The sequence below is a fragment of the Pogona vitticeps genome, chromosome 1 (genome assembly GCF_051106095.1).
Source record: "Pogona vitticeps strain Pit_001003342236 chromosome 1, PviZW2.1, whole genome shotgun sequence".
In the NCBI taxonomy this organism is placed as follows: Eukaryota; Metazoa; Chordata; class Lepidosauria; order Squamata; family Agamidae; genus Pogona; species Pogona vitticeps.
The window spans coordinates 325,981,975-326,226,821 of NC_135783.1; the positions used below are offsets into that span (position 1 = coordinate 325,981,975).

General features: G+C 41.3%; 2 long non-coding RNA genes across 2 annotated transcripts; one reads left to right on the forward strand and one right to left on the reverse strand.

Moving 5' to 3' along the window:
• Positions 1-55,508: 55,508 nt before the first annotated feature.
• Positions 55,509-230,959, reverse strand: LOC144586060 (uncharacterized). Its single transcript, XR_013540774.1, has 2 exons — positions 230,061-230,959; positions 55,509-57,429 (listed from the first exon to the last, which is right to left on the reverse strand). It is a non-coding gene; the product is annotated as an uncharacterized LOC144586060 (long non-coding RNA).
• On the forward strand, positions 172,146-200,688 carry LOC144586061 (uncharacterized). The gene is made up of 3 exons (XR_013540775.1): positions 172,146-180,417; positions 193,854-193,940; positions 200,554-200,688. It is a non-coding gene; the product is annotated as an uncharacterized LOC144586061 (long non-coding RNA).
• Positions 230,960-244,847: the final 13,888 nt, after the last annotated feature.

Here is a 244,847-nt window from a genome sequence, read left to right on the forward strand (position 1 = left end):
ACCTATCCTCTAATATCATTTTGGTTACATTGTCTCATTTATGGCACAAGGACATATCATGTCAAGATTTACATCCTTAGGTGTGTGAGAAGAAAGGTAGCAAATATGGAGTGATGCAGGCTGTCAATTCAGGTCTGTGTTCCTCAATCATCTACCTGTTTTTAGTTTCATACTCTTCTATGTTTAAATGAATCGACAACTCATTTGCACAAAAGAAAGCTTTTCCTCTAATAACTCCTCTCCTAATTCATCAGGAAAATACCAAATTATTATAACTTTTGACAAGTGGTTTTTTTGGTAAGTTAATTTTGCCTGATTAAGCTATCATTAAACTCCTTTCTTATCTCATCTGTCACAAATTCTTTCATTCTGAAGTTTTAAGGGAAGAACTTTGAAAAAACTTGAATGTTAATAAATTTGGAGAATCATACTCAATAATTGGAAAGAAGATTTTAACAGCCTGTTTTGATGGAAGGACCATTATTAACTCAGCACTGAATGATTTATTAATTTGTAAAATAGGATTAATGAGGAATAAGGGCTCTTTGGAGTCAGAGGAACCCAATTGCAAAAGCAAATTCTTTGAGATAAAGCAAAGAGGCATAAAAGAACTACAAAGGCAGCTAAAACATGATCATTTAGCTTTGACATTTTCTTATCACTGTCCAGCATTTACTGCCTGGGGGGACTGTGTCACTCTAACTAATGGTAGAGCCTATCCTGCCTTGCTCATCCCCAACATGAAGCTCTTTCCAGATGTACCAAGGACATATCTGTGATGATGTCTGAAATAAGAAAGGTATTATGTACAGGCTTCTATGCACAGAAGTATTCTTAGATCTTGGAACATCCATTAGGCAGAATTTCAGAATCGACAGATGACTCTACACAGAACAATATAAGTTGCTTTGAGTCCCTTGGGAGAAATGTGCCATATAAATAAAATGAGGAAGAAGAAGAAGAAGAAGAAGAAGAAGAAGAAGAAGAAGAAGAAGAAGAAGAAGAAGAAGAAGAAGAAGAAGAAAAGGAGGAGGAGGAGTCAGGTTTGATCAAACCAAATACCGGCCTTGTCCAACATTCTGTTCACAACCAATTGTTTATAAGACGCCCACCAAGAGGATATGCATTTGTGGTTTCATGCTGTGTAACAAGTGACATAGACTAAACCCCTGTTGGGTAGATATACCAGGGAAAATGAAATAGCATACCACACAGAGGCAAACGGCAGCTAATTAACAAGTTCCTTCTTCCCAAGGTGCTGAGGGCTACATGTGGTTTCTGGTCTGAATTATACTTATTATTGTTATATACAAACAATTGATGAAGTCCAGTAGTAAGTCACAACAAGAGTAGGCCAATTGAACCAGTAGAGATTTGGTGGGTCGACACCTACAAAATCCCATTGATCCCAAAGATTCTAGTGGCAATTTACTGCTGGGATCCAGCTAATGACAGTTAAACTTACTAACTGAAGTGTTATAAAGGTAAGGGTTCCCCTTAACAATTTTTGTCCAGTCGTGTCTGATTCAAGGGGCGGTGCTCATCCCCGTTTCCAAGCCATAGAGCCAGTGTTTATCCGAAGACAATCTTCTGTGGTCACATGGTCAGTGCGACTTAGGCATGGAACGCTGTTACCTTCCCACTGAGGTGGTCCCTATTTATCTACTCGCATTTGTATGCTTTCAAACCGCTAGGTTGGCGGGAGCTGGGACCAGCAACGGGCGCTCACTCCATCACATGGATTCAATCTTACGACTGCAGATCTACAGACCTTACAGCACAGAGGCTTCTGCGGTTTAACCCACAGTGCCACCATGTCCCTTGAAGTGGTATAGAAATACACAAAATAAATATAATTTTGGTATTTTAAAGCCTGCACATCTAGATCAAATCCAATAAATTTATTGTTATTGTAAGTATATACATAGTATACCCCGACAATGAAATTCACACAGACACCCAGAGACCAGACCCACATGCACAGATTTCTATAAAAATCCCCAAACAGAAGATTGCACAGATTCATTTCAGCAGTTAATGGTCACCAATAGTTCAGTCTGTCCTGACTGGGAGTATAGTGCCAAGGTGTTACAATGGGTTAGTGAGTCACACAAGGACTTGAAAGGTCCAGGGGCTGGGCCCTACTGAGTCATGAGACTCCCTTAGCTTGACCTGCACCACAAGGTTATTGTTAGGATAAAGTATGGGTGAAAAGAGCTGCATACAATGCTTTAGGGAAGGATGCGACATAAATATACAAAAGACATAAATAAACATCCCGCAACATTTTTTAAAGAAAGTAACAAATGTGCATTTTCACATTCAAAATTCTAGATTTAATTTGGAACTTAATCTGTGAATTCTGAAAAGAATTAGATCATGGGTGACCTTCATTTCTATAAGACTTTCACTTTAGTAATGCAACAAATATAAACAACATTTAAAAGACACTCTGTTTAAAATGCTCCCTTTCAATGTCAACGCAATCAAATCAGAATATTTAGCTTATTAACGATTTACTTTATTAACCCTTTCCCATTAACTGTCTTATCTCTGCTCCACTTTGGAACTATTTACCATAACAAGACAGCTTATACATTTCAAGAACCAGATTCAATACAGTTCAATAAACCACTTAGCAGGCAGTAAGTACACCATGGAACCTGAAGAGCCTCATGGCGCAGTGGTTAAAATGCTGTACTGCAGCTAAAACTGTGCTCACGACCTGGGGTTCAAATCCCAGGTAGCCGGCTCAAGGTTGACTCAGACTTCTATCCTTCTGAGGTCAGTAAAGCGAGTACCCAGCTTGCGGGGGGGGGGCAATGTGTGGCCTGCATAATTAACTTGTAAACCACCCAGAGAGTGCTTGAAGCACTATGGGGCAGTATATAAGCAGCACGCTTTGCTTTGCTTTTCAGACAAATGCTGGCTTGGAAATGGGGATGAGCACTGCGCCCTAGAATCAGACACAACTGGACTAAATGTCAAGGGGAACCATTACCTTTACCTTACAGATGGTTTATTTGTGATGGATGTTATCACCCTATTAATTTTGCAGCATGAGCAACAATAACAACAACAAAAGGAGACAAATCTAAGAACACAAATCGAATTCAGCCTGTGTCTTAATGTCACACATAGGTACTACAAAGAGGGGAGAAAATTAGAGATTCACTGAGATATAATGAGTTAATTTCCTCATGGCACAGTGGTTAAACTGCAGTACTGGACTTAGCTCAAGATCTGAGTTGGAACCCAATTCAGATCGTCAGCTTGAAGTTGACTAACTTTCCCTCCTTCTGAGGCTGGTAAAATGAGTACCCAGTGAAATTGTAAACCACCCAGAGAGTGCATTAATTGCTCTGGGGCGATATATAAGCTGCACGCTTTATTCTGGCTGGGCAACTCTAGCAGCTGCCCAAAACATAACTTTTCCAGAGAATGCACCCGGGATGGCAACCAGAAGCTCAGTTTTCACTTCAGAAGAATAATTCTGTGCTGAAATTGTAACCTTGATTAAAACCTTTGAATAAAGTGGCCTCCTGGAAACGTTTGCATCAGGGTGCGTATGAGAATGAGTGCATTTGTTTATAAATACTAACCCTGCCCTCAGCACTATATCCAAAGGGTCCCCACCATTGCCTTTTTTATTATTTAAACTAGGAGCCAATGCACACATTAGAACACTGATTATACATTCAGTTCTATGAGCAGCATTGTGCCTATTTTATTTTTGTCACTGGTTTTATTATAGAGGCACCTAAAATATCCAGCCATGATTCAGGGCCCAGCTGTGTGAGATACAGGCAGCCCTGCAAGTAAGCTACTGGTGTTCAATACAAGTGGAAAATGAGCTGAACCCCCTTTGTGTTACTACAAAGAGAGCTTATTTTACAGCAGTGGGTGTGAGAAAAACCTCTTATTTTAAGTACTGAGATAAAGTGTGGAATATTTTTTTCTAACTCAAGGCATTTTGTTTTGTAAGATTTGGAAGTGGCTGAGAAATTCATGGGGAGTTTCAGTACAGTATTTTTGATTTTATTTAGTTTCTTCATTGTACATACGCAAGGCAGTAAAGGAATATTTGTTGTACAGCCCCCCCCCAAGTCCTCCTTTGTAAAGGGGACATCAAAGGACATAGGTCCAGATGTAAGGGACAAAATCAAAACTTCTTTTTGCATTTCCTCTTGAGTAAGCAAACCAATAGGACAACAATTGTCAAGGTTCAAAATCCTCTCTTAATCCGCCCCCAGCCAGCCTATTCTTCTGCAGAAGTCAAATCCGGAGATGGGGAGCAGGTGCCTTCCCTTCCCCATGCCAATCTGTGGAGGCTGAAAATTGTCTCGACTTCTGTCTTCTGTTATGAAAAGAGGCCACGTGCTGGATGGCTCACATCTTAGCTTGCAACCACTTTAAGATGATTGAACTGTCTCTGCCTCCTCTAGTCTCATAGATGGGTAAGAGTTGTCAGGAGAGTTTCTGAGAATGGCTGCTAATGCCTCTTCTTGTGGCCAACTGACGCTGGAGGTTTGCAGTCCTTTCTTGAGTAGCTCTGGTTGGGGACATTCTGATGCTTCAGCTCAGATTTTCCCTTCACCCCTCATCCTCATCTTGTTCTATCTCTCTCCCCTCCTCCAAGACCTGCTGCCACCAGTCCTCCTCCTTACTGCCTTGCCCCACCCCTTTTATATCCTCTGGATCTCCTTTCTAGACTCTTTGGACCCTGATTATTTTCTTGAACCTCCTGAAGGTTCTCCATTCTCTGGACCTTTGGGCAAGCCCCTCCTGCCATCTTTTCCTCCTCCAGCTCCATCGTCAACTCAGGTGAGGCTGATGATTTCACAAGGAACATGATAGCCACTTTCCAGTGATAGGACGGGCTGGGTGAAATCATCTGGGAGATGACTGGGATGAATCAAAGCCTACTATACAACAGCAACACATTCTTCAGCATGAGCAAAAGAGAAGACAAATCTAATTCATCCTGTGCCTTACAGTTACATAGCTAACAAGAAAACAACAGAAGATTCTTGAAGTGGTCTCAAAGTTGGGCTGTTTCTTGGGACATGGCCCAATTCTGGGACTCTCAGGGACCTCCCCTCTTATATATTTCAGGAGCTTTTGTTGTTGTTGTTACAAGAAATATTATGGTGTTCAGATCAGAAAGGAGAGAGGGAAGGCAAAGGGAGGAGAGGGTGGTCAGCAGCAATGTGAGCAATGGAAGCTAGTTAGAGGTGGAGAGAGTCACAGCAATGTCCATGCCGTTCCTTTCTTTGGGGGTGGGAAGAGAATGGGTACTTTGCTACTTTAACACCCTCACCCTTCCTAGTGGAAGGACCAGCCCTGAAGTTGTTATGACTATGTCAGAAGTAAGTCTTGCTGAGTTTGATGGAACTTATTCTCAACTGGGTGTGGTTATAGCCTTAATCTACTCAGTTCACAGTTAATCATCCATTCTTTTAATTTGCTTTATTGAATCTATTTGGTTGCCAACCTCCTACAACATGCCCATTCCTTATTGACACAACATATGCAGTTTTAGGTCATTCCAATCAGCGAAATTTAGCAGATATAGCCTTCTCTGTGAATGTTTGCAGAGTTCAGTTTAAGTTCACAAATACCAGCGTTAGGCCAAGGCCAAAGTTTTGTTTGGATCAAGCCATGAAGTTTGGGGGTGAGTGTCTTTGTTTTATTAACAGGTAAAGTCAAAAGTCTGGCCAAAATATTTAGCCAGGGATATGAATTACTTTAATGGTTAGAGGCTTTTGGATCTGAAGAGTTGCTTTAGCTCATTAGGAACATTAGCCAACTACAACATTTGGATAAGTTTCTATCCTCCCTGTGTTCTCTAAGAGTTTGCTTGGTGCTTTCCTTTAATTTATTGTAGGGTCCTTAGTACATTTCTTTAATTTATTGTAAGGTTTGGTGTATCATTTTCAGCTCCCCTTCTTATAAAAGATACATGTGCTCCCAGCAGGCAAAAAAACAACTTAAACTATGCTAATTTCATGGAAACAAAATAATTGGATTTATATCTGAAGGATATTGTCCCTCTCAAAAGCATTTCAGTGAATGCTGTGAAATCCTAATTTTTCAGCAAACCTGAGAAGCCTTTTAAGAAGAAGAAAAAAGCAACACAATGATTCAAAAGGCATTTTGGCAATTGCTTCAGCACAACTATGTCTTTTAAATCCTAAATTGTAGGGTAATAGCTTCCCTTCTGGAAGTAGAAGTAATACATGGCAAAATGAGAAATGACTCGTAATAGCAAAGTCCCGAAAACCTTTTTTTTTAAAAAAGAAATTTTATTTCTGTGTCAATTTCCTCAGAAAAATAATGGCACAGCACACATCTATTAAAACTAATGGCATGCTTACCAAAAACAGTTCATCATGAATTGGGATGTGGCCACAGATGGCATCAGTCTGGTCAGGATCTTGACCCAGTCACTCAGTTTAGGATTTTTGTTCCTAGTTTTATTTTGAAGTATAGGTGAAATTCACATTTTACCTAAGGCATAGATTCCCTCCATTCCTGACCAACTATATGATACCATTAGAGGACTATTGTTCTCCTTTGTGAGGTATCAAATATTTTCTCTAAATTTCCAAGTCTTTTCCTCAAAGAAAAAAGCTTTTACTTTATAGCGTTTAGGATTATTTCTGTCCTTATTTTCAAAGCACTTAAAATTTCTATATAATTTCTTTGATAGAGTGTTTTTTAAAGGATTTTCATGCAATTGGTGAGGGTGAATGTTATAGTGCATCCCCACTTCCTTTCTTGGCAGTACTCTTATGCAACCACCATATCTGCCCACACTTGCTAACATTGAAGAATTTGCCTCATAAAGTCACCTTACAGTACCTCCAGAATTTTCAAGAAAGTCACCAGATGAAGTTCTAGAGTTCTGGAGAAGTGCAGGCACCAGGGAAGACTGCAGGTGTACAGTGAGATAATTGTTCAGTGAAAGATAAGAGATTCATTTAGGTCAGTGGTTCTTAACCTTGGGTTACTCAGGTGTTTTTGAACTGCAACTCCCAGAAACCCCAGCCAGCACAGTTGGTGGTGAAGGCTTCTGGGAGTTGCAGTCCAAAAACACCTGAGTAACCTAAGGTTAAGAATCACTGATTTAGGTCATTCAGCTCCTTTAAAATGTAAATAATATCAAGAATCGTCATAGTCCTACCACGAGAATTTCACCTACAAGTATTTGTCTTTCAACCTTTTTTCCAAAAAGTAATTCATTTTCTATCAAAATTGGTTTAGAATGGCTTGGGGAGGGGGAAATATTTCTGGCATAGTATGGAAGGAATATGTTTCTTTTCTGGGATGGACACTATACTGGCCATTATTTCTAGAACTTAATGAAACTCAGGAGTGGCTATAAGATAGAGGCAAAGGATTTTCAGAAAAAAAAATAAATTTTACGCCCAAAATGTTTGTCCTGGTTCGTGGTCTGTCAAAGTTGATGAACTACGAACCATGAATTTCCTCCCAGTGAATCGATGAACCACAAATTGGGCCTGCCTTAAGAGAATCCAGGCTGCCCTTTGCAAAGACAGCAGCTGCCGTTTCCCTACCCTAACAGAAGCCACAGCTGCCATCTTTGCAAAGGGCAGCCAGTGTCCCTTGTGGCAGGCCAAGGCTGCGGAGGCCACTGCAGCGGGCAGAGATGGATAATGGTGATGCTGCGGGGTGGTGCATGGCGGCGGCAGCTAAGGCTGGGAGAGGAAGGGGCAGGGAACAGACTGTGGGAGTGGGTGGCTGTGAGACTGGCTGGCTGACTATGGATCTGGTGATCAGCTGATCGATGGGCCCAGAGGCAGAGTGAGTAGGCCATAGGCCTATGGGTGATGAATAAAAATGGATAAATATTTGTCCCTTCATATTCATTCTGGTCTCTGGAAGTGATGAATACGAAGGGACGAATATTTAATGAATCAGAGAATTTTAATGAATATTGCAATTTGTTTTTTAATTCATTCCCATGTCTAGTTACAACTCAAGCTTCCTTTCACTGGGACTCTTATCATATCTCTTTCTCCTTGGCTCCCCAACACAGCATCCTTGTGTTGCTTGCCAGCAAGTTTGTGAGAAACTCTTGAGGTGCTTATCTTGTAAGAAAGAAGTCTTTCAGGAAGAATTTCTAGGGAATGGGCTTCTTTATATTAGCCCATATGCCGTGAAAATAATACAAAATTTTGGATTCATAAGGAAAGTAAAAAGGTGAAAAATAATTCGAAATCACTGTCTCTTCTCTCCTTCCTTCACTACAAAAAAGAGTAATTTAACATATTCTATAGAAGCTACAAGAGTTGCTTGGGGGTGTGGAATTACACACATGTGCATGTGCGTGTGCACACACAAACTCCAAAACAAAGTAAAATAAAGAAATAATGTTCTAGACAAGGATGTGTGGGGCTGCTACTGAAGAGAGATAAAAGTTCTAATAGAACAATCTTGTCTCATCCCAGCTATACTTCCTTGTACGGGAGAATATGTCCTAAATCAGTGGATTTACATTTTGATTATAGTATGTAGGATCCAGTAGCAAATGAATAAGAAAGAATGGCAGGAAAATAGAGAGGACAAAATGAAGAGCTACTTGGGAATGTAGCCAAAAGATTGTCAGCTTCAGCATTTTGCATCTCGTTTCTTCATCGCTCATCACTTCCTTTCTCTGTAATCAGGCACAGCAGTATATGCACATTTATTTTCAAGATACAAGAATGTACTGCAAGCGTCTCGCTGTCCTACCCAGTTTTGTGTGGCGGTGCTCTAAAACAAATAGAACAAGAGCTAAACCCAGAGAGATCTGCTGATACTAGCAGCAGAAAGCTGCCTGTACAATGCTTCACTCTTTTGCTGTACTTCATGCTTGTATTAACTAATCAACTTGGAAAGTTCAAGGGCCTCTGGAGGTTGACCATTAGCATTCCACTGTTAATTTAGTGCCGGCATCTGGAAGATGATGGTGCCTGTGGTCACTTGTTCTCCCTGTCTTGCAGTTCTGATAATTTGTGTTCCCAAAAAAACTGTTCCCTCTGGCTAATGAAGGCAAGCGACCCAACTGGAATGATTTCATTTACTCTGTGAAAGGTTCCACACTCCACATAGGCGGGCTCTTTTTGCTATGCAAACTAGCAGCAAGGGAAAGTATAGAATATTCCCAGGTTAATTCACCACGGCCCAGGAAGGAACAGCTGGGATAGGGGGCATAATTCTATCCCCTGTAAGATGAGAACACATTACTGGCAGAAAACAGCAAGGACATGAAATGCGTACTGAGGAAGGTTAAAAAAAAGAAAGAGCAGAAGCAGAATTATAGTTGAACATTAAAAAGATGGAAATAATAATTGAAATTGTTAAAGAATTCTAATACTTTCCAACTTTGTGTTTGTGTGTTTTAAAATTCCCATCAATCATTGCTCTGTCACCCTGGGAAAGATTCCTTCTGACAGTCACTGGGCATCCCTGTGATTTCCTGGTGCAACTACAATAGTGAGATATTGGGCAGCTTTAAAAAAATTCATCTGATCATTTTCTGTTGCGTAGAAACAACGTAGAAACAACAATGCTGGCCTGCATAGAAACAACAATGCTGTGGAAATGAATGCTGGTAACATGAATGGTTACCTCCCTAGAAACCCTGCACCCCAATATCCTTAAGAAGTGGTGGAGACAAATTTGTTGAACTTCTTAAGGAGATGAGTTCCCATGAATGAAAATTTCTAGTAGGAAGCTGGAGGTACAGAGGGTGGAGAGAAAAGGGATGGGGGGGGGGAGAGAAGGGCTGTCTTGTGCCACTTTTTTTCCTTCCTGGAGTTGCATAATAGGGAAGCTTTCTAGGGGTCACCTTAGCAACTGGGCCATTGAACTTCTTAGATATGAGCCCCCAATCCTCCATAAATCTGTTGCATTGCCATTGCTGTAGCTGCCCTCAGCTGCCCTGCATTCTCTGCTGTGTGGAATAGGAAGGTAACATTATATGTACACCTACACTACTGATATGATGCTTCAAAGCAGTGGTCTCCAACCTTGGGCCTCCAGATATTCTTGGACTTCAACTCCCAGAAATCCTGGCCAGCCAAAGTGGTGGTGAAGGCTTCTGGGATTGGTAGTCCAAGAATATCTGGAGGCCCAAGGTTGAGGACCACTGCTTCAGAGGATGCTTCACTGCTGGCTGCTACCACACCAGGTGAATGAAGCCCAGTCCTGCTGTGGCCAAAGATTATGATAACCATATGGTTGAAATGGTATAGCATGGGTTGTCAGGACCTGGGGTAAGCAGCATGCCTCGCACCCCCTAGCCCATGGGCCATTAGCTCAGAATTTCATGATTGAGATAATCAACTGATGTCTTCAAAGAACCCATGTATAAGACCAAAGGGGTGTTATACATAGCCACTCTGAAGCTTTTGGACAGAGGGGAGAAGGTGGCGAGGGCAGCCCAGACTGGGGGCAAGAGGGTAGCTCACCTGGCTTGATGGGAGGAAGAGGCAAGTGCAATTCCTGGCTTATGGGCAGCTGGCAGCACTGGCGGGAGGTGAGGAGTGCAGTGCCAGGGATTGGACATGTTGCCAGCAGTGGCTTCCCCTTGGCTGGGCACTTGGGCACCCCCTCCGCTTTATGTTGTCCCAGCAGTGGCAGGACTGTGTATGGCAGGAGCTGGCCAGCTGGCAGAGTCTGCATACCAGGGAGACTAAGGGGATTCCAGTGAGGCGAGGCCAGCATCAGTCTCCAAGGGGATCTCTTCTCCCTGCAAGATGCAGCACTACACTCCAGCTGGGTGATGGAAAGGGGCCCGGATGGCCAGGCCATGCGGCCCCCTCCCCCAACCCTTTGCAGCCAGGTGGGGAGGAGGGATACGAGGAGGAGGCTGGGAGGGAGGCAGGAAGGGAAGGAAAGGCTGGGCCCAGTGGCCACAACCGGCACAGCTCCTCCCACCCTAAGCATCTGGGGAGGCATCTGAAGTAAGTACACAAACTGGCCTAGCGGCCAGCCTACTGCGTAGGATCCAGAACCCTGTTTGGGGGCTGGGAAAGGGTGGGTGTTTTTTTTTTCTTTTGAAATTTTGTGCCTCTAAGAAGTTTGCATCCAGGACCACTGTCCCTGTGCCCCTGCCTCCTACTATGCCACTGCATGGTTACAGCTCCAGGTAGCCATAGGAAGAGGCTGCTTATACCATCTTTCTTCTTCTCTTACTGTGTTTGCTTGTTTTAGGAGTTCTGGCAGTAAGTGCAAACTTCCCACTGAAGTCTTGAAGTAAAAGTAGAGGTGTGCAGAGCATGACACCTCATGTGCTAAAATGCCCAGGACAATACACAGAATTTGAGGAAAAGAAATCTGGGAAATCTTGATTGTGAGAAATCTCATGTCTGGGAAGGAAAATGGCAGAAAATTTATTGGAAACCAAAGGGAATGAGCAGTGCTGAGATTTAGATGCCTACGGCCTATTGAATCCTTTTCAGCTAAAGGGACAGTAACCATTTATTCATAGAGTAACAGAAAAGAGTTGCAATATTTGTGAAATCACCCACACTTTCCACTCCTCTGGCCACATCAGTCTTTCAGCTGCCCTCACCAAAGCTGTTAGTTATCTTTATCCATTCTCTTTTTTTCTTTCTCTGATTTTCTCTCTTCTCCATATTGGAACAGACCAATATGTCTGTTTATAACTGTTTTCTGTACCAGACTTGCCAGAGCAGCAAATGCCTGGCCAAACTAAAAATGACACTGTACTTAACCTCTACATGACCTACCCTATTCCAAATGCTCTCTGCCATATGCACCAGGGAGCCAAATCTCCCATGCCCGGGCCCCTGTCAATCTGAACATCCTTACCCAAATCTTGGAGATATGGCCTTACAATGAGAAGCTATGCCTATGCATCATTTAACAATGGATATGAGCTAGACAACAATGCCTGGGTCCTGTGGTGGAAGGAAGGAACCACCTTTGGCAGCAGCTTTACTTTTGGAGGATCTAGTTATGGGTATCAGCTAGGTAAGAGGTGCCCCGCCCATGGGAAGAAGATCCATTAAAGAGTAGGAGCTGAGAAGGATCCCAGAGGGATTGACAGAAGGGGCTTTAACAGCAGCATGCCTTGCAGAGGATCTAGGAAACGTTGGAGGCCAGGGAAGATGTGCCAGGAGGACCTGAGTAGCTTAACCTATGTGAGATCCAGAAACTGAAGGGAACCATGTGGCAAAGGAACTGCTTTGTGGAGGTGATAGCTTTAGCATCAACTTTCCTGGTACAGGATCCATAGAATCACCTACAAAGGGAGAAAGGGAGAATCACCTACACTGTGTATCCATCTCTGCCAAGCACTTCGCAATTCCTTGACCAATAGTAGATGTTTCCTTGGAGCTGGCTTGACTACATAAAGTGTGCTTCATAAGGTGTGTATCTGCAATGTAGAATTCTAAACTCAGGATTCAAGGTGTACCACCTCCTTGAATTTGATGGTTCTGTGTAGCCCATCCCATGACCATTCCAGATCACAGCTCTTTCTACTCCCCCGTACATGAGGGTGGGGTTTTCATGACGCTCTGGAAACTCATAAATGGGTTAGGAGAAGAATCAGGTCAAAGTACTTCCAAAAGGACACAGAGCAGGCTGGAGCACCTGAATTCAGCCCCAGATGAGGTCAGAGGACCAACACACATCCGTTTTAGTTCCCATTAGCGATCTACTTTCTCTTTTCTTGTGACTGAAGTAGCTGCTGAAAATAGGTAAAAAGGAGCAAGAAAAAGTAGTTAAATAACAAAAGGAGTGACATTATGCTTGATCAAGTCACATGAAATTTAGTTTGAATTTAGTTTTCCATTATTGGAAGAAGGGATTAATGGCAAATAACCATTTATTTGAACCAAATTACTTCCCTGCTCTAGAAATGTTCAGTAAACAGAAGGAAGATGTTATCTGTGAGGGAAGGAAGACAAAGGGACATTATAAATGGCATTTTAAAATATCAGGGGAAGTGTTATTTAAAAACTCTTCAGTGATAGAAATGGCTTTATTAATTCACTTCTCCAAATAATCAGCTTGAGAGTTTGGAATCAGTTAATAATCAGTGCTATTAATAATGTAATTATAAGTGTTGGGTTCTTATTTGCACTTAAGGTTTCTTTCCTTTGTATGAAGCATTTGTGGTTTTTCTTATTTTTTTTAAAAAAGTTTTGTACTAATTTCCTCCCCTTTTTTTAATTTTCTGACACTTCTAATTACCTAATAGCTCTATTCAAAGGAACAGCAGCTGGTGCCTGTACAAAGCGAGCAGGATCTGCATAAACAATATTGAGATATTTTAAAGGCATCCTTTGTTTTTTTCTTTTCTTTTCTTTTTAAAGAGCCTTTAGGAACGCTGTACTGGTAGAGGTACGAAGAGTGCTCTGTCTGTAAAGAGACAAGTTCTTCTAAAGCATCCTAAGAGCACTTGGAGGGATGTTATAATGAGATGTAAAAGTTGTGAGGGATGTAAGAGAGGGAGAGACTGGAAAGATTCAGTTACGATGAGGAAACAGCGAAACCTGCTACAAGTCCTCTTTGTATCAAGAGGAGAAGAAAAAGGCATTTAAGTGGAGAGGAATGTTATGGTGAAAAAAATGGAAGAAATAAACTAGAGATATAGATGTAATCCAGTGTGAAGAGAAGAGACTTACAAAGAAGCAGAAGTAGTTAGGCAGCTGGCAAGCGGCAGAATCTGTGAAATTCAAAGTGACTTTCAAATTGCTTCGTGCACAGACTCTGTCTCTTCCACTGTGGCTCTGCTGGGTTTATTTGATTTGAGATAAGTGTTGGTGAGCCAGGGAAAAACTAGCATTTTGAACTGCAACACTAAGAATTCCCCAGATTGAGGATTACAAAATGAGAGGGGCTGTTTGCTTTCTTTTTTTAAACAAGCAGCTAGTTATTGCATGTTTGTTCTCTCTGTGTGTGCTTCGCTTTGACAACTAAAAGGACATTGGTTTTGCACAGTGGCATTTTGAGGAAATCACAGTGACCCCTGAGGAGAGGTTTAAATAATAATAATAATAATAATAATAATAATAATAATAATAATAATAATAATAATAATAATAATAATAATAATAATAATAATAATAATAATAATAATAATAATAACAACAACAACAACAACAACAACAACAACCACCACCACCACCACCACCACCACCACCACCAAATAAATAAATAAATAAATAAATAAATAAATAAATAAATAAATAAATAAATAAATAAAGCAAGCATTCCTTGGCTTATTTTCACCTGGAGGCAAGGAACCTCAGGGGGTCTGAAAATTCCTCATCCAGGTTTCCTGGCTAGTCAAGACTAAACATTTTGTGTGCCAAAGTAGCACCTCCCACGTTATGATTCATGCAAGGCAGCCTAGAACATTCCAAGATATGCAGACCTTCAAGATGTGGCTCTCTCTGACCCATCCTATGATTCTATGAGAGAAATTGGTTGAATTATTAAAGCTCAATTCAGTACACCAAATGCCATATTTGAGGTAATGTCAATGAACAAATGTAGTTATACCTTATTTTGGGGGGAAATGAAGACTGAAAGAAGTGGGCATGTTTAGCCTTGAGAAAAGAAGACTGAAGGGATATGTTATAGCACTTTTCAAATACTTGAAAGGAAGGAGGAGCAGGATTTGTTTAAGATCATCACAGATTGTATGGCATGAAATAATGAGCTCAGACTACAGAAAGTCAGATTTAGGCTGAATATCAGGAAAAACGTCTTAACTATTAGAGCAGTACAATAACGGAATCAATTAACTTATGAGGTTGTGAAGGCATTCAAGGGAAAATTGAACAACCTTCTGTCAGATCTACATTAATTTGAATTCCTTGAGTCGAACAAGAAGTTCGACTCAATGGCCTTATAGGCCCCTTCCAACTCAATTATTCTATGATTCTCTATTTGCATTTAGGTATTTTAAATGGTTGCATGAATAAACCAATGGCTTCATGAACATATCTATTCCTGCCTTAGTGTTAGAAATCTATACTAACTATCATCTATACTATGGCATAGAAATCTATATCAACTAATATTCTACTAAATTTTTGTATGGTTAGTTTTGTATATGCCATTGATGGTTCATGTAAGGTTTCTGTGCTGGAATGTGATATTATTCCTCTGTATTTTGTTTGCTTTTGACTAGAGTCTTTACTCCATATCTGTACCTTCTTATCCTTCACCTTCCCTGGTTGCTTTTCTGCTCCCCTCCCTTTTTTCATGACTCAATGTGGCTGAGAACATTCATTCCACATTATTCTCTACAGTGGATGTGATATCTAGTTCTGCATGGTGCTTGACCTTCAGTTACACATAAATATTATGGTAACTTTGGATTCTTTGGTTTGTATTCTTATTCCACTATCAGGAGGGGATCTGAGTCTCTATAGGAACTGCTGCTTTGACAGCCCTGACATACATTTGGTAAAGATGACCTCCTTCCTTTTGCAGACTTAATGTGGGAGTGCCTAGGGCCTTTTCTCTTGATGGGTGAAACCACAAGAGGGCTAGATGGAAACCATGAACAGTATTTCACACACACAAATCATCAGGGTTCAGGTGGTAACAATTAACAATTCCCAAGAGGAGAAGCTGGATTTGAACTTGTGACCCAGTTAAAGAAAACTGATAGATTACATTGCTGGACCCTTGACTGATTCTGTGCCCTTGCTTCCTCCATTCATTGATACCTTCTAGATTAAGGAACATTTGGTAACTCTCAGAGAGAATTTCAAGAAGACGACCCCTGCAAAATTAGAGAGAGAATAAATACGTGAGACAAAAAAAAAATCAAGAAACTGCATGGCAGCACACAGTTAAGACAGAAACCCCCAGAAATAGTTAGACCACCCTGTATATAGGACTTAAAAGTGTTTTTTTACTTGATTTTTTTTCAACCACAGTCCTAAATTCAGGGATGTGGTACTCAGTATAATAAACAGGAGTGCCAAGAAATGGTTCTTCCAAATGCAGCCAGTGAGAAAGTAGCTGAAAGAATGACATATGTTTGTGTCTGTGTGTTGTGTAAAGCACAATCTACAATTTCAGAGGTGAAATTGTAGGGAAGGTTGGTCCAATGCAAAAAATATTTTTCCCTTCTTTTCAGAGAAGCAGCAACCTGGAGTAAAAGAAGGAGCAGAGTCTGCAGCACTGAACTTGCATCCTAAACTCTGTGGGAACAGCTGTAGCAGTAAACTCTGCCCCAGTAGAAAGAAACACAAAAAATAAACCAAGGATTTCAGAAGGACGAAAAAGATCTGGAATGCAGGTGAAAGAAAGAAAGAAAGAAAGAAAGAAAGAAAGAAAGAAAGAAAGAAAGAAAGAAAGAAAGAAAGAAAGAAAGAAAGAAAGAAAGAAAGAAAGAAAGAAAGAAAGAAAATAATACACCTGGGCATTGGGAAAAATTCTAACAAGTCCAATGCAGAACCAGGAACAAATGGCAGAACAAATGCTACACATGTTAGGATTAGAGAGCTCTCATACACCAAACTATTATTATTTTGACTATATTTATCATCTAAGTTAAACAATGGGAGTGCTATTATTGCATCTTTACACCTTGATGATAGACCACAGATCCATGATGAATGTCCAGATCTCATAGAAAAGCTGAAAAGCATGTTTGTCTAAGCTTATATGCCCTTTCACATCATCTTTCTTAACTAATTGTTGATAAAACTCATCAGGAGATATTCAGTTTCATTAATGTGGATAATCAACATACTCATTAGTCGATGAACTAATACTGGCCAACAGAGAACCAGGATATATTTAGCTAATGTACATTATTAATTCCTCTCTCCCAACTGTTGCAAAACCAGTACAGATTTAATTTCATGTAGTTACAGTCACCCGAAGGAAGAACATCTGTCTCATTAATGACAAGGCCAGCCTGTACTTGTAAGTCTGGGAATGTCCACATTTGGTTGGTATCCATTTCATACTGTCTGCTTCACACTTGTGTTAACAAATTCTGTGGCATTTGCAATAGGCAAGGGGGGTGGAGGGTCGTAAATTGATAGTCTTGTTCTTCCTTTACGTCCCATTGAGACTAGTATTATTATGACAAATACACAATGACTGTCCTTAAACTGAAATCTGTAACCATACAGCTTAAGAATGAATTTTTTAAAAATTAAAAAAAATCTGTAGCACATCATTTTTGGCATAGTGTCTGAAAACTCATCAGGTGGTATCTCTACCTGCACAGTGGGGTGGTCAGCATGAAAGATAGAGTAACAGTGTTATTAACAAGAATTCTTGAATAGGTACAAAAATAAAAGGCTTCAATTAAAGTTTCCCAGGCTTTCACATTGCACCATATGATTTTGCCATGTAGAAATATATGACACTTCAGGCTTGTTTAGTGATATCCTCTGCTTTCGGAAAGTATGATAATGATGCCAATCCAAATTTTGGACAGGGTGACTGTTTAGCCATAATTTATGGAGTCAATATTGAAAGGACTAATAAGATCATGCCTTCTAATAAGATTAGCCATTTTGTAGATGGGTAACAGTGCAAAATTCACCAGCATTCTACCAAGTTTCTCTCTAAAATGACAAGAGCCACCACACCCTCCTAGTTTTCCTCAGCATGATGCTATATTGAGTTCTGGAAGATTCTGGGGAATTAAGGTGAGGCCATGACAGAAACTGGGCATGACCTGGCATCACGGTTGCCTGTGGTGAAGAGACACAGGAATTGTGCAACCCCAGAGCCATTCACTGAGGGTGAGAAAAATATCTTTATTTGGGTATTGTTACTTGATTTCTTTTCCTCCCCCTCCACTCAAAAAGTGGCTCTTAATTTGAGTCATGACTGTGTCATAGAGAGGTTAAGCCCTGTCTGCATGATTGAGATGTTATTTGTGGAACAAGTGTTAGCAGGCCAGGGAAAAGCATATTAAATATATACAAACATCAGAAGTTTTGTATGTTGCTTCTGTAAGAACTACCGTATTTTCCGTGTATAAGACACCTTCCACTTTTCTAACCCAAAAGTAAGAAATCTAAGTGGGACTTAGAAAGTGTAGGGGGAAAGGGATCAAAGCCCTGCAGGATCTCTTTGATCCCTGCTTTCCTTTCCACTTGTTTTTGTTCTCTCAGCTTATTTCCGTGTATAAGATGACCCTGAATTTTTATTCTAAATATTTTAGACAAAAGTATAGTCTTATACATGGAAAAATACGGTATATTCACAGGATCTCAGTGCAGGCAAGCCCTGTGATAGAAGTGCAGCACCAATGACCAAAATCTAGAAGAAGCAGTCAGGTCCTACAGATCCCGTTTCAGTTATGTTATGTGACATGAGGGCATTCATCTAACATGACTGGTTGTGTGAACAGTTGTAGGCTTTCCAAGCTGATATATGGATACATCTCATTGTACAAGCAGTTCTTCCTATTTCTACATAATCCTCCTCTGTTCCTCTCCTTCCTGTCTCATTGTCCTGTCTCCTTCATGCTCCCTGGTGAGTCTGCCTTTGCTGCAGTGGCAATAATTACAAATAGCTGCCATGTTTTTAAAGCCCTGCTTAAAAACATTGTGACTACATACTTGGAAGTGTCTGGTGCTTCAGGAAAGACAGAAACCAGTGAGGAAATGGCAGTAAGGACCAAATACAGTGGTGCCTTGCAAGACAAATGCCTCACAGGACAAAAAAACAAACAAAAAAAAAAAACAAAAAAAAAACTCGCAAGACAAATGGTTTTGCCAATGGGGGGGGTGTTTGATGACTTGCAAGACAAATGTTCCTATGGCCATGGTTCACAAGAAGAATGTTTTCTGTTTTTTGTTCCTGCCTCATGTTTGCTGATTTTTAAATGTTTTTCTATGATGTTTTAAAAGTTACAGTTTTTTATTGAATTTTTAAAAATCATCTGCACAATATGTATGGCTTTAAAGAGCACTTAATAAACCCTTTGTAAATCAAATTTGACTTTGTTCTGACTTTTTCTGCCCATAGGAACTCATTAATTAGATTTCAATGCATTCATATGGGAAAATCCGTTTTGCAAGACAAATTTTTCGCAAGACAACATTAACCTTGAAATGAATTAAATTCGTCTTGCGAAGCACCACTGTATTGGAATGTGCACAGAAGAGCAGGAACTGACAAGGACGAAGGCTAAGGAGGAAGTGTAGTTTTGATAGTAAAGAGGCTAAAGTTTGATGTAACATATATATTACTAAGAAATACTGTAGAGCTAAGCAAACAATAGTCCATCCATAGCATATTGTGATGTCCCAGCAAGACCTGGCAGCTGACACATTGGTCTGTTTCTTCCTTGCTATAGATTTCTCTTGCTTATAAGGTGGGGAGATGGGGGACACAAGCCAGAAAGCTGGTTCATAACAGATTTGACTGTCACCATAAACAGACCCTGGGTGGAAGATCTGTGGTCTCCAGCAGCATGCTGCCTTATCCTGCCTCAGCCCGGGACTCTGTGCAAACAGCCACAGATGCAATAAGAATTAGACATGTTTTGACTCTATGGAGTGGTGACTCCATTTTATCAGGGATTCACTTGAGCAGCTAATTCAAAAATTCCATGTTAAGCTCATTTCCGCTAGTCCAGTGCCCGCAACTTACCTACAGTGTTGCTTATCCCTGGTTACATTTTCAGTTTCAAGGATTATTTACCCCTTGGCCAAAAGAAAGAAAGGCCCACAGCCTACCACTTTGCCCACCTCAAGTCTCCATTGTAATAGTACAGTGGACCCTCAGCTTACAGACGGCTCGACTTACAGACTTCTCTGGCCACAAATTTAGATTCGACTTGCAGCCGGAGAATCAGCCTACAGACCAGGAAAAAACACAAAATGGAACAAAAACGGAACAAAAATGGCCAGTTACAGATTAATCGGTTTTCAATGCATTGTAGGTCAATGGAGACTCGACCTACAGACTTTTCGACCTGCAGCCACCATTCCAATACAGATTAATTCCGTAAGTAGAGGGTCCACTGTACCCTAGGCTTCCAGAAAGATGAGCAAGTGGCTCCTCGATTAAGACAAGCCTGAACCATTTCTGGAGTCAAAAACGTTGAAACTGAGGCTGTCCTACTTTGACACATCCTGAGAAGATAGGATTCTCTGGAAAAGTCAATAATGCTGGGGAAGGTTGAAGGCAGCAGTAAAAGAAGAAGACCAAATACGAGACAGATTGACTCCCTAAAGAAAGCCATAGCCTTGAGCAGGGCTCTTTTGTACAGGGCATTTTGGAGATTGCTCATTCATAGGGTCGCCATGAGTCAGAGGTGACGTGACAGCACAGAAAAACAGCAGCAACTCTAAGAAGAATCACAGGTTAGATGGTGGGCATCCCTATATATTGGGCTAGGTCATTATTGTAGAAACGAGTCCCAACTGGACATTATTTTTATTTTTTAAAAGCTGCCTGTATTGCTGCCAGTTTTTAAACTAAAACCCAAACACACAGTCTTATGCATTCTTAAGGGACGTGGTGGCGCTGCGGGCTAAACCGCAGAAGCCTGTGCTGCAGGGTCAGAAGACCAAGCAGTCATAAGATCGAATCCACGCGACAGAGTGAGTGCCCGTCGCTTGTCCCAGCTCCCGCCAACCTAGCGGTTCGAAAGCATGCAAATGCGAGTAGATAAATAGGGACCACTTCGGTGCGAAGTTAACAGCGTTCCGTGTCTAAGTCGCACTGGCCATGTGACCACAGAAGATTTTCTTCGGACAAAACGCTGGCTCTATGGCTTGGAAATGGGGATGAGCACCGCCCCCTAGAGTCGAACACGACTGGACAAAAATTGTCAAGGGGAACCTTTACCTTACATATATTTATGATATCCATTCTTTCAGAGGGATGAGGGTTTACTAAAATGGGATGGGAAAATCTGTTTCACTTTCTCCCACTTTCACATTTTCTAAACTGCAATGCTTTCTGTCCCAAATGTGAAGTAAATTTCTAATTGTTCCAAGCTCTCCAGCATGAAGAGTAGGGAACACTTACAGAACTTTCCTTACATGATCTTGTAAGTCAGCAAGATTCTAGCCCATGTGTTCATGAGTTATGAAATACTAAATTTAGGGTTATCAGTCATATGTGGATAATGGTCATACTGACTAGATAGGCGGGGTACAAATTAAATAAATAAAAAAATAAAAATAATGGCAGCCACCTGCAAGGAAAAAGGTCTATTTCAGACAAAAGCCTACTTTATTTCACAGGGTTGTGGGTTTACATCCATATTTTGTGCATGACTTTTTGACTATGAAAAGTAGTGATTTGACATTCTTTTTCATTGGTTGGGCTGTATATGTCATAATCACTTCTGAGCAGTATATTTTAAAGATATGTACAAACTGGAGTGCACTGAGGTGTAGGAAGGAGACCAAGGTCATGAGCAATATGGAGACCAGTTATGAGAAATGTTTGAAAGAATTGAGCATCATTATCCCAGAGAACAGAATGTTCTCAAATGTCATAGCTGTGTAATATCTGAAATACTTTGTCATTCAGAAGCTGGAGTAGATTTGTTTTCTGTTGCTTCTGAAGACAAAGCTAGAATCAATGACCTGAATCCATTTGCTAGTCCCAGCTAGACAAGATGTAATAATGGACTGAATGGATCTGCTCTAGGTGGGACTAGAACAGCAGGATTTAAGCCAAAAATTGAAGATTGTAGGGACACATATTAGGAAAAAAAAAATACCTTAATTTAATGTAGTGCTCAATAATGGGATAGTACTGCATCAACCAATCATTTTACTGCCCTACATTATAGGTTATCTAAGCATAGCTAGGAAAACTGTCATTTTATCCTGTATGGTTGATCCTATATTGAGTAGATAGTGATTAGACAACTTTCAAGGTCCCCTCCATGGTCCATAATTCAATGACACCCTATGTTGCTGTTTTTAATACGCTTATATCCCTATTCAGATCCTCAGTTATAACAAATACTATATTCAAAAGCCACCTGTGCAGTGGTGTCCAGAGCAGTATATAGCTACTTCTATGACAGTGGGTAATGGACCACACTGCTCTTAATGTTAGTGATGAACACTCCCATGCCACTTTTTACCTTCGCCTACAATTCTTGTTTGATTTAGAGAGGCACTGCCATCCTTCGCCTATGGAAAACCTTGTAGGAACCTGTGCCAGTACAAATTGATGACATTGGTCCCAATTTGCTGACTAAAACTGATGCAAAGCTTTCTTTTCACATTAGCTCCATTTTCAAATTGCTTTCCAGTTATCGTGCAGGTGTTTAGGCATCTAGTAATTCAATCCTTTGATCATGCCCAACCACCTTATATTGTCAGCAGAAGTTTTTTATTTTAAAAATAAGCCTGCCACCATCTGCTCGTCCATATGTGCCTACATATCACCAAGTCTTAGTTTCTATGCAGATTATATAGACAATACCACTAGCCCTGAATGTGTTTGTGTATGTAATTAGTGTTTTACGGCAGCATAAAAATTGATCACAGGTAAACCATTTCATTTTGTTTGATTATTTTGATTGCAATCAGACAAGTTGCTAGGAAGCAGTTTTGTTACCAATAAATTCAGGTTATAAAGAGTTTCATTCTTCCACTTTTATAGCAAATGCATTATTTTAAAGGTCACCCTTGTTGACGTAGTAAAACAAATCTCAGCATTGCAAATGTAAAGCATCCTTCAAAGCATCTATCATTCGTTTACACAAGGCTGAGGAATGCTATCTTAACTGCTCCATCAGTTTCAATTACTGATTATGTCATACTGCTCAGCCATGATAGGCAGAGCTGCATCATAAGAGGAAAAAATATATTTGATAACTCCTGCCATCAACTTCTAGCTTCTGTCAAAGGCTTTAGATATCACATATTTGTTTCTTTTTACTCTGAAATTGGAGAAGATGAAGCTGGCAACCCTGGATGAGGGTCATTTAAAAGCTGGAACAAATGAGGGTCCACCATAGAAAATGGAAGTCCTGCTTTCTTAGAGATAATAGCCACTATCCATACATGACTGACCACTCTTATTTAATATTTCATAGAATCGTAGAATAATTGAATTGGAAGGCACCAATAAGGACTTTGAGTCCAATTTCTGGCTCAGTGCAGAAATCTAAATCAAAGCAGATCTGACATGGTTGTTCAGTTTTCTCTTGAATGTCTCCAGCATTGGAGTGTTCACCACCTCCTAGAGTAATTGGTTCCATTGCTGTACTGCTGTAACAGTCAGGAAGATTTTTCTGGTGTTCTACTGAAATCTGGCTTCCTGTAGCTTGAGCCCATTATTATGTGTCCTGCACTCCAGGATGATTGAGAACAGATCCTGCCCTTTTGTATGACTACCTGTCAAGCATTTGAAAGGTGCTACGTTGACAAAAGGACATGGTGGTGCTGTGGATTAAACTGCAGAAAACCTCTGGGCTGCAAGGTCTGAAGACTAGCAGTTCAAATCCACATGACGGAGTGAGCTTGTCCCAGCTCCTGCCAACCTAGCAGTTCGAAAGCATGTAAAATGCAAGTATTGTAGATAAATAGGTACCACTTCAGTGGGAATGTATTGGCATTCTGTGTCTAGTTGTGCTGCCCACGTGGCCACGGAAACTATCTCTGGACAAATGCTGGCTCCATGGCCTGGAAACGGGGATGAGCCCTGAGCCCTGGAGTCAGACACGACTGGACAATTATCAAGGGGAACCTTTACCTTTACCTGAGTTGACAAACCAGACTAAGATGTATTCATCACCTGCATCAGCAGATACAATTGATCGTTCCAGTGGTGATGGGGCGCAGGTATAGTAATGGAACTGGACACTCTTGGAAGAACTTCAACAACATTGACACTCAAGGTGACTCTTAGTAGTACTGCACAGAAAATGGCAATGATAAACTATTTCTGAATATTTCTGTATTAACAAACCCACGATACAATTGCTCAAAATGAAAAAAAAATATAATGGTCAAATATGATACACTCAGAACACACTCAAAGAGCAATGGTGATAGAGCAAAATATAAATATGAACAGTGCTGTTGCTAATGAAGCAATTGGAGTAAAACCTAATGGACGTCTACTTGCCAAGGTGCAAAGATGAAAGAGAACAGTCCAGCACTGTACAATATATTTAGTTGCAAGGTGGAGCATGAGAAGCATGAATCAAGGTAAGTCTGAAATCATAAAACAAGAAATGGAGTGTTTAAATACTCTAGTACTTGGTGTGTGGATGAATTAAATGGACTACTGTAAGACTTTCAATCAGATAATTACAAAATATTTTAGTCTGCATACAACACACTCAGAAAAAAAACCAATGCAGCTCTCTTTGTACCATGATATGTAGCACAAGTAGTTAGGAACTATAATGAAAAGTCTGACTGAATACTATCAGCCAGAGGTAATGACAAGCCTATCAGTATAGGTATTATGAGCCACGTCAGTCAAGTTCATACTCCAAGTACAGATGCTTGGAAATGAAAAACTTTTGTGCAGTCATCATACAGGAAACTGATCACATACCACACCAAGACATGTAGGTTATCCTTTTTGACTTGAATGAAAAATTGGAAATAAAGCAGGATCGCTGCAATATGGCTTGACAAGGATGTGTTTTATCTCCCTATCTATTCAATTCACTGTATATGCAGAACATACCATACAGAGAACTGTATTAGCTTCAGATGAGAAAAGAAGAAAATTAGTCGAAGAAATATAAATAAGACATGTAGATAACAGCATATTACTAAAAAAAATAGTTATGACTTTTAATGAATAATGATGAAAGAAAGAGACACAAGGGGACACACAAGATTGCAAGTGAACATTAAGAAGACGCACATAATGAGTAGAGAAGAATCATATAATTTCAATGTTATCAGTGAAGAAAGAATCATATAATTTCAATGTTATCAGTGAAGAAATTGTATTTTTTCCTGGATTTTCTACCCCTTAATTCAATCATGAATAAAAAATGGACACTGCAATCAAAAGGAAGCTGAGATTTAGAAGAGCAGCTATGAAGGAACTATAAAAGGTAAGTATAAGGATGAAGAAGTAGATAATACCTTTATTAGACCACAAGAAGATCAAGCAATTTGCTTTTTTTTTCAATCAAAGAACTTCCTCAAGCATATGCCAGTGTTTTGTTGACTGTGTTAAGAAATTAACAGTGGAGGACAGGACATTTTGGAGGTCACTCATCCATAAGGGTGTCATAAGTTAGAATCAACTCGATAGCAACAAATTGTTTCATTTCAGTTTGTTCTTTAAAGAATTTACACATCTTTTCCTATCATATATTTAAGATGCAAAAAAAAAACCACCTCTAAAAATGGCAGGAGGAAACTTAAGTTCAAGCCTTAAACTAACATATTTTCCAATCCTTATTAATACATAGTTAATGGGGGTGCTCCTGGACCCCAGTCTAACTTTGGAAGCTCAGGTGGACTCGGTGGCCAGGGGTGCCTTCCTTCAGCTGCGGAAATTATACCAGCTACGGCCCTACCTGGACGAGTGGAGTCTCATGACAGTTACACATGCACTGGTAACATCTCGTATTGATTATTGCAATGCGCTCTACGTGGGGCTGCCTTTGAAGACGGTCCGGCGACTGCAACTGGTTCAGAATCGAGCTGCGCGGCTGGTGAGTGGTGGGGCCGCCAGAGAGCACATCAAGCCGATTCTGTATAATTTACACTGGTTACCAGTTGCTGTCCGGGCCCAATTCAAAGTGCTTGTTTTGACATATAAAGCCCTAAACGGCTTGGGCCCTGGATACTTGAAGGACCGCCTCCTTCCATATGAGCCTACCCGGCTGTTAAGATCTAGCCAGGGGGCCCTTTTGAAAGAGCCATCCCTCAAGGAGGTAAGAGGGATGGCTTGTAGACAAAGGGCCTTCTCGGCAGCTGCCCCCAGACTATGGAACGCCCTCCCAACTGAAATTCGCCTGGCGCCGACACTGATGATATTTCGGCGCCAGGTCAAAACCTTCCTGTTCCAGAAGGCTTTTAATTGAAATAACATTAACTGTGGGTCTTAATGATGGCAATTTTAATTGTATTTTAATTGTATTTTAATTGTATTTTAATCATTTTATTTTATTCCATTGAATTTTAATTGTTGTAAGCCGCCCAGAGACCTTTGGGTAGAGTGGGCGGCATATAAATTAAATAAATAAATAAATAAATAAATAAATAGATATAATTATGCTTGTTGTGATAAAAAAAAAAGACAGCTGAACTTTGTTTCACATTGCAAAAATTAGGCAGATAATCACTGGCTATTTTTTCTAGCCTTTCTGAAGACTTTCTTCCAAATACTTTGCAAAACCTGTAATAAGATAGCTTGCCTACAGAAGTTGCTGCAGGGTTACTGTTATTGTTATTGACCTTTGAGAGAGAGAAAAAGATACTGTTTCAGTTTAAACCATTGATTAATCCATTTTCTCTCTATGAGAAGTGAAAACTGTCAGCTATTTGATAGATGATTTTCAATTGCAGGAGTAAATTTTAATTCGCATTACCTACATTTATAGCTGACAGCTTTACCCTACTCCTTTCACCCTTAGCCTATTAGTTAAATGAGTTAATGTGATAGGAATTTCCCATTATAAACAGCCCCATGTTTCCCTTCTGTAAGCAGGGGAAAAGAAAAGGCACCATGCCAGAGCTTGATTTCCAGTTTTTAAACTCCCATTATTCCATGATCGAAACCTGAACTACTCTATTTCATGAAGTTGAAGCTGCATTTACACCTATTTATTAGGAAAATGCTGGATAACTTACTGGAGTGTAGTTTTGAACACCCATTTTTGTGTACTATCTGCACAAGGAATATGAAGCACTCTCATGAAATTGCTTATTTTTGGTTAAAACAAGCCGAAAGACACCTGCTAAGAAATCACTGAGCCCTGAAAAGTTTGCTACCTCTAACATAAGAAATAGGAAAGTTCTTCTTTCTTTTACATTTTCCATAATTTGCACAGAAATCTTTTCACAAATCCTGTGTCTTTTCCTTTTGCAAAACAAAGCACACACAGACACAATACAAGAGAACTGGCTTGTCAAGATGTGAAGTTCTGTATGTATAAGTGTTAAAATAATTAAAGGGGATGTAAAAAAGTAACCCTAAACTGAACTTGCTATTGAAATCAAGTCTTGAACAGTAGTTTACTAAAATCATTGCAAAACAATTATCCTGCTCTCTTATAGAGCAAAGTTACTGTATCATAACATTCCTGACTCCGGGAGGCAGTGGAAGATAGGAGGGCCTGGCGTGCTCTGGTCCATGGGGTCACGAAGAGTCGGACACGACTAAACGACTAAACACACAACATTCCTGACAGTTGAACATATTTTACAAATGATAGCAAAGCATCAACAAAAGACACAGGTCTTATAACTAGCACATTCTCTAGCTACGATACTCCAGTTTTCAGGATGCCAGTTTCCCAAAACTTACTGCATCAGATTCTTTATTTTATAGGTCTGCATTTCTCAAAGCTTTGCAAGATGAGCATGTTTATCATCAGAGTGTCTGCCTCTCAGTTTCTGAGTTTCAAGCCACTGGAGTTAGTAATTCCTATCATTTTCTTTCCCCTTGGCATATCAGGCTCTTGGGTCTCCAAACTCTAAAGAAAATATTATCGACAGATTGTGGTGAGGTGTGAGCATCCAAAATAATTATAAATATATGGCAAGAGGAGACACAAACATCATAATCACAACACACTACAACACATATATGAGATACCAACAGCAGTCATCATGGATTTTCCTCCATAGATGCAAACTGGCACAAGGCTGGTATGGTTGGGTGATAACATTATTTAATAATTTTTCTTTTACGTCCAGTTATATGCTTAAAGGCTAATGCTTACTTAAAGTTATAATGCTTTTTAAGTCCTAACTGATACTACTAGCAATGTACTCTCTGATTTTTGATTGTGACTCTTTGGGCTATAAGCTCCTGGATTTGTAGAAATGAGAAATATTCTCATTGTTCTTTTTTACTCTTAAAATATATTTTTTCTGTATTTTGGATTAAATCCAGACTTAGGTATTTGCCTGCAATGTAAGTTTAGTTTTCATTTATTATTCAGTATTTGTGCCTACAGTTTTTACTGAGTTTTTGACTTTTGCATTTTTACAATGAGTATGATGTATTTTTTTATATTTATGGAATATAGAAGCAATGTAGATAAATAAAGTTGATGTTGGCTGAAATTATTTCAACATTGAAAAGATTTATACCTTGAAACTCAGATGATTTTGGATATTGGAAATGATTACCTGGTTTCATTCTGCAATTAAGGCTTTTCTGGGATAAATGCAAGGTGTGACAAACAGAGGTTTCTTATTTCCCCCCCCCCCCCCCGGGGCCTATGAAGTTCTATAGGGCTCCTAGAGATATATTCAGATGTCAGAATCCCCGACCAGAAAGACTGACAGATGAAAAAAAAGAAAAAAGAAAAAAGATGAAAGCTGTCCATTGCTTTTAGTAATCTATGCCAACAACATAGAAATTTAACTACACAGTTTGCAAAACAACTGCAATGTGCATAAAAATTGTTCTCTGGCTATAAGAAAACTCACCGATACAGACAAAAAAAATATATTGTAATAGCTGAAGGGAGAAAATATCCACCCAATTTTGTGTCATCTGCCAATTTGACAAGTATTCCCTGAACTCCCTCGTCCAAGTCATTAATAAGAGCATGAAGAGCATTGGGCCAAAGACTGAGTCTTGCGGTGCTCCATTGTTACCTCCTCCCAGTTTGAGAGGGAGCCATTGATAAGCACTACTCTGGGTGGCTTACAGGAGTCAAAAGATACAACTGACAATAAGAAAAATAAAATGTAAACATCAACACAAATTAATCACATTAAAAGGAAGGAAAGACCTAGTCATACAGTAAAGAATTATCTTCAAACAATGATAATGAAATCTGTGATGATACATTTTCATAAAGATGATATTATTCCAACATATATCACACCCTTCCTGAGTTCTGTGGCAGACATCATAGTGTTGAGTTTACACCAATTTTCATGGAAACTATACAAAAATACAAGTTCAACTGTGTTTGCTTTTCCTGTCAAAACTTTCATCAGAGACTCATCAATATGAAGAATACGCTGAAGGACTGGTGTAGCACTTTCCTTATGACATAGCTCTTTGGTGAAGTCATTTTAACATCATTACTGGGTCTAAAGCTCAGATTGTTAAAAAATAATTGGTGTAGTAGATGAGAGGTGGTTCACGCGCTGCAGTCTTATGTCAGTTTACCTGGCCATTTGCACTATAGACCACTCTAGGATTTACTTCTGAATAAATGCACACATGACTGGGTTATTAACAACTAATGATAGAAAGAATCATGTGAACACAGGTGCAACATTTCCTGTAGCATATAAAAAAACCGAAGTTCTGGGAATACTCAAAATTAGTTCCCATTGAGATTAATTTATGTGAGTGAATTTTGAAAATGGTGAAACCAAGAGGTGTGCATGTTCATCAAGAGGAGAAAATGCATTTGCATTTAATAAATCATCTCACTTTGCCAGGGAATGCTAGAATTTTGCATAAGAAGTTAATTCCACAGAGCAGTGCTAACATGTGTATGTGTTAATATGGAGAACTTGCACCTGTTGCTGGGTATGTCGAAAGTTCATAAACTCTCTGGAGAATGTTCCCCATTTATATGATATGGAGCATTTGTACAGAAGATGCAAATATCTTAAACTGAAGTATAGAGTATATTAATTCAGAAATTTCTCAATACATCAGAAGTAGAAGGTGGCTCTGCAATTTTAAACCACAGTTTATTTGTTCAGTGACTATTTTGTACTCAGGAAAGGACAGATATAACTATTGAACTGTGAGAACAATAATCCAGGTCTACCCTGGGTGAAAATATGAATGAGCATCCATACATCTTTTATGTTTATGAGACAATGCCTGGTCACCTCTCTCTAACCTATCAAGTCAGATGTTACAAGACACAGATTATTATGCTCCAAGCAGGATATATCGTCTCCAAAAGAGATGATGAGAAAGTCACTAAATTCCTTGGTCTCATCAATTCCTGAAATTTCAAGCCATGCAAGATTCCTTACCTACAGCTGAGAGCAAAACAAAGACCTCTCTCCTACTCCTTCATGTATCTCCAATTTATGTAACTTATTTCTATTATCTTTTCCCTTTTAAAGGTAAAACACAGGTAGAAAACACTGAAGGATTCACTTATTTTTAAAAGAGAGTCAAACAACCTTTCTGATATTTCTGATCCTTAAAAGTCCATGCAACAAAGCAGCAGCCATAGTTGTTTTATTTGGGTTGTTGAACTATTTTGTGTAATTTCCACAAAAATATTCATGTTCTCGTTGTGTTGCTACTATCAAGAACACTGTACAATCCCTCAGTCTCATGGTACGAGGAGAATAATTTTGCTGTTCTGCTTCCTTGCACGAAATAAAGCAAGGCGTGTTCCTAATTTACCACCCTATAAGTCTTACAGCACCCTCTGGGCAGCTTACAATTTAATTTGCAGGCTACACATTGCCCCCACTCCCAGCAAGCTGGGTATTCACTTTACTGACCATGGAAGACTGAGTCAACCTCAGTCCAGCTACCTGCGCTCGGGATAAAACTTAGCTTATGAGCAGACTCTTCATTGCAGTACTCAGAGAGGATTGACATCTCTATGCAAACTAGTTCTCCAGGTATGCTTCACCTTCCTTGTTTATGAGATTTTTAATGTGCTAAAGAAGCAGAGGCCAGGAAGGAATCGTATTCTTAGACCACAGCTGAGCAATGTGTAACCTTTCAGATTGTGTCCATCAGCCCCAGCTAGCATAGGCAGTAGTGATAGTTTCAATCTACAACAATTGGAAGGGTTCACACCCTCCAGTCCCAACCTAGGTAAACTATGATCTCCAAGGGAGAGGAAGAATAGAGATCTGGAAGCTTTTATAAGGGCTGCTTTCTGAATGACCTTGATCATAACTGTGTGTAGAGTTTTCTTCCTTGTGTGCCAATCTTCAGACATTTCTCTCTTCTGATCAGAGCCGATATTGTTCATCCATATGCATATAGACTGAATCTCTGTTCAATATTTGTCAGGTTCTTAGGTCAAAAAGAACCACTGTGGGCTTAAGCTGTGACATCATGATAATAGGGCATTATAAAACTGTAGAGCTGGAAGGGCTTTTGAGGGTCAGTGAGCCCGAGCCCCTGCTGAAATGGGAAACCCACAGTTAAAGCACACCTTTCTGCCAGCTATTTAAACACTATCAAAAAAACCAAGTGAGGGACAGTCCACATGTACAAAAGAGTCCATAGCATTTTCAAACAGTTATTGTCTTCGACAAATTCTTTATAATGTTTTCTTGAAATCTCTCTTCATACCCTTCTGGTTGCACAAAAAACAAGCTTGCTTCATCTTACACATGACAGCTATTCATACACTTGAAAATCATATCCCACTCAATGTCTTTAAGCAAAAGCCAGCCAGTCCATCTACTGTTCCTCATAGGTCTTTGTTTCAAAGTCCTTTGCCATTTTCCATGTTAAAACTAATTTTGTTTGCTTTGCTTGTTAAGATTGCCAATTCTACCTTTTGAAATTTTAGCTCTCCTTCCCAGTTTGGTGTCATCCATAAACCTCACAAGCATCCTTGCTATTCCTTCATCCACATCATTTAGAAAGATGATTGACAGTACAAGAACCTAGACAAAATCCTGCAGCATCACATGTGTCACTTCTTTTAAGGGTGAGAGTGAACGATTGGCGAGCACTCTTTGGGTACAGCCAGCAACCAGATACGGAACTAGTTAACATACTCTACCCTGCACTTTACCAGTTCAGTCACAACTTGTCATAGCAATGTCATGAAATAAAATGCCCCTTTTCTACTTTCCTTTTGAAGGACAAAACACACATGCACAACAAGCACAGAAGGGATGGCTGATTATTAAGAAAGATGCAAACAGCATTGTTAAATAAAAGCATCAATCATCCTAATTATGAGCAATTCACTCAAGTGCATATCTATGCACAAAATGGGGTATTTTGAGGGGGGAAAACAGCTTTTGTGTATATCATTTCCACCAATGTGAGAAGTCCAATAGAGTGTCAGGAAATTCCTCAGCATTCTAGTTAGTGAGAAAAATGCTACAGTTTATTGACCTTCCATGCATATATGAGAGAAATATGGATTTATTCCTGAATTCTGAGAGGGATGTTTTAATAACGGAGTTTCCTTATACCAAGTCAGACCATTGACCAGTCAAGCTATCCTATCTATAACTAGGGCTAGGGATGAACACGGCCATGAAGTATGTAGACTTCACTCTATATTAGCCTTCTTGTCTTCCAAGATCTTCTGGGGAAGCCCTTCTCTTGATTCCACCACCTTCCCAGATTCTCTTGATGAGGACATGATAATCTTCTCAGTGACTGCTCCCAGGCTTTGCAATGCACTGCCTTGAGAAGCCAAGTTGCCCCCCTCCCTCTTGTCCCTCTCTCATCAGGAAAAGGCCTTACTTTTCAGGCAGCATATTAGGCAGTAAGGTATCTCAGGAATTCTGCTTTTTTAACTTGCAGATTTTTAACACTTTTGAATTATTTTTATACTTGCTTTTTAAAAAACCTTAATGTATGTTTAATTGTTTTAAATTTTGATGTTTATATAGTGTTTTAAAACTTGTTGTTTTATGTGTTGTGAGCTGTCTTGGGTACCCTATAGAGAGAAATGTGGCATATAAATAATTTAAATAAATACATGAACAAATAAATAAATTGGTCACCTCTACATCTGGTCCATGCCTGGTTCCATTAGGTTCCAGGTTCATTTTTTGACTGGAAGGAATTTTATTCTTGCTCTCATGTGCATATGCTTGAGAGCATGATTCAGAATCTTAGTGATTATATATGCTGTCGTAATTGCAATGGTGCTGTGCCAAATCATGTAAATCAGTGGTTCTTAACCTTTGTTACTCATGTGTTTTTGAACTGCAACTCCCAGAAATCCCAGCCAGGACAGCTGGTAGTGAAGGCTTCTGGGAGTTGCAGTCCAAAAACACCTGAGTAACCCAAGGTTAAGAACCAGTGGTGTAAATGATGTGACAAGGAATATATGCAGCAATTTGTTACCTATTTGCAATTTACCCCATTGCACTTAGACCAATATAAATAACCAATAAGATTCTGGTTCTACTGAACTTCGAATTGTCTGCTTTGGTGGAATGCGTTCTGTTCCATTGAATAAAAGCAATGCTGGGCAACTGTTGTACTCTGAATATTTTGGCCTACATTTCCCAACAGCCCTAGCTAGCATAGTGGACACTGAATGATATGGGAGTGAACATCTGGGGGACCACAGTTGTCCACTCCTGGATTAAATTATGTTTAAATAGAACTGTCTATGCATTTAAAACCTATGTAATTATGTGCTGACACATTTCAAATCGGCAGCTCCTACCTTCTTTTTTTCGACATGTCCTCTACCATCCACCAACATGTGGATTCAGGATAAAAATTGTACATGGTCTATGGACAAACTAAGATATACATATACTGGGACCAAAACAAAACAAGAGAGTGGATAACTATTACTAATTCTTTGTAAAATGTTGTTGATAGCCCCTATGGTTCTATAAATTGATAGTATTGTCAGTTGATATACCTACTTCGATATTTCAGGGTGTACACATTACCATTTGGAAGGATCAAGAATGGTTTTTCTCCTACTGTAGCTTATATTGGTTTTGATACCCAGGAGCACAACTATAAGGCAGGCAGATGGAAAGAGCAGATGGCAGGGACATTCATTATTCAGTATATTCCCAAAAGGAATGATATGAACCTCTGTATTTGAAAGTGAGCCTTTTAAGCAGCTATGTTTTGTCACTAGATTTTTTTTAAAAAAATAACCTTGTTCACTCTTCTTTGCCCTGCCTCTGTCACTGACCATAAACAAAGTTCAGAATAGATCTTCCAATTGGCAAACAGAGCTGGAAAATCTATAAAATAACACCTAATTTCCACCCCCCCCCCTGCTCTTTGTATGTCCACATGGGAGAGTATGGAATGGGGGAGAAATTCAGTTTTAAAGCCAACATATTGAATTGATAATTTTAAAACCAATACATGAACTGATACAGTTGTTTGGTACTCACCTTTGTCTATATATTGTATCTTATTGTTCTGTAATCAGTAAATGCATATAACAGAGGAATGAGTACACAAAGTGCATGAATTAGCAAAAACAATGCATAAAATATATATCATACTGGGAAATATTTCTTACAAAAACATGTGCCTTAGACAAAATTGCCTAATCTATAAGATATTGTATGAAAAATATGTAGAATTATTGTTGGACCCCCTTTTGGTTTTGAGGGGTTTTTGAATACAAACTGGTATGGAAACAGGTTGAAACAAACTTAAGATGGAGGGGGGAATGAAAATTGAAAGACTGATTCCTCCTTAGGAATTACAAACTAGCAGTACCTGTGGTTGCTAAAGATACTCATGATGCCCATTCTTCTACCATTATTTTATCAGTAATGGATGGCTTCACTTCTCTTCTGGGTGATTATTGTAAGTCCTTTTTATTACCAATATTTGATGAAGCAATGAGGAACAAGCAGGTAACAGTTTATTTCAATTTTCTTGTGTTTAGATGTTGCTTTCAATGAAAGGTAAGCTTTTTCAGGAGGAGGCTAAGGTTGTGAAAGAGTCACAGTGTTTCCTGGATTTTCTCAAAAGCTGACCATCTTGGTATGAGGGATTGCATTGTAAGCATTTGTCATGTTATGATGACTTATAAAACACTATATGGCTTGAGTCTGGGCTGAAGGACCATATCACCCTACATGAATCTCCTTGGCTTTTAAGATCTCCCAGTCACACCATGCTTACAGGCTTGTTTTGGTGAGGACTGAGACAGGGCCCATTCTGTGGTTCCTCACAGGACGTGAATTTATTTATTTATTTATTTATTTATTTATTTATTTATTTATTTATTTATTTAAAATTCTATGCCGCCCACTCTACCCAAAGGTCTCTGGGTTGCTTACAACAATTAAAATACAATAAAAAAAGATAAAGCAATTAAAATATATATTCTAAAAATTGCCATCAGGACCACAGTTGATACTATTTCAATTAAAAGCCTTCTGGAACAGGAAGGTTTTGACCTGGCACTGAAATGTCATCAGCGTCGGCGCCAGACGAATCTCAATTGGGATGGTGTTCCATAGTCTGGGGGCAGCTGCCGAAAATGCCCTTTGTCTACAAGCCATCCCTCTTACCTCCTTGAGGGATGTCTCTTTCAAAAGGGCCCCCTGGCTAGATCTTAAGTGCTGGGTAGGTTTATATGGAAGGAGGTGGTCCTTCAGGTATCTAGGGCCCAAGCCATTTAGGGCTTTATATGTCAAAATAAGCACTTTGAATTTGGCCCGGGCAGCAACGGGTAACTAATGTAATTTAAACAGAATCAGCCTGATATGTCCCCTAGCAGCCCCATCACTCACCAGCTGTGCAGTCCAATTCTGGTTGCAGTCACCAAACTGTCTTCAAAGACAGTCCCACGTAGAGCGCATTGCAGTAATCTGTATGAGATGTTACCAGTGCGTGTGTAACTGTCATGAGACTCCAGTCGTCCAAGTAGGGCTGTAGCTGGTATAATTTCCGCAGCTGAAGGAAGGCGCCCCTGGCCACCGAGTCCATCTGGGCTTCCAGAGTTAGACTGAGGTCCAGGAGCACCCCCAGGCTGCGGATCCTGTCCCTTACGGGGATTGTAACACCATTCAGGGCAGGAAAATGGCAAAGCACCCACTAGCAGCACTTCCATCTTGTCTGGATTGAGTTTCAATTTATTAACCCTCAGGTTGAGACATGAGTTCAGCACAGAAACCGCCTCACCTGGATTGGTGGAAAATGAGAGGCAGAGCTGAGTGTCATCAGCATATTGCTGACTCCTCAGCCCAAACCTCCTGATGACCTCTCCCAGAAGTTCCATGTAGATATTAAACAGCATGGGGGACAGTATTGAGCCCTGATGAACTCCATGACATAGATGCCATGGGACAGAGCAACTGTCCCCCAGCACCACTCTCTGGACACAGTCACCGTAAAGTGGTGCCCCCAACTCCCAACCCAGCCAGCCTATCCAGAAGGACACCATGGTTGATGGTGTTGAAAGCCACTGAGAGGTCCAGGGGGAACAACAGGATCACACTCCCCCTGCCTCTCTCCCGGCAAAGGTCATCGTACAGGGTGACCAAGGCAGTTTCCATACCAAAACCCAGCCTGAAACCCGATTGAAATGGATCCAGAAAATCCATTTCGTTCAGGAGTGCCTGGAGTTGCCTGGCCACAATCCGCTCCAACACTTTGCCCAAATAAGGAACATTCGCCAGTGGTCGGTAGTTAACCACCAGCCTTGGGTCCAGGTTAGGATTTTTAAGGAGTGGCCAAATTACTGCCTCTTTCAAGGTGGTAGGGACCACTCCCTCTCTCAAAGAGGTGTTCACGGCCTCCTGGACCCAGGTGCAACCCCCCCAGGCAGATCTTCCAATTAGCCAAGATGGGCAGGGGTCGAGCAGAGTGGTGGTAGAATGGACAGATCCAAGCACCCTGTCCACATCCTCAGGTCTCAACAATTGAAACTCGTCCATTAATACTTGACCTAAGCACGGCACACTGGACACATCCTCTGATTCTGCAGTAATGGTGAATCAGAGGATACCCGCTGCGAATCTGAGCGATTTCCCCCTCAAAATGAATGGCAAACTCATCACAGAGAGCTGATGAGCAGTCCGGGACCTCCCCTGGATTTCCCGGTTGAAGAATATCCTGGACCACCTGAAAGAGCTCTGCTGGACGACATTCTGAGGAAGCAATACAGCTGGAGAAATATTGCCATTTCGTCAGCCGTATTGCCACGAAATAGGCCCAATAGGGGACTTTAATATTGGTATATGCTTAATTGCTTTTAATACTCTTTCTAATGTTTTTTAAAATAGTGATTACTGTATAGTTTAAATTGATTCAATTGATTTTAGCTGAAACATCAGATTGCTGAGTCTATGCTGTTTTCTTAAAAGTTAATATTCTCTCTCTCTCTCTCTCTCATTCTCTCTCTCCCTCTCTCTCTCTCTCTCTCTCTGTGATGTGGCCCCAAGACTCAATGTACATAAAAATGTCCATACTGTCCAGTTTGTACATTTAGTATTACATGTACAAAGTACCATGCATTCTACTAAATCTGCAAACCTACCCAAACAGAAAGGATAATGGGGATAACTCCAGATGAACAAGTTTAATGGAAAGAAAGAGAGGATGGCAATAACCATAATTAAGAGAGGAGTTATTTCCTATATAAAAATTGTAGCCCTCCAAAAGTTGTTGGATCCTAACTTGCATCAGCCTTGATCAGTGTGGGTAACATTGGGAGCTGAAATCAGTATCCTTAATGATGGTAACCAGAGATTAGGTAAAGTCTGGGAATGTATATCTTATCTTGTTTTGTCTCTGCATGCTAGGATAAGGAATGGCAAAATTATTCTCCTGGCCCCAGGAGAGGAAGAGGTATATTGTAATGTTCTTGGCCAGAGAAGCCATGAGCAAGAATAATTTTGTGTGCAAATCAAGAAAAAATATGCAAATAACACTTTAATGTAAATACTATAAATTTTGCGAAATGACAATAACTGCTCTTTTGTAAGGACATTGTGTCACGAAAGAATCAGCCACTCTTTCTGTGCACTCTCTCTCTCTCTCTCTCTCCCTCCCTCCCCCCCTCTCTTTTTCTGTCTTTTGCTTCTTTTATCTACAAAGAAGGAAATTAAAGAAAAACAAACGTAGGGAGGAAAAAGCAAAATATCCTCAAGTTCAGTTTCCTTAACCTGCAGTGTACTTCATCCCTGCTTTCATATTTCTTTTTGTCCTGTGGTTTCCTGCTTTCATTTTTCTTTTTCTGTAAATCCACTATTTTGCTAAGTCTAGATTCCTTATGTTGTCTGCAACACAAAGAGCGATGTTGTCCTCCCCCAGTCCCCCTCAGTCATGTTCTCAGTAACGTCTTGTTTGTGTTTTCACTCTCATTCTGCTCTAATAATATTATTTCATCCCTCCAACATGATATTTGGGGCTCTCAGCTCATAAGCATTTTCAAATCTGCTTCAAGCTCGCTGGGAGGAGGATGTGATCAAAGCAAACAACAGCAGTGGATAAGAAATGCCTATTTGTGTTGTGTTTCTTTCAAAGTCCCATTTGTGTACCCCCTGCTCAGCATACTGCTCCCTTTCTGATTGGCTGCTTACACAGCTTTCAATTCCCTTCATCAACTAAATGTAGCATCTCATTCTCTCCATCACTTAATGTCTGCTACCTCACGGGGCATTTCCATTAAAAATACATCAGTGGGAGAGAAAACAAATGGAATTGATTTGCTTACGAGGTAATGGATTCGTCTTGTGCAATACAGTATGATTTGGATACCAAAGTATCTTCATTATACCCTGTTGCTGTTCTGCAAAGAAAAAGCTACTAGAGTTTCCAGTATTTCTTTTTTGTTTTTGTTTTGAAAAAGGCATATGATATACCTCCTTAAAAAAAAAAGAAAGAGAGAGAGAGAGAGAGGGAACATATAAAGTAATTGACTAAACCAAAGTAGGAATATCGTCCTTCATCTTCTTTGTTGGAGCACCCTACTTTGTCCATGAGACAAACGTCCTTGGAGATGATAGGAAGACAAACATCTTGCTGAAAGAACTGTGCTTTTCACTTCCCTCAGAGCCTGTCTGGGCCCCAAAGCAACAAGCCTTAGGTTCTCATCAGCTCTAGTCTCAAACAAAGACAACACAGATCTTGCAAAATATGTAAGGGTGGGAAAATATCAGGAATCATCAGTGTGCAGTTTTTCTTAGCTTCTTCCAAATCAAAGAGCCAGGATAGCTCCCCTCTTCCTGTTATAGGCTGTCCCAAGATCCTAGACTGGAATGACCCTTGTCTTTTCTCTCTTTCCTCTATCTTTCTTGAAGCTCATAGCTCTACCTTCCACCAAGAGTGTCCTCTTTGTTAGACTCCTACAAACTGCTGTTCTCCTTTTCAGACAATTCTTCAGTATTCACAGAATAATGGACTTGTAGAGTTCAAAGGAGTCTTAACAGTCATCTAGTCTAAGTATTCCTGGACAGATAGTGATCAGACTTCTGTTCAGAAGCCTCCAACTACATCCCAAAGTAACCTACCCCACTGTCAAACAGCTATTATTATCAAAAAGTTCTTCCTAATGTTCTAAAAATGTTTTGAAAAAGCACAAGAATGTAGCAAAATGTGTATATTTCTTTATATAGAGATGCAATGAAACACAGTTTTTTAAAAAGAATATCTGGATGTAAGAGAAAACAAAAGTGAAGGATTCACTGATCTGCCCAGGGACCTTCCAAAAGTCAAGGGACTGCACAAGCCCCTTTTTTGACTTCAGAGACTGTTCCTGCATCCAATATTTTTTACAGAGGGTACAAAGTCCTTGAAGATAAATCCTCCAATGAAGAACCTGAGGTTTCAGAGATGTGAAAGCCACTCTGAAAGTAATTGGAAAAAAATGAATCACCAAGAGAATATAAGAATACCAATTAAGCTATTTCAAGCTATAGAGACAGAATCTGTCAAAATCCAGGCCTGGTTGTGAATAGAGAGAAGAGAGAGAAGAGAGAAGAGAGAGAAGAGAGAAGAGAGAGAAGAAAGAGAGTGGCACAAAAGGAAATATTGCAATGGAATGGCTCGAGGCTTCAAAGTAGGTAGGTGTCATGCATCAAAACAGAAAGCAGGGCTGTAAATAGTTCTTGAATAATATTTAGTTGAAGCACAAACCACTCTCCCATCAAGTGATGAATACCCTAAGAGGGTTCTTTGTCCTTCCCATGTACATGAAAGCCATGAGGATCCACACAGACACCAAATCTTAGCCATAAGTCACTGGTCCCCAACCTTGGGCCTCCAGATGTTCTTAGACTTCAACTCCCATAAATCCTGGCCAGCAGAGGTGGTGGTGAAGGCTTCTGGGAGTTGTAGTCCAAGAACATCTGGAGGCCCAAGTCATAAGTCATTTTGCCATAAGTCATTTTGAAATAAGAGTTCAAAGATCTATGTTTTCTATCCGAAAATCATACAAGGTATAAGGACATTTGTGGCAATTAGACAAGAAAAGCCCATTTTGTCAAGAGAAAACCCAAAATCAGCACGAAATATTAGCATAATGATTAATATTTATATAATTAGCAGCCAACTTTTGGATCTTCCAGTAGTATTGGGAAAAAGCATTAGCTTCTAATTAGATTAGAGCCATCTCTAGGTGCTGAGCTGACAAAACTGTAAACATGTGTTGAATTGTCATTTCTAAACATGGAGGATTGAGGGAAGATGAATTTTCCTGATCTTCAAATATTTGAAAAGCTATCACGTGGAGTATGGCGCAAGCTTGTTTTCTCTAGTGCCAGAGAGTAGAATTGATAGTTCAATAGCAAAACAGATTGTCTCCAGAAGTGGTGGATTTTCCTTCACTGGAGGTTTTTAAGTGGAAGTTGGATGGTCATCTGTCAGGGTTGCTTTAGGGGTGGATTTCCTGCTTCTGTAGGGAAGTGGATTTAATTATCCTTGAAGTCCCTTCTAGCTATTCAGTTCTGTGGTTCTGTGGTAGAAGGGAGAGTCTGAGAAATAAAACATGTCTGGAAGTCTCTGTCTGAGTAATGGCTTGTGCCTCTCATGGTTCATTATGGCAGGATTCTGCTTTATAAGGCTTGCCACAATTTATCTAGTTTTAATACACCTCCTGTCCTGTATCATAGCTCAGTGAAGTTTTTCAAGTTCCACATGTTTAATAGAGTAGCAGAAAGTTGCACCACAACATGTACTCTCCACAATTGTCAGTGACAAAGTAATTTTGAAAAGAATGCATGAAATAGAGAACAATTATGGGTGTTTTTTTTTTACTCATGATGCCTGAAAAAGTTAATATCTTAATTGGATTATGTATAATATTGATAGATGTAGCAATTCTGTAAAAAAATTATCAAAAGATGAGGTGGAAGGTGGATCATCTTGAATTCTTCCCTTTCCCTTAAACCATCAAAACTAATTGTAATTCGTTTTGTAATTAAAGATGAATTATTGAGCAAGCTGGGTAATCTGCAATAGATATATCATATCCATTTGGGACAGATGGAGTGAAATCCTAAAAATGACTTATAAGCTTGTGTCATCTTTTAGGAGGTCCTATTTCCTAGGTGAGGGGTTGCAACCCAGCTTGCAGTGAAAACAAGATGCACATGGTTGCAGAGCAAGTAGTGAAAGACAAAACGAGACCTCCTTATCTTTCTTAAACTATCCTTTACCTATTCTTGCATTGGTCTTTCTTCCACTCTTTCATTCAAGAAATGGTAAGCCCATTCTCTGTAGACAGAGAAAGGGCTTACCATTAAATCCTACACACTTTTTGGGCTTCCCTCAAGGACCATAAGATTGCAGCCTTAATCAGTGAGGTTTTGTTTCTGTTATAATGAGGTTGTTGTTGTTTAGTCATTAAGTCACGTCCAACTCTTCATGACCTCATGGGCCAGAGCACACCAGGCCCTCCTGTCTTCCACTGCCTCCTGGAGTTTCATCAAATTCATGCTGGTAGCTTCAATGACACTGTCCATCCATCTCGTCCTCTGTTGTCCCCTTCTCTTCTTGCCTTCAAACTTTCCCAGCATCAGGGTCTTTTCCAGGGAGTCTTCTCATAAGATGGCCAAAATATTGGCACCTCAGCTTCAGGATCTGTCCTTCCAGTGAGCACTCAGGGTTTACTTCCTTCAAAATGGATAGGTTTGTTCTCCTAGCAGTCCAGGGGACTCTCAAGAGTCTCCTCCAGTACCACAATTCAAATACAATGAGGTAACCCCCCCCCCCCAATCTTCTCAAAACCCAAGATGATTCAATTCTGGCAAATTTTATTAACAAATTTATTAAAAAATGAATTAAAATATGATTTGGGTTTCTACTATTTTTATTTATTTAAATGTATTTATTCTGCCCACACTTCAACACAAGTAGTACAGTATGTGGACAGCCTGGATCTGAGGAGGGAAGGGTCCAATTAGCCCAGCCAATCCCAGGGGAGAAGAATACAAATATCCCAACTCTAGTGGTGAACACAGACCTGAGATGCTCAAATGGGTTTTAATTTATGTACTGTATTTCTATTTAAAGGTAGGTTCATTGTTTTAAGCTAGTAATTAATTTTATTTAATGGTATTTTATTGCATTTATTATATGAGGTTTTCATTGTGTGTTGCAAACCACCCAGAAAGTGATAATACTAACGAGGCAGTATAGAAGTGGAAATAAATAAATAAATAAACAAACAAACAAACAAACAAACAAACAATGATTCTGAAATTTCATGAAGTCTGGTAGTCTCATTAGTAGTGCAGTATGTCTGGATTAAGAATCAATCTCAAGTAGATTTTAACAATGAGATTCTGTTTTCTTTTCTTTTATCTTCTTATAGGTGTCATTCATATTGATAAATACACCATGGCAAGCCTTCCAGTCTGGCTGATAGGAAAATGGCCTTAACTGTGATAATATGACACTAATATTGAAAATATACTATTTTGCATAATGAGATTCCTACCAGGCGTTGGTTTGTTTTCTCTTCCTTCTTTCCTTCCTCAAAGTAAATCTTCATTAAAATAAAATCTTGCCTAGGCATAGCAAGACCTACATTTGCACCTGGAAAAAGTAATTACTTGGTTAAGGTAGTCTCATAATTACTGTATAATAGTATGCTAACACTGCTTTGGTGAAGTGTCTGTTAGTATTTCCATTCTAATATATGTCATTATTTAAGCATTTAGTGTACAAAGTGTTGTACTGAAAGCAATTTTCTTTTTTCCCCTCCATTGTTTAAAACTCTGTCTGGTTTGTTTGATTCTTGAATATGGTGCTAGCTTCAATGAACATCCAAATACTCAGAGTTTTGTGGGTTGTTGTTGTTTTTTTGAAAAAAAAATTCATGTTGTAGCTGACTTTATTTGGATTTTATTTAAGTCAATACATTATGGTGTTTGTGTGGTTTCTGTGCCATCAAGTCAGACATAACTTACAATAACCCTAACAGGGTTTTCAAGATGTGAGATATTCAAGGAGTGGTTTCACCAATTCCATACCCCCAATTAGTTTTCATGCCCAAATAAGGCATGCAGGAATAAGGTTTCTCAGTTTTACACCCAAGAAGAAATGTTATCTCCCTCCTTCTTGATCACAAACATATGCTTCATTCATCACCAGTTTTCTCCCAGCTACTTCTTGGCTTTTAAAGTTGTAAATGGTCTGGGACTGGGGGTCCCAAAGACTGCCTTTCCCCCCTACAAACTGACTTGCTTATTGACATGACAGGAGTACATTCATTTCAGAATGAATGAGCTATTGAACTGCATAATTTTCAAGTAGCTATTCTTTAAATGAGACCTACACTGTATACTGTTTCATATGCCATTGCACTGAAGAAATGAAGCAGTTAATTTCTCAGTGATTCTTGCTGGAGCATATGTGTGTGACAAAGCCTGAGCCCAATGAAATGCAAACTAAATGGGACTGATTTTCAGCTGAGTGAATCTTCAGTTCTTCCAGGCTAGGACTGCGTACTTAGCACTGTTGGGACATGGTTGTTAGCAGTTTAATGTATGCTTTGATGATTGCAGAGGGACTTAACTAACTGCTTCGAAATGTGTTGCAGGCTTAAATTGTCTTTGACAATACACAAGTCCTGAAGAGCTCTTCAGGATACAACAAAACTCACAGAGCCTCCAAAGAGGATGTTGAACAATATGGTGTCTGTTCAGTTTGATTAAAGTTCAAGAAACTCTGAATATGGGCTGTTGGTTAGCTGTGGAGCAAAACTAGGAATGCAAATATTAGCCAAAGTTCAAAATAAATACACATTAAAGATCTCTGTGCAGAACATATGTAGTATCCCAAATCTGAAAAAAGGACAGTCCACAGGGTACTATATGATATTTTTGAAGATGGCATAGTTTGACAAAGCTTGTCTGTCTCTTCCAGTCCTTCTTGCCAAGAACACAAAGCAATGCAGAAGTCAAGAGTCTTGTTACCAAAGGCAAAGTTAGAACATAGTTACGTTAGGAGAAAAAACATATTTGAATGAGGGTTTTGTTGTTTAGTTGTTAAGTCATGTCCGACTCTTCATGACCCCATGGAACAGAGCATGCCAGGCCCTCTTGTCTTCCACTGCCTCCCGGAGTTGGGTCAAATTCATGTTGGTAGCTTCGGTGACACTGTCCAACCATCTGTCGTCCCCTCTCCTCTTGCCTTCACTCTTTCCCAACATCAGGGTCTTTTCCAGGGAGATTTTTCTTCTCATGAGATGGCCAAAGTATCAGGATCTGTCTTTCCAGTGAATGAGGTTTAGCATTTTTTTATTTTTTTTTCTAAAAAGGTGACTACACAATGTACATGGAAGTTCAGACATTTCCCCCAAGAAGCATTATTTTCCCTTTGGTCTGAAAGTGAGGTGTTTTGCTGTCTGGGAAGAAGCTTGCTTAATTTAACTTGCCTGTAAAATGCAATTCAGTGTGAATCCTTTTGGCTTATGAGATCACCACTATTGCTGCAAATTGTGTCTAGGAGTTTGCCACTTACACCAATTAGTGATTCACTTATTTGAGAGTATCATTTTTCACTTAAGTAGCTGTGAGATCTTTTTGTTCACTTCCATTCAGTCAACCTTCCAAACAGAGATGCAGAGTAAATATGTTCCAGGGACTAAAGCTGAGAGGGAAGACTCTTCTACCACTGATATCCATTCTGTTCGTAGATTGACACACTTTGATATAACCCTACTTTTATAATATAATGGCTAAAATTGTGGACCATGACTCACTTAAGCCTAATAGCATAATAAACTTTAGCTCTTTTTAAAAATCATATATATATAATTTGAGGCAATTTTGAGGTCTTGGGAAGGGAATTGAATATATATATGTTTGCATATACACAATTTGCAGCAACAAATCCAATTTAATTGGATTTGATTTAATAAAGTGTGACCCATATTTAATCCATATCACTGTCTCGCTTCTTTATTCCGGCAATTGGGTGGGCAAGGAACCTAAAGCAGCTTTGAGGTCTTGGGAAGAGAACTGAATATATATTTGAGAGTATATATATTCAATTCCCTTCCCAAGACCTCAAAGCTGCCTTAGGTTCCTTGCCCACCCAATTGCCGGAATAAAGAAGTGAGACAGTGATATGGATTAAATATGGGTCACACTTTATTAAATCAAATCCAATTAAATCAAATCCAATTGTATATCACTGGCCTCATCAAATAAGGGGGCCTGCGGTGGTGCGGAAACAGGCAAAGGCAGGGTATCCAAAATACCCCTAGATCAGTCAATGGTCGAGTCCCAAGTCCCAGGTTCCAGTGGTCTTGAAGACAGCAGGAACCTGGCCGGCCTCTAATAAACACCCCAGACCTCCAGACATCTTTACTTGATGACTGTTGGTCCGGAAGTGACCCAGCGCATCTTCCCACCGCCGGCCCTGTAATTGCACGATCCGCAGAGCCGGGAGGTTGGATGCGCTGTTGGCTCACGTGAATTACCAATGAGATACACCGAGACAACCTGTTTTTCTACACTACCCACCAGTGTGACCGAAATAACCACCAGTCAAGTGCCAACAAACCCTTCTCAAGTGTGGGATAGGTGAAAAAATCCCCCCATCCAACAGCCAATCAGGATGAAGGTCAAAAATTCTCCCCCGCCCGCCCTCCTTGCCCAGGAAAAAGCTGAAATTGCTCATTTCAGTTCTGTTTCCATTTTTCCCCCTTTTTTTCTCCTGAGATCTCTGTATATTCAAATTTTGATCAACAAGGGCAACCTTAGTGCCTTCAACTGGCAGCTTACTGGTTACGTTTATATCTCAGCTTTCATGGTAGTATACATGATTCTCCTCCAAATTTATCTTCATGATAATCTTGTGAGATACATCAAGCTAAGAGAGAATAAGTAGCTCAAGGTCACCAAATGGATTTCATGGCTCATCAGGGACCTGAACTTGAATCAGCTAAGGCAGTGTTTCCAACGTTGGGTCCCCAGATGTTCTTGGACTAAAACTCTTTAGAACCCTTAGCTACTAGATATGCTGGCCAGAATTTCTGAGAGCTGTAGTCCAAGAACATTTGGGGACCCAAGGTTCAGAACCATTGTTCTAAGGCTCAGTCCATCAGTAGAACCACAATATCACATAGTCAATATGTTGTGTAATTCTGTACTGTCTATTAGGTATGTGCTAATTCTGAATGTACGTAATGTCTCTTTTTAAAATATGTGGTGGCTAAGACGTTACCATCCAATCAACTATTATATTCTGCCACATTTAAAATCTAACACACACACAACTTCACTACCTGTCAGCGAGCAGCACAGAGGGTGGGAGAGGTTTCCTTCAACCATGATTTCTTTGGAACCACAGGGAGCTTAAAACATATTACCAAATAAATATTTATTAAATGACCCTTTTGAAAAAATGTAAAGGAAAATGGATTTGAGCTCAATGATGAAAAATCCCATTGCTCTCCATGAACAGAAGGGAAAAATGATTTGAAAAGATGCAAGCAGCAGAGAAGCCATTCATATGAATTGCAAAAAAAGAATTAGAAAATACAGCTTTCTGCCTTTTAAAAATGCATAGGGTGGATGCTTTTACACCTTACCAAAGACTCCTAATCATAAAAACTTTCAATCCAATTTTTATTCTCCCTTTTCAAGAGTTCTTCATTTAATACATGAAAAGCATGTCAAGATGATAGATAGATAGATAGATAGATAGATAGATAGATAGATAGATAGATAGATAGATAGATAGATAGATAGATAGATAGATAGATAGATAGATAGATAGATAGATAGATAGATAGATAGATAGATAGATAGATAGTCTCTCAGTGCTGATCAGGAACATATGTTCTCAGTCTCTCCACATCAAACAGATGCATCCCTATCAATCAGCGAGTCCCAACCTTGGGTCCCCAGATGTTCTTGGACTAAAAACTTCCAGAAGCCTTCACCATTAGCTGTACTGGCCAGGATTTCTGGGAGTTGTAGTCCAACAACATCTGGGGACCCAAGGTTGGTAGCCACTGCTATAGATACTTAAAATGGAGTTTTTACACATCTTTGTAACTATACACAGCACAGAAGCTTCTGGAAGCTGCACAGTGCATAAGAGAGCCCTGATTCAAGCTAAGCGCTGCTTTGGGTTTTCTTTTCTTCTACTACTACTACTTTTTTTTTTGCTTTATTTGGAAACTCAGAAGTTCCCCTCCTTTGAACTGTTTTCCAAATAAATTCCAAAGAGGAAGCACATTTCTAATTTCTGCTTATTGAAATGGCTTGGTTTTTAAAAAAAATATATATATTCATACCCTTTCGTGCCAATTTTAAATTTTACAATGTCATTGAGAAGGTCTACGTGAGAATCTACACTTTCAAGATTTATGATCACTATATCATTTCACTCCCCCCTTTTCTGCCTTCCTTTTCTTCTCCTTCCATCTACCAGTGAGTACACATCTCCATCTGTTCCAAACATACGCAGTCTAGACCAGATGTGACCTGCAATTTGCCGAATGGGAGAAGAACATACAGAATGCTGTCTGCCATCTGTTAGTACAGAAACCAGCAGAAAGGCATCCTGGCATCTCAACAGATTTCTCCCAGTGGGAAGTAGCAAATAAAAATCATGCTTCTTCTCTCCCCCCCCCCACCGCTTATTAAAAAAACCAAAACTTCTGACAGCTCCTTTGCACCAAAAGCAGCTTGTGATAAAGCTGTGACAGGTAATGTCTAAATGGCTCCATTCCACTCCACTCCGAAAATGATTTCACACTTCCTATAAATACACTCTTTTTCTGCCACAAACAACAGTTCAAAAAACATATCGGTTCTTGTTAGAACACTGCACAGGAGAGTTGCTTTCAGAAGCCAGGTGGTCTAAAGGAGAGATCTGTTCTTTTCCTTTTCTACCTTTGTTTTCAGGACACATAAAGAGATGCCTGGGGGAAATGAAGGTAATGAGGCAGGTGTCAGCAGCAGTTGCAAACAAAAAGTTCCTCACACACAGCGTTCTACATCATAGCTGTACCACCACTGAGCAGCTTGTGCTTAATTTTTAAAGGGATCAAGTTATAACCTAACAGGTGGCCTTATGTGTTGTTCACTTAGCAGTCTAAACTGTTTGGCAAGTCTGTTGTTGCTACCTTTTTGCTGGGGATCCAGTCATCAAGGCAAAGGGGTACAGAGGCCAAATTAAACGATGAGGATTCAAAAACTGACAGAGAACGTTTTAACCTCCAAGGAGGTTCTCTTGCTTCTTTTAAGCTAGCCATCATAGAACAGAGGAACTCCTGAGGGAGATTAAAACTAGAGATTGGAGCTCTATTGGCTGGGGGATTCTGGGATTTGTAATCCATGAGTAAATTTTCCAAGTTATATTGCCGCTGGCTGCATTACTCTTTCCTAGGATGCACCCACCAGGGTCTAAATCGAGTGACAGTTTATTATTACACTGCGTGTGCTAACTGGTTTCCCTTGAGCTAATGTGCTTGTATTGCCTGCAACAGTTTAGTGAGAAACCATCACTAATTACATAACAGCCCACAGTCACACTCCCAAGTATGTCTTCTTCCTCCCTCCTCAAATTCAACCAGAACCACTTACATGGGATGCATTTTTAATGTTGTTCCACATGCAGTTTTTAAAATGTCTACTTAATCCAGCTACAGGCTATGTCAGGCAGAAGAGTGTATGCTACAAATGCTTTTTCAAAATCCCCCACATCATTTCTAGAAAGAAAGATAAGGAGCTGCTATTTTACTTCCAGGGGAAGGAGACCCCCCCCCCAAAAATGGTCTCAGTAGTAGAGTACACCATAGGCAGTGGTGGTAGCATGCTTTGTTCTTATTTATTTATTTATTTATTTATTTATTTATTTATTTATTTATTTATTTATTTATTTATTTATTTATTTATTTATTTATTTATTTATTTATTTATTTATTTATTGCATTTATATGCCGCCCATCTAGACATGGTCTACTCTGGGCGGCTCACATCTTCTTCTTCCTCAAACCATTTTTCCCTTCCTTTCTGCAACTGGAAGTGTCAACAACAATAACTATGTTGGCAACCTGTCCATCATTCTGCTTACTACAAAATGGCATCTGCCTAGTGTCATTCTCTAGGACATCATGGTGGTGGTGGTAAATGTATCAGGGCACTAGCCCTTTTTTTAAAAAAAGGAGGTATTTTGGGGATATTTCTTCAAAGCAATGTTCTATTGCTAGGGGAGTCTGTAAAAGAAATATTCCAGAAAATTTGTCAGCTAGATGACTTTCTGAACATTTAGTATCATTCATTTTTTGGCACTGTCTCCTGATGATCTGAAGTTACATTTTGGAGAGGTCATGATAGGTAAATGTGGGTCTTCCATCATGTGTCTGAAGAAGTATGTGTATGGATTCTGTAATTTGTAAATGCTCATTAAGTAGCTGTTAAACTTTTATTTTAGTGTTTGGTATCTTTTTTGCTGAAAGAGACTAAGACAGTTACATTGCTGAAAAATCACCCAAAGAAAAGAGCTTTTTCATCTTCATTCTCATTCAGAACTTCTTTTGGTTATATTTCTGAGCTTACTGTAACACTGCATAATAACCAAGGTTTCTGGATCCTCTCACCCCTTAAATTACACGTCTCTTTATCATTCTGCAACTTCCCAGGTTACTCATCACATCCTTACCTAAACATTTTGTAGGAAAGGAATTACCTTATAAGATCTTAAGTGTGGAAAGCTACTGGAATGGGATGGCTACTGGCTTCCTCAGAAATCATTGCACAACTATGCACTAGAAACAGGCGCAAACTGCTGGTTCCACAGTTCATGCCTGGTTGTTTAGCAGCTGAAAAGATGTTCAGCTCTTCAAAGCCCCACCTCCTCCATTAGGTGCCCACTTGGAGGCAATAGCCTGGCTTCCCCTGCCCTGCCTCCTCCAAGCACTGCATCTGAGTAGGTGCTGACCTGCTAGATAGACCAGCATGAACTGCTGAGCCTGCAGTTCATGCCCGTCTCTATTGTACACACACTTCTCAGACATATCTTCAGCAAGGTGAGACTTCTGAACCTCATCTATGTATACTGGGAGAAAATTGAAGCACAACACCAGTCTTTGTTTTTACTGGGCTAATCTTTCTGCCCTCCCAAATTCATAGATATGATACATTTAGATTTTTTCCCCACAATCTAAACTTAAGAGCTACAGAAGGGCCTCCAGATCAGTGGGACTGGTATTCAGTTTTAGTTATCTGTAGTATGACCGCAGCCTTCTATACAACATATAAGGGGTGGCTTTCTGGCCTTTGTCCAAACTTCTTATGGCCTTTGCCTCCTAGAATGTTGCGTGTAGGTTTCATTGCTACCCATGATTTCAGGCATTTGTGATCATGGAATGGACCTCCTGTGAACACGAGGGTCCTGCGGTGCTTCTACTATGTAGTCATCTGGCCATCTGACAACTACCAACTTCCCAGTGGACTGATGCAGAGCAAACATGTTCTTAATGTTCTATAGGATGAAACATTCAGCATAGATTCCTTTATATGGTCACAACACTATACTTTTATAAAAGAGTTCTTCCACCCATGAGTCCATGCTAAGGTAACCAGTAAACCATGCCATTTATTATGTAACCTCAGCCACACAGAATGTGATGTTATCAACACCTTCCAAAACAATGCTGACATCATAATTAATGTTAAATTAATACTTCATTGAGATAAAAGGGAACTGTGTGGTCATTACAAAACATAAATGCAACAGTAGGATATACCTTTATTTATTTATTTATTTATTTATTTATTTATTTATTTAATTTATATGCCGCCCACACTACCCAAAGGTCTCTGGGCGGCTTACAGCATTTAAAATACAATAAAGATATGTACAATTAAAATACAATTAATATATATATAAAATTGCCATCAGACCCACAGTTAATATTATTTCAGTTAAAAGCCTTCTGGAACAGGAAGGTTTTGACCTGGCGCCGAAATGTCATCAGTGTCGGCGCCAGACGAATCTCAGTCGGGAGGGCATTCCATAGTCTGGGGGCAGCTGCCGAAAAGACCCTTTGTCTGCAAGCCGTCCCTCTTACCTCCTTGAGGGATGGCTCTTTCAAAAGGGCCCCCTGGCTAGATCTTAACTGCCGGGTAGGCTCATATGGAAGGAGGCGGTCCTTCAGGTATCCAGGGCCCAAGCCGTTTAGGGCTTTATATGTCAAAACAAGCACCTTTATAGAGCACAAAATAATAACAGTCATATAATCTGCAAACGTTTGATGATCATCAGACCCTTATCCTCCTGAGGGATAATGGATGAAATAAACAACCAATGAAAGGATTTCTGGTAAATGTGGAGCACCCAATCTACACAGAAACATAGGAAATGGGGGAAAGAAGATCATGGGTGGGTCCATCAAAACAATGATCTTATCATTGTTTGCTAATAGTAACCATCCCCAGGGAAGTTGGTAACTGGTACAGATCTTAATGGAAGCTTTTTAATGGTAGCTTTCAACAGTTGTTGAAAGGCCTTGTGGGTGACAAGAACATCAAACATATTTAAGTACTTTGCAAATGTTTTATATTGTCATTCATCACTGAAAAGCAGGCATCTATGGGATTATTTCATTGGTAAAAAAAGAAAATAATTATTATGCCATTGTTTCAGTCTGCACGGTCATCTCCAAATGCACATGCTGTTGTGTATGGTATGGTAACGCACTTGGCAATACACTTTATACATTGTGTTACTTGGGATATTAGTATGCCAATGCACTTTCTACCTACCCACTATAAAACAAGCCATAGCTCATAGGATTTATGGAAATTCAGAAAATTTCAGATAGGAAACTAAGTAGGTGGCTTATAAGGGTCAGAGAAGTTGTCTAACTAGCTCTGTATTGTCTACTCTGACCAGCAATACCTCTCCAAGGCTTCTCATCACTGCTAAGAAATCCTTTAAAAAGCAAAAGTGGAGCAATTGCACCTAGGGCATTTCTGCAGCCAAAGTATGTGCTCTGTTGCCAAACATCTCTTCCACAAAACCTAAGCATATTCAGAATTTCAGTGGTTTCGGTATCTGGCTGTGGAGCCAGAGGTTGGGAATTCAGTTCCTCACTGTGCCTCCTTGACAAGAGCTGGACTATACGCTCCCTTCCAGCTCTGCAGTTCTAAGATGATGATGAAGATCATAGAATCATAGAATATTGAAGTTGGAAGGGGCCTATAAGGCCATCGAGTCCAACTCCCTGCTCAATTCAGGAATACAAATCAAAGGATATCTGCCAGGTGGTTGTCTAAATTGCTCTTGAATGCTTCAATCTTGGAACACTCACCACCTCTTGAGTTAATTCATTCCATTGCTATAGTGCTCCAAAAGTTAGAAGGTTTTTCCTGATATGCCTGCACTCAGGGATGGTTGAGAAGAGATCCTGCTCCTCCTCTGTATGACAGTGTTTCAAATATTTGAAAAGTGGTATCATATCACCCCTCAGTCTTCTTTTCTCAAGACTCAACATGCCCAGTTTTTTCAGTCTTTCCTCATAGGGATTGTTTTCCAGCCTCCTCCTCATCCTTGTGGCCCTCCTCTGAACTTTTTCCAATTTGTCAGTATCTTTCTTGAAGTGTGGTGCCCAGAACTGGACACAGAACTCAAGATGAGGCCTAACCTGTGCCGAATGGAGGAGAACTAGTACCTTGCCAGATTTGGAGACTATACTTCTGTTAATGCATCCTAAAATAGCATTTGCTTGTTTTGTAGCCACATCACACCATTGGCTCATATTCAGCTTGTGATCTATGATGATTCCTGTGACAAACCCAGACCTACTGGGATCTGCCACACGTTAACTGAGCTGCCACCAACCATTCCCTATAAGAAGTCACACAGACCAGGGATGGATTTTTAAACAAATAAAGAACAAGGTTTATTAAATACAACACACAGGGAAAATAAAATGATTAGGTGAATAAGATATAGTAACGTGGCTTAATCTCATTCATACATGCATACAGTTTGGTTCACACAGAACACTTAACTTGAAGCACAGACCCTGAACCTATCAGTTCTGGCTAACCAACAGACACCTGAACCTATCAGGTTGGTACTGACACACAGTAGTACCCTGTCTGACACACAGACTCCCACACCAGCTTCTTCTTCCCAGCTGCTGCTTCTTCACATCCCAGTGTCTGCTGAACTTCACCACACACGCTCCACATATATATACAGTACAGCCCCTCCTCCTGATGTCCCGCCTTCCACTCCCCATAGGATGGAACTTTCCCTCCAAACCCATGACAGACAGGTAACATCAGTGCTGTATGTAACACCTCCCCTCTTTATAAGTTGTTTTGTAGGGGGAAAGCTAAGGTGCTTTTTCCCAAAAAACAACCTGGATAAAACACACAACAGTTATATATACAATATCATACTTACTTATACTTACATTCTAAGTTAACCATAGCAATTAGGCATTTAAACATTTACCATATACATTACATCAATTTACCTTTATTCATACAAACCAAGTTCAAAAAACAGGTACATTTAACTTTTTGTCATCAATATATATACATAGTCCATGTTTCTTTCGCCGTCTTCATTCTTCAGGTCTTCTTGACAAGGCGTCAGCAACACAGTTCACTGACCCTCTGATCACCTTCACTTCAAAGTCATAGTCCTGTAGGTTTAAAGCCCACCTCATAAGTTTGCTATTGTGGGTTTTCATTGTCTTTAACCATTGCAATGGTGAATGGTCAGTGCACAGAACAAAATGTCTTCCCCAGATGTAAGGCTTGGCCTTCTGGATCGCGTAGACTATGGCCAAACACTCCTTCTCCACGGTTGCCAAATGTCTCTCACCTTTTTGAAGTTTCCTACTCAGGTAGGACACTGGATGCTGGTCACCATTCTCATCCTCCTGGCACAGAACTGCTCCTACCCCGCTGTTAGACGCATCGGTGTAGATGATGAACTCCCGGTCGAAGTCTGGAGCACGCAGCACTGGATAGTTGATGAGCGCCTGCTTCAACCTCTGGAACGCCTCCTCACAGTCGCTGGTCCACGGGATGCGGTCATCAGCCTTCTTCCTCGTCAGATCGGTCAGCGGAGCCGCAATCTCGCTAAACCTCGGGATGAACTTTCTGTAGTAGCCCACCAACCCAAGAAATGATTTGACTTTTTTCTTGGTGTTGGGTCTGGGCCAATCACGAACAGCTTCTATTTTGGCCTCCAGGGGTTTTATCTTTCCTCCCCCTACCATGTGACCCAAGTATTTTATTTCTGGGCTACCCAGCTGCAGTTTGTTCTCTTTGCAGGGCCTAGGCCAAAGCACTTCCTCCCCTGGATTAAAGTGCCTCTCCCCAGCTTCCTGGTCATCCCAATCTTTCTTTCTGACCTTTTGAGCTTGCAGGGTCTCTGCTGCTAGCTCTAGGTTTCTCTTTAAGTCATTCCTTAAAGTGCCTATGTATGTCACAACGTCTTGTGGGTCATCCTGGGTGATCTGCTCCCAATTTTGTTTGATCAAATCAAGGGGCCCTTTCACCCTTCTCCCAAATAAAAGTTCAAATGGACTGAACCCGGTACTGGCTTGTGGCACTGATCGATAAGCAAACAAAAGGGATTGCAGCTTCTGGTCCCAATTGTTTGGATTCTCTGCCAAGTAAGCCCTAATCATGCGCATTAGAGTCCCATTGAACTTCTCAGTTAACCCATTACTTTCAGGATGATAGGCAGTAGTTTCCTTGTGCTTAATTCCACAGATTTGCCATAAGCGTTTCATGAGCTTTGACGTGAACGATGCGCCCAAATCTGTGATTATTTCTGAGGCAAATCCCATCCTGGACATATACCCCACCAAGGCATCTGCCACTGTGTTAGTTTCAATGTTAGTCAAGGGTATGGCTTCAGGGTACCTTGTGGCATGGTCCACAATGGTGAGAATGAACCTGTTCCCCCTCTTTGTGGCCTTGGGCAAAGGTCCCACAATATCCACCCCTATGCATTTGAACGGAGTGTCAATCACAGGCAAAGGGCACAACTTTGCTTTGGTCCTGTCGCGGCTATTCCCCTGCCTTTGACACACATCACATTGTTTACAGAACTCCTTGATCTGCTTCCCTATATCAGGCCAGTAAAAATTCTGTGTGATTCTCTGCTGTGTTTTGTTCACCCCTAAGTGCGCAGCAAACATGTCAGAGTGCCCCCTTTGTAAGATCATGGGGCGATACTTTTCAGGTACCACCAGCTGACTTCTGATCCCATCTCCCCCTTTTGAGGTAGTCCTCAGGGTCTCTCTATATAAAATCCCCTTTTTCTCCAGAAATCTCACTGGGGTTTCAGGTGTTAGCTGGGCATCAGTCACCTGTTCAAAACACTTTTGGAGAGTGGCGTCTGCCTTTTGCTCTTGTCCAAATCTGCTGTCTGTGGTTAAAGTTTCCACCACAGCTTCTGAACTCCCCTCTGCTTCCGTCTCGGGCTCATCATTACCCCCCTGAACTGTCCCCGTGGTGGCTTGTGAGCGTGTAATCACTAGCACCCGTTTCACATGTTCAGCCAGGTCATTTCCCACGAGCACGGCTGCTGGCAGAGTCGATGAAATCGCTAGCCGCCAAACTCCCCTCCAGCCTTGAAAGTTCACCGGTACCTCCGCTACTGGCAGCGAAATCACCTGTCCCTCAATCCCTGCCACCTTCATGCTCTCATTTGGGATTATATATTCCCTAGGAATAATATCTGGATGGCACAGGGTTACCTGGGAACAAGTGTCCCGCAGCCCCCGATACTGATGGTCAAGTATTCCTACGTCCACCCCTGCTGTCTCAAACAACTGAGAATCTGTTCTCACCAGCAGGCAGCGCCTGACCTCTACAAGAGGACCATTTTCCTCAGCCTGATCAGCAGATGTAGCTGTTTCAGATTGAGTAGCCATGGCAACAGGCTCCCTCAGTGACAATGAGCCTTGCTCTTTCTGGACACAGAACACAGCTTTTGGCTTGGTCCCACTCGAATCCTGAGGCACAATTCCTTTTAGCTGCTTTAATTTCTCACACTCTGAGATTAGATGGCCCTTTCCCTGACAGAAATAACATTTTCTGGTGTATTTTGATTCTCTCTCATCTTGTTTTGGTTTTCCCTCCAAAATCTGAGGTCTTGGTTTCATTTCTGAGGGCTTCCCTTCCCCATGGGCCCCTCCCCCTTGCTGGCTTTTCCCTGGTCCCTGAGAGTACTTGCTGTAGGTTTCTTTGGGTTTCCCCATCGCTTTCCCCTCACCCAAGGGCTTTCTTATTTGGGAAATAAAATCTGCGATCTCGGCTGCTTCTGCCACAGATTTTGGTTTCCTTTCCCTCACCTGGAATTTCAGTTCCCCATGCAGGACTGAATAGAACTGTTCCAGCGCTATCAAATCTTTAAGCTGCTGAAAGGTCTCTGTCCCCTCCTGAGATAGCCATTTCTCAAGCAGCCTCACCAATTGAGCCCCCACTTGGGTAAAAGTCTGCTCTGGTTTCTTTGTGAGGGACCTGAATCTTTGCCTCAGCTGTTCCGCATTTATCCCATGTCTTGCAAACACCAGTTTTTTAAACTCTGCAAAATCTCTCATCAGTTCCTGTGGCATCTCTGAATAAACCTCAGCCAGGCTACCACTGATTAAAGATCGCATGATGGTCATCTTCTCAGTTTCCCTCACTGAGAAGTCCACAAACGCTCTTTCCACTAAGGAAAAGAACACCTCAGGACAATCTCCCTTGTGGTACACAGGGAATTTCTTCAGGTCAGCTTTAGACAATTGGCCTCCCTCAGAATCCCTATTGTTATTATTGTTCTGGTTCATCATTTCCAATTTTCTTAATTCAAACGCCATCCTTTCTTTTTCCAGAGCAATTTTCTCTCTCTCTAACCTTTCCTCCTTTTCCATTCTCTCTCTCTCTAATTCAAATTGCCGTTGTTTCTCCCTTTCCTCCCTTCTTTCTCTCTATAATCTTTCCTCCATTTCCCTCACCCTCAGTTCATGCTGTTGGGCTATGAGCATTTTCCTGAGTTCTGGGTTCTGTTCTCCCGTGCTGTCACCCTGCACTGAGCCAAATTCATCCTCAGAACCTTGGTCAACCTGGGGGTCTTTCACTTCACCCATTTCTGCCATTTGGCTTCGAGTCAAAGGCATAATCCCCCCCCTCAGAACAGGCTGCTTTAAAAAGTCAAGCCTCAAAATAAAACGACCACTTTTTTTTCTCTCTCTCTTTTGCCTCAGAACCAGCTTTCCCTATAGATTGCTGCTGTCCTTCAGCACTACTTGCAACTGTAGCGAGTTAGAGTCTACCCCCCTCTGCTGGGCCTCTCAGCAGGCAGGCTAGATCACTGCTGTTTCACAGTTTTGCCTCAGCTTTTTCCCGCCAAAACAGGCTGCCTCAGAGCACCCTAATCTAGTCCCCAATCTGAGGTTACACGTTCTTCTACTAGTGCACCCCCCCGTGAGGTACACCTAGAAGATTACCTACGTGCTCTCAGATTGTCCCTGACTAGACCCCCCTTGCTCTGGGCACACTTGCCAAGGCTTTGCTGGACCGCTGGACAACTGGACCAGTCGTATCCCACACGCTGGACACCAATCAATGTGACAAACCCAGACCTACTGGGATCTGCCACACGTTAACTGAGCTGCCACCAACCATTCCCTATAAGAAGTCACACAGACCAGGGATGGATTTTTAAACAAATAAAGAACAAGGTTTATTAAATACAACACACAGGGAAAATAAAATGATTAGGTGAATAAGATATAGTAACGTGGCTTAATCTCATTCATACATGCATACAGTTTGGTTCACACAGAACACTTAACTTGAAGCACAGACCCTGAACCTATCAGTTCTGGCTAACCAACAGACACCTGAACCTATCAGGTTGGTACTGACACACAGTAGTACCCTGTCTGACACACAGACTCCCACACCAGCTTCTTCTTCCCAGCTGCTGCTTCTTCACATCCCAGTGTCTGCTGAACTTCACCACACACGCTCCACATATATATACAGTACAGCCCCTCCTCCTGATGTCCCGCCTTCCACTCCCCATAGGATGGAACTTTCCCTCCAAACCCATGACAGACAGGTAACATCAGTGCTGTATGTAACAATTCCAAGGTTCTTCTCACTCACAGAGCCAGGCATCTGCCCTCTTGTAAGTGTGCATTTGGTTTATTTTTCTGAGGTCTATTACTTTGCACTTATCCCTGTTAAATGTCATTCTGTTGTTTTCAGCAACAACAGATCAGTTTGAATTTTGATTCTGTCTGCAAAGGTTTTAGTTATTCTGCACAATTTTGTGTCATCTGCATATTTGATTAGTTTTCCCTTCACCCCCTTATCCAAGGGGTTGAAGGGCCCACGACTTCTTTACTGCTTGCATAGTGACAGTTTTAAAATCTGTTCCAGAATTTTTTCCTGGGATTGATGTCAGGCTGACTGGTCTATAGTTCCCAGGTTCCTCCTTTCTGCCCTTTTTATAGATAGAGACAACATTATAATCTGGCACCTCACGCATTCCCCATGATTTCAAGAACATAATGGACAGTGATTCTGAGAGATTTTTGGCCAGTTCCTTCAATATTCTTGGATGAAGTTTGTCTGGCCTGGGGAATTTGACATCATTCAAAGTAGTAAGGTATTCCTTGACTATTTTTTTTTTATCAATCTCCAGCTTCAGTTCTGTGCCTTCCACTTGCACTTTACATTTTTCTGGAGGGTTATAACCTGTCTTTTGGTAAAAGACTGAGCTAAAATAGGAATTAAGCACTTCTGCCTTTTCTTTGTCTTCTCTTTCTTTTCTTTGTCTTTTCTTTGTCTTTTGCTACACACATATTTGAATAATGCTTTTTTTGTTTCTTTTAGTGTTTCTAGTTAACCTCAGCTCCTTCACAGCTTTTGCCCTCATAATGCCATCCATGCAATTCCTTACTACTTGTTTCTTTGTGGTCTGGCTTCCTTTCCACTTCCTATATACTGTAGGTCCTTTTTTGGTTTCAGTTCCTATCTGAACTTTTTGTGAAGCCACAGTGACTTTTTTTGCTGTCTTCTACCTTTTTTCTTGTTAGCTATCTTGATAATTACCTCTATTGTAGTGAAATGTCCAGTGCAACAAACTATATGGGGCAAGTGTTTCACACAAACACCTATCTTCAAAATACTATGATCTACATGTGTATTTGGTGGAATTGCTGGACCAAAATGCACAGTATGGCACTTTCACAATCAGAACCTAAGTACCAGGATAAAAAAAAGTATCTTTGATTATTCCCAGTGATGCTTCAGGACTCTGCAAGATGCAAATTAACTTGTTTTTCTTTGTTGTATAGTCATAGAGAGGTAAGCAAGAGAAAGATGGTTGTTGTGGGTTTTCCGGGATGTTTGGCTGTGTTCTTAAGATTTTTCTTCATAACATTTTGCCAGTCTATGTGGCTGGAATCTTCAGAGGACAGGAGTCAGAACTCTGTCTGTGCTCTGGTGCAGTTTGTTGGATAGTTGAGTATTTATAACTGTGGGATCAGCTTTTGTCATTTTCAGGAGATCGGGGGATTATGGTGATCAGCGTGTTTTTTTGTTGTGGGTGTATTATTGTGATAAGGGGGAGAGATTACCTGTCACTGTGATTGATGTGTGCCATTAGCTAGTCTTTTGTGTGCAGTAATCACCGGTCCTTGTGGCTGGGTAGAGTTTGTTGACCTTTTGCAGGCTGTTTTTTTTTTCCAGTGCTGGGAGCCAGGCTTTGTTGAGTTTTAAACTTTCTTCTTTTTAAAGTTCTGCTGATGTTTGTGGATTTCAATGGCTTTCCTGTGCAGTCTAACATAAGGACTGCTGGTGTTGTCCAGTACTTCTGTGTTTTGAAATAGAATTTCATGTCCAACTTGTTTTAGGGCATGTTCAGCTACTGCCAATTTTTCTGGTTATTTTAGTCTGCAGTATCTTTCATGTTCTTTGATTCTGGTGTGGATGCTGCGTTTTGTGGGTTGCAATATATACCTGGCCACAACTGCAAGGTATCTGATATACTCCCATAGTGGTGCAGGGGTCCCTTTTGTCCTTTGCTGACCATAACATTTGTTGTATTTTTGTGGTGGGCCTGAATACTGTTTGTAAGTTGTGTTTTTTCAAAAGTTTCCTGATGTGGTATGTGACCCCTTTGATGTATGGCAGAAATGCTTTATTTGTGGGTGGTTACTTTTCCTCTTCGGTTTGGTGTTGTTTTCTTGGTTTGATGGCTCTTGTGATTTCATTTTTGGAGTAGCCATTTGCCTGTAGGGCCCAATTCAGATGGTTGAGTTCGGTGCTGAGAAATTGATCTTCACAGTTCCGATTTGCATAGTCTACCAGTGTTTTGATTATGCCTCTTTTTCGCTGTGGGTTGTGGTTGGAGTTTTTGTGTAGGTACTGGTCTGTGTGGGTGGGTTTTCTGTAGACCTTGTGTCCCAGTCGGAGGTCAGTTTTGCGTATGAACATAACATCTAAGAAAAGGAGTTGGACCTCTATTTCTATGGTGAATTGCATATTTGGGTGGATGCTGTTGAGATGGTTTAGAAATTCTTCCAGTTTTTCTTCACTGTGATTCCAAATTGCAAAGGTATCATCCATGTATTGGAACCAGACTGTGGAATCAGCATTATAACATCTTCCAGAAGAAAAAGCAGAAGAAATAAGAGGTGAAGTGACATGCATCCTACGAAAAGCAAAATCCCCAAAAAGCAACATAACAAGAAAGGAGAGAAATGCTATTAAGTCCCTAAACTCAGATCCCAACATCATTATTCTGCCAGCAAACAAAGGCAATGCCACAGTAATCATGCAAACAAAAGAATAGAAGGACAGAATCAGGGAACTTCTAGACCCTACAACCTGTAGAAAACTGAAAGAGGATCCAAACAACAAAATCACAAAACAAACAAACAAGCTGATCAGGAGTTCCTCCCTGCACCCCAACGTCCTTCAACAAATCTACAAGACAGAAGCTCTCCCACCAAGACTATATGGACTACCCAAAATCCACAAAGACTCAATCCCACTCAGGCCCATTGTAAGTGCTGTCAGCTTCCTGACATATGAATTAGCAAAATACCTAACCACCCTACTACCGACCCATATTGAACAAACCTCATCCTACATCGAAGACTCAGGACATTTCACAAGCAAGATCAGCACCCTAAAACTCAACCCCCAGGGACAGACTGATCAGCTTTGACGTAGTATCCTTGTTCACCAAGGCACCGATAAAAAAGCACTCTGACACTCATCCAGAAGATTTTTCCAGAAGACATCAAGGCCCTTTTCCAACACTGCCTAACAACCAGCTATTTCCAGTGGGGTAATGAATTCTATGAACAGACAGATGGTGTGGCCATGGGGAGCTCCATCAGCCCGGTTATAGCAAACCTCTACATGGAACATTTCAAAAATGCCCTGGCTTTGGCACCCTTTGTACCCACAGTCTGGTCCTGATATGTGGATGACACCTTCACAATTTGGAACCACAGTTAAAAAAAAAAAATTTCTAAACCATATCAACAGCATCCACCCAAATATTCAGTTCACCATGGAAAAAGAAATAGCGGGCCAATTCCCTTTCTTAGATGTCATGGTGATACGCAAAACTGAACTCGGATCCTGGTCATGAAAGCCTTCGAGAATACAAGCAAGAGAAACTTTATTTGTATGCAGCTTTGAATAATACATATGTAGAGAAACAATGTTTTATCTCTTTTTAGTCATGAAGCTGCTAAGCCCACTAATTTCTCATTAGCCCTGCTTCTTAGTACGTACCTTCTATGGGAAGCTGTGAGGTGGTCACTTGAAGCAGCAGACAGTGGGCACCGTGAAAGGGGAGAAAATTATTAGACATTTCTTTATAAGCCGTTTAATTCTGTATTACTGGCTTTTTAAAACTTCTAGACAAGGATTTCTTCCCTCCAGTGTCAAAACAGCTCTTATCTTTGGATATTATGAACCTTGACTTTGGTGATTAAAGAATTTTCAAGCTGAGAGAGAGAAAAATATCTCAGGTTGGCCCTGGAAAGAAAATTGTGTTTACTGTCTCCAGGGCTGCCACTTCAGATGTTGTGAGTTCATAAACTCTACATTTACCTGAATAAATAGAGAAGAAATGTCAATTCAATGTACCTGTTAGAATTTCCTCTCAAAATGTTTATCATGTATTTCCATGATATTTCAATTTCCCTAAATGTTCAAGGAATTTGAAAAAGGTTCAGATTCCATGCACAGTTATTCATCTGTCTGCTTTGAGGTCCCAAGGTTGGAAGAAACAGCAATTTGATTTGAGTTCCTCTGTGTCAGTTTAGAAAATGATATGTTGTCAGGTGTGCATGTGAAGAGATGGCTGAACATGAAAGCAGGCAGGGAGTATCTAAACAATGGCCTTCAAACAGCACATATTTCTAATCTCATGCAAAATACCTGGAAAACTGTCCCATCCTTTCCATAAGAGGAAGTGAAAATTGCCTCCCTCCCCACCCCCAAAGATGACACAAATGCTTGGCAACTCCTGAAATGTTATGTCACTGAGGGGAAGCATTTGGCGAAAAAGAGAGAGATAAATCACGCTGTTTCTGCTCTATTTGTGCATTGAATGGCAGCAATCCGTCATTACACAAGCGCACTGCCAAAGAAAGTTTAGCTGAGGTGTGAGCCATTCAGAGTGGGGATTAATGGGGAAATGAAAATGATCTTTTCATATTCTCGACCCTCATAATATATGACAATCTGTCATTAGGTAAGGCTGGGAATCAATTAAGCATGAATGATGCATAGGAGTGTGGAATGTGACCTTAAGAAGTTGTCTTGTCTCTGAGCTCGATGTTTCCATCTGTTTTGCGCAAAGGATGTTCCAATAATGCAACGAGGAGGCAGATATGATTTCCGAGGGAACAGTCATTATGGGCCACTATCTTCCAGGACCTGATAAGTTTAATCCAAGTTGCCTGGGAGGGAAGAACTCATAAAATACTTTATCTCAGGCAAGTGCAAAAATACTCATAAACTCAAAGGTTAATCACTGCACCAAGGGAACAGATGAAGGAGACGGGGCAGTTTTATGGCCTTCAATGTGCTGTCCTTATTAATCATCTTGCTTGGTTGCTTTAAATATGCCTTGGTCTCAGAAAATCAAGAAAGAAGATAATACTACATAGCAAAAATGGAAAACTAAAGTAAATATATATATTGAGGCACACTGGTAGCTCAGAAAAGATTTGTTTATTTATTTATTTAAAAACAGATAAAGAATGAAAAGATTCAGAAGACTACTGCAAAATCTGTCTCAGCTGAACAATGTCTAATCATGCTTTGCTTAGTTAATTTGTTGGTGCTTTTCCTCCTTAGGAAGATATAACTGTGGCAAAGATCTTCTTCTGGGTTTACCTTCATCAGTGATGACTGAAGAAGCTACTTGGATGAATAATGAAACTTTTCAACATAACAAGAAGTCTAGTTGCCATGACTCAATTTCCAGATAACCTTTCCTGGATTACTGAGAACCTTCACAGATATACCTTCATCAGTGCTATGTATCTCAGTTCATTAAAGTGATGTATATGTGAATCTTATGCCCATATGCTGGCTAAAATCCTGTTGTTTTTACATAGGTGGAAGGCAAATGGAATTATAGTCACTGGCTTCCAGCCAACAATTAAAAAGTCTCCTGTGTGATTCTCTGACACATGTCCCCAAAAATTCTTTAATTGCTAGCTAGGTGAATGTTGTGTCATTTGTTTCCTGCCTGTATAGTTGCTCAACGGGATTTCAGCCATTCCATCTTCACAATGCCCTTTGTCTCCTTCCATCTCAGTTGCTGCAGTTGATAATTCATTGAGTTCACTAACCCAGGTTTCCCATTATATCTTAACCAGAAACAATGTTGGTTACTAAGGTCCAACAAGGTTCTTTGAAGTGTTTTAAGATTCTAATTGTTTTTAAAGCAGTTTGTGACCATTCCCCACTTCAGAGAGAAACAGGATTAATTAACTGAGGAAATCTTTGATCACAACATGCTGGGAACAAACAAGGCTTAACAAGCTGAGATATTTCTCTTGAAACCAAGTATTAGCATTTTTGCCAGGCATTGTCTCTGCAATTATGTGAGGATCAAGTAGCAGTGAGAGCCCCACTTGTCAGCATTGAATGCTGGGAAACAAGTTTTATGGTAATCCCCAGAAACTCTGTCTCTTGCTCCACTAGAAAGATTAGTATCTTTAGCAGACACTAGAGTAAGGGTCTTTGTGCTGGTGGTCCATGCTCCATGGAAGTTCTTCCCAAAACAAATATGTGACGTGGATAATATACTTCCTAAATTTGCCATTCTTGTTAACAGATGAGATGGGCATGTTCCACCTCTCTTTAGAAAAGGTTTTGGACTTTGAGATTTATATGCACCTCAGTGTTCCCTTAAGTGACATTTAAGTACTGCATATGTCTTAGCATTTTGCAGAGGACAAATTTCACCCCTTCAATTATTCTACAAGGTTAGGTATTAGGCACCAGTAGAAATTTAGAATATCGATATGCTGTGGGGAGATGTTCAGTAATAATACACCCACAACTATCAGCGCTGACTTGGCAAACAAAATGTCACTAGTAATTTCATGGTGCTCTTTATGTCAGAGATCTCATATACACCCTGTCAGTTTTGAATAGCCATGTGGAAAATGTTTAAGTTCACTCACAAAAGGTTGCACTGCATGGTACTTGTTCTATTGTTTAGCAATGCTATTAGGGCATTATTTCTGGAATGGAGAAATACATTCTTCAGTTCTCAGATTTTGGTCTACAAGTGTGCCAAAAATACCTCAGACTGACAGATGCAAAAGAAGGTACAGATCCTCCATTGTTGCTACTTATGTAGAAGAAGAAAGTTCAGCTGCTGTAGCTTGTACACTTGCCAAAATTACTTCTTTTCCTTCCTTCCTTCCTTCCTTCCTTCCTTCCTTCCTTCCTTCCTTCCTTCCTTCCTTCCTTCCTTCCTTCCTTCCTTCCTTCCTTCCTTCCTTCCCTACCTACCTACCTACCTACCTACCTACCTACCTACCTACCTACCTACCTACCTACCTACCTACCTACCTACCTACCTACCTACCTACCTACCTACCTAACCTTCAAGATTTCAGTGTATAACAATATATTTTCCAGCCTTTCTCCTTAAAAAGAACCTAAGCAACTTATATCATTACAATAATAACAGAATATACAATATAAAATAATACATACACCCTGACCATAAGAACTGTTCAATACTGAAACAAAGTACATCATAAAGTACTAGACTATCCTTCACTGGACATTTAATCAGGATTTTCGGTACTGGTATGAGTGTGGACTAGATTACCCTGGGAGTACATTCCAACTCTACAGTCATACTGTTTCAGTGAAATCAAAATACATTATTTCCATTGTTGCAACACATGGACAGTGTTGTAAGAAGAACTGTTATTTTTACTAGCCAAGTAGGCAAGCTAGTACTTGGAGCTTATGGCTATTCAATAGGAGCACATGCTATGGAATTTTTTTATTTAGGAGTAACAGAAAACTGATTGCTTTAAAAAATCCATTCAAAGATAGTGCAGGAGAAAAATCAAAGCTTGACTATATAAGATGCTACAAAAGACTTTAATGCATGTTGGTATTCTTGCATTTCATATGGAAAGTGCATATGTGTGCGTGGTTACCTTCCTCTAATAAGGGAAATGCCATTGCAGAGAGATCTGCAATTTAAAAAAAAAAAAAGGGGGGGGGAGAGATCAATAGAAGAGAAGATGGTGAAGTCTACCTAGTTGTTATCCTCATCACTTTCTTGTTATGTTTTAATGGTATTTTTACATACATGAAAAATATGTTGGGTATACTCTGAAGGCTTGAAAAATAAGTCCATCTTCACCACACACCCCAAAATTTTTTTTTTAAAAAAAGTCAAACCATGTCTAGCGTCAGAGAGAAAACTACTCCAAATAACAAAGGCAATGGTATAAAATGTCCTGCTTTGAGAAGAAATGTGGAGATGACTTTAGCTCTGTGTGATACCACTAGGAAGGCCCTTTGTGGTGACTTCAAGATCAAAATGGCTCTACAGTGAAAGTGATGATACCTCAGGTGATTCCTTTTGCATCTTCACATGCTGAAATCTAGCTTCAGTGTACTTTTTCTTGCTTAGAAACTACAGAAAGACTGCAGCCAGAAAGTGATTACATTTGCATGTAACCTACTGTACTTATAAATGTGAAGACAAGCAAGCATACATCTGAAACAATTCCTGGCAATTATTTCAGAACTTTCTTTGATGTTCACCAAAACAGATGGGAATCTGTTGGGATCTATCTTTAGACTTCATCTGAAAACCTGTACGGCTCTGTGGTCCAAAATAGGTTTGATTTCTCAGGCTGCAGCTCAGATCATGAGAAATTGAAGGAAAACAGGACTGTACTCTTATAAAAAGAAATAAACCAGGTAGAAGAAGAAAATGAAGTGCTGGACAGATTATGAGACTTGAATGGTATCTGTAGTTCAGAACTGGGTGGAGGCATTTCAAGATTGAAAGATGCCCTCCTTTTTTCCTTGCTTGGACCCATGCCATTTACAAACTAGGTGGAAGAAGAGATAGTAAAGTTAGATAGCTTTTTTATCATTTTTTTTTTGTGATTTAGCATCAGCACAGAATTCAACTTCCCCTCACACACACAAAAATCCTCGTTTTTATCGTGTTGGCAGCCTAGTTTATGAAGTGGGAATTCCATATCATTGTTAAGCATTTGGAATTCCAAAGCTCTTGTTATCTATCTATCATTCATTCTTCATTCATTTACTGATTCATTCATTTTATTTATATCCTGACTTTCTCCCAATAATAGGATCCAGAGTGGCTTATAAAATATTTGAAATATAGTTGCAACTAAAATTAAAAAAACATTGAAATATTGAAAAAGAAAAGCAATTAAAATTGGTTGGAATCCTATTGGTGTTTGTATAGTTTCTGAAGCTTGCTGTGGCTTTCCACGGCTAATTGATGCTGTGCCAGAGCATATTTTGGTTGGGTAATTGGGTGCATGACCAGCATATGGCCAAGATATGCTCAGGCACCTCTACAATTAGCTGTATTTGCCTGCAGCAGAAACCTCTAATAGAAACCTTACACAAACTGCAACAGGATCCTGGCCACATTATTGTATTAAAATAGCCACTGATTTAAAAAAAAATGTTAAAAGAGCATCAATTACCTCATGCCCACCCCTGGGTTGGGCATGAAAAGGTCGGGAGAAAGACCAGTGGAGAGAATTTAAAAATTGAATATATTTGGTGTGATCTTTTATATTTGAAGAATGGTTAGGATGTTAGTGTCACTGAATCTTCATAGAAATGGCTGGAAGAACAAGGACACAACTATGATGTGTAGAGGTAGTCTCCCTGGCAGGACAATACAGTGATAGAACTGAATTCTAGGAATACATTTTCTCATCGTGTCTGGCAGCAGACTAGGCTCTCAGACTCTTCCTTTGCAAACCTGGATGACAAATATTTCCCAACTATTTTAGTTTAGTTTACTTAACGCAAACAAACAAAAAACAATATTAGGTTTATACTCCATCTCTTTACCAAGAAATGGCCCTCAAGGGGATTGGCAGTAGTGAAAAAAAATACAATTACAACAGAAAGCAGAATAAAAGCACATTATGAACCTGTCAATAAAAGGAAAGAACAAAATGTTTTTATGGCTTCACGAGTATTTGACAAGTGTTTAATGCTGAGCGTCAGTATTTGACAGCTCTAATGGTATTAGAGTAGCAGTCCATGTGTAATAATACTAGACAGGTCGCAAACAGTAGCTGTTAAATTTTGAAGGTATCTGACATACAGTAGGCAAGATTTGACAGTATTTTGCAGCTGTCATGCAAAGAAAAACTGTATTTGACAGTTTCATGTATGTAATGGTGAATGTTTAACAATATTTGATGACTGGCATGTGGGGCAAGTCAGAAGGAACATCAAAGCACTCTGTACTGGCAGTATCTATTAACTTGCCTTGGATATAATTAGCAAAATGCCATATTAGCCAAATTCTAATCAAACTAAGCAGGCAAATTTTGAATCCTGGTGCCACTTTAAAATTTCTGATTGTAAATTGTGAATTGTGAAGGTAATGCTTGGCTTCAAAACCCGTCTTGAGTAATTTGAAAATCTGATATTCTTTTCCCAATATTTGGGTGGGGGTGGGAAACGGTTTCAGTGATCATTTTTATCCATCCATCCATCCATCCATCCATCCATCCATCCATCCATCCATCCATCCATCCATCCATCCATCCATCCATCCATCCATCCATCCATCCATCCATCCATCCATCCATCCCTGGAGCAGCTTCTGATGTATGTAAAATAGCTACAAATACAGTAAAACAAACAAAAGTGTTATTGAATACAGAAGGCATTAAATAAGGAGTAGCGGGATGACACTGAAGACGTCCTTCAGTTAAACCAAGAGCAACTATTATAGCAAAGGGTTAATTTCTGTAACTTTATGACATGAGCAAAGCAATTACAAAGAGGGCAGGTCTAACTTGCTCTTCCTATGCATGCATTTGGCCCAGAAAGACTGTGAATGTCTGAATGGGGCAACAGGTGGCATTAGAATTTAAGAAGAATTCAACTGGATTATTATCCCCAGTAGTATTCTTTTCAGAGGACCTAAGCAGATGCTGGATTCAGTTGAAGATGAACTGAAAACCAGTGGAAGAACAGCAGAAAATTAAGATAGTCAGAGGGGAAAATATGATTGAAGTAAGTGCTGAGGGAAATTAAAGAAGAAAAAACTAAACCAGAATTCAAGTTGAAATATTAAGACAAAACAGCGAAGAATTATATAATTTTAATGCTGATGAGGAAAACAGAATTCTTATAGATTTTCCACACCTTTGTTAAATCATCATGCTGGTGTTGGTATCTTTGACAGTGCAGCTCTCCTATGACAGAAAAGAAGGGAAGGAAATCTCAGGCCTGTCTCAGATAAAAAAAAATTAAAATGCACGTAGTACATTTTATAGTGACAAAAAATAAAATCAAACAGTCTGGTGCATCAAATGGATTTCAGCTCTAAACTGATCTTATTCCTGTAGCTCAAGCCAGATTTAGGCTGAATATCAGGGGGAAATGTCTTAACTGTTAAAGCAGTAGACAATGGAATGAATTACCTCAGGAGGTGGTGAGTGCTCCAACACTGGAGGCATTGAAGAGAAATTTGGACAAATACCCGGCAGATATCCTTTGATTTGTGTTCCTGCACTGTGCAAGGGGCTCTGTGGCCTTATAGGCCCTTTCCAACTTCATGATTCTGATTTAAGAGTCAAGCAATATGCTATTCATAAAGTTTCATTTACATAAATGAAACAGAAACAGGACAGAAACAGAATCCTGCCTTTCAGCCCAGGAGACCAAGAATTAAAAGGAAAAAAAAATAACACTGGAATAGTAGTGTCATATATTAAAGGCCACTATTATAGCCATGTCAAGAGCAGAAGTAAGAGAAGTTAAAACTCTGTGTATATCCAGTCATGGACTGAAACACAACACCGTGAGGAGCTCCAGTAGTAATAGAAGCTAACAGGCAAACAGACAGTTCAGTTCAAGCAGAGTCTTTTTAAAGGACTCTTCTGATCTGTACAATAACCTTACAGGGCAATAAAATGCATTAAATATGATTGCTGTATGCCACATTTCCACCACCCACCATTATATCTCAAGGAGTGACTCAAGCAATAACGCCCCCTCCTCTTCCCCTTTACAGTAATTATAGAAGCTCCTTTCCCACCTCGGCTCAAATTGCAATAAATTTAACTCAGTATTACATGAAAATGACATATTTTTTCTTAATGGAAAGAAACAGATCTATTCCCTTTATGCTCCCATTCAGTCAAATCAGCCTTGATTACCATAAACCTACAGATGGATTGAATGGCAGAATCTCTTTCCTGCGAATTCATTTCATTGTTAATCAGGCAGAGCTTGGTTTCATTCAGTGAAAAAGAAACTCTTAAAAGATACCCATGTCATTTCTGTTGCCCGGCGTGTAGTCCACTGAGAAGCCCTCTTGCGCAAATCATACTGAAATTGACCTTTTCCACAAGGATAAAGAACCACATGATTATTCTTCCTGCCTGATTAAGGGGTGATATGTTTGTGTGTCTGTGTTTAGTACCCTTTTTTGCACGAGTTAAGCAAAACAGTCCAAAACAACACAGCAACACAAACTGCACAAAGTGATGAGGGCTTCTGCTTCGAGGCATAGACTTTCAGAGGTCACGTATATAATTTTGGGGGGGGGAGTCCATTCGACCAGTCATTCTGTACATACTGTGCAGGAGGGTCTGAAGGGGTCAGAAAGGACACTAGTTTTACACAGAGATTATTGGTGCAAATTATTGATACTTTGACCAGAAAAACCTCTTGCCTGGAATGATGAGTCTCAAGCAGGTTGTGAATTCCTGGTCAAATTGTTGTGTTGAGACAACCAAACCCAAGGGGTTTAGTGACTGGTGTGTTTTTTTTCTTCCTAGGTAAGTACTTTTTTCTATTATTGTTCCATATAGCCATATCCACTTTGTCTTAAAATAAAGACATTTATTCTTAAAATCCACTGTCCAAAGTCATGCAGTAGCTCTTCCCCATCACAGGAGATAAATAGTCCTAAGGAGAGGAGAATATTTAGCACATCTTGAGTCATTTATTGCTCCTTCTCAGTGTCACACAATGCTCTTATATCTGGATGGACTCTTTCTTGCTTATTTAATTACAAATAGAAAAAGGCCAGAGCTGTTTCTGACATTTGACACAGTGGGGAAACTGCCTCACACTACAGAAGCTGGGCAGGGTGTTCCACATGGTGTTTTCCTATTTCCTACATTGAAGTAAAATTCTGCTGCCAGTCTGGTTTGCTCCTGAGGTGAGAGAAATATACTTTTTCCTCAGACAGCCAAATATTTGTGGCCAATTCTGAAAGAAATGGCAAATAAAATGTCTTCAGAATGCCAGACTTCACTGAGGCCAAAACGTGGATCACTTTGATTTGACTACCACCATTCAACAACAACGTGTATAGGCAATTTTAAAGGAAATTTATGTCACTGGTAGAAAAGCTGATAGCATACACTGGGAGAGAAGACATCCTTCCCTGTGTGGGAAACTTCCAAATTGGGCATTGCAAAATGCCAGGTATGTTTGAAGCAAAATATCTGTTGTAGATAACAACCTGTGACCAAATGCGTGGAAGAAACAGAGCCAAATTCCACCCCATCCATTAGGTGATAAGAGTGGCATTGTCTGGAAGTATCTGTTACTTATTAAATATGCTTTGTCAGACTAGCAATTTAGAAAAGGAGACAGAATAAACATTTCTCTGTCTCTTGACTCCAAAGGTTGCTATGATAATATATTGAAACACAGGGAAAAGCTGAATGAACCATATTCCATGCTTTTGTTATACTGTGGGTATAAGTTTTTTTAAAGCAATCTTGGCAAAAGCCACATGTGGGAAACTTTGTTGTTGTTGTTGTTGGTGGTGGTGGTGGTGGTCCAAGGGTCCCTTCCAGCTCTGCAGTTCAAATGCTGTTGCTATTACTATTACTATTACTATTACTATTACTATTACTATTACTATTACTACTACTACTACTACTACTATTATTATTATTATTATTATTATTATTATTATTATTATTATTATTATTATTATTATTATTATTATTATTATTATTATTAGCAAGAGGACTCTGAAAGCAGTACTCCAAAAAAGAATGTTTCAAGCTCTAGGCAGACATTTCCTAAATTAGTCAGGCACTAAGAGCTATCATTGTGTATTGTAAGGTATGTGGAACAGCCAGACTATACAGTATATCCATTTTGTAGCCCATTCTCAAAAAATCAGACTAATGACTGACAAGGAGTCAGATAGGTTGAATATAAGGGCAGATTTTTTCCTTAGATACATTGATACACAGTTGCAGATACAGAATTTAGATGGACACACAACACAGGCAGAAAATTACCTCGCTGAGCTCATTGCTTGGGGAGGTAGCTGGAATAAGATTGCTACACAGTGGGATCCTTCAGATGGATGGGCTGAGTTTGTTTCAGCCTTCTACTAGACTTCTCCAACTAGCCCATATGTTTTTGTCTCATCCCAATGATTTGTTTCTGCAGTTGAGGTTGTACAAAGAAAAATGGATGGGGGGAAGTTGGTCAGCATATCTGGGAGGGGCTTTTATAGGAAAAAAGGGACAAGGATATTTATATTGGGCTTGCCTGCCATCTCTTAGCAGTTTTTAGACCGCCCTCCCCCCCAAAAATATATCTAAGCATTTTGTCACTGACCTACATTCCTTATGGCCTTTGGACCATTTCTCAAGCACTCTAGTATTTATAGCAAGGCATGGCAAAGTGTGTTATTTAGTGAATAAAGTGCTTAATCTCTGGGCTGTTCACAACTTAATTAAGCTGGCTACACATTGGCCCCCCTCCCCAGCGAGCTAGGTACTCAGTTTACTGATCTCAGAAGGAAAGAAGGTTGAGTCAGCCTCAACCCAGCTACCTGAGACCAGGATCAAATTCAGGTTGATCAGAGTTTGATCCTGAGCTCAGAGTCTTCACTGCAATAACCACTGTGCCACGAGGCTCCCTTTTGGGGTTGTTGAGGTAACACACAGATTAACATGACTAAGCTTTAGCTAATGGAGGCACATCTAGAACTGGGGAGAAAAGATCCTCCAGAGTCACAGACTTTTTGACTCCCCAATATTGCTTGCTTACTTGGTGTGGCGATCACCCTACTTTGGCTCATGTAGAAGGTTGTTTGCATACACCAATGGGAGTCATTGGGATGCAGAGCCAGAGAAACCAGAAGGGAGGGTGAGTCTGAGTTTAGTTAGTTCAGTCAGTGAGAGTCAGAGATGAGAGTCTAAAGGAGAAGCTAGTCTGTGGTAGTTAGAGAGTGTGGCAGAGTTAGGAGTTAAGAGTATGGAACTTACACAGAGCTAAGAGAGTTAAGAGTGAAACTAGTTATTAATAATCTATTGAATACATTAAAGTCTGTGAAGAACCTGTTTAAGCAAACAGTAATCAATAAACCTGTGTTGTTCAACTTTATAGTGTGCTGGGACCTCAAACTTTCTAATTAAAGAGTGTTGACAGAGGTCAACTGGTGGCAGCAGAAAGGAGAGAACATGTTGTGGGCCTCATGCTAGTGAAACAACCTTGGGACATGTAGGAGCGCATCACAATTGGTGTCAGCTGATGGGATACATAGTGCGAGCCCTTTGTTTGGTGAAACAAACAGGGGCCACGTGATAAACATCACACTTGGTGGCAGAGAAGTTGGAGAGGAGGCTTCCTTACTGTTGGCTCTGCACGCAAAGCAGAAACCCTGGAAAATCTGGGCACAATCTGATGCAAGCAGGAGATCACCTCTTAGGATTTTCCATCACCATGGGGATAAAGGGACAATGGAGAGGGGTCAGGGCTCAACCCTTCCTTTTAACCATGTTGTTAAAATTGGGGGTAACAACTGAAAAGGCCTTCTCTGTCTTTGAACTCCTATCTATAAAATATCCATCCATCCATTCAAATGTGAACAGTAGCAACTAGCAAGCAATCTAACTTACAGTTGTTTTGGAATGATGAACCAAAAGTTAAAGCCCTTCGGACATCATGTCTGCACTACAATCCACTCATCATTTCTTCCAGAGAGGTCTCATTAGGGTGGTAGTGAAGGGAAGGAATTGGAGCAACAGTAAATTAGAAAAGCTATTCTCCATGGGAACCCTGGCACATTTGAAGGGGGGCACAGATTAATTTGTGTTGTATCCTTGTTTGTATACAGCCCAAGGCTTTCCTTGTTTGACAGTGGTCCCTGTAACCTGAGAAGAGCTCCTAAAAGTGCCTTGGTAAAAAAAAAGAGAGAGAAAAGAGAAAAAGGTTAGAATGGCTGGATTAGAGACTCCCCCCCCACCTTTACAAGATCTTTCACATTAAAAGAAATAAATATTGGCTGCACACTAAGAATTCAAACTCCTTGTATTCCTCTCAGCATATGAATAACTGCAGTGTATTGAATATGATAAGCAGACAGGTGTGTTTATGGAGAACTTTAGGCATCCTAAAGCAATTAGTGCAAAAATGTTTGTCTACACTAAACATGTTTCCTCTCCTATCTGTAGTCCAAAAGCTGCAGACCCTAACTCGGGGACCGGAATTTGAATTTTCTGAATTACAGCTTCTCCAATCCCCACACCGGCCCTAGGATCAACCAATCCTTCCCTTTGCCTTCCTCTCCCCTGTGAATGTTGAAAAGTTTGGTGAATTCTGATTTTTTTTAATGAACTGAATCAAAACATTTACCCATCCAAAGTTCTGCTCTGCTTATAAATTTTCATCAACATGAGAGTCTAATAAGATGCTAAGCAGCAAGGGAAATTTGTATTCAAAACTTCAAAAGCATAATAGGTTAAAAAAAAACAAAATAAAAATAAAATAGCAAATAAAAAAGACAAAAAAATATGGTCACACCTTAAATACTGTTATATTTTAATGTAAGTCTTTATGGACAAGTTCTCTTCCTCTTCTACAATGACACCTGAAAAAACATAGTTCTTAAAAGTAAGCCGTATTGTGTTCACTCTGTCTTACCTACAAGTCAGTGATTATAGGACATTTACAGATTTAACTATCCCACTAGTTTTATTGTTAGTATCGCTTCCCACTAGATATCTCTATGATGCCAGCTTCTGTGGATAAGGTTTAAAGTTTATGTTTGAAGTAAAGATGAAACAAGTGATCTTCAGGTTTGTAGGCAATTTCGTTTTTGCCAAGGATTATACTGATTTAAGGGATTTATTTTTGCTACTGATACTCCAACTTTTTGAGAAGCTGGGTTTTCTTGGATGTTTTGCCACGAATGAAGTCGTTCCAGGACTTTGCCTTTAAGGATCAGCTTGTCCAGTCTTTCTGTTGCTGACATATAGAAGCCAACCCTGAAATGTGTGGGTCAGGGGACTAAAATGAACTTCTCATGGCTGGGGCTTCTTGCTCAGGATAGCTTGGTCAATGATATCAGGCAGAGGCAAACACAAAGACAGGACTGAGTTCAGGCACACCACTGTTTGAAATGAACTTCCAAAGCAAAGCTATGTCTCCTGTACTACTTGGCATAGAACGGAAAAAGAATTACTGTAGCCCTGCACTGCAGCTGAGCTGTGCTTATCCCCTTAATTAATTATATGCCATCATGATTCTTTCGGGAAGCTCTCGATGATTTTTAAGACACAGATTAGTGGCTCTTCAATGTTCCAGAAAATATTACCGTTTGAAACACTAGAGACGATTTGAGCTCCTCAGCAGTTTAGCCATTGAATTGTACTTACATAAGGCTGAACTTTCTAGATTAGGAACTAAATGGGCTGCCGAGAATGTTAGCAAGCCCAATAGTTAAAACTGCTAGAACTAGAGCTGGTATGGGTTAGGCCTCATGACTTGTCATCCCCTTTGTTCTTGTCTTTTTGGCTGTTATCCTTTGCGAGTGAAAGAAGAGCAACCTGCATGAGTTAATATTCACCAATGATCATTATTACTTTAAATGTTCCTTGTATAACCTGCAGGCTCTGCTTAATTTAACACAGTCTTCCAGAAGCATGAAATTGCCATGGTCTCTGAAATGCTAGGCTTGTCTTAGTCACTGAGAAAGAAAACAAAATCTTATGTGAGGCAAATGAAAATGAATTTTGAAATAAGAGCTATCTGACGTGCCCTATTCTGTAATATTACTTTGTCAAAGACATAACAGTATTTACACTTCAGATTCAGTGGTGTCACTAGGGCTGGGCTGCTCAGTGCATGTTTAGAGTCCTGTAGCAGGGAAGGCCCACAAGTCCAGTTGTCACAATAGCCCCGTTCATTCTCACCCCCACCCCTAAAATCCAGAACCTTCCACACAGTTTCAAGGGAGAGGTTAGCCTTGAGTGCCTTTGAGTCTGAAGGGAAGAGGTCCCTGCTTATCTGTAGGCTCTAAACAAGACCATAGGAAATCTGGGCATGTACTTGTGTGGGTAGAGCTAGCAAAGATGGAAGAAGGTGGAGTTAGCAAAGCAATTTCCTGAGAATCCACCTGTCATCCTGAGACATGGCAACCACAGCACCAAGTGGGGGAAAGGCAGAGAAACAGAATACAGAAAACCCAGGAAGGTTCCTGTATAACTTTCCAATTATGCCAAGAAACAGATAATGCATCCAATAGACCAGCAGTGTGAGTCAGTGCAAGGTATTTCCTTATATCATTCTTTAGAGCCCTAAGTATTGATATAATAACATAATAAGGACCTCAGTGCATCAGACTGAAGTCCTATCTAGTCCATTCCTATCACATTCAGCATGGTCTAGTAGACGTGGTCTAGAGGGACGGGGTAAAAATCCAATAAATAAATAAATAAAAATAAAATAAAACATGAAGGCAATGTATGTAATGTTGCTGGTGTTTGCATAGTGTTTGTGCAATTTACTGTGACAAATTGCAACTAATTGATGTGGTGCCATAGCATATCTCTGCTTCACAACCAAGTACTTAAGGTACACTCATCAGTTATCTTCAATTAGCCACACTACATTATGCAAGCTTTACATAGGTGCCAATAAGATTCTAGCCAATATGAATGACCGTTGGTAGATCCTTTAAATGCAAACTAAAATGTTTTTCTTCCTTGTGTGCACTGGCCAAATTCAAGAGGTACAGCTGTGACCAGCAATGAGATACCGTATTTTTCGCACCATAAGACGCACTTTTCCCCCACAAAACAGGGGGGTGGAAAGTCTGTGTGTCTTATGGAGCGAAGAAAAAAAGATTATATTTTCCTGTTTTCTTCTCCTAAAAAATTGGTGCGTCTTATGAAAAGGTGCGTCTTATGGAGCAAAAAATACGGTACTTATAGAGGAGCCAAAGATGAAAGGTCTCTTGTGGCAATCAATCAATCAATCAATCATACTTTTTAAAAAAAGAGGTGAGGGGAAAGGGCGAAAGCACAGCACCACAAAAGCATGATTTGGTACATAAGTGTTGTAAATGGAAAAATAGAATTTAATGTTAAGGTTCTTGGCTCCTCTGGCAGGGTCCAGGGAAAAAAAGAAAAGTAAAACAATTGGAGAGAACCCACACATGGAAGTAATTTGCAAATATAGGCAAGAGGTTTATTGGAAAGAAAGAAATAAAAGGAAAAAAGAGAGAGAGTCTTGCAAGGCAATGCGCTGTTAGTCAACGATTAATACAAGGAGCTCAAAGATACAGAGATTCATGCATACAGTACTTTATAGATTTCTTTATCAAAATAATGGATTAAATTATGTTCTACCACCAGAACAACAAGTTCTGGGTCTTCTCATAAGCATCCTTGCTAATATTACGTAGAGTTACATATGCCCTTTGAAACAGTTAATGCTGCAGTAAAACAGTGTCAGTCAATGTCCTTGGATCTGCCCGAATCCTATTTGGACAATTGTAGCCTTTGAGAATACCGAGGTATACAGTCAAGTATCCTTTGCCTTCTAATGCTGACCTAGCCCTTATCTTTAGGTGGTTTTCACTTCCCCTGCGGGCTCAGCAAATTTACGAGATATTCTTTAGACCTTGTGTCTGGCTTGGCAGCAGAGAATCTTTCCAAAGCATATACTGCTTTATTGTTTCTTGAGAGATGCTTTGTGGGTTAGCTAATTCTAAGCTTCTAAAGTTGGGCTAGTTAGGCATTTGCATTCTGAGTAATAAATGGTTACTTAGAATAAGGGAAATGGGAGCAATATATGTTTAACATAGGCATTCAAACCCATACTTTAAAAGAATATATTGGTATTCAAAGCTCTGGGCATAGAAAATAAAATCTGCCATGATTGCTTTCTCAAACGATAAAAAATTTGAAATCTCAGATTCCTTCCGAATCATTTCCCAAGTTCATTTGCAAGAAATGTGCTAATTTGGGTAAGTTCTTATTGAAAAATAAACAGAAACGAAATCATTCTCATCCATCCCTAATGGAGACAGATCTCAGGATGGAGGCTGGCCATGAATGAGCTGAATTTCTTCTAGGATATTTGCCAGCTGGTGTGTGTCCGAATGGCAGTGTAGCACAGCTGTCTGCATTTCTGTTGGGTACTTAGCCATCTCAGTTCCAGGCCCTTCTGCATTCTCGGCTGAGGTTCCTTATGGTCCCTGAGCATCTTCTTAGAATCATGTGCCATCAACTCAGTTCTGACTTATGGTGACCCCAGGTAGAGGATACTGACAAGTGGTTTATCATTCCTTTCTTCTTGGGAACTCTGGGATTGCCCAGGGCCACACAACCTGGCTATACTTGTAGAAGGCACACTGGAGATTCGAACCCCCAACCTCTGGCTCTGCAGCCAGATACCTAAATCACTGAGAAATCCAGCCATCTTTTAAATCATGTGTTTGTTTGTTTTTACTTAGGGATACATTTCCTAGGTGTTTCATCTGCATTGGACCACTCTATTAGATCAAAGAGGGCAAGTGATCCTAAAGTGCTTCTTGCTCCATTAGATCAAAGAGGGCAAGTGATCCTAAAGTGCTTCTTGCTCCATTCATCATGTTATTTAGTAACGGTATAATTCCCAGCTGCATCCAGTAAAGAGATGGCTTGTAATTGGCTTGTGTGCGTGGGGGGGTTATATAGAGAGCCTGTGTCTTTAGGGGATACAAGTGGTATTTAAAATAACATAGCTTTATTAAACTGGCATCTGCTCAATAAGGTGCATTCCACCCAACTGGATAGCAGAGTTACACACAGCTGTGCTATTTGGCATCTAATTCTCACCATCTGTAGACCGAGGCTTCATATTTTAATGTCTATTTATGGGAGGAAAACATTAGCAATAAACTGACATTTCAGTCCTTGACTCAGGAATATTTTACTGTTTCATTGTTGTTATTTTCCCCCCTCTTTCAGTTACTAATGCAATCTTTACATACTTCCTATATAAAGTTGTTAGAGCCAAGGTAATGATGGCCAATTGAGCAGCCAGCTTGCTTGGCAAAAGGACAAAGTGAGCTGAATTTGGATGAGATATGGAACAAGGAGTGCTTTTTATATCTGTGTTTGCAATCTGGCACCTCTGTCTGAAGGTTACAGAAAGTTGTGTTGGTGCCTAGTGCAGCATGTGCTGACATTTAAACAGGGGCAACTAGTGCAAAAGATAGGCAAATGAATTCTACCATGTTGTGGTTCCGATATTATGGAAGCTCTTCTACACATTACATTTCCCAGATAAACAACAATAACAGTGACATGCCTAATGTGTCAATATCAGGCGCACATGGTACATAAATCTTGGATTCTGGCCCAGAGTGTTTTTTTATAGCTAAGTGCCCACTGAGACTCAAGTATATAGAACTTCTTCATAGTCAGCACCCAAGCTGCTTCCTTAGCATCTCTTGTTAAAGAAAGGTGTGATAAATGGGACAGAATGACTAGGAAATGGATAGGGACAACAGCTCTTGGGAGATGAGAATAATTCCAGTGAATATCAGTTGTCCTCTTTCACCTAACTTCAGGTCTCAGTTTTTGAATAAGAACACTAGAAACATTTTTAAAGAGACAGGAGCCCTATTCAGCCATTATCATATCCAGCAATATCAACCCATTTTAAGTAGGATGTGTTTGAGGGACTAGCCACAATCCTTTTCTTGTTCCTTTCTTCATGCGAGCAAGGAAGAGTTTGAAGAGGAGAGGTCCTGTTCACATGTAATCTGTACACAGGGGTAAGAACCTAGCTTTTCCAGGATTCTTGCTTACATGTAGAGCCACTACACAAGCAGGAACTTTTCCACTTGAGACCCGTTGGTCAAAATCCTGTTGGCACAAAGTTATTCTATGGATGCCAGATGACGTCACCATCCAGTAAAGAGGAAATTTAATTTAAAAGATTGGAAAGTCTCCTGTCCTGTCCTTTCAGGTTCTGAGGCTCCCCAGGAATATTTTTTTTTTTTTGCCCTGAAGACTTCTTTAGGAGCCTCACTGTTGGGGGAAAAGGGAAGATTTTAGTAGTCAAAAATTGGGTTGATGCAACAAGACACTGAAAGAGTTAACTTAACAAGGCAACTCTACCCTGCAGTCTCTGATTGCAATCTGAACAAGGGCTCTTGTGTATACAATAGAGGAAAATGCAGTTAAAAAAGAACTACCTAACAGCTGCCAGCTCCATCTTTATGGTAATGCCTTTTGTCCCAGATTTCGAGAATACCTAAAGACTATTCACTTGTTATTTCTATGGATGCACTCACCATGCTTAGGAAGAAAAACATTGCACTTTCTCTCCTCATCATTGCTTTTGGCATGCAGGAACTAGTATGCCTGAAATGTGTTCGCGCTCGGGAGGGGCGCGTTTTCGCGCCCTCGAACCGAGCAGCACCATTTGCTCGCCTGGCCCCGGAAGAGGCAAAAGACAGGGTCACGTGACAGGGGACTGGCTGGAGGCAATATACGCTGGCGACAGCTCCGATGGATTGCTCTTTCGCTTTTGGCAGAGCTCGGAGCAGGACGTCGCTGACATTGTGGAGTCTGGTTTGCGAGGGGCGGCTTTGCGCTCCCCCTCCCCCTTTGCATCGTTTCTTTAGAGGGTTGCTGGGCTGGGTTATTGACAGAAGGGGTTGTTTATTTACAGTGGGATCGTCGGAGGAAATCAGCTGGGAGGCGGGGAGAGAGTTCGGGGCAGCGCGCGGCGGGCGCTTTACCCGCCGCGCATCGGGTGTTAGCTACAGAGCCTCCACTCTTCCCCGCGTTGCCGGTGGTGTGACCAGGAGCAGGGGGGATTTCATTAGATAAGGCGGGGAGGCGCTTGTGTGGGGTTGGGAAAGTAGAAGGGAAGCTAACGGAGGTGGTGTGAGCGGGGGACGTGAGAGTCGGGACGAGTGGCTGCATCTGTTCCCCCTCTATTCTGCTAGGGTATTTGGTTTATGGTGTATGACCTGGGTAGGTGGAGGGGGTGAAGTGGCGTAGCAAGGGCAGCCTGGTGTAGCGGGCGCCATTTTGTGTGTACTCGTAGGGCAGCCGCGTGGTTGCCTCTCGTCCGCCATCTTGTGGTGTTAGTTTCACTTTTAGTAAATGGCATAGTTTTACATAAATAAGGAGGAAGGACAAAGGAGGTAGGGGAAGGTAGAGAGATAGATAGGAAAGTAGGCACAAGTGGTATAGGGGGGTAATTGGGGCGATAAGTGGAATTTGGTCTAATTGGGGGGTGTAATAAATTATATAGAATTATATATCAAAATAAACACAAAATTATAGGGATAGTTCTTCTGCCTTCTATTTGGAATTTTGGTAAGCAAATTAAGGAGTGTAGAGGTTTGGGGACTGAATTTGGTATATTAGTAATAATACGAATAATAATTAAAAATTGTTGGAACTCAAAATAATAAATAAATAATATACATAGATAATCGATAATAATAATAATACTATTGTTATCGTTAATAATAATAATAATAACAACAATAATAATAACAATAATTTAAATAAATAAATTAAAAAAAAACAAAGACTTTATGGTGGCTGGCACTGAAGCGAAGTGGGTGACAGGGCCCATTACAGGCAGGTGGAGGATTGGTTACGGGGTGGGCGTTGCCTGTGGAGCCATAATTTGATTTATATTGTATTGGGCTCCCCTGGGTTGGGGAAGGAGTGTCTGGGGTAGGTTAGCACAATAGATCTTGGGTATTGAAGGGTAATATTGGACTAAGTTAATAATAATAATAATAATAATAATAATAATAATAATAATAATAATAATAATAATAATAATAATAATAATAATAATAATAATAATAATAATAATAATAATAATTGTTATTAATTAATAATAATAATAATATTAATAACAAAAGTGGAGATGCCTCCGAAAAAGGGAGGAGGAAAAAAGAAAGGAAAGGCCCCTGCAAAGAAGCCGGTAGTTCCCCAGGTGTCCCCTCCTCATTCATCATCGGATGAGGAATCTTGGGCCATGTTGAAAGATCTACAAGCCAAAGTGGCAAGCATGGAGGCCAAACAGTTAGAAAGGCAGGCCCCTAAGGGTGGTGAGATCACACCACGCCGCTCCAATAGGGATACAAAAGGGCGACGTAGGGCGGAAATGAGAGCTATGACACGTGATTTAATGAAGCGTTTTGATGCCCTTGAAGCTGAGCAGGGTCAAGATGATGATGGACGGAAGTCGGATGATGGTTCTCCGGCAGCACACTTAGCGACTCGAGGGCGGAAACACGCAAGGACGGAGGCAAATGAAGACCAGGATGCCGCAGAGGGTGTGTCCTGCGGGCTTGACCCGTATGGCGAACCCTCTACGAGTGCTCGTGGGATTGTGGAGGCTGCAGGAACGGCACGGGCAGTTTCTGGTGAGTATGGGGGTACACACAATGCAGGTAGTCAATTGGCAGCTTGGCCATGGTTGGGAGGCTTGCAGCAGCCGAGTGCCTCGCCAAATTTTTACACAACACCTAATATGGCGTGGCCGGGCGGGTTTTGGCCTTCTATGGGCCCGCAATGGTGTGGATGGGGCATGCCAGGCGCCAGTCCATTAAACTCAGGAACGGCCAGTGAGGGTAAGTATTTAGCGTCACAGCTGCACCCATCGGTGCCCAATACAGGTTATAATACTGTTCCCATAGCAGCGATTCCTTATACAGATTACAGTACGCCTCTGGGAGACCATCTGAACCCGGCTGTTAAGGAAAAGATTTGGCGAGGCGATTATATTGACTTTTATGAGTTATTGAACCGGGAATTTGAAGTTAAGGAGATTGATAAGGATGATGAAAAGCTGAAGGAAAAACACAGACGTAAACAGCCCGATAGAAATTGGAATAATTGGGTCACGGGCTTCACCATATATTCTGGTGTGTTGGTAAAAATGCAGCCTTGGAAGGCATCGGCTTTATTTCAATACTTCGACATTATGCGAAGAGCCAAAGTGGAATTCGAGGGTCAGGCATGGCTAAGGTACGATGAGGCTTTCAGGATGAGGAGTGCAATTAGGCCAGAATTGCGCTGGGATGAAACACACCCGGAACTATGGCTACAGCATATGTCACCCGCAAAAACGAGCTTAGGCGATAGGTTTGATTGTGGTCACCTGAATATAAAGTACTCAGGTGGCCCAGGTGCCCGCCAGGGGGCGGGGCAGCAGGTTCAACCCCGGCTGGCTTGCTACGAGTTTAACAATAGAGGGTCGTGTGCCAAGGTTCCATGCAGATTTCTGCATGAATGCATCACCTGCGGAGGAAAGCACGCTAAGATCAACTGCTTCAGAACAGGGGGGCAAAGACAGAATAAGACAGGAGGGGCAAATAAAAAACCGGATGGCGGGGGTGGGCCTCCTGGAAAGGGGACCCACACCAATTAAGATTAAGGTACTGGTCAAGGGGTTGGAGCATTACCCAAATAGGGAAGATGCGGAATATTTATCTCTAGGTTTTAAGTTTGGGTTTAGGATTCCGGCGCTGGGTGTTAGACGGGCATTTGTGGCTAAGAATCTCAAGTCAATAAAAGGCATGGAGGGGATAGTTTTGGAAAAGATAAACAAGGAGGTGAAGGAAGGTAGGGTCTTGGGACCTTTTGATGAGCCACCTTTGGATAAACTAAGGGTGTCACCATTGGGGATTGTGCTGAAAAAGGCCCTGGGAGAATTTAGGTTGATTCATCATTTGTCGTTTCCTGAAGGGGAGTCGGTAAATGATGCTATACCAGAAGAACTTTGTTCAGTGAGATACACCTCTTTTGATGAGGCGGTGAAAATGATTAGAGCTTGTGGAGTCAGCGCTGAACTGGCAAAGGCGGATGTGAAATCAGCATTTCGGATTCTGCCCGTCCACCCAGCAGATTTTAATCTGTTGGGGTTTCAATTTCAAGGACGCTATTATATTGACAGGGCTCTTCCAATGGGGTGTTCAATTTCCTGTTCAATGTTCGAAAAGTTCAGTACTTTTATTGAATGGCTGGTTAGACAAAGGATGGGCTGTAATTCTACAGCGCACTATTTGGATGATTTTCTCTTCTGTGGTAAGGCTAATTCGGGGAAATGTCAAAGGTTCTTAGACACATTTAGAGAACTTGCTGCAGAAATGGGACTGCCATTAGCGGAAGAAAAGACAGAGGGACCGGCAACAACCCTTACTTTCCTGGGAATCGAATTGGACACAATGCACCAGACTTCCCGGTTGCCTCAAGAGAAATTAGAGAACATTAGGAACATTATACGTAGTTTGAGGGGTAGAAAGAAGGTTACGCTAAAGGAGTTACAAGAAGTGGTGGGACATTTGAATTTTGCTTGTAAAGTAGTAGCCCCTGGACGAGCCTTTGTGAGGCGACTTTGCAGTGCCATGTCAGGGCTGCGGAAACCATTTCACAAGACTAGGGTGACAAGAGGTATGCGGGAAGACTTAAGGGTTTGGGAGCTGTTTTTAGAGCAATTTAATGGGGTATCATTTTGGAGATCTGAAATTAGTTTAAAGACAGAGGTTCAAGTAAACTCGGATGCAGCAGGTGCGCAAGGGTTTGGAATTTACTTCCGTGGTAGGTGGTGTGCAGAGACTTGGCCCGAGGATTGGCATCAACAGGGCATAACGAGGGACTTAACATTCCTGGAATTTTTTCCAATTGTAGGAGCCCTGTGGCTTTGGGCATCTGAATGGGCTAATACCGTGGTCCGATTTTGGTGTGACAATCAGGCGGTGGTGTTTATTATCAATAGCTTGACGTCACGCTCAGATCGGGTTATGGAGTTAGTTAGGGCATTTACGTTAAAGGCCCTGCAGTTTAACGTTGTGGTGCAGGCCCGACATGTTCCGGGCATCGATAACAGGATAGCTGACGCGCTTTCACGTCAACAGATCCAGCGTTTCAGGGAATTGGCACCGGACGCCAGGGATCTGCCAGAAGTCCTTCCGGCGGAGGTCTGGCAGATTGGCGTGAAGAAGCGTCGAGAGCGATAGGTTTGGCGCTGGCCCCGAAAACACGCAAGAAATATATAGCTGCAGGTACCGAATTTTCGGAATTTAGGAAGGCAATGCATCTGGAACATATGTGGCCTGCACCGGTAGAACATCTACAGCAATTTAGTGTTGCCTTGCATAGAAAAGGTTTGGCATCAGGTACTATACAGGGGAAATTGGCTGCGGTGGGTTTTTATGCGAAGGCAAACGGGTTTAGGGATTTTTCAGGTGATTTTAGGATAAGGAAGATGCTGGAAGGATGGTCAAGGGAAAAGGGAAGGATTAAGGATGATAGGACGCCCATATCCCCGGCGATCCTCGAGCGCCTAGGTGAACTCTGGGGATTGGTGTGTAGGGACGATTACGAGAAGGCACTTTTTCAGGCCGCAGCCCTAATAGCCTTTTTTGGGGCTATGCGAATTAGTGAGCTGGTGGCATTGGGAAAAGGGGATGTATCACGGAAAGCCCTACAGTTTGAGGACGTGATAGTACAGGAGGACCAGGTGATTATTAGGATTAGGAGATCTAAAGCCGATCAGTTGGGCAGAGGTAGCCAATTAATGATGGGACGGTGTAGCAGGGAAAGTATCTGCCCAGTGAAGGCGGTAAAGGAATTTGTGGGATTTCGGGGAACAGAGAAGGGTTATTTCTTTCAACATGCGGACACATCACCACTTACGAAGTATCAATTCTGGAAGCTGACTGGCATGGCGCTGGAAAGAATAGGGGTTAAGGATATGAGATTTGGAACGCATTCGTTCCGGATAGGGGCTGCCTCAACGGCAGCTGCATTGGGTTATAGTGTAGAACAAATTAAGCACATTGGTCGTTGGTCATCCAATTGCTATCATAAATATGTCAGACAAATACCTAACGTATAGGTAGGGGTTGTTTTGTCTTACAGGTCAGGAGTTGAAGGACGTCCGGAGAAACATCATGATTGTCGGCCATAGCTACATTTTTTGGGCAGCACGCTATGCGGCAACTTCCGCGTGGGGAAGTGACTTGGGGCTAGGTGCCCAGGCATCTATTGAGTGGAAGGGCGTGCGTGGCATGCAATGGGTGCAATTTGGAAGATTGACCTCTTTTGGTAGCACACCTCCGGACATATTGGTTGTCCATTTAGGGGGCAATGATTTGCCTAGATTGCCCGGGAAGGCATTGATTTTGGATGTAATGAGAGATTTGAACGGGCTACATATAACATATCCAGACATGCGAATCATATGGTCCACAATTATACCACGACTAAATTGGCGGGAAGCTAGGGATTGGGACAAAGTAAACAAGGCCCGTCGCCAAGTTAATAGGGAGGTTTGCAGATGTGTCCGAATAGGTGGTTTCGGAGCGGTAATAGACCATCATAGGATACAAGCGTCTAACCCGGAGTATTTTCGGGAAGATGGAGTTCACCTGTCGGATATTGGTTTGGATAAGTTCTTGGAGGATATAAAGGGGAGCCTGCTAGTGCAACTTGGCCTGCTTGGTGGGTACATGGGACATAGCTTATGCTAGTCCTCATGTTTTGGCGGGTAGTGCGGGGATAACTGGTTGTCTCGGTGTGTCCCCTTTTATAATTATGATAAAACCAACAGCCAGTGGCTCCTCTCGGCTCTTCTGATTGTGCGATCACAGGGCTGAAAGCAGCTTATGGGCTGGGACACTTACGGACCGGGGGTCATCAATAGATGGCTCGGGGTCCGGGGTGTTTAATTGAGGCCTTACAGGTTCCTACGGTCATTAGACAGTGGGAACCTGGGGGGCTTGGGACTCGCCCATTGACTGATAAGGAAGTATTGGATGCCATGGAGTTATTTCCCCGCACTACCGCAGGCCCCCTTCAGTTTTGGATTTGGTTTACTGATTAATTCTAATTGGTTTCAATAAAGTGTGGCCCATTTAAATCCAAAGAATGGTTGTCTTGCGTCTTTATTCTGGGGCTTGGGGGAGCAAGTGGAAATATTCCTGCTTGCATGAAGACTCTATCTACAAGCAGTAACCTGAATTCCCAGAGTTTCTGCTTGTGGGTAGAATCTACACAGAGGCAGGAATCCCTCTTCTCATGACAAGATAACCACAGAGAGGGCAGGAGCTGGGCAATTCTCTCAAAGTGTCATGAGTGTACCTGTGGTAGTAACAACTGGATTAATAAATTAATTAGAGCTATTAGTAACTATGCTCTTGTGGCATTTTAGTCTGCTTTTTCCCTGTCTTATTCTTGTTTATACCTCAACCAATTCTTTTTATATTATATGTCTACTACTTATATCTACTGAAGAGAAGACTCCCTGGAAAAGACCCTGATGGTGAGAAAGTGTGAAGGCAAGAGGAGAAGGGGACGACAGAGGACGAGATGGTTGGACAATGTTATCAAAGCAACCAACATGAATTTGACACAACTCCGGGAGGCCGTGGAAGATAGGAGGGCCTGGCGTGTTCTGGTCCATGGGGTCATGAAGGGTCGGGCATGACTTAATTAAACAACAACGACTTATATCTACTACTTACTGATCACAAAGTCTATGTGCTATTGAGACAACTTCAAATCATCTTTCTCAGATAATTCTTGGTAAAAAATAGAAGTGGCTTATCAGTTCTTCCTTCCAGTAATGCTTTAGGACTGTGCAGCTTGCCTTGTCTGGTTCTTGTCTGGCAGTTGCAGCTGGAGAATATTTAACAACTGAATTCTACTTGCAAGACTATCTGTGTTGCTGCCACTGAGCTGAGCAGATATGTGACATGAGAACATTCTGCCCTTGAAGGTACTGACAGGGATGGGCGACTCAAGTTGTGGGACTCACTGTCAAGTTGGACTTAAGTCGTATCAGTGACTCAACTCAGGCTTCACTAGGGTATTTTTTTCAATGACTCAAACCCGACTTGCAACTCGAAACCCACCCACTTACTCCTTATTTTCTGGGGTGGGTGGGGGAAAGCTTGTTTTTAATAGGAACTCAGACTTGAGGCTTGGGACTCGGGAGTCAGTACCAAAAACTCAGACTTGGACATGGGAATCAGACCCTAAGACCTGCCAACATTCCTGGGTACTGATTTGTCCCAGTTTGTCTAGTAGTTCATCCCAGTTTGTTTACTACTGAAACAGGTGTTTGGTGGCACAGTGCCCATCCCTGCCAGTGGGTGCTCACTCAGAAGCAGCACATGGAGGACGTAGGTCAGGGAAGTCAGGATGCTGCCTCCAAGTGGGCACCCACTGGTGGGGGCAGGCTGCCAAACAGCTATTGTGGCAGGAAATGAACCAGGATGAACCTCCAAAATGGTGGTTTGTACCCTTCTCTAGTACTGATATTCAAGGATAACATCGAAAATTGATCTGAAGTCAAACGTTAGAAAGTGAGCTGGTCAAAGAATAAACTTTCATCCCATCTGAAGTACTCATTATTCCACACAGATCACTGAGTTTTTTAAGCTTTTGTATTTCCCATTTTTATTTCACGGAATGCCCTGGATCTTGAATAACATCTCCAGTACACAGAACAATGACCAAATCCCAATTCTTGCCAACCACCAAGATAATTTTGCATATTTTTTGCTGTTGTTATCCTTTTTTTAAAAAAAGAAATCTTCATTTCAAGACTCTCAACCATTTTTTATCATCTGGAATTATTCTACAAAGAGGAATCAGCTGCATATTGTTCGTACAGCATAGAGAAGAACTGCTGCAGTGAATTTAATGGAGCTGTGCATGATGTTTGCACAGCTGTACTCTTGCCAGAAAATCCACAGATCCTTTGAGCAGAGGACATTCCCAACCAATATTTCAAAACTGTCAGAAAGATGCATACATAGTTAAATCCAAGAAAGAACCTTTAGATAAATTATATCTCTTTTTCATTGATAGTTGCTAGATCCTGTACATGAAAAAAAGAGAACAGATATCTCTTACACAATACATATATCAAGCATAGCAAAGTACCTTTGTTTACCTCAGTTCAATAATCAATCAAAGTAGAGAATAAACTAAAAGAAAATGAAGACTTAGGAAGGCAGCAATGAAGAAATTAGAAAAGGTCATCAAGTTTTACTGGAGACCAAGACCAAGATCGTATATACTACTGTATACTTTATTATGATGCACAGATGTTGTCAAGACACTGGTAAAAGAGGGGTTAATAAATTTAAGTTTCCCTGTAAAATTTAGACCTGGTGACTTGTACCAGAGAAAAGTGGAAAGGACGGATAATTACGCTGTACTGCAGCTAAAACTGTGCTCACGACCTGGGGTTCAAATCCCAGGTAGCCGGCTCAAGGTTGACTCAGCCTTCCATCCTTCCGAGGTCGGTAAAATGAGTACCCAGCTTGCTGGGGGGGCAATGTGTAGCCTGTATAATTTAAATCGTAAACCGCCCGGAGAGTGCTTGTAGCGCTATGGGGCGGTATATAAGTCCAATAAATAAATAAATAAATAAATAAATAAATAAATTAGGAGACAACTCACAGCCCAGTGTTATCTGGTGGGAACCAAGGTCTTATCCTGGTATGTTAATTACTGTAATTGAAAACTGGCTTCAGCAAACTGAAGGAAGAGGGAAATAGTAAGATAAGTGAAGTTACTTCTGGAAGGTTGGGGTAAATGAGAATTTGAATGCTGGAATTCACTCAGAGAGTCAGGTAATGTGGATAATGGCTATAAAATGGCATAGAGAATGTAGTTTATTTGATTTAGCTTCTCTGAGGAGACATACTTGTTTGTTGTCTTCTATTTTGTCTATATTCTGCATATGCTCTTGGACTATGCTATACTTCAGCTGGATTGTAAGTATTAGTGTAGGATATTTGGCTTTATTATTCTTTTGGAGTGGGGACTCTTCTAGAATTGCCTAATCTCAAAGTCTCTTAGCTGCACAATTTTTTGATTAATATTGAACCTTCTGAACTAAGTTTTGAAACTGTTTTGAACTGTATTTTCTTTTCTTTTCTTTTTCTTTTTGCAACACTAAAATTTTCACAACAGTCTGGTTGTTTTGGGAGTAGAAAACGTTGTTGGTACCAAATTCAAGTCTTGCCTTGGCTTTTTACTGGACTCCTTTGCATTTGCAGGTATTTTTGGTATTCCCATATAGCAAGGTTGACATGGAAGTTAAATTGTGCAACCTTGAAAGTTTCAGTATTTCCTGAAGCATTCAGTAGTCAAGATGGATCAGAGTGTTGGGAGGGGAAGGTTTTCCTCAGCCGTCTGCACATTTAGCTCCTGGAAGTTGCTCACACCAGGAAAGTAAGGTAGTGTAACTCAGTGGTTTGTGTGGACCTTTCTAAGCCAGTCATAATCTTGACAGATATGAAAGCTGGACAGTGACACAAACTGATGGGGGGGGGACTTATTTGAAATCAGGTACTGGAGGGGAGATTTTCAGATATCCTAGGTTCTCATCAAAAAGAACAAGTGAGTCCTGGTTCAAATCAACCCTAAACTCTGTCTAGAAGCAAAAAGTGAGGAAACTGAGGCTATTGTTTTTGGGCACACAATGAAAAGACTCACTGGAGAAGACAGTGATGCTAAGAAAAGGTGAAGGCAGCAAGAAAAGGGGAAGAACATATATGAGATCAATTGACTCCATTTTGCAAGGGATAAGCACAGTTGTCTCTAATAAGACATGTGGGAGATTAGTCGTTCATAGGGGCACCATAAGTCAGAGGCGGCTTGAGGCTGCATAACAACAAACTACTATCCTTTAAAATTGTGTTCCAAGACGGACATCTGTGACAAAATCCCACACACCCCTAAATTAGAAGGAGACACTCCATTCTCACATTGGTACCTTGTGGAGTAGTTTGTTTGGAAAAACTGAGGCCTGCTGCCTGCTACAGTGAGGTGCCTAAAAGTAACTCATGGGAAGAAATGTCAGAAGCAGTGACCTACAGGGAAGGAAAATAATTTCCATTGATTCAACAGTCTCAACAAAGAAGCGTTTTTGCACCTCTGGCCCAGGCCTCATTGTGATAAGAAACACACCTCAACTCAGAAATTTGCACATTTTCAAGGGTTACAAGGAGTTTTTGAAACATAAAGTGATCATAAAGTGATGCAACTATTTTAAATGCACATATTTTAAAAAATATACAAATATGCTTTACTCCATGGGAAAAACTTTTGTAAACTAGGGAATAAAGAAAACAAATGCTCACGTTAGGAAAATTCATTAATATGGAACACACATTTCAGTGCAGGAAGAAAACAGAAAATTTTGCTAACCCTTATGAAACTAGGTCAGGGTTAAAATACAGCTGGGATTGGGAGAAATTCAATGAAATAAAAACAGTGAGATGTTCATATCCCTAAGTGACCACTAAGAATGTGCTTTTGGTCTGCAAATTATTCAGAATCCTAAGCGAATAAGAGGTATTGACCACTTCTGGACCAATCCAAAGTAAAGCCAGGAAGCCTGAAGTGGCACTCAAACCAAATCAAGGCTTTCCCTGAGAATGCAGAAATAAGGTTGTAAGAGATTTAACACTGGAAGCTTATTTACACACTAATGGTTGAGCAGTAGCTGATGATACTGAGGTTAACCCTCTCCTATCCCAAGTAAGAGCCCTTTATTTGCCCCATTTTTATTGTTGTTTGCACTATTTGAACCAATGCTTGTACAAACACTCTAAAATATATGGCTACAAATTGATTCAAACACAACCTACAAACAGTATTCAGGCCCACCACAAAAATACAACAAATGTTATGGTCAACAAAGACAAAAGGGACACCTTCACCACTATGAGAGTATATCAGATACCTTGCAGTTGTGGCCAGGTATATATTGGGACCACAAAGTGCAGCATCCACACCAGAATCAAAGAACGTAAAAGATATTGCAGACTAAAGCAACCAGAAAAATCGGCAGTAGTTGAACATGCCCTGAAACAAGCTGGACATGAAATCCTATTTCACAACACAGAAGTACTGGACAACACCAGGAATCATTATGTTAGACTACACAGGAAGCCACTGAAATCCACAAATATCAGCACAGTTTCAACAAAAAAGAAGAAAGTCTAAAACTCAACAAAGCTTGGCTCCCAGCACTGAAAAATACAGCCTGCAAAAAGTCAACAAACTCTACCTAGCCACAAGGACCAGTGATCACTGCACACCAAAGGCTAGCTAACGACGCCCATCAACCACAGTGACAGATCATCTCCCTCCTTATCACAACATACACCCATAACAAAAAACACCCTGATCACCATAATTACCCAATCTCCTAAAAAGGACAAAAAGCTGATCCCACAGCTACAAATACTCAACGACACTGCACCAGAACACAGAGTTCTGACTCCTGTCCTCTGAAGATGCCAGACACAGAGACTGGCAAAATGTTAGGAAGAAAAACCTTCAGAACATGGCCAAACAGACCAAAAAACTTACAACAAACATTGAATCAAAGTTGCTAGTATTTGCACACTCCTAGCTGACACCTCTAATACTTTATGAAAGCATGAAGCTGCTTGGGTTTCATCTACCAGAAGACATATGAAAGCTGCTAGGGTGATCCGGTGCTTGCACACTTCAAAGTGTAGGACAATCTGTCGCTACTCTCACCTTCCAACTACTGTGGGTGTGACATCAATCTGTCCTTTCCTAGTCCTACATCAGCAGCTGGATCTTGGATCCAACTGGTGAGCTACTTTACAAGTAAGCAACCTTACAGGTCTGCATCCACTCCTGGGTCCCCACCTCAAAATCATTTTCCTATTCTGTTTTTAAACTGAAAAAGCTCCCTCACATATGACACTGTCTACGACAGGGAACTACACCTGAGCTAGTTGAGTGACACATGACTTTGAAAAACCTGACGGGGAAGGGGTGAAATGTGGCAAGACTAGAGAGTTTTTCAGCATTTAAAATAAATTCATCATCCTCATCCCATATTTCTTATAAAAATTAAAAATAAAGAAAACGAAAACATGTGGTATCTTAAAGACTAAATGCTATATGTGTATTTTGATGTGAGGTTTTGTGGAGAAGTCCACTTCTTTCTCAGGAAGAGGGGAGACAATATAGCCTTTTCTTTTCTTTTTTTCTTTTTCTGAAGAGCGATTTAATGCTACAACAATCCAATAATAAACTGCACAGATCCCTCAGATATTCCATGGCAGATGATTCTTAGGATTTGCTGGATCTGTTATAATTTAATTCATTTTTATATGGTTGATAGATTGTGGCACATTTGCTCCTTGAGGTAGTGGTATAGTGCAACCAGGGCTCACAAGGTGAGCCTTGAGCCTTTTTAAGGAATAGATAGTATGACCTCATCAACCACTCACCCTGCTTCTTTACTGCGTGTGATCATCACTGAAATCTTCAAAGTAGCTGATATTTTCCCAGTAAGAGTCTGTTGCTACAAGCTATTGTACTGTGAAGAATTTGACTGGAGCTTAACTATGAACGGGCAATTCAGAGCCACTGAGTGTACAAAACAGCTGTTTATCACTTGTTGATATGGATCATTCAAGCTCCCTGCATTTTTGGACTATTGGGGCATGGGTGGGCTCACTATAGCAGCTATCAAAATGAGCAACTGCACTTCCACATATATATCACCGCACTATTAGTCTAAGGTCAAGATGGCATCCATTATCCCAAAGTAGTTCGAATAACAGGTGAACTTTAGAGCTGCAGTGGAGACATGACAGAACCCACGACTGCTCCTGCTGGCACAGGAAGTCCATGAAAATTGCCTGAGATACACAGTTATCTATGAACAAACAGATAGGAATTGCCAGCCAAGTGTCACTTCCCTCAGCACAGCCTAATATCTGTCACCTAATTACTTGCCTTTTTCTCCCCATTTATAGGGTCAGCCCTGCACACACTTTAAATAAACAAAACAGAAAAACAGTTAATTAATTATGATCCTGGCCATGTTATTCAAAAGGAAGTCCTACATAATGCAGTAATAGATTACAGTATCTATATCCATATGCTCCCTATATTATCCATAGTCAATACAAATCAAAGAAGACTAAGAGACTATTCTCATGTTTGCATGATGTACATTGAAGTGTTATGGCTTTTAATATTTGATCAAAGAACAGATGCCAATTTTGTTCCAGAATGTACACCAATTTCATGGAAACCAAAGGACTTCTGACTCTCTAGTTTTGCAACACAGAGAGCAAAACATCCACCGTTCTGGTGGCCAGCCACTGAACCCTGGATTGCTTTCTTTGTTGGGCTCAGCAAGCAAGCAGCTGCATGAGAATGGAAGGTGTCCGACTGTGAGAGTATCAGCCCTGATGCCAGTGGTGGGACAGCATCCAAAACTGGCTGGCAAGATTCCCGGTTAAACCATCCTGTTCTTTGGCTTAAGTATAGAGGAGAAAGATCAGAACTGCTCATTTTCTGCTGCACATTCTCCAGCACATCTCCAGCTATGCAAAACTCTAGAAAAGGAGCGTTAAGCCGCATCGTTCGCCTTGCCATTTAACAGACACTTCCCTGGGAAATTGCAAATGGACGTTTAGATCAAGGATGGGAACATTGGAGCCCTTTAAATGGGGTTAGACTACAATGCCCATCATCCTCTGCTGTTAAAATCTGGCTAGGGATGATGGGAATGGCATCCTGATAGCATCAGGTGGCCACTTCTGACTGAGTTGTATGTGCATGTAGATTCAGGACATTGTGCATGGATTGCATCCCTGCTTATATAATTAAACTTTTTAAAAAACGCTCTGTTCACATGTGCAGAATAATAAACAAAAAGCTGCTGCCACTCCTTGAATATCTCACATACGAAAAACCCTATCAGGGTTTCTATAAGTGGCTACCTAGTTCTTTGAGCTTAGAAGAGTGAGCTGAAGGTCCGCTACCATGGTGGTAGCAAAGAAGCTAGTGAGGGAAGAGTGTCTCCAAGTTTCTCCTCAAGAAATCACTCCGGAATGCCTGAGAAATAACTTTTGCTTTCACTTCTTCCTCTAGCAAACAGAAACCTAGCCATTTGTTTTCTAATCTATAGGAGTAAATGGGACTCCAAAGATCAGGAATTATTATTACAGATATTTGGAACTATCAACTTTGGATTTGAATCTATCCAGAACTCCCTGAATAGGTCATTACTCAGTGAATTCCAAATATTTCTGAATCTAAATGTGCATCCTTACTTTTAAAGCAATAATATTGATATATAGGGCCCAAGCATAAGAAGAGAGAAAAGGGGGGGAAAAGTGGGGGAAACAAAGCAAAACAAAGAGATGTTTATAGAACATAACTTTAGCACAAAGCAGCCCTTGAGCTGTTTTTTCTGTCAATTCAAGAGAAACGAGTCCTGTTTTTTATTAATGCAATTATAGGAGTCCAAGAAATCTAATTACAATTACCATGTGTATATGCCTGCACTGCTTAATTATGTTAGAAGAATGATGAGTTTAGTGATTCGAAGTCCAGCAGAAAAATTTTATTCTTGGATCATAGCTATCATAGCTTTTTCAGGTCAGTATCTCATCATCATTTTGTTCATTGAAATTGCACTGTTTCAGTCATGTTTATTTGTAAGAACAACAGCAACATTTCAAGGTTAAAGGGTTTTCATTATTGCCTCTGTCCTTACCCACAAAGATCATATGGGAATGACCTTTCTTCCCTTGAGTAGCCCTATTATGAGGTACAGATAAATTGTACTCACAAAAGCAATTCAACAGAGCTCAGTATTGTTTCTTCACCTGTTGAACACTTGATGTTTGATTAATAAAAATAATATATGGACATTTTACAATAATACTACTAATAAAATATGGACATTTTCACAATTCCCTTCACCAGTACTTAATCCAAGTACTTTATGCAGTTTCATGATTTCCTCCTTCTTAAAGTAGGCTATGATTTTACTCTAGAAATTGCTAGAAATAAAGTCTTTAGAGTTAGAAGCCTGTGTAGTTTCTTGGAAAAGAGTGACAGGTTAGGACTCGAGAGACCTGGTTTCAAATCCCTCCTTGGCCATGGAAACTCATGGAAAATAACAATGGTAAACCTACTCCATAAATATCTCACTTACAGTGGACCCTCAACTTACAGATGGCTCAACTTACAGACTTTTCGAGTTACAGACTTCTCTGGCTGAAAAATTTAGGTTCGACTTGCAGTTGGAGAATCGACCTACAGACCAGAAAAAAAAAAAACGGAACAAAAACGGCCAGTTACAGATTAATTGGTTTTCAATGCATTGTAGGTCAATGGAGATTCGACCTACAGACTTTTCGACCTGCAGCCACCATTCCAATATGGATTAATTCCATAAGTAGAGGGTCCACTGTACCTTGAAAAGCCTACTAGGGTCACTATATGTTGGTTATGACTTGATGACATATAAGAATAATAGAAGAAAGATAATCTCCACCTAACAGATAATTAGTGTTAATGATTAGTGTGTCTTTTGCTCAAATCTTGGAAACATTACTTTTTTGAAGGCAAGATTTACACTTTTATTACACCACTTTTTTAAAAAAATCATAAAGTTTCAAAATGGGTGCTGTAGCCTCAGATCAGAGGTGCAGACTTTAGATTTCTCCTCTGGTGTGTGGGTTGCATTACTTCTCCCAGTCTGGTTAGACAATGGATTGCCAGTCCTTCAGCATAAATGAAGACCCACATTTATGCTGGTCAAAAGCTACCTTAGGTTTGTGATTTTCTAGTGTTCTAATACAAATATCAAGCTGGCTGGATAGCTCAGTAGTTTAGGTATATGGCTGCAGAGCCAGAGGTTGGGAGTTCGATTTCTGATTGTGCCTCTTGAAAAGTAGAGTCACCTGAATAGTCCCAGGGTGACCCAGAAGCTCTGAAAAGGGTTGCCATAAGTCAGAATTGACTTAACAGCACATGATTACTTTAATACTGTAAATATATCACCTACCTTCACCTTTGGATTGTGTACAATGACCACGTCCCCCCCCTTTTTTAAAAAAAACTTCAGCTGCCAGAATCTTCCAGCCAGCTATGTATGTCTCCTGCATTGCTGCACTCTTTATTCCTCTCATTTCTAGACAGACTTCCCCTTGGTGGATATATTCTGTACTAGAGATGAGCATGAACAGCCAGTGTAGCAGTTCATGCCGGTTTGTTTTTTGGCCAAACAGGTCTTCAGTGCTTTAAAGCTCCACCTTATCCAGCTTGTTCCCACTTAGAAGCAGCCCTCTGACTTTTCTGTCCTGCCTCCTCCAGGTGCTGCCTCTGAGTGGGTGCCCACCAAAGGAATCAGGGCTGGGAAGTGCCGAACACTTGTTCAGCCAAAAAAAAAAACACGAACCGGCATGAGCCACCAGTTTGGCGGTTCATTCCCATTTCTACTCTATACAGTGGTGCCTCGCTAGATGATGATAATCCGTTCCACTGAAATTGCTGTTTAGTGAAATATCATCTAGTGAAAAGCATTTCCCCACTGGAATGCATTGAAACCTGTTTAATGCATTCCAATGGGGAAGAAGTGTCATTTTCTAGCGAAGATCAGCCATAGGAAAGCCGCTTTGCGAACCATCGATCCGCTGTTTAAATAGCTGTCTTGCAAAAACACTCGTTTTGCGAGCACGGAGGGAGCTGTCAAAATCGTTGTCTAGCAAAAATTGGTTTGCGAAGCAGGGACCAAACATTGTCCAGCGAAATTCCCCCATAGGAATCACTGTTTTGTGAATCGCTATAGCGATCACAAAAAGTCAATGTCTAGCGAAAAAACTGTCATGCATGGTAACTGCCTAGCGAGGCAACACTGTACTTCTATCTTGTTGCTTAATGTTGATTATCTCCACTATGTTACTCTTCTTTCTCTGTTTATCTCTTGCTTTCATACAGTCTTCTGCTCCCTGCCCCATGGCTGGTACTCCTTAATCATCCCCACAAGCAGAGCACGTAGGCCCTCTTGTTTAACTGGGCTTATTCGGTATCCTGGCAGAGAATATGAGTGGGGCCTATGGAGACGATGGATGCTGGAGGCTTTGGAGAGCACACTGAACTTCAACCTCTCTCCCTTATATGCACAACAACACAATTAGTCTGGACACTGGTAGGCTGGAATGCTGTTATGCCGGGAACAATATGAAAGAATCTTCTTGCAAGAAGGAACAACTGGTGCTGGGGCCGCTCTCCATATGGGGAGACTGTGAAGGTTCTCAAAGACACCCGTCTGGGGTGAAAGTGAGCAATAAGGAGTCTTGTTCTGGTTTCAGGATAATGAAATTACCTGGCCATGGCTGATTAATAGCAACATTCACTGGTTAGATGAAAATGTCATGTTAGAGACAGCCCATCATTAGAATGGGAATCATGTTAATGCTCAAGAGACATGACTGGGGTAGGCTTTACTATCAGAGAAATAAGATTTACAAAGTCTGAACACCAAGTGCAAAATAAAGTGTGCTAATTTCAAATTATGGGAATTGAGAAAAGTTCATGCTGCAACTTCCAAAGAGAGTTTTATGATATATAGTTGTGCCCTCAGAAAGATAATTTTTACTTAACAAGTTGTAAAATGCACATGCACTCACTCTCACTCTTTTCACCCACACACAACAAAACAGGACTTTACATTGCTACAGGAAGTGATTGATCTATGTAAAGGAATAAGAATAACCAGAGCAGATGCTCATTAATTGTTTGTGAATTTGTTTAGACTCCTTTAGTAACTATAGTCCAACGATTATTCTACTTACCACAACACCATGTTAAAGATGCTTTGAAATAAACCTCAAGGGTACCAAAGAAAAAAGCTGTATGGTAAAAAATAGCCCAGTATGCGGAAGCTTTGTATAAAAATAAGCACAATCATCACCATTATGCTGGAGAGAAGCTAATATACCATCTGTATGCAGAAATTTGCTGCTTCTGCATCGCTGCATTTTCATTCAAACAGAGATAATGAGATTGTTTAATGATGATCTTCATGCCACAGAAACATTAATCTGCAAGGCCCAAAATATAAAAATAAAATCCTCTCATCACTTATGGGAGAATGGAGAGCCGCCTGAGATACAGCAAAATGGGTATTTTGCAGCGCGAACATCCCCTTTAGCTACGTTCTACAGCCTGTTGGCCATTAGCTTATAAAGAGTTTATGTTTGATATTTTTATTGAAAGATTGTCAAAGTCCCCATTTTATAACATGCGGAATAATCCAATTCAAATGAGTTACCCATAAAACAGCTTGTGAACATTTCCTTTTAATTAAAGAGCTGTTCCGAAGGACACCAGAGTCATGCAGAGGGTGGGAGGTAAGGGAAAACTGGCTCTTTTAAACCTTTTAAGGTTGGTAGCCGAGTGGAGAAGTAAGTTCAAGCCTTGGTTTAGCATTTTGGAAAGGGCAAGGTGAGAAATGTCCAGTTGATTTTACATGCAGATGCCAAGCAATGCTTTATTGTCTGAAAGAGAAAATGACCTTATCCCACCTGACTGGAATACATAAGTTAAATGTTGGAAAGCAGATAATGGCTTGTCATCATGACGTTCCTTCCATTCACCTTGTATTGTAAATAACTTGGAAAAATTATGTTTTGGAACTAAAATCCCAAGAAACTCCCAGGCACCGTGGTTACGTTTGGTCCACAAACTTCAGAATCCTCTGGCTAAGGGCTTTGCTGGTTGGGAGATTCTGGCTGGAAGTTGTTTCGTTAAGCCAAAAACATAACTTTTGGAGGTGAATTGCCTCAAGATATGACATCTCTGTAGACTTTATCTGTTGCATACTGAATTCCATGTTAAAATTCAAGTTGCACAGTACAATTTATTAACTCGAGGCAATTCACCTTCAAAAATTCTCATTTTGCATATGTAAACTTTGTGAAAATTTAGAGGCTTAAAAAAACAACTCTAACTAGGTACACAGAGTACACTGAGGTCTTGAGGTTGGGTGGTCCTTCCATCAGCAGTTTGGGTGACTCCCTTTCTTTTGGGGGGGTCGACCCTCACCGCAAAGAGTGAAGTTCGCAGCTTGGAGATACATCTGGACCCGGCGCTTACCATGAAAACCCAGGTATCATCCGTGGTCCATTCAGCCTATTTTCACCTATGACAGATTGCCCAGCTGTGACCATATCTTGATGGGGGGCCCTCATCTTACCTACATAGGGTAGGATGTGAGGGAGTTAAACTCTCAGGTTTGTTGAACTCCTGAAATGTTCTAATTTTGTTCACTGAAATGCTATGATGTGGTGGAGTGAAAAAATGTTCATGCAAAAGGGCTTCAGCCTTCCCTTTTCCACAAACCTTTTTTTTGCTCTCTCTCTCTCTCTCTCTCTCTCTCTCTCTCTCTCTCTCTCTCTCTCACACACACACACACACACACACACACACACACACACACACACACACACACACACACACACACACACACACACACACACACACACACACACACACACACACACACACACACACACACACACACAGAGAGAGGCATATTTTCTAAGGGTTCAGTCCTACTGATAATAAAATCCTGGTTCTTTTTGGGGGGGGGAAACACTTCAGGTAGAAGGCTGTTTATTTTGAGGCATATGTGGAATCCGTTCCATGGAATCAATTCCACATATGTAAATGCTGCTGCCACTTTTAAAAAAATTCCTGCTATCTGATACAGCACTATACGAGACAGCAGAAATTTAAAAATATAATAAAAGCACCCTGCTAACTCGACTGCCATTCTCACCCCTTGGCTACTTTTGTCCTCTTCCCCCTCCATTCTCCCTGGCCACCTGCCCACCTGATCAATCTTACCTTCATATGCTTGTCTCCGCCCATTCAGGCCCCTCACTTAACCACCCCATCCCATCTGCCTATCCTCACTCACCTGTCTCTGCACCTTCTCTGCACCTTTGGCCCTTATGTCTCTTTTCACCCCTTTCCTTCTCTGTGTCTTCACCCTCCACTCTCCCCATCCTCTCCCACCCAATTACTTTTTCCCTCACTCACCTGGCCCACCTGCCCAGCCATCATTCACCTGTTCCTGCACCTTCCTACCATCACCTCTTGGCTCTTCTGTCCCTTCTGTCCCTTTCTGCCCCCTTTCCTCTTGTCCTCCTCCTCCTCTGTTCCCCCACCCCCATTCCAGCTGAGTGGAGCTACCTGATCCGTGACAGTGGTAGCCATGGTGATGCACACACTGAAAAGTTTCAGATTCATACTAAAGTCCGTGTGACTTTAGCGTGAACCCCCCCCCCAAAAAAACCACACATCCTCTGCCAGTTTATTCCTGCAGTGGGAACAGGCCCTAATATTAATATAGCATAAATCGGATTAGGCCAAGAGGATGATAGATTGTGATACAGATTGAAAGACTAATAGATAAAAGACAAGCAATCTCTTGACAGATAACTCTGTGTGTGCATACACAATATATTGATGTAAACACTGGAGTCTATAATGACGGGCTATGTGAAGCACCGTCTGGTAGTAAAACCTGACTTTAATTTCTTCTGTGCAGCATTATCATGAAGTATGGTTCACCTGACTTTTTGAAATGAATTTGCTTCATGACATTGTGGGAAACAATAACTTGGGCAATGCCACGCCTGGCAGTTTTGAACAATTTGTAATAACCAAGATGGCTGCCAAATCAATCTGGCATCAATGCAAAGCAAGAGCAACAGTATAAGAAGCAGCAAAACAATCTAGGAAGTGTCAGGTTAGAAAGAGGGGAAACCAGGAGTGTTTTGAGTAAGGAGAGGAAGGGTATAAATGAGAATGTGTCCAAAGATTTTGATGAACGTTGGAAAAGCTGGTCAACAATGTCAATGATCTGCTATCAAGTTCATATTTTTGATGAACTCCTCTTAAATGGAAGGAGGGGCTTGAAAAGCTTATCTCATGAAAGAATATTGGATAAATCTTCCTATTCGATTGGTGCCTCTCTCTCTTTTTTTGTGATGCTGCTAAACTAGATAAACAAGCTTTCTCCTCCTTCAACACTTGAGATGGGTTGCCCTGCCTGGTGATACAGAAAACATGGATTATTTGAAGGCCAAGCAAGCACCCTGAGACCTGGAAGCCCTGTGTTTCACCTTTCTTTGGAGTCAAACCAGATTCTTTTGGGAGATGAACAGGTATTGGGAGGCAAAGAATGTGTTTCCCCAATTCTTCTGCTTGTGGAGAAGTATCTAAGCCAGGAGTGTCCAACCTTTCACCTTCTCTGGGCCACATTAGAAGATGAAAATTTAGTTTGGGCCGCACATAAATTTGGTTTCGGCCACAATGGGAGGGCAGCCCTAGCCGTCCTCCGCAGCCCTGCTCCAAACACACTCTGGTGGCTTTATGGTGCCGGGAGGGGGTCCACCTATTGACGGGGACAGTGCAATGCAGTCACGGAGCTTCCCTCCGGCTCCTTCCTTCCTTCCATCTCTCCCCCCCAACTGTTGTGACGTGCCCCAACCGCATTCCTGCCGCAAGCACCGGCAGTATAACTTGAAACTTTGGAATTTCTTTAAAAATAAAAAATTGCACTGGGCCGCATGACGAGCCAACCTGGGCCACATGTGGCCCACGGGCCACAGGTTGGACAAGCGTGATCTATGCTATCTCAAAGGCTGTATCTCTCTCTAAGAGACTGCCTGGCTGTTAGATCACCAGGAGAGGCCTTCCTGTCAGTCCCATCACCCCTACAAATGCATTTGATGGAAACATGTAAAAGGGCCTTCTCTGTCCCTGTTCCCAGACTTTGGCACTCCCTCCCACGGGAGGCCAGGCTGGCCCCATCCTTGCTGTACTTCTATAAGCAAGCAAAGACCTTTCCCATCAGGCAGGGTTTTTCTGAGTGACTGGCTGTGTAAGAGGGTTTTTTTTTAAATGAGACTGATGTGTTTTTATTTTAATTTTATATACGATTTGACTACTATGTTTATCTACTAGTGTTAATGTTATATTTTAAAAATTCTTTTTAAAATATTGTAATAATATATTGTTTTAGCTTCTATTATTTTTTATTTTAATATTGTAAGCTGCCTTAGATCCTTTTTAGGAGAAAGGCAGCAAGTAAGTAAGCAAGTAAGAAGTGAACATGCAACACTAAATATTAGGAATACCTTATTTTGCAGATGGATTAGCAGGTGTTGTCCTGCAATCTTGCATTTCAGAAACATGCCACTTTCACTACCAGCTGAGATTATATTGATAAATCAGCATCTTGAGTTCTGAGAAAGGACAGTAAATGTCAAATGAGTGAATGCCTAACAAAAATAATTTGTTCTAGCATTATGATTTTTTTGTCACAATGAATTAACTTGATTCCTCTGTTAAACTCTTAAAACTCTTTTTAATCCCACAATTGTTTCTGCATTACCTTTGATCCAGTGATTTCTTGGGAGTTCCAGTAGAATATTGGTTTGGAATAATCCAAATGCTATCCTAAATGAATGTTCGGCAGGGATATTAGGCACTTGCTTCATCTACTAATTTTTTAAAACATAAGTTTCATGTGCGGTACACAATTTGAACCCACTTGGAATAGGTCTATGATGACATAGAGGCATGTCTGAATTCATTTTATGGGTGGGGGAATGGTTTCTCTGTGGACATATGGTAGATGGCCATTGTCCCCATACAGTGACCCATTTGTCATGCCTCACCTTGCTGTGTCAGCTTTTGAAGGAAACCCCATGCAGTCAGTGAAGGCTGGTATGGAAAGGCAATTCAGTACCTTAATGGCCAGTGTTGGTTCAGAAGCTTCCAGAAGCAGCACAGTCAACATGAAAATATCAGAAGATGACAAAAGCACATTAGGTGTTATTCAAGGGAGAGACACAAGTAAAAAAGAGCAGAGGAAAAGCACAGCCTGCATTTCAGAACTGTCTAATTGGGAACAGGTGGACACCAGGGAAAGGCTGACTGGGAGCTATACATTCTGTATGTACTACCAACAGAGGCTTTGTGGGAGATAACGTGTTATTTCACCTATCACCTGTGATTCTATACTCCCTGTCCAGATTCCTGGAACCTTTGACAATTGGACTGCCAAAAGTCTCTCGCCTCTGCCTCCTCCTTGTTTTGAAGGTGGCTGATTTATTTGCATTGAACTTCCAGCTTGACTCACAGACTGTAATGATGACCTGTTTTGTGAATAAGGGCTGCCTTATGTTTCAGGTAACCTTGATGCTTGATGCCTCAAACATAAGAGTATGAAACAATGACCTCCTGTCATGTTCTGGGGCACAAGAAACTCCAGTTTTAAAATATGAAACAGGATAGCTGCCAAATTAGCAGTGTCTTTTAAATTAAATAAAAACAAACCACATGGAAAAAAGAAAACCCAGCTGGCTATTTCATCTCCTAGTTTATAACGCTTCAATCAAATCATTTAAGACTTTACATCAAATCCTCCATGGCCACAGGAATTCCACCCTGTATTCATGGGGTGAAGGCCCCATGAAAGCAGTGATGGAGATATATTCTGTACAGCAAAAATGAAGGTCTGTCAAGTTCTGTTTCTACTGAGTTTAGTTGCTGCAACTGTCCATTTGAAACAAATGTGGAAAAAGGCTTAAGTAGAAGATTCATATCTCTGTGTTGTGGGATAATTTGTAAATACCTCACATTATGGATATTCAACTGAATTGTTATTCTCTTCTTTTTCATTATGATCTAAGTAATAGTTCACAGCAAAACCAAAGATTTGATTTGTCATTCTACTCCCTTTATTTATTTGGCCTTGTTAAGATATTCATGAACATCACGGAAATGGGGCAGAAGGCTAAAATAAAAATAAACATGTATTCATAGTCTTTTCAAGAGCGGCAGAATAAAAGCTAACATTACGTTCAATAATAGTAATTTTGTACAGTAGTTAATTTTGTTATCTTACCCTCACAGCTTGAAAATCAGAAGAGAATGAAAAGTAAGACTTGAAACCTTTTTTTTTTCCTCTCCAAAAAGTGGCTTTGATTATCTCGTCAGGAGTGTTTGTTTATTTTCATAGATCTGAGGTTTAGTTATTTCCATATTTATATTTTCATCCGCGCCATATCTCAAAAGCCACCAGAATACTACAACAGTCAGAATTCACAACCAGTACCTCCTGAACAAGCTTGCTGAACAGAAATCAAACAAAAAAATTGTAAAATAGAATTGTGCCAACATCTCTAAAGGATATCCGCAATCCAATAATCAATGTATGCTATATTATGGACAGCAATGGACTATAACTCAGAAGACCTGGATTTGAATCCCTGCTCATCTATGGAAACTCACTGAGGACACTAGTTAAAGTCTTTCCTTATAAATCTCATTTACTTGGAAAGCCCTATTAGGGTCTCTGTAAGTTGACTCGGATTGGCAATTGTGAGACCAGAGGCAAGACAATGGAAGTCCTCACCGGAGTGTCGTCCTCAGTTAAAAGAGAATGTGAGACCCAGACCACATCTCCGACTTCATGCGTCGCGGTCAGACACCAGGGGGTAGGCACAGGAAACCTGGAACAGGGGATAATGAGTATCTCTTTCTTTATGCAGACCCAGCTAGAAAAGGTGGGAACTGAAGTAGCTGAAAGACCATTGATAGAGGTGGGGCATGGGGAGGTAGAGGGGGAGAGAGACAAGATACCAGGGGGATGGGAGTGGGTCTGGGTAGAGGATCCATGGACAGGGAGAAGCGAGAAGGTGAGGGTGCCTCGTGAGGAGGCAGATTACAGGAGAAGAAGAGGTTTACCCCCCAGACCGACATACTGGGGTGAGAAAGAAGCTAGAGAGTGGAGAAGACGTTTGAGGGAGGAAAAGTGGAACAGGAGGAAAGGGAAAGGAAGGCATGGCGGCTGGAGGAGGCTCACCGGAAGAAGTCTTTACCGGACCCTGGGACCCCTATGCTGAGGGGAGCGACCCCTCAGACTTGGAGAGGGGAGACAAAGAGACATTACCTTTGATTGAGGTAGATGTTGAAGGGAAGGTACTGGGTGAAGTGAACCCGTTTCCCAAGGGACCTTGGTACGCAACCAGTTTTAACCCAGTTTATCAGGAAACATGGATGCCCTCATTGGACCCATTGGCAACGAGAGAAAAGACAAATGACAAGTTGAATGTTGATACTTCTTTGTCTGATGTTCCAATAAACCCTGGTTCTGTTTTTCAAGAACAAGAGACTCCCGTATTTGTGTCTGGTAAGCCTGAGGTAAATAATGACCCCTCACAACAATATCTAACATACACATGCGCTGGATTATGGAGAAAGTCAGAGAGTTTCAGGAAAACATCTACTTCTGCTTCATTGACAACGCAAAGGCTTTGATTGTGTGGACCACAACGAACTATGGCAAGGAAAACAAAATTGATAGATTGCCCAGTCTCTGGTATTAAGCAAAACTGTTGCATGAGGGAATACTGAGGTCAAGGCTTGTGTGCAGGTTTGGTTTGTCCTCACTTTAAACTAATACAATTCTGCTAGAACACTTCGTCACACATAGATGTCTGTCATCAGTGAAGGTTTGAGCTTCCAGCATTTTCCCTATGTTCTTTTCAGAATAGTTTTAGAGATTGGGAGGTATGATAGGAAACCTGTGCATAAAAACATTTCACTTTAGCATACTGGCGACAGAAGTGCAAAAAAGAAATTCTGAAATTATATCAGCAACCTTGTAATCTTCCAGTTTCAGAGCAGAAAACCGTGAAAGTAGCATTTTTATTTTTATCCACCGAGGTATCTTACAAGAACAGTTCAGAATGGGAAATCTGAAATGCCTTTAAAACATGCTTATTCTATTGAAGCCACCGTATACAAATTTGGAAGAAAGGAAAAACTGTACATAAGAGTTGTCAGGGGACATACAATCAAAATGGAATAGAAATCATATGAATCAAACACGTACACTTCATTTGAAAACTGAAAAATCATACGTCACTATCAAAAAGAGAAACATGTCAATCCAGGTATGTCTTATGGCTTCCAACTCACCCACTATATTTCATGCGACAAATAAATCTCTGGGTGGGCTGTTTGCTGCATCAGGTGTCCAGATGTATTTTTAAGGAGCTGATGGGTTCAAGACAGTCAACAGGTTATGTTGAACGTTAGATACATCTCAGACACATGTTTTTCCAATGAATTATGCAGGTGTAAATGAAAAAAAAATGCTATCAAAATTGTTGCCGTTATCTTACGTATACATAATATGCCTTGCAGATATATTAATGCCTGCTTGCCAACCAATGATGAAAAGTCTATAACTTTAAAGAACGGAGAAAAAACACCCATGAGCCCATATTTACAGAGAAGTAGGTCTTCATGAGGTTAGCCTCAGCCACCTTAATTTTTGCACAGCAAGCAAGTGCCTGTGGAGGGTCAGCTTTGATTTGCATGTGCCTCCAGAGAGAGCTCAAGGAAAAGGAGGCAGATTTTGAAATAATAATTTAAAAAAAACTGGAAAGAAAAGTACATCTCTAACTCATGTATACTGGTCCAGATCCATACCAGAGGCATGCTTGCTTCTTGAAGTAGGGATATTTTGTATTACCTTCTAGAGATAAGATGGTATGGGCTGAGGATAGATGGAATGGCAATTCTGCATTCTCACTGATGCACATAAAATCCCAGCTTACATTATGCAGGTAGCTGACAAGCTGTGCAGTTTCTAAATGGCTTCCATTTGGTAGGCATTGTTCATTCACCATTCCTCATGCTGCCTTGTACTGCCGAGCCTGTAGAGATAAGTTCTCACTGGGCCAATGTAATATGTGGATTGGTTGTCACAGTTACAATTAAGAAGATCCTTGTTGCCTTGTCAGCCAGTGAAATGTCTTTGTTCTATGCTAAAAAAAACACATCATTGTTGTAATTCCTAACGGTAGTTCCATTTCTCTCTGCCTGCTAGGCCTGTGCGTGAATGGGAGAGAGGTTTATTTTGCTCCCGTTACCCATGGGTGTTTTGACTGCATCTGGAGCTAGACAGGTGGGCTGTGCCACTCTGCCCCAGCCCATCACTTCTATTTATATGGTTTATTAAACTGCTGAAAGGTTTCGAATCTCTCATTTCATTGTAAAATCCATTTCTTCGCATGAACAATTCATCTTAAGTAATCTGCAGTTTTCAGAGTTTGAAATGTAACTCCTGGTGCCCTCAAAAATTAACTCTTTCTCACAAAAAAGGGGGGGAAAGTGAAGACTGGAGTTATCAGCTATTGCCAGTCAGATGAATTTGAATATAGGGATAATTCTATTCTTCCTTTAAAAAGTGTTCAGGCATTACAAAATTGTGAGCATGGAGGGGTCACAGGAATGCATCAGCGTCGGAGCCCTCCGCTTCTGACTTCCTCAGGTTGAACAGAAATCTCTGAAGAAAGGATATATTGAAGAGTTTTGAATTTTTGGTTACCGGTAAATTCTTTTAGCTGCTCAGCAGAAGTACAGGGATTCACAAAGCAGATTAGCTTCACGTTTCCCAAAGTAGTCCACCCCTTTTTCTCATCAACTAGCACTTACAGTCTCAGTAACTTCATTACTCGCAATTGAACAGATCAAACAGCAAACTGACAAAACACTGCTGCTTTCAGTAACAAATTTCAACAGCCTAAAGAAAGGGGAAGGAAAAGATCAGAGCAGAGAGGTTGGAGAAAGGTCCCTCCAAGCTTAACCTGCTAAAAGCAGCATGCAATGTTGGAAAACAACAAAACAAAAAAGCAACAAAGCAACAAACAAAGAAAAACTGCTCTAACAGGCTGCGCTGTGCTTCCAATCCTCAGTGTAACTGGAAAATCTGCACAATCAGGGCTCCCAGTCATGAGGAAAATCAAATCCACATTCAGTGAAATATAATTACAACTTTTTTTCTCCAGGCATTCTGGTTGAACTCAGGGAGGCCCGGGGTGAAGCAGGGGAGGTCAATACATGGGTCTCCATGCTCCACAACTCTCACAGTTTTATAGCTCATGTAGATGGCTGTTCTCAGATGCAAATTGTCTACTAGGAATGCTTTCATCTCTTCTTAATAAGAACAATGCAATCAAATAGCAGCTGCTTCTGCTTCTTCCTCTTCTCCTCCTCAGTGTGTTTGATGCTGGAACAATTGCAAGGCACAGAAACATAATAACCAAAAGAGAGCTGAGAGTATGCAAATGGAATTGGGGACAGTTTTTTTCACATAAATTCACAGAAAGATGTAGAATCTTGACCAGCAAGAAAAAAACAGATTAAAATTCTTCTTTTCCTTTGGAAAAATGAAATCTGTAAAGATTTACACTCCTAGTACAGAATTCCTACTAAATTCTTTGTTCTTCTCTATGAAGGCTATCATGATTTGATAGATCCATGGTGAGACCAAGGTAAAGCATACTGATGGTTGTTGTAGGTTTTTTGGGCTGTTTGGTCATGTTCTGGAGGTTTTTCTTCCTAACGTTTCACCAGTCTCTCTGGCTGGCATATTCAAAGGACAGGAGTTGGAACTCTGTGTTCTGGTGTAGTGTGTGGGATAGTTGAGAATTTGTAGTTGTGGGTTGTGTTTTTTCAAATGTTTCCCCATGAATACCTACAAACAGTATTCAGGCCCACCACAAAAATACAACAAATGTTATGGTCAGCAAAGGACAGAAGGGACACCCTCAGCACTTCAGGAGTATACCGGATACCTTGCAGTTGTGGACAGGTATACAGTGGTGCCTTGCTAGACGATGATAATCCGTTCCACTGAAATCGCTGTTTAGCGAAATCATTGTCTAGCAAAAAGCATTTCCCTATTGGAATACATTGAAACCTGTTTAATGTGTTCCAATGGGGAAAAATCGTCGTTATCTAGTGAAGATCGGCCATAGGAAAGCCGCTTTGCGAACCGCCGATCAGCTGTTTAAATAGCTGTCTTGTGAAGCTTAGGTCCTGAAAATACCTGTTTTGCGAGCGCGGAGGGAGCTGTCAAAATCGTTGTCTAGCAAAAATCGGTTTGCAAAGCAGGGACCAAACATTGTCCAGCGAAATTCCCCCATAGGAATCACTGTTTTGCGAATCGCTATAGCAATCACAAAAAGTCAATGTCTAGCGAAAAAACTGTCATGCGAGGTAACTGTCTAGCAAGGCACCACTGTATATTGGAACCACAAAATGTAGCATCCACGCTAGAATCAAAGAACATGAAAGACACTGCAGACTAAAACAATTTTCCTTAGATTTCTTTGGGGGGTGGAGGGGTGGATTAGTCTTGCTCTGATTCTCTTGTCTTTCTGAGAACTCCACAAAACAACTCATCCTGTGGAAGGGCAAGGTGAATAATTTTCTGTTTCTTCATCCTTATGTTCAAGAATAAGATAAACAAGGATTTAAATCTCTAGTTCTGGAGGAATATAATTTATGGAGAAAGGTACTATACACTCCCCTCTTTCATCAAAAGGAGATTAAATCTATACCTGGATTAGTGCAACACCTGAAGTAGGGGAGAGTTTAATCGTGATTGTCATTTTTATATATATAGCATTACTTTACAGTATCTTTTATAAGGCAGTCCTAAGGGCTTCGATGTTTTTAAGATACTCAAAGCCTTTCTGGGATCATGCCAATATGGAAACTTCACCAGTGGCAGTCAGACAGATTACAGGTACCAGCAGATGTTAACTCATATTCCCAGTCTTGGCACACCTTCATTGGCTCCCTGTTAGTTTCCTTGCTCAATTTAAGATGCCAGTCATAACGTTAATGATTTCGGACCTCAATATTTGGCAGAAAGTCTCTTCCACAAAATACCTTTCAATCCCACCCCCCGTCCTCACAGTCCTTGATGTTAAGAACTGCAACACCCAAGGAGGCCAAAAAGCCAGCACTAGAAACCAAGCTTTTTTGGTTGTGGGTCCTTCCCTCTAGAATAAATTTCCTTCAGGCACCATCCCTCTCAGTTTTTAGGAAGCTAACAAAGACAGAATTAAAGCTGCTTTTTACTAGTGATGAATATTGACCTGACATGCTCAAATGGGTTTTAATTTGTATATTTCTGTTCAAAAACAGCATCATTGTTTTAGCTACGTAGATACAAGGTTTATTGTATTTTATTGTATTTCTATTGCATTTATTACAAGGCATTTTTAATTGTATGATTTTATGGTACAGTGGTGCCCCGCATAGCGACAATAATCTGTTCTGAAAAAATTGTCGCTATACGGATTCGTCACTATCCGGGGCAAAAAAGCCCATAGGAACGCATTAAAATACGTTTAATGTGTTCCTATGGGGGAAAAACTCACCTTTAAGCGAAAATCCTCCATCCGGCCGCCATTTTCGCTGCCCGGTAAGCGAGGAAAGGGCCCGAAAACACTGCAAGCAGCCATTTTATTTACCTGGTGGCCATTTTGGAACCGGCGATCAGCTGTGCGAAAATGGGGCATTTGCAATGATTGCTTCCGCGCGATCATCACAAACGCCCCGTTTTCACCCAGCTGATCGGCGGGGCTTCGGGAGGATGATGGGGGAAGCGCTTTCCCCCCATCATCCTGAAGCCTGCATTTTTGCACAGCTGATCGGCAGGGCTTCGGGATGATGGGGGCAAGCGCTTCCCCCGTCATCCCGAAGCCCGCATTTTCGCCCAGATGATTGGCGGGGCTTCGGGATGATCGGGGGGGAAGCGCTTCCCCGCGATCATCCTGAAGCCCCACTGATCAGCTGGGCGAAAATGGGGCATATGGGGAAAAATCGCAAAGTGATTTTTCCCCATAGGGAACATCACAATGCAATCGCAAAAGTGATCACAAAATCTTCATTGCTATGTGGATTCGTCGTTAAACGGGGTGCCCATTAAGCGAGGCACCACTCTATATTGTGAACTGCCCAGAATGTGATAACACTAATGGGGAAGTATATAAGTGAAAATAGTAAGTAAGTAAGTAAGTAAGTAAGTAAGTAAGTAAGTAAGTAAGTAAGTAAGTAAGTAAGTAAGTAAGTAAGTAAGTAAGTAAGTAAGTAAGTAAGTAAGTAAGTAAGTAAGTAAGTAAGTATTGTCCACTGACGTTCCTTCTTCTTCCCTCAGGTATCTGTCCATCCTCAGTTGTGACTTTATAATTTCCAATGTGTATAAATTTTCCTTTCCTCTTCTTTAAAAGAACAAGAATAACACAGGTTCCCCCCACCTTACTCATTTCTTTCTGAAAAGCCATCTTCTCCTCCATGTACACTGCAGAATGAACAATTAAGTAGACTATAAGGTTCCTTTTCCTTTGGGTAGTCTGTGATTTGCCTCAATCATAATATTTTAATTTACTCAGACATGTTGGTTAATAAGGCTAGTTATATTCCAGACATTGGGGAGCAGCTTGCATAATATATGAAATGAGACTGTAATAGTGTTGTAAATAATGGAATTTCTTTATACATAATTGACTTTCATCTCAAAGACTCTGGTTTCCTAATTTATCCAAGGCTACACAAAGACATTAATAGTCAGGGAAGATGGTATCAGAAATGTGATCAGAGCTTTTTCCTTCCTATTTAAAGAGCTAAGAGTTACCTTTTCCCCTAACTTGGTTTTCAGTTGTGGGTTTCCAAATGCTTTCAAGTCATTCATATGAAGACTTTAAATGAGAAAATAGAAATATTCCAATGACAAAGTTTAGGCATCTAAATCTTCAGGTTACATCAGTGGTAACAGATGAAGATAAGTCATACCTTCTGCTTTTGTGGTTACCATTTTGTGTCTGCAAATTCTTTTCTCTTCTATGTTTCTTCATGAGCTCCTAATTAAGCACACAATTACTTGTCTAGCATTACATTTCTCTGTAAGTTTGTTCTTTCTTTCTTTATATCACAGTGTTGCACAATTTAAAATTATGTACTTGTATGAAATAAAGATAAAATCAAAATTAAAAACAAATTAAAATATTCAGATAATTAGACTATTTTTTATGAAAAGTAGGCTACTATACCATAGTGTTATCTTGGTCATTTCCTAGGTCATCTTTTGTGCATGTGATTGGGCATAAATTCCATGCACATAAGTGCTCTATTGATTGAATTTCTGCACAGTTCACAGAAAATTTGTCTTGTATCCAAGTAGCCCCATTTTACGTCATTATTCTTTGATCCTTCTGCTACACTTTGAAATCTGTTAAATGAGGGTTGTTGTCTATTTTGTTGAGGGTTTCCTGAAACAGAAGCAGAAATCCTGTTGGTTAGTGCAGGAAGTAGGAAAGTAGGCCCATTGAATCAGTGGGGATTTGGGTGTCACCTTTTCCATATGTTTGATTGACTCAAATGGGCCTACTCTTGTTGTAACCTACTATGCTTAGGAACAGAATTTTAGCCACTATAGCAATTATGCAAGTGGTTGTTGCATTTTCCAGGCAGCATATTGAGCTGTTGATCAAGCAACCAGTCAATGACATATAGTAGACATTTTGGGAAACAGATCACATCTTTTATATGATTGTCATTACACAATCCTGTAAGCAACAGCATTTTGGCCATAACATTTTGACACCATTTTAACTGCCATGTTATCTCTAGGGTAACAGGTATTTGTACTTTGGTGGCATGCTTAAAAGTTGTCTGCCAGAAACTTTCAGAGCACTCCCCTGAAGAACAGTAGTTGGACAATTTGTACAAAAATGTCCTTCCATATGCACTAATTAGTATTCTGAAGAACTGAAGAGTCTGAACATCCTGCTGATGAGGAGAAAACATTTGATATTTCTTGTTCGTATATGAAAGAAAGAAAGAGACCAGCAAAGATTTACAACCCTAATAAAAATAGACAGAGTTTAAAAAGTATTATTTGTGAATCAGAGAAACACAATCGACATTCTAGAAATAAAATCATGGTCCGAAATGAGCATCCAGGCAATAGATCAGAATCTTATTACTTCTGTATGCTGGCAGTAGTACAGTGGTGTAAATCACTGTGGCAAATTGCTGATAGATAAGGAGTTGCCACTTGTATTCCTCATCATGTGCCAAGTAACACAACTTGTGTATGAAATGAAATGCCACGTAGTGACTCCTTAACTTGCTTCAGTTTGCTGCTATGATTTACACTGTTAAACATACATTAGTGTACATAAGCAAAAAGTTTTGGCCAGTGTTTTATTTTCTGTGTTTCAGACTACAATCCTATGTGCCACTTACCTGGGGATAAATCCCATTTAAAGCAGTGCAGCTTATGTCTGAATAAAAATGTGAAGGACATGATTGTAGTGTCGTGAGTTAACAATAGTTAACATTGAAGAAGTGGACTTGCCCTTGAAAACACACATTAAAATACAGCAGTTAGTTTTTAAGGTGCCACAACTTTTTTCCCTTCTTTATTTTTTATATTTATTTGGTTTTTCCTGATATGCTAGTACAGACTAACATGACTATCTCTTCTAAAACTTACAACTACAAATAACATAGTTTTCCCAAATCTCCAGCCTCCTCATTACATACACATTTTTTCCGGAATCTTGATACATGTAGGCCAAGATTAGGCTTGACAATCCAAACCATGTGGGTTCACACTATCTGAACCATGCAGCTGATAATCCTAGAACAATCCTTGAACTTCAGAGCTGAAGGGAACTTTATGGATCGTCAAGTCCAGCCCTTGTCAAGGAGGCACAGTAGGGAATTGAACTCTCAGCCTCTGACCCCATAGCCAGATGCCTAAGTCACTGATTTATCTAGCACAGTACAGTTATAATTCCAAGCCTGTTTGATGCCAACACATTAACTAAACTCTATAATAATAAAAGGAAATAGGTGCATTTTTGTGTCTCAAGCACAATCTAGCCGCTTGAAACTTTGTGTGTATCATAAGTGGGATGGGGAGAGGTTCAGACATGGAGCTTTGGGTTATGTTATTTTTAATGAACTTTAATTATATACAGTATGCTGCAATACATCAGTCTAATCTTTCATAGATAAAGACTAGTCTTGAGGCAGACCTGGATAATTCATTTCTTCATAAGACCTCTAGACAATTCCAGCTACTGGCTGAAATCCTGTTACTAAGCTACCCCTGTTGCTTTAATTTACCAAGGCTGTGGGTTGGGAATTTCCCCAAACTGCTGCCACTGGGATAATCTTACTGGTGGTGACAACTGACAGAAATTTAAATTTTCCTCTTCCCATTGCCCCCAACAGCTTTTCCATGATGAAAAGAATCCTACAGGAGTTTCCAGACCTCTGGGGTAGAAGGAAAATGGATTTTATAAAAAAATCAGAAAAATAGATAGAAATGATGCCATCATCAGTCATGTGTTTTAAATTACAGCAACAGGATTTCAGCCACTGTTTCCTTCTGCAGGACCCAGAACCTTTCAAAGAACTGGAGGGAGAGAGAGAGAGACTATTCCCTTGTCCGAGTAGGGGAACAAGTCCATGAGGAGAAGAAAAAGCTGAACGAGCTCAAGGGTATGAGGAGAAAACAAATGTGAGAAAAGAAAAGGATAGAAAGGAGAGGGGGAAGGAAAAGGAAAGAGAAATAGCATTGAATGAAGTGAAATTGTTTCTAATCAAGGCAAACATTTTAGTTCTTCTAGTTTGAAAGAGTGACCTGAATACAGCATTAGATGCACAGCAATTAAGTCCACATGAAATGACTTGTAAAGCTGGGTCTTTCAGAGGACATATATAAATCCCACAGATTTCAGCTGCAGGGAGGCTGGAATGTTCTTTTTAAAGAAAACATGGACATCTTTTAGCAATATGAAGCTCCAAAGGGGGAAGATCTCTTTAAATGTCTCTGGATAAACAGTCCAGCATGGCTTATCATATTAAGGTTGGGTTTCATATAGATAACTAATGATCAACATATTCAAAGGATATAGCATAGGTGGTGTGGGAGGTGTATTTGTGCTTATATCTCTCCAAAGACACCAGTGCATTTCAGTGCTTAATCATTACCACAAGTTTTTCCAGTTCCCTCTGTAAAGTAATCTCTTATTATCTTTTCCCCTGAACAATTCCTCTACCACAATGGTTTATTACTTATCTGTTATACTAACTTTTGCCCTGGTGCATTCATTACCTGTTCCATCCTGATCCCCTACCATGGTGTAATGTTAAAGGATATCCGGCTTGGGCAACAGTTGAACTTAATCTTTATATTGCAACATTCCTGAAAATCAAAGCCCCATATATTTTAATTTGTTAGTGAAACCACTTCCTTCAGATATGCTATGTCTGCAGTCGTAGCCTTAAGAAAGACATATGAGGCTGCAGGGAGGCCATATGATCTCTGAATATTGCTCTAACTTTCCCAATTTATGGATCTGAAATCCACAGGGAAAATATATATGTCAGCACCCCAGTCCTGTGGATAATCATAAAGCATAACTGTGCAAGGGATTAAATGCTCTGCCAAGTTGTAATCATTCTTCAGTCTCCTGAACCCAGAAGAATGAATGACTCCCTAGGTTTTTTTTTTAAATTATTATTATTATTCCTTCCCTTGATTTTTGGGTGTAACCACACAGTGGCAAGAAGGCAAACAGATATGCTGTGAGGCTTATCCCTTCCTAATACTGAATTGCTAAGGAGCAAGAAGGATCCTACCTCAGCTTACCTTTAAGGAGACAAGAATATGACAATGTAGGCTCAGCCCCCATCCTGAACTTGTGCTTGAAGTCAAGGTGGTTCTCCTCTTCCCCTTAACCTCAATCCCTTTTTCCTTCCAGTTACCCTATGTTAAAAATAAAATATTTAAAAGAAAAGGTGGAGTCTTCTCCGGCCTTAGTTTACAGTGTTGTTCCTGTCAGGCCAGGTGACTTCACTTCCACTTTGTCAGTGTCATTGTTTCTCCTTGTTCTTTTTCCTCTGATGATCAGCAGACTCCCCCGCCCAAACATGTAGCTCTATCTCACACCACGTTGTGTCTCATGCCTTCATTCCAGGCAGAGATATAGACGCAAATTCACAAACTGCCACAATCGCCTTGATCTTCCTCATTCATTTTAATCACACCCAATATGTGGAGGGTGACTTTTTGGAATGAAAGGCTTTCTGGAACTGTGAAGGACATCTGTCTGTTAACTCTGGCATACCAGAATTCTAAATTGCATGGAAAGCTTCCTCAGACAAACAGAAAGTTACCTTCTGTCTATAGACTGGAGATGGAAACATGAGTCAAGGGGTGGGTCTAATGAGTTCCCCCTTCTTGTGCATTTCCTAGGATCAGAATTAAGTGCCTGAATGGGGCTTCAAGTATAATATTTGCAGAATGTGGTTCCAGTATCCCACTCTAGTTGCTGTACATATTCAGCCCAGTAGTTCCATCTCAGTTATGGGACTGCTGAATAACTATAAACTGCTCAGTTAGAACTGGATATGGAACAACTGATTGGTTCAAAATTGGGAAAGGAGTACGACAAGGCTGTATATTGTCTCCCTGCTTATTTAACTTATATGCAGAATACATCATGTGAAAGGCCGGACTGGAGGAATCGCAAGCTGGAATCAAGATTGCCGGAAGAAATATCAACAACCTCCGATATGCAGATGATACCACTCTGATGGCAGAAAGTGAGGAGGAACTAAAGAACCTTGTAATGAGGGTGAAAGAGGAGAGTGCAAAAAACGGTCTTAAACTCAACATCAAAAAAACTAAGATCATGGCCACTGGTCCCATCACATCCTGGCAAATAGAAGGTGAAGATATGGAGGCAGTGACAGATTTTACCTTCTTGGGCTCCATGATCACTGCAGATGGAGACAGCAGCCACGAAATTAAAAGACGCCTTCTTCTTGGGAGAAAAGCAATGACAAACCTTGACAGCATCTTAAAAAGCAGAGACATCACATTGCCAACAAAAGTCCGAATAGTCAAAGCTATGGTTTTTCCTGTTGTGATGTATGGAAGTGAGAGCTGGACCATAAAGAAAGCAGACCGCCGAAGAATTGATGCCTTTGAATTGTGGTGCTGGAGGAGGCTCTTGAGAGTCCCCTGAACTGCAAGGAGAACAAACCTATCAATTCTAAAGGAAATCAACCCTGAGTGCTCACTGGAAGGACAGATGCTGAAGCTGAGGCTCCAGTACTTTGGCCATCTCATGAGAAGAGAGGACTCCCTGGAAAAGACCTTAATGTTGGGAAAGTGTAAAGGCAAGAGGAGAAGGGGACGACAGAGGATGAGATGGTTGGACAGTGTCACCGAAGCAACCAACATGAATCTGACCCAACTCCGGGAGGCAGTGGAAGACAGGAGGGCCTGGCGTGCTCTGGTCCATGGGGTCACAAAGAGTCGGACACGAGTAAACGATGCTCATATTTATAGCAACACAATCACTTATATACAGAAAATGGAAAAGAAGACTGAGGTAAGTGGCAAGAAGTGTAGTTTCTTTCTGGGGGGCACGGCTCATTTTGGGTTACACCCAAAAATCAAGGGAAGAAGATGGTTGGACAGTGTCATTGAAGCGACCAACATGAATTTGACCAAACTCCAGGAGGCAGTGGAAGACAGGAGGGCCTGGTGTGCTCTGGTCCATGGCGTCATGAAGAGTCAGACACGACTTAACAACTAAACAACAACAATGGCTCATTAGCCTGCTTTGTAATACTGTGGAGAAAGGACTTTCTTGCTCAAAGCATCTCTTATGCTCCATACAGTGCTGAAGGACAATTTCTATTCAGTGACTGGAGCCTGACTTATGTGTATTACCACAGAATGGCAGGAAAGGATTAGGAGATCAGTGGTTTGAAAACTACCAGTTTAAATTGCTTTGCTTGTAAAATTCCACTAGTTCCAGGTCTCTTTGCTGCCATGAAATATTAAATCCTTCCCTCTGACTTGAAATTACACAGATTGTACACTCCGCAGAACAGTTAATTTTGATGATGGAAGTTGAACAGTTTCTTTTAAGTGCACATACAGAAAATTGTGGAAGTGCTTCCATTTCATTTGGTGGGGATTTCCTTCTTAGAAAAAAAAAAACACACACACCCACACACACACACACACGCACACACCCACACACCCACACACCCACACACCCACACACCCACACCCCAAACAAAAAAGAAAAACAAAAAATCCCATGAAACAACTGAACAGATACTTTATCTATCCCACTTCTCTGTCAGAGGTCTCTGTGCAGGTCAAAGACAATCTGCATTAAACTGCACATTTACTGTTGCTCCCTTGCTAATATGCTAGGATGTTGCTGTTAGGTAGTGATAAAAAATTTTTTCTTGGATTTATTATATATTTAGTCATTTAAAACTCAAGTTTTTTTCTGCCCTGAGCATGATGTTTTGTGAATTTCAGTACTTTGATATACACATATACACACAACATTAAAATTTAAAAACAGAAGCAAAAATGTCCAATTTCTGTACTGGCCAGATTCAAAATTTATAGCATAGAAAGAACCATATTATATATAATTTACATACAGGGTTGATAGATGAGGCACATCTCAGAAAATAAAGGGGAAGCAACCCTGTTTCAGCAAAAGGATAGAAACTCATATGTTCAAGTTATAAAACCTATGCCTGACTAGACAAATCTATTTTTTTCCTACATTCACTTTTTAAAAAAAAAAAAAAAACCTTTAAATTATTCTTATGCCATATATAAAAATTATTCTTATGCCATATATATGTTTCCAAATTTTCTCAAATTCAGAGTGGGGAGAGCAAATTGGAATTAAATTCCTCTCTACCAGGATATTAGCTATTCCATCTAATGTTGTGTCATCTGTAATGAATGAAGCATAGTTTTAATGTGTTTTAGTTAAGCTATATTGTAGTGTCACCAGCAACAGAAAAGGATTTCTGCATGTTCAAATAATTCTATATATATTCCCAGTTCAGGCAACCTAAGAGTACATGTACTATGTGATCAAATAGCCAAGTAATTAAAAAATATATATCCAGTAATTGCAAAGAGCATTTATAGCTTCCTAAATGTATTCACTCCAAAACTTCTATTTTTGTTTTAGATAAAACATTTTCTGTTTAATTACTCTTTTCAAGGTTCATTATATTGATATGTCTCTGTTGGGCTAGGCAAGTTCCCCCCTCCATTAATCTGTTCATATCATCAGTTGTTATTTTATTCCTTATACACAGAATTTATTTCACCTTTATCATTTGACCACATTTTGTTATTAATTAATATGCAAAAAGCATCATAGTGAGGAAAATGTAAAAGAGAAATTGTAAGTCTGTAACAATACCAGATGAAGGCTCTTCCTGTCTAAGTTAGAGCAAAGGATAATGCAGATAATTCAGATTTCTTTTAAAAAACAGAACTATCTGAAATATATTATGCCCCATGGAGATTGCTTTTCACCACTTGAAAAGGTGCAAATTTGTGCTCACCACTTCACTAGACTTCTAACTGACTTTGCATTTAAAAAATATGTAATTAAGTCCTAGAGTCAGGTGACTGTAAATATATGAATCTACCTTCCTCTTTCCATTGTTTGAGGTTTGTTACTTCAATTATATTAATTCAATTATCTCCTCATCATTTTGTATAATGATGTATTGTTTTCTTTTTGAGAATCCAGATGGTTTGTCTTTTTCTTCACTTTTATTTTATATTTATGGATTGGGTTATATAACAAGGATTAATCTATTAAATTTATCTCATCTTTTCTCAAAGGGCTCGAGACAGAAAAGAATTTCCCATTATCACCAGAAAAACACAAGGATAGGCTGAGAAAATATCCCTATCCATAAATTACCAAATTGTGTTGAGTAAACGTACAAAGAGAGGGTCCACTGTAGACTCACTGTCCCATTGACCCAGATGTTTTGACTTATAATTTGTATCAGTTCCTACCATGATAGGGGTTTGTAGTCTAAATCATTTGGAGGACCATGCCAGCTTGAGAAAGCTGGAAAAGTGAATGAATTAGTTCACCTATTTTATTTTATTTTTATTTCATGTCACCAAGTCATTTCTGACTTATGACAGCCTTATGAGTTAGTGATCTCCAAATGGTTCTGTCATTAACAACCCTGCTCAGATCTTGCCAACACAAGGCCATGGCTTCCTTCATAAGTCAATTCATCCATATTTAGTCTTCCTCTTTTCCTGATGCTTTCAACTTTTCCCAGTGTGTCTTGTCTACTCATGATGTGCATAAAGTTCAATAGCACCAGTTTAGTCATTTTTGCTTCTAGAGAGAGTTCAAACTTGATTTGATTTATCACCCCTTTATTTCTGGTAGTCCATGGTATGTGTAAAACACCACTGAAGGATGTGCTATTCCTAAAGGCTCTTCATGTGAATTAGAAGACTGGAGAATTAGCACCGCTAATCTTGCTTCCAGCCACCTCTCCCCAGATAGCAGGAGCTCTCCTCTTCAGTCTTATAGCCTCCATGTGCAGTAGTGGAAAAAACCTAGATATAAAAAGGGTCAGGGCTAGTATAGTCCCTTTGTTCCATGGTAAAGGTACCTGCTTCAATAAAGACTGAATTAGATACATTTTTTATCATGAGACGAGTAAGAGGCCAGTACCTGTGGGCCAAATTAAATGTTACCCTTCTTTAGAGTACATCTAATGGCCTAAATCCAAGAAGTAGTCTCAACTAGAGTAGACCCATTGAATGAATGAGACATGCCTAAGTCCTGACTTACCTTTCAACAATTGATTCCTTTTTTTTTTTTTTTTTTTTTTTTTGTTGCTAGCAGAAATTAGGAGCAGGATTTAGATCATGATTCAGACTTAGTTTTAACAGAAGGTAAACTATGTTAACCTAGTCTGTATACAACACCCATTTCAGTTTTCAGCATACTGTAGTTGCATCTTGCTGTTCTTTGAACAGATTTGCCTTGTCAGCAGTAACCTTCTGAGTGGAATGAAAATGAAAAGAAGGGAACTGTTTAAGAAACCAACAACTTTGAGGAAGTAAAAGAAACTATGCACATAACAGAAACCTAAAAAAATATTGGGGTATTAGCAGAATTGCTTCTAATTCAAATAAACTCTAGAGATTTCTGTGGAGCAACGGAAAGGAAATTTAGCAATTCTGCTTTCCTTTCCTCACAGAAAGTTAAACAAAAAGAGGCAACCTTAAGCCCCCCTCCATGACACTGACATGGCCTGCTTGCACCAGGCCAAGCTTGGGGCAAAGATTTGAAGAATTCTAGGTTCAAAGGTTTATAGGAAAACATTCCTCAGGACTGTGAACCACAGCAATTTACAGTATATTAATAACATTTACATCTGAGCCTCATTTCTCTCTGTTTTTTTTAAAGGTGGTGTATAACGCAAAGAATTTCCACTTTGATGAACTCCTGTAGGCCTTCATACTGCTTCTGTTTGTCATTCTCTATAAACCTTCTGCTAGTCTGCTACAACAACTGGAGACCAGCTAATATTCTGCTGGAGACAAGTTTTCTGTGACAATTTCTATAATTTCCCCCCACATTTTCCACATTCCCCCCACTCTAAATATACGTTATTTACTGGGGGAGAGTCTACTGCCATCTCCCCACTCCATCAGACACAATATCCATGATGTTATCTGAAAGGTGCTGTATCAAGACACAGAATAATGGCTAATCCACTAGCATGGTTCCTGGGGTCACTATTTTCATTACCAGCAGACAAATAAGCCAGACACTACTTCAAGATGAGGAAGTTGTACTACAGCCACTGCTCATGGCATGCCCTTTCCCTCAGAAACTGCTAGAAAATTTATCACCCTTCTGAAAAAAAAACAACCAGAAGAATGCCTTTGGACCTTGGAAGTTACATTCTTGAACTAAAAGCCCCCAGATTCTGATGACACCATACCTGCTCCCACCACTTCTCTGCCCACAATCATTCCACAGCCATTAATTCCCAACTCTAAATTATAACTACAGCTTAGTAATGTGACTGTTTTTGGAACAATGTCTCCCAGAACTCCTCAATCAGCATAAAGCTGTAATCCGGCAACAGAGAGAGGAACATTTCTAAGATCATAACAAATTCCTACAAAGTTTGGAGAAAGTGGTTGTGGTTGAGTTTGGAGTTGTTGTTGTTGCTGTTGTTTTTGATTAAAATCCCAGAGTCAAGGTATTATAATGCAAATATAGTGATTCTTCCGAAGCTCTGCTCCTGAGGCATCTGACAGACTACACAAGAGCACATTGTTCACCATAATCTCTTCCTATTTCCTCCCCTCGGTAATTGCTTTTCACTTCCTTGAGTGTCATAAGAAGCTATCAGAGAAAACAGGATAGATTTGCACTGCTCTGAGTTCTGATTGGTGCAAACCTTGTTTTCTAGTAAAAAAAAAATCACACAAAACCTCAAACATTGTCGCAACAACATATACATTAACATAAGCTCTAATTGTGATGGGATCTAATTGTTGTTTGTCCCCATCCCTCCGGTAACCTCTCAGGTGCTCATTTTGTTCATCTAAAGCAATATAATTGTTTGCTCTTTGTATCTGGAAAAAAAGTAATAGATACTGTTACTATTTTTAAAGCATTACCTTCAAATGCTCACCTATGTCTCCTCTCTCTTCTTCAGTTTCCTCACAGTTACTAGGTACTGTCAAGTTACAGTGATCCTGATCAACTTACAGTGATCCTGTGACTAAGTGACCTCCAGAATATCCAATCATTAACAACCCTGTTCATCTGTTTTAATCTAAAGGCAGTAGCTTCCTTTATAGAGTCACTATTTTTTCAGTGCATCTACACAATATTGTGTCTCCATTTTTTTCTCATCATCATATTTAGGTATGACTGCACTGGCAAGCCCAATTGCCCATAACCCCTCTTCCTTTGATCTCACTCTCTGCTGACACACTGTTCTTCTTATACGGCTCATTGTGATGCCCTTTAAAGTGGTAGAAGACTTAGGGAAAAAAGTTTCCCCAATTCTTATAACTGTATTTTTATATAAGTTATATTAATGTGTTAATGTATTAATGTGTTTTTATCTATATAAGCCACCCCAAGTAGACATTGTCTAGAGGGGCGGGGTAAAAATCTAATAAATAAATAAAATAAATAAATAAAATAAAGTTGCCCACAACATTCAAAGACACACAATGCTGCAGAAATATAGTAGTCTGCTGTAGTTCATAGGATTTGCTTCTATTTCATATAGATTTTTTTTGGCCCAAGCAAAAGTGATCTAGTGCTAAACTAATATATCAATGCAGTGATCAGTTGATTTAGCGCTAAACTTCATAGGTTTTTTTTTTTTAAGCAAAAAACACTTTGGGAGAACTAAGGAAAAAGATTGCAGGGGTGGATGTTCCTCTATAAAACATCATGCCCAGCTTGGTATATCACCAGAATACCACCCAGAGTCATTCCCCCTGTCCTTCTGGAGAACAACACTAACTGATCACAACAACTGATCACAAGGGGAGAACACAGTTCAAATTGCTCTGACTTTAGAAAAATTAGAAGCCCCCAGCAACAAAGGAATAAAACTCTATTTTGAAAGCAAAAAAAGGGCTTGGCTGTTTTGTGTCATGTGATTTTTTTTAATTCAAAGGCATCCTTTTTACACCCATAGCAAATCCCATACGCTTTATCCATGTACTCACATACTTAATTAGGTCTTCAAGTATGAGTGTACCAGATCTCATTCCAACTTATTTTTTCTTTAAAGCCAGTCTAAATAAAAATATCATCAAAGTAAGCAGTGCCTTCTGAGACATATTAGAAAACAACAGTAAGGTAAATGTATCCAAGAAATGCTGTATAGGTTCCTGATTAATTTCATTTCATTTTAAAAGTTCATTTTATATGGCAACGAGTACAAGACAGAGTAGATGCAAGATTAATTTTTCCAAGCTTTCTCCTTTACCTTGAGGGAGAAAAAAAATCAACAACTTGATGATTGATATCTATTCCAAAACATGTTTCTTTTCAAACAGATTTTTTAAAATCCAGGCCATACAAGCATCTGTAATTAATTAGTAGAACAGAGTGATTTTTTGATTGCAAGACCTTTGGAGAACTAGGGGGGAAAATATGAACAAGCTTTTCATATTAAATGGCACATAGTGTAAAAGGACTGGCTTAATAACTGGAATTGAGCAAATTTTTTTTGCCCAGTAAACTATGTGACAAATTCAGCTTTCTCTATTCATAGTGTAAGCAGTAGATGATTACTGTCATTGACTCCAGTCCATAAAACCTTTAGCTAATAAGTAGATTGCATGAAAAGCCCATGCAGACATTTAACAAAGTTAGCTTGGATCATGACACTCTAAGAAGGCCACAGAGTCAGAAGACTTCATCTTTACATTCTGTCAAAACAGATGATCAGTTCAGGTAAAGCTGCTACTGTAGGAGTGTTACATACAGCACTGATGTTACCTGTCTGTCATGGGTTGGAGGGAAAGTTCCATCCTATGGGGAGTGGAAGGCGGGACATCAGGAGGAGGGGCTGTACTGTATATATATGTGGAGTTTGTGAGGAGAGTTTAGAGAAGCTGAGAGAAGAAGCTGGTGTGGGAGTCTGTGTGTCAGACAGGGTACTACTGTGTGTCAGTCAGTACCAACCTGATAGGTTCAGGTGTCTTTATGGGTAGCCAGAACTGATAGGTTCAGGGTCTGTGCTTTATTTAAAGGTGTTCTGTGTGAACCAAACTGGTGTATGTATGATTGAGACTAAGCCACGTTACTGTATCTTATTCACTTGATCATTTTATTTTTCCCTGTGTGTTATTTAAATAAACCTTATTCCTTTGTTTGTTAAAAATCCATTCCTGGTCTGTGTGACTCCTTACAGGGAATGGTTGGTGGCAGCTTAGTGAAACTGTGGCATATCCCAGTAGGTCTGGGGTTGTCACATTGATTGGTGTCCAGCGTGTGGGATACGACTGGTCCAGTTGTCCAGTGGTCCAGCAAAGCCTTGGCAAGTGTGCCCAGAGCAAGGGGGGTCTAGTCAGGGACAATCTGAGAGCGCGTAGGTAATCTTCTAGGCTTACCTCACGGGGAGGTACGCTAGTGGAAGAACGTGTAACCTCAGATTGGTGGGACTAGATTAGGGAGCTCTGAGGCAACCTGTTTTGGCGGGAAAAAGCTGAGGCAAAGCTGAGTGAAGTAGCAGTGATCTAGCCTGTCTGCTGAGAGGCCTAGCAGAGGGGGGTGGACTCTGGCTGGCAACAGTTGCAAGTTAGTGCTGAAAGAACAGCAGCAATCTATAGAAGGCTGGTTCTGAGGCAAAAGAGAAAAAAAAGTGGTCGCTTTATTTTGAGGCTTGACTTTTGGAAGCAGCCTGTTCTGGGGGGGGATTATGCCCTTGACTCGAAGCCAAATGGCAGAAATGGGTGAAGTGAGGGAACCCCAGGTGGACCAAGGTTCTGAGGATGAATTTGGCTCAGTGCAGGATGAGAGCACGGGAGAACAGAACCCAGAACTCAGGAAAATGCTCCTAGCCCAACAGCATGAATTTAGGATGAGGCAATTTGAATTAGAGAGAGAGAAAATTGCTCTGGAAAAAGAAAGGATGGCATTTGAGTTAAGAAGATTGGAACTGATGAATCAGAACAATAATAACAATAGGGATTCTGAGGGGGGCCAATTGTCTAAAACTGACCTGAAGAAATTCCCTGTATACCACAAGGGAGATTGCCCTGAGGTGTTCTTTTCCCTAGTGGAAAGAGCGTTTGTGGACTTCTCAGTAAGGGAAACTGAGAAGATGACAATTATGCGATCTTTAATCAGTGGCAGCCTGGCAGAAGTCTATGCAGAGATGCCAGAGGAGCTGCTAAAAAATTTCGCAGAGTTTAAAAAACTGGTGTTTGCCAGACATGGGATAAATGCGGAACAGCTGAGGCAAAGATTCAGGTCACTCACCAAGAAACCAGAGCAGACTTTTACCCAAGTGGGGGCCCAACTGGTGAGGCTGCTAGAGAAATGGCTATCTCAGGAGGGAACAGAGACCTTCCAGCAGCTCAAAGACCTGATAGCGCTGGAACAGTTCTATTCAGTCCTGCATGGGGAACTGAAGTTCCAGGTGAGGGAAAGGAAACCGAAATCTGTGGCAGAGGCGGCCGAGATCGCAGATTTTATTTCCCAAATAAGAAAGCCCTTAGGTGAGGGGAAATCTGTAGGTAAACCCAAAGAAACCTACAGCAAGTACTCTCAGGGACCAGGAAAAAACCAGCAAGTGGGAGGGGCCCATGGTGAAGGGAAGCCCTCAGACACGAAACCAAGACCTCAGATTTTGGAGGGAAAACCAAAACAAGATGAGAAAGACTCAAAATACAGCAGAAAATGTTATTTCTGTCAAGGAAAGGGCCATCTGATCTCAGAGTGTGAGAAATTAAAGCAGCTAAAAGGAAATGTGCCTCATGATCTGAGTGGAACCAAGCCAAAAGCTGTGTTCTGTGTCCAGAAAGAGCAAAGCTCCTTGCCACTGAGGGAGCCTGTTGCCATGGCTACTCAATCTGGAACAGTTACATCTGCTGATCAGGCTGAGGAAAATGGTCCTCTTGTGGAGGTCAAGCGCTGCTTGCTAGTGAGAACAGATTCACAGTTGTTTGAAACCGCAGGGGTGGACGTAGGAATACTTGACCATCAGTATAGGGGGCTAAGGGATACTTGTTCCCAGGTGACCCTGTGCCATCCAGATATTATTCCTAGGGAGTATATAATCCCGAATGAGAGCATGAAGGTGGCAGGGATTGAGGGACAGGTGATCTCGCTGCCAGTAGCTGAGGTACCTGTGAACTTTCAAGGCTGGAGGGGAGTTTGGCGGCTAGCGATTTCATCGACTCTGCCAGCAGCCGTGCTCGTGGGAAATGACCTGGCTGAACATGTGAAACGGGTGCTAGTGATTAAACGCTCACAAGCCACCACGGGGACAGTTCAGGGGGGTATTGGAGAGCCCGAGATGGAAGCAGGTGGGGGGAGTTCCGAAGCTGTGGTGGAAACTTTAACCACAGACAGCCGATTTGGCCAAGAGCAAAAGGCAGACGCCACTCTCCAAAAGTGTTTTGAACAGGTGACAGACGCCCAGCTAACACCTGAAACCCCAGTGAGATTTCGAGAGAAAAAGGGAATTTTATATAGAGAGACCCTGAGGAATATCTCAAAAGGGGGAGATGGGATCAGAAGTCAGCTAGTGGTACCTGAAAAGTATCGCCCCATGATCTTACAAAGGGGGCACTCTGACATGTTTGCTGCGCACTTAGGGGTGAACAAAACACAGCAGAGAATCACACAGAAGTTTTACTGGCCTGAAATAGGGAAGCAGATCAAGGAGTTCTGTAAACAATGTGATGTGTGTCAGAGGCAGGGGAATAACCGTGTCAGGACCAAAGCAAAGTTGTGCCCTTTGCCTGTGATTGACACTCCGTTCAAATGTATAGGGGTGGATATTGTGGGACCTTTGCCCAAGGCCACAAAGAGGGGGAACCGGTTCATTCTCACCATTGTGGACCATGCCACGAGGTACCCTGAAGCCATACCCTTGACTAACATTGAAACTAACACAGTGGCAGATGCATTGGTGGGGTATATGTCCAGGATGGGATTTGCCTCAGAAATAATCACAGATTTGGGCGCATCGTTCACATCGAAGCTCATGAAACGGTTATGGCAAATCTGTGGAATTAAACACAAGGAAACCACTGCCTATCACCCTGAAAGTAATGGGTTAATGGAGAAGTTCAATGGGACTCTGATGCGCATGATTAGGGCTTACTTGGCAGAGAATCCAAACAATTGGGACCAGAAGCTGCAATCCCTTTTGTTTGCTTATCGATCAGTGCCACAAGCCAGTACCGGGTTCAGTCCGTTTGAACTCTTGTTTGGGAGAAGGGTGAAAGGGCCCCTTGATTTAATCAAGCAAGAGTGGGAGCAGATCACCCAGGATGCCCCACAAGATGTTGTGACATATATAGACTCTTTAAGGAATGACCTAAAGAGAAACCTAGAGCTAGCAGCAGAGACCCTGCAAGCTCAAAAGGTCAGAAAGAAAGCTTTGGATGACCAGGAAGGCAGGGAGAGGCACTTTGACCCAGGGGAGGAAGTGCTTTGGCCTAGGCCCTGCAAAGAGGACAAACTGCAGCTGGGTAGCCCAGAAATAAAATACTTGGGTCACATAGTAGGGGGAGGAGTGATCAAACCCCTAGAGGCCAAGATAGAAGCAGTTCGTGATTGGCCCAGACCCAACACCAAGAAAAAAGTCAAATCATTTCTTGGGTTGGTGGGCTACTACAGAAAGTTCATCCCGAGGTTTAGCGAGATTGCGGCTCCGCTGACCGATCTGACGAGGAAGAAGACTGATGACCGCATCCCGTGGACCAGCAACTGTGAGGAGGCGTTCCAGAGGTTGAAGGAGGTCCTCATCAACTATCCAGTGCTGCGTGCTCCAGACTTCGACCGGGAGTTCATCATCTACACCGATGCGTCTAACAGCGGGGTAGGAGCAGTTCTTTGCCAGGAGGATGAAAATGGTGACCAGCATCCAGTGTCCTACCTGAGTAGAAAACTCCAGAAAGGTGAGAGACATTTGGCAACCGTGGAGAAGGAGTGCCTGGCCATAGTCTACGCGATCCAGAAGGCCAAGCCTTACATCTGGGGAAGACATTTTATTCTGTGCACTGACCATTCACCACTGCAATGGTTAAAGACAATGAAAACCCACAATAGTAAACTTATGAGGTGGGCTTTAAACCTGCAGGACTATGACTTTGAAGTGAAGGTGGTCAGAGGGTCAGTGAACTGTGTTGCTGACGCCTTGTCAAGAAGACCCGAAGAATGAAGACGGCGAAAGAAACATGGACTATGTATATATTTTGGTGACCAAAAGGTTAAATGTACTTGTTTATTAAACATGCTTGGTTTGTATGAATAAAGGTAACTTGATGTATTGTAAATGGTAAATGTTTAAATGCCTAATTGATATGTTTATCCTAGAGTAAGTATGGTATTGTATGTTAATGTATAACTGTTTTTGTATGTTTTGGATCCAGGTTGTTTTTTTGGAGAAAAGCACTTTAGCTTTCCCCCTACAAAACAACTTATAAAGAGGGGAGGTGTTACATACAGCACTGATGTTACCTGTCTGTCATGGGTTGGAGGGAAAGTTCCATCCTATGGGGAGTGGAAGGCGGGACATCAGGAGGAGGGGCTGTACTGTATATATATGTGGAGTTTGTGAGGAGAGTTTAGAGAAGCTGAGAGAAGAAGCTGGTGTGGGAGTCTGTGTGTCAGACAGGGTACTACTGTGTGTCAGTCAGTACCAACCTGATAGGTTCAGGTGTCTTTATGGGTAGCCAGAACTGATAGGTTCAGGGTCTGTGCTTTATTTAAAGGTGTTCTGTGTGAACCAAACTGGTGTATGTATGATTGAGACTAAGCCACGTTACTGTATCTTATTCACTTGATCATTTTATTTTTCCCTGTGTGTTATTTAAATAAACCTTATTCCTTTGTTTGTTAAAAATCCATTCCTGGTCTGTGTGACTCCTTACAGGGAATGGTTGGTGGCAGCTTAGTGAAACTGTGGCATATCCCAGTAGGTCTGGGGTTGTCACAAGGAGTACACAACCCGGTGTTGGGGCTGCAATTCCTATAGCCCTTCACCATTGGCCATGCTGCCTGGTTATGGGAATTGTAGTCCACAATATCTGAAGGATTTCAGTTTTCCCACACTTACCTTAGGCAATAGCTGATGCATCCATGAGCCTAAATCCAATTAATGAGCCTGAACTAGACTCATTAGACATACATACATACATACATACATACATACATACATACATACATACATACATACATACATACATACATACATACATACATACATACATACATACATACATACATACATAAGCATTGACTATTAGCAGTGGGTCTGCTCTAATTCAGACTAGCAATCAATTTTAGGTCATAGATCATGATGTGTATATTTCTTATTCCTGGGGTGTGGCAATATTATCCAGGACCTTTTTACACATACAGAACCAATGCCTTGTTTGTTTGTTTGTTTGTTTGTTTATTTATTTATTTATTTATTTATTTATTTCGACTTATAAGCAACCCCTTTAAGCAACACACTCTCTGGGAAGATTAAAGCAAAGCATATAAACAAGGGGAGAATAAATACAAAGAGATATACAAATTTATATGGATAATTAATAAAATCAATAAATGCCTAAACTAGCTAACCTATGTTTAGATGAATAGAATGACATTGGACATTGTAGGTAAAATGACTAATAAAAGGCAGCTTTAAAAAGTACTGTTTTTAATAACTTCTCAAAAAGTGTGAGAGAAGGCACTTGGTAAACCACTGCTATAGGTTTATTCCACAATGAAAAAAGCCCGGTTCCTGATGTTTGCTGTTTTGGCCTCCCTTGGTGTCAATGTTTTTAACATCCTGAACTGCAAAGAGTGGGTTGGACAGATAGCTGTTTTGCAGGGGAGGTACTCCAATAGGTTCTAAACCATTTAGGGCTTTATAGGTGATTATCACCATCTTGAACTGAGCATGGAAACTAATACGAAGCCAGTGGAGATATGCCAAGTCTGGAGATTTGTGGTCATCTCTGTTGGTGCCACGGATCAGTCTGGCTGCTGCCTTTTGGACCCGCTGAAGTTTTTGTACTGACTTGAAGTACGCAAAGAGCATCACAATTGTCTGTTTTTTTGTTGTTATTCAGTCGTTTAGTCGTGTCCGACTCTTCGTGACCCCATGGACCAGAGCATGCCAGGCCCTCCTGTCTTCCACTGCCTCCCAGAGTTGGTTCAAATTCATGTTGGCAGCTTCGATGACACTGTCCAACCATCTCATCCTCTGTCGTCCCCTTCTCCTCTTGCCATCACACTTTGCCAACATCAGGGTCTTTTCCAGGGAGTCTTCTCTTCTCATGAAATGACAAAAGCATTAGAGCCTCAGCTTCAGGATCTGTCCTTCCAGTGAAAGAGTTGATTTCCTTCAGAATTGATAGGTTTGTTCTCCTTGCAGTCCAGGGGACTCTCAAGAGCCTCCTCCAGCACCACAATTCAAAAGCATCAATTCTTCAGCGGTCATTGACGCTTGTCTGTTTTGGAGATTACCAAATCACGAACCACTATTAATAGGTATTTCTTCTCCAGTTAAGGGTGCAACTGGGCAACCAGAGTTGATGAAAAGCCCTCTTGGCTACAGCAGGTGTCCATGTCTCCATAGAGAAAGCTCCGTCCAAGAGTATACCCAGGTAAGTACAGGAGTACAACTTATTGAGGCCTTTGTTCTGGTGAAAACCAATTACCAACAATGGAACAAATTACCTCAAGAATTGGGGAGCTTAATGCAGGAGGCCTTCAAGAAAAAAGAAATATAGAGACAACCATCTGTGAGATATCCTTTCATTTGTATTCCTGCATTGAGTAGGGGATTGGACTCAATGGCCTTATAGGTCCCTTCCAACCCCAATATTCTACAATGCTATGATTCTTTAGGAAGCTGCACAAGGTTGGTAGACTTGAAGGAAGAATGTTAATGTTTATGTCAGCTGGATGCACAGAACAGAGAGACAGACAGCTAGATCAGTATCTTTTAAAGCATATTAAATGAAAACAGGTTCTGCATATACAGATATATAGGCAAGATGCCAGTGAAGAAACGATAGGCTGCAAAAGGAATGCTCCTGTAAAGGGGGGAGGCATGGTTTTCAAGAGGAAGCCTCCTTGAGAGGAGAGAGAATTCCTTTGTTCAGACTGCCCCAGAAAGTAATTTAAAGTGAAAGGAGGCCCATCTGATGTAATCCATCTGATCATGCCTATCATGAGCAGCATCTGAGGCATGAGTCCACCCATCTGAGCCATGAATCACTCAAAGCCCTATCTTCTTTTAAATCAAATCTGGCAAGCTTTTCATGGCAAAGAATACTTCTGTGTGCTGCAAATCCCTTTTATCTCTATATGGCACATCTCCCCACCTCCATCGCTATTGTTCATTTCCCAGTTCAGGTGCCGGAAATGTCACCTGGAAGATAAAAGGTGGATTAACCATGCTTTTGTAGTCATCCATCTTTGAATGTCTTCCCGTGTTTTAACCCAACTGAGGTGTTGCACTTCATTTATTTTCAGTTCTTTTTGCATTTTAATTTTTTGTCTTTTGGTTTTACAAAAAGACATAGTGTCTATAAGTTTATATGACTTTCAACATTGAAGACTGAAGGAGGAAGAATGTGTGTACGTGTGTGTATGTGCGCGCACACTGCTTTATATATAGAAATGAACTGTATATCTTGTGTGGGTGGGTAGGTGTGAGTTGAGTGTGTAATCAAACACATAAGCTTTCACTGCTCTTTTTTAACATTAATCTTTAACTTTCCCTCCTAAATTATAGTTCACATAATAACATTTGTCACAGATAATCCCACATTCTCCACAGGATCTCAGGGCTGGGAATTCACATAATCTACGGTATCTTCTACCCAGTTAACCCAGCACAGTGGATAGAGTGATGGACTAGGACTCAAGAGACCTGGGTTCAAATCCCTGCGTAGCCATGGAAATGCACTTGTGGTATGGAAATGGTAAAACCACTCTTTAAATACCTCACTTATATTGACAGCCCTATTAGGATTGCTATAAATTGATTCTGACTTCACAGCCCATAACAACAACAATAACATCTCCTACTCATCACTAAAATCTGACTTGTTTTCAGCTGGCATGATTTACCAACTATTATGTGAAACTTATGCCTGATTTTTTGAGTAGTTGTTTTGTTTTGTTTGCAGCTAATTGCCACAATTTTCAAACCATAGTTAGACCTTGATTCAGCAACAAGGCAAATAATATAAAATGTCACAGAGTAGGGCCTGGAGTGCATTGGCCTATATGCTAGTCAGAAGTATGTAGTATAGACAATATTGTAGTGGTGAATTGATTCACTGGATATTCATTGCTTCGTATTTGTCAGTTCCAGAGATCCTGACAAATACAAAGGGATGATTATAACCTTTTAATATTTGTCAGTTTGTAGTGGATTCCATCTCTGCCTGCACTCCACAGATCAAATGTTCCTCAGATGCATAGGCAGAGATAGAAGGCTAGGTTGCCAGAAGGGCAACCCAGCTGCTCTTTGCAAAAACAGAGTGGCGCTTCCCTTCAGGGAGACAGGATTGCTCTGTCTGTTTATGGATCATCAAACAGCTGATTGGTGGATGCACAAATATACAATTCAAACCTGACTGCCTGAAGGGAAGCCCCCCCCCCCAACTGCTCTTTGCAATGGAACAGAAGCTAGGCTGTCAGAATGGAAACCATGGTTCCCACCTCCTAGCTTCCATTCCAGTGGAGAAGATGACATGGAGGTGGGGATGGAGACGGCTGCAGTGGCAGTGGAGGAGGAAGCAGGAGAAGCTAGGGAGGCGATGGGGCAGTGGGAAGAGGGTGGAGGATAGGCTGTGAGGGCAGGGGACTCAGATGATGATGATGATGATGATGGTGATGATGATGATGATTAATGGAAACACAGGTGGCGTCGGTAGTCCACACCAACTTTTTCCACCTCTGGCAGATCGCCCGGCTGCGGCCCTATCTCGACACAGGGGCACTCACTACCTTGGTGCATGCGCTCGGAATCTCAAGATTAGACCACTGTAATGCACTTTACATGGGGCTGCCTTTGAGGCTGATGTGGAAACTTCAGGTGGTGCAGAATGCGGCGGCCAGACTCCTCACTGGAGTGTGAAAATACCAACGTATTTCTCCAACTCTGGCTGCATTGCATTGGCTGCCCATTCGTTTCCACGTCGACTTCAAAGTCTTAATGCTTACTTACAAGGCCCTAAATGGTTTAGGATCTCGATATTTGGCGGAACGCCTGCTCCCACCAAGGTCTACCCAGATCACTCGTGTAAGTCAGGAGGTGAGGCTGAGGAGCCTGACGCTGAGAGAGGCCCAGAAGGAAAAGACACGAAACCGGGCCTTCTCGGTGGCGGCTCCTCGCCTCTGGAACAACCTCCCTTCAGAGATTCGTGCGGCCCCTACGCTGGGAATCTTTAAAACCCAATCAAAAACATAGTTGTACATCCAGGCCCTCCCTCCAGTCAATACCTGATTTCTTTTCTATTCCTTCTTATTTTATTCTCACTCTATTTTATTGTAACTGTATCAAATGATTATGTAATGTTCTTGTGTTTTACTGTTTTATCCTATACTGGAAGCTGCCTAGAGTGGTCGAGTAGACCAGATAGGCAGGGTATAAATAAATAAATAAATAAATAAATAAATAAATAAATAAATAAATAAATAAATAAATAAATATCATCATCATCATCTTAGCTAGCCATGGACTGTCTAAAAAAATAAAACCGACAAACCAATTGATGGTTTGTCAGTTCATTGTGGGGAATTCGTGGTATGTGGTTTGTTAACCCTGACGAACCACGAACCAAGATCAATTACCATTTTGGTGATTCGTCCCCCATCTCTAATGTATGGATAGGGCTTTCAGATATTTTGGAAGTAGATTTTCCAGCAGGCAGAATTGCAGCCTCCCCCCCCCCCCCCGCAGAGCAGCTTTTATTATATATTACATTCAAGCTTCTGTCACCATTTTTTGCCCTTGAAGAAGAAGGAAACTGTCCTAGTAGTTTTTGGGAGTGGCAAGGCTCATTGGAACCCGCTGTGATTCATAGGGTGGGCAGTTCATTAGATGTGGCAAAGAGGCCCTCTGCTGTGTTTAACAGACAGCAAGACTACTGATCCCAGGAATCATGAAGCTTTACCACATTCTTCAAGGACAAACAGTGGTGACAGAGGCAAAAGTATTATGTATGTAATATGTCCCCTCTAAGCATGTCATCCATACAGAATCCCATGTCTGAATACAGCGATTGTCTTTATTTAAGGAACTACCAAGCTGTAGAGAACCTTGTCAAGATCTACTTGGACTTTCTGCTAGATATTTCAAAAATTCTTTTTCTGCATTTCTCTGAATCCCCATCTGCTTTTTCATGCCATCCATCTTTCAAGTCATGTTTGTGAGACATTGAGTGCTTTTAAACACAGAAATTTGTGCAACATTTTACACTAAAGTGCACATTTCTATACACTTCTTTCTTTAAAATTTTTACTCATTGACTACCTACCAGGTAGTAATTTAAGCTGTGCACATTTAGCCATTCACATTTTTTTAAAAAAATGTGCATGTCATTTGGACACACTTCATTTCTCCCAAGTGCCCCATAAGTTTCACAGAAGTGCCGATCCTCTAGGTGCAGTGACTTTCTTCTCAAGAAGTGTTAAGAAACAACTGAAAACATGGATGTTCAGGCAGGCCTTCCCCTCTTAGTTAATCCCTGACCTCTTCCCTTTCTTTCATTACTATGTTCTCTTTCTACATCTTATTAATTTTTTAATTATCTACAAATTTCCTTTTATTTAGATATTGTTTTTATATATTTGTTTCCTTTGTGTGTTGTAAGCTGCCTAGAGTGGTCAATATGACCAGATAGGTGGGGTATAAATGGAATAAATAAATAAATAAATGAAATTAAAAGGCTATTTTTCAGTGAGACTTAAATCCTTTCCATCCCCAACTGATGCCCTGTGAGAGGTTACTCTAGATTATAAAACAAAAATGTAAATAACTCCATATCTGCTCCCAATATCCCATTGGTTTCTTCTAGTCCAGCTATAAATGTTTCTGAGTTCAAACTAGCTCATAGCATCTGTTTTCAGTGAAAAAATAGTGGCCACTGATCAATATGTTATGCAGACTGTATAAGAAGACTTTGTTAATTTTATTTTAATTATCAGTTGCATTAACATCTTACTTTTATTCCAACAAATTCAAGGCAACATGCATTGCTTTCTTCCTCCACAGTTCACCCTCACGATCACCCTGTGGGACAGAATAGGGTGAGGGAGTGACTGGCTAAAGGTCACCCAATGGGTTTCATGGTTCAGTGTGGATTAGAACCCAGATATCTCAAATTGCAGTGAAGCCTCCTAACCACCACTTGGTATACAATGGACCTTTGTTTGTTTGTTTGTATTGCACATGGAAAGAACTCAGAAATATGTTACCCCACTCACTGTCTTTAATAGGTAAAGGTAAAGGTTCCCCTTGACAATTTTTGTCCAGTCGTGTTCGACTCTAGGGGGCGGTGCTCATCCCCGTTTCCAAGCCATAGAGCCGGCCTTTTGTCCGAAGACAATCTTCCGTGGTCACATGGCCAGTGCGACTTAGACACGGAACGCTGTTACCTTCCCACCGAAGTGGTTCCTATTGATCTACTCGCATTTAGCCGCCTAGAGTGGTCCTATGTGATTCAGATAGGCAGGATATAAATTAAATAAATAAAATAAATAATAAATAAAATATTTACATGCTTTCGAACCGCTAGGTTGGCGGGAGCTGGGACAAGCGACGGGAGCTCACTACGTCGCGTGGATTCGATCTTACAACTGCTTGGTCTTTTGACCCTGCAGCACAGGCTTGTGCGGTTTATCCCACAGCGCCACCACGTCCCATGAACTGTCTTTAATACTTTCCATAATTCTAACACCTTGTTTTTGAAAGTTTATGAAATGACTGGCAGGGATAGATAGAATCATTCCCCTCCAACTCTAAACGTACTGGATTTCAGTAGTCCTCAAAAAATTGGTTTCCCTCAGAGTTCCTTGGATGTTTTGCCTCAAAATAAATCACCAGATTCACCAGGAACATAATTGTAGTTAGAATTTGGCACTGACCCTTGTTTTGATGATTGAAACAAAGAGCACCACAGTAGCCTAATAACGGATGAATCTGGCAGGTGACTGCTACAAGATCTCTGAGCGGCAGACACTTCATAGCTAGAATTGCTGTGGTAATAAACTTTAATGAGTTGGAGCGCCTGTAGGAAACAGGGACTTTTCAAGAGACACTTGATTGGCACTTCCTTGAGTGTAATTCATTTAACTGATTCCTATAAAACACATACTTGTGGGTTCTTCAATTACCTTGCATGCTTTGACTTTCACGGTTATTGACATGTTTGTGGAATCCCTAGCTGACATTACTTCCAGATGTGATTTGTGAGGAGGAAACCACTACCTGAATGACAAGTCAGCTAAGTAAAATCTAGCTTTTGAAAGCCTTAGGATGCCTTTTGTTTTACTTTGCGTATTATCCTTTCTCAGCATAGGAGTGTACGTGGAACACTTGGTTCAGTTTGGCCTCCAATCTGGAAATGTGGAAAACAGCTTGCTTTGACTCAGAAAAATTCTCTGAGTCTGAATCCAACTTTGATTCAACAGTCCAGATATGCTTGACTCCGCTTGACTATTGCTGGAAATGTTTTTAATGGGCTGTAATTGTTTCTGTCAGTCAGAACTAAACAGTGTTCAAGCACATTTGCCACTTAGAGACTTTATGCTATGTCCCTGCCTGGGACTAGCCCCTAGTGGCAAGAGAAAGCTCTCCTTGAGAGTCAGCACAAGATTCCAACCCACAGTTCACCTGTGGACTGGAGTGTTGGAAGTGCAGATGTGGACAATGCCTTGGAGACACATGTATAGCCATGGCGACCTGGGGATTTAAAGAGGATAGCAAGGGGGAAGACAACTTCTGGGAGGATACTATTGACTGGGAGGCATTCAAAGCTCAAGAGGTGTTGCCATTGCCAGGTTGCTCCATGTCTGGCTGGGAGACTATCCAGTGCTGAGATCTACGTAGATAGGGAGCATTGGGAAGAGTAGTTTGTGCTGCTGGAGGAGGCCACCCGTGCCCACCAAGATGAAGTGGGACAAGGCTGGAAAACCAGCAACAGCTCTGCCATTGGCAAAGGAAGTAGCAGGGGTACATGGCCCCACTTGAAGGGCCTTGTGATTACTATAGCTGATGCCAGTTGACCAGTCCTCTTCCTATTTCTTCTTCTATTCTTGTTACTCTGTCCAGCTCAGCCATGTGCATATAGACTTTGGCCATGCCTCCAAGAAAGAGTACCACATGTATGAAATTATGCTATGAAACTACCAAGACCTACTTGGGGAAGGCACTCAGGCTACGCTACTAAAGAAAAACGCTGGCTCTACGGCTTGGAAACAGGGATGAGCACTGCGCCCTAGAGTTGGACATGACTGGACTAAATGTCAAGGGGAACCTATACCTTTTACCTTACCCTAAAATTTCCTAAGCTTTATCACTGACCTATGCTGGCTAGTACTAAGTTGTTTCTCTCTAATAAAGTGGCTTGTTTCAGCAAACATTTACTGCACCATGATGGGAGATCATCTCATACCCTGTCTGTCTATTTGTTGATTGATTGGTTGATTTTAAAATGGAAACCACTAATCCTTTTTCTTATTTCTTGACAGAACTGGATTGAAATCTATGAAAGCCCATCATCTGGACTCAACTCTGTGTGGCATGGAGAACAACATCCATGTGTAGATCTGCCATCCCGCTATCCTCAGATTTGAGATGCATGTTTTGAATTTCATCCATAGGCACATTTTCCTCCACATATGCACTAGACAGCCTATGCCATTATCTGATGGATCACTCTGGATTACTCACATTTCTATGGTTGTAACATCATCATTGATATGATGCAAAAGTGCATCCAGAGACTAGCAAATGTTCATATAGATTTTGTCAATAACAACTCTTGAGATGATGAAAGTGACACATTTGAGTCTCACTGTAGTTCTATTTTCTGAGTACAGTGGTGCCTCGCTTAAAGGGCACTCCATTTAGCGACAAAACCGCATAGCAACAAAGATTTTGCGATCGCAAAAGCAATCGCATTGCGATGCTTTTAATGGGTTTTTTTTGCTTTGCGATGATCGGTTCCCTGTTTCGCTTGCCGATCATCATAAAGCGATGATTTTTTTAACAGCTGATCGGCGGTTCCAAAATGGCCACCGGGTAAAAAAATGGCCGCCCGCTGTGTTTAGGAACAGATTCCTCGCTTAAGAGGCAGCGAAAATGGCCGCCGTATGGAGGATCTTCGCTTTAAGGTCAATTTTTTGCCCATAGGAACGCATTAAACAGGTTTTAATGCATTTCTATGGGCTTTTTTAAATTGCATAGCGACGAAATCGCTTAGCAGCGATTTTTGCTGCACAAATTAATGTTGTTATGTGAGGCACCACTGTACTTTATTTCTTGTGTTTTCATCCATGATCATGTTCCAAATTCCACAATGGAATAATATTCAAGATATCAACCTAGTAAAAAAGTTGTGTACAACAAAACAAATGTTTTGCTTGGGTGAACAAAAAATGTAAAGTGATATATTCAGAGAAGGATAAAGTAGAGGCAATCAGCATAACAACTTTATTGGTTGATTTCCCACCATTATTTCTTTGGCAAAGATGGTCAGATAACAGGGATGCAGCAGCCATCTAATTATTCTTCTGAAACATTAAATATATAATAACCTTTCCAAAAGTTTGTTCCTTGGGACATTGAGGATCAAGGTTGGTGCATATATTTAATCAAGCTCATTTTAAGAAAGGACAACAAAGAATGTAAAAAGAAAGCTATGGAGGTAAATTAATACAAATCCCCCAATTTGCACAAATTGTGTATTTATGTGAATTGCATAAAACTACACTAGATGGTGCTGTTGCATTTGGGGTGGATCTGGGGAGCACAGAGGGCAGGGACAGCAGAGCTGGGAGAAGTGGCAAGGAGGCACAACCCCCAAGACAGCCTCCAGTGAGCTCTTTGCTCTAAAGATACAGTACCTGGTAGTACACTAAACTTTAATTTTTAATTTCAGACTATTCCCTCCAGGCTGATCTTCCCTTCTCTTGAATCAGAAAGACTTAAAGGGTCATTCATTTCCTCTCCAGGACCTAGTACCAGCCACACTGCTGATGTTGGCACTGTGTCCCCTGCAGCTGTGGAGGTCCTGGGTTGTCTGTTCTAGCACTGGGATCGGCCCTTCTAAGTTGTGATAGTTGCTGTAAACATGGAGGTTTCAGAATAAAGAATGATGGGTTAGGATAGTTCTAGAGACTTAGATGTGGTTGGTTTCAAAGTCTTTTCTGACTCTTGGGACATGATAGATGACTTGTTATATGGACCTCTAAAAATCAGTGAAGCACTAGCCAAGTTAACTTAAGACTCCCCTGGAGACTGTCAGATCAAGGAGAGCCAGGCACTCAACCAACCTTGAGTTGGGGTGGCAATGGTCACAAATGCATTACATAAAAATGAATGACTGTACATTTTAATAACATCTCATTCAGGTCTTCATTTTTATTTCTTCTTTCCCTCCTTCCCTCTTTCTGCTTTCACTGCCTGAGGGTGGCTCTGACATGCTATCTATTTTCCCCACGCTACTTCTCAACCAGATTTGTTCTCAAAAGTGGTTCATAATAACATAATTAGAAGTGATTAGAATAAGAAAACAATTTAAAAAGTGGCAATTAAGACTATAATGGAAATAATCATCATTAAAACAATAAGACAGCAACCCTCTGCTCCCTGGGAGGGTGAATATGTGGCCACAGGATACTGTACATCTTCTTCTTTATGTGTGGAGAAAGAAAGCTCTTTCTGGAAATCTATCAAGTCTGAAAAGTAGAAATCTCTGCTGCCACTGGTATACTGCTGTTGATGTCTGGTAGAAAAGCTATGCTCAACATCAGGGAGTTCCAAGGACATGCTGGGTAGTTGTGAAGCCAAAGAAACCTAAAGTGCTTTGTCGTCCAAACATTTCATTGCAAAATTCCAAGAACTACACTTATCCTCCCTCTTTGGATTTGTGAGAATCAGAAGGGGTGTGTGTGTGGATCAAGCCATTTGCTTTTCCCTTCCTGGCTACAGAGACAAGGGCTAGGCAATTGTCATGGATTATGCCCCCCCCTTCCACCATCTGTATGAGAAAGGTTTGTAATTCTTTCAAGGCTTCAGTTTTCTTCTCCTCTGTAAGATCTCTTTATTTTTTTTTCCTTCTATGTTTGCATGCATTTTTTCTAATGCACACATTTATCTAAATATTTCACATAGAGATTTGAAAGAATCTTGCATGCACTTGAGTTGAATTCTGTCATCTCAGCATGTTGATCTCTGAGTGTGAAACCTGGAATATTAAAAGAACTGGCAGAAGTAATATCAGAACCACTGCCAATAATCTTTGAGAATTCTTGGAGAACAGGGAAAGTCCCAAAAGACTGGACGAATGCAAATGTTGTCCCTATCTTCAAAAAGGGGAAAAAAGAACACCCAAATAATTTGTGGAAAGTTTCTAGAGAAGATCGTTAAGCAGACAGTTTGTAATTACTTAGAAAGCAATGCTGTCATTACTAGAAGTCAACATGGGTTTATTAAAAACAAGTAATGCCAGACTAATTTGATCTCATTTGTTGATAGACTTACAGGCCTGGTGGATGAAGGGAACACTGTGGATGTAGCATATCTTGATTTCAGTAAGGCCTTCAACAAGGCTCCTCAAAATATTCTTGCAAAGAAAGTAGAATGTGGGATAGATAGTGCTACTGTTAGGAGAATTTGTAATTGGTTGACTGACCAAACCCAAAGGGTGATCACAAATGGCTCCCTTTCATCATGGATAGAGATGACTAGTGGAGGCCACAGGGTTCAGTTCTGGGTCCTGTGTTATTCAACATCTTTATTAATGACTTGGATGAAGGAACAGAGAGTATGTTGATTAAATTTGCAGATGATACCAAATTGTCTTTGCTGGAGGGAAGGTGGAGTACCACAGGACATAAAGGATGCAAACATCATCACATTGTATAAGAACAAAGGAGACAGAGGTGACTGCAATAACTAGAGATGGGGATGAATATAAAAACGGATTGGTTTTTTTTTTTTTTTTTGACGAGTATAGCTGATTTGTCAAATATTTGTTGATCTGTATTCATAAAAATATAAATCTAGACGAATACGGCTGGAAAAAATATTTCCTTGGTTTTATCCATCGATCCATTAATATTTGTATATATTTGTTACCTTTTGGGGGGTCTCTCTGAGCTTGCTGGTGCCAATTAGAAGCTTTGGCAAATCAGGACAGAGATAGTGGATTGGCATGTCAGGCATCCAATAGCGAAAGGTGTCGAGAGGCTGTATATAAGCTTTTCCCCTCTAGACATTGCATACTTCTGTTCATGCTCTCCGGAGTGAGAACAGTTGCTGTTGCTCTGATAGTTTGGTTTCACTTTTGTGGCAGCAAAGCAAACAAATGTGTCGCTTATATATTTCTTTTTCAAAATTATCATTCATCATCATCATCAACAACAACAACAACTGTACTGGGAATTTGGGAAGAGATTTTCAGGTAGGATAGGCTACTTGGAAGGGCTTTATTTGAACTTTTTTCTGGAGGCTTGTGTCTTCATCTTCAGGCAAGTGGAGGCTTGCATCTGAGGCACAGTGGGTGGGGGAATTTGTTGGTGTGATGTGTGTGTGTGTGTGTGTGTGTGTGTGTGTGTGTGTGTGTGTGTGTGTGTGTGTGTGTGTGCATGTGCATGTTTAGCTTGGCAGGACTACATTATTCAATCAGTTTTCAAAAGTTTACTTTTAGACGTGGGAGGCTTGCATCTCAGGCACAGCGGGTGGGGGGTGCAGCTGGATCAATCCTTTTATCTCCTTTTACCCAAAATGAAATTGGTGTGACTTGTGTGTGTGTATGTGTGTGAATGTCTCTGACTGAGACTTGGGTGGAAGGGCTTTTCTTTTTGGATTTTTTGGCTTTTGATTCAGCTGCAGTGGGTGTAATTTTTACTAATTACATTATACTGAGGGGGGCTTTGTTTAGGTAGGGAGATCACATTTTAGTAAAATAATTACTTCATCACCCCATCATTCAAAAAAATTTGCACAGTCACTCCCTCTCTCCATTGTTTAATTAATTAGATTATGATGATGACAATGATGATGATAATCATTAACATTAACATTAACATTAACATTAATATTACTTATTTATTTAGTTGGTTTGGTAGGCAGGCAGTAGAAAGTGAACAGATTTCTTTTTTTATCACAACAACAAAAAATGATCACCCTATCTCCTGAAAAAAGACAAAAGCTGTTCCCACAGCTATAAAATACTCAACTATCCAACAAACAGCAACAGAGCATGGACAGAGTTCCTACTCCAGTACTCTGAAGATGCCAGCCACAGAGACTAAGGCACAGAGGTGTTCTTATTAGGGCAGACTTGTAAGGTGGTGTTTGGCACAGGCCTTTGCTGAGTTACCAGGACTCAACCCAGCAACACGGCCAAAGAGCCTGAAAAACCCACAACAACCATCAGATCCCAGCCGTGAAAGCCTTTGAGAATATACAGGAAAAAAAGATTCCATCTGAATATTAGAAAGAGCTGTCCGGCAGTGGAATAGGCTGCCTCAAAGGGTGGTGGAGTCTCCTTCTTTGGAGGTTTTTAAGCAGAAAAAGCATGCTGCTTATACACCACCCCATAGTGCTTCAAGCACTCTCTGGGCGGTTTACAAATTAAAATTATGCAGGCTACACATTGCCTCCGCCAGCGAGCTGGGTACTCACTTTACGGACCTCGGAAGGATAGAAGGCTGAGTCAACCTTGAGCCGGCTACCTGAAATTGAACCCCAGGTCGTGAGCACAGTTTTGGCTGCAGTACAGCAGTTTAACCACTGCGCTACGAGGCTCAGAAGCTGGATGGCCATCTGTTTGGAGTACTTTGATGATGATTTAACATTAAGAAAATAAACAAAAACACAGTTACTAGGGGGAGGATTTCTATGACATTTCAGATTTTCTCTGCAACCTACATTTGAATTCATAAGCTAATTCAAACAGTAATATGTCTCCCTCTGATCAGATTACTCATAAACATGCTCAAACCCACCCAGAAACTCAAATATAAGTTGCAGAAAAAATATGACATGTCACAGAACTCCTCCCCCTACTCATAACCACATTTCTCCACCCTATGCTACTTTCCCTATTGGGACTAGATTTTTTGTGCACTGCTTGTAGTTAGGGATGTAACTACTAACATTCAAGCAGCAAAGAAAATACTCGCCAAACATCAAAACACCTAAGAAAGAAGGGAAGCTATGTAATCTTACATTTATGTGCAAATATGTTATGTAAGTGCTATATTCGTTTTGTGTTGATATTGACAGGTTCCCGGTAAGTTGGATTCTCTCTGCCTCTTTCCACACAGCTATCTTCATCCCCTGTGCACCAATTGCATTAGGTTCTCATTGGTGTGTGTGTGTGTGTGTGTGTGTGTGTGTGTGTGTGTGTGTGTGTGTGTGTGTGTGTGTGTGTGGAATTGCACGCATGCACAGGGGCAAAGTCACATGGGAGGGGGTGGAGCCCTGCCCAGCTGAGCTGAAAATTAAAGGGTACATTAGTGACAACCAATGGTTTTAAGCTATAAAGGTAAAGCTTATTCTGTTCTGATTCATATTCTTTGACTTTACGTTTCAAACTGCCCCTTTTTTCTCCAGAAACACATTGATTTTTCTGTCGTTATATATCCCTTCCCTTTCCAAAAGACATATTCCAAAAATGCATTCCATATTTCTTTAAACTCATTGCTTTTTGAAAGTTCCTCTTCTAATTTCCTTTTCACTAGTCAGTTTGTCATTAATTGCCATATTCCACATTTCTCTGTATCTTTTCTCAATATTAATTTGGTTATCACAAGCAGTTCTTTGCAAACATTAATCTTGCCACCATCACCATTATAATAATTAATTCATTTTCTTCTCTATTCACTTGATTATCAATAACATGTTCAGTAATGCAATCATTGGAAACTTTTGCATTTCCAGTCCAATTATTTCCCTAATCTCCTTAATTATTAATTATACCACCCATCTGGCTACCAAGGCCACGCTGGCCAGTTCACAACAAAAAATAAAACAATAGTCAATAACAATAAATTAAAATATAATGATATCAAAGTAACAACATCCATTCCTTTCTCCTTATTTTGCAGAACCACCACAAAAGTAAATACGTCTCTTTTTCTTTCTTATATCTCCAGCACAGACATGAACATTTTTTATTTAATATACTCAACTTCACCAGTGTTAAGTACCATTTCCACACTACTTTATAACAATTATCTTTAACTCTTATGGACATATTATTCTTTTGTTCCATATTTCACTCCAATTTTCCTCTTTAATTTCTTTAACCAAATCTTCCTGCCACAAAGCCGTTAATGCACGTGTTTCATATTCCACCCGGATTAGCAATTTATAAATTTCACTTACAGTTCCCTATCCATTTTTCATTACATCTAATTTCTGTCTTTTTTTTCAATAATCTTCTCATATTTCATAATTATTCTGTCTCTTCCTTCTTTCCTTTCCATTTTGTTCATTTTTCTAATTGATGTATATTTAACCATGAAACCAGTGTGTGCACTTTTCAAATTTTGGACTTGGTGGTGGTGTGTTTGTTTGTTTGTTTGTTCTTTAGAGGAGGAAAAACATACTGTACATACTTTTCTGCAAATCTCAAGGCTTCCAGTTTCGACCATTTCTTTCTTTTTGCACCCAGCACATCTACCTATTTTACAAATACAGGGGACGATGCCTCCAGACGATGTGTAATGTTTCTCCCCTGTGTGTCATTACATAAATATTTGAAAGCACACTGTCAAAGTAAAAAATAGTGCATCCTCTGACATGGCAAAGTGAGACAATTGCATTTGTTTAAGCCACGCAAGAAAGAGGAATAGAGAAATGGGAGGTAATGAGCTGAGAGAGATGAACTTGATGTAAATAATCTGCTACTTTATCCTTCAGGACTTGCAATTAAAAAGCCATTCTGTGTGTCAGATTCAAATTTGAGTGGTGGGAGAAACAGAGGGAAAGAGTATAGAATTAATTTTGCAATATTTTCAGTAAAGCTTTTTTTTTAGTTTTAGAAAATCTTTCACACAAATGCTGGCAAAAGAAAAGAAAGAACCACCCAGGTATAATTTAAAGACCACCAGTTTTGTCTAAGCACAAACTTTTGTGGAGGAAGTCCACTTCCTCAGGCACTGGTGTGGGAAGACATGGCCCATTTATTAATTTCCTTAAATTACAGGTCCTGCCACAATCCAAGATGCCAGTTGTGCTCCCCTTCTCTTAGGCATCCTTCAGTCTCGAGAGACTCTGTGCTCTGTATGAGTGTCCTTTCCAGAGCATGAAGCCTGGGTAAAATAATATGGAGGATAGACTATTATCCAAGCAGAAAATCCTCCCTCTCCACGTTGCTGAAATAGTCCAGTGGAAAGGCAAGAGCCAATACAACTGGTTCCAGCGATGTTGCAGGAGTTGTCAGAACGACACGAACTGCCTCCGGGACTCCGGATTTTGCCTCAAGGTTTACTCCTGAAGCCTTTTCCATCAGTGGATATAGCCACAAGGCAGTGGAGGTTTGAAATTGGAGTTTTCCTTCTCCTAGATGGGCTGCCTTCCCAGGCTGATGAGTCCCACCTACCCGGTCCAGGTGGATCACGTTTAGTCAGAACTCTCCACTATGACCTGTCCATCTCTGGTGTCCCTGCACGGCATAGCCCACAGCTTCTCTGAATTACTCAAGCCCCTTTGCCATGACAAGGCAGCCCCCCTATCCCCCCTCATAACACCACCAAGAACTCCAGGAACATCAGGAGCTAGTATATTCATTCACACTTTTAAAATTACCTCATAGAATATATTTCTAAATAGCCCTCACAGAGGAATTTGGAAAGAGTCATTAAAATGCTAGTATAATTTGATATGCTAATACATTCAGCATATACGTAAAGGAATTCCAGGCTGAGATAATTTGAAATGGCTTCAAGTGGCCTCTTAAAATTCTCCACCTTAATTTGTGAGGAGGGGAAGCATTGAGGAGGAAGGGATGACCTCCTCAAATTTCTTCAATGGGAGGAAATAATCTTTAATGATTTCTTAGGGATGGGGCCTAGCAATGCTGGTGGGGATAGCACAGTGTTCCCCCCCCCCCCAAGGACTAGCTGCTGCTTGGCTGCAATATGCACCCTCTGCAATGCCTGGGGCCTAGTATTACTCTGGAACATTGTGGGGAAATGCAATTGTCTCAAGGAAGTTGGATGAGAATACTCAGAGAAAAAAATACAGTATATTCTATGGTGGGTATGGGGGGGGGAGAAAAAAATAGGGAGTTTTGCAAAGTATGCCTTATGAGAAACATCAGTTCCATTCTATAACAAACCCAGATCTTCAACAAAATGTTAGAAGTACTCAGTCATTTTGTAAATAGGATTACTGTACAAGGGGGACAGGTCTTACAGAGCAGGCTGCTTGTTTTCTGGAAAGAATCAGCTTGTGTGGCTTCTCTGTCATCGGCTTTCAGCACTTCTTTGGTTAGGCAGGGAAACGGGAAAACTGGCAACTAGTGAAAAGGATGAACATAAGAACGTCTCTTCCATTTTATTCCCAATTCTCTGACAGGAGGTTTGCTGCATTTCTATGTAACCTTATTTCCTAACCAATTGGGAAACTTGAGATTGAAAAGAAGGAGATAGGGGAGGAAAAATACTAAATGCCTGATGAGCTGGGAGAGAGAATATAATCCAAAGGCTACCAGGGACAGAATTTGAAACCTACCCTCCTAACTTATGTCAGATCTGGCAGAGCCATCTGCTATGAATTTTGGAACTTCCGTATGTTTTGCCCCTTCATTGTCGTTTAGCTGTTTAGTCATGTACGACTCTTTGTGACCCCATGGACCAGAGCACGCCAGGCCCTCCTGTCTTCCACTGCCTCCCATAGTTATGTCAAATTCATATTGGTAGCTTCGCAGACACTGTCCAGCCATCTCATCCTCTGTCATCCCCTTCTCCTCTTGCCATCACACTTTCCTAACATCAAGGTCTTTTCCAGTGAGTCTTCTCTTCTCATGAGATGGCCAAAGTACTGGAGCCTCAGCTTCAGGATCTGTCCTTCCAGTGAGCACTCAGGGTGGATTTCCTTTAGAATTGATAGGCTTGTTCTCCTTGCAGTCCAGGGGACTCTCAAGAGTCTCCTCCAGCACCACAATTCAAAGGCATCAATTCTTCGGCAGTCTGCTTTCTTTATGGTCCAGCTCTCACTTCCATACATCACGACAGGAAAAAACATAGCTTTGACTATTCGGACTTTTGTTGGCAAGGTGATGTCTCTGCTTCTTAAAATGCTGTAAAGGTTTGTCATCGCTTTCCTCCCAAGAAGCAAGCTTATTTTAATTTCATGGCTGCTGTCTCCAGCTGCAGTGATCATGGAGCCCAAGAAAATCTGTCACTGCCTCCATATCTTCCCTTCTATTTCCCAGGAGGTGTTGGGGCCAGTGGCCATGATCTTAGTTTTTTTGATATTGAGTTTCAGACCGTTTTTTGCACTCTCCTCTTTCACCCTCATTACAAGGTTCTTTAATTCCTCCTCACTTTCTGCCATCAGAGTAGTATAATCTGCATATCGGAGGTTTTTGATATTTCTTCCGGCAATCTTAATTCCCGGCTTGGGATTCCTCCAGTCCAGCCTTCCGCATGATGTATTCTGCATATAAGTTAAATAAGCAGGGAGACAATATACAGCCTTGTCGTGCTCCTTTCCCAATTTTGAACCAGTCAGTTGTTCCATATCCAGTTCTAACTTTTGCTTCCTGTCCCACATATAGATTTCTCGGGAGTTTTTGCCCCCTATCCATGATATATTCCATGGTATATATGTACACAACCTTATCAAGGCTACTATAGGTGGAAATCTAGCAATTTATTTATGTATATTTTTTTTGTAGTGGTCTAATAAAGATGTCATTTGCCCTCGCTTTTCTATGCAGTGACTGCTTCGTAATTGTTGAGAAAGTCTTAGTGTCCCTCATCTCTATAATTCTACATCTGAGGATGTGCATTTTTCTCTCTCCTCCCTACCGTAAGAAAGCTATTTCGTTTGGGATTCATCCAGTGAACAAAACTACCATTACATAGTTCCAGTCTGCTGTCCAAAATAGCTGAAAGAAGCAAGCGTTCAAACTCAAAGAGTTAGAAAATGATCTGATTCCCCCCCTCCCGTGGAAACAATTACCTGTAAGGAAATTTAGGATGAAGAGGAGATCCAGAAGGACCTGGTCATTTCTTATTACAGGGAACGGTTTGCAGGTGTGCATATATTTTACTTCCCACAAATCCATCTTGATAGTGTTGATGGATTTACCCTTTATGTTCACATTTTTCCCAATACATTCATCATGCAGAACATGTTGTGTCCCGGTTGGGCAGCTGGATATGGTTCCATATTATTATGTATGCTTTTTTCTCTCTCTTTGATGCCAATATATTTCCACACAAAATCTGAGGGAAAACACAATCCCAACATCACTATAAATCTGCTTTAAAAATGATTTCCTTTTAATGAATGATGAGGGAGGGATGTTGACGAACTTCTCAATATGGAGGGATCAGAGAGAAACCAACATCTAAGACCCTCTTTGGATTACATGTATGCCCAAGGAATTCACAGATGGGAGGATGAGAGATTTTCTTAATATCCCCACCAATGCCCTATACATAAACGGCATTGGTGCGCATAAATTTATATTCTTGATTGCATCAAGTTGTGGTGTGGAATTTTGGCCCTCCAGATGTTCCAAATAGAGATGTAAAGGAATCTTCTTGATGTTCTTTCCTTGCAAAACAAGCTATACCAGTATTTTATAACACTCTGTTAATAATTCATTAACCTCACTCACCTCCAGTGGGAGAATGAGACAAGAGCTTCTCTTTTGCTCATTGCGGCTTCTGCAACTTGTCAAAAATTTCTCATCCTTACATGACAATAAGACAAGCAAAGGTTAAAATCTCTCTCTCTCTCTCTCTCTCTCTCTCTCTCTCTCTCTCTCTCTGGGCATAACCACTCTCTCTCTCTGGGCATAACCAACAGTGAGTAATTCGTCATTGTCATTTAGTCATGTCCGACTCTTCGTGACCCGATGGACCAGACCACGCCAGGCCCTCCTATCTTCCACTGTCTCCCGTAGTTGTGTCAATTTCATGTTGGTTGCTTCGCAGACACTGTCCAGCCATCTCATCCTCTGTCATCCCCTTCTCCTCTTGCCGTCACACTTTCCTAACATCAAGGTCTTTTCCAGTGAGTCTTCTCTTCTCATGAGATGGCCAAAGTACTGGAGCCTCAGCTTCAGGATCTGTCCTTCCAGTGAGCACTCAGGGTTGATTTCCTTTAGAATTGATAGGTTTGTTCTGTTTGCTGTCCATGGGATTTTCAAGAGCCTCCTCCAGCACCACAATTCAAAGGCATCAATTCTTCGGCAGTCTGCTTTCTTTATGGTCCAGCTCTCACTTCCATACATCACGACAAGAAAAACCATAGCTTTGACTATTCGGACTTTTGTTGGCAAGGTGATGTCTCTGCTTTTTAGGATGCTGTCAAGGTTTGTCATCACATGAGTAATTACAACAGGTCTATTCCAAAAGCTTCTGGAAGGTCACAGTTTCCCATCACTTGTATAAAGAAAGTTTGCATACATATTTGTTCTAAGTAGATAACTATGTTCAGAGAACTATGTTCCTTCTTTGTGTGAATGTGTATATAGCAAAATGGCAGTGTTAGTATGTTCCTGTTGCCCATACACAGGGCTAAAGTATTTCAAGATTTTGTTTTGCCTCTTCACTATTCCAATATAATAGTCTGAGATCATTTCTTGCTTTTTTATATATAAGAAAATATAATAAAACTCCCCTATTCGTTTACTATAAATCCTAAATTCAAAACTGGTAAAATATCTCAAAGAAGTTTAAACATTATAAATATAATTAAACACAGAGGAAAGTGAGGAGGTTAATTCTCCAGTATTGTGATTAAATACCACTGAAAGCCAGGCGAAATAAAAATATTTTTACTTCCAGACCAAAAAAACCCATCAGGTATGGCATTATGCTAACTTATTCCAGGTGAGAGATTAATTGAATAAACAGTGTGAACAGGATGTGGTCACTATTCTTATGGGTATGTCTGTTCCAATACAGCTCTTGATCCTGTTCTCAAAAAACATTGGAAGAGTTACATGCAATTGTATACATATATAGTTAAGAGTATGCTCATTTGAACACATATGTCTGAAGAATTACAGTAAGGGTTGCTCAGTTAATCATGAGAAAAGAAGACTGTGTGGAAATATGATAGCACTTTTCAAATACAGAGGAGGAGCAGGATCTCTGTTCCTCTGACTCAGTCATCCCAGAGTACAGGAATGTGTACAAATGGGCTCAAGCTACAGGAAGCGAGATTTAGGCTGAATACCAGGAAAACTATTTTAACTGTTAGAGCAGTACGACAATGGAACCAATAGACCTTGGGAGGTTGTGAGCACTCCAACGCTGGAGGCATTCAAGAGAAAACTGGATAACCATCTGTCAGATCTGCTTTGATTAGACAAGTATCTAGTTGTCTCATCTGCTCCCAGAAGCATCTGGTGGGGCCACTGTGAGATACAGGAAGCTGGACTAAATGGGCCCTTGGTCTGATCCAGCAAGGCTCTTCTTATGTTCTTATGATTTGGATTCTTGTATTGAGCAGGAGGGTTGGACTCAGTGGCTTTATAGGCCCCTTCCAACCCAATTATTCTATGATTCTATGAATCCTTTATATATTTCATTTAACACCCACAGTGATTCAAGAGAGCAAAGGATACGGCCTCAGTTGGTTGAACAAAGGTGTCTGTGCTTTTCTCCCCCACATTTGGATTCTCTTAATGCTGCTTTCTCTCCCTTAATCTTCAGAAGAAATTAGTGAATGGGGAAAGTTCTTATCAAAACCAAACCAATGTTTTAGTAAACACTTTCATTGGCCAAATTCAGTAGGCTCAAATGTTCTTGGTACAGAGGAGACCATGTGGAACCTTCCTGCTGTTGAAGATAAGGAGCATATTGGAGAGAGAAGGAAAATAAATGGCAACTTAATTTGGCACTACAGACATGGCTGAATACACAAGGGCTTTGGACGCAAGCCTTTTAGGAATGAAATCAAAGCTTTCTGGTTGGCTGGTTGGTCCTGACAAAGGTTGTCTTCTTTCAGATTCAGAAAGAAAATTTCAAAATGTGCGGGCCTATTATAACCCCAAGTCACATTCAGTTCTCACCCATCCTTCATCCTATGGAGTGTACCATCTGTATAAAATTGAGTATAACAAGTTTCACACAGTAAAGTTTGGAAGGATAAGAAAGTATGGCAGGTAGACCAGTGGTGTGACATGAACCAGTTAAAATGGGCATTAATATACTTTGGTAAACCTCATGTCTTCTTTTCCCTGTTTGAAGGTGTGGCAACTTCACAGCAAGAGACTTGTTATGATGCCACAGAGAATGAGCCTAGTGTCTCCTGGCTTGAAAACTCTAGCACTTTCTGTCTTTTTTCATCTAACAAGGTGTCATTGGAGACTTGAACCTTTTTTTGCATATCCTCTTCCAGCAGCTCCTGGAGCATTGATTCGTCTCACCTATGCTGTAGGTGGGATTAGGCTCTGAATAGAGATGCGGGTATTCATATACATATACCCCCACACAGGTGGACATAATGAGGGTTCAGCCCCATGGGGCCGGACGGTCCACTCACTGATTTGCTGTGGGCACGGGCACCACAGAGCCTTCTGGAAATGGTTCCGCAAATCATGTTCAGAGAGCCACTCTTTGACCTAGCAGAGAGGCTTGTTGTCCTGCCTCCTGCCGGGAGTGGTAAGCAAAATGTGACTTCCAGAGCCATTGGAATGCACCACGATGTCTGTGCCCACATCAGTTCAGTGAGTGGACTGTCCAGCCCCATGGGACAGGACCCTCATTAAGTCCACCTGTGTGTGGGGTATTTATATTCGTATACAAATACGAATACCCCCATCTGTAACTCTAAACTTAAATCCAAGGCTATAAGATGAGCACAGTCGTACCACCAGATCTAGGGTAAAAATAGCCTTCTTAATCATTTTATTTCTTTCCATCTCATTTTATTACACACATTTATCAAAATATGCCAGAAGCTCAAGAACAATGCAGTCTCTCAGAGATAGTCACTTGTTGGGATCAAAGCACACAAGTGTCTTGCTCATGACAGGAACCAAGGCAAAGTATGTTTTTGTAACCTTCAGTGTTGGAGGCCTTCATTTTGTCCCATTTTTGTACACAGCCAGCTCTTGTGTATCTTGGCAGGTCTGTTTCTGAGGGAAGAGAACTATTTCCATCTTTTAATAAGTCATTCCAAGTTTCCTGTGATGTTATAAATAAAGTGGGGCAAACAGCTGGCTTTATTTGGCTTAATTTGATATGGCAGAGTTTGAAAGCAGAGGGGACTAAAAAAAAAATTCAAAACAAAATATCAGCTTCAACATATTATCTGGAGCTGGACTCTGACCAAGATCCTTTTGCTCCTTTTCTCAATGAGATAAAGTTTTATCACAAACTCTGCCTATCAGTGTAGCTGATAACAGGGTCTGGCCTTCGTGTCTATTTATTCAAGGGACCTGCTCACAGCCAAGGCCTGCATGCTCAGCGCATGAGGTCACACAGTGCTGGTTTTCCTTTGGGAGGTTGGCAGCTGCACTGACAAACATTAATGACGGCACTTGTCCTACAGGATGAAATAAAGTATTTGTGAAACAAAGCTGGATAACTAGAAGTGGAAACACAGATTCAAGTTTGCCGCGTGCCAAGGGCATTAACACCATATTTAATATTCCTTTCAGCATCTTCTATGGGCGAGTGTATGGTGCAGAACAATGGAAGGCAATGTCTTCATAGAGAGCTTGGGACTGTTGGATTGGGTGTAATGGTGGGTTAGAGAAAAATGATCATAGTGAATTAATTGGGGAAACTGCCTTGTACAGAACAAAGAAAGAAAAACATTTGGTTCTTACACAATGCAAAGGCAAGGGCAGGTAAGACCTTTATTGGACCACTAAAAAAATAATACAAATGTCTTGCTCATAACAGGAACCAAGGGAAGGTGTGTAAGCTAAGATTTTTTTTTGGGGGGGGGAGCTCTGACATTTATTTTTTTCCTACATTATTCACAGGATATAGGTGCACAGCCTGATGAAGACTGCTTTAAGTCAAAAGCTATCTTGATGGGGGGGGGCTCTCGCTACTCTAGTCCACGCGCTTTTAATCTCGAGATTAGATCATTGTAACACACTCTCCATGGGGCTACCTTTGAGGCTGACGTGGAAACTTCAGATGGTCCAGAATGCAGCACCCAGGCTTCTCAGTGGGGTGAGAAAATACCAACATATCTCCCCCACTCTGGCTGCTTTGCACTGGTTACCCGTCCGTTTCCGTGTTGACTTTAAAGTGTTAATGATTACATATAAAGCCCTAAACAGTTTGGGACCTCAATATCTGGCAGATCGTCTTCTCCCACCCAGATCTACCCAAATCACCCGACATAGCCAGCAGGGACGGCTGAGGGGCCTGACGCCGAGGGAGGCCTGGAAGGAAAAAATGAGAAACCGGGCCTTCTCGGCAGTGGCCCCTCAGCTGTGGAACACCCTCCCTACCACAATTCAGCTGGCACCCTCGCTGGGCATCTTCAAAAGCCAACTGAAAACTTGGCTATTCAAGCAGGCCTTCCCTTCAGTCAATTAAGTGATGCTTATTTCTTATTTTTTTTCCTTTTAACTCATGCCATCTTGGGACTCTTTGCTTTAAATTGGTTGTTAATATTGTAAGCTCTTTGATTCTATATTTCTCTGTTTTTATCAATATAAATTGTGTATATTTTAAATTGTTTCTATTTGTATGTTGTGAGCCACCCAGAATAGACCATGTCTAGATGGGTGGCATATAAATAAATAAATAAATAAAAAAATAAATAAATAAATAAATAGATAGATAGATAGATAGATAGATAGATAGATAGATAGATAGATAGATAGATAGATAGATAGATAGATAGATAGATAGATAGATAGATAGATAGATAGATAGATAGATAGATAGATAAATATTTAGTAAAGGCATCACCTGCCCTTGCCTATGCCTTATAATATTAATAACTGCATACCGTCATCAGTTCTAACTTATGACAACCCTTTCCAGTGTTTCCTATGCAGAGAATACATAGAAGTGGTTTTTCCATCCCTTCTTCTGGGGGCACTCTGGTATTGTGTAGATAGCCCAAGGCCACACAGGCCAACTCTTCTCTCTAGAGACACAGTGGGGAATCAAACTTCCAGCATAGTCATATGCCTGGCACACTTAGCCAGATACAGTCTACTCTGGAGATGGTTCTCCAAACTTTTGGACACATTGCTAAGATAATTTCAGCTGGATACACCAGATATTGTAGCAGATTTCAAGGGAGAAGATTTCTTCTGTATTAGACCTAAAGCCTGTTTGATACCATCATACATTCCCTTGATGTTTCCTGTGTCTGTTGCTATTTGTATTTGAGAGTAGAGCTGAAGCCAATAATCGTTGGAACATTCCTTAGCAGCCTGTTGGACTTTGCTATGAGGAAGTCAAAGAGCCTGCAGGTTGTACTCACTAGGACAGGCTTTGTATGCTGCTAGAGCTCTCCTCTTATCCTCGATGGCTGGCATCAGCTCCTCCGAATGGGTTAGAACCAGTCTGCTGTCTTTTTGCTCTTCTTGCCAAATGTGGACAAGGCGGTGTTATAAGCAGCATTCTTGAAATGTTCCCATCATTCAGGTGCGTTTGCATTAGCCAGACGTGGAAGGGTTTTCTCAAGCGTTTGGGCAAATTCCTCTACTTTTCTTTGATCATGAGTCTTGCTGATGTCAGTACATTGTCTTCCTTCCTTTCTTGTGTAATACAATCTCTTTGGTTCACAGTTTTACCCGACTACACACCAGGGAGTGACCAGTATTGCAATCAGCACTCTGGTAACTGTGTGTGATTGTAATACTAGGAAGGCTATAACATCTAGTGAGGATCAAATCGAGCTGATGCCAATGCTTTGATCTCAAATGTCTTCAGGAAATTCTGTGTTGAAGCTTGATATTAAAGAATGTGGTCCTGACACAAAGACCATAATAGCAGCAAAACTCCAGCAAAGACTGGCCATTTTCGTTCATCTTCCCAATGTCAAAACATCCAAGTGGACCAAGAAATGTGATCAGCACCAACTCTAGCATTAAAGTCTCTGAGAATGAACAGTGGCTCTCTCTTGGGGATTTTTTAGATAGCACTTGCCATATCATCATAGAATGCGTATTTGACTTCTTTTGTGGATGACAGTGTTGGTGCATGTGCACTGAGGAGGGTGACCAGTCCCACTGATGAGCGGAGCTGCAGAGACAGGATTCTTTCACTCCCCACAGTAGGTAGAACAATGGATCTCAGCAGAGTATTTCTGACCGCAAAGCCAACACCATGTTCCCTGGTCTCATTCAATGGTTTTCCCTGCCAGAAGAATGAGAAGTTTTTTTCTTTGCCAGGTCCCAAATCTGGCAATTTCCTCCCTATGACAGTTCTGTTTTTAACTCTATCTTCGTCTAGCTGTTGCTTCTGGGTTTTGTTTTGTTTTTTGTCAGACTAATTTCTTTGTTTTTGCTCAGGATGGATTGGTGTTAATGTTTTAATCATTGTAAACCAACCAGAGTAGTGGCTTGCCATTAGACGGATGGAAATATAAAAGCAAGAAATAAAGAAATTTCACAAACCTATGACCTCTGCAAGCAAGAATGCTGGGGTAGGGAGGTTTAGCACCCTGGTAAGGGCAGACAGTCTAGCATTATATCTAACAATTCACTGTATGGGCCATTCTGACTGGTAGCTCAGCTAATCAGCCAGATAGGTGATTTAAAAAGAAAATCAAACTAAAAATCTGTATGGTAAATTGATTGACAGCCTGGATAAGAGAAGACACTGTGCAATTTTAAATATTTTGTATTCTTCCTCAGGCCCATTTATATATGGTTTCTTCATCTCCCTGCTTCCCTTTCTGTACCTGAAAAAAAAGGTCAGTGCAATCTGGAGGTTAATTCAAAATAAGATTAATAAAAAGACTAGATTGTGAAGGGGGAAGCTGCTGCAGGGAAGAGAGAAAACCCTGGAGTGGATTTCTTTGGAAGTACTTTGTTTCTAGCTTTTTATTGTTTTGGGGGAAAAAAAGTTTTCTTTGCTGGGACTTTGTAAAGAAACAGGATTAACTTCCAAAAGGTTATCTGCAGGTGATTCAGACTTATATAGAAAAATACCACTTGTGCTGTTATCCCTTCTCCATTTGTCTCTGCCGCTTGAAAAGTAAAGGCATTCTATATGTGTTCCAACTTTACATTTAGTCTTTACTATTTTCTCTGTTTTTATTGGCTAGTAGAAATAATTTTTGGCTTCTCACCCAGGCATAACATTTGGAAATCATGGATGAAATCCTGTTGCACATATCCGCATGCACAATGGTGAGGATGCCAACATCATTGACAAATAGCCAGTGCTTAAAGACTTCCTTTGAATATTTTAAGGTGGGCACAACATCACTGCATTATTTATATGACGTGTGTGCCTGCAATCCCCTTTAATCACATCAATTGGCCTTTAATTAGCAGCACTTTGCCTCTAGTGATGACATTATCATCACTGCACACCTACAGCTGCGGGACAGGATTTTGGTCTTTATCTTATACATCTTTAATATGGGTAACAAAAAGATCACACATATAACATTTTCCTGAGACCTGCTTTTGAAAGCATAGATTAAAAGCATTAAAAACTAAAACTGAGAAGTTTTTCCCTGCAGTCCTGAGTGAAAGAGCTGGGAGGAGTGCCAGGATAACAGAACCCTCACCCACGAGAACTCTTCAACAGATTCTGCCCAAAATCTAATGCTTCATTCCCATTTCTAGACAGCATATTTTCGTTGCAAGCCAAAGTTGATGCCCTGAAGGCAGCCACTTCCTGTGCTTAAAAGGTGGGTCGGTGGGGGGAAGTAAACTCTTGTTCCTTAGAAAGGATCATGTTATATTTTCAGATCAAAATCACTTAAAAACACAATCCAGATGTATTGTTATTGATACTTCATAGATACTGCAGAAAGATATATCAAAAATGCACACACACAAATTAGCTTGCTTGATGAATCATAATATTAAGCAATTTCCTTTCCAAAACAAAACTGAAATCTTCTCTTTTTTTCCCCCCAACAGTACATTCTCTGGCGTTATTTCTAAGTTGATAATATAACCAAGATTGGATGGTGTGCACTTCCCAACTGACTATGCAGTCTTAGAATGTTGGGATGTTTTTTCGCAAAGCTTTTCTTTGATTTCAGAATGCTGGTTTTACAATACTGCTAAGATGAGCTTTAATTGTGCAGTCTTTGCCTGTAGGTTTCTTGTGGGAAGTAAGTGTTTCCAGAAGAGTCTCCACGTGAACAAAAGTCAACTCCAGAGATGTTAAGGATCAGATATCTACCACAAATCTGTGATTAATTTCTGGGATTTTTTTAAAAAGTGCATTTTCCTATTTCTGCAAACCAGAAGAAGGATTCAGGTTGGGTCAGATGAGAAGCTGGTCTAGTCCAGTGGTTCTCAAACAGGAGTCTCCAGATGTTCTTGGACTGCAATTCCCAGAAGCCTTCACCACTTGGTGTGCTGGCCAGGATTTCTGGGAGTTGCAGTCCACGAATATCTGGGGATCCAAGTTTGAGAACCACTGTTGTAGTTCAGCACCTTGTGTCTTTCAGTGGCTACTGGTGGTAACCAGGTGCCAAAGGAAACTCCACATTCACCTCACATGGGCAAGAGTTTTCCTCTAATATTGCTTTCCATTTACTGGCATTCAGAGGTAGGGTGTGACCTTATTTAGACATTTTAAGTTCAAATCACTTAGAGGGGGCTACGGACGTCCCTCTTTAGAACTGACCCACTCCTCTTGACTTCTCTGTAGGTAAGGCATGTCCGTAAAGGAGCCAAACTTGTATTTAAGTGAACAAGATAATGCAAATCTCCATGTGATCGGGATTCCTGCCGGCAGAGGTTTTAAATCATGTGCAGCTCTGTAACCATGTTCATCTAAATGCAATTACAGCAAATTTGCAGATACTCTCTTCCACACAGGAAAGTCTAGAGAAGAGGGCTAGGGCTGTGTGTGTGTTTAGTCGTTTAGTCGTGTCCGACTCTTCGTGACCCCATGGACCAGAGCACGCCAGGCCCTCCTGTCTTCTACTGCCTCCCGGAGTTGTGTCAGGTTCATGTTGGTTGCTTCGCAGACACTGTCCAGCCATCTCATCCTCGGTCGTCCCCTTCTCCTCTTGCCATCACACCTTCCTAACATCAAGGTTTTTTCCAAGGACTCTTTTCTTCTCATGAGATGGCCAAAGTACTGGAGCCTCAGCTTCAGGATCTGTCCTTCAAGTGAGCATTCAGGGTTGATTTCCTTTAGAACTGATAGGTTTGTTCTCCTTGCAGTCCAGGGGATTCTCAAGAGCCTCCTCCAGCACCACAATTCAAAGGCATCAATTCTTCGGCGGTCTGCTTTCTTTATGGTCCAGCTCTCACTTCCATACATCACGACAGGGAAAACCATAGCTTTGACTATTCGGACTTTTGTTGGCAAGGTGATGTCTCTGCTTTTCAAGATGCTGTCAAGATTTGTCATCGCTTTCCTCCCAAGAAGAAGGCGTCTTTTAATTTCAGGGCTGCTGTCTCCATCTGCAGTGATCATGGAGCCCAGGAAGATAAAATTTGACACTGCCTCCATATCTTCCCCTTCTATTTCCCAGGAGGTGATGGGACCAGTGGCCATGATCTTAGTTTTTTTGATGTTGAGTTTCAGACCGTTTTTTGCACTTTCCTCTTTCACTCTCATTACAAGGTTCTTTAATTCCTCCTCACTTTCTGCCATCAGAGTGGTGTCATCTGCATATCGGAGGTTGTTGATATTTCTTCCGGCAATCTTAATTCCGGCTTGGGTTTCTTCCAGTCCAGCCTTCCGCATGATGTATTCTGCATATAAGTTAAATAAGCTGGGGGACAATATACAGCCTTGCCGTACCCCTTTCCCAATTTTGAACCACTCAGTTGTTCCATGACCAGTTCTAACTGTTGCTTCCTGTCTCACATATAGGTTTCTCAGGAGATGGATAAGGTGGTCAGGCACTCCCATTTCTTTAAGAACTTGCCATAGTTTGCTGTGGTCCACACAGTCAAAGGCTTTCGCATAGTCAATGAAGCAGAAGTAGATATTTTTCTGGAACTCTCTGGCTTTCTCCATAATCCAGCGCATGTTGGCAATTTGGTCTTGAGTTCCTCTGCCTCTTCGGAATCCAGCTTGTACTTCTGGGAGTTCTCGGTCCACATACTGCTGAAGCCTACCTTGTAGGATTTTGAGCATAACCTTGCTAGCGTGCGAAATGAGTGCAATTGTACGGTAGCTGGAGCATTCGTTGGCACTGCCTTTCTTTGGGATTGGGATGTAGACTGATCTTTTCCAATCCTCTGGCCACTGTTGAGTTTTCCAAACTTGCTGGCATATTGAATGTAGCACCTTAACAGCATCATCTTTCAAGATTTTAAATAGTTCAACTGGAATGCCATCACCTCCACTGGCCTTGTTGTTAGCCAGGCTTTCTAAGGCCCACTTGACTTCGCTCTCCAGGATGTCTGGCTCAAGGTCAGCAGCTACATTGTCTGGGTTGTCCGGGATATCCAAATCTTTCTGATATAATTCCTCTGTGTATTCTTGCCACCTCTTCTTGACGTCTTCTGCTTCGGTTAGGTCCCTCCCATTTTTGTCTTTTATCATGTTCATCTTTGCGCAAAATGTTCCTCTAATATGTCCAATTTTCCTGAACAGATCTCTGGTCTTTCCTTTTCTGTTATCTTCCTCTATTTCTTTGCATTGTTCATTTAAGAAGGCCCTCTTGTCTCTCCTTGCTATTCTTTGGAAGTCTGCATTCAAGTTTCTGTAGCTTTCCCTATCTCCCTTGCATTTTGCTTCCCTTCTCCTCTCTGCTATTTCTAAGGCCTCGTTGGACAGCCACTTTGCTTTCTTGCATTTCCTTTTCTTTGGGATGGTTTTCGTTGCTGCCTCCTGGACAATGTTACGAGCCTCTATCCAAAGTTCTTCAGGCACTCTGTCCACCAAATCTAGTTCCTTAAATCTGTTCTTTACTTCCACTGTGTATTCATAAGGGATTTGGTTTAGATTATACCTGAGTGGCCCAGTGGTTTTTCCTAATCTCTTCAGTCTAAGCTTGAATTTTGCAATGAGAAGCTGATGATCAGAACCGCAGTCAGCTCCAGGTCTTGTTTTTGCTGACTGTATAGAACTTCTCCATCTTTGGCTGCAGAGAATATAATCAATCTGATTTCGATATTGCCCATCTGGTGATTTCCATGTATAGAGTCGCCTCTTGTGTTGTTGGAAAAGAGTGTTTGTGATGACCAGCTTATTCTCTTGACAAAACTCTATTAGCCTTTGTCCTGCTTCGTTCTGAACTCCAAGGCCAAACTTCCCTGTTGTTCCTTTTATCTCTTGGCTCCCTACTTTAGCATTCCAGTCCCCTAGAATGAGAAGAACATCTTTCTTTGGTGTCAGTTCTAGAAGGTGTTGTAAATCTTCATAGAATTGTTCAATTTCAGTCTCCTCAGCAATGCTGGTTGGTGCATAAACTTGGATTATTGTGATGTTGAATGGCCTGCCTTGGATTCGTATTGACATCATTCTATCATTTTTGAGATTGTATCCCATTACAGCTTTTCCCACTCTTTTGTTGACTATGAGGGCTACTCCATTCCTTCTACGGGATTCTTGCCCACAATAGTAGATATGATAATCATCTGAGCTGAATTCGCCCATTCCTGTCCATTTTAGTTCACTGATGCCCAGGATGTCGATGTTTATTCTTGCCATCTCCTGTTTGACCACCTCCAGCTTCCCAACGTTCATAGATCTTACATTCCAGGTTCCTATGCAGTATTTTTCTTTGCAGCATTGGATTTTCCTTTCACTTCCAGGCACGTCCACAGCTGAGCGTCCTTTCGGCTTTGGCCCAGCCACTTCATTAGCTCTGGAGCTACTTGTACTTGTCCTCCACTCTTCCTCAGTAGCATGTTGGACGCCTTCCGACCTGAGGGGCCCATCTTCCAGCGTCATATCTTTTAGCCTTTTGTTTCTGATCATGGGGTGTTCTTGGCAAAGATACTGGAGTGGCTTGCCATTTCCTACTCCAGGTGGATTGCGTTTAGTCGGAACTCTCCACTATGTCCTGTCCGTCTTGGGTGTCCCTGCACGGCATAGCCCATAGCTTCTCTGAGTTACTCAAGCCCCTTCGCCACGACAAGGCAGCAATCCATGAGGGGCTAGGGCTAGAGCATGAATTTCTCATTCCTTCCATATGATTTGAAATGAGAATAGTAAGGATTTTGAGTAGAGATGGGGATGACTCACCATTTTGGCGAGTCGTCCTGCTTCGTGAGTCGTCAAGAGTTGACGACTCACAAAGCACAAAGTTGCCCCCATGAAGCAATGAATATTGGTTATTTGTTGATTTGTGGTGGGTTTTTTAAAAAAAACCCACACCTGCCCTCCTGCTGCCACCGCCCCGCACTGCCACCCCCTCACCACCCTGGCAGCACGGCCCCCCTCCACCCCCCTCCACCCCTGACACCCCCTTCCTCTTAAAAAAAAAAATCTACCTACCAGCCACCGATCAGCTGATTGGTGGCCGATAGGCAGCCACCCCCACCAACAGCCACCCACCCCCACAGCCTATCCCCACCAACACCCCCTTACTTTAATCACCATTGACAAGGTCTTCATCTGGCCTCCCAGCCACAGCATGTAAAAAAAGGGAGACTGGCTGCCCTTTGCAAAGATGGTGTCTGCAGCTTCATTTAGGGTAGGGAAGCTGCAGCTGCCATCTTTGCAAAGGGCAGCCTGAATTCCTTTATCCAGAGATTGTGGTTGGTTGGTAAGAAAGGGGGTGTTGGCATGTAGATATCTTGTAGATATCCTGGATCACAGTTTTTCTTTTTTGGTGGGTAGGGGTTTCAAGCAAGTAAGCAAGCAAGCAAGCAAGCAAGCAAGCAAGCAAGCAAGCAAGCAAGCAAGCAAGCAAGCAAGCAAATGTAAAAAGACTGTCATTCCTCACCCAATAATTTATTTTAACTTTCTCTTTTTAAAAATACTTGAACAGGGTTACCTCTCAAAAAGTTTCAGTCATGGTAGTTTCTTGGTTCATTTACCTTCTGTTAGAAACGTACCCACTTTCAGCAACAGAAGTTAGCAAAAAAAGATGCCTTTCCTTCTGGAGATATTCATGCTTTCGGAGACCAGGAATAGGGACTCAAGTCACGGGAGTCACCGTCAAGTCGGACTTAAGTCACACCGGTGGCTTGACTCCGATTTGACTTGGGGGTTATTTTCAATGACTCAGACTCAACTCACAACTCACCCACCCATCCCTTTTTTTCTGGGGGGGAAAAGGTTGTTTTTAATAGGGGCTCAGACTTGGGGCTTGGTACTCAGGACTTGGTACCACAGACGTTGACTAAGAGTTGGGACTTAGACCCAAAGCCTTGCCAACATCCATGTCAGAGATCAACACTTCTAACTCATGGAAAAAAGTTTTCACCTGTATCACTCCCAAATTCTTTAAACCTTCCTCCTGCCCCACAAGCCACTGACTTCAGAGTTATGACTTCTTCCCACTCCAAAAGGAGCCTAGAAAGACCTTAAATCAACTATAAAACAAAGAAATAAAAAAGGAATTTTAAAAATACAGTGGTGGCCCGCATAGCAACGTTAATCCATTCCAGAATTAACGTCGCTATCCAGAAACATCGCTATACGAAAAGAAAACCCCATAGGAACGCATTAAACTCCGTTTAATGTGTTCCTAAGGGGGGGGAAACTCACCAGTAAGCGAAGATTCCCCATCCAGCCACCATTTTCGCCGCCTCAGTAAGCGAGGGCAGGGCGTGAAAACGCTGTGGGCGGCCATTTTCTGCACCCGGCGGCCATTCTGGAACCACCGATCAGCTGTTTCCCTAACATCGCAATGTGAAGATTTGCCACAAAACATTGCAATGCGATCGCATTAGCAATAGCAAAAAACGCATCGCTATGTGGATTCGTTGTTAAACAGTGCACTCGTTAAGCAAGGCACCACTGTATCTGTTAACAGTTTTAGAAAACTTAGTTGTTGTTAGTCTGTTCTTGCATGTCAAGCAAAAAAATTTAAACAATAAAAAAAAAAACAAATGAAGAAGACAAAACATGGCACCTAAAAGACTAACTGCTAAATTTTAATGTGAGTTTTTGTGGACAAGCCCAACTATCTGAAGAAGTCCTTAAAACGCTATAGTGACTTTGCCTCCATGTTAACAGTGGACTAAATTTTAATCTGGCGAAAAAGGTTAAATTTCCAGGGTTATGATCTCACAGATATTGATTGGGGGAAAGTTTCATTGCAATCTTTGGAGGATTTATTCTCAGGAACTTAGGTTGGGATTTTGACTGAAGTCTCAAGATGGATCAAAGCTGAACCCGATAAAGTCATTAAAAAGCAGTGAGTCAGTATTTGAAAAATCAACAATGTATAACAACCAAACTTTTTTTTCCCCTTTCTGGAAAGCCGAAAGTCAAAAGTACAAGGTGATTAATGATGATGGCCTCTATCGATTCTATTAGCAAACAAATTTATAAACAACTGTTCATTGTACTAGAGAGGTAAAGTTCCTATTGCACTCAGAAACACAGCACTCACTAATTTATTATATGTGAAGCAAGGTCACTGAATGTTTTCCCCACGATCAATGATATTAGAAAATGCATTAATCCTTGGACATGAATCAGTAGCATGCCTCTTGGGAGAATTCTGAAGATCCAAAATGACTTTTATTGTGTGTTGAAAGTTAGGCATTACTTCCCAGCAGCCTCCTGCCTGCAGTATATATTTTGGGTTAGCTAAGTATAATTTCTTACGTCTTATCTATCCTTTCTGTGCTCTATTCCCCAAGGAATGGCTGTGTACCTCTGTAACACACAGCAGCTTTCCTACCTCAATCACTACAAAATTTAAGTAGGTTACAGATCTGTTTGGCACCAAGAGAAGGGCTATGGAAAATTTGGTTGTTGTGCGTTTTTCGGGCTTCTTGGCCGTGTTCTGAAGGTGGTTTTTCCTAACGTTTCGCCAGTCTCTGTGGCCGGCATCTTGTTGACTTGATACAATGGACTGAAATGAACAATGCAACTAGTGGTGGGTACTACCATGTGTTCATGTAATATGATGCCACCTGGCATTCACATGCATACCTACACTGGGAGGCAATTGTTAACATAAAGATTGGGGGAGGGAACCATACAAGGAACATAGATAAGGGGAGTAGAATTTTAATTAGGGCAGTGACAAAGATCCATATTGCAGTGGTGCCTTGCTAGACGATGATAATCCATTCCACTGAAATCACTGTTTAGCGAAATCATCGTCTAGTGAAAAGCATTTCCCCATTGGAATGCATTGAAACCTGTTTAATGCATTCCAATGGGCCAGAATCATTGTTGTCTAGCAAAAATCGGTTTGTGAAGCAGGGACCAAACATTGTCCAGAGAAATTCCCCCATAGGAATCACTGTTTTGCGAATAGCTATAGTGATAGCAAAACAGGGACGTGGTGGCGCTGTGGGCTAAACCGCAGAAGCCTGTGCTGCAGGGTCAGAAGACCAAGCAGTCGTAAGATCGAATCCACGTGATGGAGTGAGAGCCCGTTGCTTGTCCCAGCTCCTGCCAACCTAGCGGTTCGAAAGCATACGAGTAGATAAATAGGTACCATCTCGGTGGGAAGGTAAACAGCGTTCTGTGTCTAAATCACACTGGCCATGTGACCACGGAAAGATTGTCTTCGGACAAACGCTGGCTCTATGGCTTGAAGAGCAGGATGAGCGCCGCCCCCTAGAGTCGGACATGACTGGACAAAAATTGTCAAGGGGAACCTTTACCTTTACCTTATAGTGATTGCAAAAAGTCAATGTCTAGCAAAAAAAAAAACCTGTCATGCGGGGTAACTGTCTAGCGAGTCACCACTGTATTTTGGTACTAATTTCAAAAGAAGCAATTCCATGTAGCCAACAAAATACCAGCTTACCATTCAGAGCATTTCCTTGGATTTCAAGCTGTTTAATGTCTTTTCATTCCAATGACTGTTTATATTTGGAATAATTTTTCTCTTTCTTAGACTGCAATTTTCCCTTCTTTATCTGCTGTCAGAGTGCCATGTAATTTCATAGAATCACAGAATAATCGAGTTGAAGGAGCCTATAAAGCCATCGAGTCCAATCCCCTACTCAGTGTAAGAATCTGAATCAAAGCAGATCTAACAGATGGTTGTCCAACTTTCTCTTGAATGCCTCCAAGCATCAGAGTGCTCACCACCTTTAGAGTTAATTGGTTTCACTGATGTACTGCTCTAACTGCAAGTTTTTCCTGATATGAGTATAAATCTGGCTTCCTGTAATTGGAGCCCATTCCTACATGTCCTGCACTCTGGGATGACTGAGAATAGATCATACCCTATCATATCTCCCCTCAGTTTTCTTTTCTCAAAGCTAAACATGCCGAGTTCTTTCAGTCTTTCCTCATACGGCTTGGTTTCCAATGCCCTGATAATCCTTTTTGCCCTTTGTTTGATTCTGATAAACCAGATGCCTTTATTCCTGAATATCACCACCTCAATGCATGAGTGCCCATCTCTAGATGTCAATTCCGTTCACTAAGTTTTCTGTGTCCCCAAAAGGCTAGACCCCAATTCATCCTCCCTGACTGTACTCTATCATTACTGGGCTGATGTGGGTGTCTGTATGTGTAAGCATTTCTGCATTCCCAAGTCTGCTGATTCCAACCACTTGTACAGGTAAACAGCATTCCATTCCCCCAAGACTTTAGTGGTTTTAGGGATTTTTAGAAGGGATTTTAGAGTTTAAGAGATATGCCACTAGAGAGGAATACCAAGGTCATCTGTACTATGTTATGCCAGACTTCTATATCTTGATATGAAAGCTGGACCATGAAGAAAACTGCAGGCGAAAATATTATTCATTTGGAGGAGGAGGAGAGTTTTAGAGATGGTGAGGATTACTAGAAAGACGAGTAAGTGAGCTCTAGATCAAATTTAGCCTGGATTTTCATTAGAAGTAGAAAAGACTCAAATGAGGCTATCATACGTTGGATCAATCATAAGAAGACTCAAAGGAAAAGATAATAACGTTGGGAAAACATTAAAGTAGAAAAAAAGAAAGACTGAACTTGAGATGGAATCACTCAACAAAGGAAGCCATGCTCTTGAGTTTTCAAGATCTGAATAGGGTTGTTCATGAGAAAACCTTTTGAAAGTCACTAAAGGAGCCTCGTGGCGCAGTGGTTAAAACGCTGTACTGCAGCTAAAACTGTGCTCACGACCTGGGGTTCAAATCCCAGGTAGCCGGCTCAAGGTTGACTCAGCCTTCCATCCTTCCGGCTTGCTGGGGGGGCAATGTGTAGCCTGTATAATTAAATTGTAAACCGCCCGGAGAGTGCTTGTAGCGCTATGGAGCGGTATATAAGTCCAATAAATAAATAAATAAATAAATAATGCACAGGGTTACCATAAGTCAAATCCAACTTGATGGTATACAGCTTTTGTGGATGTTTCAGCAGACAATATTGGAATCATTTTGCTATTGCTCATTCCACTATTTATATATATGAAATAGGCCTTGAAGAGATAGCAAGTGGTACTTGTAAACAGGACTGGAGTTGGATTATGTTTCCAGGACAACTTGCACAAAAGCAGCATAATCAATGCAACAATAAAAATAAAAATAAAAAAAGTTTATTTTTGGTTCAAAAGATGGACCACAAAGTCTGAATCAAATGCCTTTGCCACAAAGAGACCATTCTATGTTATAGGATACATGTCTCATTACAAGTCCCAAGAGGTGGGATTAGGTGGATGAGGAACATGTCTGAAGCCAGAAAAAAGTTGGAGGCAGAAGTAAATGAACCATTCTACCACACAACCCTCTTTCTCCTTCTTGATTTTCCCTCTATACCTAGCTAGTGTGTGGTATAGACAGGAAAAGCATTCATTCTTGACAACAGCTGAACTCCTATTTACAAAGGGATTTGAAAATTAAACCCAGAGCTTCATAAGATCAGACCAAAATATGCCTGTACCTCAGGAATCTACTTCTTCAGTCACAGCAGGAGTAGAAATAGCCTCTTTCCATTCCTAATACAACTATACCTAACATGACTTTATCATCAAGGAGATGAATGATACAGCAAAGATCATAAACAGCTACAGGGTACTGCGAAATTTTTCTAGTGGAGCTTACTCAAAAAGATGGCCTTTTAATTTATCTACACATAGATTAGGTGCACCATTTTCTTGGCCAAACTGTCAAAAATAAATGGTTTTCTACACCATGAAAGATATGGGCAACCTCTTGTAATAATATAAATAACGACACTCAAAATAAATTGTGCCAAATTTGGGAACTAGCAAAATCAATTAATATATTTCGTAGGTAATAAAAAGATATTTGAAGGTTACTATGTTACCCCTTCCACTCCAGAAGGTGGCTCACGCAGCAATGCTATCTAAACAAACCATTTGGGTCTTTTGAAGCCAGACCTAACTCTTGCCTTTTCAAGTCAGCCATGGAGCAATCCTGTGGTGCTGGTGAAGTAAAGTGAAGGGAATTACCGTATTTGCTGGCGTATAAGGTGACTGGGCGTATAAGACGACCCCCCAACATTTTCACTCAAAATGTAGAGTTTGTTATATACTTGCTATATAAGACTACCCGCTCTTCCACATGCGTGATTCTGCTTTGGCTGCATCACGGGGAGAGATTGTGTTGCTGCTTTTGGTTCCTTTTGCTGGGAGAGAGCGAGGGTTTGCTGGAAGAAGGACAGCAGAGAAGCGGCAGCCATTTTGGAGAGGCAGCAGCCATGTGGTCATCTCAAAATGGCTGCTGCCATTCTGCTGGTTCCCGACAGTCAGCTATTCAGCACTAGATTCAGGCTGTTCCCAGGCTACCAAGGAGGGGCAGGCTAGGTCTACTCGGTCTCACTACCAGGTAAGTGACTTCGCTGGGAGAGAGGGAGGGTTTGCTGGAAGTGCACCCGGTATATAAGATGACCCCCCCACACACTTGGAGGCATGTTTTTCAGGGCCAAAAAGTCATCTTATACACCGGCAAATACGGTAAGGGCAGAAAAGCCACCATCCAAAGACCTTCTGATTAATTGTACCTAGAGAGGGTTTTGGAAAGTATGTGTATTATTCTAACAGAGGAAATTAGCTATGTCATGCACAAGTCTAGCATATATTGGGATCATGACAGGGGGATGATGGAGACTTAGGATACTGTGAATCCATGGCTTTATCTTACATACCCTGTCCTAGCTCCCACTGCTGGCAGAACAGTGTCCAGCAATACAATCAATGGCAGACATGCTATACCATCAACTATCTTCTTCTTTCTCCTACTGAAATTTACTTCTTTGTCATCCTTTAGCTACACAGTTACACTTCAGTTCCACCATTAACAATGGCCTAAGGAATGGGCAATCTCAGGAAATGCAGCTATCTGGATTTCTGTAGCTGAACATGATCCCACCCCCCTTGCTTACGGTATCTGTTTTTGGTATGGTTTTCCATGGATATGGAAGGAGCCTCACCATAGGCTTTAGGGACTATGAGTGTATTTGGGCATTCCCTGGGCAATGTCAGCTCTAGAGATGGACACAAACTGGGAAAGCTGCATTTCGTGATGGTTCACGTTTTGTCGCTATTTACAATCAACAAACTTTCTGACAAAATGGAAGGTTTTGTGGTACATGTGATTTGGGACTTCCCTGAGCAGTAGAATGCCCCCCCCCCTTGTGAGACATCAGTCTTGCAACATGTATTTAGATGACTCTCCTCCCCACCCTTTTCAAGTTTGGTGAAGATTGGATTTGAGGAAATCTGAGTTATAGCCCCCCAAAGCAGGCCCCCCAGGAAAAAAAAATCCTTTGTGGTTTGTCTCCAGGCCATCTCTGGACAGTGCCCTGTTAGCTGATCCTTCCATTCTGAAAGTACCACTAGGTTGCCATTGACACAAAGGAAGCAGAAAGTGTAGTTTCCAAAGATGTTGCCCTGTTCATCTGTACAAGTATGTCCAGTAGAAAACTTACTAACTGAATAATAATAATAATAATAATAATAATAATAATAATAATAATAATAATAATAATAATAATAATAATAATAATAATAACAACAACAACAACAACAACAACAACAACAACAACAACAACAACAACGACAACGATAACGACGACAACAACAACAACAACAACAACAACAACAACAGTGGCGCCTATGTGAGCTTTTGTGGCTCAAAGTCCACATCATCAAATACATGCTGGAAATGGTGGTTCCCCAGCATTTGTAAAGTTCACACCCCCATTGGGGTTCATACCCCATTTTAAAGCTGAAATGCCTCTCTAGTCCTCTTCAGATTTTATATTGGCTGGTATTATGAACTCTGAAAGGAGCTCCTAGTCCTGTCACCTGCCAGGTTTTTCCAGGGTTCCGGCACAAGGAAGAACCTTCCTTTTCATACTTGGTACCAAAGCCATGAGGGAAATGGCAACAATGGGAAGGTAATACCAGACACTCTACATGTTCAAAGTTGGCTATTATAACAACTGAAAAAGGTTTCGTTACTGGCAACAGGTACACCATAGACACAGGTTTACATCTATTCTTGATGGTAATATGACAGAATGTGCCTCCCTACAAAAAGAAAGTTTCCTTTGTGTTCTACAGTGGGTTCTAGGCTTGTCTTCCCTGAATATGCTAGTTTTCTCTGTGCATAAACATTAGGTAATTGATCTGTGAAGATTCTCAGTCATCCAAGTGAGATTACCTGGAGAGTTAGAACTCTGTCTGTGCTCTGGTGCAGTTTGTTTGGATGGTCACCCATCTCCTGAAAAGGACAAAAGCTGGTCCCATAGCTATAAATACTCAGTTATCTCACATACTACACCAGAACACAGAGTTCTGACTCCTGTCCTCTGAAGATGCTGGCCAAAAAGACTGGTGAAACGTTAGGAAGAACAACCTTCAAAACACGGCCAAAGAGCCTGAAAAACCCACAACAACCATCAGAGCATTTATTTATTCATTTATTTTTGCATGAGGTACATTCAGGCAATGATTCAATTATTTGCAGTTTGAAGTGCTTCAGCCCAGACATTGGTTTCACATTCCAGTGATAAGTGGGCTAAATTTGTATGATTTTGTTTCATTGCTTAGATCTTTGTAATATTTTATCTTTATAGTTACTGAGTCGGTGGGATGGAATGGGAGTGGGGCTTGTTTACAAACTCTTGGGGTTTTCTGTATTGGAAAGCTGGTTTTATTATTTTATAAGATGCCAAATGGCCTTCAGGCACGGATGCCTATAAATGAAATGTATTATTATTATTACTGTTGTGATTACCCAATATATTATGTTAAGCCCCTTGGGTCATAAGTACAATGTACAATTTTAATGGAAAGGAAATCAATCTTCTACACTGTTGTTGCTAGGATGAACAAAAATACCCAAGACATTTCATTTTTAGTAATAATTGCATTTTTTGCATAGCAATTCCATCTGAGAAGCTAATGATTAATTCTACACATGTCTACTTAGAAGTAAGCTTTCTTAAATTCAACAGTGTGTAATCCCAGGTTAAGAGTACCCACTTGCCTGGGAGAAATTTCATTCAAATCAGTGAGCTTTACTTTTGAATAGACATGTATAGGGTTGCTCTGTAAAAATGCTGTACAAATGCTGATTAATTATTGACTAAAATGCAGCAATATAAAGTTGTACCACATAAGCCTGACAATGTCCTCAGTCATAGTCACATTCTGTTAAGAAAAAGTTTCTTATTACCCCTACTTCACCCCACAGGTTTCCGGGTTCCCTTAGGATCTCTTTGGTCTTGGGAAAGACCTTGGGGATAGAGTGATAGTGGCAGAAGCCTTAAATATTTGAAAATTGCCACTAAAACAGGGGCTTTCTTGGGTGGGTGATTAAACATATATAGAATGTGATGTGCTATACTACAAAACACAACTAGGTGATGTTATTACTGAGTGACACTGCAAAAGTGATAATATTCCTTAGAACGTACAATCACACTGCAACTAACTTGTGGAAAAAATAATGAATTACAAGTAACTCATTAATTGCAACTTCTCATGGCCTTATCATGAGCCAAAGAAAGGCAGCTTCCTCAAGCTGCTGATGCTTTGGAGGTGGCAATAGCCTCCCTTCAAACGTTCCTCGTGACCACATACACCCTTACACTGTCTTTCCCTTCTGTTTAGGGAGGTCTTTAGAGTCTCTTCTGTACCACTAAATTGTCCTCAGTTTGAAATAGTGTGTGGAGCCTGATCCCATTGCCAGTGCAGAGTTAGAGTCCACAGCCAGTGCTGTACACTTCTGTATGTGTAAATAAGGGGGCATTAGATTCTTCTTTTGCCTCAGATGAGAGTGCTGAAAATGCACTATAAATTACTTTCACATTGCTTTCCTATCAGTTGCTTGCAATGTGCCTGTAAGCTTTCCCACTAGTGTCTTCAGTAGAGATGGGAAGAAATAAAAAAATGACAATTTGTTTTGATCCATTATTCGTCAAGGGTAATGAATCAGTGAATACGAATATACGAATATTCTCCAATGAATCGATCTGTTGATTCATCTGCAATTTATATGGCTATAACACTGGCTCCCAACAACTTAGAGATACCACATTTGCAAGGACGTTTCCACAGACACTTCTCTACAACTCCTGAAAGTTTGGTGAACATTGGATCACAGACTCCTGAGGTATATAGTCACAAAGAGGACCCCCCCCAGGAAAGCTTCCCCCAGGTAATTAGATACTTCAGAATCATAACAGATTCATAACAGCTGTGTCTTTCCCCAACACGCTTGGCAATTTTGGTGAAGATTGGATATTGGACATCTGAGTTATTCACCCACAAATTCGGTCCCCCCAGGAGAGTTTACCACATGGCACAGAAGCCCATTTTGCCAACCAGCCACAGATCAGCTGATCAGAAACCGATAGTCAGCCACCCCCCATACAGCCAGCCACCCCAACAGCCTACCCTCACACCCCTTCCTTTCCCTACCTTAGCCCCCACCCCACTCCCACTGACACCCCCTTACCTTAATAGCTGCTGCCAGGTCTCCATCGGGCCTCTGCAGCCATGGCATGTAAAAAGGGAGAATGGCTGCTCTTTGCAAAGATGGTGGATGTGGCTTCATATAGGGTAGGGAAGCTGCAGCTGCCATCTCTGCAAAGGGCAGCCTGGATTCCCTTCAGGCAGGCCAAGACCTTGGCAGCAGCGATTAAGGTAAGAGGGTGTCGGTGGGAGTGGGGCAGGGTTGCATGGGGCCTAAGGTAGGGAAAGGAAGAGGATGGGGTGGGTGTGGTGTGGTGGCTGCCTATCTGCCACTGATCAGCTGATTGGCAGCTGGTAGGCAGAATGGTTTTTTTATATATGAAGGATGAATAAAAATGAGTAAATATGCATCCCTTTGTATTCGTGGGGGTCTCTGGAACCCAGAAATACTGCTAGATGAATATTTAATGAATTGGCTATTTTCGCTGGAAAAAGCAATCTGTTTTTATATTCATCCGCATCTCTAGTCTTAAGTCTAGACTGACTGGCAGAGAAAGGTCTGTGCGGGTTACTGTTGGCCAACCAGCTTCATGTACAGCACATTGGAAGGGAGATATCTGTGGAAAGGAAGTGAGAAGGAAACAGGAGCTCCTCAGCACGACTACTCCGGCTGCTGAACTTTGGCCTGAAAGCTTTGCCTCTTCCTCGCTTGCCATTGGGGTTTCCTGCCTCCTATTGTTTGACTCACCCCAAGGCGGCTGGCATAGCACTGCCATCAGGGAAAAAATATCACTAAGCTCATTGTTACGGTCCTTAGAACATGAAATATGAATGATATAAAATTAGAAGTCTTCTATAGAGGCCATTACTGTATTCTTTAACATTCAATGTATCTGTTTAATCTTTAAGATCAAACTCTCTCTATAAAATTCCACAATATAGAACTCTAAAGTTTGTGTGGTGTGTGAATTTAGAGTCGATCTGTGGATTTGGAATTTTCTAATCACAGCATCATGCTTAACAAGTCAAAATCTCGAATCCCATCCCTGCTGTACGCTGCCTGTGAGATACTTCTCTATATATGTGCTGGAATATTGAATATATATTCTGTGCCCCCCATGTAATCTCCAGCCAACCAACTGATTTCAGTCAACCATGGTTCCCTCCCTCTCTCAATGTGATAATATTCCAATTTTTAAGCACACATATAGTATAGTATCTCACAGGCAGTGTATGAACCTCTCACAAATGGAGATGGGCATGAACCACCATCCAAGCAGGTGTTCAGTGCTTCCCAGTCTACCTCCTCTGGCAGGTACCCACTCACAGGCAGCATCCTGTCTTCACTGCCCTACCTCATCCAGGCACTGCCTCTGAGTTGGCACCCACCAGAGGAGATAGGGCTGGGAACTACTGAACACCTGTTTGGCCAAAAAATGAACTGGCAGATAGAACTGATTTGGTGATTCGTGCCCACCTCTATCGCAAATCCTAATGAGAAGGCCATATGGACAGCCCCTTTCACTGCAAACACAAAGCACCCACATGTGCATCTGCATCTAGTCTTGGCCAAAGCATATTCACTTTTAATGACATTGGCAGAAGCACAAAGAAACCAGTTGTTCAAGAAAGCTGGAGAATTAGGCAAAACAATCAGATAGATGCCCCCACCAATATTTCAATCCTATTCTGCAGAGGTTACCTATTTGTGTCTCTCGAACCCACACAACCCACCTGCATCCTTGTCCCATTCCTTCTTTATTTTAGTTGTGTCACCTCTTCCATGGTGAGAAGTGCAAGCAGAGTGGTTCTGTTGTAATTAAGGCAGATTTTGGGGGAAAATTTCCTATCTAGAAAATTGAATGTAATTATGTATTGAGGCTGTCTATTACTGGGCAATGGGGAGATGACTTGTGGGATGGCCATAGTACAGCAGCAGCTCATGTACTTCAGATGCAGAAGGCCAGGGCTCAAACTGACACCTCTAGGCAGGGCTACACAAGTGCAAGAATAAGGTAAAGCCATTGTTTAACCATTAAAAAATCATACAAATTGCAGGTTTTCATGAGCTAATCTCACTTTTTCAGGCTGGCCACCACCCCTTCATGGATAGTGCAGAAAAGATGCAAGTTAGAGTCTTTAAAATTCATGGCAGATACCATGTTCAGTCTGCCAATATGTGATGAATTCAGAGTTAGGTTTTAAAGTCAGCTGGGAGGTAGTTTCCAGCACCTTCCCTTGTAAGCATGGTTGGAATTTTGCATTCCAAACTCCAAATGAAGGACTTGCGAATTACTCTTCTGACTTCCTCTAGGTAGGACTGGGATAGAATCTTACAGCTGTTGTCTGTCAAAGCTGATAACACTGGGCTTGCCAAACTAAGGGCCTTACCAACATACCATGATTTCCTATGTTTTTATGCTCCTATGCACTGGGCCCCAGGCACATCTTTCCTTAGTTATGTATAGCTTCAGCTTGACACTCTTCAAACTCTAATGTACATTGAGGTCTATTCCTAATGAACTAAAACTATTCTATCGGAGTGGCTGCCAGTATGTATGTATGTATGTATGTATGTATGTATCTATCTATCTATCTATCTATCTATCTATCTATCTATCTATCTATCTATCTATCTATCTATCTATCTATCTATCTATCTATCTATCTATCTATCTTAAAAAGCTTGTATAATATCTGACTAGTAAATGGGCATTACTCTGGGCAGTTTACATTGAAGAATACAAACAGAGTAAAAATATAGAACAAAGCAAATGTACAAATTATTAAAAAAACAAAAAAATCAAATTAAACAACCACATTGCAGCATAAGGTCACTACAAATGCTAAGACTGTGATTGATATTAAACAACTCCCTTCCATTTTTTATTTTATAAATGAAGGGTGTCTAAAAAGGGCTAGAAGGTAACTTGGTAAACAGAAGTTTTTGCAGAGAATGTGCTAAAAATGAATTGTCTCCACTCTGTCACAGTACAGGATCAGGAAGCAAGAGACTAAGTAATTACACAGGCCCAATAATTCATTCTATATTGCTGTTTAATAAGATGTAACTTACTTTCGAATCCTGAGGGATGAAAAGCAAGCTTGCAATATAAAACTTCATTATCATCTGAAGTATTTAAGCTTTTCCTTCCTGCTATGAGAAAGTTCATTTTGAGTCATCAATTACAATTAAAGGATCATTTTTGCTTAACCTGCTGAAAACAGATTAAATTATGGACAATCAAAATGGGCTGACTATATAATCAACAGCTTTTATTGCATAAAGGGTAGATAAAGCAGGAATCTTGTCATAGAGCAGAAAAAATATACAGGATGTATCTTATCCAGAAGGAAAATTATTCAAAAGATTTCCTTGCCTATAGTTAATACATTTAAACTCTCTCCTTACCATGAGGTTTGCATTATACATATGAAATTTGCGGAGAGCCAAGGGAAAGAACTCATTATTGATAGTGAATAAAAACAAATAAAATGATCAGAATCTAGTCAGCCCATTAATAAACTACACTCTTCAGTTTGTAACTTATTCAGGAAACTTTCCATCTTAAGTGGACTGAGAGGGAAAGGATAGTAAAGGACAATTGAAAGACAGCTATCCGTCAGCCTCCACTAGTTCTTTGATGAAGATCAGTTCTTTACCTGCAGTAGGGAAGAGTGAACTGCCAGGAATGTACTGTATACATCACTAGTATGGACCATTCTAATACATGTTCTCAGTGTACTGTAAATGAGAAGCTGGGGTTTACTGCCATTTTAATTATACTCCTAACCAGAGCTTAGAAGCAACAGACATGGGGAATTTATGTTTTTGGAGTACAGCTCCCTGAACACCCGAGACAACATGGCTCAGAAAGACTCTATGCTGACACTAGCATCACCTAGTATCTGGTAAAGATAAGTAATCTGAACAGATTGACAGTGGGCAATTCAAATAATCCAGTCTAAATTTCTGGGGAGTTGGGTGGGGGCTTGGAAGAATTCCGTTTCAATTGGAGGAATTTTTGAGACCTGAAAGCCCTATGTAGGGTGTGGATGGTTTTTTTAAGCCCGTATATCAGAAACTTGAGGAAGGAGATATCCTGACCCTATATTCATTTCTGTTTTTATGCACGGATGGTGACTTTCAGAGAACTAAGCATCGTCTCATATTTGTGGAAAAACAGGGTTTCAAGATCACACGGAGAACCTCCATGGGCAGTAGAGACTTTCCATTTTGGAGAATCACTCCGCACTCACAGGAGGGCAAAAGGATTGATGACAGGAGAGTGGCACTCCCTTGCCTCACAGGTTTCGTGAACATGCTCAAATAATGCCTGCATAAGGTAAAGAAAGTTCAGCCTAGTTCTTGACTTCCTGCTGATAGTCGCTCTCATTGCCCACTCTTGTCTCCCAACTCTCCTTTAATTTTGCTTTTCTGTTTGGAAAGCAAGGTGGCAACGTTTGTCCCCTATTAATATCTCATCTCAATGAGGTATACTAAAGTGTATTTCAAATCTCTCAGCTGGACCCCCCCGCTCGCTATTATTCTAACTTTCAGGGACTTTTTTGTTGTTGTTGTTCTTGGATAAGGGCATGTTGCATCACAACAGTCACAAACACAATTCACTACCTATAGTCTTAGTTTGTAGAAGCTCAGAATCTGCCACCCGATCATTAGTGGTGTTCAGATTTCTGTTTTTGGACTATGCTGCTAGTGGAATTCTGGGAGTTGTAGTCCAAAAAAATAAATAAATTGACACCTCTACTAATAATACAGTGGTGCCTCGCTTGACAATGTTAATTTGTTCCAGCGAAATCGCTGTAGAGCGAAAACATCATCAAACAAAATTAAAAAAACCATTGAAACGCATTGAAAAACAGTTCAATGCATTCCAATGGGATGAATACCTGCTCGTCCAGCGAAGATCCTCCATACGGCGGCCATTTTCAGTGCCTGTATAGCGAGGAATCTGTCCTAGAAAACAGAGGGGGGGCCATTTTGAAACCCGACGAGCAGCTGTTTGCTGAACGTCGTAAAGCGGAAAATCAGTTCCCAAAAGAGGGAACCGATCAACGTGAAGTGAAAAAAAAAACCAATCTAAACATTGTTTTGCGAATGCTGTTGCGATCGCAAAAACTTCAACATTAAGCGGATTCATCGTTAAACGGGGTAATAGTCGAGTGGGACATGACTGTATAGGCAAAACAGGTCACAGAATTGAGTGACTGTTCCATAGGAACATTGCATATGATGGTGTCCCCACTGTGCAGGAAAGATCCCTGCTCTTAGCAAGATTTTTGCCTATGACTCCAGACTACAATCTTTTTTACCAAGTGTTTAAGGTTTAAATCCAGTTCTTAGTTAGCTTAGCTCTCTTGAATCAATGCAAAATAGGCCAGAATCAGAGGTTAGAACTATCCTGTGATTAGAAACAGACATTTGTTAAACAATGAAACCATTTGAGTGTCACGTCACAATCTCCATTCTTTTGTCTGGTGATTCATCTTCAGGACTGAAGCAAAGAGTTCCTTTGAAATCTTATTTCACAAATCCTCAAAGACTGTTTCAATCTGCAACATCAACATGCTTTCGGCTCTAATTATGGGCTATCTGTAACATTTGCTTCTGATCTTATATATATTTCGACTTACTAAACTTCTTTTGATTCAGTGATCCTACTTTCTAATTTGTATTGCAGGTTTTCTTTAACATTTTAACATCTTAATATTGCAACTAGCTGCCTTACTGTTTGGTTATTTTGCTTGTTCCTTTATGAAAAATACATAACTGTTACTGTTTTGTAACCCGCCCTGAGATCCTATGATATAGGGCTGGCTATAAATGTTTAAATAAAATGAAACAGATAATGTATCGTGCCCAGAATCCCATTGGGATTTTACTCCAGAGTAAGTGACATCAAGTGAGTTGTGGTGAAGCTAATTAACAAGGTGCCAATTATGTGACTGGTTGCAACCAGCATGCAACCAACCATGCAACTGGCATCCTGTTAATTAGCTGCAGATTTTTCACTTGCCTTGGAGTAAACCCCTTAGCAAGATTCTGGCCCATGTAATAAAGTGGGATAGTAAAAGTAATGCCCCTATATGATTTCCTAACAATCGCAAATAACATGTCAATAATTATTTACTCTATTTATTTGCAGGTGATTTTACTTTGGCCTTTCAAAATGCATATACAGCAGCTGAAACAAAATACTGCCCACCCCTCAAAATTTGTAAGATGATACTCAAGGATACTGATGTGTTTCATCTGTCAAATTGGGAACTGACATGACAAGGTGAGATTCATATCAGATGAACTGTTTGATAATGCTCAGAATATGTGACCATATTCTTGCCATTCTAATTTGGTGATTGTGACTGTAGTGTGCATATTCGATGTATATCACTTTCCTGTTTTCTCCCAAAGGGAGCGGTAGCAAATATTCCATTCGGATAGAGTCCTGATTAATGTTCACTGTGCTGAGCAAGATTTGGGCTTCAGGAGTTGTTTATTGAAATATGTAGCTGAGTTGAGTCTCAAAGCGAACAACATTCCCTTAGGGCATCCATTAGGTAGAAGGGCAACACAGTTATAAACAATCTGTTATGTAAAGTTGAAGCATGTAGTAGAAAAGACATCTAAGTTACATTTGTTAAATATTTCATATTTGTAAATGAAAAACTTGCAGGCTGACAGGAAACTGTGTGAGGGAATAATTTATAAATCCAATTCTTGGTGTGGTTTGTGAACCCCTTCCTGATACACTGCAGTGACAAATTAATAACAGAAATATATGCAGACATTGAACAGGAGGATATAAGCATAATGGATGCAAATACTGCAGCACAGTTAATGTATAAATTACATTCTCTTTCTCCCTGTTTTGAACCCAAAAAAAATTAATTGGGCTTTCTAAAATGTGAAGAATTATCTTCACATTTATGTTATAAGAATCAATTATCTTCAAAATATAAGTTTCTCTCCCATTTGTGTCAGGTATAACTATTCCCAGAACAGTGTTTCAGGTTATCGTATTCTACAATACATAACACTGTTTACTTTTCCTCTTGATAATTTGGAACACTTCATTGTCCTTACAGGCAGATGCTTGTTTTGATACAAGTACCAGTTAGACCACATTTGTATTCACTACTTCTTCACAAACAGGTGTCATTCTAACTCTCAGACTCTGGGTGAAATCCTGTTGCACAGCTTTGTAATCATAAGGCAGGTGATGTCATCAATAATGGACATTAATCTCTTTTTGATCTGGGGAGATCTTTGGGAGCCTCAAGACAGGAAACGGCGGGCTTTAATATCTGAAAATTGCTGTTAACTGTCTCACCACCAATGGCAAAGCTGAGATAAAGAGGAGATAAAAAGAAGTAAAGAGAAAAGCAGTGCTTGTGCTCAAGAAGGCCTGTACCTCGCTCCTCTTGCTACTACGTAAATCTTAAGAATTGGGTGTGTGGTGTGTGTATTTAAAGATAATAGCTATATCCTGTGTGCCTTCCTTGTTACCCCTAAAAGTGGGGGGAGTGGTATGTCACTTCTAGAAGATGCAAAAAGGGGAAGATGAGAATGTAAAAGAAACTTTGACCTGTCTTTTTTTTCCTTCTTCCCCTTTTGTATCTTCTTATGGAAACGGATCCCAAAAAATCCCATTCTTTGGAGGCAAACAGAACCTTGGGAGGCAAAACCAAAGGGGAATGGCAAAAGAGGCAGAACAAATTGTCCATACCTGGATGAGCCCACTGTTTTAAAAAAGGATACAAACCAGGGATTTAAGAGCCCAACACTCAAGGTCCTATACACTGATGGACAAATTTGTTTCTCTGGAGTTAAAAAGGAAATATAGAGTTTTTTTTTCATCCAAAATATAAAGAAATATCCAGATTTGAAATAGCCTTTCAAGAAGAAGAAGAAGAAGAAGAAGAAGAAGAAGAAGAAGAATTCAAGAATTCTCCATTTCTAAATTTTTCTCTTGTCAGAATACAGAGACGTACTGAGGTGTGATAGTGGCAATATAATAGGGAGCTTTTTTCTTCCTTGAGTTTGCCCATCTTCCCTAGTACTTTAAAATAGCTATAATCACAGAAATACTGAGAAATGGAAAAAATCATTATAATGTTCTTGGTTAATTACTCACTAATGTTAGAGCTTCCAAAATCTGGAGAGACAGGAAGGTTCACTGGGTTTACATCTGTATGTGAACCAACCTGATTTGCGATTACCGTAGACAAGGACTGTAAATGGACCAAAATGTCGTTACCCTTCAACATCCAAACTTTTTTCTGATGCAGTTTTCAGTTCAAATATATTTGGTTAAAAGATAATAGAAATTGCTATTTTCAGGGTGCAATGTATACAAAAAAGATACTGTCTCTTTAAAGGATTTTATAAATAATGCAAGACTGTGCATTTTTCAATCAGAGTGGTGCAGGAATATGAATTAACTTATACATTGAAATAAGTAAAACTGATGTGAATGAGAAATTGACTGATTGGTCCATTCTTGCCTCCTTTTTGTGACTCTAGCTATAGAAGACAACAAAGATGAGATCATGGAGGGGGGAGCTAGTGTCAGAAATTATGATCTCCTAGCCCCAGTATCCATAACAATGAATGGAAACACAATGGGGCTCTAATGAAAGTCAAGCTGGCTGGAGAGCTTGGTAAGTTCAGTATAGGCATGGGGATGAATAAAAAAAAATTGCAATATTCATTAATAATTGCTGATTAGTTTCATATTGGTCCCTTCACATTCAGCATTTTCAAAGACGACAATGAATGCAAAGGGATGAATTGTTCTCTATATTTCTTTGTACCCCATAGACAATGTCTATAGCCTTCACATTCTGCCTATGGGCCCACCAAACAGCCCCACAACCACCCACACCCACAGCCTGCCCCCTGCCCCTCCCTTCCTTAGCCACTGCCACCATTTGCCACTGCCTGACACCTCCACCACTCACCGCAGCCTGTCACTGCTGCCATCTATTGCCTCCCACTGTGACAGCCTCCACTGCCTGTCTTAAGGGACAATGGCTGCCTTTTTCAAAGATGGCAGTTCCAGCTTCCCTTAATTCAGGTAAGCCACAGCTTCCATCTTTGCAAAGGGCAGCCATTGTCCCTTAAGACAAGACATGATGGCAGAGGCCAGTGCAGTGGGCAGCAGTGGATGGCCACAGTGGAAGCTGCTGCAGTGCAGGCCATTGCAGATGGAGGTGGCAGTGGCAGCAGTGTGGACTGCAGGCACAGACGGAAGTGGTAAAGGTAGAGAGGCAACGGGGCAGTGAGAAGGGGGCGGGGGCAGGTTGTTGGAGGCCCTCAGCTTAAAAAAAGAGCCTGAAAAACTGACCAACTGATTCATTGTTTGTCAGTTCTTGGGGAAGAAATTCATGGTTTGTCAACTCTGATGGACCATGAATCAGGACAGCAGTTTGTCCCCAATTCTAGGTAGGTATCTGACTAGAAAGCCAGAGGTTGGGAGTTTGATTCCCCACTGTGCCTTCTGGGAATAGAACCAACCTGTGTGGCCTTGGGCAAGCTGCACAGTCCCAGGGTACCTGCAGAAGAAGAGAATGGTAAACCACTTCTGGGTATTCTCTGCCTGGAAAACCCTGAAAAGGGTCACCAGAGTTGACTTAACAGTACACGATTATTATTTTTAATGAAGGTCAAAATTGGGCTCAGAAACAGCTAAACAATTTTCCAACTAGGAAAACTTATAGGAAAGTGCTCAGTTATCAAAGACTGATTAAATCTCAGGTCTAGGGGCAGGAGGATTAAGTAATCCATAGATATTTATTAGTCTCAACATTACAATTCTATGGAATGGCCAAACAAGCAGTTTTGGGCTGATGTGGTGAAAAAGGCCAGTAGAAGATCATCTGCCAGTGAAACTCTTGGCAACAACAGTTCCTCAAGACTTTGCAGAATTTTCTACCTACGAAAATACCTCTGGCCTTTTTGTATCAGTCTTTCAATAAACGCTAAACTTTTCTGTTTGCCTCAGTGTCTTATTGATTTATTATGCATGCTGATTGGTAGCTGCTGCTGTTTTTGTGCCTGCCGATTTTGATTAGTTGTAAGCCTACTTAAGCTATAATTTTTGTTTTTAAATTTTTGTAGGACCCTCTTAGGATAGTTTGTGGGCCTGAAAGGTCAGGTGGACATTCAGGAAAAATAAATAAATATGACTTGCCACTTTCTCAGCACCTGGAGGCTCCATCTGGTTTAAGATCAGAGGTCAGAGCTGGATATGCAAAACAATATTTTTTTGGTTTCTCATTTGAGACAGTGATCTGAATTCTATGAGGAAGGGAGAGAAGAACAGAGATAGATTAGAAATGTCCATTTCCCACTCTTCCAAATCGTGCTTCTCAGCAGTAAATTATCAAGAGATCAAGGGCTGAAGGAAACTGCAGTCCAAACTACAGGGGAAGCAAGAGAATGGCAGTGCCACTGCATTTCCCCCCCATCATAACGCTACCCCCATATTATTGTCTAATGCTGCCTGCCATAGAATTTACCATATCTAATGGGGATAGGTGAGTATTTCATGTTAGTTTGAATTTAATCAGAATTGACCAAAATTCGCAAGATGAGAATGTAGAAGAAAGTTAAACTGGCAGATTTGCCCATGCCTTAGAAATGAATGAGAATTCAGCCTTATTTCACGTTTTTAAAATGAGAACTTTCCAAAAGTCACAAAATTCAAATATGGGGAAAAAAACAACCTGGCAGAGTTGTCTGTGTCATGAGCTGTGGACAGCTCAATGGTGTAAGTATCTATCTGCAGAGCCAGAAGTTGGGAGTTGCCTCCTGCGAGCACAGCCAGCCTATGTGGCCATGGACAAGATCCACAGTACCAGGGTGCTCCTAGAAGAAGGGAATGGTAAACCACTTCTGAATATTCTAAGTATTCTGTATCTGGAAAACCTCGAAAAGGGTCACCATAACCCAGAATTTACTTTAAGGCACATGATTGTTAATACATGATTGTTGGTCCTATGACCATCATCATCATCATCATCATCAAAATCACTGCTGCTTTGAGTTTCTGTTCACTGATGTTTCCCAGAACTGCTTCCTGAATTACAATTATTTGTGGGATCTTTGGTTCACATCTCATGTCACTATCATTCTGTTTACCATCTGTTTGGTTGCTTACGCAACTGTAGTTTCCAGCTTTATGTCAGAGACCATGTGCATAGATAGCCTGGTACTGCATGCAGAAATCTAGTTCTGTGGAACATATATGCATGCAAGGAAACTTAATTTGAGATCATGCTGGTGTCCATGGATACGAGTGGTTAGACAGTGTATGTACACTACATTGTTGTAGTGTACTTACAGTTTGATCTTATTTTAAGTACCTGTGGATTCCTGGAATATGTGGTTTCATGAGACACCTAGAGTTCTCTGTTAGAGCGATCTGCAGAGAATTTAAGCATAAATCCTAGGGATCCATTTGTAGGAGTTGTGGCAGCTAATAGAGTATCAAACTGTAGTGTACATACACTAAGGGGTTCCACTCTTTCAAAGGGAATATTGCAACCTTTTGAATTTGAAATCCTAAACTGGAATTCATTTTTAAACACACACACACATTTTTAAAATACATTTTAATCTAATACATTCATTGATTTAAAGCCGCCTTTAAGTACTTGGTTCAGCTGTACAAATAAATTTCCACTTCTACATAAATATAGACGAGTAAATGTGTAAGTAGTTGTACCCAAAGTGAAAACTCTAATTCATGCTGGATTAAGATCCACTCTGGCACAAATATTAGAGAATTACTTATAATATCCATGACATTAAGTTAAATTAACCGGAGATGGAATAACACTCTTGGGAGCTATCGTATTACAATACAAGCTATCAGGACTGCTTACAGTTCAGAAAAGAGAAATTACCATTGCTATTTAATCCATAAATAACTGTTGGCAGAACAGTTTGCATTTATTATGCGCCTGATCCTGCTTGTGCTGCATATGGAAGGCAGGATACAGAACAGTGCCATTATCTTTAACCCACCATATTACTTTGGTGCCTTGCAGCTTTGAACTTAGCTGCTGCTGCTCTTTATGTATGTGTTGCACAACATAAAAACAGAAACAAATCTCTCTTTTGCTATAATAGAGTAAACATGGAGAGGAGGGAGTCAGGTACCAAAGTAGCATTGTGAAATTTGGCAGCTTCTACTGAACTCACTAGGAGCTCCTGACTACCTCTGTTTCCACATACACTTACTTACTTTACCTTTATTGGCATAAAAAGTGCATACAGACATACAAAGGGTACAAAGTACAACTTGTGGGGACAGCCCCTAAAACACTAAAACTTAGGATTGGGTTCTCGTTCTGTATTAGTTTGGATTATGTCTAGCAAAAATTTGCCGAGGATACATACACAATAAATCGTCGTCGTCATCATCATCATCGTTGTTGTCATCACCATGCCAGTTCAGTTTCATTCCCTTCTTCCAGGGACACCCTGAAACAGTGCAGCTTGACCAAGGCTGCACAAGCTGACTCTACTTACAGGAAGCACAGTAGGGAATCAAACTCCCAGTCTCTGGCTTCATAGCCATACATGTAAACCGCCAAGCTATCCAACCAGCACATGGACAGAATGTAAACAGAAATGTATATTCTGCATACCTTTCAACCAGGTATTTCTCATCCACATTTCAAAGAAATGTGATCTGCACATGACTACTTAGCGGTGCTTTTGTGCAGCTGTGATTTTACACAGAAGTATTACCCGATGGGCTGTGCCCACTGGTAATAAGCCATAAACCCAATGATGGGTTGATCTAGTTGCAACCTTTAGTCCCCATTTCACAAAATGCAAAATTGCTGTTAAAGTATAAGGTGTTATGCCAGCATGTCTGTCTTTTTTACATTCTCACCTTTCTTTCTCTTCTACGGTATGGTTCCCACTAGGGTTTAAAAGCTTTTGGCCTTCTAGGTGATTTGGCTTAGAAGTCCATGGTCTGAGGAGATGGGGACGATCACCCGAAAACAGCAAGGTGAGCCACTGCTCCCTGACTGGACCATGAATCACTCATAAACGGTAGCTTGCCTCTGCTTCTGGTGCTCATATGAGGAGCCGGATTTCACCTAATGTTTCACATGACTCTTCAACCATGGGGTTTTAGTGACTGCCCCTAAACATGCACACTTGCACACTTTATTACCCTCCTGCCACTTTCCTGCACATATTCCCGTCTGCTTAGTGTTTTGTTCATGTAGCTCCATAAAGCATGCTTCCCAGCAGAGGATTAGCCACGTTTTTCTTGGAGACCTCCAAGGGAAGCTGTTTCTCACCCTTTCCCCACAGCTTATGCTACAGCTGAACTAGTCTTGTACTTCAGATGTATCTGCATGATTAGAAGCCCCACAGCCACTCTATTGTTTTCTTTGCATACCGCTGTCATCTGTCCCAGAGCGGCTGTGACCTCCATGGAAAGCCGAATAGTTTATAGAAATGAAAAACAGGAAGAGTCGTGTTCTCTCTCCATCTGTACACAAATTGGATTTCTAAAAGGGAAACTGAATGTTAATGGACCTCTTCCAGGAAATCCTACTTCAGCAAAAATCTTTTATGGAAATCAGTGGCTTTTCTATAAATCGTGGGTGTTTAGTTCACAGCTCAAGTTGTTTCTAATTGTCAGGTCTAGTTGTTCTCACTTGGCCTGCTTTGGATGTGAGGTCTAAATATAGAGAATGCATGAGACATGTTCATAGAGGTGAGTGTCAAGCAGAGATGTGACAACACTACCTACACATTTGCTTTATATGATACCTCTTCTCTGCAACTGATGGAGTTACAGTGTTTTAATGCTTTGCTTGCAGGCAGTCAATTCAGCACCCTACGTATAGTTACAGTGCAAGATGTAGCATGCACACATCTGGTAAGTCCATAAATAAAGGGGGAGTTAGCAATTATTTTCTTTAGTGCTGTCGCCTTACAGATTAGAAACGCTACACTTTTTTTGGACTCCATTTTCCAGAGTTTTCCACCCAGCACAGCCAGTTTTTCCCCCTCTGTCTCTTCCCAATCTATTTTTGTATTGTTCTCAAGTGTTTTGGGAATTATTCATAAGCTCTCCCCACCCTGTGCCGACTTTCATCTATCACATTTCATTCCATGGCTTTTTAGGAGGCTATCTACTTAGAGACATCGCACATTGGTTTGTGACTCTGTTCAGGAAAATGTGCTTGTCAGAGTGGATGCGGGCTGTTTTAGAATGGGAGAGTTCCAATGAAAATGCCAAGGCTAATGTTCAGTTCAGTGACAGACCTACTTGACCACAGGACATCATAACTTTGTAAAAGAAACATGCACCTCAGGAATCATATCTGGGAGATGCTGGGGAATCTTGTTTTTCATCACGGTAACTCTTCCAAGTTCTCACAAATGCAAGAGTATTGATATCTTTTATGGGACCACTTAAAAATTAAACAAATAGCAAGCTTTTGTGAATGAAACTCACTTCCTCAGGCTCTAAGCACACCCCTTTATGGATGGTGCAGAAAAATTGGCCTGAGATTGATATTACATATCTGGAGGAGATAGTCAGCTCTTCTGAGGCTGAACCTCTTCTTTCTCTGTAGCAAGGTTTGGATGTTTGCATGCCAGCTCTGGAGACGAAAAGGCTGAAAGTACCCAGTGACCACCACCCCCGCCCCATGTACTCTAACACTGCTTGCTTGAAAGAAAGTTTCCTTTAGCTGTGGGTGTAGCACTAGACAACACAAAGACCCAAAAGCTTTTAGCACAAGTTGGGATTTCCAGGTTCTGCATTCATGTACAGGGAAAGAAGAGGAGCGGCATGCTTGCTGTACTTGACTTGATTTAATCTCACTTATTATCCTGACTTCACATTCCCTGCATTGGGACTGAAGTGTCAACTGCAGAGTCTGTTCTACAAGTGCAAGTTTCCTACACAATTTAAAAACTAAGATGACAATATCTCATTGAAATATACTGTATATTGGCTGGTATCCTATTGCCCTGGATTCTGAAGGGGCAGAGGAACTAGAGACCAAATTGCTAACATGCGCTGGATTATGGAGAAAGCCAGAGAGTTCCAGAAAAATATCTACTTCTGCTTCATTGACTATGCAAAAACTTTTGACTGTGTGGACCACAGCAAACTATGGCAAGTCCTTAAAGAAATGGGAGTGCCTGACCACCTTATCTATCTCGGGAGAAACCTATATGTGGGACAGGAAGCAACAGTTATAACTGGATATTGAACAACTGATTGGTTCAAAATTGGGAAAGGAGTACGACAAGGCTGTATATTGTCCCCCGGCTTATTTAACATATGCAGAATACATCATGCGGAAGGCCAGACTGGAGGAATCCCAAGCCGGAATTAAGATTGCCGGAAGAAATATCAACAACCTCAGATATGCAGATGATACCACTCTGATGGCAGAAAGTGAGGAGGAATTAAAGAACCTCTGAATGAGGGTGAAAGAGGAGAGTGCAAAAAATGGTCTGAAGCCCAACATCAAAAAAACTAAGATCATGGCCACTGGTCCCATCACCTCCTGGGAAATAGAAGGGGAAGATATGGAGGCAGTGACAGATTTTATTTTCTTGGGCTTCATGATCACTGCAGACGGTGACAGCAACCACGAAATTAAAAGACGCCTTCTTCTTGGGAGGAAAGCGATTACAAATCTTGACAGCATCTTAAAAAGCAGAAACATCATCTTGCCAACAAAAAAGTCCGAATAGTGAAAGCTATGGTTTTTCCTGTAGTGATGTATGGAAGTGAGAGCTGGACCATAAAGAAAGCTGACCACCAAAGAATTCATGCCTTTGAACTGTGGTGCTGGAGGAGGCTCCTGAGAGTCCCCTGGACTGCAAGGAGAACAAACCTATCAATTCTAAAGGAAATCAAATCAGAGTGCTCACTGGAAGGAAAGATCCTGAAGCTGAGGCTCCAGTACTTTGGCCATCTCATGAGAAGAGAAGACTCCTTGGAAAAAACCTTGATGTTAGGAAAGTGTGACGGCAAGAGGAGAAGGGGACGACAGAGGATGAGATGGTTGGACAGTGTCATCGAAGCTACCAACATGAATTTGACTCAACTCCAGGAGGCAGTGGAAGATAGGTGGGCCTGGCATGCTCTGGTCCATGGGGTCACGAAGAGTCGGACACAACTAAACAACAACAACGATCCTATTGCCACAAGTTACATCATGTAAGGCTGACAATGTCATTGACTGTGGTAATTTTTCAGAAGCGAAACATTTTCAACCTGTCTCCTGAACGTCTCCAGGCTCCCATGGAATCCCTCTCATTATCAGAAAGCTGTGGGAGCCAGATACCAGAAAGGAGAAATCTTTAATTACCAAATATTAGCAAGTCTTCTGGACATTTTTATTAATTAAAGAATCCCCTCTCCCATCCCATAATCCCCACAACTTCCTTTGGGAGAGAAGTTGGAAAAGTTTAATTTCTGAAAAATATTGCTGGTGCTGGTGCTCAGTATTCTGCAGCATAGTTTATGGCAATAGGATTTCAGCCTGTGATAGAAGGGGTAGGTGAATACCACCCAGTTCTATTCATTCCAAATTTGTCTTACAGATTGTCACTGATTAGCTTTGAGCCAATTAGTAGCTCATCTGATTCAAATTGTATCTGAGTGTGTTGAAGTATTTGTACATATTTATATTCCTTCAAATGGATTGTGTGTGGGAAATGACTGTAGTGAAAATGAAGGTCTGTTCAGATACAGTGGGGTGACTCAGTGCCATCAACTACTGCTTGACCTCCAGTGTGCAGGCAAACCTCATACCAATTTCCTTCCTTCCTTCCTTCCTTCCTTCCTTCCTTCCTTCCTTCCTTCCTTCCTTCCTTCCTTCCTTCCTTCCTTCCTTCCTTCCTTCCTTCCTTCCTTCCTTCCTTCCTTCCTTCCTTCCACTCAGAACAATGCAATGCAGTCCTTGCCCAGTTCCTACCTTTTGTGAATATATCTTGCACTCTCTGGGCACTGCTGCCCAGCTATTAGTCATCCCTGGAGCCTCTGAATTGAAGGCTTTTGCTCTTTTTTTTTTTTAAACAAACCCTAAAGTGATGAACCAAAATCTGACATTTTGAGTGAAGTTCTGCATTCAGATTTGTTTGGAAATAGACAAATGTTCCCACTGTACTTTGGTTTTTGAATAGATTCCAAGAGCCTAGGAATGTATTGTTGGACCAATCCAACAATATTTTTAATTTTTATCAGGGTGGAAGCTGCTCACATGGACTCATGGTATGATAATTATGGTGAATAGCGAACAGCCACAAATTACAATATTTCCATGATAACTGCATGAGGTCAGTTAAAGGAAGGGGGGAGATAAATCAATGTATTCTGAAAGGCAGACAAGAGTTCTAACTACTGTCCTGTGAAGATGCCGGCCACAGAGACTGGTGAAATGTTAGGAAGAAAAACCTGCAGAACATGGCCAAACAGCCGAAAAACCTACAGCAGCCATCGGAAAATAAATCATTGCTTAAACTCCAATGAGCAAAATACCTGGATGCATATAAAGAAACAGTCAAGCCACTATCTTCCCTTCTCCCAGCCCTCTTTGTTCCTGCAGGGCTGCTGCCTATGATTTCAGACAGACATGGGTGGGATCAAGGATACGAAGGGAGGTGGACAGACAGCAGGAAAAGCCTGTTTATACAAATCTGTCCCAGGTGCAGTGATCTGTTCTTGCCCTTGGGATGGCCACACTTGCTGGCTGACAGGATGACAAAGTTCAGTCCAGAAAAAGACAATGATTTCACTGCCAGAGTCTGGAGGCTGCCTGGGACGAAAAACAATAGTGAGCTATCTATAAAAATTGTCTTTTTTTTTTTTTTTTTTGCAAAGAGAAAATTACTTTCTCTTAGTGCTTGTATTTGTAAAATAAGGATTTCTTGGGACGGATACATCATCTTTGGCTTCAGTTTGACATGTCTTTTTAAAGTGCTCTCTAACTAATCAGTAAAACATAACTGTGAAGTTTAATTTCATTTCGTATTGGCTTTTCTAAAAATTAAATCAAATCATAGACCTTTAATACACATAATGCAAAACATCAGAAAATATCACAAAAGAGTTCATGTCTGTTCTACGTATTGCTTATGTTGGACAGATGTAATCCAAAGTGAATAAAGAACACAGCAGTTCTTCCATCACTAAATCCCTTCTCCAGTTACAAAATCAACAGCTCCTAGAGAAATTCACTTTGTCAAGTTTTGTTTAGTTTTTTTAGCAGACTGAACTGAATATAATGACAGAATTGAATAGAACGTGCAGCCGAGAATCCATAGATGTTCAGGCTCGCTGTGTTATTATGTGAGAGAGGAAGAATGCATGTTGTTGTACAGTCAAGAACATGTGAATGTTTAAAAATATGCACATGTGCGCACGCACGCACACACACACAGACAGACAGACAGACAGACAGACAGACAGACCTAATAATCATCCTACATTGCCATACTGAGAGAAGCCAGAAATACTTCCATCAATCTCAGTTGTGGCCCCATTCCTCTGCAATGGGCTTCCAGTTGAGCTGCTCTTGGCCTCTCCCTCTCAGCCTCCAAGAGTCCCTTAAAGCCAATGTTTTAATGAAGCTTTTCAGGGCATCCTTTCATAATGACGGCCAAATTGTGTTTGTTCATCCATCTATTGTCTGATGTTATTTTTCTTGATTTCATTTACTTTATTATTTTCCATTTATTATTGTTATATTCCATCGTTTGCATTGCAGAGTATTGCTTTGCACTAACTGGGCAGTACAGAAGTGGAAGGAAGGAAGAAAAGATGTTTTTAAACATGCAGAAACATACTTTAGTCAATGGGGGCTTGCATATACTGTACTAATAGACTCATTATCCTTCCTTCCTTCCTTCCTTCCTTCCTTCCTTCCTTCCTTCCTTCCTTCCTTCCTTCCTTCCTTCCTTCCTTCCATTTAAAACTTCCGTATGGAAATAGGAGAGAATGGTCATGAAAACAGAAGAAAGAGGACACTTGCAGGAATGAAGATGTGTCCATCCTTCACGACTGGATTCTTGACGTCAACATCAGAAGTCCTTAGCATCATGATCTGGAAATGGTTTTTCAGGCTGGAAATCCTGACCATTTGGGGGGGGGGACTTCAGAGTTGTTCTTAATTTGAGCTGTTGTAAGATGGTGATCTTTATTTATATTTCTTTCAGAGTTGGGGAGAAAAGTGCATTTTTTGGGGGGTGGCTTTTTTTTGGTAAAATGTGTAATATTGGATGAATTGCATGGATTGTTACACACAATGGTGTTGGATGAGTTCTTTATGTCTGCAACCAACCAGTGTGGCCCATTGTGCTTACTGTGTGTGCATCCTTAGCTTCTGAAAGTTTTGTGCACAAATAGGAGCTTTATACAAATAATACTTTGTGTAAATTGGAAAAACCTAAGATGAGAAAAAAGAAGATCTGGCATGTCAGTATTGTACCATAGCCAAGCTCTCTCAAGGGATTTGGAGAATACAGTAGGACTGCGATATCCACAGGGGATTGGTTCAAAGCTCCCGTGAGGATCCTAAAAAATGCATAAGTACAGAATTCTATACATTGCATGGTCTCTGGCTCTCTCTAGTGGCCAGTTCTGGTAAATACACCCAGATAATGCATATAAATAGGCATTTCTAAGTTTTTGTTTGTTTGTTTTGTGATTTTCAGCCAGTGGATAAGTGAATCAGCGGATACTGCTCCACAGATAAGGGACTCCTACTGTACTTGAGGAGCTGTCCTGCTGTGTCAAGACAGGTAGTTTTAAATACAATCTCATCAATGGCATTTTTTTTTCCATGTCTATATCCTACAACAGTGGGAGGGTCACAGGCTAAGCGACAGTGATATTTGACAGTACCAAAGCCAGCGAAGCCCTGTTTGCAAAGTTAAGGGATATAAAGGATATTGGCCAGTTTCTTTATTTTTTACTTTTGAAATTGCCTTGACTCAACAAGACACCAGAATGAGGAATTGGCAAGATACCAGAAGGATGAAGCTAACAATAAAAAAAAGGTGCTACCAATTCTATGGTGACCCTTTTCAGAGTTTTCCAGGTAGAGAATACTAAGAAGTGGTTTTCCGTTTGCTTTTTCCGGGGACATCCTGAGACTGTGCAACTTGCCCAAGGCCACACAGGCTGGTTCTTCTCCATGGGAGAATGGGGGGGTATTTAAATCCCCAACCTCTGGCTCCACTAGATGTGCTATTTTTTCCTCTCATCAGGATATTTAGTTTGTGCAAAAAGCTTCAGTCCTTTTCCTTTGAAAAACAAAGATCACACACACACACATCGATTGCAAAACTACCTGTAATTTCCTTTTTAAAAAAGACCACAAGACTCCATTCGAAGCCTCTGATCCTGGTATAAGTCCCTGCAGTGAAGTAACAGCCACTATCATTACACACAGTTTTTATTAATTTGAAGAAGAAGAAGAAGAAGAAGAAGAAGAAGAAGAAGAAGAAGAAGAAGAAGAAGAAGAAGAAGAAGAAGAAGAAGAAGTCATTCTTCTTCTTTCTCTCTTTTCCCTCCCTCTCCTCCTTCTTTCTTTTATAATCCCACAAAACATTGCTTTATCCTTTCATGGAGAAGACTGGTTCCTCAGCTTTGTGTGTGAGGATAAGACAAGTATTTTGCATCCTCAGTGGCCACTGCATGGAGCTCCAAGTATGTAGAAGCAATTTCTAGCCACCAACACATGGCTGCTGTTGTGCTTGATGATGCCCAAGACTGATCAGCCTGATACTCAGCTTCTGTGATCATCTATCTGTGAAGTCTGCCTTCAAACGTTTCCTTGTCTACTCCTTTCTCTCAACATTCCTCTCTCTATTGTGTGTTCTGAGATAGGGAATCAAACCAGATATCCTCTCTGGACAAATGCCAGTGGAACAGCCAACCTGGCAGACACAATGTCCACGTGGAAGAAGCACACAGTTATCTTTGTTGCAAACCCATTCCTTTTCCATTGAAACATGTTCAGAAATGGCATCATTTTCATAGAGACAGAATATTACAGACTGGGGGGGAAGGGGGAAGGCAGGGAGGGCAACATTCTTCTAATCCTGTGTGAGCTGAGCTTGAAGAATGGCTCATTTCCTTCAATTGTCCAAGTCTGGAATTAGTACACTGTTAAAAGGTACACCACCTTGTCCCTATATAGGATACTTGTTGATTAATTCTAATAATTTTTCATTTAACTACTTTTAAAATTGGTAATGATTTTAAATGTGAGCAGTGACTTCTCAGTTTTCAGAAAAGATGTTGTCTTTCTTGGCTTCTACTTTCTGCTGCATACTCCAAAATGACAACTCACCAGCAGGGGAGATTGAGATCCTTGCCTCGAGTTATATGCATGCAGCACGTACAGATCAGCCATGCAGCGCTTCTGAGTGGGAGGTTCTATCACCCATGGTGGGCACATAATGCATACTGGTTATTAGAGAATAGTGGTAGTAGAAAGTTATTGTCATCATATAAAAGTGAAAGAGAGAGCTTTTGCCTAACGATAAAATTACTTAGAGTCCTGCAGATCTGGAAAAATTTCAAAAGTCAATATTTTGACAAGAATTCTTGGGCTCAACAAGCAGGATGTAGTCAAACTCTTACTCTTATAAAAAGTAAGGAGAACAAAAGAAATGAACAATATGAACAAGTACTTTGATGAGCACAAGGTCAATTATATTGACATATTTTATGGTGACATTTTCTTTCAAAGACTTCAACCACGGTAATCAGGTGGTAAAGGCCCAAAGGTCACCCAGTGGCTAGAATTCTGTTGGTTATATACAATGGCATAAATCACATTGGCAAAAAAAATTGGTTTATGAGTTGCCTCTTGCACCCCTCATTGCATGCCAACAAGAAATAACAAGCAGTGTCTCATTAACTAATTACATTTTACCACTGTGATCTACACCAGCCATTCTTAACTCTTTTTTTTAACCATAGCCATAAACACAACATGAAAGAAATATAGGCTGACTCAGGATTGTACAAGTCACATAACAAACCTTCTAAGGTAGTGTGTGAAGAATTGTTTCTAGTTTGTAAGGTAAAGGTTCCCCTCAACATTTAGTCCAGTTGTTTCTGACTCTAGGGGGCGGTGCTCATCCCTATCTCCAAGCCGTAGAGCCAGCGTTTGTCCATAGACAGTTTCCATGGTCACGTGACCCATGCGACTAGACACGGAACACCGTTACCTTCCCACCGAGGTGGTAGCTATTTATCTACTTGCATTTACGTGCTTTTGAACTGCTAGGTTGGTGAGGAGCTGGGATAAAGCGACGGGATCTCACTCCGTCGTGTGGATTCGATCTTACGACTGCTGGCCTTCTGACCCTGCAGCACACAAAGGCTTCTGCGGTTTAACCCTCAATGCCACCACCTCCCTTCTAGTCTGTGTCCCCCTTCAAATGTGCCAAGGACTCCATTGAGAATGGTTGATTTACTTAACCATCATCATCATCAACAACAACATGTGCCGTTAAGTCAATTCTGACTTATGGCAACCCTTTTTTCCAAGGTTATATAGGTAGAGAATGTACAGAAGTGACTTATCTTTCCCTTCTCCCAGGGGCACCCTGGGACTGTGCAGCTTGCCCATGACTACACGGGCTGTCTATGCTCACAGGAAGCACAGTGGGGAATCAAGCTTCCAACCTCTGGCTCCGCAGCCAGATGCCTAAACAACTGAGCTGTCCAGACAGCACTATTCACTTATACCAACATAAATAACCAGTAGGATTCTGAGCATTGAGTTTTACTGCCTGATGCCAGTCTCCCAGATCCATTTACCGCTCTGCCCATAGTCTCCTTTGTCTTTATCCACTGGACCACAATCCTCTTTGTATCTCTTCATATTTGATCCTCTAGTTGTATTCTGGTGTATCCCCAAATAACCACTTTTGTGCTAATACTGTACCATATGCAAGTATCTTTCAGTGGTGGCAGCATTGTCTGCACATGTTAACAGTCACACATCATTACCACTCTGCTCATTAGGCTGATGAGGACGGAGAAAAATGAACAATCAGATTTAGCTGTTGCTAGGACTTCACCATGGCACCATCTGCCTCTCTTTTAAGACTCTCAAAGGCTGCCACTACCTTTGTGTTTCAAAAATGATACATATGAAGCAAGATACCATCATCATCATAACCTTTATTGGCATAAAAACATACAGCAAGCAGGGGTGCTCAGATAGATGGGGGTTATATACCCTGCATGAAACAGATCGAAAAGCTTCAATGCAAGCAGAATATAGCATTATATAGTTTCAAGGTAGCACCTAGTGGAGAGTAATAGAACCATGACCAGATTACATTGGGAAGGTGGTACAACTATGCCTGGGGGATGACCTCTCTGATTTGAATCGTGGTATGTAAAAAGCGGGCAACATAGGTAGTGACATGGTTAATATTCCCCTGGACTAAAAAGCAAACCTTGGCCTTATCAGGGCGTCCTTGAAAACTAGAGAGCAATGGTTCTAAAAATCTTGCTCGCAAGCTGTTGTAAAAGGGGCAGTCCAAGAGTACGTGAGAAACTGCTTCGATGGCATCTTGACCACAGGGGCATCGTCTGAGATTAAGTGGGACTCTGCAATATCTACCAAGTAAAATAGCCGATGGTAGTACGTTGAATCTTGCCAGCATAAATGCTCTTCTGAGGTGGGTGTCAGTTAAAAAGGTGAAATAGGGAGCTAGGAGCCCTTGTGAAGCAAGATACGAGTTCTCCTCATTGTTTTTTTTAAAGAATCTATTCTTTCTAAAATGAGAGATCTCACTCATTTCACATGTAATTTAAACCTAGATGTTTTCCAGATTGCTTTCTTCTCAATTCAAACCTCTCATCTATTTTTTTTTAAATAGCAGAACTAGTTATAACCAAGGGAATTGATGACAGGTTCTTGAGATTAATCTGGTGAATTATGATGAACAAGGGCTGCTCTAAAGTGATCGATTAGAACCCTTTCCAAGAGACAAAAGAAAAGATTAAAACCTGGAAGATTTTAGTCAATAATAGGATTTTCATATGTTTTCAACTACAGCATCCAGAAGGTTGCTGGAATCTCCCTAGCCAGAATTCTGGGAGCTTTAACTCTCCCCACAACACACAAAAACAACACAAGTGTTTGATATAATTTACAGCTGCAGCATAAATAGGAAAAAACACCTTCCATTTTTTAGTTCTAACAAACTGGCTGGACAAGACTAAACCCTGTGGTACTGCAAAGTGTTTGGGATATTATAGTCTTCCTGCCCATTAATCTCCATTCAGAGAGACTCTCAGGAAACTGCAATACCCCTAATGCTTTGCAGTGCCACAGAGATTGGCTCACTATGCCAGTTCCTTTTTCACTCAGAATCGGGAGGATTTTTCTTTCTCATTTATGCTGCAATTATAAGTTACATCAAACACCTGAGAGGTCTTTTATGGGGGAGCTGAAGGCCTCAGAAGCTTTCTGGGTGCTGTGTTTTTTTTTTACAAATAAAAATCTTAAAACCCCATTCCTAGTACACAATTCAGCTTATTAGCCAATAGGTTGCTAAAACATGTTGCTATTGCTTGTTATTTAGCGAGCTGGCCAGCTTTGCTCTGAACAATTTTGACTTCACAAGCAAGCAATCGCCTTATGAGTTAGAAACAGCTGTCCTGGAGGAACCAGGTGATTATGGTGAAGATGATAAAATCTGCTGCCAGGAAAGTGAGTGATGCCATCCCTGCCCTTTGTTCAGCCCGCAAGCCACCCTTGGGATAAGTAAAGTCAAGGATTGCAGTTATAGGCAAAGAAACGTGCCATTGCTAACAGCTGTTGAAACAAGAAAGGGTTTGTTTCCTTCCTGAGGGCTGACAGAAGCAATGGTTGGGAGTTCAATCCCCCACCATGCTTGTAGGAGAAGAGCTAGCCTTCATTCCTCCAGAAGAAGGGAATGATAAACTACTTCTATGTACTTAGGAAACCTTGGAAGTGGGCAGCCTGACATAATTATTACTTCCTTTTTGACCCAGCTAGCTACCAGGGAAAGCAAAGTACTGGACTGGCTAGCTTTTGGACTACCACAGTATGTCTCCTTTTATTTTATGTCAGTGCATTTCTCTTTGCCTTAGCAAGATGGCTGAGGTGGAAGAAACCCTGAAGTGAATTAAAAGTCAGAAAGGAGTCCAAGGGATCATTGTTATTAATTCAGAAGGTATTCCCATCAAAAGCACCATGGATAACTCCACCACAATGCAGTATGCAGGCTTAATGCACAATTTAATAATGAAGGCAAGGGGCACCGTACGAGATATTGATCCTCAGAATGAACTCACATTCTTGCGCATTCGTTCCAAGAAGAATGAAATAATGGTTGCACCAGGGGCTTGAGTAATTTAGAGAAGCTAGGGGCTATGCCGTGCAGGGACACCCAAGATGGACAGGTCATAGTGGAGAGTTCTGACTAAACGCAATCCACCTGGACCGGGTAGGTGGGAAACGTCAGCCTTGGAAGGCAGCCCATCTAGGAGAAGGAAAACTCCAGTTTCAAACCTCCACTGCCTTGTGGCTACATCCACTGATGGAAAAGGCTTCAGGATTAAACCTTGAGGCAAAAAGGCTTCAGGATTAAACCTCTGTGGAGCCGGAGTCCCAGAGGCAGTTCGTGTCATTCTGGCAACTCCTGTGACGACGCTGGAACCAGTTGTATTGGCTCTTGCCTTTCCATTGGACCCTTTCAGTGATGTGGAGAGGGGGGATTTGCTGCTTGGGTAACAGCCTATCCTCTATAGTATTCTACCCAGGCTTCGTGCTCTGGAGAGGACACTCATACAGAGCATGTTACCATGGCCTTTCGAGACTGAAGGATGCCTAAGAAGCATTTATGGGTGGACTAGGACTTTTTTCAACTCTTCCTCTCTTGCAAGAATTTACTAGCATTCAATAATTTTGTCATATGTGTTGTAGGAAACATGAGATGACCCTATGGAAGGAGCTGACAGACTTCTTGATCTGTGTCCAGAGCTCGGGTACTTCATGCTTGAGCATCTAAATTTGAATCCCTGTATTCAACAATGTTGGTGGTGAATTAGTCACCACTTCCCCACCCATCCATCCAGAAACTCCCATCTGGCTGTATTTCTTGAGTTTGTCTGGTGCAACTGTGGGAAAACTTTGTTTCAATTTCTTTTTTTTTAACAATTCAGAAAAAATCACAAAGTTCTTGATAATCGCATGGAAAGTATTTAAAGATTTTTTAAAAAAACCTACAACATGGAGGTGAACAAAACTCACTGATTTTTCTATCCTATGCTTGTGTGAGAACACTTGTTTTAGAAAGCAATCCTAATAAACACTTTTTCAATACACTTTTTTTTTTGCTTTTGTTATTACAGTCGAGTTATGATAACATCTGAGAACAGACCTTTAAATCTTCGTGTGACTTTTGACCAAAGCTCTCCAGTCTGAAACTTGAGTTAAGCTGCCATTCCTGGACAGAAGAAAGGAGTGAAGTTTGGAGTAAAGTGAGGTTTGTGTGTGTATGTGTACATATTTATGTATACGAATGATCTTTGTCTCAAAAAGACAGAGCTGTGTGTCAGAGTAGAAAGATCCACACACATACTTTACATAAAAGTACACTGAATCAAACCTTTAAAATGCCTTCTAAATGTGACAACAGTTCTCCCCCCCAAAGAATCTTAAATAAATTTGATGGCTGATGGCTGTTTAAATGAATTATTGTCTCAACAGTGTAGTATCTTTGTATAATAATAAAATAATCCAGTATAGCACAACAAATAACACCTAGCAGCTTCAAGGGAGAGGGGGGTAAACCTCTGTCAGGATTTGGCGACAGGAAAATACACAGAGTTAATTGAAGACACTTACACGTTCTTCTTCTTTAGCAAGATGGGTGTATTTACAATATTTACAAGTATATACAGGCTGGCATCACATCAGCATGGCAGGAAATCATTAAACAAACCGGCATAGAGGATAGCAGCAAGTGATAGAGAGAGAAGAGAAATCTATGAACACACTGTTCACTTATATACATATACAAGGCTTCTTCAGGCCAATCAGAAGACACATTACATCATTTTCTGCACCTGGGTGTCTTCTCATCTTCAGATATTGCATCATCTCAGCAGTCACAGTGACTCAGCATACACACATCTGTTCACAATGGCAGCTCATTAATAACACATTTATCCAGGTTCAGGCCTATAAAAATTACAATATCCTGACAACTTCCTCTTGCAATGTGTGATAGAAATGGGGAAGAAACACAAAATAAAGCAAAAGGGGCAAAAAGGCAGGTGCATGCACAGAGACATCGGGCCCAGCTCCTGGAAGGGAAGCCGGGCTGCTGTGTTAGAAGATGGTGCAACAGGAGGAGGAGGAAAAGGCAGAGGCAGTTCCAGGTCAGGAGGTGATGGCAGCTGTGGGGCGTGTGAGCAGCACAGGGGCGGGAAACAGTAGGTTCCCCAAGTTGTCTTTCCAGGAGTAGGGGGGTGATTTGTGGTTAGCCACAAACCACGAACCATGCCGAACCACCAGTTTTCTGGTTCAAGCCTATCTCTAGCCATAACTACTCAGGCAGGATCCTTTCTTAGCCCTAGCTGGAGATAGCTGGCATTACCTGGGGGTCTCCCATCCAAATGCTCTTGAGTACAAACCCTGACTCCAATTAGCTTCTGCAACCAGATGGGATCAGTGTGTTCAAGGTGGCATAGTAGTGGCTAAGATGTTAAAACAGTGATCAGGGAACAGGGGTAAATTACCCAAAATGGGGTAAAAATGCAAATCCTGGGGGTAATGGGGATTGTCGCTGCAGGCATTTTACCCCCAGGCATTTTATTTCCGACGATGCTGTGTGTAGGTGGGCATTCCGCCGCGGGGAGAGCGAGCCCTGGCGAGGAACTGCACAGGGCACCTGCCTGTCCTCCTCACCTCCAAAGTGGGAGGGGGAGGGCAGTGGACCAGGCCAGCTGGACTCTTTGCCCGGCGGAGCCCTGGCCGGGGCTCTCCTTCCTACCTGCGCCCACCTGCCCAGTGCACTGTCAAGGAGGACCCCTTCCCACCCCGCCTCCCCTCAGCTCATGGCCAGTGGATCTGCCGGCCTTGCGGTGCCCGCCTCCTCTCTCCAAGGACGCACTTTCCCAGCAGTGTGGCAGCTCCAGACTGGCTGCGCCTGGACGGTGGCCACATGTCCCGGGCAAGCGCAGGAGGGGCAGGGGTCAGCCGTGGACAGCAAGAGCCGGGGGGGCGCATAATGTCAACGTAAATAATTTTTTTGGGGGGGGTAAAAGGTAAAAAAGTTCCCTGACCCCTGTGTTAAAAGTACTATGGCAACACTATCAAGGTTTGGTCTTTTTTGAGGGAGAGGAGAAGGTTTCACTTCTTCCTCTTCAACCCTTCATTAGACTTTGCTTTGTATTGGCAAACATCAAGAAAGCTTTCGAGTGGTAATATTGAGAGCAGACCCATTACCAAATGGAAGAGCTTTTTTATTCTAGGGTGAAGAGACTTCCATACTCTCTCTCTGTCTCTCTCTCTCTCTCTCTTCTTTTCTTTTCTTTCCCCGGTCATTTCTCCTCACTGGTTAGAGATACTTGATTTCCATTCATTTCCCGGCATTACTGTGGCGGCATTTAGCCTAGCTTTTGGCTTACACTAAAAGCATGTACTGGATAAAATAACATGGGCATTACCTGCAGCACTTGTGTTAAAATAGCTTTCACTTAAGGTGGGGTGGGCAGCCGAAAAAATAAAGCCTTTTGCACTGAGAGGAGAGAATGGAAGGCTTATCACCTGGCTATCGTGATTATTAGCCTAGTTTATTTTAAACTCTGCCCCCCCCCCAGGGGAAAAAAAGACTGCAACCAAAGAGAGCAGAGTAATGGCTTGGAAATTACTCAGATCAAAATGTTGTTGTATGCCGGATATTCTTTGCAGGCTTGAATCACCTTTTCCGTTCATTCTTGCAGCACTACTGCCTTCAAAGAAAGCTACCATTTCAATTTTCCATGCGATATTCAAGGTCCATATTGAAAACAAATGTCAGCCTTCTTTAGAATAACAACCTGGTGTTATTTTTTCCATAAGCAATTCTCTCCCCCATCCCCACCCCATTCGTTGCCTTTTAAACCTGATGTTTCCTCTGTCTGGTTTTATTAAGTGTGTGAAAAGGTAGGCAGTATGCCCAAATACTGAAAATGAAAGTTGGTCGAGCAACCCAAGCGGGGTGCACAAAATCCAGAAGTCCAACACCAAAGGAAAGAATGCTATATATGTGAAGGCAATTAGAGGCCATAGAGATACATTGCCTCCCAAAAAGAATCATTCATTTTCTTTCATGCACATACTTTTCTGGCGGGAGACACCAGGCCCCCACAGATTCAGGCTTAAGATGGCATAAAGTGTAAAGCTTCATGAATTTTAATAAACTCTCTTGCACTGATCAATCAGATACAGTTTTTGCAACACAATTTCCCTACAGGTGTGGGAAAGAGCTTCAGAATTCTGTGACTCCTAAGGTGAATATGGGTGACTGTTTCCTCAGGGCCGCTTGGTAAGAAGGTCGTCTGAGTTTATGTGCAACCACCCTTTTCAATAATTAAATCCAAATGCACTCACCACCCCACATGAGCAGTCCAACTTTATCCCTTTTCTCATTGCTTCTGTTACTGCCACAGTCTTTGAGGTTGAGGAATGTGAAGAGGGACAGACTATTATCCATGGGGTTCTCGACACATGGATTAGAATCTTGCTTTTCTGGGTTTCTAATTTACATGGAGAGTTCTCCCCCACCCAGATACAGAAAGCTGTCCCTTTCAGGCTGCGGCCCTGAATGCATACAAAGTTTGTGGAACCAAGGATGGAAGAGGTACAACTAGAAGGCTCCTTCAGCAGACCGGGGGTTGAGGAGCCCTGCTCTAGACAGCCTCTCCCAGTGGTTTCATGTAGATGTTAAACAGCATAGGGACACAGAACCCTGAGGGACACCACAGGTCAATGGTCAGGGTATCGAACAGGAGTTCCCCAGCACTGCCCTCTGGATCCTCCCCTCCAGAAAGGACTGGAGCCACTGTAAGACAATGCCTCCTAGTCCCATCCCAGAGAGATGGCCATGATCAATGGCATTGAAAGCGGCTGAGAGGTTCAGCATAACTAAGAGGGACTCACTCCCCCTGTCTAGTTCCTGTTGTAGGTCATCCACCAAGGGGGCCAAAGCAGTCTCCATCTCACATCCAGGCCTGTCATGATTATTGTTACATACAGCACTGATGTTACCTGTCTGTCATGGGTTTGGAGGGAAAGTTCCATCCTATGGGGAGTGGAAGGCGGGACATCAGGAGGAGGGGCTGTACTGTATATATATGTGGAGCGTGTGTGGAGAAGTTAGGAGAAGCTGGAGGAAAAGCTGAGAGAAGAAGCTTGAGTGGGAGTCTGTGTGTCAGACAGGGTACTACTGTGTGTCAGTCAGTACCAACCTGATAGGTTCAGGTGTCTGTATGGTTAGCCAGAACTGATAGGTTCAGGGTCTGTGCTTCAAGTTAAGTGTTCTGTGTGAACCAAACTGTGTGTATGTATGATTGAGACTAAGCCACGTTACTGTATCTTATTCACTTGATCCTTTTATTTTTCCCTGTGTGTTATTTAATAAACCTTGTTCTTTTATTTGTTAAAAATCCATCCCTGGTCTGTGTGACTTCTTATAGGGAATGGTTGGTGGCAGCTTAGTGAAACTGTGGCATATCCCAGTAGGTCTGGGATTGTCACAATTATTAGCCTAGTTTATTTTAAACTCTGGTATAAACACATTTTGCTCCCCTCTTCCCCTCCATGAAGGACCAGAGGAAGTGTTTAATATCTCAATATTGTGAAGTGAAGTGACTAACTGTCTTCTTAAGTTATGTTTGCAGCCTCTATCTTGGGATTTTGCTCTACAGACTCTGAAGTCACAATCTCTGGCCAGGACTTTTTATATTCCCTCACCTGCCCCAAGTAGTGCAATGCCTGGCATGAGAAGAGTACACAGGACTCAAACGTTCACCTGTTTTGTGTATTTTATGGTATAATAAATATGTTATCCATCCTTGGTTTTGTATAAGAACCACATGGCTTCCCCCTCCCCCCATCCCGTTTTCTGAGCCTTCTTATGGAAGAGGTTCCTTATGTCCCACATCCTCTATTTCTTTGTTTGTTTGTTTGCTTGCTTGTTTCTTTGCTTAAGGGTTTCCAGATGCTGTAATCTTGTCTTTAGTATTCCAACTCTTAAACAATATGGTTGCCCTTGTATTCCAGAAGCCGGCACGCCTGAGATTTCAAAGCTCTGCTTTGCTGATGCTGTTTTTACTAAAATCCTGAGATCCAGGGTTGGTGCAAATAGTGGCTCAGGCAGCTGGGAATCCACTAAGGCCACTACACTCAGACCAGGGGCTTGTCACTGGTAACACAACTCACAAACCCTTGCATGCTCAATTCCACTTCTGCTTCTCCCTCTTCCCCAAAATCCTTTTCCAGAAACCTAGTTTACAGCCGGAAATCTTTTTACATGTTGTTACGATTAAGCAACTGGGAGCCAGAAACTTTTGTTGATCCACTGCAAATCACCCAGAAAGCTACCAGTAGGTCTTGGTCTACCTTCTGCCAAACCCTCTTGCACACAGTAGGCCAGAAATGTACACACACAAAAAAAAGAATCCAAGAATATAGTTAGAGAAGAAGTTTTAAAAGAGGTCTTTCTCTGTGTGTGATGCTTAGATAGCAGGCTTGGCTTTGTTTAGTTTTCCCATTCAGGTATCTGAGTTATTTATAGTTCTACCACAGTTTATTTCATTAATTCAAAAGTTAATGCAGGCTTTCGTGCCTCTGCATCTAAAAAACAAAAACCTCCACACAAATCCCTGTTCTTTTCAAGATAAAATATGTAGTATATTATAGGCTCCATCATTGAGTTATGAGTTCATCTTCTGTTTTTATTGCCCTTTCTTTTCATGGAATCAATTAATGAAACTGATGAATGGTATTTAAGATTAAGGTAATGGGAGCATAAAGTAGCAATGGAACTATTTTGGATGCCATTGTTCCCTGTGAACCCTAATAAAACGCCAGCTTTTGAGCTATTTGTTTTCCAGAGTTCTTAAAGTGAGTGAAAAGAATGTTAATTGTCTCTTTGTTGACTTCTTTTGAAGCTCATTGGCATGACACTAGGAGATCTGACATCCCTTGTAGATACTTTAATCACATGAAAATATTACTGGTTCCTTGTTGTTGTTGTTATTGTTTAGTTGTTAAGTCATCTCCAACTCTTTGTGACCCTATGAACCAGAGCATGCCAGACCCTCCTATCTTCCACTGCCTCCCGGAGTTGGGTCAAATTCATGTTGGTAGCTTCGATGACACTATCCAACCATCTTGTCCTCTGTCGTTCCCTTCTCCTCTTGCCCTCACACTTTCCCAACGTCAGGGTCTTTTCCAGGGAGTCTTCTCTTCTCATGAGATGGCCAAAGTATTGGAGCCTCAGCTTCAGGATCTGTCCTTCCAGTGAACACTCAGGCTTGATTTCCTTCAGAATGGATAGGTTTGATCTCCTTGCAGTCCAGGGGACTCTCAAGAGTCTCCTCCAGCACCACAATTCAAAAGCATCAATTCTTTGGTGGTCAGCCTTCTTTATGGTCCAGCTCTCACTTCCATACATCGCTACTCGAAAAACCATAGCTTTGACTATGCTGACATTTGTCGGCAAGGTGATGTCTCTGATTTTTAAGATGCTGTCTAGGCTTACCATCGCTTTCCTCCCAAGAAGCAGGTGTCTTTTAATTTTGTGGCTGCTGTCATCATCTGCAGTGATCATGGAGCCCAACAAGGTAACATATGTCACAGCCTCTATATCTTCCCCTTCTGTTCACCAGGAAGTGATGGGACTGTGGCCATGATCTTAGTTTTTTTTTTTATGTTGAGCTTCAGACTACGGTATTTTTTGCACTCTCCTCTTTCACCCTCATTAAGAGGTTCTTTAATTCCTCCCCAGTTTACTGCCAGTCTGTAAAAATCAGGAATCCAGAGCTTCATGTGATAAAAAGTGATGAATGATCTCTAAACAAAGCCAAGACATTGGGACTGTGCTTTATTCCCAAAGACAATTGGATGAGCAAAGCCACCATCTCTCTAGTTGATCCTTGCCTATCATGGTTTGTTAAAGAAATTTAGCTATACACTCAAATAATTAATGTGTCCCTGTCTGAGGGAGATCATTATGCAGCTTTTTCTAAAACAAACAAACAACCAAACACACACCTTACCGATGGAGGATATGAACAACCTTAGATCCATCACTAAGATTTCTTTTATCAGAAAGTTGTTTGAGAGGGTGTTTTAGAGATTCTTGAATAACACCGATAGTCTAGATCTATTTCAGGTAGGTTTCAGGCCACACCATGTGACTGGATTGGACCTGATTGCTCTGCAAGATAACCTTTTGTGGGAGTCTCACAAGGAAATGTAACCCTGTTTGTTTTCCTAGATCTCTCAGCTGCTTTTGATACTGTCGACCATGGTATCCTGCTGGAGTGGCTTTTGGGATTAGGAATTGGATGTCTGGTTCTCTGTTGTTTCTGGCCCTTTCTTGATGGCCACATCCAGAAAGTTCGGCTGGGGGGATGTGCATTCTATTTTATGGGGTTCGTCATGGCTCAATCATCTCTCCTATGCTCTTTCACATATATGTAAAGCTGTTGTGAGAGGTCATCCAGAGATTTGGGGTGCAGTATCATCAGTACGCTGATGACACATGGCTCTATCTCTCATTTGCTACTTCTCCAGTGATGCCATTAACTGGAGACCTTCAGTGAATTACATAGACCTTCAGTGAACACTACTAAGATTCTGGTCTTAATGTAGCCATGATTAATGTAAGCTTCATTTAGTCCTGTAGGATCACTCTAATTAAGTGTAGTCTGTCTTGAACTCATAGTCTCAACCTGATTGACCATGAGTTCTTTATTACAGTTCAGTATGGAATAAAAATCTGGGTTGAATGAATGGCTTAAGAGGGGCATGTGAAATATATGCAATGATGAGAACAGGGTGGTTCCAAGCACTAATCTGAGTTTCCCTTTTGACTGAAGACATCTAATAATGGAAGGGTTCTGTTTCATTTTTCACAGTACTTGACTGTCTGGGTTCATGTGAATGACAGTTCACACAAATCCTCCCCACCCCAACCCCATGTAATGAGCCAGACTCTGTTTATTTGGCTTTCAGAACTGAAGCTTCAGATTACATTTCCTGTCACAATATAGAAGCTTCAAGCCGCATTTCTAAACATTGCAAGCTGACTTTGGAGGAACAGAGTAGAAGTAATATCCATCTACTCAAGGCCACTGATTCATTACAGAGAACATTCAAAGCAAATAATAACATCTAGTTGGCCTTCCCATTCGAAAATAGAGCTATTGCTCTTTAAATGCAAAACATTTCAAGTGTGTTGCAAACAGAGGTAGGAAAAGCTACCGTATTTGCCAGCGTACAAGATGACTTTTTGGACCTGAAAAACATGCCTCCAAGTGGGGGGGGTCGTCTTGTACGCCGGGTGCATGTCTAGCAAACCCTCCCTCTCTCCCAGCGAAGTCACTTACCTGGTAGTAAGACCCAGTAGAGCCCCGCTCCTAGCCTGGGAACAGCCTGACTCTAGCGCTGAACAGCTGACTGTGGAAACAGCAGAGAGGCGGCAGCCATTTTCAGATGCGACCACATGGCTGCTGCCTCTCCAAAATGGCAGCCGCCTCCAAAAAGGAACCAAAAGGGGCAAAAGGAACTCTTCCCATGATGCAGCCAAAGCAGAATCAGACATGCGGAAGAGGGGGTAGTCTTATACAGCAAGTATATAACAAACTCTACATTCTGAGTAGGAATGTTGGGGGGCCGTCTTATACTCCCAGTCGCCTTATACACCGGCAAATACAGTACTTTTCTGGACCACAATCCCCAGAATCCCACAGCCAGCCCCTAAGAATTCCAAGTGCTGATCACAAGTGAATGCACAGCCCAAGCACATGGTGCTGCTAGGTTCAGAGAAGTTGTGTGTTTTACTACATGTCGTAATGATGTCAGAGGCTTTTGGAATCAATGGCCCTGTGCTGTACTAGTATTTTATCCATTTTTCTCTTCTTTCCCACTGAAAGAGATGGGAAAAACTACTCTGTGTCTGGATTCAAGTGTACTAGAGATGGCATATGATTCTCTCCCTCCCTCCCTCCCTCTCTCTTTCTTTTCTCTCACCTCATTCTGATGTCTTAGAAAACTCCAATGACTCAATCTAATTCAGGTCTCCACTTGTGCCACAGAAGTTCCCATGCTTCTTCTTCCGCTATCAGGTTACCACACATCCTTTGAAATATGCTCCAGATTATCCCCCAGTCATCCAGAGCACATTTGGACTATAACAGGCTGATGGAATTCAGTCTCTTAGTGGTCTATCTTGCTGGAGGAAGATCATTCTAACAAATTGGGTCCTTTTGGGGAGAAAAGCAGGATAGAAATGTTTTAAATAAATAAAATAATAAATAGGTAAAAGTAAAGGTTCCCCTTGACAATTTGTCCAGTCGTGTCCGACTCTAGGGGGAGGTGCTCATCTCCGTTTCCAACCCATAGAGCTAGTGTTTATCAAAAGACAATCTTCCGTGGTCATGTGGCCAGTGCGACTAGACACGGAACGCCGTTACCTTCCCACTGTGGTGGTACCTATTTATCTACTCACATTTTGCATTTTGCATGCTTTTGAACTGCTAGGTTGGCAGGAGCTGGGACAAGCCATGGGGGCTCACTCCGTTGCGTGGATTCGATCTTACGACTGCTGGTCTTCTGACCTTGCAGCACAGAAGCTTCTGTGGTTTAACCCGCAGCGCCACCACGTCCCTAATAATAAATAAGTTGCTTAATTTTCATGCCTGTCCAACAGCCACTTGAAATGTTGGTGGAAGCTAGAGAAGGAATGAATGAAGGAACGAAAGGAGGGAGGGAGAGAAAATAATCTAAGTTTTTTTGGATAAAATAGCTGTAAGGTGATATTTCTGACAAATCTAACTCTACAGAATATGTTTTCAGGTGCATTATTTACAGTCCAAAAGAACATCCATTCATGGAAACAAAATATCTGCTTGATTATAAATACAGCTGTAGCCAAACCATCTCATTGGAGTATTCTCTTACTGGGGACAAATCACACTATATGATATGAGTTGGACAATAGTCCCTATAATCCTATGCACTTCTAACCAAATGTAAGTCCCATTGAGTGCAATGGGACTTATTCCAGGGCTCTCAGCTTTTGATTCACTTCCTGGAACTTGCCAGGGGACGTCTAAAGAAAATTCATTCAGATAATAGCCTTAAATAAAGAAAATGTGAAGAGCACTTTGGGTAACATTTCTACAAAGTGGCACTAAATAATAAGGCATTTCTGTAATTACAGTGCATTCATCATTGCAATAAATCATTTGACTCCAGCATACTGCAGGTAAAAGGCCTCACAGTTTATTTCAGATCGTACATCAGACGCTTGCTATTGTCCTTTCCCCATTGGAGTCTATGGCAACTCTCCCATTTTATTCAGTGGAAGGAGATTTAAACCTGATTTTATTTTAAGTATCAGCAAGTCTAAAGAGTTTCTTTCTTTCTTTTTTAGACACACTTGCAAATGATGGAATAATGCCTTGAAATTCAGTATTATGTCTAGCTGGTAACTCATTGTTGAGTAAGCCTTCCTTGATTGCTCTGCTGGGCATCCAGTGGACAAAATACAGAGAGATTCCCTTCAAGCAATGAAGAGCATTTTGAAATACCAGTATAGGCTTCTTTTGAAACCAGACAAGAATCGGTCAACACATCCTTCTCAGCAAGGCAAGAAAATAGTCACCAGCTGAGTAAAGCCTCTGGATGACATGATGATGGATGGCCAGATGGTTTCAATCACAAAAAAAAAGGAACCAGCTAGCCTAAAACAGTAGGGCACAGTTCTTGGGATGTAGTACAATGACCTAGTCAAAAATGGCCGGATGAGGAAAGCCAAGAAATGTAAGAGTGATTTTGCCGACTTTCGTAATGCTTTTTTTTCTTCTTGAAAGAGAAAATGGAAAGCCATGCATGAAGGCAATGCAACTTGAACCTGTCTATCACCCTGTTCCGGCACAACCACAAACAGTTATCACAGCTGTAACATCTTATTTGGAAAGCAAGGTGCAAAATTTGGCTTGGGGTAGCTTCCTAAACCAATAGAACACCTACCATCATGGGACATAGCTATAATATGCTCTTTCTAGAAACAGATACCACAGAGACAAATTGCAAAATTATTTGTAAAATGTAGCTGCAATATAATCCTTTCCACTCAAGGGACCACAAAAGTCTGATTTTACACAAGGAGCATAGAGTGGATTATGAGCGAAAGATCCAGAGACTGAAGGAAAATACATGAGGTGTTTATAGATATACTGTTTCAAGTGAATGAACTTTGTTTCTAGGATTTTCATAGCTTCATCATTGGCTATGGCTACTGAGGCTGATTTACCTAACATGAAGGATTTTCTAATACTTGGAATGCAAAGGTCAAATCAGGTAACATGTCATTTGAATGTGAAAATAATTACACAGAGTTTCATGCCTGAATGAGTGGTCAGACTTGCAAATGAAGCCTATGCTTATCCCTCAATGACAATAATTAAAAAGATAATTTAAAAAGCTACCAAGATGTGGAGTGGGGAAACTCATGCTAGGACAATCAGAGATCTCTTATCACATGAGGCATTCCTGCTACTAACAAAATGAATCTGTGTTCAATCTTAAAACACAATTACCTTCACTAAAAGAATCTGACAGCAGTATGTGCTGGACATGAGCTAAAAAGGTGTTTTGAATTTAGCCAAAGGTATTTTTAGAACTAAAACTGAAAAATTTTCACTCATAATTTCATTGTATTTCTCCAAATCTCCCATTTATTATTGCCCCATTGTTTGTCTGGATCAGTTCACAAGACTTTGTTTTTCTTTATGGTGTGGATTTTCATAAGCTTTTTTCCTATGCATTTCATCCATTGAATGAACTATTTTTGTATTTTTTTCACTGTACACATTTATCGCCATTTGCATTTTTAAATGTATTCATGGGCTTATGCTCATTTTTATTTATCTCTAATATACTATAAGCTATGGTTTTTCCAGTAGCGACGTATGGAAGTGAGAGCTGGACTATAAAGAAGGCTGATTGCTGAAGAATTGATGTTTTTCAATTGCGGTGCCGGAGGAGACTCTTGAGAGTCCCCTAGAATGCAAAGAGAACAAACCTATCAATTCTAAAGGAAATCAACCCTGAGTGCTCATTGGAAGGACAGATCCTGAAGCTGAGGCTCCAATACTTTGGCCATCTCATGAGAAGAGAAGACTCCCTGGAAAAGACCTTGATGTTGGGAAAGTGTGAGGGCAAGAGGAGAAGGGGACGACAGAGGACGAGATGGATGGACAGTGTCATCGAAGCTACCAACATGATTTTGACCAACTCCAGGAGGCAGTGGAAGACAGGAGGGCCTAGCATTCTGTGGTCCATGGGGTCACAAAGAGTTGGACATGACTTAATGACTAAACAACAACAACAATATACTGTAAGTCCCAAACATATGCACATTTCTGAAATAAATGTTTGGTTCTACAGATGCAGGGAACTATGTGGGTAGGGACTCCTCCCCATCTCCTGTTTGGAGAGAGATGAGCAGTTCAGGAACACCTCTCACATGGCCCACGTGATCAGGCTAAAGTTCAGAATGGTTCCCTATATAAGGTGGCCCCTTTTGTGAGCTGCTTGGCTCACTGGCCAGCCCTGTAGTCCTAGTGGAAGACTAGTCAGTTGCTTTGGGGACAGATTAGGAATTTTTGGCCCTTTCAACTGACTGACACATTGAATGTGGGACATTTTTGCCTGTCTCAAACTGATTGGACATATATGGGCAGATTAGAGGTGATGCCATGATTAAAAGGGTCACACTGGTGCGAGCTCGTAGGTGCTTTTTGGTGAGTTTCCAAGGGACCCCTGGGGCCCAAGTCTCAGCACCATGGATCCCAAGATTTGGTTGTCAGGATGGAGGATGGAAGGTGGGCTAGACCTGACCATGGCCCGTGTAAGGTCACAAGGCTTGAGCGGGCAATATCTGGGGAAGGTCACCAAGTCTTTTGCTGGTGATGAACATGAGATCTCTAGAGAATAGCATGGTTCTGATGCTTGGGACTCACCTATGTAGGCTCAGTAGTGGAGATCAGGTGGAACCTCTGGATCCTTACTACACTACAGCAGGCCCCTCTGCAGGAGGTGGAAGGTTACAATTCATTGAATTGAGCCTTAGTCAAATCCATCACTTGTATCTCATTATTCCAGTCATGTGTGTGTGTGTGTGTGTGTGTGTGTGTGTGTGTGTGTGTGTGTGTGTGTGTGTGTGTGTGTGTGTGTGTGTGTGTGTGTGTGTGTGTGTGTGTTCATGCACATATACAAAGTGTGCTTTTTCCCACAAGTCTCAGCAATGCAAAATCGATATTTTTGTTGAGCATTTTGATTCCAGTGAAATTGTTTTCTGTTCTCTTTTAGAACTGACTAACTAGCAGACACAGACTTGAGTTCCACAGATATTTTTCTTCCTTTGGCACTGAAACTACTAAGAAATCACTATTACCTACATGGATATCTTATTACATTAGCTCCCAGCAGCAGATTTAACTAACATTTTCAACTTTCCAATGTGTTCTGCTTTCAAGAAAAGAACTTTTTCTGGAACTTTTTATTGCTCAAAGAAGGAAAGCAGAAAACAATTTAGTATATGTCAATTTGCCAATTTGATCTAAACCAATTTGACACTTTGACTGTCTTTGCAATTCCATTCAGTTTGCTTAAGGAAATGGCTAACTTTGTGCATCAATACCAGCATTTTTCTCTGAAACTGGTCTGTTAATTTTAAAAAAGTCCATAGCTGGTTTTAATTGCAACACCTACTACCTTTAACTGTGATCATTCTTCTACCCTATATTATACAAACTCCTGCACACTTTGCTCAGCTTTGAGAAAAGAAGACTGAGGTGAGATGTGATGGCATACACAGAAGAGGCAGGATCACATTGTTAGAGGAATATGACAAAGGAACCAATTACCTCAGGTGTACCTTTAGAAGTGTTTCTCCTAGGTTTTCTTTGTATCACAAGGCCTTTCTCTACATTCTTCAAAAAGAGGTCACCGATCACACAATTCGTTTTTTCAGGAATGTAAGAATGTGCTGATAATTACAATTACTATGTTCTCAGTGATGAGGCAAAGGGATTCTAAAGTGACAAAACAGGAAGCAGAGGATGAAGGTGAATTAACGGGTCTCGAAGAGGCCTATCCTAAGTACCAGGCCAAATTTCGAAGTATATAGGGAGCTAGTCTTAATGCCTAGTTTTGTGGATCTAGGCTCTAGATGCCTGTCAGCTAATTGTCAGTTTATTTTGTTGTTGTTTATTTGTTAAGTTGTGTCAAATTCTTCATGACCCATGGACCAGAGCATGCCAGGCCCTCCTTTCTTCTACTGCCTCCTGGAGTTTGGTCAAATGTGTCAGTTTATAGGGTGGTATATAAGCGAAAAGCAAAGTGTTCTGCTTATATACCACCCTATGGCAGTTAAAGCACTCTCTGGGCAGTTTACAACATAACCATGCAGATTACACATGGTTGCCCACCTCCCACCCTGAGACAAGCTGGGTACTCAATTGACCAATCTTGTAAGGATGGAAGGCTGAGTCAACTTCAAGCCCGGGATTGAACTCAGGTTGTGAGCAGAGTCTTCACTGAAGTATTGTAGTTTAACCACTGCACCATGATGCTATAAGAATTTATAACTGAGATTTTGCTTCCATACTCAGTGAGTGGTTAAGGAAACTGAACAGCAAAAAAATTATAAATCTATCATAAATATTACAAAAAAGGTGTAAGAATACAATCAAATAATCCAGCCCTTATAATTAAGGGCTGGAAAACACTGCAGCAGCATAGGTAAAGATGAGTTAGATTAAGACTAGAGGTGGTGATGAATATAAAAACGATCGACTTTTTTGATGAAAATAGCCAATTCGTTCAATATTTGTCCCTTCATATTTGTGGGTTCCAGAGACACCCACGGATATGAAGGGATGAATATTACCCATTTTTATTTGTCCTTCATATTACCAACCCCCGCAAAAAACAAAAAACAAAAAAACATTCTGCCTACCCGCCACCAATAAAAAAAACACAAAAAACCCAAACCACCACCATTCTGCCTACCAGCTGCTGATTAATTGATTAGCAGCCGATAGGCAGTCAGCCCCCAACTCCACAGCTGACCCCCCAACCCCTTCCTTTCCCTTCCTTAGCCCTCCCCCACTACCGCCAACAACCCTTACTTTAAAAAAAAAAAAACAACAACCCACCATTCTGCCTATGGGCCACTAATCAGCTGATCAGTGGCAGCTAGGCAGTCATCCCCCCACAGCCACCCAACCCCACAGCTGACCCCCACCCCCTTACTGAGGGGTCTCCTTCTGGCCCCCCAGCCATGTCGTGTACAAAGGAAGACTGGCTGCCCTTTGCAAAGATGGCAGCTATGGATTCATTTAGAGTAGGGAAGCTGCAGCTGCCATCTTTGCAAAGAGCAGCCTGAATTTCCTTAAGGCAGAGCAAGGGGGAGTAGGCTGTGGGGTTGAGTAGCTGTGGGCAGGTTGGCTGCCTATCTGCCACCGATCAGCTGACTGGCAGCCAGTAGGCAGAATGTTGTTTTTGTTGTTTTAAATAGGAAGAGGGTGTCAGTGCATGGGGGGGGCTAAGGTAGGGAGAGGAAGGGGGTTGGGGGTAGGCTGTGTGATTGGATAGCTGTGGGGGGTGGCTGCCTAGCTGACGCTGATCAGCTGATTAGTGGCCCATAGGCAGAATGGTGGGGTGTTTTTTAAAAAAAGTAAGCGTTGGTGGGAGTGGGGGAGGGCTAAGGAAGGGAAAGGAAGGGGTTGGGGGGTCAGCTGTGGAGTTGGGTATCTCTTGGGGGGTGGTAGGCAGAATGGTGGTGGTTTGGGTTTTTTTTTGTAACAGGAAGGGGGGTTGGCAGGGCTAGGAGGTGGAGGGGGCATCGGGGTGTTTTTTTAATAACCCTCTACGAAATGACAAATTACTTCATTATTCATCACTTCATGGGGGCAACTTCGTGCTTCATGAGTCATCAGCTTTTGACAACTCATGAAGCGGGATGACCCGCCAAAATGGTGAGTCGTCCCATCTGTAATTAAGACATATCAAGCCAATGGGTTAAAGTCCATCAAGAACAAAACATGTTGTTTGAAGATATAGGTCAAACTAGATTATATACATGGCAACTGGACTTCTTTCTTATTAGGCTGAAACATTTTGCTACTCATCCAAGGAACTTCTTCAGTCTGAGAAGAGTTGGTAGGAGACCCCTGATATATTGTCCACATTGGTTTCACTTTCCCTGGTCTGAATAGGCTTGTTAGATGGACAAAGGATCAGGAAGGGGGGCTGAGTGAAAATCCCACTTCTGCAGTCCTTCTCCACCCATTGTCATGGGTTATTAACAATTGTGGTCCTTCTGGTGGATGTGGTCCTGATCTTTCTGGGGCAGATGAAAGGGCAGCAAGATAAATAGGAGACAGATTGTGTCTAAGGCTCCAGCCCTGTTGAGTGAGAGATTTTCTATATGTACATGTATGGCCCCCCCGACCCCTCTCTCAAACCACCTATCTTCTTGGTCCAAAATGAGTACATCTTGGTCATCAAATGAGTGAGAATGGGTGAAGAAGAACTATAGAAGTGGACTTTTCACTCTCCCTCCCATCCTTTATCCATCTAATGAGCCTATTCAGACCAAGGGGAAATGGAACCAACATGGAGGATATATCAGGGGTCTCCTACCAACACTCCTCAGACTGAAGAAGATACTTGGATATGTAGTGAAATGTTTCAACCTAATAAGAAAGAAATCCAGTTGCCATGACTCAACATTCAGATAACCTCATCTGGATGACTGAGAATCGTCACATATAGATGATATACAGTTGGCATGTATTTAGAAATGCTGCTCCCTCCAGTGGTGAAAGACATCTGCTTGTCATAATACATGCTTTTTCTCAAAATTTGATATCATATTTTGTCACGCTTTGTTTTCTGATTGGTCACTGAAAGGTAAACACATGTTTTCTTTAGAAGTTTAACCACTGAAGCATTTTTCTCCAGGAAAGGCTATTGTCGAAGGGAAATGAAGCAGTGCTGGAAATACACATACCTCTTGAAGTCCCATCTGATCCTCAGAAAGTATGCTATAGAAAATTCCCTCAGGAAAAACTAGGTACTGTTGCCAAAAAGGCTGTTTCCTAAGTCTCCACTGACCACCAACTAACAGAGCTCTAAGTAGCACTTTTGAATTGTGGTGCTGGAGGAGACTCTTGACAGTCCCCTGGACTGTAAGGAGATCAAACCTGTCCATTCTGAAGGAAATCAACCCTGAGTGCTCACTGGAAGGACAGATCCTGAAGCTGAGGCTCCAATACTTTGGCCATCTCATGAGAAAAGAAGACCCCCTGGAAAAATCCTGATGTTGGGAAAGTGTGAAGTCAAGAGGAGAAGGGGACGACAGAGGGCGAGATGGATGGACAGTGTCGTCGAAGTGACCAAGATGAATTTGATCAAACTCCGGGAAGCAGTGGAAGACAGGAAGGCCTGGCGTGCTCTGGTCCATGGGGTCACGAAGAGTCGGACATGACTTAACTATTAAATAACAACAACAACTAGCACTTTTGTCCACTGGAGCAACTGAAGTGTTTCCCACACACCCAATAGGCATGATTCTCTCGCCCCCCGCCCCCCACATACTAGAAAAATGAGAAGAATGTAATTCCACCCTTACCCCCAAAGAAGAAAGAATTTATCCTTTCATGAAAAAAGATAAAGGAAATAGGGCAGAAAGTGTTGGCCTGCCCTCTTCACCTCCAACATTCATTGGTAGATTCACCTCTAGATTTTGGTGCTCTCTATAGTACAGTGGGTAGTTGCTCCACCCTAGTTATGACCCTGGTTAATGGATCAGGAGATGATAACTTCTCCCGAAGGCCCTACGTGGGGCTGCCTTTGAGGCTGACACGGAAACTTCAGGTGGTGCAGAATGCAGCAGCCAGGCTCCTTACAGGAGTGAGAAAATATCAACACATCTCTCCAATGCTGGCCGCATTGCATTGGCTGCCCATCTGTTTCCGTGTCAACTTCAAAGTTTTAATGCTTACTTATAAGGCCCTAAATGGTTTAGGACCTCGATATTTGGCGGAACGCCTCCTCCCACCAAGGTCTACCCGGATCACCCGCGCGAGTCAGGAGGTGAGGCTGGGGAGCCTGATGCCAAGAGAGGCCCGGAAGGAGAAGACACAAAACCGGGCCTTCTCGGCGGTGGCTCCTCGCCTCTGGAACAATCTCCCTCCAGCGATTTGCACAGCCCCCACGCTGGGCACCTTTAAAACCCAATTAAAAACATGGCTGTTTATTCAGGCCTTCCTTCCAGCCAACTCTTGATTTTTTCTTACTTTTCCTTTTTATTTTTACTGCTGTTCTTGTTTGATTATTATGTATTTGTCTATGTTTTATTATTTGATTTTATATTTGGAAGCCGCCTAGAGTGGTCCGGTGGGCCAGATAGGCGGGGTATAAATTAAATAAATAAATAAATAAATAAATAAATAAATAAATAAATAAATAAATAAATAAAGATTGGGGGGGGGAGACTAATATTACATCTAGAGGTGGGATATTTGTATTTGTCTCCTGGGGGAGATGAATACAAATATCACCACCACATGCGGCCAGGCCAATTGGACCTTCCCTCCAAAACTGGGCCATCCACTTAACGCTTGTGGAGCAGCACATGTAGCCATTGTTATTCGCGCCACACCAATCATGAAAGTAGCATGGCTGCTGACTAATCCAGCTGGGGGGGGGATGACAAGTGTCCCCACTCAGCTGCTTAGTGGTCAGCAGCATAGGGAGGTGGGAAAGCCCCGGATGGGCTATTTCCACAATTGGCGAGGCAAAAATGACAACTGCCCTGCACATTGTGGTGCAAGCAGTAAGTGGATGGCCCGTTTCTGAGGAAAGAGTCCAATTGGCCTGGCCACCTGTGGTGGTGATCTTTGTATTCCTCTCCCCTGGGAGAAGAATAGGAATATCCCATCTCTGATTACAGCACACACAGTCTTACTGGCAATACAATCTTCAGCCAGTTAAAGTTTTAAAAGTCAGTTGCAGGCTGATGCTAGAGTTTAAACTCAAGGACAATCCCAGCTTTAGTTGCTGTTTCCCTACAGCTTAACCTATAGAGTTTCTCTTCCTGCACACAAGAGGCTGAAAGAGCTCCTAACCTGCTAGAAACAAACTCTACATCAGTTCACATAATTCACACTAACTATCTGACTAGACTTAATGCATTGGCAGCTATAACCTTTATGGAACAAGAAGTAGCATATTTCACACACGAGTTATGGATACTTCAATTAATCAAGCAAAGTTTAATAGATATTTGTTTCTATATATTGTGTCCAGTACACATTTTTCATGATGAGGTAGACAATTAGGCTGAAAACACAAAAGTGACAGAGATATAGTCTTGCGCTCTGTAGGGATTTATTTATGTGCCTTCTAGTTTCTTGGATGACCTTATCTATTCTTATTAACACTGCTAAGGCCCATTCCTGTGCCTTTAATATCTGTTATAAAGGTTTAACATCTAGCAAAGAAATTCTGCAATGGGAAGTGCTGCTGTGTCTAAAGCTGTCATTGAAAGGCAAGGATCCAAATTAGGCATGTACATATCTATAAAGCTTGTATCTGTGGACGCCTTCCTTTTCACATTGCTCCATCTGATCCATGCCTTGTTCCCCTGGGTTTTCTTTTTGCTTTATTTCTACAGAATGAGATCTGCTGCTTTCTTTTGCCTGCTTTTTTCAAATGTATGGTCACTGCATTATGTTAAAATTCTGCAGCCTAAATCCGAATGGTAATCCCAATATATCATTGACTCAATAAGATTTATGTAAATATTAGCAATTGATTCAATAGATCTACTCTAGCTGGGATGGCCTTTTGGATTTTAGTGTGTATTCTTCATTTCTGAATTGTGAAAAGCAGACTTTTCACATGTGTACATGTTTTTATTTCCCAGATGCACCCATAGGTGTCTGTCAATTTGTCAACACCAGAATGCAAATTGTGTTTGCCTGTGGACATTCAGGAAAATCTACACTGAGAGAAGTCCATCAAACTGAAATTGGATTCTTCACTCTTTCCTAATCTTGTCTATAAATCAATCAATCAATCAATGCTTTCACTCAGACTTCCCGATGTCATTCCCCTCCAACATATCCAAAATTAAAAACAAAATGAACAACAACAAAAAAGAAGTGTTTTATTGCCTTAAAGACTTATATTTCCATGTGAGCTTTTGTGGATATACAGTGGTGCCTCGCTAGACAGTTACTTCGCATGACGATTTTTTCTCTGTACGATGAGTTTTTTGCGATCGCTATAGCGATCGCAAAACAATGTTTACATAGGAAAGAACCACTTTAAGATGACTGTTTCCCTGCTTCGGGAACTGGTTTTTCGCTTAACGATGATCAAAACAGCTGACCGTCGGGTCTTCAAAATGGCCACCCGCTGTGTAAAATGGCTCCCTGCTGTGTTTTGGGATGGATTCCTCGTTATACAGGGAGCAGAAAATGGCCGCCCTATAGAGGATCTTCGCTGGACGCTGAGGTATTTTGCTAATTGGAATGCATTGAACGGTTTTCAATGCATTTCAATGGGATTTTTATTTCGCTTGACAAGGATTTCACTGTATGGATTATCCTCGTCAAGTGAGGCACCACTGTATCAATTTCTTCAGACACAGTGGAGTGATACAAAATCAAAGTTTATAGACAAGACAGGCAGAGGAAAGGAATTAACAAGGTTACAATAGTGCTGTGACACAAGAAATTAAGAGTGGTGATTAGTGATGGGGTATTTGTATTCGTCTCTAGGTCCTTTCGACCTTCCCCCCCAGAATTAGCCCAGTCCACTTACCAAGCTTTGCATGGTGCATTCGCCTGTTGTTGGGATCATTGAGCCAATTGTAGAAGTAGCTTGGCTGGGTCTTCCCCACCTCCCCTCACTGCTGTCTGCTCTGGCAAGGAAGCGGGTTGATGAGTCTCCCCGCTCAGCTGCTAAGTAGCCAGCAACGCAGGGAGGCAGGGAAGTGCTGGCTGGGTTTCTTATGTGACTGGCATGATGTTTCTGACAACGGCCACACACACCATGCAACGACCAGTTAGTGGACCAGGCTGTTCCTGTGGGGGAGGACTGAAAGGGCCCCGCCAACTGTGGTGCCAATATTCATATACGTCTCCCTGAGGAGACGAATACGAGTATCCCATATCTAATGGTGATAGCTTTTGCTTCCTGGTTTCAGTGGATGTTCCCACACTTCCTATGAGGTGTGATGTAGCAAAAGCCTCAGTTAAGAGTCCATTACCCTGTACAATCAAACAACAGTTGATCAGTTCCTCTAATTGTATCCCTTACCACTTCATTGTTATATTGAACATTCAACAGTTCTTCCACCGCTAACTCTCTGAGCACCACAAAGCCACTACTGCTGATCTTCTGTTTGTCACACAGTGTTGCTCTTCAATTATGAAACATGCAGCAATGCTAAATTCCAGTAGGAAATGGAACTATATTTGGAGCAAAGCAAACTTGTGTTGTTTGGACCAAGCTGATGCCATACCTGACTCTGGTTCTTTACTAGCAGAAGGCTGGCAGGCAGGGGTTGTCTGTCTTTAAGGGCTTAGTTTTGAAAGCCACCTTCAATTATGTTTGTGGAATAATGAATGGAAAGTGAAGCCAAGGCTGCTGAGCTTGTCTGAGAAGAAGAATGGATAGCCAGAAGGAATAGTGGAAGGAGGCAGCAGTCTATTGCTCTTTTTATTTGTAAACAAAATCCCTTTGGGAATCCTGAATAGAAGGCGCCATCATTAATTACACTTGAGAGGAAAAATTCAGGTTTCAGAACAGGAATATTCCACACTACAGAGACTGGGGTGCTGATTCCTCTCCCTGAAGCTATAGAAGAAACTCCAAGCTCATCTGTCATGGATGGCGACAACATGAAACAAAGCCCATAAGGGATGGGCGTTTTCTAAAATGGTGCGCCGTTCTAAATCAGAATGTTCTCTGTGCCTCATCTGAAACAATGGAGAGATTTTACTTTGAGCAATGATTGAGCAGGATACGATGACAGGTCCTCTGCTGCACCTAATTCACATGCACATACACCCCCATATATCTGCTCTCTCAGGTTAGAAGTGTATCTGTAGTTCATAGTTATGGCAGTTCGATACCACTTTAGCAGCTATAATTTCATGACTGGACTCTCAACATAGGGATGGGATTTAGCTCTGACTAGAAGGCCTCAAATGGAAGCTCAGCCAATGCTTCCAATTGTTCTTCCAGCTGGGAGCTGTCTTTCTGAATAGGAAGCTAGGTGAAGCTAGGCCTAGCTAAGTCTCAAAGCAATACATTTGAGGCCTTTGTCCTAGGTGAGCCATATTTAGATGTCTGTCTGTCAGGTAGTACTTGAATGAAGTTTTATGGGATCTGTAGTCCAAAAAATCTGAAAAGTCATTTGGTAAGATGCAATTCTCAGCTCCAGAGTCCTAGTGCTGCAGTTTGGGGGGAGTGCTTTAGAGTTCTAGTAGTATACTTTCTTCATTAAGCTACAAATCACAGGCTTCATGAGATGGAATCATGACCAAGTAGTACCAAATGAGTATATCTGTGCAGTGGAGATATACTCAAAGACTCTTAGCACGGGTGAAGGGGAAAATGAGACATTAAAACTGTGTGTGGACAAATCTGTCCATACTGTTTTTTCTGAAGTTCTTGTTTCTGCCATTTAAAATTCATTTCTGCCATTTAAAAGACATTTTTCCTAATATCCACATAGCACATTTGCTCAATATTCCCTATTTTTGAAAGTAGCTTTCCTTAATATAGTGGCATTTTAGGGTCTCCCCACCTCCCACTAAGACATTCATTTTAATGTCCAATTTCCCTCAATGTATGCATTTTTCTTTATATTTTCGTTGTATGAACCGTTGTTGTTTTTACTTATATACTACCCCATAGTGCTAATGTACTCTTGGGGGGGGGGTGTTACAACATAATAATGTAAACAACACTTTGCTCCCCAGCAAGCTAGACACTAATTTTACTGACCTTGGAAGGACTGAAGGGTGAGTCAACTTTGAACCAGACACCTGGATCCAATGGGATAAAACTCAGGTTTTGAGCAGAGGCTTGGCTGCATTACTGCAATTTAACCACTGTTCTTCGGAGCTCATGGTAACACCAGATTCTTAAAATTGTATATACCAAAGGATCATGACATTTTGGTGTTCATGGTGATTCAGGCAGTATGAATTTATTATGTTACCATCAAAATGTGAACTGAAAACTGTCTCTCATTCCTCATAAAGCTAAATCTCAGAATATATACAAATCACAAAAATGCTAATTTTGCTGGTTCGTCCACTTCAGCCAACACCATGCAGAGTGTCATAATCAAATTATTCCTAATTTCATATCATGTTGCAGAAAACACAGGTTAGAGGAAGACATACATAAACTCACACCATCACTGATGAACCCAATGCACTATCATAAAGTACTTCTGAACAGTTTATTTATTTCTATGTTTTGTTGATACGTATACCCCACTGTTCTTCCAATACTAGGATTCTAAGATAATCTGCAAGACTTCAGAACAGATACTGTAGATATGACAAAGCAGCTACAACTACAACCAAAATATTTAAACACAAATAAATGTACCATGTCAGTATACAGGGCAAATGGTGGAATATATGAGTTTCTGGTAAGAAAAGAGACAATACTATGATGAGCCTGTAAACCCAAAGTATCACAACAGACTATACATAACAGGACTCCAAGACCCACCTTATGATTCATTACATAATTTATTGATATGTACTTTTCCTCTCCCATTTCTCTAAGAAAATAGCTTCATGTGTATGAAATGTCTGTGCAGTTGCTGGGAAAGCGCATATATAATTTCAGGTTTCAGAGTTCATGTGTGTTTTGATGTGGGATATGTGCTCTCTGTAACATTAGTTTGGAAGTCAGAATATTCCTCCTTTATGGTTAATTTCATTGAATGCCAGTGCAATTTCATGCCCATATATTTCTTTACTGAAACAGTAAGTCACTGAACTTTGCCTGAACTTGTTATTCTCAGAGTATATTTAACGCAGTCTATTGTCCTCAACTCTTAACTTGTATTTTATTATTTTACAAACCTTGTCATTATTTAATATAAATCCATGAGGAACAATACACTTGGAGCAAAAACTGGGACTCTATAAATACATATTCCAGGCAGATTGTTGGTCAAATATAGTTTCTTATGCTTTGACAATCCAAACAAGAAATGTTTGAAAGATCATGTTTAATCAATTATACAAAAACAGTTCATATATATACAGTGGTTGAAATCTTCATGTTATATATATAAAATGCATGATCCGCTGGCAAGCCACGCTTCGGCAGCACGGGTCACCATCACATTTTTCCCCAGATATTGCAAGACAGTGGTGTCTTGTGAGAGGGATCTGGGATGGGAGGGGGAAAGGAGTCAGCTATTTAAGAAGCGTTCCCCCCTCCCTCCATCCTCTTCCTTGCTGGCATCAGAAGGAGGATGGGGCTCTGTTGTTTGTGCTGAATTTGAACTGCATAGCTCCAGTTTTTGGCGGCAATCTCGTTTATTAGAAGGAGGGGCTTGCATCGGCACCCCACCCATGGTTTGATCATCAAGATTTAAATCCTTAATTAAGGAACTGTTTTATATGGAGGAACTTGATTTATTTGAGTATATTGATTTGTTGCAGAGAGTGGAGGTTGTGTTAGGTGGGGTGGCGTGGCCGCTTAGGCCTGGCCAGGCAGGGACCTGGGTGCAATTCTAGGACTTTGAAAGCCACAGATTGTAATTTTCAACAATTAATTCCTCTGTTAAGGAATATTATTTCAAATTTAAATTAAATATCAGAGTTATAATATATATATAGATAGATAGATAGATAAATTAGCAACATTAGTATTGGTGTTAGTGTGAGTGGGTGCTCAGCCCTCTGGCCAACGGGATCAGGCAGATAGTGACCTTGTCTGGAATTAAATGTATTATTGTCACGACCAGCCTCCTTGGGGAGGTAAATATTTTGTAAAAATAAAAGTAAAAATTTTGATAAATAAATTACATAGGTATTTAAATTAATTTGCATTGATTAATTACACAAATAGTGTATAAGGATTGGACTGGTTAGATACTTGTGTAACTGTATTAGGAGTGGGGTTTGTGACAAACCCAGACCTACTGGGATCTGCCACACGTTAACTAAGCTGCCACCAACCATTCCCTTTAAGAAGTCACACAGACCAGGGATGGATTTTCAAACAAATAAAAGAATAAGGTTTATTTAAATACAACACACAGGGAAAATAAAATTATCAGGTGAATAAGATATAGTAACGTGGCTTAGTTTCACTCATACATACACACATTTTGGTTCACACAGAACCCTTAACTTGAAGCACAGACCCTGAACCTATCAGTTCTGGCTAACCAACAGACACCTGAACCTATCAGGTTGGTACTCTGACACACAGTAGTACCCTGTCTGACACACAGACTCCCACACCAGCTTCTTCTTCCCAGCTGCTGCTTCTTCACATCCCAGCGTCTCCACACACGCTTCACATATATATACAGTACAGCCCCTCCTCCTGATGTCCCGCCTTCCACTCCCCATAGGATGGAACTTTCCCTCCAAACCCATGACAGACAGGTAACATCAGTGCTGTATGTAACACCTCCCCTCTTTATAAGTTGTTTTGTAGGGGGAAAGCTAAGGTGCTTTTTCCCAAAAAAACAACCTGGATAAAACACACAACAACAGTTATACATACCATATCATACTTACTTATACTTACATTCTAAGTTAACCATAGCAATTAGGCATTTAAACATTTACCATATACATTACATCAATTTACCTTTATTCATACAAACCAAGTTCAAAAAACAGGTACATTTAACTTTCTGTCATCAATATATATACATAGTCCATGTTTCTTTCGCCGTCTTCATTCTTCAGGTCTTCTTGACAAGGCGTCAGCAACACAGTTCACTGACCCTCTGACCACCTTCACTTCAAAGTCATAGTCCTGTAGGTTTAAAGCCCACCTCATAAGTTTGCTATTGTGGGTTTTCATTGTCTTTAACCATTGCAGTGGTGAATGGTCAGTGCACAGAACAAAATGTCTTCCCCAGATGTAAGGCTTGGCCTTCTGGATCGCGTAGACTATGGCCAAACACTCCTTCTCCACGGTTGCCAAATGTCTCTCACCTTTTTGAAGTTTCCTACTCAGGTAGGACACTGGATGCTGGTCACCATTCTCATCCTCCTGGCACAGAACTGCTCCTACCCCGCTGTTAGACGCATCGGTGTAGATGATGAACTCCCGGTCGAAGTCTGGAGCACGCAGCATCGGATAGTTGATGAGCGCCTGCTTCAACCTCTGGAACGCCTCCTCACAGTCGCTGGTCCACGGGATGCGGTCATCAGCCTTCTTCCTCGTCAGATCGGTCAGCGGAGCCGCAATCTCGCTAAACCTCGGGATGAACTTTCTGTAGTAGCCCACCAACCCAAGAAATGATTTGACTTTTTTCTTGGTGTTGGGTCTGGGCCAATCACGAACAGCTTCTATTTTGGCCTCCAGGGGTTTTATCACTCCTCCCCCTACCATGTGACCCAAGCACTTTACTTCTGGGCTACCCAGCTGCAGTTTGTTTTCTTTGCAGAGCCTAGGCCAAAGCACTCCCTCCCCTGGGTTAAAGTGCCTCTCCCCGGCTTTCTGGTCATCCCAAACTTTCTTTCTGACCTTTTGAGCTTGCAGGGTCTCTGCTGCTAGCTCTAGGTTTCTCTTTAGGTCCTTCCTTAAAGAGTCTATATATGTCACAACGTCTTGTGGGTCATCCTGGGTGATCTGCTCCCAATTTTGTTTGATCAAATCAAGGGGCCCTTTCACCCTTCTCCCAAATAAAAGTTCAAACGGACTGAACCCGGTACTGGCTTGTGGCACTGATCGATAAGCAAACAGAAGGGATTGCAGCTTCTGGTCCCAATTGTCTGGATTCTCTGCCAAGTAAGCCCTAATCATGCGCATTAGAGTCCCATTGAACTTCTCAGTTAACCCATTACTTTCAGGATGATAGGCAGTAGTTTCCTTGTGCTTAATTCCACAGATTTGCCATAAGCGTTTCATGAGCTTCGATGTGAACGATGCGCCCAAATCTGTGATTATTTCTGAGGCAAATCCCATCCTGGACATATACCCCACCAAGGCATCTGCCACTGTGTTAGTTTCAATGTTAGTCAAGGGTATGGCTTCAGGGTACCTCGTGGCATGGTCCACAATGGTGAGAATGAACCTGTTCCCCCTCTTTGTGGCCTTGGGCAAAGGTCCCACAATATCCACCCCTATGCATTTGAACGGAGTGTCAATCACAGGCAAAGGGCACAACTTTGCTTTGGTCCTGTCACGGTTATTCCCCTGCCTTTGACACACATCACATTGTTTACAGAACTCCCTGATCTGCTTCCCTATGTCAGGCCAGTAAAAATTCTGTGTGATTCTCTGCTGTGTTTTGTTCACCCCTAAGTGCGCAGCAAACATGTCAGAGTGCCCCCTTTGTAAGATCATGGGGCGATACTTTTCAGGTACCACTAGCTGACTTCTGATCCCATCTCCCCCTTTTGAGGTATTCCTCAGGGTCTCTCTATACAAAATCCCCTTTTTCTCTAGAAATCTGACTGGGGTTTCAGGTGTTAGCTGGGCATCTGTCACCTGTTCAAAACACTTTTGGAGAGTGGCGTCTGCCTTTTGCTCTTGTCCAAATCGGCTGTCTGTGGTTAAGGTTTCCACCACAGCTTCTGAACTCCCCTCTGCTTCCGTCTCTGGCTCATCATTACCCCCCTGAACTGTCCCCGTGGTGGCTTGTGAACGTGTAATCACTAGCACCCTTTTCACATGTTCAGCCAGGTCATTTCCCATGAGCACGGCTGCTGGCAGAGTCGATGAAATTGCTAGCTGCCAAACTCCCCTCCAGCCTTGAAAGTTCACCGGTACCTCCGCTACTGGCAGTGAGATTACCTGCCCCTCAATCCCTGCCACCTTCATGCTCTCATTTGGGATCACATATTCCCTAGGAATAATATCTGGATGGCACAGGGTCACCTGAGAACAAGTGTCCCGCAGCCCCCGATACTGATGGTCAAGTATTCCTACGTCCACCCCTGCTGTCTCAAACAACTGAGAATCTGTTCTCACCAGCAGGCAGTGCCTGACCTCTACAAGAGGACCATTTTCCTCAGCCTGATCAGCAGATGTAGCTGTTCCAGATTGAGTAGCCATGGCAGCAGGCTCCCTCAGTGACAATGAGCCTTGCTCTTTCTGGACACAGAACACAGCTTTTGGCTTGGTCCCACTCGAATCCTGAGGCACAATTCCTTTTAGCTGCTTTAATTTCTCACACTCTGAGATTAGATGGCCCTTTCCCTGACAGAAATAACATTTTCTGGTGTATTTTGAGTCTTTCTCATCTTGTTTTGGTTTTCCCTCCAAAATCTGAGGTCTTGGTTTCATGTCTGAGGGCTTCCCTTCACCATGGGCCCCTCCCCCTTGCTGGCTTTTCCCTGGTCCCTGAGAGTACTTGCTGTAGGTTTCTTTAGGTCTACCTATCGATTTCCCCTCATCACCTAAGGGCTTTCTGATTTGATAAATAAAATCTGCGATCTCGGCGGCTTCGGCCACAGATCTAGGTTTCCTTTCCCTCACCTGGAATTTCAGTTCCCCATGCAGGACTGAATAGAACTGTTCCAGCGCTATCAAGTCTTTGAGCTGCTGAAAGGTCTCTGTCCCCTCCTGAGATAGCCATTTCTCTAGCAGCCTCACCAATTGAGCCCCCACTTGGGTAAAAGTCTGCTCTGGTTTCTTTGTGAGGGACCTGAATCTTTGCCTCAGCTGTTCCGCATTTATCCCATGTCTTGCAAACACCAGTTTTTTAAACTCTGCAAAATCTCTCATCAGTTCCTGTGGCATCTCTGAATAAACCTCAGCCAGGCTACCACTGATTAAAGATCGCATGATGGTCATCTTCTCAGTTTCCCTCACTGAGAAGTCCACAAACGCTCTTTCCACTAAGGAAAAGAACACCTCAGGACAATCTCCCTTGTGGTACACAGGGAATTTCTTCAGGTCAGCCTTAGACAATTGGCCTCCCTCAGAATCCCTATTGTTATTATTGTTCTGGTTCATCATTTCCAATTTCCTTAATTCAAACGCCATCCTTTCTTTTTCCAGAGCAATTTTCTCTCTCTCTAACCTTTCCTCCTTTTCCATTCTCTCTCTCTCTAGTTCGAAATGTCTCTGTTTCTCTCTTTCCCTTTCCTCCATTTCCCTCACCCTCAGTTCATGCTGTTGGGCTATGAGCAATTTTCTGAGTTCTGGGTTCTGCTCTCCTGTGCTGTCACCCTGCACTGAGCCAAATTCATCCTCAGAACCTTGGTCTACCTGGGGGTCTTTCACTTCACCCATTTCTGCCATTTGGCTTCGAGTCAAGGGCATAATCCCCCCCCCAGAACAGGCTGCTTTAAAAAGTCAAGCCTCAAAATAAAACGACCACTTTTTTTTTCTTTTGCCTCAGAACCAGCTTTCCCTATAGATTGCTGCTGTCCTTCAGCACTACTTGCAACTGTAGCCAGCCGGAGTCCACCCCCCTCTGCTGGGCCTCTCAGCAGGCAGGCTGAATCACTTCTACTTTACAGTTTTGCCTCAGCTTTTTCCCGCCAAAACAGGCTGCCTCAGAGCTCCCTAATCTAGCCCCCAATCTGAGGTTACACGTTCTTCTACTAGTGCACCCCCCCGTGAGGTACACCTAGAAGATTACCTACGTGCTCTCAGATTGTCCCTGACTAGACCCCCCTTGCTCTGGGCACACTTGCCAAGGCTTTTCTGGACCGCTGGACAACTGGACCAGTCGTATCCCACACGCTGGACACCAATCAATGTGACAAACCCAGACCTACTGGGATCTGCCACACGTTAACTAAGCTGCCACCAACCATTCCCTTTAAGAAGTCACACAGACCAGGGATGGATTTTCAAACAAATAAAAGAATAAGGTTTATTTAAATACAACACACAGGGAAAATAAAATTATCAGGTGAATAAGATATAGTAATGTGGCTTAGTTTCACTCATACATACACACAGTTTGGTTCACACAGAACCCTTAACTTGAAGCACAGACCCTGAACCTATCAGTTCTGGCTAACCAACAGACACCTGAACCTATCAGGTTGGTACTCTGACACACAGTAGTACCCTGTCTGACACACAGACTCCCACACCAGCTTCTTCTTCCCAGCTGCTGCTTCTTCACATCCCAGCGTCTCCACACACGCTTCACATATATATACAGTACAGCCCCTCCTCCTGATGTCCCGCCTTCCACTCCCCATAGGATGGAACTTTCCCTCCAAACCCATGACAGACAGGTAACATCAGTGCTGTATGTAACAGGGTTGAAGTGGAGTTGGGTTCTTGCTTTAAGGGGCAGGGTTGATTAACCCTGTGGGCCTTGAATGAATGAATGAATGAATGAATGAATGAATGAATGAATGAATAAATAAATAAATAAATAAATAAATAAATAAATAAATAAATAAATAAATAAATAAATAAATATGAATAAGGAATGTAAATAATAATCCCTCATAGGCATCCTTCAGTCTTGAGAGACTATGCTAACATGCACTGTCTTGGAACATTGTCTAGTGTGGCTGAGAAGGCCAATTCGAGAGTGACAATTCCTTCCACACGGAAGACAAATACAATCTGTCCCCTGTCCAGCTCCCTGATGTTGCTGCTTTCAGGATTGCCTCTTCACCTCAGCCTGCTGGACAAAAGTCTTAATTGCTTCAAATTGGGAGAGGCCATGATGCACCGCCTGCCTCCAGGCTGAACGCTCAGATTTCAGGGTTTCCCATCTGTTGAGGTCTATTCCTAAGGCCTTCAGATCCCGCTTGCAGATATCCTTGTATTGCAGCTGTGGTCTCTCTCTGGGGGACTTTCCCTGCACTAATTATAAATAATAATATTAATACAAAAATATAATTAATAATAATACTGATAAATTAAATTAAAAAAACAGAAAATTTTTTATTGATACCTTTGTTGCAGCAGCTGGAGGGGGCTTGGTAAAGGATTTTAGCTGAAATTTCTACCTAAAATTTCTGCATTATTAAGTAATATATTGGCTGATGCCTTTTGGGATAGTATAAAATAGTTGCTTGGCAGTTTTAAGTTTGAGGCAAGTGTAGGTAGTTGGGGCACAGCTGCTTGAGGTGGTTAGGCATACCAAGTTTTGAGTTACATAATTAAGATGGCTTCCAGAAAGAGCCAAGGCAATAAAAAGGGCAAGCAGCCTGCTAAGAAGTGTGCAGCTCCTCAGGTTTCACCTCCTCAGTCATCATCTGACGAGGAGACCTGGCCTATTTGGCAACAGTTACAGGACAAGATTTCAGCTTTAGAAGGTGAAAGAGTGGCACAAAGGGTTCCACAGCATAGCGAGCCACAACTATGCCATTCTGCCAGGGGACCAAAAGCCATAGGTGGGCTAAACTTAAGGCTATAATGTCTCATTTGCTGCTCTTGAGGAAGATCAGCAGGTCACTGGGTCATCCAGAAGGAAACAGAGGTGTCTGTGGTAGCACCACAGCTTCAAAGTGAGGATGAGGAGAGAGAGACACAGACCCCAGAGGCAGCTGGGCCATTGGCAGAAGCTAGGTGTTGGCAGGAGGCAATGGAAGAGGTGGCAGCAGGTTACCGATGGGGCATGGAGGAGCAGGAGGCATTCCAGCCTATGACATCAGGTGAGCTGGTGGTTGCACCAGACACCCTCCCAATATTGCCCACCTGGTCATGGCTTGGCACTGGTCAAAGTAGTTCACAATTCCAAATACCATACGATGCACAGGGTTTTAGGGCACCAAATACTCCTTGGCCTAGTACAAGCTCTCAGTTCAGGAACTAAGTCACTCCCTCTCCACAGGTTACATTTCCAGCCCCGGTACCCGACACCAGGTACAACTCAGTTCCTTTAAAGGGCTTGCCATTCAGGGATCATGCTATGCCATTGGGCGATCACCTCACCCCAGTGACAAAAGAAAAAAGTTGATAGGAAGAATGTGTTGACATCTTTGAGCTTCTGAATAGAGATGTAGAGAAGAAGGATACTGACAAGGAAGATGAAAAGAGTTTTCATTTTCAAGGTTCTTACATCATAGATAGGGTGTTGCCTATGGGCTGTTCCATTTCATGTGCAGCATTTGAGCGTTTCACTTCATTTCTGGAATGGAAGCTCAGATGCAGAGTAGGTTGCACGAACGCTGCCCATGATTTGAATGACTATCTTTTTTGTGGTGAAGGGAACACTGGAAGGTGCAAATTCATTCTAGAAGCCTTCCAATCAATAGCAAGGGAGTTGGGTCTACCTTAGCCGAGGAAAAGATGGAGGGACCGGCTATGTCCCTTACGTTCTTGGGAATAGAGTTAGATACTAAGTAACAGATGTCCAGAGGACCGGAAATCAAGCCCTGTGATGAAAGATTGAAAGAACTGGGCATGTTCAGCCTTGAGAAAAGAAGACTAATGGTGCGGTCTAGATGGGCGGGGGTAGAAATCTTATAAAATGAATAAAATATCTGCCGTATTTGCAGGAGTACAAGATGACTTTTTGGCCCTGAAAAACATGCCTCCAAGTGGGGGGGTCATCTTGTACACCGGGTGCATGTCCAGCAAACCCTCCCTCTCTCCCAGCGAAGTCACTTACCTGGTAGTAAGACCGAGTAGAGCCCCACTCCTAGCCTGGGAACAGCCTGACTCTAGCACTGAACAGCTGACTGTCGGGAACAGCAGAGAGGAGGCAGCCATTTTGAGAGGCGACCACATAGCTGCTGCCTCTCAAAATGGCCACTGCCTCTCCAAAATGACTGCTGCCTGTCTGCTGCTTCCCCACAGTCTGCTGTTCGGCGCTGATGCTGTCCTTCTTCCAGGAAACCCTCGCTCCCTCCCAGCAAAAGGAACCAGAATCATGCATGCGGAAGAGGGGGTAGTCTTATACAGCAAGTATAACAAACTCTACATTTTGAGTGGAAATGTTGGGGGGTCGTCTTATATGCAGAGTCTCCTTATACACCGGCAAATACGGTAAATAAAATTTTCATCACAAAATGCTGATGGGACCTTTTCCTTGAATAGGACTATTTCTCTGATAAGATCTTCCTAAACATTTAGAGGCATTCATATCTATTGACTCTTGTCTGAACTAAAACCACCTCAAGACTGTCACATCATTATTCTCTGTGTATAAATTCATATTTAATTCTTCTGCTGCTCATTCTCTACACATTTAGTGTCCGAAATCCAGTGATAATTTGCAACTACAATAGGGCTATTGAATCAAAAGAGCTTACAGATGAGTTGACTTATCGAGCCTCTATTAATTTGGTGGGGCTACTCTAGTCATGATTTACTACTGGATTTCAGCCATAGTCTCCATTCAGTTTTTTTAAAAAGTCTCCTGGTGGTGAACCTCTCTCGATTTTTGCTTTGTCTCTTGCAGTCAGAGATTGGCAAAACTTGGAACGTGAGGTTTAAAAATTAATTAGTGAAATAAATTGGGAAATTACCTTGGTGTGAATGGTCTAAATTGAACACATTTAATTGATTAAATTAGCATGTTTAGCATGTTAATTAAATGTTAGTTTATGCCTACTGGACAGAGAGCATATATAAAATACACACAGCTTCCCAAACGGAGAAAGGCCTATGCTTGCCTTTGAAAACTAGGTTTGGAATAAATAATCTCATACATCTAATTGTCTATAGTACTTCTCAGGGCTTCAAAATGGTCATCTCAAAGACGCCCCAAAGTTGGGAATCTATACTGCATGAAGAACTAATAGTCCTCTAGTAGCTGCAGCTCCTTAACATTACACTATAAGCAGCTTTAACTAGAAATAGGATTCTGGTTAGATAGGGGCTTTTAGAGCTGTCCTATTTGATACCTGTCAGCTAGTGAGATCGTTGGGACCCTGTTCCTATTGCACCAAAAGCAATGGCACTGTCCTACAAATGACATGGAAAGAAATACCTTCCCCCGCCCCCAATGTACCAAGAAGAAGACACATGAACTCTCAACATCAGCAGAGTAGGACTGTAGCCAATAGGTAATATACTTTTGGTTTCAATTTGACCCCAGTTGGCTACACCTAGAGAGTTACTACTCCTAGAACCCTTACTTTGATGGAAAGCACACACATGCAGAGAGAGAGACAGAGACAGAGACAGAGAGAACTGCCTCAGTTATGAGGGAAAAAAGCATCTCCTTATACCAATGGAGCAAGGTTTCAGATGATAGATGCTGGAAAAGACCCTTGTTTGAGATGTTGGAAATCTGAATCCACTTGGACTAGACAGTTTTGGGCTTGATGGACAGGTTGTATAGGACAACTTGTCAAGTTGTATAGAATAGAAGATTGGTAGTATCCTATGTTCCTAAGAGATTATGGTTTTGCAAGACTTGGAGAAATTAATGTTTTGGACTGGAACTCTCAGAAGTCCTGAAGCAAATATGGAATTCTGAGAGAAATAAGCTTTGCAAACTTTAAGACTGAATGTGTGTCTATGAGGACAAAATGAAAATGTTAGGGTATTGTTGTTTTTTTAAAAGAATTTACCAAAACTCACACATTTGTCTATAAGAAAGACATGGTGAATCAGAGAGCATAGAGAGGGAAATTCCTTAGAGAATGGAGGGGGGGGGAACCTAATGGTTTATGTGTGATGTTTGTATGTGGTTCAGAAAAATAAACTATTGCTATGTGTGCTTCTAGAACATTCCTTCTGCATCTGTAAATCATAGTGAGAAGAATGGCTATAGTGCTGTGAAAAGTCATTTAATCCAGGTTTCACACAATTTGATTTGTTGAACAAAGAATCATGAAACTATGTAGCTCATACAAAAAGGAATGGAAAGGGGTGGGTGGGAGAGTGAGCAAGCAAGAGAGTGCTGGGGAATTTTATGCATGAATCAATTTATTTTTCTGGAGAGAACCTTTGTGAGAAAGAAAGCTAGAAAGGTGGCAGGAACAGCATGTTCATCTCAGATCTGCTATCAGTTCCAGCTGTTGAAATACAGCATGTGTCTCAAGGTGGCACTAGATGTAATCCTCACAGACATCGCTGAGTCATTTGTAATTGTTGATAAATTATAGTGCTTATCCTTTTTAACAGGGGAAGCAGCATGTGTTGCTGCTCCCACAGGACTGACAGCTTTAGAAGGAAAGCAATTTGTAGATATAGTTCCTTCTGCTCTCTTCCTCTCTACAGAATAGACCATTCTGGGCTGAGGTAATAATTCTGGCATCCTCTGATGAAAGTGAAAATGCAGAAGTTACATGTTGTGAAGCATTTTGTCATTCAAAAGGGTGTTCTGTGTTTTGTTTTGTATTACAGCCTGCAAACTTAACTTCTTACACTTCCCTGGGAGAGGTAGATTTGAGGAAGAAACAGAGTCAGGATAAGGCATTGAACCTCTCCTGAGGACATGGCCTTTCCATCTCCATCAATTCCAGAAAGAACATGAACCTCTAATCGCATCTCCCCTTGCACCAAAAAGACAACACTTGCATAATCAAACAAGGAGCTTTTAAGACAGCCTAGCCCAGTGGTTCTTAACCTTGGTTACCCAGGTGTTTTTGGACTGCAACTCCCAGAAGCCTTCAACACCAGTTGTGCTGGCTGGGGTTTCTGGGAGTTGCAGTTCAAAAACTCCTGAGTAACCCAAGGTTAAGAACCACTGGCCTAGCCAGTTCTTACGATCAGGTAGTGCCAATCATGATGCAGGACTTGGTAGCCTTCAGATGGCCTCAGCTCTCCGTTCAGACAATATCTCTGCAGATCTCACCCAGAAGGCTACACTGCCCAGGAACCTCATTGAGGTTTTTTATACCTGGGAGTATCTCTCTTTGACTGTTTCATTCTCTTGGATCCAGACTTAGCAGAAAAATAACATTTTCTGTGTACAAGAATCCTTTAACTACTTAATAGACCCTTTGATACCAATATTAGCGGACCATGGAGAAAGGATTATTAAGCGGAGTCATTGTGTGGAATTTATAATCAATAGCCAATTTAGCTTATCTCCCAATCTTATCTAATTTCATATTTTTGGCCATGAATTGTGGGGCGGGGAGTGGCTCATAGAATGGACCTAAAATCAGTCAGCCATTGGCTGAAATTGAGCAATATGTCACAAATAGAACAAGCCAATTGAATCATATGAACAGGTATTAATTCACCAAATCCCCACTAATTCAATAGATCTACTCTAGTTGTGACTTACTATTGGATTACAGTACCAAACACTGTACCTGGAGAGGTCTGACAGTTCTCCTTTCTGTGTCATGCAGTGTGGATTTACTCATCCCACAGAAATCTCAGCCTTGAGGAGATACCTGGTTTTGTGTTGGTACTAAGAATGACCATCATGCATCAAAACCTTGATCACATTCAGAGAGCATAAATTTTTGGCCATTGGAAGAAAAGCTTCAGCTTTTTCATGTAGTTTGGGTGTGACAAATGGTGTTGGGATGGCTTGTGAAGGCTCCTATATGGCAGCAGATATGTGCGTTGAACATATAATCTGCAGCATGCTTAGGGGATACATAATTAATTCTAGCACCATAGTGAAGCTTTATGAAGATGTAGAGGATAATTGCTTGAAAGACAGTCATGCAAGCAACTTATATGACAATATATATAAGTTGCAGAGGCTTCACCAGTTACCATCAGGTGAAAGGCATCCAAGTGAATCTGTCAGTTTTGCTTTTTTGCCACAAGTGTAACATCCATGGGCTAAGGATTTCTGATACGGCATTATAGACCAGTGGCAGAGCCCATGACTTACATGTAGTTTGACCCAAAGCACCACCAATTAAGTGGGTCTATGCAGGGCTGGAGAAGACATAGAATCCTAGAATAGTGAAGTTGGAAATGAGGCCATCAAGTCTAACCCCGTACTCAATACAGGAATGCAAATCAAAGGATATATGCCAGAGTCCTTGGAATTCTGGTAACCAGAACAGACAATATTGAACTAGATAGATCAAAGCTGAGACTCAACCTAATGTACCTCCATTTTTTTTCAACTCCCAATTGATGGTTACATCCTGCTTTCTCAGATGACCACCCTGCCAAGGAGACAAAGTCATAGCAAATGCATTTGGCCACTTGGTGACACTGTTCTTGCATTTTGCTCTCCCTTTGTGCAGAACAAACAAATTACAGTTTTGGTAAAGTCAGGAGACAGTTTGAGTCAGAAAACTAATCCTTAAAAATAAACACAATTTGCCCATTGTCTACTCCTCATTTGCTCACTCCATGTGAAAATTTGGAGGCGCTAAACGATTTACAATACACTGCAGACAGCTCTTTACCATTTATGATTAACTCTCCTTGTTGTATGGAAAGTGCAGTCTCCACACCACAGGTTTTGAAGGCAGCCCAAACACCACTTAGTGTAACACTAATTTGAAGTGAATTTAGCGAGCATAGTTCAATGCTTTGTATGTATTATATTTTGCTGTAAAGCATGTCCTGGAAAACTCCTTGATTGGTGCATACTTGTATTCATTATGCATAAGACCTAACTCTAATTTTAAAAAATTCAAAAAACCAATGTAATCAAACAGAGTAGGAATCTTAAAAAAAGAGAAAAAAACAGGATTTGCCTGAGGGGTTACAGATTTTTTTTAAAAAAGTAGTAATTGGACGGACCTCATGGCAGATTATTGCTGTTATATAGAAGAAGGCTACACGCTGCTGAGGCCTATAGTAAATATGTCATATTTAGAAGACATATCCAGAATTGAGGCCTAAAGAAGAGGGAACTATATGATTAGATTTCTTCTTCTATATGTACTCTTTTGTACCACAGCTTTACAACTGTGCTTCACTTGTTATAACATGAACATGACTGCACTCAGAGGCTCTTGAATAATCTCAGATTAGAACCAGTGGTCATCACTTTTCCAAATCTCACCCTGAAATAGTTATTTGTATGGCTGTATATAGCCAGATGTATGAGTCATTGGCATGAGCATCAGGTCAAATACATTATAGGTGATAAAATGTTTAATTGTTAGTTGTTTACTTAAGTTACGTTCTACATTTCTCCCAACACTGCAAACAAAGGCAGCTAAGCTATGCCATTATTTTCTTTTTAGAAGATGCAATGAGAAACAGTAGGTTTTTTTAAAAAAATGCAAACAATTGTCTGATGCACAAGAAAGGGAAGTATTTATTTATCAACTATAAGTCATTAAAATACGTTAAAATAAAATAATAAGCAGCAGGTGAGATAGTTATTTAAAAGAAAATACAATAAGGCATAGACAGGAATCAAAGAGACAAATGTACAGGGAACAAGCGAGCTCGAATGTTAATTGCAGCCAAGACAAAGTTTGCCACGTTTAAGGTGGTATTGGCGTTAATGTCAGCCAGGAGCCAACAGACCTGGGCGAGATTAGGTCTGTCTTGGATGAAAGTCAGAGAACTTGCCAAAGACCTTGATCTAGGGGAGTGGTAATATGGACATCTCAAAAGGTAGTGAGTGATGTCATCGACTTCTCCAAGGTGGCAAGGACAAGTTCTTAGGTGATAGGGCAGATTCTCGTGTCTGCTCTCTAACACTCTTGAAGGCATACATTGAAAACGTAGAGCGGTAAAGGCCTTGCGAAGGGCAAGTGTAGTTATCCAGGTCAAATAGTTTTCCATGACAAAAGTTGACTTATAGAGTGGAAGTGAAGAGGAGTAGGGCGAGCTAGAGATGATGCAAAGTTCACTTCTGATATGAAAAAGACGAATTGTATCCTTAAGACTAGCTTTCACACATTTGGGCGGAAGAGCGGTTAAAGAATCTAAGTCGATGCCGTAGGAGTCAGTTATTTGTTTCACAGCACTCACCCAGGATTTAAGAGAGGGGTTGGCCAGTTGTTCTCTAAGGCAGATCTTAGGTAAACTGGTATCATTCATTTGGGACAGTTTATGCCAGTACCGGACTAGTGCTGAGTGGCAGGTGGCAGCTACAGAGATAAGGCCTACTTCTGCCCTAAGTAAGGAGGCTGGAGTACTCCGCGGGACACACAAGATGGAGCGAATGAAGGTGTTCTGTGCGGCGTCTAGGGTCGAAATGTTTATGCATCCCCAGATTTCGGCCCCAAAGGTCATTTGGGGAATCAGTTTCTTGGCAAAAATTTCAGTAGCGGGGGGAACCAAGTTGCCTCCTTTAGACCTTGTAAAGTGTAGGAGGGCTTGGATGGCATGGGCGGCTTTAAGCCTTGCTGAGTCCAGGTGTTTTGACCAGGAAAGATGAGGGCTAAAAGTAATACCCAAGTAACGAAAGGCTGACACTTGCTCGATTGGGAAGTCCCCAAGCCTCCAGGTATGTTTTCTGCGGTGGTTCCCAAAAGTCATCACTTTGGTTTTTGCGTGATTTATTGTTAGTTTTTCATGGCTGCAATAAGTACTTAATTTGGCCAGTAGTCTACGTAGCCCAACCGGGGTGAGTGAAAAAAGGGCAATGTCGTCGGCATATAATGATATTGGAAGTTTTATGTCTCCAATTGTCGGCGGAAAGAAATCCAGGCCTTGGAGCTCAGGTACAATGTTGTTTATGTAAAAGTTGAAAAGAAACGGAGCCAGCAAGCAACCTTGGCGGACCCCCTTTTCAGTGGTAATTTCCTCTGAAAGCATACCATGTGGGCTGAGTCTGACTCTGAGATTGGTGTTTGTGTGGAGCTTTATAAGAAGAAGGAGGAGTCTTTTGTCAATGTTGGTTTCTGCAAGTTTCCGCCATAGACGGGATCTATTTATTGTATCAAAGGCCGAGGATAGGTCGACAAAGGCAGCGTACAATTTTTTCCTCCCCACCTGGGTGTATTTACGGACCAAATGGTGGATAACAAAGGAATGATCCAGCGTTGATTTCCCTTTTTGAAAGCCAGCCTGTTCTTTAGCGATAATAGAGTTCTCTGATGCCCATTTCTCCAGCTTAAGGAGCAGGAACTTCGTGTATAGTTTGGAGACCACACAACGAAGACTTATGGGACGGTAGTTTTTTGGTTCCAATTTAGATCCTTTTTTGTAAATGGGGGAGACGATACTGTCTAACCACACCGGGGGAAATTCACCTGAGTGGTTAATAAAGGAGAACACTTTGGATAAAACATCAGACCACCAGTCTGGGTTACATTTGAAAAGTTCACCTGGCAACATGTCAGGTCCAGGGGCTTTGTTGTTAGCAATGGCGGTAATAAGTTCGTTTAATTCTTCCTTAGAAACTGGGTCCCATTCAGGTAACAAGTGAAGTGAGGGAACATTCAGCTCGAGTAAGTGAGTAAGCACATTTGCTGTCCATTGTCTTCTTGTTCTCAACAGTATGTTATAAAATGAAAATACAGTTACACAGATAATCATATTAAAAAAACAACTGTGTTGCTTGAAGAAAACTTATGCAGGCTGAACATGCAAAAAATGTGAAGTTGGTTGCCACAGCATGGAAGCAGTTCCATTTCACAGATCAAGCAATTACTTTTTAATGAAGAACTTTTTTAGTCTGGGTGCCCATGAAACTTCCATAAGATGGATATCAAATAATTCAAGTGCCTTCCTGTTGTCAGAGGTTGGATTATTTTTAACGCTATAATATAATGTTTCTGATTATAGGTTATGCACCCTTTTATATTTCTGATCCCTGTGTATAGGTGTGAAAGCTCCACATTAAAGAAAGCTGATAGGAAAAAAAAGATTTGTTTGAAATATGATGCTGGAGGAGAGCTTTGCCAATAACATGGGATGCCAGAAAGACAAATAAGAGGATCTTAGAGCAAATCAAGTGTAAAGGATCTCTGGAAGCAAAAATGACAAAAACTGAGGTTGTCCTACTTTGGACACCTCGTGAGAAAGCAGGATTCTCTGGAAAAGACAATAATCCTGGGAAAGGATGGAGGCATTAAAAAAAGAGAGGAATACCAAATACAAGATAGATTGATTCCCTAAAGAAAGACACAGGGGCTTGAGTTTGCAAGAACCAAGCAGGGCTGTTGAGGAGAGAACATTTTGGAAAGCAATCATTCATAGGGTCTCTGTGGGTCAGAGGTGACTTGATGGCAGATAACAACAGAAATATCAGAGGCAGAGAAACAATAAGCCAATGGCCTTGTCATCAGCCCATTAATTGAGTCATCTTAGCTAATTGCAAACAAGTAGGGAGAAGGCATGAAAGTCTGTGCATTTCCACATCATTTGCATTGTCTTTCAACAGGTTTCCTGGGTCGGTTCATGGGCTATAAAAATCACCAAGTTTGCTCTGACTTTTTTAGGGTTAGAAATGTTGAAATCTGTGGGGGGAAATATTTGGCATCACTTGCAAGTCAGGGGATAATAAAACTCGTGGAATCATCAAAGTAAAAAAGAAAAGGATTGACAACTGAAGCCCCAATGATAGTCAAAACCTATCTTGAAGACACACATTACTGAGCTACTGGGAAGGACTCAGAAGAACCTCACTGATCTCTATATATTCCCATTCAGCTGGTTAAGTAACTGTTTCAAATCCAAACATGGCAAAGGGAAGATGTTGCATCACTTGCCAGTAGAGATGGGCACAGGCTAAAACAAACAAACCAGGAAGTTCGTTAAAAATTGCTAGTTCACTGGTTCAGGTTGGTTCATTCTAACAATTAACACAACTGAATTAAACTGAACCATGAACTTTTCCTTACAATTTAACAAACTTCCTGGTTTGCTCTCACTGCCCCACCCCCTTCCCTTTATCTCCATTGCCTTCATATCTGGTCCTGTTGCATTCTCTTCATCCTCTGCCTCCGCCACCATCTTGAGAGACAGCTGGCTTGGCTTCCCTTCTAGGAGCTGGGCCTCCTGCCATGCTATCAGCTGATATGCAGGAGCATGAGAAGAGACAGCAGGCCCAGCTTCTGGAAGGGAAGTGGCAGAGGAAGAGGAGGAGGAGGAGGAGGAGGGAAGTGAAGGATCATGTAGATAGGATATGGGGGAAGAGGACAGGCAGTGGGGATGCAAATGGGTGATCCAGCTCCATGTGGCACTGGATCAGGGCTGCACAGTGCGGGAAGGGGGCAGGTGCAGGCTTTGAGGCTACAAATAGAAAATCCTGTACCGTGTGGTACCAGATTAGGACCACCTGGCACTAGCTTGCCAATTTGCAGCGATGGAGGAGAAGGCAGCAGGACCAGCTAGAGAGGCGACAGGGGCAGTGGGAACGGGGCAGGGCCAGACTCTGAGGCTTGAAATGGGTAACCCAGTGTGACCTACCACCCGATTGGGGCCTCATGGTGCTGGATCGTCCATTTGCAGTGATGGAGGAGGAGCAGGCAGGACCAGGTAGGGGCAGTGGGAAGGGCGCGGGGACAGATTGTGTGGGGGGGAGGGCTTAGTTTCCCCTCCTACCGGCACAAACATTTTTTTTAATTAATTGGTTCATGGTTTTTTCTTCTTCTTTTTTTTTTTTAAAGGTCAGAAGGTTCTTGCTTCATTGGTGGCCACAAACCACAATTTTTGTCCTTTTGTGTCTATCTCTACTTGCTAAGGTGGACAGAATTGTCTTCCATTCCTTTCATTTTAAGTAGCTATATTGAGGAGGTTTTTCAGTAACAGAGAATGTTAAAACAATGGGGTGGGGGGGGAAGAGAGAGGATCAGGTAGAGCTCTCCAAAGTCCAGGTGGGGGCAGTGAGAAGATAGGATCAAGTATGCCAAGGTTGGCTCCTCTCCCAGGAAGCACAGTGGGGAATCGAGTTCTCTACCCCTGGCTTTGCAGTCAGATACACAATTCGCAGCCAGGAGATAAAAGAAAAGATAATTGCGAGATTGAAAGCGAAAACTATTTTTTCAGATTCTTTGACTACAATTTTGCATTTTTGTAACTGCTTAGTAAAATAAATTTGTATGATCTAATTGAGATGGGGGAAAGGTTCTCTCTAGCCTTGTGTCCCTTAGGTCCAGATACAGTGGTGCCTCGCTTAACGAGTGCACCGTATAGCGATGTTTCCGTATAGCGATCCCTTTTTCGGGATCGCTATACGGAAACATACCCGATCTTCGCAATGGGGAAAACCCGCATTGCGAAGATCGGGTATTGCGGCGGCCATTTTGGAGCTGCCGAACAGCTGATCGGCGGTTCCAAAATGGCCGCTGGAAGCCCGGAAATGGCTGCCGGCAGCCGTTTTCGCGCCCTGCCCTCACTTAGCGAAGGCGCGAAAATGGCTGCCGGCACCTGGAATCCTCGCTGAACGGGTAAGTAACAAAGGTATTGGAACGTTTCCCCTACCCGTTTAGCGATGATTCCGTATAGCGAGGGCTAATCCGGAACGGATTAACCTCGCTATACGGGGCACCACTGTACTGAGAATGTTCAATTTTAGGGAGTTGTTCCATTATAGATTGGAATCCAGCAAAATATATTTGCATGAATCATGGAGTTGTAATCTACATAAATCACAGATTAATGCAGTAGACCCAGATTAGGGAGAACTGGATTGCAATTCTCCCTCAGCCATAAAACTCAGTGGAGAACCATAAACCATGTAAACAACAGCATACACATTTCTCAGTCTTTTCCAGCACTAACTGGAATTCTTCAAATTAGCCTTTCCATCAGAACCGGTGTTTAAACTTAAGCCTCAGAACAGTTTGTTTAGATTAACGTATGCTGGTAAGGGATAGGCCATTTTGCAATGTTTGCCTTAAATGTGGTCGGATGTACTCTTAATCCCTTGTGGGCTGCTGTTAATATTATTTTGTGTAAAATGCACTACCATTTAACTAGCGTTCTGGAACAGCATTGCCTATTTTGGCTGCCCAACCTGGCAATTTGGACAAATGGGGGTTGGTCCTTTGTGTTTTCTAGTTCCAGTGGATATGATGATCTTACTAAATGTCACAAAAGCAATTCAAAAATCGGGGTAAAACAGTTCAAGATGAATGGAAATGGAGCCAGCAGCTGCTGGTCATATTTTAACCTAACATTGAACTTTTTCTGTGGTTCTTGACATTTTTGTAAAGTCAGATCTCTTGTGCTCAGATTTCACTTTCACACTCTCCTCTTTTTCCTGCTTTAGGCTAGGGGAGGTAGCTGAACCTACAGCTCAGATATATGTAAAATTGCCTGTTGTCCTCCAGACTAAAATCAGATACTGTATTTGAAAAAGGATGAAGAGAGCACCGAATAGGTACCTTTTTCATACCTTACGGCATTTTCAATGGAGCCCATATTGGCAGGGGGGGGGCGTGGCTGGCATATTAGAAGT